Genomic DNA, 285,299 nt, shown 5'->3' with positions numbered 1-285,299 from the left:
TCTTCACTGCTTTATGGCCGTTCTTACAGTAATTAAGCACCCTTTAAGTCAGGTAAAGACTTTAAAATAAATAACTAAAATCCAAGATGAACCTCAATGGTATACAGTAACTTTTTTTCCAACAGTTTCATTGTCCTATCTCAAAACAACAGTTTACAGCCTTCTGCTCTCTGAGACTGCAGCGCACAACATTGGAGTGGTCCTAAACCCCCCTTCCCCCTTTGATGAGAATGAGTCCGACTTCTCAAATTCTGGTATCTCTGTTGCATGGTGTTTGCGACTGGATGGGCCCTAGCTGCCACTGCCAAGCATCGATGGCAGACTCGTTTTGGGTTTCCCTGCACCTGGCTAATAGGGGGATTCCATCGTATTGTCAGTCACCACCTCTTACCGTCTAGCCACTGTGCAGTTGGATGTTATGATGCTGCTAATACCAGGTTCTACTGACAACCCTGGAACTGCTTTACTGCTGTGTATGAGTTGACACACCTCGTGACTGGTGTCCGTTAATGCAGAATCTGGTCAATGACCAGAGGTTGTTATTAGCTTAGTGAGGCTGGAGCTTGGAGAGACTGGGTTCACACCAGGAGAGGTGGAGAATGGGACTACAGTTGTCATGTTTATAATGGTCGCATGATGATGTCAGTTGTCTTGAAGGCAAAGCTGTTTGAGTCCCTTGCTACGGGTGCTAGGGACTATTCACCACATACAAGATGTTTACAGCAGTTCTAAATGTCAAGATGCCACAAACATGTTACCCATGTTGCACAGGAACTTTTTATCTGAATCTGACACATGATACCAAAGAAGGTAGTTCCACCCTGTGGGTCTAATTCAGCTTCAGCTGCTAAATTACGAGGCACATCACAAAAGGGGGAGCAGCACTGGCTTCACCCTGTCTGCACAGCCTAGCTCCAAAGCCAGGCACAAGATGGCTGTTTTCTCCCCCCCCCCCCCCCCCCCCCTTCCTCCCTGGCGGTTTACCACAAAATGATTGGTTGCTGCTCTGTGTTGCTAGGTAAGTTGCAGTCGTGGTGAGAGGGGAGGGGAGGGGGGGGGGGATAATGAATTAGCTCCTGTGTTCTGTATTCAACCAACTTAAGATGCATTTGCTGTGCGTGCCTTGTGCACGGTTATGGTACAAAACATCTACAGTGTCTAGGTCTACAATCATATGGCTCACCACTAATTGTCGACAGGGTCAAAAGGTTGACATGAGTTTTTAGGGTGTATAGGTCGACATGGACACTGTCTAAGTGTACCGCGTCCCCTCACATGGCTCGCTGCACTCACCATGCTGCAGGCTTCAGTGCCTCACTGCGCTTGGTACACTATTTTATTCTCCCTCCACGCCCTAGTGGATGGTAGGGCATGAAATACTGCATGTCGACTGAAAATTTTGTAAAAATATGCATGTAGACCTTTTGACCATGTCGACGTATTGCCTATTGACCTTTAAACCCTGTCGAGCTTTAGAGCCTGTCAACCATATGACTGTCTATTTTGAGTTATTCTATGATCAGTCTCGATACCCTTGTGCACATGCATGTTTTACATTGTCCCCTAGTGGATAGTGGTCACTCCTCTTTGCCATAGCCAAACCAGGGTGCTGGTCACAGCCCAAGACTGGCTCATCTGAGGGGAAGACCCCCTCCAAATATATGTCCAGGAATCTTCTCAAACTCTCTAACTTTAGCTTGATACTGAGCTCCATGATGGGTGGAGTCTCCTGGCCATGGATGGTGGTCAGGGGTACTCAACATCCCATAGAGAATTTAAATGTAAAAAAATGTTCAGCAGAAGGAAGCTGTGGTCATTAAATACTACATGGATTTACTGTAAGATCCCTTACAAAAAGTGGTAAAATTATTCTAGTGAGGACTATGATAATGTTGAAGAAACACTTTTGAATTGGATAAGGTGAAATCTTTGCTGAAAAAACATGTAAACAAGTGACTTCAAGTGCTGACTGATACGTACCTAGGTTACTTTTTGCAAAGCACACCAGCTAGTAAAGCAGTGGTTCCCAAACCTGGTTCTGGTCCCCCAACAGTGCAAGTTTTCCAGGTCTCCGCACAGAATCACAAGTGACATAATTAGCTCCACCTGTGGATATCTTAAAATGTGTCTGAATAATGTGTGCCTGCTGAGTGACTTGGAAAACGTGCACTGTTGGGGGTACTTGAGGACCAGGGCTGAGAACCACTGTAGTAAAGGATTTAATTCCTGAGGAATGGGGACAACTAAAAAATTGGCAGCCTAATTTTACAGGTTCGTACGCACTGGCCGATATATAGGCCGTTCGATTGAATGCCAAATATATCGACGGAACAGTGTGTACCTTCAATTTATATCTGAATGGTGTCGTTCATGAATATATTGTGGGGGCTGTGCAACACAGCTGATGCCCGATATATTTAAAGAGATATTGGCGCTTCATTCTGTGTATACAGATGTGTCAACCACCCCTACACTCTGCAATCTGCTACCGGGACCGCGATCGTCGTACAGTCTGTTGTCTTCCGGGTGCTCGGGTACGGCACATCGCGGACCAGGTGGACAGATTACTGGGAGGGGCTGGGAAAAACCCAGTGGTCATGGTGCATGTTGGCACAAATGATCAAGTCCGTGGCAGGTCCTCAAAACCGATTTCAGGGACTTAGGATGTACGTTAAAAGTGAGGACATCCAAGGTAATATTCTCAGAAATATAGCCTTTGCCGCGTGTTAGTCTAGGGAGACAGAGGAAACTTATGGAGCTTAATGTGTGGTTAAAGGGATGGTGCAGGAAAGAGGGGTTTGGGTTCCTTGAGCACTGGTCGGACTTTTCAAACGGCGCCATCTATTCATCACAGATGGATTGCACCTGAATGGAAAGGGGGCGGCGGTGCTGCTGGAAGGCAGGATGGTAAGAAGGTTGGAGGAGTCTTTAAACTGGGCATGGGGGGGGGGGGGGGGGAAATAGATTCTATGGGCATGAAAGCCAGGGCAGTGAGGAAAGGGTAAGCAAGAGACTGGAGGTTGGAAAAAGGGGGGTTTAGTAAGAAATGTTTAGCACATCAGGAACACAATCGCACCTTAACGAAAAGAAAAAATAGTAAAAGTAAACTGAAATGCTTGCTGGCTAATGCAAGAAGCTTGGTAGGAAAAATCGGGGAACTGGAAACTGGCCAGAACAGACTAGTATGTTTATAATTGGTATAACAGAAACTTGGTGCAATGAGTCCCATGATTGGGCTTTAAATATAAAGGGATATACTCTCTTCAGAAAAGACAGAAAATAGATGGGGAGGGGGTGCGTTTATGTAAGAAATCATTTAAAACCGTGTGAGAAAGAAACTAGCTTGGAGATGGACGAGGATTATACTGAGGCTGTGTGGGCAGAAATAACTGAAAATAACAAAAAAACTAAAAATAAAATTGTAATAGGGGTATGCTACAGACTACCGAACATTAATGAAAGGGACGCTTTTCTACTGTTAAACCAAATCAAAAATCAATTGTCAGATCAAGGATAGATACTAATTATGGGGGATTTTAACTATCCAGACATTGATTGGACAAATGAGTCATGTAAGTCAGAAAAAAGCAGAGGGTTCTGAAACTTACTCAAGGATACATTTTTCACACAATCGGTAGCTACTCATAACGAGGTATTATTGGATTTAGTATTAACAAATAACATAGATTTTGTGACAAATCCTAAAGTAATAGAACACCTAGGGCAAAGGTTCCCAAACGCGGTCCTCAAGGCACCCCAACGGTCCAGGTTTTAGATATATCCATGGCTCAGCACAGCTGGTTCAATCAGACTGACGGAGTTACTAATTAAGTCACCTGTGGCCAAGCATGGATATACTTAATACCTGGACCGTTGGGGTGCCTTGAGGACCGCGTTTGGGAACCTCTGACCTAGGGAACAGCAACCACAACATGGTCTTACTAGAAATCAACTTCTGCAAACTACAACATACAGGAACAGCTAAAATATAAAATTTTAGAAAAGCTAACTTTGAATTATTCAGGTAATCTTTAAAAGAAATTGAGTGGGAAGCGTTATTTGAGGGGAAGAATGCAGAGGAAACGTGGGAAACACTAAAAAATGTGCTTGAATCACTAAACACTAAATACATCCCAAAAACCAATTAAGGTAAATTTAATAAGAAAAAAACATCATGGTTGGATAAAAAAGTAAGGACAGCAATCAACAATAAAGCAAGAGCATTTAAATTTGACAAAGATAACGGGAATGACGCGGCATTCAGCAAATACAAAGAAATAAACAAAATTTGTATGGGGGTAATCAAAGTAGCTAAAAGAAAAAATGAGGAGCGCATAGCCTCTGAGAGCAAAACAAATCCCAAAAAGTTTTTCAAATACATCAATAGAAAACGAATAGATAAAGAGAACCTATGCCCATTAACCAATATTGATGGTAAAAGCTTTAAAGAGGATAAGGGAAAAGCAGAACTGTTAAATTAAATTTTCAGTGTTTACGAAAGGAGTACAGACCATGGAACTTTACAGGTACCACAAATGGGACGAGCAAGCCAGATCTTAATATTGCCTTCACAACAGACGAGATAAAATTGCGGCTCAGCAAACTCAAAACAAACAAATCACTAGGCCCAGATGGGATTCATCCAAGGGTACTAAAATAATTAAGGGAGGAATTAGCAACCCCTCTGTACTACATTTTTGATAACTCACTTACATTGGGTAAGGTTCCAAGCTGAGGTAGTGTCAATATTCATAAAAGGAAAAAGGGATGACCCAAATAATTACAGACCTGTGAGCTTAACATCAATAGTGGGTAAATTATTTGAGGGATTTTTAAGGGACGTATCCAGGAATATTTAGATCTTCATAGTTTAATTAGTATCACCGAACATGGGTTTGTGAAAAATCGTTCATGCCAAAAAAAATTACTAGGCTTCTATGAGCATGTCAGCAAAGATCTTGATAATGGAAATGCTGTAGACCTGGTATACTTAGATTTTGCCAAGGCCTTTGATACAGTGCCACACAAGAGGTTGATAAACATAATGGAGGAACTGGGACTAGGGGTAAGAATTTGTAGATAGGTAGGTAACTGGCTGTGTAATAGTGAACAGAGAGTGGTCGTGAATGGAGCAGTATCAAATATGATACGAGTACTAAGTGGAGTGCCTCAAGGGTCGATACTAGGGCCCATTTTATTTAACATATTTATTAACGATATTGGGGTGGGAATCCTCAGCAAAGTTTCCATTTTTGCTGATGACACAAAATTGTGCAGAGTAATTAAATAAACTGAGGATGTATCCGCACTTCAGAACGATCTTAATAAACTAGATGAATGGGCGAATAAGTGGAAAATGAGGTTCAATGTGGATAAATGCAAGGTTATACACCTTGGGAGACATAACCGATGTGTTAGTTATAACCTAAGCGGGGAGGCATTTGGTAATACAGAACTTGAAAAGGATCTAGGAGTCCAAATAGATAACAAATTGGGGAGCAATGCCCAATGTAATATAGCAACAAAAAAGGCAAACAGAATACTAGCATGTATAAAAAGGGGTATTATGGAAACTAGGGACTCAAAAGTAATTATGCCTCTGTACAAAGCATTGGTTAGACCAGGGGTGGCCAAACCGGTCCTCGAGATCTACCAACGGTCCACATTTTCCAGGTCACCTAGCTGGTGCACAGCTGAAGTCATTACTAATACCCCTTTCAGACAGAAAAATCCCAAAAACACAGGTATTTCCCGGATACAAAAACCTGGGTAGAACTAGGCAGCAAGGTGCTGACCCCCTTTCAGACAGGAGCAAAAACCCGGGTATTTCCTGTGTCGACCCCTTTCACACAGAAGCCGGATTTTTCCTGCAAAACTCTGTGTGTCATAAGAAAAGGACGGTTTTAAAGGCACACAGAGATGAGATCATAAAAAGTGGGAGGTGTCTGCTCACTGCATTGCATTAAACATGGCTGACAAGTTGCAGAACCTGGAGGTCATGAGTGGTCTGTGTGTTTTGCTGATTTCTTCCTCCCCTCTGACATTGAGCCGGTCACGGATCTCCTCATCTTTCCAATGCGCCATGGCCATTTAGTGCTGCGCTGCACGCCACTGCCACGCCCGCTCAGCTAATCAGGGAAGCTGAAAAGATCAGCTAATCGCACAGCGCCATGCTGCACAGCCAATCAGCATGATTTTTCAATAGTCGGGAGAAAAACATGGGTTGGACCCTTTCACACAGCCGCAAACACGTGTCTGACACGGGGAAAAACCCAGGTAAATACCTGGGTCTAAGTCCCGGAACTTTAGACCCGTGTTGACCCTTTCAGACAGAAGAAAAACCCGGGTCGACACGGCAAGAGACGGGAAATTCCTGGGTCTTTTTTTCTGTCTGAAAGGGGTATAACTGTCACATTTTAAAACATGCTGCATTCATTCCTACTATAGATCCATAGGTTGCCTGGAAAGCATGCACCGTTGGTAGATCTTGAGGACAGGTTTGGCCACCCCTGGGTTTAGACCACATCTTTAATATGGAGTACAATTCTGGGCACCGCACTATAGAAAGGACATCATAGAATTGGAAAGAATCCAAAGAAGAGCAACAAAGCTAATAAAGGGATTGGAGAATTTCAACTACGAGGACAGATTAAACAAATTGGGATTGTTTACACTAGAGAAGAGACGTTTAAGGGGTGACATGCTTAACATGTACAAATATATCAGGGGCCAATATACGGAACTGTCAAGCGCCCATTTTACCACAAGGAAGGACTCTAGGACACGTGGGCATGAGTTTTGATTCAAAGAAAAAAAGATTTTGTTCACTTAGAAGGAAAAAAAAATTCACGGTCAGGGCAGCCAACTATGGAACTCTCTTCCTGGTGAGGTGGTGTCGGCAGACACATTAATTTTAACTTTTAAAATAAGGTTGGACAAACATTTATTGGTTAAAAACATCCAGGGGTACAATTAAGAATAAAAATCTGTCTATAAAATATCAAGATACAATACATAAAATAAGGGTTAAGCTAATAAACGAAGGTTGAACTAGATGGACTCAAGTCTCTTTTCAGCCTTAACTATGTAGCTGCTGAAGAAGCCGCCAATGATTGACGGCTCACTGAGCACACGCATGCAAATTTCAATCATGACAGATCGGGCAGTGTGTATGGAGAACATGATACCTGATTCATCTGTAGATATATCTACTAGTGGGTTCAGACCAACAGCCTTACACATATTCCCAGTAGTGCCAGGTATACATATAATGCCCCACAGTACTGACGCTTACACACATAATGCCCCCAGTACTGACGCTTACACACAATGCCCGGTAGGGCCCCTAATACAACATTATGCCCCCAGAAGTGCCGCTTATACACATAGTGCCTTATTCTAGTTCACTCTGACAAAATCCTTCTTAGATGGACAAAACCATGTGCACTGCAGGTGGGGCAGATGTTACTTGTGAAGAGAGAATTAGATTTGGGTGTGATTTTACTTCAACGTGAGATCTATATTGCAGTGTAAAAATCAAGCTGCCAGTATTTACCCTGCACAGAAACTAAATAAATCACCCAAATCTAATTCTCTCTGCACATGTTACATCTGCCCCACCTGCAGTGCACATGGTTTTGTCCATCTAAGAAGGATTTGACTAGAAAGAGTGAACTAGAATAATGCCCCAAATACTGCTTCTTATTTGCATAATGCCCCACAGGATTATACACATAATTTCCTGTGTACTGCTACATAGGGCCTTTTCTGGTCTGTTCACACGGGGCCGATGTTTTTACTTTGCCCATGCGCATTTCTGCTCATGTGCATGCACTGGGTGTGTGCAGCCACGTCGAACAAACGCACGCACCCATCTGGGCAGTGGGCGGCGTGCTGGTCCATTAGCATATGGGAATGCCCAGCATTTCATGGGAACACTGGGTGTCATGTTAATGCGGCTGTGACGGACATGCGGGGGGGGGGGCAGGCAGCTGAAAAAACCTGATGCATGATTTCCCTTGAACTCCCCAGAGCTACAGAATGAATGATATAGTGCAGGCATGTCCAACGTTGGCCCTCCAGATGTTTTGAAACTACACATCCCAGCATGCTTTTCCACAGTTTTGCGATTAGAGAATGCTAAAACTATTGCAAAGCATGCTGGGATGTGTAGTTTCAAAACATCTGGAGGGCCAACGTTGGACATGCCTGATATAGTGCATATACACTGAACTATTTCAAAAGATAAATTGTTTGCTTTACCACACACCATCTTGTTTTATGAAAAATGTATCTTTATCATTTGTACACATTGAATGCTGCACCTAGTCATAAATGACATGGGAAAAATTGACTGCCTGATGTACAGATGAGAGGAAAGATAGTTAAGCGCTCACCTAGTGCGTGTGGATCGTAATAGATATAAGATGCATATACAGTATGTGGAGTAAATATGTTTATTGTGACAACAATTGGTAATACAATAAGTAGGGGTAAAACAAGTGGGGTGTGGGTGCCCTGGGCACAAGTCAGTGATCTGTAAATAAATACAGGGGTGGTAAGAATGTATGAACACATAAGAAATATACGGATAGGGTATGAAAACCACAGCATCTTACTCCATTACAAACAGGAACACAACAGCAATCCCCAAGATCTATTCTTTATGGCCATCGAGTCACCAAAAGAAACTTGAGGGGGGGGACACCACACTGAGACCCTCAATAGGAGAGAGCTCTTCTGGAATTTCACTCTCAAAACAATGACACCTAGGGGCTTAAATCTAGATTTTCACAATAGCCATCTGGGATAATCACAGTCAACAACACAACACAGACCGTCCCTCATATACGACCAGTGTATCACTATTTTCAGTAGTATCCAGTAATCTCCAGACCTCATTTTCATTTTGCCTTGTTCTGTTTTATTTAATTTCATTTTTGTTCATTTTCATTCCCAATATTATTTTATTCTATATTATTTTATTTTATTGTATCATAGTTTACTACTATCTCTATTTTATTTTATTCCAATTTATTTTATTTTATTCCATTGTCTCATTCTAGCTTCTAGTTTCTTGCATTATATTTAATTTATTCCATCTCCATTTATATCCCCCCATCTCTCACATTCATCTTTATATTTATCTATTTATATTCATCTTCATTTACATTGCTACATTCACTTTTATTTCATTATTTTGATTTCTTCATCTTCCATTCCCATGTTTATATGTTTATACATATTCCTAATATGGACTTGCCCCCATCATCCATATCTCATCATTAAGCCCCACAAAAGTCCATTATCATCGGCATACTGTTACCATTACACAAAAAGACTACAGCATTAGAAATCCCATTCATTGAGAACAGATGTGCGACAGCTCGCACATTAGTGACACACCATGTATGGACCAATCAATGGACAGAGATCCCTTCATCATGTCATAAGACCCTCCCCACGCACATAAATACACTGCCTGGACAGTGCAGTGTATCCTTGACAAAGGCCCACAGAGGCCGAAACGCGTTGGCACAGCAACATCCAGACTGACACAATTACGGCCAAGTCTCCTCCCCTCTGAGTTGAGTGCACGGACTCCTGGTGACGTCATTCCGGGACAAGCGGCACACAGCCAATCACCGCTACCCGGAAGTGACGCGCCAGCCGCACAGTCCGGGCAGACGGGCAGCGCTGGACAGCATGTCCATCCCCAGCCACACCGTCTGTTGGATCCAGCACCCACCAGGCTGGAACTTACAAGATCGAGGAGCACATCATATGGAGCGGCCACACTGGGCTCCGCTGCGCATCTCTGCTTACGGCGGACAGGGTAAGTGGTGAGTGAGTGGGACGCCGCTCACTGCCATCACCCCCCCACCGCATTAACTTTTACCGCACCTCAGGCCCCCAGAGGCACCCACCGCATACTCCACAGTGTATGGGACATAAACCAAGGAGGTTTATGTTTACAAAGGGATCTGCTGATTCCCTCATTCCCCACAGGGGCCCAGCACACCATCATACTCTACCATCACATTGAGACATAAACTGCAGGAGGTTTATGGTAAAAAGGGTTCTGCTGACACCCTCATTCCCCACCAGGGCTCATTGTCATTGACTTACCACCCCTGTATTTATTTACAGATCACTGACTTGTGCCCAGGGCACCCACACCCCACTTGTTTTACCCCTACTTATTGTATTACCAATTGTTGTCACAATAAACATATTTACTCCACATATCGTATACGCATCTTATATCTATTACGATCCACACGCACTAGGTGAGCGCTTAACTATCTTTCCTCTAAACTGCACTTGAATGAGCCTAGACTACTCGAGTTGAGCAGCTCCCGCACACATAGTGATCTTACCCTAAACCCCTCTCTTGATGTACATATGAGAAAGAGGGTCCATCAGGATCTGCGGGAGTGCGCATCGTTATCGTTTGTACACACTGAAAGATATACACAATAATATTATTATGCATCTCATTTTGCTTTACCGCATAGTATGTAGATGGAAAGTGTACGCAACTTAGCGAACAAGTCTGAATCAGGCCCAAGATGTGCCCTGTGCTCAGGTCTGAATTAGGCCCTTTTGAAAAACTTGTTCATGGCTATTAAGAAAGTAGATATGGCAAATAAACAAGGGAAGCTGGATATGGTCTTACCAAGATTCACCAGGATAAACGGATAAGCAAAAGATGGAAACCTGGTGCGTCGCAGTTCCCTTGTGCTTGGCAGGCACAGAACCTCACAGCAGTTTTCAGCCATGTTTAACATAGAGGAACAGGGATTCACAAATCTTGTAAACAGTAAAGAAACTTTAGAGGCAGGTTCCAGTTATGGTAAACAGAACAGAAGGAAATATTGGGTCTAATTCATTGTGGCCAATTAGTATGATAAACTGCCTTTTTAAAAATGACCATGTCGACCAATAGTGTTCGACCTATTGACTGTCAACCTAATTAATGTTGACCCTATGACACATACCCTATAAGACAATGGCTTGGAAGGCACAGGTAATGGTAGCAGATGCCCAGCGTGCGATAGTCCAGGAGTTTTATTTCTGGCACAGGTTCCACATGACTGGACAAAATCCTGCACATCCTGAGTAATAGTTGGCCAGCATACATATCAAGACAGAATTTCCAAAGTTCTGGGAACACTTGGATGTCCAGAGATTTTTTTTTTTATGAAAAACCCAGCACGTTACATCTCACATCAACAGTTGACATGGAAAGGGGTAGAAAGCAGTAGTAACAACATTTCACAGATGTTCAAAATGTCATTGCATAAGTCAATTACAGTAATAAAATAAGCAAAATAAGTGGCACAATAGTACAATAATGTATTGAAATTTGGCATCACTTTTCCATAAAAAAAAATCTATATTAAAATGGAGGTCATCCTGTAGATATAAGATATACCATTTGGTAAGACTAACCACTTTACTAATAAATTATTTAGTAGAAAATGGTAACTTGAATATAAGGGAGCCAAATGGAAAGGAATTTTCCAGCCAGAATTCTACATCAAATGAGCACTCCACTCAATCCATTTGATATAAGTACATTAATCTAGGTAACATAAGATAAATGGCATCAGCAGGTATCCATTGGGACAGAATTATTTTCTTTGAGGCCACAGCAACACAAGCTACAGTAGTTACAAATGGAAGCCTTGAAAGACCAAATTAGAATCTAATATAGTGATTCCAAAATACCCAACTCACCCTAAGAAGCTATTAAAATGCACTTTGGCCCCAACACGACCACCCAGAGGAAGCGACACCAACGGCCTGAGGATACAGGGGACATCCCTGCCAGCAGGATCCCCGGCCATGGTCCCTACACCTGGCCATTACACCCCCAGGCAGACGCTGGGATCAAAGGAGGAACTCCCGGCCTGCGCAGTTGAGGAGACTACTGACCTGCAAGCCCTGGCTGAAGACCTCCGGTGGACTGTGAGTGCCCGTTTGCTCCATCTGATGTCTCAGCTCCAGATGAACCCTGCGGTGCCTCCCCCCTCCACTCTGGGGAACTCCTAAGAAAGAGGTATGGTGCCTCTATTGGTGGGTAGCGGGGGAGAACATCAGCCCAGATAGGGCCCAACTCCAGGCCTCACTGATTCCCCCATCCCCCACGACCTCACTGACTCTTCCCCCCCAAACACGCACACTGACTGCTGCCCTGTGAGTTGCAATGTTCAAGATGACGCCGCTGATGGCTGCCTAGGATCTGTGTCACTCAGCCAACATTTTAAAATACACCATGTCCCCTTTGTTGTGTCATTATAGCTGTCCTGTTTACTTGTTTTGTTTTTCTCCTATCTGGCTGTTGCAGCGACCAAGTGGCACTGCAGATGGCTGCCTAGGTGCTGTACAGCTCAGCAATTTTATGTTCCCCATGTCATATCCTTTATATGTACTGTTTTACTTGTTACCTATCTAGCTGTTGCAGGGACAGAGTAAATGGCTGCCTAGGTGCTGCCCAGCTCAGCAAATATATGTTCCGGATGTTCTAACCCTCCCCGGGGCACATATCTGTACGTGTTAAACATATCTGTACTGTTACCTTCCTGGCTATTGTACAGCAATCCAAATTCCTAGTATATTATACGCAAGTATACCTGGCCAATAAAGCTGATTCAGCTTCTCCTGAAATCTCAGCACAAAAGTACAGTCCGCTCCTAAGCCGCACCATCGGCTTCTATGCTGCACTCACTGCTCCAGGCTGTACCATTAGCTCCCAGGCCACTGTCTCATATCCCAGGCCATTCCCTCAACTTCCAAGCCGTACCCTTGGTTCAGAAGCCACACCCTCAACTTCCAGTCCACAACCTTTGGCTTCCAGGCCACACTTTTGGCTTTAAAGCTGCTCCCTTGGCTCTCAGGTCATAGCCTCGGCTCTCTGGCTGCACCCACGGCTCTTAGGCCATACTCAACTCAACTCACAAAAATATGGGGGACAAAAAGCGTAGGGGTCCCTTGTATTTCTGAATCTAGCCCCGGCCACTTGGACCGGTCCTGGTTCCAAAAATACGGGGGACAAAAAAACTGGGGGTCCCTCATATTTTGGAACCAGCACTGGGCTCCAACAGCCCACGGTGTCATGCTACAGCCAGGGACACTTTTTAGATAAGGTCCCCAGACGTATCATGCTCACCGTGGCTGGTCAGCCCTGGATGGGGTACCTCGGGGAGTTGGGTTCCCCCCAATAAAGGGGTGCCCCCCCAGGCTTCATCCGTCCTGGGCTGAAGCCCGGGGCTGTCACCGGTGTCCGTGGGCAGTGGACGCCGGCCTGATACGTTAAAATCACAGAAAAATACATTGCTTTTTACAGGTGAACTACAAGTCCCAACATGCGGGCATTAATGGGCCTGCTGGAACTTGTAGTCCACCTGTAAACAGAATAGATCAAAATATCATTGAGATATACAAACAACAAACTTCCCAAGATACTCCCAAAGAACATCCTTAATGAGGTATTTAATACTGCAGAAGCATCGGATAAACCAAATGGCATGACCGGGTACTCTTGTCCCAAGTTAGTATTGAAGTCTTCCATTCATACACCTCCTTAAACTGGATGAAGGTATATGTGTCCTGGAGAGCAATCTTAGAGAAAAGAGGTTGAGCATAGAGCCAATTAGCTAAAAACTGCTGGACTGATTTAATCAAACTAATGTTTCTATACATCTATGAGTATAACTGGGTTTTTTTTTTTCTTGTTTTTTTTTTTTTTTTTTTATTAATTTTATTTCCATAAACTGTCAAAATTGCTTTTTATAATTGTTACATTTATATGTTTTATTTGATTAATAAATTTGATTATTTGCTTTTCATCTGAGAGGTTGAGCATAGCGCCAATCAGCTAAAAACTGCTGGACTGGTTTAATCAAACTAATGTTTCTATACATCTATGAGTATAACTGGGGTTTTTTTTTCTTCTTTTTTTTTTATTAATTTTAATTTTATTTCCATAAGCTGTGAAAGTTGCTGTTTATAATTGTTACATTTATATGTTTTATTTGATAAAAAAAAGTGATTATTTGCTTTTCATCTGAGCGCTCTCTATATATAATTAATATCTTAGAGAAAATGACTGCCTCCCAAATTGAATCAAATAAGACAGAAATAAGAGGTCATGGATTAGAATTCTTGATGGTGACCTTTTTGAGACCACAGTAGTCAAGTCAAGGTTTTAGAAAATCGTCTTTCTTAGTCAGAAAAAAGAAGCCCGCACCTACAGGGGACTCGGTTATTCAAATAAAGCCTTTGATGAGGTTGCAATGAATGTAATTCTCCATAACTTTGGTTTTCAACAAGTGAAGAGCCTATAACCTGCCCTTAGGAAGCTTAGCATCAGTTTTAAGATTAGTGGTGTAGTGCACCTTCTTCTTTAAAGAACACAGTAGCGTAGGTATGGTATTGTGATGGCAGTCACTCAGGAATTGGTTGTGCAACCCTAACTGACAGAGATGGGCAGACTAATGTGTTGGGGTGTGGATTGTACTGCCAATTACCTATCACTGGATTGTGACTTTTGAGCCAAGTAATACCTGACTCAATCAGGTGGAAGCACCAATGAACAAGAACAAAGATGCAGTCCTTCAGAATGAATAGTGTCAATAATTTAATGGAAAGACAGCATTCAAAGATTTACTCATCTGTTAAGGAAGCAACTTCCATCAAGACAACGGATAGTGATAAAATATTCACATTTTTTTCCACAGGAATTCCAACCATTTTGGTTTTTATAGTTTTTTACCATGTGTTTTTATCATATCTTTTCATATATTTGTCTATCAGCTTTTAAGATGTATCCCTTTACTATTACTCATCATGCATTTTTTATTATCGATGTTTTTTATCATTGATGTTTTTTATCCATTATGAAATATTTTTTAACTGAAATATTTTTTAACTGTAATTTTTCTAATATTTTCATATTTTTATGTTCCCGCATATTCATTCCCCGTCTGTATGGCACCATCGCACTTTAAATCAAGAGCTGAGAAGTAATGCTCTTATAAAGGCTACTCTGCTCTCCGCAATGAATAGGAGATGTGTCAGCGTGTACCAGGAAAAACAGAGACGCGAAGTGGAACGCTCATGGAACGCAAGCGTCACTTCCACATTGAGACAACCAGGAAGTGAAGCGCGCGTGGAGCGCAAACGTCACTTCCGTCTTTTCGCAAAGTAAGGAAGTATCAGCGCTAATAACAGAGTGAAGCGCTGCACCTGTACAAGTTCCAGCAAACTCCAATACATGGAGCCTGGACACTACAACACTGTAGAGACTTTAATGGACTTATGTTCGTGTTTAGACAATAGGATCAATCCATGTCTGGAAATAGGCCTTTTTTTGCAAACTGCTGGAGGGGGAATAAATACTGGAGGGGACACATCATTTCCACATGCCTTGAAAAAGATACATTTGTATCGAAACCGGTCGGCGGCTTGTGGACACAGAGGTGGCTGAAAGGACTTCCACTATACAGCACATCGCATCCAGGGACGCCTGTTGAGTATTACACACATGCTTTGTTTGTCTGCAATTTGCCTTGTGGACATTCACAAATGGTGAGAGTCCTGTGAATCCATCTCTGCCCCTTTTTTATATTTTTATTGTATCATTAAAAACGTTATTGCACCAAGAGGATTCTCTCTTCTCTTTATCCCTCTGAGTGTTGACCACATTCCGGGGAACAGGGAGTGAAGAAGGAGTAAATTAAAGGAGGATCCATCCTGGGCAATCTATCCCACTCAATTTAAACGCTGAAGTCTACGGTAATAGTAGACAAAACTTTTTGGTACGGGTTTTATCAAATATCCACCTGGCTTACTTATAACATATTGTGTGTTATCCGCAGTATTACACTATACTCTGTTTTTTTTCTCTCTATATTCTTTTTTGGGGTTAAAATCCTGAGAGAAAAAGGAGAAAAACCATACACCTCATCTTGATTCAAAGCGCTCTGGAATAATTCAGAATCTATCTGTGGTATTGTATTTGTTGTCATTTGGAGTGGTTCTCCAAATATCTGTCTTGTTTCTGGAGCCGCTTATTATAAGCGCATGGTCTATTGATTTGTATCCATTCTATTCTGTTGTAAGTTGTATGAGACTATCTAAGGCAGCGGTTCCCAACCTGTGGTACGCGTACCCCTGGGGGTACGCGTCCACACGCTGGGGGGTACGCCGCGGCCCGGCCTGTAATGGCGGCCGCGGCAGTCAGCCAGGTCGCTGGAGGGGAGGAGAGTGCATTGCGCATCTCTCCTACCCCTCAGCATAGGCGCCGATTGCGTGGGTGCTCTGGGGCCAGCACCCACTGGCCCGCCTGGTGGCTGGCCGCACAGTCACCCATATTGTGTTAGTGTCTGGCCGGCTTGCGATGTGACGCGCTGGCGTCACACCGCGCTCCCACCTTTCTCTCCCCCACCCTGCGCTGTACTCCTCCTGAGTCAATACAGCGCAGGGAGAGAGAGCGCGGTGTGACGTCAGTGTGTCATGCAGTCAGTGTCTCTTCGGGTCCCCCCCTCCTCACCTCCCATCAGTGACTTACTTTTAACTTGCTTAGAATGGACCCCCAAGAAGCCGCAGCACTGTTTCTATTCCCCCGTGTGCAGTGTACAGACTCCATCTCCAGCCTGAAAGCCGGGACCACGGTTACACACAGTAGCCGGCGGGGAGTCAGCCTGCATTTGATTTATGTCACAGCTAAACAACAACGGTGCCTATGGAAAGGCAGGAGATGTGTGGATTAACCCTGCCTGTACCCACAGGACTTCTTTTGTGAGTGAACATTTTTATTCATTTCATAAGTGTATTTTTTTTACAAGATTGCTTTTTAAAAATAATAAATTCTGCTATACTAGTACAAGGGGCACTGTGGGGCATTGCTGGCACAGTGGGGCATACTTGTTGCTGGCACTGTGGGGCATTGCTGGCACTGTGGGGCATACTTGTTGCTGGCACTGTGGGGCATTGCTGGCACTGTGGGGCATACTTGTTGCTGGCACTGTGGGGCGTTGCTGGCACTGTGGGGCGTTGCTGGCACTGTGGGGCGTTGTTGGCACTGTGGGGCATACTTGTTACTGGCACTGTGGGGCATTGCTGGCACTGTGGGGCATACTTGTTACTGGCACTTTGGGGCATTGTTGGCACCGTGGGCACATACCCAGTACCATGGGGTCATACCTGGCACCGTGGTGGCATTCCCGTTTCTGGCACTGTGCGGGCATACCTGGCACCATTGGAGCATATGTGTATCTGGCACTTTTGGGGGCATATGTGTATCTGGCACTATTGGAAGGCTAACGTGATCCGTTGGAATGTCTGTTGCTTCAGTAATAGAGATTTGACAAATTTCTGTTACTTTATATGCTGTCCGCAGAATGGGCTGAGCTTATATTGTGGTCAAGTGGTTGCACTTTTTTTTTTCTCGTCATTGCCAGTATGACTTGCCCCTGTTAAGCCACACCCCTTTTTAGGCCACGCCCCCTAAAATTTCACGAGGGGGTACTCATCAATGAAAAGCCTAATCAAGGGTTACGGGAGACAAAAAAGGTTGGGAACCACTGATCTAAGGAATCCAGAGCTTGATATTTAATGAGGAAATCATTGATCTGTTCTGAGGCTCACATGGCTGAAAGGGCCGACTTTAACCCAAAACCAGAAGTCTTTATTTTCAGGAGGGAAATGCATATGCCTATGCACTGAAACTTGGAGAGAGATGGGAGTTCTATTTCAGATGGGTTGTTGCTATGGGCAACCAATCAGATTCTATCTATTATCTTCTAGAAGATACTAAATAAATAAGAAGTAGATTCTGAGTGGTTGCCCATAGCAACATTGCATCTGAAATAGATCTCCCATCTTATTAAATGTCTTTCTTGGAGTCAAATGATGGAGGTCTTAGGTTAAAATATAAATTACATCTCTCTTGGAAATTAAAAAAAACGTCTTCCATTCTCCTAAAATCCAATCCGTTAGGATTGGATCTTACAGATTCCTGTTCTCCTCTTGAGCAGAGACTCAAAGAGTAACAAAATTTAAATGGTGAGTCATGTACCGGATTTGGCTGGCCACAACTTGAGCTGAATTTTGTGGAGTGGGATCCATGCCAAATGTTTCTCAGAATTCCAGTGAAAATCCTTCATTAATATATAATGGAAACTAACACAATTAATTGAGACCCCTAGAGCCCTGTTGAAGGTCTACATTCAGCATTCAGCTAGACTCAGACATCAGTACATAGGTACTTATATATACATATATATATTATATTATACATATATATATTATACATATATATATATATTATAGGTATACATAGGTGTATACATCTGCAGAATATCCATGGACAGAGAGAGAATCCACAGGAGTGAAACCGTTTACATAGGAAATCCATGACAATTGACCATTGAGTCCTGATAATTCAATTAGGTGTCCTACATTTCAAACTAATTACTGAATGCTTTAATTATAACACACCTTTTAAACTTAAATTGTACTGTATACACAATACTGATGCATTTGATCTCACTTCTTAGATGAGAGGTCTGGAAAATCCTATGTTAAAAGTCAGTATTTTAGGAAAAGATCATTGTGTCCATCAATTACTTTGAACAGCAGATGCTAGTGCTCCATTTCCCTTAATCCCATATGTAGACATAATTACTAGGAGAATGATCGACCTGCCCAGGATAGAAAAATGTATTGATGTAGCAGCTGTTTGGACAACATACATGGCCAGCCCATGGCCAGCCCAATCTCGGCTCTCTAGGAAAAATGTCAACCTATTTTACCCTCCATCCCCACACTGCAGACAATACCCACTTTCAAGCCACAAGTGAAAGCGTGGAGGTGGCACCTTAGAAGTCCCACAGCCGACCTGTACAATAAGGATGACTTCCTCATAGACATCCTCAATTTTGTGATAGGCCGATTTGGTGGTGCCCTCCCCCAGAGCCTGGTGCCCTAGGCAGCTACCTCAAGCTGCCTAAATGTAGAGCCAGCCCTGGTAGCACATTGATCTTGTTCCTGTGGTTGCAGCTGAGAATGTATAGTATGAGTCCTAAGGGCACAGCAAATGCAACAATTGTGTCTCGGTATTGCACAATGCACACAGAAGATGTGGTACTAAAATTATACCCCTTAATGAACAATGCTCATTTTAGAGACATGCACAGTACAATAGTACTGTCAGATCTGGAGTTCCTTGTGTTACCAGCTGTTACTCTAGTGGGCCAGTTGTGGATGCTTGGTGAAGGATACTGGGTGACTTCAGATAATTCATGCGCCTGGGCAGTAACACTGACATGTTGGAGGCTGTAGATGCAGGGGCAGGTAGAAATAGTTGCTAGTATTACTGGAAGATCTACAATACTGGTGTCCAGGTGGAGGTATCTAGTAGGAATTGATTAAGTAGATTTATGACTGTAAGTGATTAGACTTTCATCAGATTGGAACTAATGAGGCTGATATCGGACTGGAACTGTCAACTTATAAACTACATTTGAGGAAGCTGCTGACAAAATAGACAGAGAAATGCATTAAGTTTTGAGTTGTCTTGATAAAGAAGAAATGCGTCGGCAGGATTCGTGGCACCTGCAATCCATGTGAGGAGGACCCAAGGACTTTTTACACTGCAGCTGTATTGTTTGTCCCAGTTCTTTTACCCGGGCACTGGGCTGGTGACTATAAATATTACACTTATAGAACTGCTTAAAAACCAGTTCTGTTACTTCTGCTGGTAATTGTCCCCTTTACACCTACCTCCTGGATTGTTATACATGTAATTTGTATGGTTCATGTATTATATGTATTAAAACGGCTTCACCATTATAAGCCTTTTTTCTCCTGTGCATGTATTGAATCTGAGTTGGATACTCATCTAATGGAAAATACTTTGGAACATTTTTCAGAATAATGGAAGTATATTTTCATTATTTCAGTAGACATCTCAGCATTTAATTGTTAATCTATTTTTCTCATCTTGTGGCGCCATGTGAAGTTATATTCTTTGTTTATATTTGTACTTATCAGTTTGAAGGATCAGGAATATCCTCCATTTATAACTTCTGTGGCAGCCTATAGAAGCGCAGAATTAAGGATATCATCTGTTTTTGGTCAAAAGTAATTCTGCTTTTAAACAAATGGTGTTACTCAGGGCAAAATTAACAATGGAGTTGCTGCTCCAGGCCTACAAATAAATTTAGGTCCATCACCATGACAACATGATGGTTAACAGACAGACACCAGCAGGACACATGGTTGGTCATAAATCAGAAGTATTAAGATGTCATCTCTATTTGTGACAAAGATCACATTCGCAGGATAAAAAGAAGTTGCCTTTCTTTGTAGCAGGATGACAGTATACAGGTCTAACAGCTTGGCAAATCACAGCTTACAGCATGGCAGGTTTTCCAGAAGTCAATATACAGGCTTCACAGAAGGGTACAACACTCCAGAGGTCCCTAGCATACTCCGCACACCCCAAACCTATTGCCCAGCCACTAACTGGCATTGGGAAAGCCTGACCCTCTGACTTAAACAGACATTTAACAGCCAGGCACAGGTGTTGTTAATTATCCGACAGTGGTTCACAATAGATCTTCGAACAATCCTGGACTGGATCTGAACAGCCCTGCTGCTGCTCTAAACCCTGACCCAGTGGTTTCATATTAACTCCATGTGGAACTACACTGCCCCTGCCACAATATATATATACATGTATGCATTTTTATATATTTAGTGAGACACTATGGCTTATAGTGTATAGCTTTTACTTGCCTACATAGGCCCTTGCACATTTTCGGCTCCAGGCCCATTAGGCTCTTAACATTTTAGATTAGGAATTTATGTTTTTGAAATTTGATAATTGAATGATGATTGGATTATTTATGCTACAACAAGTGAAGTGGTTTCATTGTTCACTGTGCAGTTGAATAAAAAATGTATGTGTATAACACTGGTCATATTATGCTCTTGTTTTAACATCAAGCAATAATTAATTAGATAGTCCTGGAATACTGAGAATTAAAGGAAGGTGTCAGCACAGTGAGTGTTCTGACTGAAGAATAAAAGTAACAAGTGAAAAAGATTTTCTGATACGCTGTAGCATTGAAAGAATTACTTTATATATATTTAAGACAGGATTAGTCATAGGAAGGAATATTTAAGAATATTTAAGTGGACCATGGAGAATTGACAGCAATCTTGGGCTTGTGGATTAGTGCATCAACACAAGGGTAAGAACCGCTGTGAGTGATACCAACTCCTGAGTGAGCACAAAACACGCACAAGGCTTCAATAATTTTTTGTTGTCAGAGAAAACTTGGCTGAAATGTGGACATCTGTTGCATTGACCCAACTAATTTATTAAGTATCAAGTACCAACACCCTTCAGTTAAACTCAATACCTTGATTTTATACTTTGGGAACAGCTGTAAGAGCTGTTTGGAAATGGTTCATAATTAATGGGCTGAAAATGAGGAACTCATAAATATCATTAGAATCCCCCTCACCCGGGATGAGTAGGATGAAATGTTCAGATGGAAAAGCAAATATTGGTCCCAGGTGAGGGGGATTCTAATGATATTTATTGGTTTACCTGGCAATAGCTCCTATTTTTACTATTACTATTTTCATCTTGTTTTGGATTTTGGATTTTAAATGTTTGTGGAAATAAACCGCTGAAAGAAAAATACCCACTACTCTCTTTGGTGTCCTGATCCGGGGGGAATCGTGATTTCAAAGAAACTGTTACGTGAATATAGGGACCACCACCCAGGTCAGTAACATTCACCATTGGTCTTTGGAGTGATAGATGACCCAGGATAGGACATTGAAGGAATAAAGAAAACGCTACGTGTATATAGGGACCATCACTAAGGTCAGTGTGGTCCAGTGGGGGCCGACGTGAACTTTTTTTAAAAAAAGAACGTTTTAAGAAAATTTGGTGGAAGTCCAAGAGGATGTAAAGACCATACATGGACTCATACCTAATAGCATAAGATCAGCGCCTGGCTACTATCCTCTTGTCTAGACAAGAGTGGTCAATGTAAGCAATTCTTGTTTTGGCTGTTGGAAAGTTGTGCGGAAGTACCTCAAATTGAATTTTAAAATAGTTCAGGAATGCTTTGGATTGTCTTTATATTTACTGGGAGTTTTCAGCTAGGGTTATGATACAGGGACAGATTGCACTGGATTGGAAGGAGTTGCAGCAGTAGTGGTAAAAAATTATAACAAAGATTACTCCAGACTGTCTAGATAAAATTAAACCTATAGCAGGAATTGGATCACCTACTGTTGTGCGGCCTTTTATATCATACTGGATATGAAATTCTGAAAAACACATGGCCCCAAATTCTGGTCATTAGCCAAGTCCATTGAACAGATCTGGAGTACCTTCTGTTCCTGGCTGTGACTCTAGTAACCCAGTGGTGTAAGCTTGGTGAAGGACACTAGCTGACTTTATATGATTCCTGTGCATAGGCAGTTGCAAAGGGATACACCATAGGCTGTAGATGCAGGGACAGCCTGATTAACAGATAAAAATAGGAATTGCTAATATTACTGGAAAGTCTTCAATACTGGCGTCAAGGTGAAGATATTTGGAAGGAATTGGTGAAGTAGATTTAGGACTGGAGTAGTAGAAAGGGGGTGCTCACCTTACGGTGATACCTTGCGCTTAATTCACCTCTAAACGGTATATATAAAATATGCAATTTGCAACTGGGTTGTAATTCACAATGGATAGACTCACAAGAATATATGGATAGACTCACAAGAATTCTGGGAAATAAATAGATCATATTCCATAAGGCGTAAAAAGGATATTTTGTCTTAGAAATGGGAAACGAGAAAGCATAGCAAATATTCAGAATGAAAAAGCGTGGTATGTAGGGTACTGTATTCTGATATCTCCAGTTCGCTTCGTTGTTTAATTAAACAGGGAAAACAAACAAAAAAATCACAAATCAATTGCCAGCAGGAATTCCTATTACCATTATTCTTGCTCTCTTATGAATATATTTGAAATGTATTTTTCTATTAAATAAAGAAAATCAACGTACTGTATAAACTGAGCAGATGTTTAAGTTTTCAACTCACCATAAATTAATAGGACGCAGTACAAGTACACTATTACAGCACAATGGAAAGGGAAAAAAAAGCTTATTATAGTGTGATCGTTAGCAGCTAAATATACTTATTTTATTTGAATAATGCTTAGGATACACTGTTTGTGTCAAGCTCGTGAAAAGGCTTTATTAGTTCAGTTAACAGAATTTTATACATGCACATTTTAAATGATTTATATGTATTTTACCTCTGTAGTATTGACATTTTAATATGAAACAGTTTTCTTAGCACTAGAGAGCCTATAATCTTTTCTGTACAGTCACCCGGGGATTATCGCAGGGAGTACTAAAACCCATTGTTAGCAGACTCAAATCTATTTCCCTTGCATTGTACTGTGCTACTTGTCAAAGTAACAGTACACCCGGGGTAAAAGATTTTGACACAAAGAAACTTAAGTAAAGGCTGGCAAATTGCAATTCATGCTCCTATGAATAGTAAAGTCATAAGAGGTGTATGCAGTGTTGCACCTGGTGAAAATAATTATATGCTTGGAAAGGAAAAAATAGACTACATGCAAGGTAAAGAGCGAAGCCAAATGCCACATTGATTGTTTTGGATTAGGACTTTTTTTTTGCAGATCGGAAGACAAATGTGTTCTTACAGATCAAGAGTTCTGATAAAAACTAGCAAACCTTTTTCTCTCTACACCTCCTTAGCACTGGCTTTCTCTTTACACTCCAGGTACCTCTCAATTTGCCCCTAATCCCTCTGTTTCCTCTGCGTGCCGTGGTGAAGCATCCAATGGAACTAAGACTTCCCCATCACTGGCGCAAGATTTATCTCGGTGGTCCATTTTATTATCGGATTAAAACGCTCCTCTATGCTGGAGAAGATTTTCCTCCTGGTGTTTTGAATACAGCTAAATTCTCTTTTTAGAGCTGGAAATTGACATCATAACACATAGAACAGAAAGCTATATTTACCTTTACATTTATTTTTTTCTAGTGATTTGGTCACAAGCAGTTTGTTAAAAATGTAGTATGGACTCTCGTCCTCTGCCACCAACCACCATGGGCAATTATATTAATGAGAGGCCAGGTAGGGATAGTTTTATACAGAAACAGAGCAAGTGGCTGTGTGCGTTATGTAAGATTTCAGCCTATAGATGGCACTAGAGAGCAATGATAATTAGTCTTAAGAGCATTGTTTTATAACTACACTACTGTTATTACAGAGCAGGTTTTCTAGGTCTTCTTGCAGATTTGTAACTGAAATAATTAGAACCAAATGTGGATCTTTCCAAATGTGTCAGTAATGAGTAGTCACGTGATCCAGCAAGGAGACTTGCTATGCCCTGTTTGTGTGTCCCGATGACTGGTTTGAACAGTATTGATGTAGACAGCCCCTCCTATACTCCAACTTAAGAGTCTATAGGCCCAATTCAGATCCTGTGGCATGGCTGCAAATTTGCAGTCCTGGCGATGATCAGGAGCCAGCACAGGCGCACGTATGGGGTGGAATGCGTGAAGTCCACCCAATATTCTCGGGATGCGGAGGAATACCCAAAAAAAGTTAGTCACCTGCAACTTTTGGGAGAGTAGGGCTGTCTATACCACAGATGTGGACTATTTTACTTGGATTGTGTGGATCTTTATTTTTTTATCATTTATGTTGTGTGTCTCGCTGATACTTTTTATATGAAATAAATCGTGGTTTACCGCATATAAATATGGTGAGGATCAGTTGTGAGTCACTGAGGATCCAGAGATAGCTTCATATGAAATAACAACGTCCTTATTGTGTGAGTAGAGTTCACATGATATTGAAGAAACATCTCTTATATAAAGATACTTTTATGTACATATAACTCTGTTCCTTTCAGTGAGTGAGCTATGTTGTCTGTCTAATTCTTTCACTCCAGGTGCAAATTACTGTACATCGTGGGTGTATTTCAAAGAAACCTTTAATGTGCATGTTAAGAATTTTCTCTAGAGTGAGTATAGTTTCTCCAGACTCTACCTAGTTTTTATATGTGATCCGTATCCTTGGGGATTTTTCTTTCTGCACCCTCTAACCTTCACTGTCTATGCTGTGGTGGATTTCATGTTATGCATTTGAGGCAAGTGCCTTGAGGGTTAGACTCGCTGGTGGGGGGGGGGGGGGGGCACAGGATGCTCACATGCATGAGTGCCCTGCTAGGTCAACAGCCAGGTGATTCTTTTTTTAATTATTTTTGTCATTAAAACATATTTTGTATAATTTGTAACTGGTTAAGGGGGGTGGGCCGTGTAAGCAGTACGGGTGGTGTAATGGTTAGCATTACTGCCTCACAGAGCTGAGGTCATGGGTTCGATTCCCACCATGGCTGTAACGGTGCGGAGTTTATATATTCTCCCTGTACTTGCGAGGGTTTACTCCGGGTACTCCGGTTTCCTCCCACAATCCAAAAATATACAGGTAGGCTAATTGGCTCCCTACAAAATTATCCCTAGAATGAATGTGTGTGCCTGTATATGTGGTAGGGAATATGGGACAGGGACTGACGTGAATGTTCTTCTATACTCTGTAAAGTGCTGCGTAATATGTATGCGCTATATAAGAAACTGTTAATAATTAATAAATAATAGATGGGGGGAGGGGGACACAAGGTCAGTATTACTTTGGTAATCCGGAAGCCTTAACATGAAGAAGGCAGTGACAGATAATGTTGTGCCTAGGGCGACTTGACCCCTAAATTCTCCCTTGTGAAAGAAGAATATATTATTGGTTATTTTTTCCTTTCCAATTTATATACTATCGAGCAAAAGCACATCAAGGAAAGAAGCACAGGAACCGTACAAGAACTTTATATATCGGACAGTAAGGACCGTATATCTGTGCCATAGCCTAATAGCGGGTATATTACTGTGAGGGTACGAGTTCCTCAATCACTCAGACACCGAGCAGATGAAACCAGAAGAATGGTTTATTTTCCACAGCACGCACAAATAGACAATGAACAGTGGCAAAGGTAAATTGCAGAGTAGAAAGATATTCAGGTAGCAGGCCCAAACAGACAGTCCTTGTATAGTCACAGTCCCAGATCAGTTCCACAGGGCAAACTATCACTTAGCCCACACAGCAGTGATAGCATATAAGTCCACACGATACCTAGACAGAGCATAACCTCTTAGTCCAGGACAGTCCATCAAAATCTCCTCCTGGCTTGTGTGCCAGTCATTTTAAAAACTTCCAATTTCCCACGCTTCTCCATACCATCAGTGGGCTTGCACTCAATCCCTATTGGTGGATTCAAGTCAGGTTTATCCCCCCTCCCAGGTACTGCTGCTGCCCATCTGCTTCTGCCCCCTGCTGGGGTCGGTTCCAGAAAGTCTGGAAGTGGCCAAGATATGCATAGCAGAGTCAACCCAAGATATAAAACACAGTCTGATTACATTATGTGGTGGTCACCCCCTGTGGACAACCCTCCTGTTGATAGTAGGGGAATTTGATCACCCCCTGTGGTGATTGTCCTTCAGCTATCCCCCTCATGTAAACAGCAGGAACAATAATCGGCTGATTACATTATGGGCTGATCACCCCCTGTGGTGGCCGGTTCCACAAAGTCTGCTAGAGCCCAGAGGTTTACAAAGAATTGTAAACCCCCCTGGGGAGATTGCCAATGGTACAATGCTTACATGAATAAAGTCCTGGGAAATACAGACATTACATTTGAGGTGGGATTATACAGCCTAATAATATATGATCTGGAACTACACACACATATAGGGAGTATATAGACATATATGGAGAACAAGAGGGTACCGACGGACTAAAATAGTACATTAATTACTACACCTAATAAAATATAGTAATTACAGATTTACAGTGAATCTGATAACCTCACATTCCTTCCCCTACTATTGTAGTCCCGGTACCCAGCTGTTCAGGGACCAATAACAACCTGGAATAGCGGGATGCAGAGCCGAGAATCTGGGGTTTGGATATACCACCTGAGTCCCACAGGGTGACATCATACCAAACCCATCTTGTAAAAGGCGGCTGGTTTGCAGAACCAGCAAGGGCATGATTACAGTCTAAGTCATACATTGGAACTAACAAGGGCTGTAGCAATTCCTCTTCTTCGGATTCTGGGTACCCCCCCTCTGCAACATTGTAACCTACTAATACTTTTGCCTCGGGCACAATGGGGCAGGGACCACTTTCCACCTCCCCCTCTTGCCCAAGGAACAGGGGCCAAACAGCAGGCCAATATAGGGGCTCTGGCCCTGGCACTTCCACCACCCCGTCATGTCCTTCCTCCCCCAAACCCAAACTAGGGGCATGGCACATTTCAGTCCAGCATTTGGTCTCAATGTCCAGGGCTGAGGAGGGACCCTCCATCACAAACAATTCCGCTGGTGGCTGCAGGACAGGCTGTGTCAGCTCTGTCCCCTTAAAAGCCAGATGCTCACCTGCAGCTACTTCTGCGCACACCTCCTTCTCCGCGATAGCCTCCTTCCCCAGCTGAGTATGCTGGGCAGCCCGAAACACGACGTCATCTGTGACTGGTGGGCTGGTGGCCTGGATGTTGTCGGATACTCCTCTAACCACGGCGATCTCTTCTTGGACGCAGTCCTCATAGATCCCCTGGCAGCAGGATAATAGCTCTGCATCTCCCACCTCAGCAAAAGGGAAGCAGTAGTGCAGCTCCTCCCGGGGTGCCTGGCTCAGAGGCCTCACTTCCTTCACGTTGGGGATAACCTCCCCCTGCAGAGAACACTGAGCAGCTTCCTCCCTAGGATGGGGGAGAAGCAATTGCAAACGGTGCCTTTCATCACGCCCCCTGCGACACTGATCTTGCCATGCTGGGGTATCCAGGAGCCCCCGATCAATCGCCTCTTCCTCTGCCACCACGAAGCACTCCTCCAGACACTGCAATTGTTCCCACACACTCAACTGGGCACCGAAATGGAGGATCCAGGCTCGATAATCAGCAAATGCATTTGTAGGATCTCCCTGATCGTGAAGGATCTGCTGAAGGATTTCCCCGCGAGTGCAGGATTGGATGGGTATACCTCGCAGCTGACCTTCTGCTATCAGCTCCTCCATACTCATTTCTTCAAGGGCAGTTAGGGGCCCCCCTGACAACGACCCTTCTCTTGCGGTAACAATTAATTCTGTGGCAGACCCCTCGGTTGTCTGCCCAGATTGCAGTAGCCCCCTTCTAGACCTTTCCTCTGGTTCTATCTGGGGCATCAATTTATTCTGGACTTGTCCTTCAGCCTCAGAATATTGTCCTCTTTGTAGCATCTGGGTAACTGTAGCAATCACTTCCTCTGTAAATTCTACAAACTCTGGCTCTCCTAGCAGATTCCAAGAAGTGGCCTCACCTTTACAGTGCAGGAATGCATCCCCCAGGTAACACACTTTGTCCTGTATGCTGGATACTCTCCACCCGCTGACCATCTGCTGAGCGTCTTCCCAGTACTTCCAGATATACTGCATTTTCCTGACAATAAATAACAGATCCGGCTTCCCAGCCTGCCGATACACTGAAGAACCTCCATCCCTGAGCTCCTCTGCTACAGGGGTCTTGAGGCATCGATTTTCTTTCCTTGGAAACATTTTCCCTTTCACAGGACTGACACCTGCTCACTTGCTGAACATCACCTTATTGCATTTTCCGTTTCCTTACATATGGTCTGATCCTCTGTTCTCTGTGCTTTCTGTGCTCGATGGTTGGTGTCTGAATGATCCCACTGTCGCTGCCGCCAAATGTGAGGGTACGAGTTCCTCAATCACTCAGACACCGAGCAGATGAAACCAGAAGAATGGTTTATTTTCCACAGCACGCACAAATAGACAATGAACAGTGGCAAAGGTAAATTGCAGAGTAGAAAGATATTCAGGTAGCAGGCCCAAACAGACAGTCCTTGTATAGTCACAGTCCCAGATCAGTTCCACAGGGCAAACTATCACTTAGCCCACACAGCAGTGATAGCATATAAGTCCACACGATACCTAGACAGAGCATAACCTCTTAGTCCAGGACAGTCCATCAAAATCTCCTCCTGGCTTGTGTGCCAGTCATTTTAAAAACTTCCAATTTCCCACGCTTCTCCATACCATCAGTGGGCTTGCACTCAATCCCTATTGGTGGATTCAAGTCAGGTTTATCCCCCCTCCCAGGTACTGCTGCTGCCCATCTGCTTCTGCCCCCTGCTGGGGTCGGTTCCAGAAAGTCTGGAAGTGGCCAAGATATGCATAGCAGAGTCAACCCAAGATATAAAACACAGTCTGATTACATTATGTGGTGGTCACCCCCTGTGGACAACCCTCCTGTTGATAGTAGGGGAATTTGATCACCCCCTGTGGTGATTGTCCTTCAGCTATCCCCCTCATGTAAACAGCAGGAACAATAATCGGCTGATTACATTATGGGCTGATCACCCCCTGTGGTGGCCGGTTCCACAAAGTCTGCTAGAGCCCAGAGGTTTACAAAGAATTGTAAACCCCCCTGGGGAGATTGCCAATGGTACAATGCTTACATGAATAAAGTCCTGGGAAATACAGACATTACATTTGAGGTGGGATTATACAGCCTAATAATATATGATCTGGAACTACACACACATATAGGGAGTATATAGACATATATGGAGAACAAGAGGGTACCGACGGACTAAAATAGTACATTAATTACTACACCTAATAAAATATAGTAATTACAGATTTACAGTGAGTATGATAACCTCACAATTACTATTTTATTTGATTTTTATATCTCGACTCCAACGAGATGTTGCAAATAAACAGCTCCTGCCAGTAGACCAAATGACTGGCTTGGATATGATGTATTATTATTATTATCCTTTACTAATATGGTGCCCAATTACAGAATACATAAACAAATAAGCAAAATAGTGACAGAGATGAATACAGCAGAGGACAAGTACAGGGTACATAACCATAGCTGCATAAGCAGAGGACACTGGGATAAGTATCAGTGTGGCAAAAAAACACAGATTTGGTGCCATCTTAGATGATTTAAGTAAGAGAAAGAGAAACACATGAGGGAAGCCCTGCTAAAGATGAGATAAAAGAAAAGATGCAGCGCCTAAAAGTCAGGAAAAAATAAATAAACAATTGGAATGACTTTACATCAATTTTATGTATAAACTAAATAATACAATTTTGATCACTAGACAACATGTATAAAAAACATTCGGTATGTAAAAGAATCACCACACTAAATTATTTAAAAAGAAAACTGTTTGGCATGGGCAGCACTGATGGGCACCATCCGTTCCTTTATATACCTGGGGTAGTTTATAGGGACTGGCTCAAGATGTAATATAGTTACCATCCACCTCTCAAGTTAGGGCTTGAAATCCTGTATGGTCACTGGCACATGTAGATTCCTTCCCTGAATTACCAAAGTCCTTCGGCGAAGAGGGAGGATACCAGAGTCCTTTATTGGTAATCCGATCACTGGGGATCAAGGAGATGGCATACAAAAGGGGGGGTTATTTGCTGCACCCAAAGGCTGTGGGGCCAAAAGGAGAGTTCAGTCCCTCCAGGCTGGTCGGGATTGTGTCCACTTGAATTATGGGTGCTGTTGCTGCTGCTGTGTCCCTGACGCGTTTCGCTAAAAAATAGCTTTTTCAAAGGAGATAGGGTGGTGGTATGGTGCTGGAATTTTTATATCCTTCTAAATGGGGTCAATCGGTTACACCTGTACACACTTAGTCAATCCAATCCAAAATGAAAAATAAGTAAATTTTATGGTGAGGAGAAGGCAGATATCTATATAATCCGTACAAACAGTTAAAAAACATGAATTAACAAACATATATAATAAAACCTTTATCTGTTTATTCGAGATTTATTTCACTCATTCATTCTATTGGGACTCAGTGAGAGAGAGGCTTGGTCCCACCGGGTCTGTCTATAGGTCAAATCCATCCATGTGACCAGAGTGAAAACGAGGCTTGGTGTGTTTATAGCAGGAAGATCCAGCTTCCTTTCCTTCATCAGAAATGAAGATGAGGCTTGGAATATTCTGATCACGTGACCGGGACATGGACCTATAGAAATTGTTTATCTAGGTCACATGTGACTCTAGTATATTGTCCTTATCACTCATATAAACAATATCCTTTAATCCTATATGGCTCCCCACTGGATGATTTATATAGATGTAAATCCCAATGTCCTAGATATTATTTGGAGTCATCTTATTGGAAAACGAGCAGATTATGTGTTCGCCTGTATATTATGGTCACATGACCGCGCTTCATAATGAGGCTTAACATTTCTTTTTATTTTTATTTATTTTTTCACCCCGACTCACACTTGACAGTCTGAGTCTGCGCATTCAAACACCTGCGCATTCGGGTGTCCCGGCTGTCACTGGGAAGCCCTAATGAGTACATTCAAATGGGGCAGATCATGTGTTCTTCTATGTATTATGGTCACATGACCGGACCTCATTGTGAGGCTTGGTATTTTCTGCGTCCCAGCTCATACTGAAAACTACAGGGGAGGTATGTCCAGAGGGGGCGTGTTATGCAAATTCTATCAGTCTATATGTTAAGTAATACCATGGTAACATGGCTGGACCGTAGAATACGATGTAACAGGTCCCAATTTAGAGTGAGAAGTAGCAGAACATAGATAATATCAAAGTGTTCTCTTTTGGTGAGAAATAATAATAATTGATATGCTATGTTTTATAATGGTTTTCAAAAAAAGAAGATTGTATTCTCCATTATTTATCGTCTATTCAATCCTTTTCTTGTATCGATAACATATGGTAAGGATTACTACAATAGTGATACCCAGGGCTGCCAAGAGAAATCCTGGGCCCCGGTACAACAGCGTCACGGGGCCCCCCTGGAGTGGCGAGCAACAGAAAAGAGGTGTGGCCATTAAAGGATATAGGGGTGTGTACCACACCATATACCCTTTATGCAACACAATAGTAGACCCCTTATACTTGCCCCTTACACATTATGCTACACAAAATTCAAATCGATTACTTCCTGCCCCGTTCGTATGCAGCAGTGTGGATAAAAGCGTGGGGTGGTGGATATGGGTTGCGCCCATGGGAGTAAGGGGTCGTGGCCATGGATGGGCAGATAGCGGCAGGGTCCCTACGGAGGATGGGAACTAGGTAATAGCTCCCATCCTCCGCAAGGACCCCACTGCTGTCTGCCCATCCGTCACAGGGACCCTCTGCCCCCCTGCGCTGCCCAGACCCCTATGCCATACAGCAGGGGTGGCCAGCCCACGGCTCCTCTCCCCAAGATCTGTGACTGGCACGATCATCCCCATTTGAAGCGCCGCCTCTGGAGTATAAGGATCCCAAGCTCACACACGCAGCAGGGAAAGCGGCAACAGTTCTGGCAAGAAGCAGCAGATGCCACTACTTGCAGTATCGCCGAGCTGAGCTGCCGGTATCTGCTGTGTCCCCCAAAGCTACAGATCCGGCGCTAAGAGCAGATGCATTGTGATGGCCAGCGGTATGTGCACCTGGAGGGAGAGGGGGGATTGTGTCCATTAAACCTCTTTAATCTCATGTGATCCTGGGCACTATGGTCCCACCCAGATCGCATTCCATATATGATCCGTCATAAATGGGCCCCATGTAGCCTGTTCCCTTCACACACATTGGAGGTCATTCTGATTGACCACAAAGCTGCAAAATTTGCAGCTTTGCGGGTCATCTAAATACCTCAGATTTCACGCATGCGAACGGATGTTTTACATCATCATCGATTTGCAGCTTGTGTGCAGGGCAGTGCGGTCGCCGACCATCAAATGATTTCTCAAGCGCTCGCAGATCTAAGTCAGTCTCTGCTGTCTTAGATCTGTGGCGCTCCTGTACGAGAAGAGGTGGGCAGCTGACATCCGGTGACATCAGCTGCCCTCCCCCGGCACCCACGTCATGGGAGTTCCCATGGGCGCAAACCATATCCACCACCCCAAGCTTCCGTCCACACTGCTGCATGCGATCGGGGCGGCAAATAATCGGTTTGCTCGCTCACACAAAGTGGCTGCACATGCACAACATCGCTCCCCTGTGTGACCGTGCGGGGGAGCGAACCAACCTGAATGAGGGCCATAGCCTGTTACACACACACATAGCCTGTTCCTTCACACATACAGTACATAGCCTGTTACACACACACACACATATACATACATAGCCTGTTACACACACACACACACACACACACACATAGCCTGTTACACACACACACATATATACATACACAGCCTGTTCCTTCACACATACAGAACATAGCCTGTGTTACACACACACACATATATACACACACATATATATATATATATATATATATACACACATATATATATATATATATATATATATACACACATATATATATATATATATATATATATATATATATATATATATATATATATATATAGAATCCAATGGGAAGCAGCACTCAGGAGGCAGTTTCAAACAGTATAAATCTGTATTTAAGCAACAAGCTTTCGGGGTGTGACCCCCTTCGTCAGGTACATACAGCCTGTATGTACCTGACGAAGGGGGTCACACCCCGAAAGCTTGTTGCTTAAATACAGATTTATACTGTTTGAAACTGCCTCCTGAGTGCTGCTTCCCATTGGATTCTGCATGACTATTTATCCAGGCACCGGGGCCCATTATCTTGGAGATCTATCTTAGAGTGCCGGTCGATTTGGACTTCTATATATATATATATATATATATATATATATATATATATATATATATATATATATATATATATATATATATATATATATATATATATATATATATATATATATATATACAAAGCCTGTTACACACACACACACATAGCCTGTTACACACACACACATATAGACATACATACATACATAGCCTGTTACACACACACACATAGGGCGTATATATATATATATATATATATATATATATATGTAATATTGCCAGCACTGGTACTTGGTGGATGGATAGGAGTATGTAAGGATGTAATTAAGTATTCTTTCATATTGGGTTATACAGAACCCTTTGACATTTTGCAAATCCCTTAAGGTACCGTGACCATCAACAAGTGCGCACTGCGCATGACGGCAAGGAAATAAACCTGCGCATGCGCAGTACAAAAAAAAACACACCATGACGGACGCACTGTCCGCAACTCCAGCAGGGAAGTCTGAAGTTTAGAGCATGAGGCGGACGAAGATGCACCAGGCAAACATAACGCAGCATACAACAAACGTTAGGTAGGCGAAAAAATAATAATAAATTGCGAAATTTAGTACATCCCGCCCTACGCCTGTTACACACACATATATACATACACAGCCTGTTACACACACACATATACATACATACAAAGCCTGTTACACACACACACACATAGCCTTTTACACACACACACATATATATATACATACATACAAAGCCTGTTACACACACACACACACACACACACACACACATATAGACATACATACATAGCCTGTCACACACACATATATACATACATAGCCTGTTACACACACACACACACACACACACACACATATAGCCTTTTACACACACACACATATATATACATACATACAAAGCCTGTTACACACACACACACACACACACACACATATAGACATACATACATAGCCTGTTACACACACATAGCCTGTCACACACACATATATACATACATAGCCTGACACACACACATATATACATACACAGCCTGTTACACACACACACACACATATATACATATATACAAAGCCTGTTACACACACACACACACACACACACACACACACACACAGCCTGTTACACACACACACACACACACACACACACACACTTTTTGTCTGTTCCCCCTGTCCATAGCCATGCATTGCGGGCGGCATTACCTTTTGGAACAGGAACTTGGAGCAGGAGCAGGACAGCCATCGCTGACCGGGCTTAGGCAAATTCGGGGGCGTGGCCTAATCGCGGACCCGTGGCCACGCCCCCTTTTTAAAAAAAACCCGATTTTTTTTTTTTGTGTGTGTCGGGACCCGGGCCCCCCTGGCAGGCCCGGGCCCAGGTAAAATGTACCCGCCCCCCCTGCCTCTCGGCGGCCCTGGTGATACCGTGATGAAAATATCAAAAAAGAAGATACATATTCCAATTCTTATCCATTTACCATTTATCATTATTGTATACATAATTTTTATCAAACATTAATTATCGTCGCAGAGTATATATGTCACTACTGGTTCAAAAATTGACAAGATACTATTAGTCTGGATGTTCATAAAGCACTGTTAAATTCCAGGGCCTCATTTAGGCCATCTGGAAACAGATGGCGGGAATCAAGTGCCCGACACCCTCCCAACCCCCCCCCCCCCCCCTGGGCCGCAGTATCGGCGGGGGGGGATTGCCTGGGTTGCAGACAGGGTTTGCACCAGCCCTGGTTCCTATGCTACACCTAGGCTTGGTCTTATGTTTGTAAATGTTTAAATGACTGTAATTGAAGGTAAGTCTGCAAAACCAACTTGCTTCAACACTGCAGCAGGAGAAAATGGTATACAACAGTAGCGGCTCTTACTGTTTTGGAGGAGGGTGCTGCCGCAATGTGCCCCCCCCCCTCTGCTGTCACTGCTGCCGCGCTCCACTGCTGCTGGTCCCCTGCACGGGGCCAGCACATGTGTAAAAACTTCATACATACTGCGCATGCGCTGGCTCAAGCCTCCAAGGGCTGCTTTTGCAGCAGCCCCCAGAGGCTTAATCAGGTTTCCGGCCGCATGCACGTATAGTCCGCTGTACTGCGCATGTGCAGAACCCGTATTGGGGGCTGCTGCGCATTTGCACACAGAGAGGCATCCCGGAGAAAGGGAACACGAACACCTCCTGATGGGATGCCTTGAGTGACTGCCAGGTCGGACTTCCAATAGGAAGTCACTACCAGTCACATTGAAGCCAGTGCAGTCTCACAGACTGCATCTGGCTTCACTTTAGGCAGAGACAGTGGCGGATTTTAACTGGAGGGGGGGCTGCAGCCCTGCAGACCATAAGTAAAAGCTGCCGCTGGTATACAAACCTGAGCCCCTCCAATAAAAAAAAAATTAAAGTCTAATAAAAAAATGGTACTTATTTCCTAGCATGGCGCCCGTCGCAGGTGATCGCATACCTTAACTTAAGGTATGCGCTGGACGTGACCGACACAATTTCAGGGCTATTTTTAGCCTTTTCCCTGACAATTAAGCGGGCGCAGCGAGCCCGCGAGGGGCGGCGGTACGCGTCCTCCGACCTTTTCATACCCCCACTATCCACGTAGGCGTGGAGTTGTTTCTATCTAGTGTGGCGAGCGCAGTGAGCCCCCGAGACCGAAGCGTGGCGAGCGGACGCGTAATACCTGTGAAGTAATACGTGTTCCCTCGCGGGGCTCGCTGCGCTCGCCGCGCTTCGGGCTCGGTGGCTCGCTGCGCACGCCACACACACGATGTGGATAGTTGGGGTATGAAAAGGTCGGAGGACGCGTACCTCTGCCCCTCGTGGCCTCGCCGCGCTTCGGGTTCACGTTGATCGTGGTGTGGCGTTAACAATGGGGGGGCATAAAATGAAAAATGGGGTCTGGGGGGCATTTTACATTGGGCCCAATGTAAAATCGGTTCTCAGGGACCATTTTACATTGGTTCCGATTTAAAAATTGCATCGCATGCGATTTGGTTGCATGCGATGCGATCGACGCGATTTTTTAAGACCCGATGGATACAATCAAAATTGCAGGCGCCGTGCTAGGAAATAAGTACCAAAAATGTTTTAATCTGTTATTTAATTATTTTGTGAAACAGCTTGCAGTGCTATTTCCTAAACACCATGCATTCTGTATGATGATTAAGATCATTCTTAATTAAAACAAAGCTACTAATACTGCTTTCACATTGCAGAAATGGGTAATGACACAGTATTCTTAAATGGGACTTTAAAACGGGTCTGAGCCTTGAGACCTTTCACATTGCAGGTGAAAACCGTTATAAAAATCATTTAATACCATTTAAACATTCAACCCGTTTAACCCCCAAGGGACACGTTTCAAGCCATTGAAATAGAGCCATTCACACTGCCTAAAAAACGGCTTTAAAACGTGTAGGACTCTGCTTTTTAACCGTGTTGAAATACCAGTTAACTTTAACCGGTAAATCAACTTTGGCACTTTCACATTGCAGCCTTAAACGTTTTAAAATGGGAAAAAAACTGCAATACTGTATACCGTTTTAAAAGTCCAATGTGAAAGGGGTATTAATAGCTGCAGTAATTTTCTTACATTACACTATTTATATTTTGTGCCAATGTAATAGGGTATGAAAATGAGACATTTTGGGAGTTTTAACATTTTTTTAGAGCATCGTTTACATGGCAAAGGCAATCTAGTTTTTCAGTGTAAATGATTGCCGCTTTAAAAAAATGCGAAAACGCTCCCAAAATCTCTCACCCTATTACCTTTGGACCATTATTTTATTATTAAAGGGGCATCCATCATTTAATAATAAATATTAGTTTTCAAAATATTTGTTTTGCCCCAGGTATAAAATGCAATAGTATTACCGTCATAATGAAATAATAAATATTGAATCCATAATAAATAAATTATTAATGATTAGTGATAAGCTAATGTCTCAGCAACAAAAACATAGCTGAGATATTCTTCTTTTGTGACATGACAAATAGCTTAAAATTGCACTATTTGGACTTACTCGGCCAAATGTAATAGCCTTTATGTTCAGAGGCCTTTTGGGATGCTGGTCGAACTTCAAGGCTTTTTAAAGGGGCAGTCATTAACCATGCAAAAAAAAAGGGCAGTCATTGCCCAATTTTAAAAAAATGTCTGAATTTAACCGACATCCTGCATGGCCACCGATCTCGGAGGCTACATTTGGCAGACTATGCGTAAAAATCAGGATGCAAAATTTCACAACTGTGTCAGTCATTTGCAATCCAGGTGTAAAAATATGGCCCTCCCCACCACAAAACAAAAACAGAAAACCAATAATACCATCATCTAGAAATAATTTGATTTTGCCTTGTAAATGATTGCCAATTTAAAAAAAAGGTCAGATTTCAGCTGGGAACTGGCACCATATTGTTGACAGTAATTAGGTCAACAGTCAATAGGTTGACTACTATTGGTCGACATTCAAAGGACCGACACATGAAATATGTCGACATGCATTGGGTCGACCTGGTCAAAAGGTGAACACGGCAATAGGTTGGTATAGGAATAGTTGACATGAGTTTTGCAGGTTTTTTTTTTTTTTTAAAGGCGGTTTTCCAAACTTAACTATCCACGTGGACATAGCGGAAGAATATATTAGTGTGCCGAACAATGTGAGGTATCGCGCCCAAAGCATGGTGAGCCATGTGAGAGGATGAGGTACACTTATACAGTGTCCATGTCGGCTTATGTCAACATAGACACACAAAAAAACCCACAAAAAACTCATATCAACCTTTTTCATGTTGACCTTTCCATTCCGACATATTGGCCATATCAACCTAATACATGTCAGCCTTTTCCTTGACTGTCGACCAATAGTGCCTGTCAACCCTATGACCTACATCCATTTCAAAAAGGACATTAATACATTAAAGATGGTATAAGTAAGGGCAACTGAAATGGTGCATGGTCTACATCACAAAAATTACCTAAAAAGACTAAAAATTCCTAATATGTATATTTTGGAGCAGAGAAAGAAAAGAGTCGAAAAAAACATTCAAATATATTAAGGGTTTTAACAAGGTCCACGAGCATGTGATGCCACAGCACCAAGTTCTTCCTGCAAGTGGTGTGCACCTACCCTACACGCCACTTGTCATATTTCAATACTTTTGCATGAATGCTAAAAATATACAAACATATTGAAATGCCTTTAACCCTTTGAGTGCCAAGTGAAATTTTCAAATTAGGTGTGAAAATTGTCACACAAACATTTTGATTTGTCATAATGTCCTGCAATGTTACCTTATATAGGAAATACATTTTTTTTTACACAACATTTTTTATTTGAATTTATATAACAAATGTGAGCGACGCTAGAATTCTTTGCAGATGTTTGGACATCTTTCACAGAGATGTTGGCACCCAAAGGATTAAACAGGGTCAAGAAAGAAACATTTAATTCACCCTACCAAAATGTTAACAGGAAGGAACATTGGGGTATTTTGATTCACTCGGAAAGGCACACTCAATCTCTAATGGACAAAACCATGTGCAATACAGGTGGGGCTGATGTAACATGTGCAGAGAGAGTTAGATTTGGGTGTTTTATTGTTTCTGTGCAGGGTAAATACTGGCTGCTTTATTTTTACACTGCAATATAGATATCAGATAGAAGTACAAACCCCACCCAAATCTAACTCTCTCTGCTCATGTTACAGCAGCCCCACCTGCATTGCATATGGTTTTGTCCATTACAGAGTGATTGTGCCTTTTCGAGTGAATCAGAATAACCCCCATTGTCCAACAATACTTGGTAAAGCCAGCACTGGCCAAAAGCCTTCGATATGCCTTCAAACCTTTGAGCTCTGGTAGGAGACCAAACCTTAAGACAACCCATGATGATGGGAAATCTACGCAGAAAGATATTGTTTAAGGTCCACAAATCTATGGTGTAAAGAAAGGGACATAATAAGTGTCTGCAGTCTGGGACATTTGGACTTTCCTGTTTGGTGATCTTGAGATCAACTTCAGAAGGGATTCATGGTTGTTCCTGGACCATTTCCATGTAGTAGAATTTATTATCTGTAGTAATACGCTACTGTCAACATTTCCTTTTTTTAAGCAAAAAAATTACTGAAAGAAGATACTCTGCAAAGTGCAGTAAATTCTGTTCAAGAGAACAAATGAATGAGTTCTGTGACATTAGAACACACAAATTAAAATAAATATAAAATATTTTTCCAAGAAATGTATAGGTGTAACCATGTAATACAAACAAGGAAACCTCTCAACTGCTCACACTTCAGTGGTCCTAATGTGTGGATTCTGAAAGTGTGGGGCTTGTGGATAAGTGGAAGGAGTGGCATCACTATATTGGAGTGGTTGGAAATTGGGAGTGGTTGTCATGTTGGTAGTAGGGGTTATGCCACTACCAACAGATTGTGTTTGTATATATACTGGGTGGTATGCCAGCTGTCTCTATTTCCCACGCCCTGTCCCTGGTTTGAGAAATATGTTTTTAATTATTGTCCTTTGAAATATCCTTATTGATCAATATTAAGTGCACACGATAAATTTCAGTAGCTTTTCTTAATTTTTGTTTATTATATTTAGATATATATTTAGATATTTCTGTAGCGGACCACTTACAATCACCGAAACCATTGATTATGAGCCAGTTCAGTAAACATATTGCAGTGAGCATTATCGTACACCAAAGTCTACTTCATGCTATGCCCTTAGATTACTTGCCCAGCAGGAAAGGGTCCTGGAAATGATTGTATAAAGGTTGGCAACTATGAAGCAGCTGTAACTATGTGCACACACAGAACATATTTACATATTTCATATTAAACTCCATATAAATAAATTATGGAAAACCTCTAATCTTAAAAAAAAAAAAATGTTTTTAGGAAAATAGTTTCCTTTTAATGATGAATACACCCTGAAATAATAGCAGATGTAATCACATCTGGATATGGCGGTAATGTGTCTAATTTTATGCATGGCTTCTCAGGATGAGATTATAGGGCCCTGGGGGCTAGGCTTCATTATTACCGCACCACGCATTGTACAGATATGCTTCCCCTGACAGCCACGATAGAGGCTTCTGCTAATGAACCATGAATTGCATTTGAAACTTTTAACCTATTTTCAGAATTATGTTTACATTGCACTTTAGTCTCCACCTTTATCAAGGAATTTTGAGCATGGCAAGCATAAGGATTTTTGCATCAGTGCAAGTTTAATTATTATTTTTTCATGAGACGCTTGCGAAATCTAGGTTACGGATGAAATGAAATGCATCCCTGCAAATATCAAACACTAGGTGGCGCCAGCACCTTTTTCAATCCATCACTGACCCACAGTGATTTTTCCTTTTACTATTCACCATCATAACCGAATATTCCTTAATGATAGAAAAACATTGTATATTTTACGATGCTTCGATTTAAATAAGAGTTTAATTGTCTGAGACCGATTTATGAAATTCCCAATTTTGGGCTAAAACCTTTCCAGAGGTTGATATGTTTCTGCAGACGGCAGGCCTCAAACAGGCATTTAGCATTAGTTTAGGCTTCATTAATAGGCCCCAACAGCTTAATTAAAACACCTTTATACCTGGGACTAACCTTGAATAAAGTGACATATTTGGCAGTGGTATGTGGTGGATGGAGCTCCATGCCTCTTCATTAAAATAGGCCTATCACAAAGACAGCATGATGATCACCAGATAGACACCAGCTGGCTGCATGGTTGGTCATAAATTATAAGTATTAAAATTGCATATTCTATCTTACACATTAACCCCTTCAGTGATGTTTTTTTTTAGGGAGCGCTCCCCACTTGGCGAGTTTTTCCCTAAAAAAACAACCCACCACTGTAACCCCCGGGTCTGGGCAGCTGAACAGTCCATCGGCCACTGCCCGGCCCCGCACCCGGCTGTGTGCGACGGGACGTTACAAGGTCACGCCACACACAGCTGGGAGAGGGAGGCAGGGCCGGGCAGCAGAAGCTGGGCAGCCGCTAAAGCTGAGCGTGGCGCTGATCTCATCACTTAGTTCAGGGGCGCTGCCCGTGAGAGAGAGCGCAGGCAGTGGCACTCCCGAGAATTTCCCGGGAGTTCCACTGAAGGGGTTAAAGCACTTTTTGTACAGGAGTGGATCATTAGGTCGACAATAATTAGGTTGTCAATATGTTGACCACTATTGGTCTGACAGGCAATAGGTTGTTACATGAAAAAGGTCGACATTGACAAAATGTCAACAAAATCTAAAGGCTGACATGGAAATGGTCGACACAGGAAAAGCTTGACCAACTTGGACATTGTATAAGTATACTGCCTCCCCTCCCATGGCTCACTGTTTTGGGCACTGTTATAATCCAACTTTATGCCCACTTGGATCGTGAAGTAAGAACAAGCTGGTTATAAAAACTATCATGCAAAACTCATGTTGACCTTTTCATGAGTCGACTATTTCCATGTCGACCTTTTGTCAATGTAGACCTAGACCATGTTGACCTTTTTTCATGTGTCAACCTAATTACTGTTGACCAATCGACAGTAATTGACTTCCTGCAACTGTGAAATCCCTAGACTAATGCAGATGGAAAAATTGTTTGATGGTTCGCTGTTAGCGAATGGATCTGTGAATGCATTGCTAATTGCAAAAACAGTTGGTATTGTGATGATATTTACTGTGTTTTATTAAGTACTGATATTATTTCATGTGACATAGCTATATTATTAGCTTGGTGTCTTTCATGCTTGGTGTCTTTCATTCCTTATGGCTATATACTGTTTTATGCTGTGATATTTGTTTTGAATAGTCAAATATTCTTTTTGTTTGTCATCTACCTTACTAATAATGATATTTAAAAAAGCGCAGGAGCATCAACCATGTACTAGTGCTGTGGTTTCTACTATGCTTGTATAGTAAGTCTATGGGACTTCCGCCACCCGTCTGCTAAAGGGTGGCGGAAGTCCCATAGACTTACTATACAAGCATACACAGGAAGCGGGGTTGAAGTGACGTCCACCCGCCGGAAGTGGGGACATGTATCCCCGTTTTATAATAAATATGATTTCTGCTATCGTATCATGGTTTTTTAAAAATAGATTATTGCTTGAGACTACATAGAGCTAGCACTAAGCACCTCTGCTATTATATATGTGTTTTTGAGCGACTCTCCTTACTTGAGAAACGATGGGCACATCCCACAGGATGTGACATCATAATTAAGATTAACAAGTACATACAGTATAAATAGAGCTCCAGGCACCTCTCTCCCTCACCCCTTGATGAAGTCTCATTGACGAAACGCGTTGGTTACTGCCTGCTGACTCCTCCAATAGATAAGTTATGTTTTTATAAAATAAAAAATAAAAAAGATAAAAAAAATGTTTAAAAAAAAAAAGATTTAATTTATCTCCTTTTTCCTGCTTTTTATTTAGCGATATCTTATGTAGGCAATTTATAAAGGATCGCATTTTTACCTTGTATTTTTTCTGTGTAATATACTCTTACTGTTTGTTTCTATTAAATCTGCATAGTGCACTTTCTATGTATATAAAATAAATATTCCTTTATGGATAAAAAAACATGGCTTTTGCACAGATATTTTTAGTCGCTTACACCTCTATCCATTGCTTTCTATTCTTTGTTATACACCCCTTACCAAGGTGTTTATTCTTAGAGGATAGCTGACATCTTTTTGAAGTAAGGGAATACCTGTACGTTGTCTTCACCTAACCCACTAAACAGGGTTTTATCAGTTCAGGACACAGGTGGCACCTTATATCTTTTTCTTTGTGTGTGTGTATATATATATATATATATATATATATATATGTGGCACCCCAACCTGTGATGCCCCAGGGCGGGGACACTGTATGCTGGGTTGCTAGGCAACCGCAGCATTAGTGAAAACCCCGGCTGCAGCACCTAAGGGGTTAAAATATAAAGGTAGCGGAGGGCGCGAAAAATAACCCCCGGACTGATTGACAGGAAGCGGGGGACCAATGGGAGCAAGGCGAGGAGGCGCGTAAGCAGAGGACGGCGCAGGAGGGTGAGACAGAGCGTGGCGTGCCGGAAAAGGAGAGAGAGGAGAGTGGAAGACCGGTAGCGTGGGGGGAAGACCGCAAGCCGGAGAGGGAGACTGAGCGGCGGAGCGGTGATGTCAGGGTGATCCCCCCTGACCCCCAGTCACACACCGGGAGCAGGGAGGCGGCGCATGAAGCGCGCGACCCCCGCTGACCCCCAGCCAGACGCCAGGAGAGACTGCCGCACACAGCCGAGGAGGGAGCGCGGAGAGGCTGGTAACCCCCGCTGACCTCCCAGCCTGTCAGCCGCGCCGGCCACGCACTTAGGGGGCTGAAGAGGGAGGAATCCCCCAATGCCTGAAGAGAGAAGCCGACGCGGAGTGCAGCGTGTCAGGAGAGGCGCAGCTGAGTGTGGCAACGCTGCAGCAGCAGCGCCCACACTAGCATGCCCTCCTGCAGAAGAGGGGCCCAGCACCAGCCGTCAAGACGCCGGGGAACCCCACCACGACGGGCAGGAGCCTGCACCTTGCTCCTGACGCCAGGTATCGCATGTCATGTGGTTAGCCCCAGGCCTGCCTCCCAGTGCCCACTCCCTGTCACCAACACAACACCCCTACACGGGCACCCCCCCCTGCTTACCTACCCAGGAAACCTCTAGCCCCTTAACTGGCCAGTGACTACCTTATAGATGTCAGCACCCCACTAGGAAGCCCCAGTGGGGGTAGGGCTAACAGCGCAGCGGAGCCTCAGGAGTATTAGACACCTAGGGGCACCTGAACAGGGTGAGGTTAGCCCCTGAGCACCTGCAGCCCCGTGGGGACTCACGTTGGTCCCATCTAAGCAGGGGACTCACCCCCTTCACCTCAGAGGATCTCCTTTGGAAAAGCCCTACCTATTGGAACAGTGCTGCTATTACATTGACTTGATCTAGGGAACAAGGCCATCTTGTGGCCAGAATCCAGGAGGCAAGGAGTTATTGTCTAATTCATTTAAACTATCCAGCATTCGCCTTTTTGCTCAGGGACAGCATCTTGAAGCGTGTTCTCAGGGGGGACTTACTCAGGATTAATATTGATAAGATATATTTGATTGTCCTATTGTACGTTATTTGTTCCTGTGTTTGGTATGCATTATCTATGTTAGGTTGTTAGCATATGTGAATAGGTGGCTAGGCCCACATAGAGTTGCCAGTATCGCCAAGTGAGGGCACTGTTTTCCCCAAACCCAGTTGACGGTCCGCGGGTTGAGTGCTCCCACTTCCAAAGATGCAGAAAGACCGCGGCGCACTTGAATGTAAGATTTTTTATATAAAGTCGAAGAAAGGAAACCTGCTAGGCGGGCGCAAGTCGAGCTTTGTAGTGTTAAGCTGTCCCAGGCCGTTTACAGCTGTTAAAGTACATGATAATTGTATTATTCACACTGTGCACTAAATAAAACGTAAGTAATTGTACTGTTGAGCGCCTTGCTTGAGTTCCTAGGGTGGTGTGTTCTCTGCGGCCGACACGGCGAAGAACCGGTGTGGAACCAAGAGTATCCAGTGACTCAAGGTATTTGTCTACCCCCACCGGCGGCGTATCACATATATATATATATATATATATATATATATATATATAGAGATAGTGTACGGAGGAAGCGGCACTCTTCAGACTTTATAAATGGTTCTTTATTGTTTCCAACATGTTTGGGGTGTATCCTCCCGTCGTCAGGGTATACAGGGTTTCTAAAAAAATTAAGACCAAATTCAGGAAAAATATTTATTGAAGATATCGCTACAAACAATTTAAATTCTTCAAAATAAGACACTTGCGCATCGACACACAACGAGTTGTCCACGCTTGAAAGGCTCCCTGGAAGTCTGTTTCCAGAACGTCCTTCAAGCGGCACGTCAAAGCCGCTTTGCCCTTTGCTACGGTCCCATGGTGGTGTGCTTTGAGGGCTGTCTTCACTAGGCGGGAACAGGAAAAAGTTCTCCGGGGCCAGATCAGGACTGTAGGGGGGCCGGAGAAGTGTTGCGATGCCGTTCCAGGCCAGGTAGTCATTGACTACGAAGCTGGTGTGGCTTGGTGCATTTTCATGAAACAGCAGCTTTTGATAGGCTTTCACTCCCGAACACTTTCTGGATCTTGGCTAATGTCTCAATAGCCGATTTTCTGAGTTGAATTTAATGGCGTAGCGCTGTTCGATAGAATGTTAAATTTTTAAGCTTCAACCAAACCTAGGGACAGGGGTCCACTAAAACCACGATACGAACCACACGGAAGCTCGTGGACGATTGATGCTTGTGTTGAAGCTGACTTCCCCCTCCATCTGGAGCATGCACGCTGCGACGTACAGTCACGTCAGAAAAAAATTAGTGTCATTACTTTTTATACAAGCCATTTATTAAATATCAAAATATTATTGGAGTGCACTAAACAGTATCACCCAATAGTTTCAACAGTATAATAAAATATTATATAAAATATAATTTAAATATAAATAAATATAATATAATAAATATATATATATATATATATATATATAATATAAATAAATAAAATATAATATAATATAAGTCGCTCTTCATGTGTCCGATGCCAGCATATATTCAAATGAGATGTAGAATCCATTCAAGAAAGTAGTCTTTTATCTAGAACAAAAACCAACGCGTTTTGTCAAAAACTACTTAATCAGGGGTGTGGCAAAAAAGGATCTTACAACAAGATCAGAACATAAGAGAATATTCTTTATGGTACAAATACATAAAATCAAATTGAGCCAGTGAGGCAATAATGACAGGGCTGGGTTATAATGGTCATAGGGAAGGTTCCCTTCTTGATATTGAAACAGCAATCACAGTGGGAGATTTGAACCAAATCAATATGGTTAATAATAGGATAAACTCGATGGACTAACGTCTTTTTTTAAACTTAATTACTAATACCAATGTGGAGAAAATAACAGGGCCAGATTATAATGGTCATAGGGAAAGCAGAGGCAGTAAGAAAGGAGATATAAACCACAGTATAGTATAAAGTAGCCTTCTCATCCACTGATTGAGAGTCAATCAGTGGATGAGAAGGCTGCTTTATACTATACTGTGATTCATTTCTCCCATGGCGATTACTGCCTCTACATTAAGAAGAGAGCTTTCCTTATGACCATTATAATCTGCTTCTGTTATTTTCTCCACATTGGTACTGATTTGGTTCAGATCTCCTACTGTGATTTCTGTTTCAACTATTGGGTGATATGATTTAGCGCACTCTGATAATATTTTGTTGTATATGTCCTTTTGGCGTTCACTAACAGGAAGTACTTATTGGAGGAACAGCTTATTAAAATACATTTATCGCAAAACAGGGACCACATCTTGTGTTATACACAGATGGAGCCACTCTCATTAGAGCTGCTTCTGGGGATAGAATCGCCATGCACCATCCTCCGCCAGCCGCCAGAGTCCGACAGAACGCTCGCACACCTCATTCTGTCGGAAGCCCTGCAGCCGGATGCCCGCTTTCGCCCGCTCCCTGCCGGTCTCCCTTAAGCGGAATGTGGGATGCGCGAGCGGCTCAGTCACTCGCGCGGCCCTTTCCGCCGGCCACACCCATAGCATCAGCGCTATGGATATGTCATGCTGGCGGGCTGGATCAATGTGTGTGTATATATACATACACAGTATATTTAGATGCAGGAAGTTAGTGGCACTCAGAGACTATTTGCTGTTAAAGTATAGGGCCAATTTTAATCCATATCAAATCGACATATTAGAGCAGGGCCGCTCAACAGGATACACCATAAAACGTTGATTGATATGGATTAAAATTGGTCCTATACTTTAACAGCAAATAGTCTCTGAGTGCCACTACCTTCCTGCAACTATACCAGAGGTCTCATCCTCTCATGTTGGAGGCACCAAAGCAAAAAGACATGGTGTGTGGGCCAAATCTCACCCATGAGATTGGACCAGGGGCACTTGGCAGGGGTGGTTTAAACCCAGCTTCTGCTTTCCAACAGGATGGTCAGTCCTGTAAAACAACAAATAGAGTACAAAAAATAAGCAGCACTAAAACTTTACCAGACTGGTTGATCTATCGCAAAGAATATTTATTAAATGAATAAACTAATATTGACTACATAGCCAGCATACATATACACATATAATATGATAAAATTGATAAAATTAAATCACCAATGTATAGTGATCCTCACCAACCAATTTATTATGAATGTCCTGGAGAGTCCTTACTTATAGGCCCATAAATCAGTGGTGCATGCAAGTGGGTTTCCGAGTACCTGGAAGAGTTTGACAGGCAGCCGCTGAGCTCCAATGCCTGGAGGGAGAAGGGTAAGCAGCAAGTGTAAGTTAATAATATTTGCTAATGATAATTGGGAAGAGGCAGGTATTGCAGCTGCTGCCTTGGAGCTGCCTCTGAATGCTGCTGCTTAGCTTAGATCTAGGTGCTGGAAGTGGGGGGTGAGGCAGCACCCCAGGGTATGTGAATTCAGCACCTCCTACTCCCTGTTCATGTTGCCTTTTCACCACAGGGCAGCCTGGCTGCAGCTGGCTTCCAGCCTGTCCCAGTCCCAGTGTCCTGGGACCTAGGCTCGCCACCCCAGTGCAGTGCTCCAGCCCTGTGTGGGCCTGTGGCTGGCTTTGGCTCTGTCAGCTGAGGAGCCCCTTCCCCTGTCCTAGCAGGACCTGCCTACTCTCTGTTCTCCACAGGGCAGGCTGAAACCAGACCCCAGTCCCAGTGTCCTGACTGAACCCTCCGCTGCCCGCCCCAGCCCCACTTTGCATTGCTCCAGTCCTGTGTGGGCCACCTGTGGCTGCCCCCTGCTGCCCTAGCATGCCATAGGCTCCGCTTCTGCCCTGAACTGAACCCTCAACCCTCTCTGCTCCTGCCCTGACTGAGTGCGGCTGACTCTGAGCCGAGGAGCCTTCCGGTGTCCTCCTGAAGCTGCTGCTCTGAGTGAGTCCTAACTGGCCCTGCCTTGGTCCTGAGCCCTCTTCTACGAGCATGTAATCTCCCATGGCATCGAACATGAAGGCCCTGGCATCTATATATATATAAAACTGGATGTGTGTATGTTCCCTATGGACTCCAAAACGGCGTGACCGATTTTGATGAAATTTTCAGGCAATCTTCAGATTAGCCCAGCGGTGATCCTGTGAAGTTTGGTAGCGATCAACAGAATTTTTGTTGGGGGGGGTTTGGCAATTAATTGATCGTGCCACGAATGAGATTTCGTTCACGCCGAACTTCTGTCAAATGCAACTGAATATTCAAGCCATTGTCAACAAGGTATTCCCAAATCTAACAACCAACTACAAAAATCCGAAGTCATCTCGCTATAGATAATTAGTGCTTCCCGTGTGAAGCCGGGCGGGTCGCTATTAAGCATGAAACCCCTAGCAATTAACGTGTAGGTGAGTGGCACTTTTGTGGCATAATATGTAATAGCCATTATGGTGTGTGGTATAATATGTAATGGGCATCACGATGTGTGACATAATGTGTAATGGGCATCCTGGTGTGAGGCATAATGTGCAATGGGCATCACGGTGTAAAGCATAATGTGTTGTGGGCATCACGGTGTGAGTCATAATGTGTAATGGGCATTACGGTGTGTGATCTAACGTGTACATGGCATTATAGTGTGCAAAATCAAGAATGGAATTGAAGCAAAAGTAAAAAAAAATGACAAGGCAGGTCAAAGGGCAGGGCTGGGGAGCTGGTCAGTGTTTGGGCTGTGGGTGGGTCAAGGGGCGGTTCAAAAAAACAAGTTCATCAGCAAGTCAGTCGGCACTAGGTCTGATTGGTGAGAAGTTTCAAAACATGAAAAAAAACGTTGTCCACAATAGCACTTTGCATAACTGGAAACCCCCCTTACAAATCCTGCGTTTGCCCATGTAGATTATGACATGAGTCCCCAAGTGGTTACCCGGAGGGAGAAAAATTGCAAAATGTGCCAGGAGTGGCCCAGGATGGCACAAATAACCAACTCCTATCAGTCCTTAACCTCCGATCAGATGGAATTGATGATCGTTTGTATCCAAATTTAGGATGTATCCAGATGGGGGTATTTCAGGGCTACAATCCAGGAACAATAGGTTGGAGGAGATGGCAATGTTTTACTTCAGAGCCAATAAGTCCTGAGTGACAGGTTTTTCCTCTTCCTCTTCCTCTTCCTCTCTCTCTCTATATATATATATATATATATATATATATATATATATAAATGTTTTATTTAAATATCACCCTGTATTCAGTTTTTATCTGCCCACATGCACCGATTATTAATCGATTATTACAACTTTAGTACGTCAAGAGAGAAGTTTTGCCGTTTTTTCCCACCTGTTTCACGCTTTGGCGCCAGCAGTATATACACTATTATTATTTTTTGATTAACATTAATCAAAGTTAACCAAAAATTGGTGAGTGTGTAGGCAGAATAACGGCTAGCTGAGAGTGAGCTCCGACAGATCAGCTTATAGCGCTGGTGTAAGTGTGCGATGATAGTGATGGTGAAGACTTTCAAAAGCAGATGGATGGGGATACTGCACACACTGAATACTTGTAAAGATCACAATTTATTTCCAAGCATGCAATGCAACCTCCTTTGTGGGTGACATGTCTGCATCTGAGAATCAGAGGTTCTTTATTGGAAATAACATTTCCTTTGGATAGAAAAATATTTTAATGGAGTGTTTCACACGTACTTTTGGATTTCTACAAAAGCACTAAGGAATTCAATTAGTCCCTATAATATTTTGTGCAGTAAAAATTGTACTTTACCATAATTTTTTTAAAGTTTTTTTATGTTATTTAATTATTACCCATATATACTGTGCAAGTTCACATATCCTTGTTTTTGCATGTTTGCAAATGCGAAAAGTGGCAGTTATCTGGTGTTATATTTTGCCTGCCTTAGGGCTGGTGAAACAAAATCCCTGATGATGCCAGCTACAGTATCAGGGACAATTGAATTATCCCTTGGGATCAACTAGATGCATTCATTTAACATGGTTATTGACTTCCCTCTAAAGAGATTGCCGAGTTTGTTGCGGCAAATTTTAAGCCTTTGGTTAACTGAAGTCTCTTCTACTGTCAAATTATAATAGCTTAAATGGAAAATCTCTATCTGGACAGGGGGATAAACCCAAGGTTATTATTATTATTATTATTATTATTATTATTATTATTATTATTATTATGTTAGAACCTTTTGTACTTGTGTATTATCACGGCGCCCTCATTTCCATCGCATGCCATTGTACAACCCCAAAAATTGCGTCGCATCGCATGCCATATGATCGCATGCGATGCGATGAGACGCGTTTATACCCGATTTTAAATTGTACACGCACCCAGACCCGATTTTACATTGTACACCCACCCTGATGGGTACTGACAATGTTAAATGCCCCCCCATTGTTAACGCCACACCACTATCAACGCCAACCCGAAGCGTGGCAAGCGCAGCGAGCCTGCGAGGGGCGGTGGTATGCGTCCTACGACCTTTTCATACTCCCACTATCCACGTCGGCGTGGAGTTGATTAAAAAAAGTGTGGCGAGCCACCGAGCCTGAATCGTGGTGAGCGCAGCGAGCCCTGCGAGGGGACGCGCATTACTTCACAAGTATTACGCGTCCCCTCGCCACGCTTCGGGCTTGGTGGCTCGCTGCACTCGCCACACTATATAGGATCAACTCCACGCCGACGTGGATAGTGGGGGTATGAAAAGGTCGGAGGACGTGTACCGTCGCCCCTTGGGGGCTCGCTGCGCTCGCCACGCTTCGGGTTGGTGTTGATAGTGTGGTGGCGTTAAAATACTTATTACCCATCAGGGTGGGGATACAATTAAAAATCGGGTCTGCCTGGGCATTTAACATTGAAATCGCATCACGTCGCATCGCATGCCATTATAATGGCATGCGATGTGACGCGATATTAAAATTATACACTCTTCCCGGGAAAAGCCTCAAATTGGGTCCATCGCATGCCATCGCATGCCATCGCATAGTTTGTCATCGCATGCCACGCATTAATTAGTGGTATGCGATGCGACGCGACGAGCGCCGTGATACTACACAAGTACCGAACCTTTTTATCTCCCCTGTTTTACACCATTTCCTGATTTGAATTGTTAATTATCTGTACATTGGTCTCCAGTTAAGAGGATGTTAATTCTTTGACTGACACATCATCCACCATTTTCCCTCTCAACTCTTCTGTCCTCTCTCCATCTCTGTTCCCCTGTCTACCTGACCTTGCAACCATCCCCTTCCCTCTCCCCTCCCTTCTGTTTGTACCACTTCCCTTCCTTTTCTGGCACTCATTTGTTTCTGCTGGGGTTTTCTCCACTTCGTTTCAGATCTCACATCCAGACAGTGGGGTATATTCAATGCCGTGGGCGAGCGGTGACAGTGAGCAGGGCTTCCTGCTCGCTGTCACCGCTCACCCTGTCAGTATTCAACTGACCACCCCCCCCCCCCCCCATATGCCAACTCCCACAGTTTTTTGAGCGAGGGGGAATTGGCGTATGCGGCTTCAGAAACAGCGAGACCCGCAGCTAAATGCAGCGGGTTTGCTGCATTAGCCGCGGGTCTCGCTGTTTGGGTGAATCCTCGCTGTCCTGCGACGGCGAGGAATCCCCCGGATTGTTGAATATGGCGAGCGGCCAGAAAGGGGGTTACACAAAGAGGATCGCTGATTTTCTGCGATCTTTGCTGTTAACCCCCTCGCCACGGCATTGAATACGGCACAGTCTCTGACAGCAGATGCCATTTCTATTTTCCCTTATCACAGGGCACTACAGGTGATCCACTCACCTGTTGTTTATAAAGTGGAATCTTACCAGGTTGTACTCCTATGTATTTAGCTGATACAGTAAGTATCATGTGTAGTGGTTATCACTAGTAGTGTGGCCGAATAGGATTATACCTCATATTGTCTACCATTTTCTCATTTCATTTTCGTCTATTAGACAACATATTGTCTACAGCGATAGAAATACATTGTATTGGGTTTATCAGTACCCATAACTCATAAATGTTTATTTGTTTACACTGACACAAATATTGGTGCCTATTGGTTGTGACCCTACTGTGGTCACCCATAGGATGTGTCTTTCTATGCAATAAACCACAGGATTAATGATTCCCTAAAAAAGGGTTTAATAAACCCTAAAGACAGTATATTGACACAATAGGACACTTACACACTTGTGTTTCAATTCACTTTTTTGATTTTTTTTTTTTCTTTTGTTTTTGTTTTCCCTGGTTACACTCTGCAGACCATTCCTACTGAAAATCTCAAATGGTTTTTTTTTTAGATCATTACACTCTACAGTTGATTAAAATATTCTAACTCTGACAAAGATTTGACTAGTGTTTATAATTAAATCTTGCTTTCTCCAGATCCCCCTTCTTTATTTTAGAATCAGATTAAGTAAACTAAAGGAACAGTTGTCCGAAATGGACATCCATTCGTTTTAAAACCTTCTGATTCCTTATTAAATGATGGAGGTTTAATGACCTTTAAGCCTGGAGGGATGATTTGGTCTGAAAACACAACACAAACAACCTCCCTCCAAATCCCATTTTATTCAGTTCTTTGCCAAAGCCAGTACAAACATATCTATCATTACAGTATCTTCATTTCTGGATGATAGAACTGACAACTTGAGGTAAAAGGGAACATTTCTTTGAAATTTGAATATATATATATATATATATATATACAGAGAGAGAGAGAGATAGAGAGAGAGAGAGATAGAGAGAGAGATTGAAATTCCAGGCACTCACCGTAGTGTGGGCGATGACTTTGGTGCCGCATAGTCCAGGGTAGGATACGTATATGGTTCGAAGAGACGGCACTCATAAGATTTTTCAAGTCTGCACGGCGGCAGAAAGTAATAATAATAAAGGTTGAAGATACAAGTAGTTGTGGGTCGGTCAAAATGACATATATATATTTATTTAGAAATTAGCCATATTATAATGCATATACAATGGACCCGGCAAATCATCCATTAAGACCGCATAGCAATCATTTTCAGCCTACTTCCAGCAAAGTGTTCAGCTCATATTGTGCATTAAACGTGCTGTTACCATCAGTGGCGCTAGAGTTCCATATCAAATGGGATCTCATGCGTTCCATGGAGTGTGCCACAAACCATTACTTCCGGTCAGGTAAATTCTTAGCAGCCCAAATCAAGGGTTAATAAAACCCATGATACACATATTGTTTCAAAAACATATTTAAACTGATGCTTAATAATGCGGTCTGCATTGATGTTTAATAAGTGGTTATCTCCTTAAGCAGCGCACATCTCCGGTGTGCGTCCCAATATGCGCTCCAGTGGCCGTTGTGGAAGTCGAAATTGCAGCTCTACGCCATTAAGGTATTACGACCGCCCTCTGCACAATTCCATTAATGCCATTTGCGTCTTATTCGCTTAAACGTAACTACCAAGGTCGGACGTGAAACATTAATGGTTAATTCTTTAAGATATGTTCCCTTTTGTCTCTTTATGTTTGCTTGAAACTCTCTGAGTAAACCCTGATGTTGTTTTGATTTAACGTGTTACAATTAGCGTCAACAGTTGCAAAGGTCAGTATAGTGAAACAATCACTATATTTGACCTTACTGATACCTAGTCTGTGTTATATAATGAATCAGTGTGCGTAAGAAACAAAGGCTATAGTTCCAGCTCACACCAGTTTTCAGTTTCACCTCACCCCAAGGACAAAGAAACAAGCATGCTCTGATGAGATTCCCATAAACAGGAAAATGTCCCTGTGAAGCTGAGAGCCAATGAAGAGTTTCCCAAGCCCCTTTCTTTTACCCAATGATCATCCAGTCTGACTACACACCCCATTTGGTTTAAAAGCCTAAGTTCGGGATCGCTGAGCTGATATATGTGATCTAGCCAGAACACATACCTAGGATCCTGGGGATTTGTATCCGATCATGGTCTCTGCTTCCTCTTGACGGTAATTGCTTTTCCTTATATGTGCTAGTTCTTGTGTGTTAGCGTTACCTGCATTTAGTACTCATTGTAATAATATTATTTTTCATGTATAAGCTGTACTGTACTATTCTATAGTCTATATATATTGTTAGTTACTCTGTACCCCCCCTGCGTTCACTACGGACATCAATAATAATACGACACGGGGTCAGATCCGTGATCTCATCTTAATCGAATGTGTATGTGTATTATTTCATTATAATCAAACGGGCATCCCGGACGCAGTTTCATCTCTGATCTGTATCAGTGGGTACTATGATTAATGTAATTGGTGAGCTGTTCATGTACTTAAGGTTATAAAGATATGTTCATTGCCTAAACTCTCATTGAGAGTCTCATTTGCAGATGCGTCAGTATAGCACGTTTATTTAGCTGTGGGCTGCATTGATCAGACATCATATAAAGGGTATAGATTTAATTCCTATAGTGCATCTCAGACGCAACATCCGGTTACGTGAACGCACGCGTTACGGACGCACTTCTGTCTGTCTCAGCACGTGTGTCCGGGACTGAGGCCTCTGCATGAATGCACGAGCGACCCATTTCCTTTGGCAAATATATTGTGAACCAGAACCATACTACCACACTTTTGTCCAAAATATGTGTGAATCAAAGAGTGAGTGCCAGTCAAAGATATGCCAGACATAGTGTCAATGACTGAAGATAACCAATGATACGCCGGACAGAGTGGCATTGGTTAATAATAGGTTGTGAAAAAGGCCAGATCTGGTAGTTGTTATTGGCCAATTAAATTGAGACTGCCTAGTGCAGTTTCCATTTAAGGCATACAAGGGTATGCCAGGCAGCGAGGGTTATTAGCAAATCAAGAAGAGAAGATACAGGTTAGGTCCAACCGGCATCGCAGTCGGAGCACCGGTTGGAGATAACCAAAGATCGCTGCTATAGGTATCGATTAGAGATTCACATAACATGAGCACTCGTGTCGCAGATCACTGAGAAGCTTGCTTCTTGGGTACGACGCTGTGCACAAACTCTGTACTACTGTTGCGTACCCATTATCAACCCAGCTATTAGATAGTTAAAGATTCGCCGCCTGGAGGCATTAACTGGCTGGGATGCTCTAGTGGGACCTCAGTGAGTGGCAGAGAGTGAGTTGCCTGGGATAAGTGGTAATAGTTTTGTGGGGGAACTCAGAAACCCAACGGTTGCTTGACAGGAGAAGTAGCTTTCTTTTGAACAGTAGCGGCTGTCTGTGTGTACGTGAAAGGTCAGGTCCAACTGACATCGTAGTCGGAGCACCGGTTGGAATGGATTAATAAACATAAGATATCCAGGGACTGTAACAGCCATGGGAAACAAAAGTTCTCAGAGGAAGGAGGCTGGCAACAGTAAAGATCATTTGGGAAGCTGGCCCGAGGGATCTACTGGATACATTATGGAGAATAAGTATGGTACATATGCTGTGGCATATATGCATGAATGGGTCAAGCTGACAAGGAACTGTGAGGCGAAGTTCCCTGGTATAGGTAGTTTCAACCCTGAAATTCTAAATGCATTGAGAAACCAAATTTGTAACATTTCATCAAAAAAGGAAAGATTAAAGCACCATAATTGTTTCAACTTGTGGCTAGCGGAAGGACAGACTCAAGGAGTTGGAAATTGTTTAGGAAATGCAGGTACAGTTAGCGTCACACATGCAACTGCACCTCCCCCTCCTTATGTTACCGAAGGAGCAATTGCCGTCAAAAAGGAACCATTACCAAAGGCAACCATTAATAATTATACTACATTGTATCTAGTGCTAACCTCTCTTACAGGTCACAAATCCGAGGATGAAGTTTTACTGACGTCGGCCGTCTCCTACTCGATAGGTTTAAATGAGGGCCAGGCACCACAGTCAGGAGGGCCTGTGGAACCTCAATTGGTGGACACGGCGGACCTCAGTGACATGCCCGAAAGAACCAGTAGGTATGGTACAGTACATAGCACGGAGACCACTAGCCCTTTGACTATGAAAGAGGACCAAGACCCTGTGAGTACATACCCACTCCGCACTCTTCATGTCCCATATGGAAAGCCAGATAAAGATGGAGTGGTCCAAATAAGGCAAGTGGGGATACCTAATGTCTATGATTAAAGATTTCCCTGACCCCAGGAAAATTCTAACAGCCTGTCAGAAATTTATTAAGGATTTGGGAAACTCACACAAGCCCACAAACAAAGACTGGCGAGTTATATTAAGAGCCTGCCTTACATCACACATAGATGCACTAAAATTCATAGACGGTTGTAAAGTTGCAGATGACCAGACACTGACTGATGCTGACAACCAGCAAAATATTTGTTCAATCAATTTACAATTGAGTGTGTATTTTCCACCAGTCATTGAATACAATAAGGTTTTCAGCATCAGGCAGGCCGACAGTGAAACAGCTGGGGAATACTTAAGTCGAGCACTGACTGACATCAGTAGGTTTACTGGTGTCCCTGACATTAAAGACAGTACGTCACATAGAGAAATGGTTGTCTCCATGCTGATAGAAGGACTTACAGAAACCCTAAAAGGAAGAGTGCAGACATCATTCCCCCACTGGAGGGGAATGACGGTAGATGCCCTTAGAGAGTCAGCCATAGAACATGACCGAAACGTAAAGCAGCACAAGGAAGCCAAGGCGGACAGATTAATGACTTTGAGTATCCTAGCCTACAGTGGCCCTCAAACCCAAAATAGGCCCAAAACTTTTGCAAGATCCAACAGTAAAGGTATACAATGTTTCAATTGTAAGCAAAGGTGACATTATAAACGAGACTGCCCAAATCCTCTATCCTGCTTACCTCAATATAGTCAGAATTACCAACAACCTAGACAGGGTAGAACAAACTAAAGGGAAGGATACAGATTCCCTCACCAGACCGAATGGGAGGAGCTTGACAAAATAAGGTGCATGCCTCCTCCTCATTTAGTCACAACTGCTACACAAAGAGCAGACCAATCTCAACCATAGGAAACAGGCCATATCTGTATCCTACAACCAGTCAGACTCACCCAGCATCTTAAAGATGAACCTCAGGTGCAAGTAAGAATAGCAGGAGTGAACCAAACTTTTCTTGTAGATACAGGGGCGGCCAGATCAGTCTTAAATTCCCCATTAGACCTAGGATACACCAAAAACACCATAGCAGCGGTTGGGGTAACTGGTAAAGTGCAACATTACCCCTTGACGAAACCTGCCGAGGTCACCATTGGACCTCTGCATACCAAGCACTCTTTCTAATAAGCTACGTCACCTCCGACTAACCTATTGGGTAGATATTTGCTGTGTAAAATGGTATGTGTCCTATATTGCACCCCTGATGGAGTGTACCTAGGCAGAATCCCCACAATTTCAAACAAGGGTCCAGAACATCAGTGCCACGCAGTAGTGAAAGAAGGAAACTCCAATTAAAAATTTAATTTTGTGGAGTTTAATAAAGTGCAAAAGGTGAATTAAAATAAACAAACAGCTTACATAAAGTGCAGTAGTAGAAGCAGGTCGATCTAAACCCGTTTCGTCACTTATAGCCTAATTCCATAGGTTGGACTTCATCAGGAGAGATGAATTGTGTACATAGTTAAACACATGAATTGTGTACATAGTTAAATAAGCAGGTTGCCCTCTATTGGATAGTTTTTACCTTTGTCTGTATGACCCTTGTGTAAGAATTAAGGAAATGTCTAATATATAAAATATATAATTTATTAATAATTATTGCAATAAAAACATCCTCTTAGTTATGGTGGAATAAAATTGTGGGTGGGGAAATGAGAAAAAAAATGGCATGTGGGTGTGTCTATAAGTGTCCCCCAGTGTGTGTGACCACTTTGTGTACTGTAATACCATCTAGAGATGGCTACTAGGAGAACTACATTTCCCAGCAGGCCTTGCACCTCTCAGAACCCCCAAAGCCTCCCAGAAGTTACCAGGATTCCCAGCAGTCCCCTCTCCATTGAGAAGAAGGAAAGGATACCACTGCAAGCCCAAAAGAGCACCAGAGACCTCTGGACAGGTGAGGGTTTTAGCTCTGTAAACCCTGCAACCATTTTTTTTAAATTGGATACTGTGGGTATCGGGAGTGCAAAAAACTTTCATAATTGATGCCTAAATTTGGATTACTGCAGGTACAGTATACCTGCAGTAATATAAATGTAGGCATCAATTATGAAAAAAAATGTTTTTACTTCACTAAGGGCCAGATGTACTAAGTTTGAAAAGTGATAAAATTGAGAGTGATAAACCACCAGCCAATCAGCTACTAACTATCATGTTACAGGCTGGGTTTAAAAAATGACCATAAGAGGATGATTGACTGGTGGTTTACCACTCTCCATTTTATTGTTTTTCAAGGCTTAGTACATCTCACCCTCTGCCTCATGCTCAATTGAATTACCATCTAAAAGTTTTTTTTGTTTTTTTGTTTTAAAGAAAAATGTTACTCGGAGAATATTACTCCTCTGATAAAAGCCATAAACATTAAATTAACCCCAATAAATATCTTCTGTAATATAAATCTAATAAATAGAAACCAATACAGTAGTCATAACTAAATTTTTAGGATAATATATAGAACATGGAACATATGGATGAAAAAAAAAGAATGCATAAAATAACTTGCACTGCGCATCACGCAGATAGTGAACTGCCAGCAACTGGCTTGTCTTTACCATAATTATATAATAGGCAAAATTCAACAGCAGTGGAAAAAAATCATCAGTGAAATTTAATAGGATGAGATATTCAGATTGCCTATCACTTTAACCCTCAATAAATGTAATTGGTCCTGGACCACCAACCCGAGGCACCCCTTCAATGCCGGTGCTAGGGTGTTTGGAGACCTCCTTCAAAGTATACATATTCGCCCTTCCATACTTTGCAAAGAGACAGCACATTGTGAAGGCACACACTGAATAAAAGGGTGTATAATGTCCACAGTAGTAGTGCCTCTTATACACATAATGTGCCCAGAAGCAGCAGTGCTTTAATTAGACATTTTGGTGCCCTGTGTGAGAAAATGATTTGGTGCCCACACTCACACACATCCACCAAAATAGTGACAGTGCGCACCAAATTTAGGTCCCGGGGAAGGGGCATAGCCATATACCCCACACACTAGTGTCTATTATTAACATTACACCACACAGTAGTGTGCCATTGTGCCAGCTAGAGCTCTGTAATGCCCATTACACATTAAGGCACACATTGTAATGCCCATTACACATTGAGCTGCACACCGTAATGCTTATTACATATTATCTCCCAAACCATAATGCCCATTACACATTATACCACACAATAATGCCTAGTACATATTATTCCACATTAGTATAGCTAATCTACATGCTTGTTGCCTGGAGTTACTTTCATGTTGCCCGGGGTTTTCTTGCTTGATTTGGGGGGTTACATTCTCATTGCCGGTACTTGCGTAGTTTCCCGGCGCCAGCATGGCGCTGTGCGTCTGAGTCCCCTTGCGGGGCTCGCTTTGCTGCGGGCTCAGTGGTTCGCTACGCTCGCCACGCTATCTAAAATCAACTCCATGCCAACATGGATAGTGGGGGTATGAACTATCCATGTTGGCATGGAGTTAATTTACTTTATTTTAGATAGATTGTGCCTGAGCGTAGAAACTACACAAGTACCTCATTGCCAAAGGGTTACATGCTCGTTGACATGTTGGGGTTACATGCTCCTTGCTCTGGTGGGTTACATGCTCCTTGCCAAGTAGGGTTACATGCTTCTTGCCACAGGAAATGCATGCTTCTTGCCAAGGGAGGGTTACATGCTCCTTGCCAAGGGGGACATTACATGCTCGTTGCCCAGGTTTTTTTTACATGCTTGTAGCCCAGGGGGATTTACATGCTCATTGTCAGGGGGGGGGGGGTTTACATGCTCATTTCCCAGGGCTCTTAACATGCGTGTTGCCAGGATAGGAGTTACATTCTCGTTGGTTGGGGCTGCAGGCACACAGTGTTACCCAGAAGTGTGTTACCTGTTACCCAGAAGGGTAGCCCTGACAGATGCTAGAGGTGCAGGAGACCTCCTTCAAAGTATACATATTCGCCCTTCCATACTTTGCAAAGAGACAGCACATTGTGAAGGCACACACTGAATAAAAGGGTGTATAATGTCCACAGTAGTAGTGCCTCTTATACACATAATGTGCCCAGAAGCAGCAGTGCTTTAATTAGACATTTTGGTGCCCTGTGTGAGAAAATGATTTGGTGCCCACACTCACACACATCCACCAAAATAGTGACAGTGCGCACCAAATTTAGGTCCCGGGGAAGGGGCATAGCCATATACCCCACACACTAGTGTCTATTATTAACATTACACCACACAGTAGTGTGCCATTGTGCCAGCTAGAGCTCTGTAATGCCCATTACACATTAAGGCACACATTGTAATGCCCATTACACATTGAGCTGCACACCGTAATGCTTATTACATATTATCTCCCAAACCATAATGCCCATTACACATTATACCACACAATAATGCCTAGTACATATTATTCCACATTAGTATAGCTAATCTACATGCTTGTTGCCTGGAGTTACTTTCATGTTGCCCGGGGTTTTCTTGCTTGATTTGGGGGGTTACATTCTCATTGCCGGTACTTGCGTAGTTTCCCGGCGCCAGCATGGCGCTGTGCGTCTGAGTCCCCTTGCGGGGCTCGCTTTGCTGCGGGCTCAGTGGTTCGCTACGCTCGCCACGCTATCTAAAATCAACTCCATGCCAACATGGATAGTGGGGGTATGAACTATCCATGTTGGCATGGAGTTAATTTACTTTATTTTAGATAGATTGTGCCTGAGCGTAGAAACTACACAAGTACCTCATTGCCAAAGGGTTACATGCTCGTTGACATGTTGGGGTTACATGCTCCTTGCTCTGGTGGGTTACATGCTCCTTGCCAAGTAGGGTTACATGCTTCTTGCCACAGGAAATGCATGCTTCTTGCCAAGGGAGGGTTACATGCTCCTTGCCAAGGGGGACATTACATGCTCGTTGCCCAGGTTTTTTTTACATGCTTGTAGCCCAGGGGGATTTACATGCTCATTGTCAGGGGGGGGGGGTTTACATGCTCATTTCCCAGGGCTCTTAACATGCGTGTTGCCAGGATAGGAGTTACATTCTCGTTGGTTGGGGCTGCAGGCACACAGTGTTACCCAGAAGTGTGTTACCTGTTACCCAGAAGGGTAGCCCTGACAGATGCTAGAGGTGCAGGAGGACCTCTAGCATCTGTACCCTTTAAGGTGCAGCGTGGGGATCGGACTTGCTTGCAGAGATGAGCTCCTGGCAGTTGGGTATAGTTGGTGGAGGGAAGCGCATCTCTGGATTGGTGTACCCCCTGCCGTGCTTACCCCGCTTACTGAGATTTGCCAGCTCTGCACCTCTTGAAGAGCCTTGCGGCACCCCAGCATGTCTAGGCATATAGGGGCAGATTTATTAAGCTTGGAGAAGAGATAAACTGGAGATAAAGCGGAGAAAAGGTAAAAGGAGATAAAGCACCAGCCAATCAACTCCCAACTGTCTTTTTCAAACACAGCTGATTAGCTGGTGCTTTATCTCCTTTTACCTTTTCTCCGCTTTATCTCCAGTTTATCTCTTCTCCAAGCTTAATAAATCTGCCCCTCAGTTTGTAAACCACTAGTCTAGTGTGTACCCACTTTAGTGTTTACAGCACAATGCCCCCTTCTGTCTGTAGCTGGTATTGTGGTGGATCCACACTTTATATATTCAAATTAGCTTTGTTTCATACTGAAATGCTTTCATGCCATGGTATTCCTACATTTGTTGTACAGATGCTAGACCAGACATGTTTAAACTAGAGATTATAGGTGGGTAGTATAATTTTGCACTGCGCCCCATTGAGGGGGGGGGGGGGGGGTTATGCTCCACCCAAAGGGCGTGTCTAGTTCCATATCTGGAGATATTTTGGAAAGAGTTTGTGAACGTGACACGTAGAATCGTTAGTGTACTTCTACATCTTGGAAGAATATTTTAAAATTACTTAAATACAAATGTAGATGAGCCCCAAAGCAGTTAGTAAGAGTGACTATACTTCGTAAAGTGCTGGGAAATGTTGCTGATGATTCATTGTACATGTATCTGCTCCTCATTCCTTTTTTCCCCAAAAATGTAACAGTGTAATATGGGCTAGGTGAACTGAAGGAGATTGCTAGAATAATGAGGGAGAGAGGGAGATTGCTGCTATTTCAGGGAGTCTCCTGCAGAATCCAGGAGGGTAGGCAGCTTTGGCTAAAACTATAGCAAGGCATGCTGGGAAGTGTAGTTTCACAACAACTGGAGGGCCACAGTTTGGACATGCCTGTGCTAGACATTACAAATTGCTTGAGAATAACTATATTTAAGAATGGCTTTCAGCTTTTCACCACCTCATGATTCTGCGAAACAGTGCCCTCCCCTCATTTGATCACATGATTTGTCAGGCTGTGCCTCCCAAAAGATCAACACACTCAAGCTCTAAAACACATTGTACTGCCTATCGTAATCATTTTATTGGTGACATGAGATCCTAGTCCTGTACATCTCAAAATTGGGGATGCACCATTGTGCAGTGGATGAAAAATGGGAAAAAAGATGATCACAAACCAGTAATACTAATAACAGCAACAATGTATCAAACGTATTTACAGTGACCAACAGTTTCTAAAGATCCTAACTTAGTAAAGAGCCCAAATCCCAATAACCTTTTGAACTTTAGCAATAATAATATATTATATTCTCCTTAATTTGATCAGATATGTTGCATTTTGTTTCCAAATAAATATATATTTTAGATTTATTATAAAAGCACGGCTATTCTATAATTTGACTCTATTTTTATCTTTCAATTAATTAGCTAGCCAAGAAAGAACGCCTCCGTTTCTTCTCATGCTTTAGATACAATTAAGCACTGTTGCACATAATGAAACTTTTTTGTATTGCGTGCAGGTGTCTGTACACCTGTGCTATAATGTCAATGAGTTAACCTAATTATCTTGAAAAGAACATAGAAAGCCGTGGAGCTGCTAAAAGGCAGGAGTATCTATTTTCTTTTCACTGCCACAATCAGGAGAATAAAAACATGCTTTCATGGGTGGTCCAAGCGGATTTTCAGCGGCCAAATGCCGGCTGTAGAACAACCGTAATAAAGCCATTTGGGAGCACATTCAAAACAGGCAGCATGCAGAAGGTCAGGCAATCATAACTTCTTTATAGCGAATGGAAATGTATAATCCAACTTTCTATTCCACTAGTAGTGTTTGTGAAAACAAAGTGCATTGAATAAGAATTGAATTCATATTTAATTGCAGCTGTATCTCAAATGTTTTTTTTCCTTGTTTTGTATGAGGAGGGTATACACATTTTTGTCATTGTCTTTATGTAGTTCAAGTATTAAGGCTTAGAGCACTTTGCAGAAATGTAAACAAAGCCATCGGTACAAATGGGCAAAATTAAATGCAGGTAAAGTAAAGTGTTGAGATTCGTGACAAAAGGAACAAGGTCTTTACCCAAAAAGCTTTCAATCTTATTAATGAGAACTGAATACAAATAAGTGTAAATACTCATTTTAAAACTCCAGATAAGATGTCTGACATTTAAATGTAGATTAGTACAGGCTTTGCTAGAACCCGGGTCTCATTCACTGGATAGATGTAGAATGTTGCCTTTTCTTTTGCCAACTCATAAGGATTTTGCTAATGGGATCGACTCGTTACCATGGCTGTGAATTTGCAGTCCTTCTGATTATTGAATGGTCGCGCATGCGTGAGCCCTCCACGCAGAGAAAGCTAATCTTTGCAGCCCGTACACCAGACTGATTGAAAGGTAACCAGCGTTTGGAGGAGGGCCCTGGCCATTTTCAGAGAGGATCAGTAAAAACATTGGCAGGACCAAAGCGTTTTCAGGGAGGGCATCTGACGCCAACTCCGAATGGAGGAGAATCATCGCAACGCTGACTTATTCGATGACTGATAAAGTAGCCAGGCTTGCCAAATCTTAAATCATGCGCATTGAGAAGCTCCAATGAGTGGTTTGATTGTTTTGTATTTAACATATTGGACTATGGGGTTATTCAGATCTCATTGCATAGCTGTGAATTAGCAGGCTGGGGCAATAATTGAATGATTGCGCATGCGTGCAGCTCATAGTGTGTATGCGCGATGCCATCCTGTGAGGAAATCCTGCTACATTTTTTTATAGCTGGATGTATGCAAATTAATTGACAGTAGGGTGGCCAATCGCGGGATCAGGATTGGTGGGATCCCAGGATTTGGCCCCAAAATGTCCAGGATTTCAGTCACGGGATCTATTGCTGTACAGCGTCTGAGCACCCTCTCAGATTCTGCCCAGCTCTTCCTGACCCAGCGTGTGGCCGGGAGAGGTCGGGCGGCGAGTGGGCTGTGTCCTCTTTCACTCACTGTCGGGCAGTTTCTGTCCTCACTGGGCGGCGAGCGGTTTCCGGCCCCTGACTTCCGAGACACTGGAGAGGTCAGGCGGTGAGCGGGTTCCAGCGCCGGAGGTGTAGCGCTGCAGTCTGCGCAGCGTGACCTATGGGTTACGCTGTGCAGGCCTCAGCACTGCACCTCTGGTGCCAGAACCCACTCGCGGCCTCTGACAATCTCACGGCCGTACACAGCAATCACCTCCATCCAGCGTCACAGCCGCCGCCTGCCTCCAATCCACTGCCGCCTGTCACGCTTCACTGCAGTATGGCTCCACTAATGTAAGGGGGATGGGCGGTTTTCTTTTAGGGATGCCAATCCCAGGATCCCGGAAATCCTGGGATTGAGCATTTTTCAATCCCGATTCCCGGGATTGAAAAAATGCCCCGGGATTGGCATCCCTAATTTACAGGAAGCTGGTGTTTGGGGGTTGTAAGTGGACATTTTCTGGGAGTATCATGGAATGTCCATTTGAGAATGAATTTTCCAGATGGAGTGAATCAGGATAACCCCCTAAATGATACAAGACTTATGACTGAAGAAGGAGAGACGAAGATTCTGGATGACACCAGAGTAACTAACCAGAGCTGAAGATAAAGAAATACTGATCTGGATAATTACCAGGCTGATTGGACAGGAGCTGACGACTGAAGATATTCTGATCTGGACCAGGACTGAAGACTGAAAAAACAAAGATCTGGATAATTACCAGCCTGAATGGACCAACACTGATGATTAAAGAATGAAGAAATAGAAAATGGGCTAGACATATTCCAAGCTGGAGCAGCTTCTGTAAAACCTGGGAAGGAGCTCAGGATGCCTGTAACTTGGATGACTGCAAGGTATTGTACTGGTGTCTGCTGCTAGTGACATCATCCTTGTAAACCCTGACCTGCTCTGATTGGCTGCAGGTCTCTGTTGTACAGGACTGGTTCCTTAGATCATGAGACAGGGAAGATGGTGGCACCTAAAGAAATCCCCACTGCCAAACACTGTGTCTGGCAGAGAGATACAGCAACCCCCAGCTAGTTAGAGGACAGGGAGCCAGATTCAGCGGACCATGCATATCAAAATTGAGGTTAAAAAACAAACAAAAGTAAAATATCTAGAAAGTATAATATATCTACAGCTAACCTTGGATATTATGGTACAAAACTCAATCATCCTTAAGCAAATGAACATCATTAATTAAAATTACTATCCAGATAATATTCAGATGTACATAACCCAATGTATGTGGTCCACCAGTAAGCAAACAATACTATATTATAGTACATTGCATTCTGGTTGGTTCAATAAGCTGCGAAGATCACACTAGACAAGAAAGTAGCTGCCAGCAAGACAAGACAGACACCTTACCATGAGGTGGGAGAATGTGTGCTTAGAAAGCTCAGTCCCGTCTTCTACTGGTTATATTATAGATGTATAAACTTTTCCTGTTCACTTATGTTATATTTATGAGATAAACATGTTTGTTACAGGAAGTTTGTTTTTAGACTATTTTTCCAACAGCCTATACAATAGACCATCTGTTTAACCCTCAGGGGGGCTGATCTACTGCAGCATATAATGGCTTTCTGTGATTGCTGGACCTGTATACAATACTGTATGTCTGTATTACTATATTACATACATTGCAAGTTGTATGGGGCAGACTAAGGGGGGGGGGGGTATTCAATCTGTGATGACATTTCTGACAGTCGGAAATATCTGCACTTTTTGACAATTCATTGTAAAATTTCCATTAAATCTATTCATTCTCAGCACTGATTTTCTGACTGTTGGAAAAATAGGCACTGTCAGAAAACACGTGCGTGTCGGCGAAAACAACTCGACGCGTTAGTGACAGTTTTTGACAATGCAGATTTGAATTTTAACAAAGTCGATTCTGCATTGGTGACAAAGCAGAAATATTGGCACACGTATTTTAGTTTCTAATTAAGTGAACAATTGAATACATTGAAAGAAGCAAATATAATTTTGCTTTAGCTGAATGTGAAATTCAATGTGGATTACCAGTCTGAAAGCGCCTAACTTCTGCCTTCATGTTGTAGGCTTGGTGGATCTCTTTTTTCCAATGTTTCTGAACTATCAGAGTTACTTAAACTGCTCTGTATTGAATTTGGGATATACATGGGACTAAATTTGACACATGCAGGGACTGCTGTTCTAGCGCCACATTCAGAAAAGTCTAACATTTCTCTCAACTACCCACCTTGCGACAACATAAAAGGGCAATACCCTGTAGAAGCTGTTGGATATCAGTGATCCAGTAAGCTGCACATATCACCCCCCAAACCCAAACAGTGCCAGGCTACTTAAATCAATATAGACTGATTATCCATGATGCCCATTACACATTATGCCCCATACCCTAACTCACATTACACAATATGCCACACACCGTAATGCCAATTGCACATTATGGCACACACTGTAATGCCCATTACACATTATTGCACACAGCGTAATAGCCCTTACACATTTTGCCCCACACCGTAATGCCCCTTACGCATTATGGAAAACACCGTAATACCCCTTACACATTATGGTACACACCGTTATGCTCATTACATATTATGCAAAACACCATAATGCAAATGACACATTATGCTACACACCGTAATTCCCATAACATATAAGGCTACACACCGTAATGTTCATTAAATTTTATGCCGCACACCATAATGCCCATTACACATTATACAATTATACAAACACCATTATGCCCATTGACACCATGGGGGTATTCAATCCCGGGTCACAACTGTGGATCCGTCCCGACAGCCGTGACTCTGGCCCATTTTCATTTTGCTCGACCGCATTTCACCAGGCGGGATTCAATGTCCCACCTGCTGATCATCGAAAAGGGGCATCTCCGCGTAAACGGGCATGGATTGACGAGATTCGCCCGTGAGCACGACAATTCATGGGCGTTATCGACAAAACGGGCACGTTTTGTTGATATATGCCTCAACAATGCTGTTGGGCAAAACAGCATTTAATAGGCGCCCGCCGCTATTTTCCCCCTTCGGAAATATTGGTGGGGATTGAATACCCTCCCATGTATGTAAAAATTAAGGCAATTGCAATTAATAAGCAGGCAGTGTGCACTTTTGTTTTACTAGTCAATTACAGTAAGCAGATTCAGAACTTACCCTAGTAAAGCAGAAGGCAGGCCAGGCTGTCAACTTTAATGAGGGGCTTAGCGGAGACAGGAGAAGACCTCACCCACCACTGGCACCACCATAAAAGGGAGTCTCATACTGTCAGACCAGATGCGAGGTCGGACTGTCTTCAAGTTGCAGCAGTGCAGCAGTGGTGCAAGTAGAATTTTTTTCTTGGTGGTACTGATAGCCTCCACCAAAAATGGGCATGGTCATGTGTCATCAGGGGGCGTGGTCACACAAAGCTAGAGGAGTGACTAAATGACAATAGAGGCGTGGACACAGGAGACAGGGAATGAGAAACTGGGAATGACTGGGGGTGGGTTGGCTCTTGCTTGGGGTAGAGCCAGGCAGCTTGTGCTTACAATAGTGGAGCCTGCTCTTCATGCTGTCGGCGCTGCTGATGCCAGTCAGTGTGACAGGCTAAATCAGCAGTAGCCGGTAGCTGCATACAGCACCAATCATAACGCTGGGTGGGCGGGCTGCGGATGCATTATATTTAGACTTAAAATGAAAATAGAAATGACAGTGTATCAGGGGTAAGTGGTACTGCGTACCTGCAACATATTTCTTACAGGTACTCCGTACCACGCCGTACCCCCTTACTTGCAACACTGCAGTGCAGTGTAGTGTAGCCACCAGCCAGGAGAAATAGTGCTGAGTGCTGATTTCTGTGTCTTTCATGTGAATGTGCTATTTTCCGGTCCGGCATCAAGAGGAGGAGAAAAAGAGGTGGCTCCCACATTCATAACCCGGTGATGCTGAGTAAGCCAGGCCCGCGGTGCCTCTGTCATATACCGTACACAGTCAGCATGAGCCCAAGTAAAGAGCTGGGCCGCACAGTGATATCCCAGCTGCGATTGCGGAAGCACATAGGGGCAGATTTATTAAGCCTGGTGAAGTGATAAAGTGGCTGGTACTTTATCACCGGCCAATCGGCTCCTACCTGTCATTTTTCAAACCAGTGCTGCTTTAACTGTCTATTTAGAAAGGGAGGATCTCAAAAGATTTCTAAGCAAGTAACTTTAAATGCAATTATAAATATGTATGTCATGTTATCTACACAGCAAAAACTGATTAGTTTATTTCAACACATTTCTAGTTGCTATCATGGCATATAAATATACATACAGTAACAAGACAATTATTTACAAATTAGTAAGCTAAGGAGGGAACTCCATGCGATATTAAATTACCATCTACCTAATCATGTAAAAGGTATTTCCATGATGACTCTACTTGACACCCAATTTCTAATGTCATTAAAGTATTAGTGTCAGGCGGTGTGTGCTACTTCTATAGCACACAAGGCATGCCGAGCTGAGGCATGAGCAGGAAATCGCTTCAGCCACTGACTTACCTTCAATGTGGCATTCATCTGCGGGAAATGTTGTTTATTTGAAACATCGCAAAAAAGATTATTTCCGGAAATTAAATATACTATTAGAATTGGTATCTGTGCTCATACCGAACCAGTAAGTTTCCTTCATGTCATCTCTATTAAAAGTAAAATAAAACTGGAAATTACAACTTTTTGTAAACAAAATTTAACTTTTCAAATTAACTTAAAAGTAAAATTACTTCTATCATGAACATGAAGGACAATAAATAAATAAATAAGATATTAAAACAAAATATTCAATATAAAAATGAATATATTACTTAAGTACCAATCTTCTAAAAAAGTTTAAATATTCATTGTCTTTTTAATTGTCATTTTAACATCTGAGCACAATTGCTAAAAATTATTTTAGTTAAAAATAATTGTTTCTATTCCATAATATGGTGCAAGGTTGATGCAGTTTACTTGCTTACATGTCTACTTTCAAACTGGATATTACTGTAGCCCCCAGCACTGCATTCAGCCACTCCCGTGGTATTTCTTTTCACTTTGTTTTGTTATTTACAATAGCCACAAGATTTACCTTTCCATTAAAATAGCAAGTCTGTAGTTGAATGTTAATAGATGCATTTCTTGCAGTAAGGTTTGGCTGCAGAGGGGCATTTCCTTGTATGTAACTATTTTATTGATTCTTATTGTAATACTGTATTGCACAGTGCTGGACAGAGAATACCGATTACTCACATCCACATCAGTAGATCACTTTACTTAACAGACAGGTGTTTAAACACTGGCGGTCTCTGGACACCATTTACTAAAGGGCAAGTTTTGCAGAATTATCATTATTTTAGGAGGTTTTCAAATTGCCAAATTTACTACAGTCCAAACTGCACTGTGCAAAAAGGAACCATGATACAAGGTGCTAATAAGAAAGGGTCATACTGGCTTTACATGATCAGCATAAGAGAAGGCTCAAATGCTGTTTGAGCGGTCACTCAGAACATAAGAGGAGACACATTGCACTTTTCCTTATAATTATGAATTAATGATGTGGACACAATTTATAGTAGTATGAAAAAAATATGTTTTGGTCACAACATAAATTATTATTGTCCCATAATATAATGAATGAATAATATTGTTTCTTAAAAAAATAATAAAATAATATTAATCTAATAATTATTCACTCATTTCTACCCGTTAATATTTTCCTAAAACTACTTATTAAGATAATTCTCAATTGTTTTTGTACACTTAATCCTTATTTAATTAATGTCTATTGTAACTCCTCATGTTCTAATTGTCCAAATCACTTTCACCTTCTGACTTTCACCTTCAATCCCCGTATGGAACAAGAATTTATTGAATGTATTTTGCCATATTCAAAGTGTTAAACACTCATAAATAAATACTGCTAACTCATCTCATTCTATAACATATGGGTGACTTCATGAGAAGCTAATGGTACTTGAAAACATTGAGTAAAAACAATTATTTTCCTTAAAGTTCTCTGAGCCATTGAAAAGGACCAACACGCATATCACCATCACTAGATCAATAATATCAGGTTTAGCATTCTCCACAGAAAAAATGTTTCTATTGCTGTATTGGTCAAATTGCTTTTGTCATCATAAATAACACTTATCATTTACATTTACACAGAAAATCTTATCATGTTTTATTATCTTCTCAATGACAAGCCTGCCAAATTTGATTTCCTGAAAAGTGAATTCTCTGGCTGATTACACATGAATGTGATTTCAAAATGAACCACAATTTTTGAACTAAGATTTAAAGATTTTTCACAAAATGTATGTGACGAATAGGATCTCATCAAGTGTATTGTGGTAAAATGTTAATTTTATTGCCAAAAGTTAATAAATATCCTCATGTACAATAAACATATCAAAGAAGCATTTTACAATGTTGCTTGCAATGACAAGTCCTTATACTGCATTTTTCTTTTCCCGTCAAAATTTTGGCTACTTTTTCTTTTTTTACATTGCTTGCAGGTCTTGTCTGCAGCACCCAACAGTACTCTCCTGTTATGTTTACACCCCTGATAGAGTCCTGTCCTTTATGTCTTTTTATGTCCTTCATGTCTTGGAGGAATCACTCCACTTGCTCCACACTAACTGCTCCAAGGTTTTCAGGAAGTTCTACAAAGTGATAGTCCAGAAAATGCACTTTATTGTTCAGTGAACATCCTAACGCTTTATATTTTTTCTATATTTTCTGTTATTTGCGTGTGATTAGGATAATTGAGGTTCTCCAATAACCTCTTTACAACTTCCTTATTACTTACTACTTCCTTAAAAGCTTAGTTTTTTTGGTATTACTGTATCTGTTGACCACTGCCAGGGTTCTACACAAATAGAATATAAATGATCTTGATCACCAAGGCATACATTTACTAAAAGTCGATTTTTAAATAGCTGAAATTTGATCTAAATAAATAATAATTAACTAACAATTATTTTTTTAGATTCATTTTTTCATTTCATAATGCTAAATAACAAATATCATTGCAAACATCTAGTTCACTATGTAATAGTGGAAACACAAAATCAACATAAATTCCTCTGTGAGGATAATGTATTCCGCCTTCTAAATATTAGAGAAGTTGAGAAGCTGCCAAAAGCAACCAATCAACTTATATCTCTATTATATTGACTATACTTGAAAAAATGTTAGCCAGAAGCTGATTGGTTTCATATTGGTCACCCAATATGACAGAAACATTTAAATATAGCAGGACAGGAAATCTGGATAAGGCAAGGCGAGGACAAAATTGATTAGCTGTGATGACAAACTGTTTAAAAATAGATTTATTCTGAAAGATGCTTTTCATTTTATTAAGTTTGTTATATAGCACACACATATTCCGCAGCACATATTCTGCATACAGAATATTTTAACATTCACATCAGTCCCTGCCCAGTTGAAGCTTACAATCTATATTCCCTACCACATGCACACACACATTAATTCTAGGGTTAATTTTGTTGAAGGCCAATTAGCATACCAGTATATTTTTTGGATTGTGTGAGGAAACCATAGTACCCAGAGGAAACCCATGCAAGCGCGGGGAGAATATAAAAACTCCACACAGATAGGACTATGGTGGGGATCGAACCCATGACCTCAGTGCTGTGAGGCAGTAATGCTAACCACTGTCTGTGTGGCCCCCACCATAACTCGTGGCACACTGCACATCTGCCCACTGTCGTGTATATATATATATATATATATATATATATATATATATATATATATATATATATATATATTATTTGTTGTCAGAATCTAATTGTGTTAATTGGAGTGTGGGAGGAAACCAGAGTACCTGAAGGAAACACATACTAACATAGGGAGAACATGTTAATGCCACAAATGTAAGGCCTTTGTAGGAATCAAACACATTACTGAAGGCTCACCATTACGCCAACTATTCTACCCATCAAATAATAATAAAGTCTGTAAACAAAGGGTCTAAAATTAAAATAATATTCGTTTAAGTAAAGAAACATAATAGACGATGATATCACTTTAACTGAAATCCGCACCTGAAAAATCTATGGTCAAAGATTGTAAATTGTGTTAAACAATGTTTCCACTGCAAACCTGTGTTATTTATTTGTTCCCCTTTGCTGCATTTCCAGCCTGATGCTTGTGGCTCCAGTATTAAAAAGGGAAGGAGTAGACAGATACATAGGCTTTCTGGTTATATTACGGTGCAATACGGAGATTATAGTATTTTGGGGGTTTTCAAACTAAGTGCTCAAGGCACGGTAATGGTCCACATTTTGAGGATATCTAATGCCTGTGGGCAGATTATATAATTAAACTGACTGAGGTAATAATTGTTAGCTGTGCTTAAGAATGGATATTCTTGCAAACTGGACTGTCAGGGTACCTTAGGACCAAGTTTGGGAACCACTGTAGTTTTTTTATGGTTTCCACACACAGCTATATAATCAAATAAATCAAGTTTAACGTGAACATTATTATTTTGTATTCCTGTCATCATATGTGTGTATGTGTATTATGTTTGTCATCTCCAATGTATATGTCAACTGATATGTTTTCTTCAACCTATGTAATATTAAGGCGGCTTGTGACAAATAGTAAACCACTCAAAAGGTTAAGTGAAAATAGTTAATTAGGAATTGAGCTGGGGAGGAGATTGCAGCAGGATCACCCAGTATCCTACAGAGTCCAATGATCCTGCCACAGCATTAGCAAATAAGGCAATGACTCTTTCTTCGCTAGATGACATAATCTCTTTAATTGGTGTCAGAAGGTCCCTTTATAATAGAATCCTGGAAAACACCTACGGACTATAATTTTTGCTGGCCCCATTCAACGAGCGAATGAAACAAGTCTGAACAATGTACCACAAGCTCATTACAACTCCTTGCCTTAAGATGACAAAGCTTCCTGCAACCCCACCATAGACACAAGGAATTATTAATTGTTTGCTCCTAGCACTAAGTCATGAACTGTTAACCTTTTAAGTAAAACTTGGATAGGTCAAACACAGATAATCCTCTCTGGTGGAACTCTTAGATCTGCCCACACATTTAAAATGACAGAGGATCAGTTGTTATTGCCAAGTGGAGCACGATAAAGATGTGTACTTAGTCTCAAGAAACCCGTCAACTTCATCACAAAGGGAAGTTCATTTAATCTAGGAACCACTGCACTGAAGTACCATAAAAAAAGTTAATATACCCTATTTATAAAGATATCACTTTCACTTTATTATTTTAAACGTTCTCTAAACTTTTTGGGTATAAGTTTTTCTACAGAACGGGTATACTGGAATTCGAACTTATTCTAAATTTTTTTTGAATTAGCCTAAAATCTGTTAATTTACAGTAAATTTGGTTATACACTACAATTACAATTGTTAGGAGTATAACAGCTAGGCTTGAGGTTCTTCAGCATTCTGGTTTATTATTAGATTTGGCGAGGTATTAATGCTGCTGTATTCACACAGAGTACCGCTACGGATTTGGAGAAAGCACATGTAAAAAATAGACAAAATTATCAATAATATTTCAGTAATGCAAGGCTTTAGAGATGCTATTTTGTTATAAAGATGAAGCAGGCATTTCACTTGTAATCAACATTGATAAGAATGTTTAATTGGCATATCATATTTTATGGTAAAACAGGTAAGTGTATAAATACACAAATGAAGTGATCCCTCCACCAGCGTAACACAGAGTAGAGAAATGTCACGCCCCTACTATGGAGGTGGCGCTCCTCTTCTCAGCCTCCGTATTGGTGATAAGATATTCAGAATTCTCCCCTTAGCTTATATCCATGTCCTTGTTTCTTCTTCCTGTATTGGGCTTGCTCCCCGGTGTTTAGTCCGTGGGTAGCAAACAGGAGTGAAAAATACAAATGGTTCCAAATATAGTGTAGTAATTTTAATCAGTATAAAATTGATTCTTCAAACATATATAACACACAACAATAAAATAGGCCAGGCAGTGCAAGGGCATGCAAGTGGGTAATTACCCTATGTGATGGAGAACTGGGTTTAGGCAGCTCTCTCAGTTCGCATGTGGGTAAGCAAGGATCTCTCAGTCGGTACCGGTACTCCTTCCTTGAGATCCAGATGGTAATGGATGTCCACCTTGCTGTCCTCAAAATGTCCCTGGCCACCTCCGACGCGTTTCTACCTCTACTGAGGTATTTTTCAAGGAGTGTGTGTCTAACAGTTCTGGGTCCGGTTTTTATACCCTGGTTGCCCAATCCAGGGATTTCTAGCTGATCATGTGGTCCGGGTCCATTGCCGCCTCTGAGATCTCTTCCGGTAAAGTGCGGCTCCGCATGCCCCACTTCCGGTATACGCATCCGCGATTATGCATTGAAGTCTGTGTTTCTAGTCTCAAGACTCCATCCTCATTTAGCATACTGATAAACGCCGATCTGTAGGTCATCCCTATCGTTATTGGGTGGTATCTGATTTGATATTCGGGGATGAGGCTCCTGGCGCCACCTTTGTTTGGGGCAGATTCGGCAGTAACACTTTAATTCATGTCAGAGGTGCCATAAAATTGCCAAAACATAAAAGAAAGAACAGACAACATAATTAAAATGCGGTACAAACAGATAAAATATTGACAGTAATATATTATATTAAAACATATCATATTTTATATTGTTTGCACGATTTTGGTAAATTAAGGGGAAGGGGCGGTAATGGAGGCAGGATGAAAAAAGAATAGTAAGTGATAGGGTAACACTTGAACAGTGTTACAGATGAAGAGTCCGGTCTTAATTTCAATGTGCTGTTGGAATGGTAACAGAATGCTCATATTCTATCTGAAACATAAAACCGTTTATATTACACCCCCATAGTGCCCAGGTAAAATCACCCTAAAGGGAGAGAAAAATGTCTAGTACCAGCCATGAGTAGGGGAGGAAACTAGAGGGAGTGCTTGGTATGGGTGGCTAACTCAGCAGCTGCTAAAAAACGGTTAGTGAGACCTGTATAATGGTATATGTATAAGAGAAAAAGAGAGAATAGCAGCGCTTCAAATAAAAAGAAAATTATTGTCCAAAAAATAAATTAATATTGGATGATCTGTACATATATGTTTAGGTTTAATAGTAATAGATAGAAATTAATACATAATCTAAAAGCATGACATAAGACATTTCAAATCAAACATTGCCCTTATCCACAAATTAGCAGCAGGTATATAGGCAGAGTTCGTTCCTATTAAGCCCAAATTTTGTAAGTAGGTATCAATAGTTACCACTCCCGGCTGGATAAATGAAAGCAATTCAAGACAACTGTCCATAGGTCCAAGTGGTCGGCCCAGGGTTGGCACAAATTACAGAGATCCACTGGCAAATTGAGGATTAGGTGGGTCTTGTATAGCCAGAGGGGAGGGGGGGGGGGGCATATATATGTCTCCCAGAATGGAAATATGGTGACCTGGGGTGATTCAATCCTGTAGGGCTGGTCCGGACTGCAATCCCAAGTGGAGGGTGGGCAAGCACCTCTTTACACGTTTTGCCGCTACTGGCAGCTTTATCAAAGGCTTTGAGGTGATTACTCTACCCCTTACTTGTTTCCTAGCACGGCGCCCCCGATTTTAATCTTATGCCATCGTATCATTCGCATCGCATGCGACCCGATCGCATGCGATGCGATGCGATCAGACCCGATTTTTAATTGTACAGGCACCCTGATGGGTGATTACTATGTTAAATGCACCCCCATTGTTAAGGCCACCCCCACTATCAACGCCAACCAAAAGCGTGGCGAGCGGTGGCGCTATGCGTCCTCTGACCTTTTCATACCTTCACTATCCACGTCGGTGTGGAGTTGACTTTATATAGTGTGGCGAGCGCAGCGATCCACCGAGCCCGAAGCGTGGCGAGCGGACGCGGATTACTTCACATGTATTCTGCTGCGCTCGCCACACTATATAAAATCAACTCCACGCCGACGTGGATAGTGGGGGTATGAAAAGGTCGGAGGACGCGTACCACCGCCCCTCGTGGGCTCGCTGCGCTTGCCACGCTTCGGGTTGGCGTTGATAGTGGGGGTGGCATTCACAATGGGGGTGCATTTAACAAAGTAATCACCCATCAGGGTGCCTGTACAATTAAAAATCGGGTCTCATCGCATCGTATCGCATGCAATTGTAATGGCATGCAATGTGATATTAAAATTGTACAGTGCGGGTCTTAAGACCCGAAAATTGGGTCCCATCGCATCCGATCGCATACCTTAATTAGTGGTATGCGATGGCATACGATGGGCGCCGTACTAGGAAACATGTACCGATTACCCTACAGAGCAAGTATGTGGTGGTGGCCACAGATTACCACTGTGGTATCGGGCTCAACGATACTCACAGCAGGGGTCCCGGTATAAGGTGTTTGGATGGTACTATGCTGGAAGGTGTTTTTTGATACTAAACTGTTCTGAGGCCAATTGTTATTTTATGTATTTTGATGCGCATATTTTTATCTGTGGTGGCCACAATAATAAAATATTACTGCATTAATAAAATATAAACACTATTAACAGATTGATCTTGTGAGTTCATATATGGTGTATTGTTTAAATTCAGCGCAAGGCTTCCATCTTTTTCTTAATTTGTGGATATGGGCAATGTTTGATTTGAAATGTGTTATCAGGTCATGCTTTTAGATTATGTACAGATCATCCAATATTAATTTGTTTTTTGGACAATAATTTTCTTTTTATTTGAAGCGCTGCTATTATCTCTATTTCTCTTTTACAAAATCACCCTAAAGGTGATTTCAGTGATTTGGTCACTTTTTATATGATTCTGTCGAGAAATCGGATAAAAAGTGACCAAATCACTTTTTATTTGGGGTGTTGTTTGATTGTTTTGTTATGGGATGCGTGGTTCCAGGAGTATTGCATCAGAGCCTGAAGATTGCACCTGCTGTAAAATAGATTTATCGTGTTGCTAAGGCTTTCTGCTAGCTTAGTAAGTAACAATCCATGGTTTCTCCCAGCTCACTGAATGGTATAAGTAACCAGTCTAGAACACTACATGATAATAGAATTCAGAGATATTGGCTACATATTTGCGCAAATTATGTGTATGTCCCAAGCCATTGTCAAGGCTTCTCTGTATATCTGGTGTCCCTAGCTAAGGACCCCCAATATAAAGAGAAGCCTTAACGATGGCTTGGCGGCATACACATAATTTGGGCAAATAAATGTAACCAATATCTCTGAATTCTATTATCATGTAGTGTTCTAGACTGGTTACTAATACCATTCAGTGAGCTGGAAGAAACCAGATTGTTACTTACTCAGTTTTACCCCTCCCTTCCATCCACCTGAATGGCATTACTAAACTAATAGAGCACCTTTCATTATCTATATTTCTGCTAGTTTAGCCTGGATTTTATCTCTCTGTGAGAGATGTGCAAAATATCTGCTGAAAATGCCTGCGTCTCTCACGCTTGTTATATAAATGCAAATAAAAAATTTTGTGTAAAAAAAAAAAAAAAGATATTTCTTACATAAGGTAAACATTACAGGTCAGTATGATGAATACAAATGTTTGCTTGACAAATGTCACACCTATTTTGACAAACTCACTTGGCACTCAAAGGTTTAAGAATAAGTGGATATTTGTGCCACATAAGGGGGTAGGCATCCTGTGGCATTACAGCAGTTTGATGTTAGATCATGCCAGAGAATGCTGGGATGCGTAGTTCTACAGCAGCTGAAGTGCTAGAATGGGGGTGTAATCTTTGATCCCAACGTATGGCCCCGCGGCAGCAAAATTGAATCAAAAAATCGATTGCGCAGGCTATATAGTCAAAATCGATTGTGTACAATGCGTCATGCAGTTCAATCCAATCGAATCAGTATTGAATAGAAAATGAATCATAGCGTGTGTATGGGGCTTAATGTTCTCACCAAAACCAAGGAACATGATGTCATATCTGGATAAATCCGACTTGCTATTGACAGTTACTCTGGAATTGTATATATATCTATCTATATCTATATCTATCTATCTATCTATCTATATATATATATATATATATATATATATAAACAGTAGTTTGGAGGTGCGGCACTCCCCGCAAATTAACAGGACATGAAGTGCTTTAAAGGCAACGTTTCAATGTCTTTATTGCGACATTTTCATCATGTCGCAATAAAGACATTGAAACGTTGCCTTTAAAGCACTTCATGTCCTGTTAATTTGCGGGGAGTGCCGCACCTCCAAACTACTGTTTATTCCATGATTCCAGTGGGGGCACCCAGCAAAGCAGAAATCTAGCGTCTGAGCCAGTGAGTGTGCCGGTCTGCTGCTCTTTCTATATATATATATATATATATATATATATATATATATATATATATATATATATATATATATATATATATATATATATATATGTGAGTTTGTATAGTAAACATTTGTCACAATCTTGTAATTGCCTATAGGTGACTTTAATACCTATTTATGAGACTGAAGATGTCAATGCAGACATTTTGGTCCAGACCCCTGACCTTGTACCCAGGACTTGACAAAGGGTATACTTACAAAAAATACATTTGTGTTATTTTATATGCTCACAGGTAACTTGTAGACATTGGTTATTTTTGGTAATTTCTTGTTGTCGTGAATGCTTAACCACAGACTAGAACAAGGTACACACTAGAGCTGGGATAGCCAACTCCAGTCCTCGAGAGCTACCAACAGTGCATGTTTTCCATGTCTCCTCACAGAATCACAAGTGAAGTAATTCGCTCCCCTGTGGATTTTTAAAATGTGTCAGTAAGTAATGAGTGCACCTGTGCAGCAGCTAGGTTGTCTGGAAACTGTGAACTGTTGGTAACTCTCGAGGACTGGAGTTGGTTACCACTGCACTAGAGCAAGGGAGATTCATTCCGAAATCAGAAATAATCCAAATTTAATGATATGTCATCAGATCTGGCAAATAGGAACAAAATATCGCTCAGTTTAAGCTACAGAGTTATAAAAGACAGAGGGCTGGATTCTCTAAAATCCGCAGCCCTCTTTCTAATGACCGCATATTCTCTAAAATATGCGGTCTTTAACGTAAGGGACAGCTCTTGTGGTAAGAGCTTCCCTTGCGATGCGGCGCCGTTGCTGGACTTCCGGGTCTATGACCCGGGAGTCCGTCTGCGCATGCGCAGACTGACGCGCCGGCCGCAGGGCATGCTGGGAGGGATCCGTGACGGATCCCTCACACACCGCTGCGGTAAGAAGCCCATAGGCTTCTGCAGGGAACCGCTAGCTTTTGCTGGCGATTCCCTCCGCAGCGGTGACACTGCGGAGGGAGGTTAGAGAATACAGAAATGCGGTAAAGACCCAGATAACGGGGTTTTTACTGCATTTCTGTGATAGAGAATACCGCCCAGAATAACATTCGTTATGGTACAGGGCTAACACTTACCCTAAAGACTGCTGAGAAAGGTAGATGAGGAATCATAAAACGTAATGTAAAACTGAGGATAACGCTTTATATATACACAAGATATTTTTTTTTGTTTGTTTGTTTTAACTGTTTGCTTTCATTTCAATTAAAAATGCCAGCGTCGCTCACACCTCTTTTAGTATATATAAACACAAATACGGCCAAGTCAATTCATTGTAGTTTAGTTAAATATTGCACCCAAAAAAAGAACAGTCGCCGTGAGCCACGCTGGCATTTTTTAGCTGATATTTGGTGATCTCTCACAGCAACGTTGGCACAAAAGGGTTAAAAAAATGAGGCCAGTATTAAATACATAAAAATAATATTTCATCTAAATCATGCGTCTAATATCAAAACTGCTGCATTAAAATACAGATAAAATATTCATAAATTATGCAAATGACAGAATTAATATAAACTTGTTATACGTTAATTTGTAATGACTTAGTTACAATGACTTGTTTATATATCAGTCACCATTATATGACATGAATACACGTATGTGCATGCTGCTAATTTATTTGTCTTGAGACTCAAAACCCTAGAAAATCGTAGAGACATTTATATTCTATATCTTTTTGAATGTACAAAGTGAAAAGCTTGCATTAGTGATCAAGGACATAACTAGATATACCTTTTGTCAGAACCAATAAAAGATGAAATATGAATATAATGCTGAGGGATTATAAACATAATTACGTTGAACAGAAAATGTTCTGTTGCAACAGGGAGGCTTATTGGAACCCACAGAGCACTAAGTTGGCAAAGCCACAATATTCACCCAAGTAAAGTGGCCTGTCTGTGATGCCAGGTGCATTAATTGGAATACCCCACACAGCTTAATGGTACATTTATCTGAAGGAGAGTATAATCTTTCCTCTAAATTAAAAAAATACAAAAGAAAATAATCTTGTGTGAAAAATATAACTCTATAAGGAAAATACGCCTTTGTATAATTAATACATTTTAAAAGCAACACATTTTAATTTACATTGTTTTCTATAAAACAAAATACTTTTTGTGGATTAATACTTGTGACTGGGACTCGTGTTAAGTAAACAGTATGTGGAGCACTGTGTTCACTTTCTCTATTGCATCCTAGAAAATTGTAGACGGTCTGATTGGTTGGTAAGAACAATATCACCTCTTTTTATTTTTAGAAGCTTTAGTAAATGTACCCCTATGACTCGAATCATTTTTTCTCAACAAGATCGGAATCCTTTAATTCCTAAACCTTTATTTCTTCAATACTGCCATGTTTCTTTGTTAAGTTGCTATTTTGATCTGAGAGCCATTGGATTACAGGCATGTATATATTTACATACCTTTTTTCTGACTGATCTCAGTACTGTATGTGCATTCACTTTTTCATTTCTTTCTTTGTATCATTTTTAATTATTATAAGTAAATTTGGAAATAGAAAAACATTAGTAAAATCATTTTGGAAATTACTAAACATCTGACTTGTCCAGAGTATGCAGGATCCTTTAAATCTTGTATGACCTTGTATGACCTTCAGTATGCACTGGCTACTTTTTTATTAGAAATAAAAAATATACAATTTCCACCTATTATATAAATTCTCGTTTTGTCCTGTTGAAGCATGGTACACTATTTATCTATGCATTGAGATCAAGTATTAATAGGTACATTTTGAGAATCTATGGGGGTTATCAATTACCTGCTATAATTTACCAGGGGTAATTGTATCCCTGGGGGATATCCAGTTAGCTCCTATAAGTTGGTGTGAAACAAAATCCTCGAAAGCAGACACATTTTGGTGCAAAACAGGGTGTGGTTAAAAACACAGGTTTAACTGAATCTGTGTGTTTTCATGTAAAAATGTCTTTTTTTTTCCAATGCAATCTAATCGTATAGCCTGTAAAAAAATATTGGGTGGAATGTCGGGAAAATTTTAGAAAACTGATGTTTTTTGCATCCGATGGTTTATCGTACTTAATTAGCTACCCCCCCTTAGAGATAAATGCTGCAAAGTTTCACACCCACTTTTAGGCAGGAAACAGAAGATACATTCAAAGGGGTAAATTTACTAAATTGGGAGTTCTGTTGAAGATGGGATGTTGCCCATAGCAACAAATCAGATGATATCTATTATCTTCTAGATGATGCTAAATAAATAAATAATACGTAGAATCTGATTGGTTGCTATGGGCAACATCTTATCTTCAGTAGGACTTCTATCTTAGTAAATTGACCCCATCATCTTTATTTTACCACATGATGGAGCTACTGTAAAAACCTTAAGTATATTAGAGATCTTACACCAAAGCAGTAAGAGATTATATATACAGGCCGTGTATACTTACTGCTGCATTATTATATATTATACACAAACTGGCGCTCAAATGGAACTCTTCAGCTGAGTGGTTCCCAAACAGTGTCCTCAAGGCACCCTTATGGGTAAATTTACTAGGGTGGGAGTTCTATTGAAGATGGGATGTTTCCCATAGCAACCAACAAGATTCTACTTATTTTTTTAGCACCTTTTAGAAGATAATAGATATAATGTGATTGGTTGCTATGGGCAACATCACATCTTCAATAGAACTCCCATCTTAGTAAGTTTATGCACCGTACACACTGGGCAATATATTGGCCATTAGATTGAATGGGCGATATATATCGCACCACCGGCCAGTGTGTACTATTGATATATCTGTGAATGGTGTTGTTTACAGATATATTGTGTCGGCTGTGCATCAGAGTTGATGCCTGATATTTGAAAGATATTGGACTGTGGTCGCTCCGATGGAACACCTAGCGTTTCATGGGTGTTCCCATTAAAACGCTGGGCATTTCATGTTAATTCACCGGGGACGCGGGTGCGGGTTCCTGTACAGGGACCTGCAGATCTAAAGGTGCCCATACACGTGCGTTTTGTGCTAAAATAGCATCGCATCATATAGCATGCGTTGTGCATGCCATGTGCATGCAATGCGATAAAAAGAGAATACAAAAAGTATGTGCAGCACATACTTTTTGTATTGTGCGATGAGAGGCCGCTGGAACGCGCATCTCAAAGCACACATCGCAACGGCAGCATCGGCACGTGTATGGGCACCTTAAGACACCAGAGAGGTGTCTAATATTTGCGAGCACTGTAGAAATCATTCGATGGTCAGCGACGATCAGATGATTTCGGCCTCACACGCAAGCTGCGAATGGATGCTAATCATTCATTCGCATGCGTGCGGGGAAATCTGCATGCAAGAGGGGGGCGTTCATGCGAGCGCCGGGCAGCGTGGACCCGCTAAGCTGCAAATTTCGCAGACTTGCTGGTTAACCAGAATCACCCTCCAAATTAGTTCCACATTCAGTTTGATTATAACATCTGTGCACAAGCATGGATAGCCTTAAAACCTGTAGTAATTCTTTTAGTAATCCTTGAGGACCCAGTTTAGGGAACCCTGTACTAAAGAGGATATATCATTATAATTCTCTATAGTAAACAATATAGTAACTCAAACTTTTATTCAGTAAAACTGGTTTTCTGATAAAAAATAAAAAATACTTTGCCTAATTGTTCTACTCAATCAGTCATATACAAAGGAACTCGATGTAGACATATCTTTTAAATACCATGTATAAAAATATAGAACCACCAAAGGAGGAACTATTAATTACGTATATATATATATTTACAAAATGATATACCGGATTAATGGGTTTAGTTGTGCATACGGTACTCAATTCTTTTGAATGCCACAATTGACAGCTGCAATGCTATGTGTGCAAACTGGCAAAATACGGATTTGTCTCTGCCCATTGTCAGGAAAATGAATGACTTTATACGTTGCTGTTGTGCTCTCTCTCTTTAAACAGTCCTGTTGTAAATGTATTCTATACAAGTTTTCCCTCTATTACCTTTTCTTGTTTAAGTTCTGGGTAGGCAGACCTAGACATCTTGTTACAAAATGTGTGTTTTCAATGAAAATAAAAAGCACACTTTTGAGTTTTTTCAATATTTGCCCCTTTTCCCAGCAGGGATGTGCTTTGAGTGTTGGGAGACAAAAAAGTGTGGCTTCAACAAGCAGAATTTAAAAAAGAACATCATTTTCATTATGTAGTCAATCTCAATTACAAGCTAATGTTTTCTCTGTTGAGACTTTTCCCTTTTCAGGGCATTGTACAGGGCTCTTTTGTGGGTTGAGAGAAAGGATCAGTGGTCAATAGGGAGCAGAGTGTTGTGTACAGTGGATTTTTGTATCCTTCAGTCTACTACATAATGCTTTTTGTCAGGAGAACAGCCCAACATCCTGAGCAGATTTGCTGAATTAAACAGCACAGCGGGAATAGGAAACGTGTTGCTAGGTGACTGACAACTGCTGCATGTCTGTGTCTCCATGCCGGAGGTTATTCTGTCCCTTTCTCCCACTGCCTCAATCTTGCTTTATTTTTTTTAATCGGTTTCTTTAACTAACTCTGTTAATTCCATGCATTGATTTTTTTTTCTACCAACCAGGATTAAGTAACACTGCAGTGCAATGTATTGCAGAGCATCTGCCCGTAGTGAGGTTTGTCCAGCTGTTGTAACCATGTACAGAGGAAGAATAAAACAGCAACAATTGACTACACAGCAACAATTGACTCCTTTTTTCCTGTAGGCTTCCACAACCTGTGGCTGCCCAGATGTTGTGGAGGTGCAAGACCATGCTGGGAGTCACAGCAACTGGGGAAGCACAGGTTACTTACAGTACATTAGATTTATAGTGCAGTAGTATAGATGTAGTAAATACAATATTTATATACAAATAAATCAATAATACAATAAATAGTTAACAAGAAAGTAAATAATAATAATTCAAGTACATAAAACACTTCATGGGAATACAAATGTAAATAAAAATGCAGAGCACACAGCACCCTCCCTCTGTATAACACATATCTCCTTCCTATATAGCACACAGCATACTTACCGACTTTTTAAAACTCCTCTCCGGGAGAAGCCCGGAGAGGAGTGAAAGGGGGACGGGAAGAGGCTACTTTGTGGGGGCGGGGCAAGGCTGATGTCACTAAGCCCCGCCCCCATGACCGGCAGCAGCATCAATTTGCAGGTCCGTGGATGGTGGGCAGGGCTAAAATGACGCATAATGACGCAAATCACATTATTTTAGCCCCGCCACCTCCCCGTGGACCCGCAAAATTTGGAGCTTTACACTGCAGGGAAGGGTGGAGCCAGGGCTGTAGGGAAAATACGGGAGACTTGCCCACCTTACCGGGGGGACGGGAGGGGGACCCGATTTGCATGACCCTCCCAGCCATTCCTGGAGGGTAAGCAAGTCTGGCACACAGTACCCTCCTACATAACACACATTACCCTCCCTTTGTATAACACATATCTCCCTACTATAATGCACACATTCCTCCTCTTCTGTAAAGGGGCGAATTTAGGGTCAGGCTGCTTCTAGGCACAACATTTTTGCCCCCCCCCCCCTCCTATTTTAACATATTTATTATTAAGTTACAGTATATGTACTAACTTTGCAATTGCCAGTATACTCAGTGGTAGAAATGGAAATTTGGAAGTATGAGTATGGAAAAGTGAAGGCTGTAATCATGTGCGCCGATGGTGCCAGTGTGCTCCATAAAAGGGGGTGTGGCTACTCAAAAGGAGGCGTATCCTTAAGTGTAGTGTACTACACAATATGCCACTTATACACATTATGCACCACAACAGGATCCCTTATATTATCTAGTACTAGTATCACTTACACATTATTCCACACAGAATGAGCCAAAGTTCACATGATGCCTCATGGAATGAGCCAAAATTCACATTATTCTACACAGAATGAGCCAAAATTCACATTCTACACAGAATTAGCCAAAATTCACATTATTCTACACAGAATGAGCCAAAATTCACATTATGCCACACGGACTGAGCCAAAATTCACATTATGCCATGCAGAATGATCCAAAGTTCATATTATGCCACACGGAATGACACAAAATTCCACCGGAATGAGACAAAATTTACATTTATCCACACGGTATGAGCCAAAATTAACATTTTTCCACACAGTATGAGCCAAAATTCAGGGACAGAGAGAGTGACAGCAGGGGGAGAGTGAAAGCAAGAACAGAGAGAATGACAGCGGGAACAGAGAAAGACACGGACACACTGACACAGACAGCCGATAACACCCGGACACTGATACATAGACAGATGATGACACACTGATGCTGACCATGACAAGCGCTGATGCTGACACATAGACTCTGATACTCAGATGCTGACACACACAAACACGCTGACAGACACTGACACACTAACACATGGAAGGTGACACAAAAGCATAAAGAATTCTGACACAACCACCGACACATGGTCAGATGCTGAAACACGGATACAAGGAGGCTGACACACAGACAGACATTGGCAGACTGGCATCGGCTGTTACATGGACACAGAGATGCTGAAACACACAGGAACTGACAGACGAATGCTGACACACTGACAGATGCTTACAGACACACAGACATTGACTTACTGACATTGACACGCTAACACTGACACACTGATGCTGACACATAAATGTTGACACACATACAGACGCTGAAACACTGATGCTGACACATAGACATACACTGACACTTGGACATTGACACAGACACACTAACCCAGCCACACACTGATGCCAACACACTGATGCTGACACACTAACCACCACACATGCTGACACACTGATGCCGATACACAGACATATGCTGATACATGCTGACACACAGACAGATGTTGACACACTGATGTTGACACAAAACAGATACTGACTCTGACAAGGACGCTGACACAGTCAAACGCATGCTGATTCGGTCACTTGCCATTTTGTCTCCCTTTAGAGGTCAGTCACAGATGCTGGTACAGGGATACAGCTTGCAGATGAGAAGAGGGCAGGGGGGTCCCCAGACACAACCGAGGGTGGTGGTGGAGGTTTCCAAGGCACAGCTGATGGGTAGGGATGGCCATCGTTGCCATTGCCATCGATGGTTGCCATCGATGACAATTCTGCAACTGGCCATCGATAGTGCTAAACTATTCAATGGCTGACCATCAATATTTTTACATATCGATGGTCATCCATTGTGTTTGATTGATTGGCCTGTGGGCCAATCAAAACACGGGGACGGGGCTTCACGGGTGTCGGGGGGCGGAGCTATGCTCCGTGTCCCGGCACTTTGATAGAAAAAAAAAGCAAAACATTGTTTTACTGTTCCATCGATGGAGGGAAACCATCTGGTTCTCCCCCATCGATGGCAAAAGTATTCAACATCGACCATGAACCATCGATGATTTTGAATCATTGATGGTCAATGGCCATCCCTACTGATGGGTGCATGGCATAGTTGCCTACCCTCCTGCACTCTGGAGGAGACTCCCTGAAATAGCAGCAATCTACCACTCTCCCTCATTTCACCTAACCCACATTACACAGTTACATTTTTGTGGACAAAAAGGAATGAGAGATAGATTAATTTACATTGCACAATTTCCCACCACTTTATCAAATATGGTAGATCTTACTAACTGCTTTGGGGCTCATTAACATTTGGATATAAGTAATTTTAAAAGATTCCTTTCAGATGTAGTAATACACACCCACGCTTCTAGGTGCCACGTTCACAATCTCTCCATATATGGAACTAGACACGCCCTTTAAGTGGAGCATGACACGCCCACTCACACATATATCGTTATCACCGTACACCTCAAAAAGTTGGCAATGAATATCAGCTGCTGATGGACGCAGACACCTTAGTGTTTGACCATGTTTCTGCCAGCCCTGCCATCCTTCAACTGATGTCAGGACAGTAAAACTGACCATGAGGGGACGCAGTTGCCTAACTGCTATAGTCTGGTGGGAATTTAAATGAATTTGAGAATATTACACATGAGAAAGTACCTTATTACTTTACTTATTGAACTTCATTGGATTTTAAGCAGCATGTAAGAGGTATTCTAATACATGTACCTGATTTCTAGTTGCTACCAGAGACACTGATGGTATGCCTTAATTGTATTATCCATCGAGTATTCATTGACAATTTTAAATGTGGTTCAGTGAGAGAATAAGTCTGAACAAAAGGTATTGATATTCCTGGTAGAAGTTCAATAGGTCAAAAAGAGGATTGACAGGGAGGCTCCCCACCATGCGCTTACCATGGCAGCACGGTACAGAAACCTCAGTGTGGGTTGTTGACATTGGCATTGCTGTTGATCTAGGGCAGTCTCTTCCTGAGTGGCATGTATTATTTTCTGTGTGTGTTGTGGTGTGCTATCCAGAGACTGTCACAAATTGAATTATAGAAATGAACGAACAATACATTTATTGCTAAAATTAGCAAGTGGAAACAGAATCAGAGAATATTTAGTGTAAGTTCTAGGGGATAAAGCTATGAAGAAAATAGCAGTTTACAAGTGGGTGGAGGGTGTGAGAGATCAGGACAGCCAACAGCGAGCAAAACTGAAGAAACATTGTTCCTCAAATTGTGAGTGAAAATTGTCGACGGACTGTTAGGAGCATACGGTAGCAAATGAACACCTATTATTTGGAAGTACTAAAAAGTCTGTGTTAATAAATCAGATGTAAAAGACACAAATGTTTTGTCAACAACTCATGGATCTTGCATCACGACAATGGCATTGCCTGTGCGGGAGTTTTTAGCTTGTTAATAAATAACTGTGTAGGAACACCCACCCTATTCGCTAGATCTATCCTCCAATGACTTTTTATGTTCATGAAGATAAAGGAAATATTAAATGGAAGCATTTTGATGGCATTGATGACATATGGAATAATATGAATGCAATTCCACAAAGCCAGTTCCAACAGCATTTAGTAGGGTGGACCAAGCGGTGTATAGAGTCCCAGGGGGAAAACTTTGAATGTGACAATAATAATATTTAGCAGTGAGATGCGTAACACTTGGACTGTGATGAGTTTGTGAATTTAATTGTCAGACCTCGTAAAACAAGCGAAGTTCAATTCACAAATCTACCAGTACTGTCACTAATAATCTATACAACAAATAGGATGGGCTTTCTGCTGAAAGAAGAGTGAATTACTTCACATACAGATGGGGCTGCCCTCCGCCTTGCCACCAGCTCGCCATATCACCGTAGCTGGTGGGAACTGGCATCCCATTGCCGAGAATGGGGCGCTCCATTGTCTCGTACACATGCGCCCCATTTGGATAGACAGTACGGGGCGGCGGGCCACGAGATGGGAGCCGCACATCTGTATTCCAGTCTTCCTGTTATCTACTTAGCAGGTAAAGGGGCCATTTTGACAATGTGTAGTGTGACATGGTGGGAGACAGAGGGGTCGATTCACACCTGCTCGTTGAACCGCAAATTCAGCCCCTCTGTCAATGGTGGGGGTGTGCGCATGCGCATAGGCAAATGCTCATGTGCAGACCATTACTGTGAGTGCTGTCGGCGAGATTTTCACTCACCGGGGCGTTCGCACATTGATTGACAGCCAGGGGGCATTCCAGGGTGGACATCTGTCGTTTTATGGGCGTGTCCACTAAAAACAGTGGGCGCTCCCATAGAAGCACTTGGTGGGACCCAGGGAATGCAGGAGGTGGGCAGCTGACATCACATGACATTAACGCCCGCCCCTAATTCCAAGAACAATGTGCAGCAGAAGTCTTGGGCTTCCTTTTGGCTGCAAGCAGATGAAAACTCATTTGATGGTAACCATCAAATGATTTTTCCTCTGTGAGCGGATGTGTAAGCATACAAGGGGATTCGGGTGGGCTGGTGATAACCTGCTCGCTAGGCTCCAAATGAATGCAGCTTAGCAAGCAGGTCTGAATTACCTTGAAAGTCTACTACGAGTCTGCTACTTTGCTCCAGAGAGACCTGTGATTAACTGATGATATAAAGCTGTTCCAGCATCCAATCAGGACTAGAAGATTGAAAGATCATTTCCTTCATCCTATTACAACATAACATAAGAAGAGGGAATCACTAAGCTCTCTGTAAGGTCACCATTGTACAAATAACTATGCATTTAGCATGCTTGTGAACTGTGTACTGAATTATTTTATTTAAGATTTTAAGTCACTTCTTGGTCAAAGTCATAAATCCACTACCTGCGCTTTAAATCAAAATCACTGTTTTCTTATCGATGACTCAAATATCTTTACCTAGAACAAGCTATTAACCGTTTATGTGCCAACTGAATTTGTCAAAATAGGTCTTTGCACCTATTTTGATACATTCGCTTCAGTTGCCAAGCAAACATTTGTATTCATCATAATGACCTGTAGGAAATATAATCTTTTTTTAAAACAGAAAATTACAAATACCATTCACATTGGCAAAGAAAGGCTCAGGCTTTGGCCTTTATTTCTGCAAATCAGTGCCTCTCATGACAAAGAAAGACCTTTACAGTCAGAGTTTACTAGAAGTGTAAAAAAAACAACAAAAAAAAAAAACAGTGTGTGTGTGTATATATATAGATATATATATATCTATATATATATATATTGATGACATACCATGGAATTGCAAGAGGAAGAGAGGGATATGTGTGTAGTCAATGCTGGTGTTAATTAAAGATGAGCAGTTCGGAATCCGAACCGCTCCGAACATAGGGCCTTATTTTGGTTCATTCTATCTGACAAAACCATGAGCACTGCAGGTGGGGCAGGTGTTACTTGTGCAGAGAGAATTAGATTTGGGTGGGGTTTTACTTCAAAGTGAGATCTATATTGCAGTGTAAAAATAAAGCAGTCAGTATTTTCCCTGCACAGAAACAAAATTACTCACCCAAATCTAATTCTCTCTGCACATGTTACATCTGCCCCCCTGCAGTGCACATGGTTTTGTCCATCTAAGAAGGATTTTGTCAGAAAGAATGAACCAAAATAAGGCCCTCAATGGGTTAAAAAAAAGTTGTAAATATGGATTTATTACAAGTACCAAATTCTGTAATAATAATAATATGGAACTTTTTTTTTTTCCAATATTGATAGACATATCAGAGTTGACAACATATAGACAGAGTTGGAACAACATTTATTATTTAAAGATGGGCTTAAAAAACATACATTCTGTAGGGAAATGCCCATTGATAGGACAAATCTTGTACACCCCAAAAAAAGAAACTACTTGGAACTATTGGGTCTAAATAGAGGTATAATTTAAAGCAAATAACTTTATATAATGTATAATGTACAGTATATGCTCCCAATATTTATAGTACAGGTTTTTCCAATCCATAATTTAACATTTACAACTTTTCTCCTGTAATTGGAGGCAGTACATGGACAAAAATACTCCTGCCTCTGAGAGAGTTCTTTACCTAAACAGGAAATATCTTTGTTTTCACTGATGTATGGAGAGTGATGTATCCAATAGAATGACAGTTCATTTGTCAGCCACTTAGGACTGTAAGACTGTCTGGCCATTCAATAGTCTGTATTTCTGTTGCTGAGGTATAGGCAATGGAGATTCCCTTCTCACGTAAACATTTCCTTGAAATTCCACATTAAGATTCAATAATTTAGCATGCTTTAAATCACAATAATTTACAACATGAATCAACCGATCCTTTGCTATTCTGGTAATCTGCCAACCAGGGGCACCGGTACAAAATCAGACCAACAGTAAAGTGCACCAGTGGTTTAAGCTCATCCTAGTTGACCGGAGGCAAGAAAAATGTTGGTGACACCCTCCCCATGCCTGACTTAAACCCAACTTATAGTTATGCCAAGCACAGCACCAGGAGGCGTATCTGCTGTTTGAGTGTACCAGACTGCCAGATGGCCAGTCTGGTCCTGCTGATAGACATACAGTACAGCAGGTGATGGGGAAAGGGCCATTATGTTTATAATAAGTCTCTGGCTGCTGCTGCCAGAGCCTGATGCTGAGGGCTGGCCTGGCCATCTGACCGCCGCCTCTGATCCACAGCCTCAGTATCGGTCATCTCAAAACCTGGGCACATCCCCCGAGGAGTGGCAAGCTACGCTTCTCTGTGTCACTGGGGCAGTTAAGCACAGGATCACAGCTCGCTGCCCTTAACCACTCTGATAACTCAAAAAAAGCAGTGCAGGGGGTTAATTGCCCATGCTACCAACTCAATTACAATGGGTAACAATGGGGGAAATTTACTAAAATATACAAATACGGCCATTGCCGGATACAAATCTATACGACAGCATCGGCCATATTCCTGGGGAAATATGGAAATATGACTCATAAATAGGGCAGATTTACAAATCGGTATATATGGCTGCCAAATAAAAATATGAATCAGCAGCCTGCACAGATCAGTTAGATACATGCAGGCTCCAGTGTAAAAAATGTTTTGATTAATTTAATAAATTATCTAAAAGAAACCAGCGTGGGCAACCCCCATTGCCGTAACCAGCCCTTGGTTCTAGAAATTCACGGGTTCAACCAAATAGGGGTTCTTCTGTATTTTTAAAACCAGCACCAGGCTCAAGGGCTGGCTCTGATTCCCAAATACAGGGGACAAAATGAGTAGGGGTCCCCCGTATTTTGAGAACCAGTACCAGGCCCAAACAGCCAGCAGGGTAATGCCACAGCCGGGGGAAACTATTTAGATTAGTTCCCCTGCCAAAGCATTCACCCTGTGGCTGGTCAGGCCAGAAAGGGACCCTGGACGAGTGGGAGCCTCCACAATGAAGGGGTCCCCTCCTCCAGAATTAACCCTGCTCACCTGAAGCCTGGGGCTGTCCCCGGTGTCCCAGGGTTGTGGGAATCAGGCTGAGTGTAAAAAAATAGAATCTTTAACTATTGTGTTCTGCTGTGGAGCCATGAGTCCCAGCAAGCCTCCCCCTCATACTGGGACTTGGATAACCACAAGTCCCAGCATACAGGGCATTTATGGGCATGCTGGGACTCTTAGTTCCACAGCAGAACCAATAGCCCAATAAAGACACACACACACCAGAAAAATACCACTTTATTACATCCGGGGTCCATAGTTGACTTGAAGGATTGGCCCCCTTCTCCAGTAGAAAATCCATTTGGAGTACCTCCAGAAGGAAATTATACTCACCAGCTCCTCTGGGGTGGATTGCGTCCTCTTAGTTCCAAGTAGGCATCCATGGCAGGTAGAAAAAAAAACGCTGTCCCGAGCCAACGCACTGAGAGAATCGGAGAATATTGTTTACATTTTCTGCTCCTCCCCCAAAATGCGTGATTGGCAACCTAGCGGCCAATCGCCTCTAGACACATTTCAGGGGAGGAGCAGAGAATGTAAACAACATTCTCTGCTTCTCACAGTCCTGTAGGCCAGTCCACTGTACACAGCACCCTATAATAGGAGTGTTATGGAGCTGTAAGACTGACTCAGGCAGAACTTAACTGACTTATAACAATTATTGAATACATCCCCAACACCAACTAATCCATAAGTCTACCCCATGGCCAAATAAAATTGGAAGAAATACTGATTTAATAAATTTGGTAGCCTCACTGGCAGATTACTATCTAATCTATACAAAAGACAAAAGATGGAGCTTTTAAACAGTGAGGTGCAAGATATACTCAAAGGTTTGTTAGGATTGTAGTCCTCCTTTTTGACACAGTCTCTTTGGTGATGTCGGGGTCCGGTCCTGATGTCCGATTTCAAGTCAAGGTGACTGTCTGTGCTCAATGTGTCAAAAAGGAGGACTACAACCCTAACAAACCTTTGAGTATATCTTGCACCTCACTGTTTAAAAGCTCCATCTTTTGTCTTTTGTATGGTTTTTAAGTATTGGTGACACTTTAGGAGCCAGAACATTAGGGCTGCATTGCGCCATATACGATCCTGTTACTTCTATTCGATTTGCTATCTAATCTACTCCAGAGTTCTTGCCCCTAAACTCTCATTCATTCCAAGAAAACCAAATGGTTTGAGGATTACTTCTAGTGTAGAAACTACTGTAGTCATTCATTCCTTTTATGAGTCTATATATTCTCAGCCACCAATCACATTTCAGCTTTTTGTAACAATCTACAGTACATGTCCCAATAACATCTTTGGAAGTATAATCAACTATTAAATGATTAAAATCATCTAAGGTCCATGGGCCAGACAACTTTACACGCTATTTATAACCAAAAAATTGTAATCAGATATATGATTATAATGCTCTATGGACCTGATTCAGATGTGACCTGAAGCATTGGAGAAATGTTGCGACCACTGCTCTGTGTGTCTACGTAACCCTAAGGTTGGGCTGAATTTCCACCTCAATTCAGCTGCCATGGCTGGTGAATCTGTGTTTGAAGAAGCAAATACCTCCGGTTTTGAACATTTAGTTATGGCATTGGATGCAGAAAAAGTTTTTGCTCATGTAGCTATAAAAAAAAGACTTTCCCATTTTGTTTTTGAAATGGTTTATTGCTAATCTGCAAACCTTGTACAGTATACCTCTCCCTAAATTCAGGTAATAGCTTTTTATCTGACCCTTGGTTTTTTATCACAGTGTCCGACCTGTCATAGCCAAAACAGTGGTAGAAATTATCACATTTTATGTGCCTGATGTGTTTCTTATATGAAATGTCTGTTTTTTTTAATGTGCTTTCCTTTATTAACTCTTTGAGTGTCAATGTTGCTGTGAGAGATGTGCAAAATTTCCACTACAAAATGGCAGCGGCACTCACAGCAACTGTTCTTTTTTGGCACAATGTTTAATTATACTTCAATGAATTGACTTCAGATCATTTGCGGGCAAGAACTAAAGTGATTCACATTCTTCAACTACGACCCTGGCATTTTTAGAAGATATTTTGCACATCTCTCCCTGCAATTTTGGCACTCAAAGGGTTAAGATATATGAGATCAAGCAAAACCGTGTCTCTGATTATGCATCTGGGCATCAATGTGCTAGAAACTAATTTTAGGCAGGGTTATGCTTGCGGCACTTTTTGTGCTTCATGTTTCCGAATTATATTTGTGTTTTTGTGTGTTTTACTATGTTCAGTTATTTATTATATTTATTTCAAGTGGCAATTTTTAGCATTAACTGCATGTATTTAGCATTGAAAGTAATTAAATGTGTGATCTAAGAAGTGTCCTCCATAAACAAATAGCTATATAGCATAACATTATGTTAAGTAAAGCCCTAAGTCTATAATAAAGAAAAACAATTATTTTCAAACATTCTAACATATGGTAGTTAAGAAATGTGAGTCATAAAACTATTTGATTGCTTTTGGAGCAGAAGTAGTAATCAAGTGGTATTCGTACGGGAATATCTTGTGTTTTCTTCATCAAAGTGATTATTGATTGGCTTAAGAAAATCTGGTGACCGAGCATATGGGGATATCTCTTATCCGATTGGATTAGCTCTAGAATCCAACTATCCTTTATCTGAAGGGCTTTAGAATCAATACTTTAACAAGGAGATGAGTGCCAGGCCAGAATTATTAGCCTAGAAGATCTGTTTGCCATTCTCTCTGTTGCTGAGGGATAACTGTTGCTGAGGAGTAAGGGAAAACCCCACATTTGTCTGCGCAGAGACTTTTTAGGACTACATTCTTTTGTTTGCAATGTGCAGTGTGTGCTATGTACCAATGGAAAAAAAACAGCATACTTACAAATTTTTTATATATTACATTTTATTGCTAAGTGACTTTGAAAAATGTATAATTTTATCTTAATTGGTAAACTAGAGTGGCTTAACCCGGTGAGTGCCAAGTCAATCTATCAAAATAGGTGTGAGAATTGCCAAGCAAACATTTTTATTCATCATAATGACCTGGAATGTTTAACTTATATAGGAAATATAATCCTTTTTTTTACACAACATTTTTTATTTGAATTTTAATAACAAATGAGAGCAACACTGGTATTTTTAGTGGTATTTTATTTTGCACATCACTCAAAGAGATGTTGAAACTTAAAGGGTTAAGCTCTGTACACACGGAGCAATATAATGCTGGGCAATATATTGCTCAGGGTCCTGTTTTCATCAGTGTTTTCATCCAGTGGGCAGCACGGATGGTGTAATGGTTAGCATTACTGCCTCACAGCGCTGAGGTCATGGGTTCGATCCCCACCATGGCTCTAACTGTGCGGAGTTTGTATATTCTCCCCGTGCTTGCGTGGGTTTACTCCGGGTACTCCGGTTTCCTCCCACAATCCAAAAATATACAGATAGGTTAATTGGCTTCCAACAAAAATTAACCCTAGAATGTCTGTGTGTGCATGTACATGTGGTAGGGAATATAGATTGTAAGCTCCACTGGGGCAGGGACTGATGTGAATGTTCAAATATTCTCTGTAAAGCGCTGCGTAATATGTATGCGCTATATAAGAAACTGTAAATAAATAAATAATAAATAAATCAGTGACCAGAGATGGTCGCTGATGGAAATGAGACACTGCCAGGGGAAGCCACAGGGAAATGGCTGACTGCCAGGGGAGCATGTTCCTCTGAACAGTGACCACCCCTGGTCTGCCGGCGACGGTCGCCCCGTACATGCAGGGATATGGTCACTTAGCGATGAATATCCCTGGCGATTATTGTTAAAATCGCCCCATGTGTAAGATGTTATTTCTATTAACAATAAATACAGAACTAATAAATAAAGAAATATATCCATATTAGATTCTATATGATAGAATACATCATGTTTTCTATAATAAGAGCTCTTTAACCCCTTCCTGACAGAGCCAGTTTTTGCGTTCCTGACAGAGCCCTTTTTTTCAAATCTGACATGTCTCACTTAAGTGGGGATAACTTTTTTTTGCTTTTACTTATCCCAGTGGTTTTGAGATTGTTTTTTCGTGACACATTGTACTTCAAATTAGTGGTAAATTTGGGTCGATACAGTCTGTGTTTTTTTGTGAAAAATACCAAAATATCGTGAAAAAATGGAAAATTTAGCGATTTGCAAAATGTTAAATTTTCTGCTTGTGAGACAAATAATCTTACCACTCAAAATAGTGAATAACTAACATAGACCATATGTCTACTTTATGTTGACATCATTATTTCAACTTCCTTTTAATTTTTTGGGACACTAGGAGGCTTACAATATGAATAGCAAATTCTCAAATTTTCAAGAAAATTTCAAACACTGATTTTTTTAGGGACCAGTTCAGTTCTGATGTGACTTTGAGGGACTTGTATGTGAGACACCCCCATAAATGATGCCATTTCAAAAACTGCACCCCTCACAGTATTCAAAACAGCATTTTGGAAGTTTGTTAACCCTTTAGGTGTTTCACAGGAATTAAAACAAAGTGTAGGTGAAATTTCAAAATTTCTTTTTTTTTGCAGATTTGCAATTTTAATACATTTTTATAAGGAACACAGTACATTTTACTAGAGAAATGTGACTAAAAATTGATTCCCCCAATTCTTTTGTTTTCATAAATATCCTATATGTGGCCCTAGTGTGCACGGTGACCAAACCACAGGCTTCATAATAGAAGGAGCACCTACTTGATTTTGGAGCCTCCTTTTTATGAGATTATTTTTTAGGCACCATGTAGGTTTCAAGGCACCATAAGATGCTAAAAGTTAGGAACCCCCCCACAAGTGACCCCATTTTGCAAACTACACCCCTCAGGGAATTCATCTAGGGGTATAGTGTACATTTCAAACCCCCAGGGGTTTCACCAATTGTGGTACAACTGGGCAGTGAAAATGAAAAATTATTTTTTTTACACAAAAATGCAGTTCTGGCTCCAAATTTGTCATTTTCAGAAGGTATGAAGGAGACAAAGCACCCCAAAATCTGTGCCCCAATTTCTCCCGAGTACGGCAATGCCTCACATGTGACCAAAAAATACCAGTTGGGTGCATGGCAGGACTCAGAAGGGAAGGAGTGATTTTTGGATTTTGCAGCTCAGATTCTGGTGGAATTTTGGTGGGTGCTATGTCGCATTAGCAAGACCCCCCAAGCACCAATACAGTGGAACCCCCCCACAAGTCACCCCATTTTGCAAACTACACCCCTCAGGGAATTCATCTAGGGGTATAGTGTACATTTCAAACCCCCAGGGGTTTCACCAATTTTGATACAAGTGGGCAGTGAAAATGAAAAATTACATTTTTTTACACAAAAATGCAGTTCTGGCTCAAAATTTTTCATTTTCAGAAGGTATGAAGGAGAAAAAGCACCCCAAAATCTGTGCCCCAATTTCTCCCGAGTACGGCAATGCCTCACATGTGACCAAAAAATACCAGTTGGGTGCATGGCAGGACTCAGAAGGGAAGGAGTGATTTTTGGATTTTGCAGCACAGATTCTGGTGGAATGAATGGTGGGTGCTATGTTGCACCAATACAGTGGAACCCCCCCACAAGTCACCCCATTTTGCAAAGTACACCCCTCAGGGAATTCATCTAGGGGTATAGTGTACATTTCAAACCCCCAGGGGTTTCACCAATTTTGATACAAGTGGGCAGTGAAAATGAAAAATTACATTTTTTTACACAAAAATGCAGTTCTGGCTCAAAATTTTTCATTTTCAGAAGGTATGAAGGAGAAAAAGCACCCCAAAATATGTGCCCCAATTTCTCCCGAGTACGGAAATGCCTCACATGTGACCAAAAAATACCAGTTGGGTGCATGGCAGGACTCAGAACGGAAGGAGTGTGTCACGATCCGAGCTCTCAGACAGACTTTCTTACCGGCTAAGTGCCTCCGCAGGTTCAGCTTGCGGTCCAGACGTCACCCCTGCCGGCGTCCTGTCTGCCGTGCGCCATCACCGCTGCCATCCTCCAGTCTGCTCAGCGCTGCTGAGTCCGCGGCTGCGCGGCGCACCGCTCTCCTTGTCCCCAGTGACAGTACTCAGTGCACGGCAATCCACCTGTCCGCCGCCATTGCTCCCAGTATCCAGCATGGTGTGCGCAAACATACTTTCCCGCCATAGCCTGACATGGGGGCTGCCATGTTTTCCCAGTCACATGTCATTCCCGTCCAATCCTGTGTGATCTGATCTCCCAGTCATACCTGCCCGGCCAATCCTGGCCACCCAGTGGGTATAAGTATGCTGGGAGCTCTCAGATCAATGCTAGTGCTTCAGTTGTCTCCTGTATATGGTCAGCTGTCCTTGTCTCCGTGCAAGTGTCTCTCCCTGCTGGTGTTGTCTTCCATGCTGCAGTGTATTCCAGGTTATTCCATCTCCTGTTGAAGTCCAGGTTATTCCATCACCTGTGAGCCTGCCTCGTCAGCCCAGCGATCCAGCCTAGCTCCAGGACTCTGGTCCTCCGATGCTCCTGCATCATCCATCTCCGATGTTCCACCATCGATAGTCCGACACTCCGGACCCACAGTCAAGCTTCCGTCCGTCATTCCGGACCCACAGTCAAGCTCCTATCTTCCGTCCGTCATTCCGGACCCACAGTCTCCATATCCGATATCCATCCGATGTTCCACCATCGATACTTCATTCATCATACCTGTAAAGTATTGCAATCTGCATGAACTGTCATTACTCCTGCATACTTTACTGCCTGTATCATTACAACCTTCTGCATAATAAATCTGGTTGTACTTTTACCTCTGACTACTTATTGGCTCTGGGTGCACTGTCGCGCAGTTCATGCGCAGGGGTCCTCTCCAACCTCCCCGGTTCAGGTACCGGTCCAGGTCCCCACCAGAGGTCTCAGTCTTGTCGACTGAGTCCCCTGGTGTGACAGTAAGCACTAGCCAAATGGATCCAGCCGCAAACCAAGCTTCTCCACCCAGCCCTGTACAGCAACTGGCTGTTCGCTTGGATCAGCAAGAGGCTGCGCAGAGCCAAGTGATTCATTGCCTGCAAGATCTGTCTTCCCGGCTGGATAAGTTACAGACCACTCTCAGTGGCCCTGAGCCTGTCAGAGAACTTCCAAGTCCCGTTCATCCTCCTGTAATGGCTGCTGCACCTCGCCTTCATCTGTCTGTCCCCACCAAGTATGATGGGAACCCCAAGACCTGTCGAGGCTTTCTCAATCAGTGTGAGATTCACTTCGAGCTGCAACCCAGCAACTTCCCTACTGAAAGGGTCAAGATTGCCTACATCATCTCCCTCCTGTGTGGAGCGGCACTAGAGTGGGCATCTCCCTTATGGGAAAGATCTGATGCCATCCTGTCCAATTACAAGGACTTCGTGTCAACATTCCGGCGTATCTTCGATGAGCCTGGGCGATCAGCATCTGCCTCCACTGAACTCCTCCGTCTCAGACAGGGATCCCGCTCCGTCGGGCAATATCTGGTCCAGTTCCAGATTCTGGCGTCTGAACTCTCCTGGTGTGATGGGGCCTTATACGCAGCTTTCTGGCATGGCCTATCCGATCGTATCAAGGATGAACTCGCTACAAGAGACTTACCTTCAGGTCTAAGTGACCTTATTTCATTGTGTGTTAAAGTGGACCTACGCTTCCGAGAAAGGGCTATAGAACGTCACAAGAGCGCTCCAGTTAAAGTGCCAACTCCTCCGCCTTCTTTACCCACTGCTCCTGCGGTCCATTCCAAAGAAGAACCAATGGAGATAAACCGTTTCCGCTTGTCTCCAGGAGAACGTCGACGGTTGGCACAGCTCTGCCTGTATTGTGCCGATCCTGCACATCAAATTTCTGCATGCCCAAGGCGTCAGGAAAACTTCTCCTCCTAGCCCGTCAAGGAGAGGGTAGGCTAGGAGTAATTAAGTCCTCTCCATCAGCAACCGATTGTGTCCTTCCAGTTTCCCTACAAGTTGGTCAGCATTTCAAGACTGTCTCCGCGCTTCTTGATTCCGGTGCCGCTGGCAACTTTGTTACTGCAGAACTGGTCCGCAAGTGGGGGTTGCCCACTGAAAGTCTTTCCAAGACTGTCTTCCTTACTGCTGTGGATGGCAGTAGGATTCCTGATGCGACAGTCTCCCGCAGAACTTTGCCACTTACAGTAAAAGTGGGAGTCCTGCACACTGAACTTTTGTCCTTCCTGGTTTTACCCCGAGCCACTCATTCTCTGGTTCTGGGTTTACCCTGGCTCCGTCTTCACAATCCCCGTCTTGATTGGAAGACATCTGAAATCCTTTCCTGGGATCCTTCCTGCTCCGGTACCTGTCTCCAAAAGGTACTCCCAGCTCGTCATTCTTCAGCCGATGCAGCAGACCTTCCGCCTCTTCCCTACCAAGAGTACTCAGATGTATTCAGCAAGTCTGGCGCTGATGTTCTACCTCCTCACAGACCGTGGGATTGCCCTATTGAACTTATCCCAGGCAAAGAACCACCCAGAGGTAGAACCTATCCTCTCTCTCTTCCAGAGACTCAAGCCATGACCAGCTACATCAAGGAAAATCTGGCAAAGGGATTCATCCGTCCTTCGACTTCTCCTGCTGGCGCAGGATTCTTCTTCGTCAAAAAAAAGGATGGAGGCCTACGTCCCTGCATTGATTATCGCGGCCTCAATGACATTACAGTAAAGAACCGATATCCGTTGCCTCTCATCACCGAGCTGTTTGACCGTGTCAGCGGTGCAACCATCTTCACAAAACTCGATCTGAGAGGTGCATACAATCTCATCCGCATACGAGAGGGCGACGAGTGGAAGACGGCGTTTAATACCAGAGACGGCCACTATGAGTACCTCGTCATGCCCTTTGGGCTCAGCAATGCCCCAGCCGTGTTCCAGCACTATGTCAATGAGATCTTTCGGGACATTCTGTACAGTCATGTAGTTGTATATCTCGATGACATTTTAATCTACGCCAATAACATCACAGAACATCGTTATTGGGTCAAAGAGGTTTTGTCCCGGCTGCGAGCTAATCATCTCTACTGTAAACTGGAGAAGTGTGTCTTCGAGGTGAAGTCTATACCCTTCCTAGGGTACATTGTCTCCGGTTCCGGTCTTCAAATGGATCCAGGAAAACTGCAGGCCATCCAAGATTGGCCAATTCCCTCTTCGCTGAAAGGTATTCAACGTTTCCTGGGTTTTGCCAATTATTACAGAAAATTCATTCGTAACTTCTCTTCTATTGTGGCTCCCATCACTGCCTTGACTAAAAAGGGGTCTAATCCAGCGAAGTGGCCGGCAGAAGCCATCGAAGCCTTCCATCTGTTGAAACAGAGGTTCACTTCCGCTCCTGTTTTAAGACAACCTGATACCACCTTGCCCTTTATTCTCGAGGTTGATGCCTCCTCCGTGGGTGTTGGGGCAGTCCTCTCGCAGAAAGCGCCCGATGGTCGTCTTCATCCCTGTGGGTTCTACTCCCGTAAGTTCCTGCTTGCAGAGCGTAACTATGCCATCGGTGACCAAGAGCTTCTCGCCATCAAGTTGGCATTAGAAGAATGGAGATATCTTCTAGAGGGCGCTGTTCATGAGATCACAATTATCACAGACCACAAGAATCTTCTGTATCTCAAGTCTGCTCAATGTTTAAATCCCCGTCAAGCCAGATGGACACTTTTCTTTTCCAGGTTCCGTTTCAAGCTGTCGTTCTGTCCAGGGACACAAAACCGAAAAGCTGATGCCCTTTCCCGCTCATGGGAGCAAGAAAGTGAGTCTAAGTCCACACATCAACACTTTATTATTGATCCAGTGGCATTCTCCGCAACGAGAGTTTCAAATCTCACGCCCCCTACAGGGAAAAGATATGTAAAGCCAGCTCTATGAAAGAAGTTGCTCTGTTGGGCGCATTCTTCAAAATTCGCTGGCCATGCAGGCATTCAGAAAACTTACGAGTTTATCACCAGGTCCTACTGGTGGCCGTCCCTCAAACAGGATGTACAGGACTTTGTTTCCTCTTGTGCTAAATGTGCTCAGCACAAGACCAGCCGTCAGTCTCCTCCTGGGCAATTGATGCCACTGTCAGTGCCACATCGTCCTTGGACGCATATTTCTATGGACTTTGTAACTGATCTTCCAGAGTCTGACAAGTTCACCACCATCTGGGTGATTGTTGATCGGTTCACCAAGATGGCTCACTTCGTTCCCCTCACCGGTCTTCCGTCAGCTTCCAAGCTGTCCCAGCTCTTCATCAAAGAGATATTCAAGCTTCATGGACTGCCTCTCGAAATCATCTCCGATAGAGGAGTCCAATTCGTAGCCAAATTTTGGCGAAGCCTGTGCTCCCTGCTTCAAATCAAGCTAAAGTTTTCCACAGCCTACCACCCTCAAACCAATGGCCAAACGGAGAGGGTGAATCAGGACCTTGAAGCATTTCTCCGCACATATGTCTCTTCTTCCCAAGATGACTGGGCTCAACTCCTTCCATGGGCAGAGTTCTGCCATAATAACCAATATCATTCTTCATCTAATGTCACTCCATTCCTTGCCAATTATGGGTTTCATCCTCGAGTTCCTGACTTCACTCTGCAACCTGTGTCCTCTGTTCCAGCGGTCGACACGACCATCCGGCAATTCGTCAAATCCTGGAAGCTCATTCGTTCTTCACTTCTGAAGGCTTCAAGCAGGTACAAAAAATTTGCCGACAGGAAACGCAGAGCTGTGCCAGCCCTCCGTCCCGGAGATCGTGTCTGGTTGTCAACCAAGAATCTTCGATTGAGAGTGCCATCGATGAAGTTCGCTCCCCGATATATTGGTCCTTTCCCAGTTGAGCGAGTCGTCAATCCAGTAGCTTACAAGCTCAAGTTGCCGCCCTATTTGAAAGTGCCAGCTACATTCCACATTTCGCTGCTCAAGCCGCTGGTTCTGAATCGCTTTCATTCCAAGCTCCCCAAGGCTCCTAAAGTTTGCACCCAGCGTGGAACTGAATATGAGGTCAGTAAGATCTTGGACTCTCGCATCCGATATGGTCGTCTGCAATATCTGATCGATTGGAAGGGCTACGGCCCCGAAGAACGATCATGGACCAATGCCATCGATGTCCATGCTCCCAGACTCATCCGGGCGTTCCACTCCAAGTTTCCCCGCAAGCCTAAAAGGTGTCCTGGGGCCACCCTTAAAGGGGGAGGTGCTGTCACGATCCGAGCTCTCAGACAGACTTTCTTACCGGCTAAGTGCCTCCGCAGGTTCAGCTTGCGGTCCAGACGTCACCCCTGCCAGCGTCCTGTCTGCCGTGCGCCATCACCGCTGCCATCCTCCAGTCTGCTCAGCGCTGCTGAGTCCGCGGCTGCGCGGCGCACCGCTCTCCTTGTCCCCAGTGACAGTACTCAGTGCACGGCAATCCACCTGTCCGCCGCCATTGCTCCCAGTATCCAGCATGGTGTGCGCAAACATACTTTCCCGCCATAGCCTGACATGGGGGCTGCCATGTTTTCCCAGTCACATGTCATTCCCGTCCAATCCTGTGTGATCTGATCTCCCAGTCATACCTGCCCGGCCAATCCTGGCCACCCAGTGGGTATAAGTATGCTGGGAGCTCTCAGATCAATGCTAGTGCTTCAGTTGTCTCCTGTATATGGTCAGCTGTCCTTGTCTCCGTGCAAGTGTCTCTCCCTGCTGGTGTTGTCTTCCATGCTGCAGTGTATTCCAGGTTATTCCATCTCCTGTTGAAGTCCAGGTTATTCCATCACCTGTGAGCCTGCCTCGTCAGCCCAGCGATCCAGCCTAGCTCCAGGACTCTGGTCCTCCGATGCTCCTGCATCATCCATCTCCGATGTTCCACCATCGATAGTCCGACACTCCGGACCCACAGTCAAGCTTCCGTCCGTCATTCCGGACCCACAGTCAAGCTCCTATCTTCCGTCCGTCATTCCGGACCCACAGTCTCCATATCCGATATCCATCCGATGTTCCACCATCGATACTTCATTCATCATACCTGTAAAGTATTGCAATCTGCATGAACTGTCATTACTCCTGCATACTTTACTGCCTGTATCATTACAACCTTCTGCATAATAAATCTGGTTGTACTTTTACCTCTGACTACTTATTGGCTCTGGGTGCACTGTCGCGCAGTTCATGCGCAGGGGTCCTCTCCAACCTCCCCGGTTCAGGTACCGGTCCAGGTCCCCACCAGAGGTCTCAGTCTTGTCGACTGAGTCCCCTGGTGTGACAGAGTGATTTTTGGATTTTGCGGCTCAGATTCTGGTGGAATTTTGGTGGGTGCTATGTCGCATTAGCAAGACCCCCCAAGCACCAATACAGTGGAACCCCCCCACAAGTCACCCCATTTTGAAAACTACACCCCTCAGGGAATTCATCTAGGGGTATAGTGTACATTTCAAACCCCCAGGGGTTTCACCAATTTTGATACAAGTGGGCAGTGAAAATGAAAAATTACATTTTTTACACAAAAATGCAGTTCTGGCTCAAAATTTTTCATTTTCAGAAGGTATGAAGGAGAAAAAGCACCCCAAAATCTGTGCCCCAATTTCTCCCGAGTACGGCAATGCCTCACATGTGACCAAAAAATACCAGTTGGGTGCATGGCAGGACTCAGAACGGAAGGAGTGATTTTTGGATTTTGCAGCTCAGATTCTGGTGGAATTTTGGTGGGTGCTATGTCGCATTAGCAAGACCCCCCAAGCACCAATACAGTGGAACCCCCCCACAAGTCACCCCATTTTGAAAACTACACCCCTCAGGGAATTCATCTAGGGGTATAGTGTACATTTCAAACCCCCAGGGGTTTCACCAATTTTGATACAAGTGGGCAGTGAAAATGAAAAATTACATTTTTTTACACAAAAATGCAGTTCTGGCTCAAAATTTTTCATTTTCAGAAGGTATGAAGGAGAAAAAGCACCCCAAAATCTGTGCCCCAATTTCTCCCGAGTACGGCAATGCCTCACATGTGACCAAAAAATACCAGTTGGGTGCATGGCAGGACTCAGAACGGAAGGAGTGATTTTTGGATTTTGCAGCACAGATTTTGGTGGAATGAATGGTGGGTGCTATGTTGCACCAATACAGTGGAACCCCCCCACAAGTCACCCCATTTTGCAAAGTACACCCCTCAGGGAATTCATCTAGGGGTATAGTGTACATTTCAAACCCCCAGGGGTTTCACCAATTTTGATACAAGTGGGCAGTGAAAATGAAAAATTACATTTTTTTACACAAAAATGCAGTTCTGGCTCAAAATTTTTCATTTTCAGAAGGTATGAAGGAGACAAAGCACCCCAAAATCTGTGCCCCAATTTCTCCCGAGTACGGCAATGCCTCACATGTGACCAAAAAATACCAGTTGGGTGCATGGCAGGACTCAGAAGGGAAGGAGTGATTTTTGGATTTTGCAGCTCAGATTCTGGTGGAATTTTGGTGGGTGCTATGTTGCATTAGCAAGACCCCCCAAGCACCAATACAGTGGAACCCCCCCACAAGTGACCCCATTTTGCAAACTACACCCCTCAGGGAATTCATCTAGGGGTATAGTGTACATTTCAAACCCCCAGGGGTTTCACCAATTTTGATACAAGTGGGCAGTGAACATGAAAAATTACATTTTTTACACAAAAATGCAGTTCTGGCTCAAAATTTTTCATTTTCAGAAGGTATGAAGGAGAAAAAGCACCCCAAAATCTGTGCCCCAATTTCTCCCGAGTACGGCAATGCCTCACATGTGACCAAAAAATACCAGTTGGGTGCATGGCAGGACTCAAAAGGGAAGGAGTGATTTTTGGATTTTGCAGCTCAGATTCTGGTGGAATTTTGGTGGGTGCTATGTCGCATTAGCAAGACCCCCCAAGCACCAATACAGTGGAACCCCCCACAAGTGACCCCATTTTGCAAACTACACCCCTCAGGGAATTCATCTAGGGGTATAGTGTACATTTAAAACCCCCAGGGGTTTCACCAATTTTGATACAAGTGGGCAGTGAAAAAGAAAAATTACATTTTTTACACAAAAATGCAGTTCTGGCTCAAAATTTTTCATTTTCAGAAGGTATGAAGGAGAAAAAGCACCCCAAAATCTGTGCCCCAATTTCTCCCGAGTACGGCAATGCCTCACATGTGACCAAAAAATACCAGTTGGGTGCATGGCAGGACTCAGAAGGGAAGGAGTGATTTTTGGATTTTGCAGCACAGATTCTGGTGGAATGAATGGTGGGTGCTATGTTGCACCAATACAGTGGAACCCCCCCACAAGTCACCCCATTTTGCAAACTACACCCCTCAGGGAATTCATCTAGGGGTATAGTGTACATTTCAAACCCCCAGGGGTTTCACCAATTTTGATACAAGTGGGCAGTGAAAATGAAAAATTACATTTTTTTACACAAAAATGCAGTTCTGGCTCAAAATTTTTCATTTTCAGAAGGAATGAAGGAGACAAAGCACCCCAAAATCTGTGCCCCAATTTCTCCCGAGTACGGCAATGCCTCATGTGTGACCAAAAAGTGGCAGGACTCAGAAGGGAAGGAGTGATATTTGGATTTTGCAGCACAAATTCTGGTGGAATGATGGTGGGTGCTATGTCGCATTAGCAAGACCCCCAAAGCACCAATACAGTGGAACCCCCCCACAAGTGACCCCATTTTGCAAACTACACCCCTCAGGGAATTCATCTAGGGGTATAGTGTACATTTCAAACCCCCAGGGGTTTCACCAATTTTGATACAAGTGGGCAGTGAACATGAAAAATTACATTTTTTTACACAAAAATGCAGTTCTGGCTCAAAATTTTTCATTTTCACAAGGAATGAAGGAGACAAAGCACCCCAAAATCTGTGCCCCAATTTCTCCCGAGTACGGCAATGCCTCACATGTGACCAAAAAATACCAGTTGGGTGCATGGCAGGACTCAGAAGGGAAGGAGTGATTTTTGGATTTTGCGGCTCAGATTCTGGTGGAATGAATGGTGGGTGCTATGTGGCATTAGCAAGACCCCCGAAGCACGGTGAAATTATGAACCTAATATTCCATAGATGTGTGGTATATTTTAAAACACTCCTTTATACATAGGCCGGGTTTGTCGGGGCAAGTGTCACACTGGAAAATAGTTTGCTTTCTTATTCCCTTTTTATAGCAAACTTTGCACCTTTTTTGTGTCCTGCCCTTTTTTCCAGTGGAGGGGATTTCATCAGGAAAATGCTGCCCTGGTACAATACGGGGGCCAGTACTAGAAGTACTGGGGCCCTCTGCCTGCTGGTTCCCAAATATTAGGCCCTTTATGACTTCCTCTTGAAAGTGCATAAATGTCCCCCTCTGGCCGGTAGAACGGAATAGCACGTAAGCGTTATACAGTGCCATCTGGATGATATACACGGCCACCTTCTTGTACCAGATTTTTGTTTTCCGCAGGGCACTGTACGGCTTCAGTACCTGATCTGAAAGATCCACTCCGCCCATGTACCTATTGTAATCCAGGATACAATTAGGTTTTGAGGTGTGGGTACTGGTACCTCGTACAGGGACGGAGGTGGTACTGTCTCCGTGAATTGTTGTCAGTATAAGGACATCCCTCTTGTCCTTATATTTGACCAACAACATATTTTCGTTGCATATTCCCCTGCTTTCACCCCTTCTCATTACTTGGGCAATGTGCGTTTTTGGGAGGCCTCTTTGGTTCTTGCGCACAGTACCGCAAGCTGCTGTACCTCTTGAACCAAGGGCCTTAAACAGGGGGATGCTGGTGTAAAAGTTATCCACATAGAGGTGATAACCTTTATCCAGGAAGGGGTGCACTAAATCCCAGACAATTTTCCCACTAACACCTACGAGGGAGGGGGGGCATTCTGGCGGTTCAATTCTTGAATCCTTCCCTTCATAAACCCTAAACCTGTGGGTGTACCCTGAGCTGCTTTCACACAGTTTATACATTTTTATGCCATACCTTGCCCTCTTACTGGGAAGGTACTGGCGGAATTTAACCCTTCCTTTAAAATGTATAAGGGACTCGTCGATACAAATAAATTTTTCAGGGATGTACACCTCTTCAAATTTGGCACTGAAATGATCAATGACCGGCCTGACTTTGAATAGCCGGTCAAAGGTGGGATCATCTCTGGGTGGGCACTGTGCATTATCGGTGTAATGTATAAATTTAAGAATTGTCTCAAATCGAGTCCGGGTCATGGCCATACGGTAAAATGGAGTACTGTACAGAACATCTGTACTCCAATATTGCCTAATTTCTGGCTTTTTTACTATGCCCATATGAAACACCAGACCCCAAAACGTCATCATCTCTACTGCATCTACAGGGGTCCACCTAGCAAATGATGACGTGGGGTTTTGAGCAATAAACTGCTGGGCATATAAATTAGTTTGGTCCACCATTAAATTTATAAAATCATCAGAGAAAAATAATTTGAAAAAGTCAATTTCTCTGAGACCTGTGGAATCAAATTGGATTCCTGGCATGGCCAAAAACTCAGGAACCTGGGGCTCAAAATTGTCTGGTGGTGGGGTCCATACGAGATCAATTATTGGGGGGGGGGGGTCTCAGCTGCTCTACGGGGGCGTCTTTGAGGGGGTCCCTCATCACCAGAGGAGGAAGAGGAGCTTAAGGCGAATCCTTCAAATTCCCCGCTTGCATCACTGGCTGTGTCAGAGTCAGAAGCAAGCATGGCATATGCCTCCTCCACTGAATACATTCTCCTGGATGACTGGGAGGACATTTGGGAGGACATTTGGGAGGACATTTGGGATGCCATTTTTATTTTTGTGTTACTGGTAGTGAAATGTTTCAACACGTGTATAGTGTAGGGGGGGGTACAAACTTTATTTCAATCCGGGGGGTATGTAGTGTGTAGTGTGTATGTGGTGCAGAAAAAAAAAAATACTTTATACCAATAAAAAAAAAAAAAATGAAGGGGTTAAAAATAAAAAATTTAAGGGGTTAAAAAAAAAAAAAAAGGTCCTGCGCCAAAAATTGAGCACAGATGTTGGTCAGTAACGTCTGTCACTGAACAGCGCTCAAAGGCAACAGGAATTTGATCAAAAAAAAAAAAAATAGATCAACCCTGTGCCGAAAAAGATGATCAGTGATGTACGTCACTGATCAGCGCACAGCGGCCACAGGACACCCACAAAATCACAGTGTGTGTAAAAAAAAAATTAAAAAAAGACCCCACAGCACACACACAAAAAAAAAAGGTGATCAGTGATGCGACACTGATTACCAGTGAGGTGCAGCAGGTGCACAACCTTTGGTGCAACTGACAGGTATATATAAAAAAAAAAAACCCTCTGTACCCCCAAAAAAGTTGCTGATCACCTCAGATATAGTGATCAGCACAAAAGGCGGGGGCAGCAGACACAAAATTTAGCACTCTCTATCACTCTCTGTCACTATCTCTCTCTATCTCTCTATCTCTCACTATCTATCACTCTATGACACTGCAGCAGCAGCACTGACAGGTATATCTATATATAAAAAAAACCCTGCGCCCCCAAAAAGTTGCTGATCAGTTAATTTATACTGATCAGCACAAAAGGAGGGGGCAGCAGTCAGTTATATAAAAAATATATAGCACAATCTGTCACTATCTCTCTCTATCTCTCTCTCTCTATCTCTCTCTATCTCTCTATAACTATCACACTGCAGCAGCACAAAATATAGCACTCTGTCACTAGGCCTCTCTATCTATCTCTCTCTCTCTATCTCTCTCTCTCTATCTATAACTATATCACACTGCAGCAGCACAAAATATAGCACTCTCTGACACTATCTCTCTCTCTATCTCTCTCTCTCTATCTCTCTCTATCTCTCTATAACTATCACACTGCAGCAGCACAAAATATAGCACTCTGTCACTAGGCCTCTCTATCTATCTCTCTCTCTCTATCTCTCTCTCTCTATCTATAACTATATCACACTGCAGCAGCACAAAATATAGCACTCTCTGACACTATCTCTCTCTCTATCTCTCTCTATCTCTCTCTATCTCTCTCTATCTCTCTATCTCTCTCTATCTCTCTATCTATCTCTCTATCTAGCTAGTACACTGCAGCAGCACAATTTCACAGGAAGGCACAAGTAGCAACAGGATCCAGGAAGCAGTGATGAAGCAGCGATCAGGTAAGTATGGAGCAAGTATGGAGCAAGGTTCTGGTCAGTATGGCGGCAGGGGGGTACGGTGACCGCACTGCACGCTATTCCAGACCGGAATGGCGTCTGCAGTGCAGTCACCGTTAGTTTAAATCCCCCTCCTTGGCTGTGATTGGTCCGTCGGTCCGACGGACCAATCACGGCCTTTGGGGGCGGGCGGGGTGAGGTGGGGTGACACCAGTGTCACCCTTACACCCCGCGGTGATTGGTGCTGTACTTTACAGCACCAATCACCTCTGATCCCGTGTCACCGGCGAACGTTATTCGCCGGTGACACAGGAAAACGCTGTAATTGGCTGTTCACACTGAACAGCCAATCACAGCGATCGCCGACGGGGGGGCGGCATCGCAGCCCCCCCTGGGCATGCACGGACATGTCTGCTGTCAGGGACAGCAGACATGTTGAAACTGTCACCGCGTCTATAGACGCGGTGACAGTTTAAATCCATGACGTACATTTACGCCATGTGTCGGGAAGTGCTTCCCGACCATGACGTAAATGTACGTCAAATGTCGGGAAGGGGTTAATGTTCCACTTATAGCTCATTATGGTTTGTAAACATATGTTGATATAGGAGTAGGTAGAATAGCAGGAATGACTTTCCTATGTGAGAAAAACAGTCTGGGATTACTAATCCCTATTACCATGAGCAGATGTTGATTGTCCTATTAATCAAAGCAGGTCATTAGACATTTAATTACACTTTTGAAGCTGTCAATGGCAGTTTATTTTGCTTAGTTTATCTCAATCCCTGTTAAACAAAAATAAAAACTGAATGGCAGGAGTGAATGATAACAATGGGGAACAAAAATGTATTTTTTTCTTGCAAGAACTTAACTCTTTGAGTGCCAACGTTCCTGTGAGCGATCCCCAAAATATCCGCTGAAAAAGCCAACATCGCTCACAGCGACTGTTCTTTTAGTATAAATACAAATACAGTCAACTCAATAAACTGAGGTTTAGTTAAGTATTGCACCCAAAAAAAAAAAGAACAGTCGCTATGAGAAGCGCTGGCATTTTATAATGGATATTTTGAGGTTCTCTCAAAGCAACGTTGGCACTCAAAGGATTTAATAAAAAGGTTTGCTTGCAATTTTCACACCGATTTTGACAAATTCCCTTGGCACTCAAAGAGTTAGGATTGGGTTGCAAGTACTCGCAGGTACTAGTTTCGCATTTGATCTGAATTAGCTCCCGAATTCAAATTAGGGGAAAAGTTCAATGATTTTCTCCACTTGAAGTACGTTACTAGTCTAGGATGCTTTACTTAAAATACTTTTTTTTGCTTTTAAAACAACTAACTTCTTTCAACAATAACAATATTTTTTTTATTTGTGATAATGTAGCTGGTAGTCAGGTTTGAGACACATAATACATCCATGTCTCCTCACTAACGCTAATGAGTATTAATGAACAATGGGAATACATTTGTGTCAATTCCTATTGGTCATTCAACAAAACAAAAGAACAGTATGAAAATATGAAGTAAGTCTTGGAAAAAATGGCTTATAATCAGTAGTCTGTGTCGATTTAAAAATGGTAAACTTTCTTTTTGGGCAGCAAAGTGGATATACTGTACTAAGTGTCTTTGTCACATGTGCTTATGGAATAGTCATTGACCTCCAAGAGAAGCTATTACTGTAGGAGAAGCCAATATCGTTCATGAGCCCTTAATCGACAGTAAAAAAAATCATAGTGAGGCCTCTCCATATCAAACTGGGTTTAATGAAACAATTTCTAAAAGCATTGGACAAGTCAGGCAATTGCACAACGCCATGATCACAATTTTAACTTAGATATACCTATAGAACAACCGTATGGGTTGTAGTTTCGCGAGGTTTCACAAAACTACAACCCACGGCGGTAGCATGTGGGGGGCGAGGCCGTCCTGCATCCTGGCTCCTACTTCGTGTTGCGAACGTAAAATTTTGTGTTGTCATCGCTACTGGAAGCCCCCTGGTTGTGCATCCTTACTGTGTAGTGGACATTTTTTGGATCACATCGGCTGCATGTGATATCACACAGCACCCTCCACCCCTCTGTTGACCAAACTGCACCCCAAAACATATGGCCGCCGCCACCGCAATACCTGGTCGCCACCCTGACGACGCCAGCGTCATATGTTCGTGGAAATGCATGCGCAGATGCCAAGAATCGCTGTTAGCTATTTTTGCCAATCTAGGGGGTTACTTGAATTAACCCCAGAGTCTTCCATAGCCCCTGACCAACAACAGAGAGCAGAGAAATCTATAGGCGACTACTGTCCTCACTGTAGCATTCTTATCTCATTCAGGTTATTATGGTGGAAAACTAAACCCTAAACCTGGAGTTACCTGCAGGATGTGGGAGGGTAGGCAAGTATGGATTACATATACATTTCATTATCCATACATTTTCCTAGGAAATAGGGGTGAAATTGTGGTCAATAACACAAAACAGAAACAATATATTATTGAAATATGAAAAGAAGGCAGGTTACAGCGCTGTGTTTCAATATTTAGACCATCTGTAGGAATGGAAGAATTCTGTGTATATATTTCCAAAATAATAATTATATCTATAAGTGACTTAAATTTCCAAAATAAATGTCCTTTTCCTTAAAAAATACAAAAAATGTTTTTTATTTTCCAATACGCAATAAGCACAATCTTAAAAAATAAAATTTTGAAGCTCACCAAAGAAATAGTCGCAACTGCACCAGGCAAGGATAATCCTTTTTATGGTCTCCGATCTTTCCTGGCAGAATAACCGATGGTCACCTGAGCCGTACTGCTACTGTGGCTAGTTAAACCTGTATCGCTATTTCACACACTCCGGTTTTGACCGGACAGCAAAAGCTGGACAAACTTTGTTTGGCTATTTGCTTAACAGTTTGTGCCTTTCACATGCACCGGCTCCAAGAGTCAGTGCTGTGTAAAATTGGAGAGTAGGAATTAGCTATCATGTCAGGTAGGGGGCGGGGAGAGCTAAACCAGCACACCAAATGAACGGTGTGTGTGTGTGTGTGAAAGGCCCCCATCTCCCTCTGTACACACTGAAATGTTAGGACGGGATGTCCATGGCCCAGCAGCCATCCTTTCCAGTGGTTAGATCCAGATGCTACACGGTCCGTGTGAAAGGACACATTAGCGTCCCATTATGATCTACTGTACATAGCTTTTGGCGTTCTGCATTTTGCCGCCAGGCCTGAGCCATAGCTTGTTAAATAGCCCATAGGCCACCGTGATCTCCCCGCACTTTTAGTGTAACCGGACCTCCTGGAGCATTTTAGTGAACGGATGCACAACAGTGCTAACAAGATGACAGGTGCACTGACTGAAATCACCCCTTCTCAGTTTCCTAGCTCACTGCACCTTCCTCTCATAGGATCCAGCTGGCTGCCAACATGTTTCCACCCCTATAGGTCTTAGTAAGGAAAACCCATTTTCACCCCTTGAAACAAATAAACAGTGATATGTGTGGCCATGTCTGTGCTGCTTTGATGGATTCCTGGGGTGTGACCTTTGTTTCATTTATATTAAGAATACTAAAGCTAGTTATGCATTCAATACAGCTGTTTGCATACTCTGAATAAAGCTGTAATATACAATATATTTAAAAATTTGACTAACATCTTATCCCTAGATGACACTACATGCAGTCATATTTTCCCAGGCTCCTCCATTCTTCTTATATTCGCAGATGAAGACTGGACATTTGGATCATCCACCATTTTAAAGTGGTAAATATACAGTAGACATTTTACCAGTTCTGTGTTACAAAACCTTGAAGACCTTTAGAAAATGACTGCATGGGACCGCCTCAGGGGGAATCTAAACTGTGCAGATAATGCATTAATTTAGTGGTTCCCAAACTTTTTTGAATCCCGGCGCCCTATAACATCAAAATGTTTTCAAGCACCCCCAAGGCCAAACGTTTGTTATTGAGAAATTCAGAAAAAATATCAAATTAAGGGGTAGATTTATTAAGCTCGGTGATAGAGTGTCTGGCTTTTTATCACCAGCCAATCAGCTCCTACCTGTCATTTTTCAAACCAAGCCTGTAACTTCACAGTTAGGAGCTGATTGGCCGGTGATAAAAACCAGACAGTTTGGGGGAAATTTACTAACAATACGAATACAAAAAATTGTATTCATATTCTTGATAGGAATGACTACGACTGCATACGTCGTATGCAAAGTCGTGTTCCGAAGGGGAATTTACAAAGCAGTCAAATACGACGTGGGTAATGTCACAGCCGGAGGAAAACTTATTATATAAGGTCCCGCGGCCAAAAAATTCATCCCTACTGGGGCCCTGGGGGAGTGGGGACCCCCCAATTAAGGCCCCCCCTCCAGGACTTACCTGACCAGCCTGAAACCTGGTGCTGTCCCTGGTGACCCTGTGCGGTGGTCACTGGGCTGATTCAGTGAAAAAAAATTGAATAAAAACTATTGTCTTTTACTGTGGAACTATGAGTCCCAGCAAGCCTCCCCCGCATGCTGGGACTTGGAGAACCACAAGTCCCAGCATGCGGGGCATTAAAGGGCCCGCTGGCACTTGTAGTTCCACAGTAATAAAAATAGTCAAATAAACACACTGACACACAATAAAAATAAAACTTTAATACATCCAAAGCCCATACATACTGATACTTACCTATCTTGAGCCCGTAGGTAGGTCCCTGGATCTTGGTCCGGTGTCCTGTCCTGGTCCATGTCGGCATTCGGGTCCATGTCGGCGGCGTCCGTGTTGGCGTCCGGTCCGGGTCCGAAGAAATCCATGGGGGACCTGTGGAAGGAAATCCAACTCACCAGGTCCTCCTGCGAAGATCTGTCCTCTTGATCCGACGTAGTCCTGGTCTTCTGGCACATGCCGGCGATTCCAGCAGCTCCCCGCATCGGACTGTGGAGAGGCGCAGAGATCTTTCATCTTCCCTGCCTCTCCTCTGAATGATTCTATTGGCAGCTAGGTGGCCAATCAGGAGCCGACTTTCCTTAATTGGGGGGGGGGTCCCCACTCCCTCAGGGCCCCTGGCCAGGCTGACTGGTCAGTAGGGATGAATGTTTTGGCCGCGGGACCTTATCTAATAAGTGTCCCCCAGCTGTGACACTACCCTGCTGGCTGGTTTGGCCTGGGGCTGGTTCTTAAAATACGGGGGACCCCTAGTCATTTGAATTGGACCATTAATTCAAGGCACCTCTGCAAGTTTCATGAGGCACCCGGGGTACTAAGGGCACAATTCAGATCATGAACGCAGGTAATCAGACCACCGAGGTTTGCGCATGCGTGAACCATCTGTGCAAAGACAGCCAGCGATGGATTGAGATCCTGCAACCATTTGGGGGTGGTAACCCAGCAGAAAACACAGGCGTTCTGTGGCCGTTCGGAGGAAGGGTCACTGATTTCAGCAGTGGTCTCCTTCTCCCCATAGCTGGCGTTATGCCACAGGGGATACATACGGATGACAGGCAGTTAAGGATGCCAGCGGTCAGACTACCGACAACAGCATCCTTTAGGAGGGAATCCCAACAGCTTTCAGGTAAGTTTATTTATCTTCCCCCTGCCATTCCCATAACCCTCCCTCCCTGCAGACTAACCCTAACCCACCCCGCAGTCTGACCCTAACCATTCCCGTTAGCACCTAACCACCCGTACCCCACCACCTAAACCTAAACCCCCTTCTCAGCCTGGCCCAAACCATGGTTTGGAGCTGCATAGTTGCATTGTGTTGTTATTATTGCATTGTTTCCCATGGCATTGTCTGTATTGATGCACATTCAGGGAGGTAAGGAGCAGCTTAGCAAGCCACATACTGGGCTGTGTCTTTCTGCTTAATTACAGTTACCGAAGGAAGGGCAAGTCATACAGCAAGAAGACCAGGTTATACAAAACAAAACAAAAATATCAGTCCCAAGGTGCAGTCTCTTTTCTTCTGCCAAGTCCGAAGAAAGGGGTCACCACTCAACCCCGTGGGTGTACAGTTCGTGGAGAAGAGGACCGGGGGTGATGAAAAGTTGTCACCACATCCAAAGAGTATATAAAAATTTGCCATACTCAGCTGTGAGTATGGTATGCATTTTATGTTGAAATTGTCTTCTACTTGCGGTGAATTTCCCCCATAAGTGAGAAAGAAACCTTTATGAGCACCATTCCCGTTTCCTAGCGTGAGTACGGGTACGCTGTGGAGATCTCCCTCCTTGTCTTTTTGTATAACCACCCTAAGACCATTAAGTTTTGACCTAATACATTGTCCGTATTCTTTTTATATACACTTTGGATGTGACAACTTTTCATTTCCCCCGGTCCTCTTCTCCACGAGAAGAAGACAAGGTTATGTCTGGTGAGCATATCTGTTTCATATGTAATCGGTGTTTGTATGTTGTCCCTTTTACCATTCCCCATCTTCGCATTTATGTTCAGGGTTGCACTTCACACCTAGAGGCGCCCAGTCTGCGGCCAAAAGTAACAACGATGACCATTCACTGAGCCTAGGGAAAGCCATTCCTTGGTAGCGTGTCTTGTCCCTTCTATTACAAGCTCCAGGAGTGGTCAGCCTGGTGTCCAGGATCCTTCCAACGTTAACATGAACTTTCACCAGTTTATAAAAACAAACACATTTTCTTCTTCCCCATTTAGAATAATAATAACTGAATAAAGAGATAGATAAAATAATAAATAAAATAAAACATTTTGTAATGTACAAGTATTTGACATATTTAATTGTGATTATGAGCCTGATTCAGGTTGGCTCGCTCTGTACCATACATTCGCTACCTAGTGAGCACATAAATGCCAGCGCCTGTCCAAATCACTGCCCCCCCCCCCCCCCCACCTCAAGCTGGCATAAACGCTTGGCGTTCCCCTGCATGACCCGGCCCTCCCTCCCCACAGCGAATGTCCCGCATGTGCAAACCCCGACCATCAGGGCTGTGGCCAAATTTGTATTGCAACGAGTGATCCTGTATCTGCCCCTATGTTTATATTTCCTGAATATACCATAAAGAAGGTAGTACAGATACATTTGAAGGACTATACAGATGGACCGCCTCTCAGCCGAATCACCAGATTCCCTTAGCTGGCGGTCGCTGGTGGAGAGGCACTCCATCTAATGGGGACGAGCAAGCATCTTACATGTACATGCATACCCGTCAACACAGCTGTGGGGAGCACTTTCGTTCGCTTCAGGGAGATAGGCAGCGTGGGAGCTGCAGCGGGCAGCCTAGGGCTCCGTTGGAATGGGTGGATGGTAGCGGTTGTCGATTCGATCGCCAGGAGCAGCTCTGACAGGAGCTGCTCCATCTGTACCTGCTTTTTTTTTTTACTGGTTCACCTGGGAATTCTGGGGAATTTTCATTCTGTTGTCAATCTTTAAAGACTAGTACTACTGTTTTAATGCTCTTAAACATTCTAGCAAAATAAACCTTAAATGCTACTTACTATAGCAGATTGAAATGTGTAGACTTACTGTATTAGAAATTGTAATCTCTCCACTACATGGTTGATTGCACTGGTAGTACAAGTTAGTTAATCCTCTTCGGCCAATGAAATAAAATAAGGATTACTTTTTCATTTACTGCTACTGAGTAGGTCATTAAAACCTCATAGACACTAATGAGGCTGAACAGGCGATTTGGTTCTCCCTTGCAGCAACAAAATAACATGCATCTTTATTAGCTGCTACATCATAAGGGCTTGATATGCCATTGTTGTACTGAGAGGTATGCCAATATTTGCACAATTAAGTGATTATTTGCTATTGTGCATGTGCAAACTATGCTGCCCCTACGGTGCATATATTACATCGAGTGTACGCAGAAATATGCTACTGCGTACAGAAGAGCTGGTAATAAAACTCGAGAGGCAAAAGTGATTAGCATTCCTAGGAGGTTTCTAGGAAGTGGCCTGAAGGATTTGCAAAAAGATCTTGACCACTGTATGTCACTGCAAGCAGACTACTTTCTCACATGCATATCCATTGTGGTGGATGTGATTATGGTGGATGTGGTGGATGTGAATATGAGCCAATGGTGTGTTTGAAAAAAGTCAATAAGGAGCTGATTGGCTGGACGTTTATCTCTCTTTGGGCCTTATTTTGGTTCATTCTTTCTGACAAAATCCTTCTTAGATGGGCAAAACCATGTGCACTGCAGGTGGGGCAGATGTAAAATGTGCAGAGAGAATTAGATTTGGGTGGGGTTTTACTTCAAAGTGAGATCTATATTGCAGTGTAAAAATAAAGCAGTCAGTATTTTCCCTGCACAGAAACAAAATTACTCACCCAAATCTAATTCTCTCTGCACATGTTACATCTGCCCCCCCTGCAGTGCACATGGTTTTGTCCATCTAAGAAGGATTTTGTCAGAAAGAATGAACCAAAATAAGGCCCTTTATCACCCTTGCATTTATCTCTTGTTAGGGCTTAATGCATCTACCCCAATGAGAGTAAATCATCAATTTGTCAGGGAAGCTGAGTAAAGGCAACATATTATAAGATATTTTGACCAATTTCATTCAGAATGGCCGAAATGAACGAAATTGGTAAAAAAAAGTTTGTCAAAAAAATTATACAGTGTGTATGCACCTTAACAGTAACCAGTATTTGTCCTTTTAGGACTAGTTGCCTTGTACATCTTCTTCCACTAAAATGTATAGCTTGAAATCAATGTTTTTGGGGGGTTTTGCTTTTTTAAAAGCATATAAATCACAAGAAATCAAACTGAAATTGACCTTTCACTACTGACCGCCATCGCTGCTGCTTTAAGGCTATCGGCAATACTTTAAGACTCAAAGCTGCATGCATTTCCAGATTTCAAGTTTGTTTGGTATGCCCAATATTAGTTTTGTCAGTTTAAAATGGAGGTGTTTTTTTTTTTGTAAATACTTCAATGCATGAGAAGATAAAGGACAAATATAGAGTAACCCAAGAGAGAAAGCTCTTTGCACATTGAGGTGGTAGAGGTGGTTCGCCGTGTGAACTATAAGGTCCGACAGCCCAGGGAGGTGGGGGGAAGAGCAGGTATATCATGTAAATTTATAAACCATGGTATGATATTAATTTGTGCCAGGGTTGTTGACTATACAGTGGAATAGTTATTAGTTACCTTATAGCCTACCCTGCCCACAGAGCAAAAGTGGCAGGTAAAGGAGATTGCGTAATGAAACAATTATGTTCTCTCGTCCCTACCAGGGCACACAACCTTGATAGTATCATGCATCCTGGGGTAGTCGTGAAACAAAAATCCTCTCTTATCACTGAGGCTAGGCAGAGTGTAGTTAGAAAAGAGTTGGAAAGCATGGTACAACTGGGGGTAACTGAGAAGTCTACCCTTTGATTTGCATGGATCACCAGTCACTTTCCAAATGGCGATGTACAAGGAAAATAAAAATTACAGAAAAATTACTTTACAGAAAGGGTAGTGGACAAAGGGAAAAGCCTCTTCTGCTGGTGGTATAGGCAAGACAGTAATTTGAACATGAATGGGATGGACATAATGATATCTTTACAATAAAATAAGGATCAAATAGGGTTTGAGGTAAAAATATAGTTAAAAAAGGGGCAGACTAGATGGGCCAAATGGTTCTTATCTACCATCAAATTGTATGTCCCTATGGTACTGAAACCCTATACTACCTATGTCTGTCTGACATTGTTATACACTCACAAGCCTGGGAATCACATCTTACTAAGGTAGAGGCAGTACTTGCCTAATTGAGAGCCACAGAATTTACAGCTTATTCTGAGTAATGTACAGTGGCTCTGAGAGAAGCTAATTATTTTGGCTATATAGTTGGACTGGGTCAGTTATAACATCAAATAGGGAAAGTGGACCTAAAACTAAGTTACAATTAATAACCTTCCTTGGCTTGTCAGGTTACTATAGGAGATTTATCAGCCACTTTGCAAATAGAGAAGCTTCACTGACAGATTTGCTTAAAAATAAAACACTCTCCCGAACACCTGGAGTGGACCAGTCCTGCTATGACAGCATGGACAAATCTTTGGCTCTCCTTTGTACAGGAATCTCTACGGTACTGCAGGCACCTGATTTAAACTGCAGGCATTTCATACAAACAAATTCTTCTGATGTTAGCTCCAGTGCAGTACTGTCCCAGGAAAGTGAGTGGTAGAACATCCTGTATTGTACTTGCCAAGAGAATAAAAGTATGCAACAATAGAAAAGGAGTGTCTATAAAGTAGGCATTTCAGTACTATTTGCTGGGGAAATGCCAAGGATACCAGATGGTTCCTGTCATTACAACTTGTCTCAGTTTACAGTAGAGCATAGGTCTCCCAAATTTGCATTCCTTTTCAGGTGCAGATTGCTGGACCTTCCAATGCCTAGGGAAGGTATGCATTTAAAAGATAAAATGTCTGTTTTGCCTGCTTATTAAAAATGTTGTGACTACCTGCAGTTTGCCAGCATGTCTGGCTAAATCAGAACAGCTATAAAAGCTTCTCTTTTAAGGTCAAGGTGTGTGATTGGCGTGTCAATATGTGAGGGGGAGGAGGAATCTAGGGTATATAAGGCCTCTGCAGGCCATTTTGTCAGTATAATTAATGCCAGATAGTGGCCACTGACTAAGGTGTAGTTAGTAAGTGACAGGGTTTTGACCCTTCTACACTGTTAAAATGTAGGGTTTTGCGGTCATCCAAACAAATAAAACGGTGGAGAAGGAGTCCAGAATCAGTGTGTGCTTTCGCTTTTAGCCCACTTTACCGCATTTAGTTTTCAGGTCTGCAGTTAGAAATTGTGGGGCTCCATATAAATGTATTTACTCTACCCTCCTTTCTCCCCCCATTTATCCTACCCCATTTCACGACACACTTTTAGCCCTTCACCTTTCCACTTCCTCTCTATTTTGCCCTGCACTTGCCCTATTTCCACTATCCACTAGCAAAATACATAAATGTTGTCTTTTTTTCAAGTATCCTGGCTATAACATATAAAACCATGCACAGACATAGATGTCACTTACTTCACAAACACTCCATTGCTGCTCTCATCCTATTTGCTCTGTACCTGCGGTGCTCTGCAAACAAGTCACTTACGGTATTTCAGTTTTTATAAAGTACAGAGTAAGTTTCTCAGTCCCCTGAGTTTGCTTGTAACAGCATGCTCAAACATGCAGTGGAACCCACAATGATCTTTCCCGCTGAATATTTGTCAATTCAATTCCCCCTCATCTGTGGGGCTGTGAATGTAAGGGGTGCTAAGTATTCTGGGTTCCTTTACAAATCGACTTCCCTGAGACTGGCCATGGCTGTTTTCATCCAGGTTCCTTACTCAAGCTCACAGGTATACTTCTCATAGCTGACCAGTTTGACTTGGTATCTGTGAGCTTTCTCATGGCAACCACATTTAAAAAAAAATACATATTGTACTTTTGTGTTAGGAAATCATACACTGTGTGGGGTATTTCATCTGGGATTCTTACTGTCGAAATGTTCCGGCAGGTGGAATCCCGGCCGTTTTCGCTCAGCTCGACTGTAACTCGACATTCGGAATTCAGTTTTCCGACTGTCAATTATCAGAAAGTCAGCAAAAACAGACGATGATTGTCAAAAAATGTCCGTTCCCAACAAAACAGATCTGACTTGTTTTAAAGCCGGATCTGTTTTGTCGTAATCTTCCTTCAATGCTGTTGGAAATGGCATCATTGAATAGGTGGCCAGTGGAAATAGCGGCCAAGATTGGATACCCCTTTCTTTATGTTGCAACTGCAGAAATTCCAGAAAAAAAAAAGATTTTTCAGGAGCACTTACTGGCCCTAACCCTCAGTTGATTTCTCTGTTATAATTGATAATAGTTGCCCTTCACTACACATGTCATTGGCAGGATCTGTCCAAACAAACCTGGTGCAGTGTGGAAAACATGTAAAATTAAAGCTTGAAGAGGTTTTCCCTGTAGGTGAAGAGGAACAAAGCAAATTCCCTTCTACATAATGCTGGGGATATTAACCACTCCTTATATGGTGCCAGACTGCACTTATCTTTTCATAACATTTTTCTTGTAACTGTTTTAAGAGTGTTTTGGATTGATCCCCAGAAGTAAGCAAGCCGGGTTGTCGCGGTGACTCAGACGCTGGTTCCATCCCTTGTTCCGGACTTGTGCCTGGATCCTTGGACTGAGCCTGCTTTCATTTCCATCTACACCAGTTGCTGCTTTGCCTTATGGGAAATAATACCAAGGCTGTTTTAACAGTCTACCTATTGTAAGTGTGGACCTGTTATTAAATCATCTTTCTTACCAAAGATAATTTGCATTATTGCTTTTCTCTGTTATCCCACCCCCACACATGTTCTCTGTGTGAGGAGGTGGTTATCATTTCAAATCTATATCTGGTCTGGACTTTGAAAAGGAACAACATACAAATTGAAAAATTCTGTATGGTATTAAGGCTCATAGCGAGGGCTTTTTGTATACACCCTATCCCTTGTTCTACTACAGTCTATTTTGGGGTTTAATTGGATGTTAACCCTTGGGTGTTTGCATAGGCGTGCGCACGGGGGGGGGGGTGCCAGGGGTGCACAGGCACCTCCTGATGCCCGCCGGCACCCCCCACACGATTGCACGCAAAATGCTCAAAATGCAGCACAGTTAGCCGGCAGCAGTCAGGACAGTCTTACTTTCCTGCCGCCGCCACTGCCAATCTCCAGCCTGGAAGCGCTGGCCGGGCCGTGGGCTCCATTCACATTAGTCCCCGGCCCTGCCTCTATAGACGTCACACACGCCAGCGTGACGTGGGGACATCGCACCCGTCCTCCTGCCCGCACTCTCGACCTCCTGCTGCCTGAGAAAGCAAGCCCAGCAGCAGCACGCGCCCTGGTCTGGCAGAGGCAGCACTTGTATAGAGGGAAATGAGCGCTATTAAGGTAAAGGAGGGAGAGATAAAGACATAGGAAAAAGGAGAGGTAAAAGATGGAAAACACCTGAAAAATAAACGTGATTAATAATGTGTTTAAAGCTCTTTTGAGAAAAGGTGGAGTGTCCGTGGTACCTGTACTGTCCCTAACGCTATCCAAGTCGGGTGCAGGTCAGCGGTGTTTCAGCGAGATGCGGCGTGTAATAGCCGCTCGTCTGTGCTCCGTCTTGCCGGGTGACGTCACTCAGTACGGCAGACGCTGCAGAGGTTCCCGATGAACGGGGAAGGCTTGGTAGAGCTTCGGGAGCCTGACAGGTTGATCCACGGGCGAGCCCTTCAACGCGTTTCGTGCTTTGAAAGCACTTTTTCAAGAATGGCTGTTTGGGCATATCTTTGCGTTTTTTATTCGAAAAAACTTTATTTAAAAAAAACAGGAAACAGGTAAAAAGCGGTGGGAACCGCATGTTGAAGTCCATCCACTTGTATTGGACTAGCATTTCGACACATGTCTTATAAAAAGAAGGTACAAGGTGTTTTATAAAAATAGTAAAGAACAGGGAAAAAGAGAAAAAGAAAGAGAGTTGTAATTTGTGGCTAAAACTGAAATAAAAAATAAAAATTGTTATGAAAAAAATTTTTATAAAAAGAATTATAAAAAAGCACTGAGTTCAAAATCGATGTTCATTCCCTTTGGCATTAGGGTCTGCATTTCGTAAATCCATTTTGTCTCGGTTTGTTTTAAAAGTTTAATGTAGTCGCCGCCTCTCCAGTGGCGGTCAACTTTTTTTATTCCAATGCAGTGTAGGCCAGATGGGTCTTTATTATGTTTCAATAAGAAATGATTCGACAGGCTATGAGTAGTAAGTCCTCTTTTAATATTATATATATATGTTCAGAGAACCTAATTTTCAATTGACGTTTGGTCTGGCCGATGTATTGGAGGTTACAAGGGCAGCTTAAAAGGTATATGACTCCTTCCGAGTCACAGGAGATATGTTCTTTAATGCTGTATTTTTGTTTTGTGATTGATGATGAAAAGGTGGTAATTGGTTTGGTTGAGGTGTTTCTTTGGTTTTTACAAGCTTTACAATTCAAACAGTAATGAAATCCTTTTGTTGTTTTCTCTTTCTTTTTTAGGGTTGGTTTAATAAAACTTGTCACAAGTTCTTGACGGAGGTTTTTGGCTTTTTTGTAAATTATTTTAGGTTTATTAGACAAGAGTGGTTTGAGGTCTTCGTCCAAATGTAAAATAGGCCAATTCTTCTTTAGAATCTCTTCAAAAATCGAATGGCTACTGTTGAATTGAGTGATAAACATAATGTCTTCAGGTAAAGATTGTTTTTTGTTTTTGTATTTGATGGTTTCTTGGCGATTTAAGTTCATGACTGATGTTAGTTGGTCATGAAGTGTTTCTGCTTTATAGCCTTTTTCCAAGAAATTTTGTGTCATTTTTTCACTTTGCTTCAAGAAGGTTCTATCGTTAGTACAGTTTCTCCGCAACCTTTTGTATTGGCCCAGAGGAATGTTTTTTATCCAGTTCCTGTGGTGGTTACTCTGGACAGGTAGAATATTATTTCCGTCGACAGATTTGGTGTATGTTTTAGTCGTGAGGGTCCCTTCTTCAATGCTGATTTCCAAATCAAGAAACGTGATTTTCTCTTTACTGATAACAGTGGTGAATTGCAAATTAAGAGTGTTGGTATTCAAATACTTGCAGAATTCATTCAGTTCAGTGTCTGTGCCCCCCCAGACGAAGATGATATCGTCAATATATCTTTTCCATATAACGATGTTTTTCCGATGTATATTGTCTATCCAGATGGAGTCTTCCTCCCATTTGGCGACAAATAAATTAGCATATGAGGGGGCGAAGGGAGTCCCCATCGCGGTCCCGCAGGTCTGGACATAGAAGGTGTCATTGTCCCAAAAATAATTATGTCGCAATATATATTCGATTCCTTCCATAATGAAGTTGATTTTGTTGGTTGCTAAAGTTGTCTTAGTCAAATAGTGGTGAGTATGATTGCAACCATCATCATGGCGGATTGAAGTATATAAGGAAGTGACATCACTGGTGCATAGAGTATAATTGTCCTTCCATTCTAGATTTTCTAAAATTTGAAGAATGTGAATAGTGTCCTTGAGATAACTGGGTTGAGTGCAGACTATGGGTTGTAAAAATGAGTCAAGAAAAACTGAAAGGTTTGATGAAATAGAGTTAATGCCGGAGACAATTGGACGGCCGGGTGGATTTGTGGGGTTTTTATGTATCTTGGGCAAACAATAAAAAGTTGGTATCTTCGGATGTTCAATTTTAATAAATTTATATTCATTTTGATTAATGATGCCCAAGAGAAGTGCTTCATCCAGAATGTCTGTAAGCTCCTTTTGAAAGTTGGTAGTGGGGTCATTGATGAGAATCTGATAAGTAACTGTATCTGAAAGTAATCTAGATATTTCCTCTTCGTACATCACTTTATCCAATATCACCACTCCTCCGCCTTTATCGGCTGGTTTGATGATAATTGATTTGTCCTCTCTTAGAGTTTTTAGTGCTTCTCGTTCCCCCGGGGACAGGTTAATCGATTTTTTTGTTTTGATGGGAATATTATCAATATCTCTCTCTACGGATTTTTGGAAGGTGTCAATGTGCGAGCTCTTGCAAAAGGTGGGGTTGAATGTAGATTGCGGTTTAAAGGTAGTATGATCCTGGGTATTGGTTGTTTCCGAAATTGCTAGTGGTTTTTTCTGCCCTTGTAACCTCCAATACATCGGCCAGACCAAACGTCAATTGAAAATTAGGTTCTCTGAACATATATATAATATTAAAAGAGGACTTACTACTCATAGCCTGTCGAATCATTTCTTATTGAAACATAATAAAGACCCATCTGGCCTACACTGCATTGGAATAAAAAAAGTTGACCGCCACTGGAGAGGCGGCGACTACATTAAACTTTTAAAACAAACCGAGACAAAATGGATTTACGAAATGCAGACCCTAATGCCAAAGGGAATGAACATCGATTTTGAACTCAGTGCTTTTTTATAATTCTTTTTATAAAAAATTTTTTCATAACAATTTTTATTTTTTATTTCAGTTTTAGCCACAAATTACATCAACTCTCTTTCTTTTTCTCTTTTTCCCTGTTCTTTACTATTTTTATAAAACACCTTGTACCTTCTTTTTATAAGACATGTGTCGAAATGCTAGTCCAATACAAGTGGATGGACTTCAACATGCGGTTCCCACCGCTTTTTACCTGTTTCCTGTTTTTTTTTAAATAAAGTTTTTTCGAATAAAAAACGCAAAGATATGCCCAAACAGCCATTCTTGAAAAAGTGCTTTCAAAGCACGAAACGCGTTGAAGGGCTCGCCCGTGGATCAACCTGTCAGGCTCCCGAAGCTCTACCAAGCCTTCCCCGTTCATCGGGAACCTCTGCAGCGTCTGCCGTACTGAGTGACGTCACCCGGCAAGACGGAGCACAGACGAGCGGCTATTACACGCCGCATCTCGCTGAAACACCGCTGACCTGCACCCGACTTGGATAGCGTTAGGGACAGTACAGGTACCACGGACACTCCACCTTTTCTCAAAAGAGCTTTAAACACATTATTAATCACGTTTATTTTTCAGGTGTTTTCCATCTTTTACCTCTCCTTTTTCCTATGTCTTTATCTCTCCCTCCTTTACCTTAATAGCGCTCATTTCCCTCTATAAAATTGCACTTTATTATTGAGCTGCTGTGAAAAACCTTTTCAGTTTTTAGCGCAGTATACCCCCAATTTCTAAGAGGCAGCACTTGACTGATCCACGCTGAGCAGGAGCCAGCGTAAGTGACCTGGCTGCCTGCAGTGTTCCTCCTAGGAGGATGTAAGCTAGGTTAGGTTTTTATTCATAGGTGAAAAATTAGCAATTAACCCCTTGAGTTGTTGGTTTTGCTGGGGCAGGACAAACCTACTAGGGCAGGTTTGTCCTGCCCCAGGAAAACCCACAACAGATATTAGGAAGCCTCCGCCCCCCCCCCCTCACCATCCCCCCCTTAGTACGCCGAAGCTAGCTCCCCTGCTGCCGCTTTCCCCTGCCGCCTGTCAGTCATCACACAGGCGGCAGGCTCGGGGATGTTTTGCGACGGCTCGCGAGTCCCCCCGAGCTGCGCCGAACCTGCCTCCTACGTCACTATGAATGGCGGCTGGCGGCAGGGGAGCTCCGGGTATGATCGCCTGGGTGGGGGAGGTGTGATAGACACGCCCAGTGGGAGGTGATAGAAATGCCCCTCCAATTGTGCACCTACTAATAAAATGGGCTGCGGACGCCTATGGGTGTTTGTACTAGAGCTGCACGCTGTGTTTATCGCGCACAATTGTTGTCACCATCTCTTCCTTTGTATCACTGTTTAAAGATAACAGCTTATTAAAATGCTTAAAACAATCTGTAAGACAATGTCATCTATATGGGCTTATTTACTAAAGTGATTTGTTCTAAAAGTCATGTGAAGACTGCTGTTGCCACATTTATTATTATTTACTATAGAGGGCATGTACAGTATGACAGCTATAATGCAGAAGACATCAAAGATCAATCAATCACTAATTTAAGTTCCACAGAAAACCACAGCTCCAATAGATCTCTTCGGATGTGTGTTTTGCAGATAAATTAAATATATTTTAAATCATTATATTTTAATTATGTCACTGTAGGTACTCTGCACTTGGGCAAAGATATCATCTATGTATTTCATTTTCTCAGTACTGAATTGTTTTAGGATACCAGTATGGTGCCACCTGATTTATTTCAAATGAAAGTGAATATAATATAACAATTATAATAACAATAATTAACTGGTGGCAATTTTTACTTTGTCACAAGATCGAGAGATGAAAAAAAATGTATGGTAGGGTAATACTGTCTTGTAATTGGTTAAGTGGTTGCATTATTTTAAAGACATAATTCCCATGTTTCAAATGTCGGTACCTACTGTATACAGTATATATGTACAGATAAAATGATCATGTATTGCCCTCTCACCCATATATAGGGTAATATTATTTGTGATCACCAGACAATTACTATATGGTCTAGGAATGCCATTGAAAAAAATGCTGATATTCTAGGTGTTTCAAGAAAGTTTGGAACCATTGATTATAGTATCTTATACAGTACAGTTAAACAATACAAGTCACTGAAATTTTGGCATACAAACTGCCAGATGTAATACTGTACCTGGAGATTTGAAGTTTTAGAAGCCAAGCTGTGCTTCATCAGTAGCTTTTCAGGATGTTTAGGTGTGTTTTAAAAAGGTGTGACCCCCATCCTTCAAGGTATCACCAGAAGTAGCCTTCAAAGCCTAGGCATTGTTGAGTGAATAAACAGTATTGGGTCCCACTAAAAATAGGATTACCAGCACTAGACTTTGACAGGGAGCAATATAACATGAGAACACACATCATATGGTCCCACTACCATAATGTCATTCCAACCCTAGGCTGGTTGACATAGAAATGGTTTCCCTAGGGAAATTGGGCCTACAAAAAGAAAATATGCAAGCCCCAATACCTAGGAAGCACTAGCTTCATGGTAACAACACCAAGGCAGTCTCTCACTCAAGGACTGTTTATGTGGTATAATATCAATGGTTGAAAAAGTGTTATTTTTTTCCTTGCAAACTCAGATCCCAGTACTACTGGACTCAATGGACCAGTGTGTTTTATTGTCCAAAACATAGCATTGGAAATATATGCATCGCTGGGCCAAATTTGTATAACCAAGGGATATTTAATATACGCATTGCTTATGTGAGACACAGCATTTGACATTGCAAAACTGAGTACTAATTTGATCATTCAGAAGTAAATGTGTATTTGCAAAGCTTTAATAACTAGTGTCAAGAGTTAGTTGAGGTTTACTGCTGCAGACAAACTTAAAAAAGACCATTTTAAATAAAACTGATTGGTCTGGATACTTGTAAATAATTGAACCCATAAAACAATATTTCAACTGTTAGACAACAAACTACAGAAGAAAGATGAACCTAAAAGAATGAGAACTTAATTTTACGTTGTGAAGGTTCGAAGGAGCAATTGGGAGTTTTTGGCTCTTTTCCAAATGGCAACATAAACCCAAACTCGTCTTTTTCTTCATCAAAAGCTTGTGGAGACTTTGATGCAAATGGAAACGCAAAGTCATTGTCTCCTTCCATTTTTCCAAATATGCTTCCTGAAAATGTATTATATTGCACTGGTGAGATTGCAACACCGTAAATTACACATAAAACTTATTTTCTAAACAAACAAACTGCACACACTGGAAAAATCATTTGATGGTGAGTGAGTTGCGAATGGCTTTGTAGCTATAAGCTGATTGCCGTGATTTTTGTAAGCCATTTGCATCTTTGTACTGGGCGGGTTTTCATTCTGGCGGGGCGATGGCTATCTGATTGCAGGGCTCTTCAATTTCTCAGAGCAGCGCTTATGTCTCAATAACCCCCCATGTCTGAAAAGACGTAAAAAAAAATCCCTGATAAAGACCCTGTTATTGGGCACTACACCAGTATTAACACATACGTCTGGGAATATATCCTAGATTCTATGTGTTAAATCTTAAAAACAGATTTATTTAATGGGGAGAACAAGGGGCTGTAATTGAATAGCCCTGGGCATTAAAGCTTGAGAATTTGCCTTTGCGAGTGAACCAGAATAAGGGCCAAAAGTGGAGATAAAGAAGAAGGTGATAACGCAGCAGCTTATCAGTGAGGAGTTGATTGGCAGGTGAGTTATCCCCTTCCACATTATCGCTTCACCAGGCTTAATACATCTTCCCCAGTGTTAGAAAAAAAAAGCATCTGCAGACGACAGTATATTGCTAGCTTGGGATCCATTGCAGATTTCCTGCTGTGTGTTATTGTTTTTCACACAAGTCACTGATCAGTGCATGGGTGTAGCTACCACAGGTGCAAGGATAACAGCTGCTGTGGGCCCAGATCTGAGAGGGGTCTACCTTCCCAATCAAAGTTACATGTGTTACATACATTTTTAACAATAGGTGGATACATTGGGGTCCTTACAATCTTTTGCCTTGGGGTCTACAATGTATCTAGTTATTTTGATGCAATTCACGCCATGGTTTGCACTTAATATTAGGGACACTTTATATTTTGAGCTAAAAGCCATTGCTTTGTAAATGTACACCTTTGTACTGCCAAAGCAACACTAACCTGAACCACCCTCCACCAGCACAATTTAACCCCCGCCCCACCTGTTACAAAATAAAAAAAATTAAGTTGCAATAAGTACGAAACTACACTAAAAACTGTAATGCAGATATTATTATAACAGAACATTGCACCATAACATTTCTTATACAAATAAGGATACTAACCAATGTCTTGATGTTGCGATGATGTATTGGTATCCACACCAGGAAAGCTAAACTGTTAAGAATGAAATCAGATACAGTTTAATATTAAAATAATTTCAATAAATGAGGCACTGAATTTGCTTAATAACATTTTCTCTGTAAATGACTATGATAGGTCATGCAACCACCTACATAACTTCATTTTAACCCTTTGAGTGCCAACGAATGAACGAATGTATCTTTGTATATAAGTACATTAGGCTAAGAAAACACTATTGGTTGGTTGATGTTGTTTGTGAGATCCTATTAGTAGGGGACTCAGTGTTGGAAGCGACCACAATATAACGTAGCGCAATGTTAGAGGTACTGTATTGTTGTATATATATATATATATATATATATATATATATATAGGTGTACAGCGGGTGGCACTCCAGCAAATAACGACAGTAATCACGATCTGTGTTCCAACGTTTCAAATGTTATTTCAACATTTTTCATCAGTGTGTTGAAATAACATTTGAAACGTTGGAACACAGATCGTGATTACTGTCGTTATTTGCTGGAGTGCCACCCGCTGTACACCTATATATTGGAGCGAGCCTTCGTCTCTCTTCCCCTGGGAGGGCACCCGGTTTTGTTTTTGCTGCTATTTGGAGTGCCGGCCATCCCCTGGAAATCTGCTATATATATATATATATATATATATATATATATATATATATATATATATAGATAGATAGATAGATAGATAGATAGATAGATATAAATATATATAGATATGTTTGTCTAACAGCCTGAGGACGGGATAATAAAATCCCGAAACGTTGCTGAACTACAGCTGACTATGAGTCTGTAATTGAGAGCCGTGTGAAGTCCGATGGGTGCAGCGCTTTCGATGTATATATGATTTATGACTTGCACCGCGGCAGCTGTTAAAGTGAGGGAGTGTGCCTGCTTATCGTGAACTATATATAGAGATAGATATATATAGATGTATAGATATATATAGATCTATATATAGATTTCTTGCAAAGTGTCCCAGCTGAAAACAGCAAGTAACTGAGTAAGTGGGCCAGCACACCAATAGTAAATAAACAATTCACTGCTTTTAATCCATCAACAGCCAGAAATATCCAACATTTGTCACCCTTTTCATAAATCAATGTGGGGACAGGCAATACTCATACAGTCAACGATAACGTTTCGGTGTTAGGACACCTTCATCTTGGAATGCTCAACTAACAACTGTCAAAATCTGGCTATATATAGGGCTATGTGCCTCAAACAACATAAAAAAATCGGTACATGTGTATTATCACGGTGCCCAGTACGCTATTTTCTTAGTGGGCTATTCTGCGTAGTGAAATTGCATCGCATGGCACTTTTTCGTGGCATGCGATGTGATGCGATCTTACTAGTTAATTTATTCACTGCACCCTGTCCAAATATCGCATCACACCCCATATTATTACACTAAAAAACACATGCGATCGCATGCGAGTTTCTGTGATGCTAAAAAACTATGTAATATGTGATGCTAAAAAACTGAGTGTATATATGTATGTCCTCCCGACCTTTTCATACCCCCACTATCCACGTAGGCATGGAGTTGATTTTATATAGTTTTATATAGTGTGGTGAGCGCAGCGAGCCACCGAGCCCGAAACGTGGCGAGCGGATGCGAAATACATGTTAAGTAATCCATGTCCGCTCGCCACGATTCGGGTTGGGTGGCTCGCTGCGCTCACCACACTATATAAAGTCATCTCCACGCCGATGTGGATAGTGAGGGTATGAAAAGGTCGGGAGGACGCGTAACGCGTCCGCTCGCCACGCTTCGGGATGACGTGGATAGTGGGGGTGTTTTTGAGACACATTCTGACCTGCAATATTATACAACTGACACAGTAATGACAACATGTGTTAATAAATAACTGGTATTTACTTAATAAGTAATAATGAAAAAGCATATTAAATAAAGTAATCACAATAATCACTATAAATAATGACAATAATAGCAATCAATCAAGATTAACAACATTAATGAGGAAAAAACATGAACAATAAAAGGTAATAAAACAGTCAATCTGCCTTTGGAAACAGTGTCAGTGTGCATGAAGGATGTCCTCAAATGGCTTATCAGCACTCAAAGTTTTACGCCACATGAACTCCCGCAAGTAGGATTGCAAATGATGACGTGCTGTGCCTCTTTGGCGCTTGTTCCGCTATTTGCATGAGCCCCTATGCCATTCAATGTTTTGTGTGTGTATCAGGGTCAACAAAGTTATATCTGTGTTTAACTCTGGCATGATTATATCCAGCCTGTTCCAACTGCTCTGTACTGTAGGCCCGCCAGCAATCTGAATAAATGGTGTGCGAAATGTTCTCATTTATGGCCGCCATCAGAGTGGTGGCATCCCTTTTGGCACCACTGTCACAAAGCACTGACCACTTTCACGTGAGATTCCGCCAAAAATCCATTGTTGAGGCAAAGTACGGCCGACATTGCTCTTTCTCTTCACAATAAGCTTGAATCCACCTCAACAATCTGGCCTGGCCCACCGATACGACGCTGCGGCTGCGCCATCCGGTCCATGGTGCAGGCCTCCCGCATCCATCCATTGTACAGGACCACAGTTTTATTTGAAATTTGGAGCTGACGCTCAGAATAATGGATTGATGTGAGCTCCTCTGCCCAGGAATATATAAATCTTATCAGGGTGAGGAATGATAACCGGCACTCTGGAAACTAATGCCCTGCTCTTAGGCTCACCTTCTGACAGCATGCTTTGATATGGCTCCGCCACATGCACTCTTTAACTGTCAAGCGCATAGGGTGCCCGTTTTTACAATTCTGTGTCAGCGGCAGCAGATGATGGTGTTGAAAGAATTAGACAGCCTCCTCCTCCGTCTTAGGCAGGCTGAACATATTAGTGACAGGTTCAGACATTTCGGACACTTCTCCTGCAGGTCTGCGTGATGCTGCCATTCCTGTCAGAAATTCACCTCAGAATGATTCTGACAGAGAGCGGGAATACTATCTCTGACTGAATACGCAATTTATGTAACCCACGCTAATATTGAAACCACAGTTATGCTAAATGCGTAACAGACACCACTATAGAAGTACCATATTAACTACTGAAATCGCATGGCACGCATCGCATGGCACTCTAACGTGACATGCGATGCAATGCAATTTCAGTATGGTAGCATACGTATGCTAATTGGCGCCGTGATAATACACAAAAAATCAAAGACATACACCTGTATTACATCATAAACAATTACCTGCAAGCCAGCAGCAATGATCAGCCTACAGGCAGAAGTCCATATATGGGCTTTCCGCAACTGCGCACTAGACGGGACATCCGTCCTCTTGAGCCGCGGCGTGACAGGCATGACGTCACCGCGCCAGCTGGAACATGGACAGCAGCCAGGAGAACACATACAGTGTCTCCGTTCAGCTGAACTGCAGCGTGGACCGCATGACGTAATCACGTTATGCAGAAGTACCACTAAGTTGAACCGCAGTGTGGAACGCAAAGCCAAATACATTAAAACCTATTAGCCGGGCTCACCATTTACTATGGCAACTAGGTAGGCTGGTACATTAAAAACTGGCATAGAAAGTAATCAAACATACCAAATGATAATGAAAATAAAAATAAATATTACATATAAAAATAAAAAGCAAAGGAAATAAAAAAAGAAAATAAAATGAAAAATTTAAGAATAATGGAAAATAGTAATATAAAGCAATTAAAAAGAAAAAGACTTTTACCAAAACCAATAATGTGCTGATATAAACTATGCAGGGAGAATGTCTCAACAAAATCAGATATGATTACGGCAACTAGTATAAGTTACTCATAGGCCTAAATAAATGGGGACATACTCGGAGGCAGGTAGAAGGGTGAAAAGGGGGGACTGTTAATCCAAAAGATCCATTATCTATGTTTCGGGGTGCGGTGACCCCTTTATCAGGATATAAACACACAGTGATACATACAAAAGAACACATTTATACATGTAGCAAATAAGCATATGACTTGCCCCCACCCTGTGCAAGTACCGGTGTGCATCCATCGGAGGTCTCACCAGTCTCAACTTCCGGTTGTAGCTGTCATTCTGAAAACCGGAAGTTGAGACTGGTGACATCTCCTGCGGCCGCACACTGGTACTTGCTCAGTAAATCCTAGACTACGACAAATGATGATGGTGCGATGGATGTTGCATCAAGGTTGAAGTGTTTACAATTTTCATCACAATTGCACAAACAATGGAGCTGGTAAGAGGGCATTTCAGCTCTCCATTCAATGGTGAAGCACAAAGGAAAAGCTGAGATTAGCACTTGCATATATCAGAGCAAGAGGGGGGGGGGGTAGATCTGCACTCCACCTATTTGACCCTTATATGTGGGTGTTGAGTCCACCTTGTTTCGGATTTTGCCAGGTGGGGGTGCTATCTTTACAACCAATAGTATGTATATGAAAAGACAAAGAGGAAGCGGTTGCTGGTTCGATGCACACCTATTTTAATCTTTTAATTTTCAAATAAAGTTTTTCTTAAAAAATGTCCCTTTGTTTTTCTTTTATTAACATAAACTCGGGGTCATTGGTACAATTAGACACGGTGAAATAAGAGATTAAAAAGACATCACATATAACACATAACATACATTGTGCAGGTATAGTTATAAGAAATTAGTGAAAAGATAGTGTATTTAAAAATACAGAATCTGTGTTAGCCCTGACTGTGATCAGGATGTGAGAGGAGGCTGTCCTGTAGCTTTTATAGTTTCTACTTTTAGGCTGTTGGGCTTTCTGGCTATATTGCCAGAAAATGGCTATTTATCTGGTACAAATTCCAGATTGCTCACATCAGCGGAGTGTGTATCAAGATGTTATGATAGGGGTTTGGAGTATTTATATTGAGTGTTGACACATTCATGCTATATGAGGGGAGATTTGATTGTTGTCCTAATCATCCCTACTAGTGTCAGTATTCTGGCTAATTCGCCCACTCATTAGAGATTTTTAATACGTATTCCCCATCATATCATAGGTGTTTATAATTCAGCAGGTAGGTTCTCTCTTCACCAATATGGGTATTATTATACCAAGGGGAAGGGGGATCAATTTTGGCCCTTATTGCTCCAGACTTAAATTTACAGCTGACTTTCCCCTATATCACACAGGGGGATGTCAGTTTCACCCAAATGCACTGAGTGCATATATTTTAGATGGAGTTTACACCTGTGTGATAGAGGTCCCAGTTTGGCCACACTTCAATGTTATAATTTTGGAAAAAGGGCTTTTTTATTTTTGCTTTGCACTGGTGCAAAGTGGGAAATCCTAGGGCAAAAATAAAAAAGCCCTTTTTCCAAAATTAAAACATTGAAGTGTGCAGTTTCTCCTTTTTTTTTTTTCCATCAATAATTTTTATTAACATAAAGTTTTATAAGGGATACAAAAGAAAAGAGGGGATATTCAGGGGTAAAGGGGAGGGGGGGGGACTACATTCAGTTGGGGGAACAATACAATAAATACAGTGGGTGCAATGAATAGGACGAAAGTTACAAATATAACATAGCGACAGTCTCGCACTACGCAGAGCCGAGTACATATCAAATATATTGCATACAGTATAATATGGAGCCTGGGAAAGAGAACCAACTGTACAGTATTCCGTATCTGGGAGCTCGCGTCTAATGGTAGTACTTATGATTCTTAGAGCGTGGGAGAATCTGGGTCTGGGAGTTCATTCAGACTGAACAGTGGCGCCTGCCCGGGATGATCGGGGGTAGGAGTCTCAGCCTCTGACCCGTCTGTCATATAATTCCTCCAGGGGGCCCACTTGGAGTGGAGTGAGGAGGGCTTAGACAGGGAGGTGGCAAAGCCTGTCTCCATATAGTAGTGGTGGTTCGTTTTTAAGATAACCTGGAGGAGGGAGGGGGGGTGGGCCTGTTTCCATTGTTGGGCTAGGTTTGCTCGGGCCGCAATCAGAATGTGCCCGAGAACATACGTTTTCCCTGTTGGGAGCCCTTGGGGGTATATATGGAGTAAGGCTATGAGTGGGTCGGGGAGGAGGGACAACTGAAGTACCGTGGAGATTAACTTAAAGACCTCATCCCAGTATTCCCTGAGCTTAGGGCAGGACCAGAAAATATGGTAAATATTACCCACACTTCCGCACTGCCGCCAGCACATATTAGAGCATGTAGGCCAGAATGTATGAAGTCGATCTGGCGTTAGGTAAAGACGATTGATTAGTTTGATATGCATCTCCGAGTGGTTAAGGCAGCGAGACATTGTGTAGGAGGTTAAAAAGATCCTACGCCACTGGGGAGCAGATAGATGGGTTCCCAGATCTGCCTCCCATTTCCTGTGGGCAGAGGTCTTAGTGAACTCAAAGGGGGTAATCAGGGTGCCATACCAAAAGGAGATGTCCCCCCTGGATAACGTTAGGGTGGGTCGAGAGAGGGCTGCTTGGTTATATGTATCTGGGGCAGGGTGGTTGGGGAAGTTAGCGTTCCACCAATGGGCCAGTTGTAGGTAGTGGTGGTGTTCCTGGGGGGGAAGAGAGTATGCTTCTCGAAGAGAGGTGAAGGTGAGAATTGTGTGGGCGTCTAACACGTCTCCCAGGGTGTTAATCCCGACATTTTTCCATCGGTTCAGGTTGAGGTTGGGTATTAGCTTAGCCACCGTGGTGATGGGTAGTGTAGTGATAAGGGCTGTCGTAGCACGGAGGGTGGTAAGTAGTTGGTCCCATGTGTGGAGAGTGGCAATAGTTGCAGGGAGAAGGTCAGTTAGGGGAGGTCTAATGTGTTTTGGGATCTTGAGTAAGTCAGGGAGAGGGATTTGGGGGGAGAAGGCTTGCTCGATACACACCCACGCCACCGGAGCTTCTCTTTCGGAATAGTATTTAGACGAGGCCAGGAGGCAGGCTGCTTGATATTGGTATAAGTCAGGTAGGTCAAGTCCTCCAAATGCCCTAGGCAGCGACATTTTGGAGCGGGCCATAGCCGGGGGTTTTGTTGACCAAACATATTTTGTCAGGATGGAGGTAGCCGTTTGCAGGGACTTTTTAGGGAAGGTATATGGGATGGTGCGAAACAGGTACATTAATTTAGGGAGTAGCGACATCTTAAATGCTGCCATCCGTCCCATCCAAGAGACCTCAAATGTTAGCCAGGACCTGGAGAGAGATGCGAGGGAAGTTAAGAGAGGGGATAGGTTGACCTCAAAAACGGATGCCATGTTTGGGGGGATGTGGATACCCAGATATTTTATAGAGTTTGCCTGCCAGTTGTAATGATAATTGGCCTTTAATGATGGGAGGGAGGTCGATAGGTTGATTGGGAGGGCATCGGTCTTTGATGTATTGAGCTTATAATAAGAGGCAGCGCTATAGGAGGCTAGGGTTGTGTGGATAGCTGGGAGGGTGTTGATGGGGTCCGTCACAAAGAGTAGGACATCATCCGCGAAAAGGCTAAGTTTATGGTTAGTGGGACCTACTTGAAGGCCTGGTATGTTAAGATTATTTCGAATAGACATGGCTAATGGTTCTATGGAAAGGACAAATATTAAGGGCGAGAGGGGACATCCCTGCCTAGTGCCATTGGAAATTAAGAAAGGGGAGGAAAGAAATCCATTGCTAAACACCCGGGCCGACGGGGTGCTGTAAAGCGACATAATTGACGTCAGAATCCTGTCTTTAAATCCGAAGCGTAATAAGACCTCTCTCATATATTGCCAGTTTAGTCGGTCAAATGCTTTTTCAGCATCGAGAGATAGAAGGAGAAGACCTTGCTCCTTAGACAGAGAGTCAATTAAGTTGAACACTCTCCTGGTATTGTCCGGGGCCTGACGCCCCGGGACGAACCCCGTCTGGTCCGGGTGCACCAGCAAAGGCAGGAACTGGTTAATTCGAGATGCCATTAGTTTGGCGAAAATTTTGATATCACTATTTAATAAGGCTATCGGGCGGTAGTTTTGGCACGCGGCAGGGTTTTTACCAGGTTTCGGGATGGTCACTATTCTAGCCTCAAGTAGCTCCGGAGGAGCGTGGCCAGAAGAGGAGAGTTCATTGAACAAATCCTTCATATAGGGAGATAGGGGTTCGCTAAAGGCAATATAAAAGTCTGTTATGAACCCGTCGGGCCCTGGGGCTTTGTTACGGGGGAGTGATCTGATGACCGCCAGGATTTCTGACTTTGACCAAGGGGCATTTAGGGAGTCTAGCTGCTCTTGGTTAAGGGAGGGGAAATGTAATTTGTCTAAGAAATCCCGGATGGTAGCAGTAGTGGGCTGACTTGTGGAGGGGTCTCGAGAGAGGTTATAAAGTTTAGAATAGTAGTCGGCGAATTGATTTGCAATATCTTTAGGGTTGCTGATTTTTTCTTTATTGGGAGATATTATATGTTTAATTCTGTTTCTGGCTTGTTGTGCCCGTAGTTTTCGGGCCAACATTCTGCCTGATCTGTTGCTCGCTAGGTAGAATCTTTGTCTCAGCCTATTTAGAGCTGATTGGGTGCGGGCCATGAGTAATTTTTGCAATTGGCTACGTATTGAAGCTAGTTCTGTCTTCAGGGAGTTGGAGGGGGACTTTTTGTTCTTATTTTCGAGTTCTAACAGTTTGGCCTCCAGGGATTTTTGGGTTGCAATGGCCATGCGCTTCAGGGTGGCGCCGGCTTTTATGGCCGCCCCCCTGACGACTGCCTTGAATGCACACCAGTGGTTAATTACAGAAGTATCTGTCACCTGGTTGGTGGACATATAATCGTTTATTGCTTTGGAGATAATATCTTTGGCTATTGGGTCTGATAGGAGGTGGGGAAACAAACGCCATGGTCTGGGAGGGATTTTAGATGGAAGAAAGTTCCATTGCCACATAACAGGGGCGTGATCTGACCATGTGATGGGAAGGATATCGACTCCTGCAGAGTGTTGCAGGGACCATTTGTCGCATAAAATGAAATCAATTCTAGAGTAGGTATTATGGACTGGGGAGTGGAAGGTATATTCTCGACCAGTCGGGTAAGTTGTTCTCCAGGTATCGTACAGGTCGAATTCTAATAGGAGGTTGCGTAAGGCTGTCGACTGGTTGTTTAAATGGGATTGGTGGCTAGGGGGGAGTCGGGATTTGTCGAGCAGAGGGTCAAGAGTTAGATTGAAGTCCCCCATTAATATCAGGGAGCCCTTTGAAATTTTTCGTACGAGAGTGAAAAGTTTGCGTAGGAATGCGACTTGGTTTGTGTTAGGGGCGTATATAGAAACAATAGTCGTCGGTCTGTCTTCCAGTAGGCCAGTGAGAATCAAGTATCTGCCATTCTTATCGGCAGTTTGGGAGTGGCAGGTGAAGGGGGTGTGGCGATTAAACAGGATAGCTACTCCGTTGCGTTTAAAGGGGCCATTGGCGTAGAAAGCTGTTGGGTAGTTCGAGTCTTTAAATATAGGGGGGTTAGGGGAGGCAAAGTGCGTCTCTTGGAGGGCCACTATGTCCGCCTTTAGTTTATGAAAATTTGACAGGGCTAACCTACGCTTGTTTGGGGAGTTCATCCCCTTAACATTTAGTGAGATTAGCTTGGGCATGATACCGGCTTAGGAGGTGCTGAGAATGTTCTGTATACTAGGGGGGGTGAATTGTTGGTGGGTAATGCGGTCCAGGGGGGGGGGGGGGAAGGGTGGAAGTGGGACAGGTGTAGAGAGGGAAAGAGAAGGAGGTAAAGGGAAAGACAAAACAAAAAGGGTCCTTCAACTTGGACCCGCATGACTACTGCAGGGGAAAGAAAAGGGGTTTTCATGCAGTAGTATGAGGGGGTGTGGGGGTGGCGGCCTGGCATCTCCAGAGATGAGGGAGAAGGGAAGGCCGCCCCTCTGGTAACGACATTTTTAAATAAAACATAACTATTTGGATTAACAATCCACCTGTGGAATCTAGGAGGGAAAAGGCATCTATAAGAAAACAAAACTATCTTACTATATGTAACTAGCCAGCGTAAATATGTAGATTCCCGTGAGGCAGGGGAACCGCAACCAATATAAACAGAACTTCTGGCATACTAACTACGAACATCTCTTAACAACGGTCAACATATTACTCTGTCCAGAACCCCGCAGCGTATATTAAATAACAGAACAGATACTTATCGCTAGGTCCTCTCTCGCTTGGAGAGGTAAACACGGCAGGGAGGTCTGGGCAGTCAATCAAAAGGTGAAGGTGTCGCAGTTTCTCCTTTTTTAACATGGCCTCTGTGGAAGTCACTCAACTGCATGAACATCAGCATTGTGTGCAACTCCTAATGGCCATGGTCAGATGGAGAAACTGCACCTGCTATAAGGTTGGTATTAATAATAGAAGTGTGACCAATGGTGGTATATAAGGCATATAGTACTAACACTTACTAGTATTACAGAGTGCACAGATGTTAAACTTCGACATCTGAGAACGGAAAAGGTAAGGAAGGTAAGGATTTATAGTAGCATTTAATGTAAACTGGCAGATGAACAACCACCAATAAACACTTCTGCATGTGTTTCTGTGTGTGTCTAATAATGTCTGCTGTTCTGAAATCCACTAGATGTGTGGCTTCCTGAACATGTGCCACCAATCTGCACTAGCACCCATGCGGGGAACTCAGCAAGTGAGGAGGGAGTGGGGGGCCGTGCAGTCGGACTCGCAAAGCTGCAAAATTCAACCAGAATAAGGGCCTTAATCTCATACACAGACTCCTGTGTGCCAGATAACTCTCAAAGGCATTCATATTACAAATAAGAAGTACCAGTTCCTTGTCCAACTATCCATCTGTACTCCACCTCTGGTTCTACCAGGTTCTAAAAGTACCAACTCTGCATATTTGCTCTGTTGTTATTGCTGAGCATATATCACAACTAACTTGAGCTATTACTGGACATTGCTGTTATCAGTATCTGTATGACTCCATTGCAAACACATCAGAGCAGTTCAGGGACATTCTAATTTATATCCGCAGTATCAGTCTATTTCATTTGGAATCCAGCATAATACTGTTCTGAATGTTGCAGTGTTTCACCACAGTACAATCTCATGTCTGTTTACTATTGTGTTCTCGAGTATAGCACAACAGTGTTTTTTTATCATTTGTCAATTACCACCTGTGATTTGCTCGGGTTATTTCTTCACTTGATCATTACTAAATCTTAAAAAAATATGTTTGTTTTCTCCGTTTAAATACTGGTGGAAACCATCCAATTATTACAACTAATATAGATTCAAATGTGTGGGAGTTATTACAGTTCAATCTGGCCAGGATATTGTGCGGAAATCTGAGAGACTCTGATTTTATGTTTGCAGTCAATTTGACTTTTCCACAGATGAATCCTCAAGTTTATAAATAAAAGACGTTGTTCAGCTGCAAGCCGAAATTGCTCAAGTACAGTATGAGTCCTGCTACCTCAGTTATCCAATCCATTTTGTAATCCTGCTTCTAATAATTAGAATAAAAATTTGTCTTCATTAATAACACAGCAGAGTTATGCTGGGTACACAATTGGCGATTCCTGGCACTGACGATATTGTTAACTATATAGTAGGTGCAATGGGTAAATTATATGGGTGTGGTACATGGGTCCGACAGTCGGGATCCCGACAGTCATTAGCCCGATGTTGGGATCCCGACTGGATGGAATCAGACAGCATGGTGAGTGCAACTAAGCCCTTTGCGGGCTTGCTGCGCTCACCACGCTGCGGGCACGGTGGCTTGCTACGCGAGCTACCTATTCTATTCTCCCTCGAGGAAAAATAGCCGACGGCCGTCGGGAACCCGGCTGTCGGTGTTTTGACAGTTGGGATCCCGACGTAGGGTAAATTCCTGTCGGGATCCCGACTGTCGGGACCCCGTCCGGCACCCAAATTATATAGTGCATACACACTGACCAATAACCTCTGACCCACCCCCTGCTCTCTGTACATTGGAGCGTGCATTGTTATAGATATTGAGAATATACACTGGCCGATGTTTACAATATATAATTAATGATATCAGTATCATGCATTAATGATATAACTGGGAGGTCTAAGATCATGTCCAAAAAAGGGGAATGAATAGTCCATAGTTCCATAGGCAATAGAATTTTATCTGTATTGTGCCAGTTCCTAACATTTTTTGTAATTTTATTCCTCTCCGTAACACCAGAGGTTTCTAAAAGGGAGGGGAGGAGCCAATATGAAAAAAATCCAAATATTGTGCATCCTACCTATATACAAAATTCTGCTGCTGCAGGTAAGCGAGAATGTGTGTTTATGTTTGTACTGTATATGTTGATATGTTTATCTGTGTAATGTATTGTCACATATACAGTACTTATACCCCCACATAGACTATTTTTGACCATTATAATGTAGTAACTTGTGTACCAAATGTTAGTGTTGTACATTGTAGTTTCATGGTCGCCCAGAAGTTTACTTTCTGGAAGCTGATCCAATTTTTTCTTATTTACTGGTATAATTTGCTATGTCGAAATCTAGTGTCACGCCTGCGGCTTGGACTTGCTCTGAAGCTGAAGCATAGTGGAAGCTGGTGAAAATCAGGAAAAGCTGGACATAATTCTACAGATTTATTATTGTTTGTTCCAACCAGCCAGATCTGACAATCAATCTGTAGATGAATGGCTACAGATCCATTTTGGATGTCCGGAGAATGGAGGTAATCCCAGTGTGCTGGAGATATGGCTGCGGCATGTAAACATGGTGATGAGGATGAGAATGGCAGAAGGCTGTAAGGAACAAGTACCTGCTGTGAGGGGACAGCGCCAAGGAGTTGAGATGAGTGTTGCTGGACAGGCACGAGCTGCGCCAGACCACACACTGTACCACAGAGCAAGCTTACAGAGACTTGAATGGTAAGAAAGTGTTTCTACATCTAGCTACAGATTTGGCCCCACTAGCTGGCTTCTTGGGAAACCAATCTCTTGGTTATTTACAGCAAGGCTTCCTTTGGGATTAGATGTGCTGCAAATGGCCCAGTTTTTCCACTTAGAAGAGGTAAATTGACTTGTACACAATCTTTTAGAAATTCTGCTCTCCAGAAGCTTTAAAAAAAAAAAACTTTATTAACTCTAGAACACATACAGGGGTTAAAAACACCCCGAAGAAACACTTGAAATTACTGAATGCCAAATGACGTATGTGTTCGAGGGTTAAGTAGCATGAGTTCTTGTTTATTCTTTGTAGTACCATATATATTTTTAGAAAAATCCTGCGTTTTCCGCGGAATTTAGGCTGACTTCCATACTTAGCAGTGTGCACACAGAGATGCAATGCCTATATTCAAAAGGAACCAGCATGGAGTTGGTGTAATCGCCAATGCTGATGATTATGGCTGCAGATGGAAAAGCAGGGGGCAGGTGGGCCATCTGAATGAGAGGTGGATAATCGGCAAAGATGCACCGATACTCACATAAGGTATCAAGCAAGTGGCTGGACAAAAAAATGGACACAGGTATGTCTGACATGGAATCAGGCCCAATATGTTCACCGTTAATTTTATGCTTACAAGCAGATATATTTGCTATATACATATATATTTTACCTGATCTGGAAAGTTTATTGACTCAAATGTGGATTCAAGACTGCCAGAGTTAAGTGTTTTGGGTGTAGAGGTCTTTAAAAAATTAAGGAAGGGTGATTTTTCTGTTTGTTCCATGGTTGTTAAGCGTCTGCAAGCAAATGAATAAAAAACATAATTTACAAATTAATAGGGGGTATATAATAGCGAAAAACTACATCTAGTAATGCATCATAGTAAGTTAGTAGTTAATAGTAAATAATTGTGTTTGTTTCAGGCATGTTTTAAAAGATGGATCAAGGATTCATGTTTTAGATTTTCTTTATGATGTGGTGAAAATAAAATTTTTAACAGACACTGGCCTAACACATATATAAAATAAAAAATCAGTGTTTGAAATCTGTTATACTGAACTGGACATGTGTATCTTTAGATATATATTAGAAATGTTTGGATGTGCATTTGCCAACTTTCCCTTACCGGTTTTGGATTTGAATTTGCATTTTTTTTTCACAAATTGAAAAATTATTAATCTCAGTAGCATTATTTCCAATCATTGCCATTCAATTTTGACCACCTCACATCTCAATTAATTGTTATCACCGATTTTGGCTAAAAGCTGCAGCACAAACACACGGCAGTTTATGAAACATTGACACAGTGTACTGGGGTACAGTGCACAGGACAGTACAAACAGTAAAGCTATCATCTATATACACACATGCACAAACACAGAGGCAATCACAAGGTAGCAGACAAGCTTTAGAAGCATTTGATTCAACTGGGCTTACTAGAGCATGTGTGTGTGTGTGTGTCTATATATATATATATATATATATATATATATATATATATATATATATATATATAAAGAAAGCGCTTACCCAACCTCGCAGATGGACAAGAGACAGACCAGCACTCAGTAAATAGGTGAAAAAAATACGTGTATTGAAGTTGTATTACAGCATAGTAACAATAGGTTATTACAACATCACAGCTGACCCGACAGCTGTTTCAAACTGGATCACACGTCCAGTTCTCATCACCCCTGATGAGAACTGGACGTGTGATCCAGTTTGAAACAGCTGTCGGGTCAGCTGTGATGTTGTAATAACCTATTGTTACTATGCTGTAATACAACTTCAATACACATATTTTTTTCACCTATTTACTGAGTGCTGGTCTGTCTCTTGTCCATCTGCGAGGTTGGGTAAGCGCTTTCTTTATCTACTACATTGGACCCTGCACCAAAACGTTATCATATGCTACTGAGTGCCGTTTTGAAAACCCCTTGCTATATATATATATATATATATATATATATATATACCATTCCCCCGCACTCCACGGCTGGTGTACTCAGTTCCGCTTCCGGTTTTTCGATTCCGGATGCGGTAGCTGTGACGCTAGATGGGGGGAGACGGTGGAATGGCGGCAGCAGAGTGCGGACGGCGTCCTGATCACCCCTGGTCTTGGGTAAGTATGGCACACTCCACCTCCTTAAATATGGTCATTTTGGGCTCATTCTGTGTGACTCCCTTTGAGAAAGGCGCAGAAGCGCCGAAACGGCCCGTCAGGGCACCAGATTGCTCCACGGCTTACTATTGTGCTGCCTTTTGATCCATGTGACATTCCATGTTGATCTGCTGCTGCCCGTGGATAAGTATTGACCTGTTTCACATTATTTGAATAAATGTGCTGATATATTCATTTAATACTGGATGTGCTGGTCCTATCATTTGCATTTGCAACTAATGCTGGTGGTATAAGGCTGTATTCTAATATTTTGACCTGGCACTCAACTTTGCTTTTGAAAAGTGTGCGTTTCCCTCAAGTGACATATATGCCAAGCAATTGGATTCTGGACATGCACCTTCCTGTCTATTGTATATACATTGTTTGTGGTTTTTTTATTCTTTCCCATTTTTGTGATCTAGACCACTGTTTACAGTGGGTTGATCAAGTGGTGGATTCACCTATGGAAGACCTAACTAGTACCAAGAGGTTTACAGATAAGGACATATCTAAGATCTTGTTTAATGACACTACAGTGCTGGCATTTGACCAAGACAGACCAGGAGAAATATACTCCGACTTGCTAAAACTGCGCAAACGGTTGGTTGAATTGGAGCTGCATGGACTTACCTTATCGCAGTATTATAAGGACAATCTTATCCCAAGGGGCTTTAGGGTCCGAAACCAACCAACACTGGGCAGATCAAACAAAGAGTTCTGCACCCAATGGTGCCAGATACTCAACCAGTGCAGTAGGAACCTAATGGTCCTTGTTATACAACAAGTAAATAAAGATATCGTTAATGTCCAACAAGAGATTAACTTATGCGAGAGTACTGGTGTTACATGTTTAAAAGCTGATGCTGCTGGAGAGTGGCTTGTTAAACTGGAGGAAGCTGTGTTGAAATTTAAATCTGAACTGCTGGTATTTAAGAAAACCAAATATAGAGCGGTTAAGGAAGACTATAAGGATGGCAGGATGTATCCTTGGGTAACGGGTCAGCCAGCCAGACGTACCTGGAGAGGGGGTTTTGGCAACAGAAGACGAGGTGATATTGAATTCACGGATGTAGATTCTAGTCAGAGTGAGTCTGATCAACCATCTAGGGGAGCTACTGCCTCTTTTTTAGGAGAGGGTGCTGCCACACGCAACAGACAGAGAGGAAAAAACCTTGCAGGCGGGGTGGTACAAAACACAGAAAAACAAAAAAATCGGAGAGGGAACAAGAATTAGTGGTGTTCAATTTGTCTAAGTACCAACTCACGCAGTCAGAAGAGGGTGTATTGAATAAGGGGCTCACGTTTGTCCCCACCTATAAACAGAGGGCCTTCGACTGCGAAACTGAGTTGTATAAATTACAGAGACAATTGAGGCTAAAGGATTACTTTGCTAGACAGGCACCTGTGATGAATCCCACCGAGATGAATCTGTGTCCTTTTAAAGTACGGTCTACATTTGACCCCCCAGCAATAACGTGTCCATTGAGACGTTCATGAGATTGGTACGTAAAGATGTAGTGCCTGTGGTACGTAAGACACATATTCAACGATCCAATCTCACACGTGAGGAGACACAAGCCTTACGGACATTACGTGAGAATAAACACATCATTATCCGCCCCGCCGACAAAGGCGGGGGGATAGTGGTGTTGGATCGAGATGATTATGTGAATGAGGTACTACGTCAGCTCATGGACGACACGTGTTATAAGAGGTTGCGTTTTGATCCAACCACCAATTATAAGACGGAGATCGACTCCATTATTGGTTTGGGCTTGTCTAATGGATGGATAGATGAGGGGATCTCGGATTTCCTTACACAGGAGTTTCCGCGGATACCCCTCATCTATGTCCTACCCAAAATACACAAATCTATGGTGTCTCCACCTGGGAGACCCATAATTTCTTCCATTGGGTCTTTGTGTCAGCCCATATCACAGTATGTTGACTTTCATCTCCAGCCTGTTGTCCAGAATACACCCTACTGGCTGCGCGACACTACCCACTTCCTGAACAAGCTCTCTGAGTTTGATGGGTCACTCTCCAACAGCATGCTGGTGACTATGGACGTCGCCAGCCTGTATACTAATATTGGCCATGAGGAGGGAGTGGCAGCGATTAGACGGACCATCTGTGGGAATCCTCACTATTCCGGCCCGGTGATTGAATTTTTGATTTTGCTCATCGATGTTATTTTACATAAAAATTATTTTCTGTTCGATAATAGTTTTTATTTGCAGTTAAAGGGGACCGCGATGGGGTCAAACATGGCCCCATCGTATGCGAACCTTTTTATGTATGATTTTGAGAGTAAGTTCATTATGTCTTATCCACTATTTTCTAAATTTATTTCGATGTATGTGAGATACATCGATGATTTATTTTTTGTTTGGACCGGAGGTGAGGATCTCCTGGATGAGTTTGTGATGCTGCTTAACTCTCTCCCTGGCTCCATTAGGTTCACTCACACGTTCAGTAGGGAATCGATTGACTTCCTCGATGTTTCCGTATCTATTGTGGATGGGAAGTTTGTGACCAAACTGTTCCGAAAGCCGACGGACAGAAATAGTCTACTTTTGGCTACAAGCTTCCACCCACAACCGCTTAAAAAGGGATTGCCGTATGCCCAATTACTTAGGGCTGTACGGATTACCTCACAGCGAGAAGACCTAAATGGGGTCCTTGAGGAAATGGGAAAGTGTTTTTCCAACAGAGGATATGGCAAGAAAGAAATAGAGGATGCCAAATCCAAGTGCCTTGCTTTAAAGAGAGAGGACCTTTTGAGTAATGCGACGAGGAGGGAAGCCAAAAAGGACAGGATGGTGTTCTCTAACACATTCTCGATTACATCTGGTGAATTACGATCTGCGATTATGACCCATTGGCATATCCTGAGCACAGACCCAGTGCTAAGTGACTCCTGCAGGACACCTCCACTTTTCTGCTATAAGCGGAGTCCAAATATCAAACAGCATGTGGTCTACACCGACATTAGTCCTCGAGTGGACAGGGTCGGGACGTGGTTGGATACCAAAAAAGGCTCATTTAGATGCTCTGGATGCGTCAACTGTCAGCACATTGTCACGGGCAGCAGCTGGCAGTACAAACTTGATGGGCGGACATACACTCTCAAACATTGCATGGACTGCGACACCAAATTTGTGGTATACATAGTCCTATGCCCATGCCACAAGATATATGTGGGCAAAACTGTCCGAACTCTAAAGGAGAGAATTGCGGCTCACCGCTCCTCGGTGAAAAAAGCATTGATCAAGGTAGACAAATTAACCCCTCCAGTAGCAAGGCACTTTGCAAACTGTGGTCATCGAATGAGAGACTTTAAATTTATGCACATCGATCATATTCCCCCGATGAGAAGAGGGGGTGATCGGCATAAAAGGCTACTCCAACGTGAGAGCCAATGGATTTACGATTTACAATCTCTTGCTCCTAAAGGCCTCAACGACGAATTAAATATGTCCATTTTCATCTAGATACGTGTGTTGTGATACCAATGGAGCCTACTGGGTCTTTTTTGACCTAATCGGCCTATTTCATAAATATATATGTACTCTGCTGCTTTGATTGTATCTTCCTAATACTTAGTTGTGTGCTTTCATAGGTTTCCTTTTGTTTATATGCTTTGGTGTATGGTTTATTTTCCTGATCACACATGCGCAGTGTGTGTAAGCCTTTTTATCCAGTATATACAGGTCCCGGTTGATATGACGTACTATAGGAGGGATATCGTTACCTGTACTGGATTCCCTATATATGGCTACACGCACTGAACACTGTGGATCCGTTATATTATGTTTTTGTATATATTATTTGGTTTTCATTTCATTTACATTGGAAATGTGTGTTGCCGGGTTCCCATGACTACAGATGTGTAACAGTGACAACATCCGGACTGTGCGGCAGCCTGACCGTTCCCCCGCACTCCACGACTGGTGAAGTTCCGCTTCCGGTTTTTCGATTCCGGATGCGGTAGCTGTGACGCTAGACGGGGGGAGACGGTGGAATGGCGGCGGCAGAGTGCGGACGGCGTCCTGATCAACCCTGGTCTTGGGTAAGTATGGCACACTCCACCTCCTTAACCCCTTCCCGCCGCAGCCTGTTTTTGCCTTCCTGACAGAGCCCTTTTTTTCAAATCTGACAGGTATCACTTAAGTGGGGATAACTTTTTTTTGCTTTTACTTTTCCCAGTGATTTTGAGATTGTTTTCTCGTGACACATTGTACTTCAAGTTAGTGGTAAATTTTGGTCGATACAGTCTGTGGTTTTTTGTGAAAAATACCAAAATGTCATAAACAAATTGAAAATTTAGCAATTTGCAAAATGTTAAATTTTCTGCTTGTGAGACAAATAATCATACCACTCAAAATAGTTAATAACTAACATAGACCATATGTATACTTTATGTTTCCATCATTATTTCAACCTACTTTTAATTTTTTTGGACACTAGGAGGCTTAAAATATGAATAGCAAATTCTCAAATTTTCAAGAAAATTTCAAACACTGATTTTTTTAGGGACCAGTTCAGTTCTGATGTGACTTTGAGGGACTTGTATGTGAGACACCCCCATAAATGATGCCATTTCAAAAACTGCACCCCTCACAGTATTCAAAACAGCATTTTGGAAGTTTGTTAACCCTTTAGGTGTTTCACAGGAATTAAAACAAAGTGTAGGTGAAATTTCAAAATTTCATTTTTTTTGCAGATTTTCAATTTGAATACATTTTTCTAAGGATCACAGTAGATTTTACTAGAGAAATGTGACTAAAAATTGATTCCCCCAATTCTTTTGTTTTCATAAATATCCTATATGTGGCCCTAGTGTGCACGTTGACCAAACCACAGGCTTCATAATAGAAGGAGCACCTACTTGATTTTGGAGCCTCCTTTTTATGAGATTATTTTTTAGGCACCATGTAGGATTCTAGGCACCATAAGATGCTAAAAGTTAGGAACCCCCTCACAAGTGACCCCATTTTGCTAACTACACCCCTCAGGGAATTCATCTAGGGGTATAGTGTACATTTCAAACCCCCAGGGGTTTCACCAATTGTGGTACAACTGGGCTGTGCAAATGAAAAATTAAATTTTATACACAAAAATGCAGTTCTGGCTCAAAATTTTTCATTTTCACAAGGAATGAAGGAGACAAAGCACCCCAAAATCTGTGCCCCAATTTCTCCCAAGTACGGCAATGCCTCACATGTGACCAAAAAATACCATTTGGGTGCATGGCAGGACTCAGAAGGGAAGGAGTGATATTTGGATTTTGCAGCACAGATTCTGGTGGAATGTTGGTGGGTGCTATGTCGCATTAGCAAGACCCCCGAAGCACCAATACAGTGGAACCCCCCCACAAGTGACCCCATTTTGCAAACTACACCCCTCAGGGAATTCAACTAGGGGTATAGTGTACATTTCAAACCCCCAGGGGTTTCACCAATTTTGATACAACTGGGCTGTGCAAATTAAAAATTAAATTTTTTACACAAAAATGCAGTTCTGGCTCAAAATTTTTCATTTTCACAAGGAATGAAGGAGACAAAGCACCCCAAAATCTGTGCCCCAATTTCTCCCGAGTACGGCAATGCCTCACATGTGACCAAAAAATACCATTTGGGTGCATGGCAGGACTCAGAAGGGAAGGAGTGATATTTGGATTTTGCAGCACAGATTCTGGTGGAATGTTGGTGGGTGCTATGTCGCATTAGCAAGACCCCCGAAGCACCAATACAGTGGAACCCCCCCACAAGTGACCCCATTTTGCAAACTACACCCCTCAGGGAATTCAACTAGGGGTATAGTGTACATTTCAAACCCCCAGGGGTTTCACCAATTGTGGTACAACTGGGCAGTGAAAATGAAAAATTAAATTTTTTACACAAAAATGCAGTTCTGGCTCAAAATTTTTCATTTTCACAAGGAATGAAGGAGACAAAGCACCCCAAAATCTGTGCCCCAATTTCTCCCGAGTACGGCAATGCCTCACATGTGACCAAAAAATACCATTTGGGTGCATGGCAGGACTCAGAAGGGAAGGAGTGATATTTGGATTTTGCAGCACAGATTCTGGTGGAATGTTGGTGGGTGCTATGTCGCATTAGCAAGACCCCCGAAGCACCAATACAGTGGAACCCCCCCACAAGTGACCCCATTTTGCAAACTACACCCCTCAGGGAATTCAACTAGGGGTATAGTGTACATTTCAAAACCCCAGGGGTTTCACCAATTTTGATACAACTGGGCTGTGCAAATGAAAAATTAAATTTTTTACACAAAAATGCAGTTCTGGCTCAAAATTTTTCATTTTCACAAGGAATGAAGGAGACAAAGCACCCCAAAATCTGTGCCCCAATTTCTCCCGAGTACGGCAATGCCTCACATGTGACCAAAAAATGGCAGGACTCATAAGGGAAGGAGTGATATTTGGATTTTGCAGCACAGATTCTGGTGGAATGAATGGTGGGTGCTATGTCGCATTAGCAAGACCCCCGAAGCACCAATACAGTGGAACCCCCCCACAAGTGACCCCATTTTGCAAACTACACCCCTCAGGTAATTCAACTAGGGGTATAGTGTACATTTCAAACCCCCAGGGGTTTCACCAATTGTGGTACAACTGGGCAGTGAAATTGAAAAATTTAATTTTTTACACAAAAATGCAGTTCTGGCTCAAATTTTTTCATTTTCACAAGGAATGAAGGAGACAAAGCACCCCAAAATCTGTGCCCCAATTTCTCCCGAGTACGGCAATGCCTCATATGTGACCAAAAAATGGCAGGACTCGTAAGGGAAGGAGTGATATTTGGATTTTGCAGCACAGATTCTGGTGGAATGAATGGTGGGTGCTATGTCGCATTAGCAAGACCCCCGAAGCACCAATACAGTGGAACCTCCCCACAAGTGACCCCATTTTGCAAACTACACCCCTCAGGGAATTCAACTAGGGATATAGAGTACATTTCAAACCCCCAGGGGTTTCACCAATTTTGATACAACTGGGCTGTGCAAATGAAAAATTAAATTTTTTACACAAAAATGCAGTTCTGGCTCAAAATTTTTCATTTTCACAAGGAATGAAGGAGAAAAAGCACCCCAAAATCTGTGCCCCAATTTCTCCCGAGTATGGCAATGCCTCATATGTGACCAAAAAATACCAGTTGGGTGCATGGCAGGACTCAGAAGGGAAGGAGTGATTTTTGGATTTTGCAGCTCAGATTCTGGTGGAATGAATGGTGGGTGCTATGTGGCATTAGCAAGACCCCCGAAGCACGGTGAAATGATGAACCTAATAATCCATAGATGAGTGGTATATTTTAAAACACTCCTTTATACATAGGTCGGGTTTGTCGGGGCAAGTTTCACAGTGGAAAATAGTATCCTTTCTTATTCCCTTTTTATAGCAAACTTTTTTGCAGTGGAGGGGATTTCGTTAGGAAAATGCTGCCCTGGTACAATACGGGGGCCAGTACTAGAAGTACTGGGGCCCTCTGCCTGCTGGTTCCCAAATATTAGGCCCTTTATGACTTCCTCTTGAAAGTGCATAAATGTCCCCCTCTGGCTGGTAGAACGGAATAGCACGTAATCGTTATACAGTGCCATCTGGATGATATACACGGCCAGCTTCTTGTACCAGATTTTTGTTTTCCGCAGGGCACTGTACGGCTTCAGTACCTGATCTGAAAGATCCACTCCACCCATGTACTTATTGTAATCTAGGATACAATTAGGTTTTGAGGTGTGGGTACTGGTACCTCGTACAAGGACGGAGGTGGTACTGTCTCCATGAATTGTTGTCAGTATAAGGACATCCCTCTTGTCCTTATATTTGACCAACAACATATTTTCGGTGGATTGTGCCCTGCTTTCACCCCTTCTCAGTACTTGGGCAATGTGCGTTTTTGGGAGGCCTCTTTGGTTCTTGCGCACAGTACCGCAAGCTGCTGTACCTCTTGAACCAAGGGCCTTAAACAGGGGGATGCTAGTGTAAAAGTTATCCACATAGAGGTGATAACCTTTATCCAGGAAGGGGTGCACTAAATCCCAGACAATTTTTCCACTAACACCTACGAGGGAGGGGGGGCATTCTGGCGGTTCAATTCTTGAATCCTTCCCTTCATATACCCTAAACCTGTGGGTGTACCCTGAGGTGCTTTCACACAGTTTATACATTTTTATGCCATACCTTGCCCTCTTACTGGGAAGGTACTGGCGGAATTTAACCCTTCCTTTAAAATGGGACTCGTCGATACAAATAAATTTTTCAGGGATGTACATCTCTGCAAATTTGGCACTGAAATGATCAATGACCGGCCTGACTTTGAATAGCCGGTCAAAGGTGGGATCATCTCTGGGTGGGCACTGTGCATTATCGTTGTAATGCAAAAATTTAAGGATCGTCTCAAAACGAGTCCTGGTCATGGCCATACGATGAAGTGGGGTGCTGTACAGAACATCTGTACTCCAATATTGCCTAATTTCTGGCTTTTTTACTATGCCCATATGTAACACCAGACCCCAAAACGTCATCATCTCTACTGCATCTACAGGGGTCCACCTAGCAAATGATGATGTGGGGTTTTGAGCAATAAACTGCTGGGCATATAAATTACTTTGGTCCACCATTAAATTTATAAAATCATCAGAGAAAAATAATTTGAAAAAGTCAATTTCTCTGAGACCTGTTGAATCAAATTGGATTCCTGGGATGGCCAAAAACTCAGGAACCTGGGGCTCAAAATTGTCTGGTGGTGGGGTCCATACAGGATCAATCATTTGGGGGGGGTCTCAGCTGCTCTACGGGGGCGTCTTTGAGGGGGTCCCTCATCACTAGAGGAGGAAGATGAGGTTAAGACGAATCCTTCAAATTCCCCGCTTGCATCACTGGCTGTGTCAGAGTCAGAGGCAAGCATGGCATATGCCTCCTCCGCTGAATACATTCTTTGGGATGACATTTGGGATGACATTTGGGATGCCATTTTTATTTTTGTGTTTCTGTAAGTGTAATGTTTCAACACGTGTATAGTGTAGGGGGGGTACAAACTTTATTTCAACACGGGGGTATGTAGTGTGTAGTGTGTATGTAGTGCAGAAAAAAAAAATACTTTATACAGGAATTTGATCCCAATAAAAAAAATAAAAATTAGATCAACCCTGTGGCAAAAATGCTGATCTGTGATGTACGTCACTCAGCAACTTCAAGGCAGCATTTGGTACAACCTTGAAGGGGTTAAAAAAAAAAAAGGTCCTGCGCCAAAAATTGAGCACAGATGTTGGTCAGTAACGTCCGTCACTGAACAGCGCTCAAAGGCAACAGGAATTTGATCCCAAAAAAAAAAAAATAGATCAACCCTGTGCCGAAAATGCTGATCAGTGATGTACGTCACTGATCAGCGCTCAGCGGCCACAGGACACCCACAAAAGCAACGTGGGTGTAAAAACAATTTAAAAAAAATAAACCACAGCACTCTCCAAAAAAAAAACAATTTAAAAAAACTGCAGAAAAAAAATTATATCAACCCTGTGCCAAAAATGCTGTTCAGTGATGTACGTCACTGATCAGCGCTCAGCGGCCACAGGACACCCACAAAAGCAACGTGGGTGTAAAAACAATTTAAAAAAAATAAACCACAGCACTCTCCAAAAAAAAAACAATTTAAAAAAAACTGCAGCAAAAAAATTATATCAACCCTGTGCCAAAAATGCTGTTCAGTGATGTACGTCACTGATCAGCGCTCAGCGGCCACAGGACACCCACAAAAGCAACGTGGGTGTAAAAACAAAACCCCACTGCACTCTCCAAAAAAAAACAACTGCAGATCAGTGATGCAGTGATGCAACACTGATTAGCAGTGAGGGGCAGCAGGCACACAACTGTGGGTGCAACCTGACAGGGTATATATATAAAAAAAACCCTGCACCCCCAAAAAGTTGCTGATCAGTTAATTTATACTGATCAGCACAAAAGGGGGGGCAGCAGGGGGGGCAGCAGTCAGTTGCACAGGCAGCACAACCTTTGGTGCAACTGACAGGTATATATATATATAAAAAAAAAACCTGCACCCCCAAAAAGTTGCTGATCAGCACAGATATACTGATCAACACAAAAGGGGGGCAGCAGACACAAAATATAGCACTCTCTATCACTCTCTGTCACTATCTCTCACTATCTCTCACTATCTCTCACTATCTCTCACTATCTCTCACTCTATGACACTGCAGCAGCAGCACACAGGAAGTCACAAGATCCAGGAAGCATCCAGCTGCTGGCAGCACGCTACCAGCGGTGATCAGGTAAGTATCAGGCAAGGATCAGGTCAGTATATCACGACAAAATGGGACGGTGACCGCTCTGCACGCAATTCCAGACCGGAATGGCGTCTGCAGCGCAGTCACCGTTAGTTTAAATCACGCGCCATGGCTGTGATTGGTCCGTCGGTCCGACGGACCAATCACAGCCTTGGGGGCAGGTGGGGTGAGGTGTGGTCATCACCGGTGACCCCCTCACACCCCCTCACACCCGGCGGTGATTGATCCCTGTGTTACCGAGCGTCTGATTCGCCGGTAACACAGGAAAACGCTGCGATTGGCTGTTCACATTGAACAGCCAATCGCAGCGATCGCCGACGGGGGGGAGGCATCGCCGCCCCCCCTGGGCATGCTGGGACATGTCTGCTGTCAGGGACAGCAGACATCGTCCCTCTGTCACCGCGTCCCTAGACGCGGTGACAGTTTAAAGTCATGATGTATATACGTCATGTGTCGGGAAGTACATCCCGGCCATGACGTATATATACGTCAAATGTCGGGAAGGGGTTAAATATGGTAATTTGGGGCTCATTCTGTGTGACTCCCTTTGAGAAAGGCGCAGAAGCGCCGAAACGGCCCGTCAGGGCACCAGATTGCTCCACGGCTTACAATTGTGCTGCCTTTTGATCCATGTGACATTCCATGTTGATCTGCTGCTGCCCGTGGATAAGTATTGACCTGTTTCACATTATTTGAATAAATGTGCTGATATCTTCATTTAATACTGGATGTGCTGGTCCTATCATTTGCATTTGCAACTAATGCTGGTGGTATAAGGCTGTATTCCAATATTTTGACCTGGCACTCAACTTTGCTTTTGAAAAGTGTGCGTTTCCCTCAAGTGACATATATATATATATATATATATATATATATATACACACATATACATACACACAGTTCAAAAACAGGCACTTCACTTATACTTACCTATGTGCCATCCTAAGCAGTTATTGATGAGAATATTTTCATTTATATAGCGCTTTTCTCCTGCAGGGCTCAGTCACTTTTTATACATCAAAAATGTGGTACATTGTACAAAGGCAGTATAAATTACATCAAGTTGAAAAACATACAGGAATAACTAAACATAGAGGGCACAATAAACACACTGGCTGGGTTGATGCAGTTGAGTAGTTATTTCTACGGGTTATATATTTCACCCATGAAAGGTGCCAGATGAGGCAGCCATCTTGGGGGCACTACGTACAATTACCATGACTGGAAAAGGTCAAGTTCCAAAGAGATGAAACAAAATAGGTGGTCAGAGCCATGTCATTATTTCATCCTGTTCATGAGCGTACCAAGTGAGGTAGTCGTGTCGGATGCACTACGAAGATTATAGTGTGGGAGATAAGCCATACATGTATCTGAGGCACCTTGACATATGAATACTGCCCACAGAGGAACCATCCAAGGTAAACATCTGGGGTGCCCTGCATAGGATGCCCACAACTAACTTTCAGGGAAGGCATCACTCAAGGATCACTCAAGGACTTGTTAAAATTATGAGAAACATTTTCCTTAATAAATTGTTTAGGTTTTTCTTCACGAGAGAGTAAAATTGAAACGTCAAATTAAGGAATACTTTTCAGGTAATTTAAGTGAGTGTTGATTTTTAATTATAGTTGCTTTCTAAAAGTCCTTAATACTGTAGTAACCACCTCTGAGGTTATTTGTATCTCTACAAGATAACACTAGACTCTATAGCAACACACATGGTCTAATTCAGACTAAGGGGTATATTCAGGGTCCGTCGTTAGGATATGCAGTTCCGCCTGTTCTAGCTTTTACATCAGCTAGACAGGCGGATTCTGTTTCACCCTTTCACCAACTAGTGTATTCAGGGTGAATACAGGGCGGAATGCCTCCTGGCGTTAAAACACCATTGAGGCGGAAGGTCCAGTCAGCCTGCACCGTCTGTTATCCCACTGCCACCCATTCCGCCCTGTTCCCCCAGCAGCTTGCACTGCTAAACCATACCCCCCAGCGATCCCCATCCCCAGTAGCCGTGTACCCCACCAGGCAAATCAGATCCTCCTCGCAGCCTCTAGCCTGCCTGGTCCTGGAGATTCCTGCTGCCGCCCGTTCATACCCCATTCCCCCGGGAGCTTACGCTGCTAAATCATCCCCCCTGTGATCCCCATCCCCAGTAGCCGTGTACCACACCAGGCAAATCAGATCCTCCTCGCAGCCTCTAGCCTGCCTGGTCCTGGAGATTCCTGCTGCCGCCCATTCATACCCCATTCCCCCGGCAGCTTACGCTGCTAAATCATCCCCCCTGCGATCCCCATCCCCAGTATCCGTGTACCCCACCAGGCAAATCAGATCCTCCCCTGGTCCTAGTGATCCTGCTGCTGCCCGTTCGTCCTCCGTTCCGGACCCGCTCATTACTTATGCTTATGCGGCTGTTAGCGCCGGGGGAACGGGGGATGAACGGGCAGCAGCAGGATCACCAGGACCAGGCAGGCTGGAGGCTGCGGGGTGAGGTCTGATTTTTCTGGTGGATCGCTGTGCGGTCTGCTGGCAATCTGAGGCAGAGTGCCCGCACCCTGACAGCCCAGCTCCTGGTCTGCTGCACGGAGAGCTCTCCCCCTCCTACACCTCCACTTATGTGGTCCCGGCAGCAGCATTGGGGAGCAGGAGGAAGGACTGACAGGGGTTGAGATTACTTATGCTTATGCGGTTGTTAGCGCCGGGGGAACGGGGGATGAAGGGGCAGCAGCAGGATCACCAGGACCAGGCAGACAGGAGGCTGCGGGGTGAGATCTGATTTGTCTGGTGGATCGCTGTGTGGTCTACCAGCAATCTGAGGCAGAGTGCCCGCACCCTGACAGCCCAGCTCCTGGTCTGCTGCACGGAGAGCTCTTCCCCTCCTACACCTCCACTATACCTGTGTGGTCGTGGCAGCAGCATTGGGGAGCAGGAGGGAGGACTGACAGGGGTTGACAGAGTGCAGCTGAACATGGGAGCACATCCAGTTCACATCAGACAGTAGCACATGCGCACTCAGGGGGGGTTTCCGAGTACCTGGTAACCCCCCCTGGTCGCTGATATACTGGAGCTGCAGACAGTGCTTTTAAAAAAAAACAACAGGAACTTAGGCATCCTCTGCAGGATCGCTGGTACCGGGCCTCCTATCCCCAGCGCAGGGACTCCTCCTCCTCCCGCCCGCGATCCCCGGTGCAGGGCCTCCACCTCCCCTGGTAACAAGCGTGAGACCCCAGGCAACCAGATGTAACCTCTGGCATCGAACAAGAAATCCCTGGCATCAAGCATATAACTCCTAGCAATGAGCATGTAGGTAAGCCGAAGTTGTGTGGCATATTATGTAACAGACATTACGCTGTGTGACATTATGGCATGTTGTATAATATGTAATGGGAATTGCGGTGTGCTGTATACTATGTAATGGGCATTGCGGTGTGCTGTATAATATGTAATGGGCATTGCGGTGTGCTGTATAATATGTAATGGGCATTGCGGTTTGCTGTATACTATGTAATGGGCATTGCGGGGTGTGGCATAATATATAATGGGCATTGCGGTGTGCTGTATAATATGTCATGGGCATTGCAGTGTGCTGTATAATATGTAATGGGCATTATGGCGTGCTGTATAATATGTAGTTGGCATTACGGAGTTTGGCCTAATTGGCACTACGGTGTGGGGCATAATAGGTAATTGGCTTTGCGGTGTGTGGCCTAATATGTAATTGGTATTACGGTGTGAGGCATAATGGGCATCACCTTGTGAGGCGCAGTGTGTAATGGGCATAACAGTGTGATGCGCAACGTGGGCATTACGGTGTGTGGCATAACGTGTAATGGGCATTATGGCTTTTGGTATACTATGTAATGGCTGTGTGACGTGTAATAGGCATTACGGTGTAAGTTTTTGGTGCGCGCCTGTTGTCCCTATTTTACTAAAATGGGCATTACTGTGTGTAGCATTATGTGTGATGGGCATTATGGGGTGTGGCATTACAACACTGCATGCTGGGAAAGAGAATGCAACATGAGTAGAGTAAAATAAAGAATGAAAAAAATCAAAATATATTCATATAGGCAATGATAAACATACAAAATGTATTTATAAGCAAAATAACAATAAATTACATTGATTAATTTAATAAACTACATAAATAAAATAATATTTTATATTTTGTAGAGTAGTCCCGACAGAAGAAATTATCTAGTTCACTTTGTCTAAAGCCTGCCTGAAAACTGTAGAATCCATTTAGACAATCACACACTGAATAGGCTAAATCAGATTAACATGACGGAGTTTAGACAAAGTGAAAAAAAAAGTCTAAATGACTCATTTAGACAGGCGAGGCAAACGAAAAGAGTTGACAGGTGAAATGCTTTAGACTGTCTAGAAAAATTTTTAGTGAATACTACATTTCATCTAGACTTTTTTTCCAGGCGTAAAATATGCTGTTTTAGACAGAATGGACCTAACGACCAACAGTGAATACACCCCTTAATTGTAAACCACGTGTTTTCGCAAATGGTAAAAATTATGTTGCACTGCAAGTGGGGCAGATGTAATGTGCAGAGAAAGTTAGATTTGGATGAAATCTACATTGCAATATAACAGAAGCCAGTGTTTACCCTGAACAGACACAAAATTACTCACCCATATTTCTCTCTCTGCACGTTACATCTGCCCCACCTGTATTGCAGCATGGTTTTGTCCATTTGCTAGAAAATGTGCTTTGCGATCAAGTCTGAATTAGGCCCATAATCTGTATACAATACATTATCTATATTTATTAAATATATTTAAATATATATCTTGCAAAGTGGAATTTTGACTATAAAATATTTCATAGTAACATACTGTCAGTTAAATACATACAAGTCCATTGACGAGTGTTTGAAATTCTGTCCTTTTCTTTCCTTGTGGCTTTCAGATTTTTTTGTAGTTGCTGCACTTGATGGAGTATCAGTTACAGTGAATGAAGCTGGAGTCCTTGGTAATGCAAAGACTTCTGGGAACCTTAATTCTCCATCATTTTTATATTCCATTTCTTCATAACTTCCAGAATAATTCTGTATAATTCAAATAGGTAACTGATGAAAGCAACATAGGTACTTTATTCAAGACCAGACAATTAAGGCAAGTTGGGTGTGGTATGGTATATTAGATTGACAATGTCTACGTTGACACCAAAAGGTTGATATTGGAAAAAAGGGCGACAAAGGAAAAGTTGGTATTCATTTTTTTGGTGTCAATGCCGACACCCGAGCACATGGACCCCCAGTTAATGTACTGTGTCCCCTTGCATGGCTACCTTTACTCTCCGTGTTTCGGTACCAGTTGCCCCTCTCTGCTTCTGCTGCACTCAATACACTTTACCATTCCCAATCAGAGTCCACATGGATGATAAAGTACTATATGAAAGCGTTAATAAAAAGCAACAAAACTTTGTCAACCTTTCCATGTGTTGACCATAGCCATGTTGACCTTTTGCGTGTGTTGACTTTTTGACTATGCTGACCATATGTATGTTGATGATATGGTGTTGACCTAGACATTGTCTATCAGCCATCCAGATACCAGGCACATTTTTGATCAAAATTTCTGTGCAGAAACTTACACAATTTGTTTAATGGCAACTTCAAATCATAGCAACGGATACAAAAATAAATGAACAAAAATCTGCACTTTACCTGAGAAGCATAGCCTGAATCTTTGGAGGCATCTTGGACATTAGTGATCTGCTGTTTTCCAATTTCTATTAATAAATGTAAGAACATGAATTAAGTTACATTATACTTCTTACACTTTGACAATAACTTTTGTTCACCCAAATACAAAGGGATAATGTCTGTATTTTCCACTGCTTATTAATCCACACAGATATAGAAGTGCTGAATTTTATCAAATTAAACAGCGCATTGTGCTTTGCGTGCATCTTGCTTTGCATTGTGACAAAGACAAAGTAAAAAGATGTGACAAGTAAAAAGATGTGAAAAAGATGCTTAGTACTAGCAGAGTCACATGGGACCTGGCAGCTAGATAGGTATCTCGTGTCACATATTTTATTGAGGCTAGCTGTATAGGGAGACATCCTGTAGCTATATACTATCTACTATATACTATCTACCCTGCAACGTCCATTCTGTGCATCCTAGTGCTACAATGCCAAAGGGCCCACTGTCAGAGAGTGATTGTGCCTTTCCGAGTGGATCAGAATAACCCCCTAAATCCCTCCCTAAACCAGTGTCTACCCATTGGCCTATATTATTTTCCTTTCCCTCTCCCTCTCTGCATCATGTTTTTGTGTTTATAAAATCCATAAAATATTATCATATTTATGTCTTCATACAATTGCCTTGTAGTTTTCTGTTGAATTACTATGAAAAACTATGATTCCAAAGAAGATCTCTATATTTTGTTTCTATACTGTATCTATATGTTCTGTGTTCCCCCATTGAGTACATTTTCTCCATTACAAATAAAGAGAACTAAAAAAGACATTTCATGACTCTACCATCAGATAAATGGTTTCATAGAAAAGTAGGCACTTATTTACCTGCCCCATCTTTACAATAAAATATCACTTATGATAACAAAGTTGCATCTCAGAAAATCACATGAATTCAGGATCAATGTCCTGAAAAAATATCGTGAAACAGTATAGTAATGATGCCTAATACATGTTTGGCAAATGCATAGCACCATTTCACCACAAGAACCTCTTACCAACCTTCAAGCATGGTGGCAGAGGTGTGATGATTTTAAATCTGAGTACTTGTTTATTTTCACGGCGGCAGCATGGCAGGCCGCTACTTCCGGGTTCGGCGCTCGGAAAACTATCTAAAATAAAGTCCATGCCAACGTGAATTGGTTCATACCCCCACTATCCACGTTGGCATGGAGTTGATTTTAGATAGCGAGCCACCGAGCCCGTAGCGTGGGTGAGCGAAGCGAGCCCCGCAAGGGGACCCGCAGCGACTGAGACGCTGCTGTCGTGAAACTAAACAAGTACCGAAATTTGATTAGTCGGTAGAAATGAAATCAACAGTTAATAGGTTAACACTATTGTTCATCAGGCAATATGGAAACACATGAAAATGGGCAACAGGCTTTAGATTGACATTGACAAAAGGTTGGCATGAAAACAGTCAACACAGGAAAAGGTTGACATGCGTTATTCATGATTTTTTACAAAATAAATTACTTGGTCTTACTTTACAATCCAAGAGGGCATAGAGCTAGATTATAATAGTGTGCCAAATCTATCAAGGCACTGTGCCCGAAGTGCACAAGCGCCGCAAACCATGCAATGGTACAATTATACGTTGTCCATGTTGACAGATTTTGACATAGACACCAAAAAAGTTAAAATCATTTCCATATTGACATTTTCCCTGTTGACTTTTGTTAATGTTGACCAAAAGTCTGTCGACTGTTGACCAGTTGTGGACGACCTATTGACTATTGTCCTAATTACTATCCACCTAATGATCCACAGCCAAATATATTTGGTTGTTTTACAGACATAGATCACCTCACAGTCATTTAGTAGTTATTCCAGAGTATTTTAAGGTAAATTGGATCATGTGCCAGGACAAACACACTAACCCACCTACAGGTGAATGTCTATGGGAAAAAATGGAGGAATTTTGAATGTAAAAGAAAAAAGTGTTGACCTTCGAAGGTTTGTATGCTAAAACATTTATAAAAGGAACTAATTATTAATAGTGTAAAAGTTATCTATAAAGCAGGATATAGCTAAGATACTATGTTATACATTACCAGTTTCTTTGGTATCCAGTTTTGGAACTGTTTGCTTTTCAGGAAGAACCAACCTGTAGTATATAATATTCTATATAAAAATTTATATATAAATCACCAGTTGGCAACATCCTGCTGATTTGCTGACATAATTGACTCTGCCCTGAACTTTATGACTTTTATCCTGCTAGTTGGCCTGTCAACCCCATCTGCAACATTGCCAAAGTACAGTATGCCCCATTGTCCATCTTCATGAAGTTACAAAAACCATGGCTCAATCTCTCATTACCTTGATTACTATCCTTCACTGGTGCTTCCCTTCAGATTTATTCTTCTACAGTTTACCTTGAATTCTGTGGTTAGATCCATTTTTACACACCAGCTCTCTTTTCGTCTTTGCCATTTTTCTCACCTATGCCTATCCAGTTACAATATCATCTCACTCCTTTCTCCAAGACTTTGTCTGCATTGCTCTCCTATTATGGAAAACTTTACCTTATATTACCATACTCTATCAAACTAAAATTCTTTAAATACTCTCTCAAATACCACATATCAAGCTACTCTACCTTCTTCTTCATTTGTTTCCCATTTGCTCCCTTTACTGACTTTTTACTAAATACACATAGAATGTTTACTTGTTTTCTGCATTGGGGGCAAAAACATTACACAAGGGTTAGCATTACTATATCAAACAGTGCAGGAGTACTGAGTTTAATTCCCAAGCAGTGATTATTTTGCCTAGAGAGTGTGTTATTTCTGTGTTTGCATGGATTTAAACCAATCCCAACCAGTTTTGAATACATACAGTAAGGTACATGGTTGGCTCATTGGCTGCTTGCTAATAATTAATGCCATCATGTGTCTTTGTGCTTGTGTGTCAGGGATTTTAAACTGTAAGCTGCAATGAGGCAGAAGTGAATAATAAATATTGACTATACAGCATTGTATAATGTGTTGACTCCATGAAAAGGTAATATTTTATAATAATATTCATGAATATCAAAAAACTAAATGCGTCAGTAAACACCACTAATTATTGGACATTGGATTACTTTTGGAGGATTTGCCCGCATTGAAGCAGCTCCCTCACTGTTATCCCCACTGGTCATAAGCCAATTTACAGACCGCCATACAGCTATTTGGGATACCACCACCTAATATTAATCTTATTATATTATATTTGACAAATTGTATATTTAAGATGATATTGAAATTATAAATGAATTTTAATTCTAATACCCAATTGATCACGTTCTTTTTAGCATTTCACTATTCTTTTTTGATATTTGTATATATTGATAGGGAATTGAACCTCCCTTGCGTGAGCAGCTTGGCACAACATCCAGGTAGGCGCATGCTTTACCAAATGGTAACAACCTTGCTTTACATTCAATGCACAAAACAGAAAAAACAGCGCTCCAAAACAATTATGTGACAAGTGATTTGATTAAGTGTAAAACAATTTAATAACAAACATAAATGTAATCTCAAAAGAGAGTAAAAATTAGTATTCATGAATATGTACGCCAACAGTCTAAAGCTGCAGAATTTTTGCTTTCTACCATTACCTTAACTGAAGTTGAGGGTATAAATTGGGTGTTGCTGGAACATGGTCTTTATTTCCATCATAAATTAATGCCTCCTATTAAAATAAAGCAATGAGATTGCGAAACATTAGATACTGTATTTAATAAAAATCTAAACTGCCAGGTAAAATTCGGTCATAGTATTATAAAGTATACAGACAATAATAGAAGAAATTCTATTTGTGCTTACTATTTCTAATTTCTACACATGCATCTCCACTGCTCCAGATGTCTGTCTGCTCCTGAAAAGTCCCCAATGCTAGTCAGTGAATAAGACTTTGTTTTGACAAGCCCACATGGTATCCAGTGGAGCAGGTGGTGAGCGGGAAGGCATACTTGTGAATGACACATAAGGGATCATCTCATGAAACACTAAAGGTGTCAAGGAAATGACCCATTGTGCCGATGCATGTTTCAGGGAATCCGCAGAATCTAAAATGTTGGAAATCCTAGATTTGCCAGATCTGACCCAAAAATTAAGAAAATTTGAATTGGCGAGTCAGCTATACGTGGCTAAACCCAAACTACTGTGTGTCATGTTAAGCGATGAAAGGAAAACCTGTTTGTCTTTTTCCACACTTTGATCTTTTCTTGATACAACACTGCTGCATTTGTTGTTACCAATATATTTTTCTTTTTCACCTGCATAATGAAAATATAATAAACCCATATTGTAAAATTGTTCATTATTTCTGTTATCAATGCACACAAATAATTCCAATACACTCAACTGTTAGTTTATGTAGAAACAATAATAACAAAATAAGACTTTACAGTTTTATACTGATGCAAAATATTTACCCTTTTCATTGAAGTACAAAGACAATTTGGCATCTCTTGGTGGTTGCACTAACTTCTGAGGCAGAGTTGGCAGGTGTAATAGCGGTGGTCGTTTTTGATTTGATTGGCTTAATCCTGTTTCTCCTTCATTATAACTTCTATTTCAGAAATCATAATCTTTTTTTAGTCAAATATAATTTGGCATTTAGGAAATTCAAATTGATAACATTTAAATAATCAGAATACATTTATTATTGTAATATAAACTATTTAACTTGTAGTTTACCTGGCCTGATTTTTTTCAAATAAATTCTTTACTTTTCATTTTAAAGAGAGCATTAATCACAAAATACAAAAAATTATAATCAGTCTATTCTACTTAGTGGTAGTACAAATAAATAACATATTAATGAGACCTCATTAAATATTTTCATTCATATAACAACTACCAGCAGAATACTTATACTGATTACACATAATAATAACATAGATCAATTACAGTGTGATAAGGGGAAAAGGAAAAGGGAGAGCTGAGGGAGTTTAGGTAGGTCGGAATAAGGGGAGGGGGCAGGTTAGAAAAGAAAAGTACTATTGATAGTATTCTGACAAACTAATCCAATGTATTTAAGGGACAATCCTTAATATACAGTACTAGGCTTGGTGATATAAGAGCTTTATAAGACAAAGTGGTCTCAAAGTCTATCCAAGGAAACCAGGTGGCAACATAATCAGATTGCGGTACTTATGTAATATCTGGGCTCCCGTTTTTCTTATGAGACCGCGTCCCCTCGCAGGGCTCGCTGCGTTCGCCACGCTTTGGGCACGGTGGCTCGCTGCGCTCGCCACACTATATAAAATCAACTCCGTGCGTAGTTGGATAGTAGGGGTATGAAAAAATGGGGTGCATTTAACATGGGAGCCCAGATAATACATAAGTACCCAGATTGCTTTTCTAAGGTTGTATGATAGATAATAGATATCTTCCATTGGGAACCAGCCAGAAATCTGGTCCGGCTTTCCTGGAAGCCAAGGATTGTAATTGAAAACTTGATTGTTTCCCAGAATGGGGTAATTAAGGGGCAATTCCACCATTTGTGTATTAGAGTGCCTCTATCCTTACTACATCACCAGCATAAGGTAGATACGGAGGGGAAAATTGGTGTAAAATGGATGGACATCAATACCACCTAGACAGCAATTTATACTAGGTTTCTAGCACCGCTGGGTTAGTGGAGCAATGGTACATCACTTTACAATGTTTATACCATTTAATATGAATCCCTCTGGGAATAATGTCCGCATTGTAGGCATTACAAAAGGAAGAAATGTCAGGGAAATATCCATGCAATAAGATCATATATACCTGAGATAGTGTGTTTGGGGCCTATTGGATGGGAACGTATAATTTACAAGGATGTAATGTCTCTATGTAGTGTTGCCACACCTCCTTGATAGGCCAAAAATGGTGCAATTGGAGATAGAACCAGAAATCTCTTGGGGAGATGTGAGTATTTTCACAAAAGTCTGAGAAAGGTTTAATCTTGCCATTAAGGCTCATACACATGGGGCAATGTTAGGACTATTTCTAAGTGATCAGAATAGATCACTTAGAAGTTAAGCCCACATCGCCTCATGTGTTTACCCCCCAGCGATGGTGACTCATGGTCCTGCATGTCGCTATCGCCTCACTAGATCATAACTGCAGCACGGATGGTGTAATGGTTAGCATTACTGCCTCACAGCACTGAGGTCATGGGTTCGATCCCCACCATGGCTCTAACTGTGCGGAGTTTGTATATTCTCCCCGTGCTTGCGTGGGTTTACTCCGGGTACTCCGGTTTCCTCCCACAATCCAAAAATATACAGATAGGTTAATTGGCTTCCAACAAAAATTAACCCTAGAATGTCTGTGTGTGCATGTACATGTGGTAGGGAATATAGATTGTAAGCTCCACTGGGGCAGGGACTGATGTGAATGTTCAAATATTCTCTGTAAAGCGCTGCGTAATATGTATGCGCTATATAAAAAAACTGTTAATAAATAAATAAATAATAATAAATAAAGTCAAAATCTAGTCATCAGCAGTGTTCTCTCATCAGAGAACAATAAGCCAGCAGGGATAGCTCAGCACACATCACAGGTGCATAGTGGGTGTGCTTGAGCACGCTGCTTAGCTCCCTGCACCCATCACCCCATGTTAAAACATCTGGACTACCCTAGTCACACCAGCTTTCCTTTACCTAGAGAAAATGTACCCTGATGAGCCTGGAGGCAACAGTGGGTTGTTAAGAAATTATACCAGTGGAGTTTTTATTGAGCATTTCCCAAGTTCATATCATAGTTTTTTCCAGTGGCGTCACTAGGGTTGGTGTCACCCGGTGTAGTAACTCATGGTAGCACCCCCTCCCCCCCAACCTTCTGGAAGCCGGAGACGGGATGCTTGTGAAAAAAGTGGGGGAGTGGCCCGTACGTGATTGTATTGTGTACCTGCAGATTGCACATTTTAGCAAACTTTGTAATACCCATTACCCATAAATCCACATGCTGTAATACCAATTACACATAATGTCACACATGATGCCCATTACATAATATATAATAAACCGTAATGCCCATTACATACTATATAACAAACCGTAATGCCCATTACATACTACATAACAAACTGTAATGCCCATTACACATTTGACACATAAGTGCAACTTACCTACATGCTCAATGCTAGGAATTTCATGCTCGATGCCAGAGGCTTCATGCTCAATGCCAAGGGGAACTGAAATTGCTCGTTGCCTGTATAGTGGGACACCACAGGCTGCTCCCCTTGTAAAAAAATAATAGTAATGGGACACCACAGGTTGCTCCCTTTGTATAATAACAGGACACCACAGGCTGCCCCCCCCCCTGTGTATTAATAATAACAACAACAGGACACCACAGGCTGCTCGCCCTGCATAATAATAATAACAGCATAACACCAAAGGCTGCACCCCCTGCATAATAACAATAACTACAGGACACTACAGGCCCCTTCCCTGAATAATAATAATAATAAGACACCACAGGCTGCTCTCTCTGTGTTTGTGGATGTGTGGTTGTGAGTATGTGGGAAAGACCACTAGGACTCTAAAGGTTAGATGGTCCGAACATGTGAGAAATATAAAAAAGGGGCACATAGATCACCCCTTCTCACTACATTTTAAAGAAATTCACCACTGCTCCCCTAATCAAATAAAAGTTTTTTGGGGTGTGGAATTAGTTAAAGACAATTGGCGCCATAAAAATAAAGAGATTATTTTAGCCAAAAAAGAAATGAAGTGGATTTTTGACCTGAATTCCTTATCTCCACACGGTTTGAATTCAGAATTCAGACTTCGAGTTGAAGTGGTCTTATATATATATATATATATATATATATATATATATATATATATACACACATACATCTTAGGCAGCACTCTGGTGTCTTTCACAAGAATTTAGACCCACACAGGTTTCATCAAGATCTTTCGAGATTTTATTCTCCTGATGACCAGAATAAAATGTCGAAAGATCTTGATGAAACCTGTGTGGGTCTAAATTCTTGTGAAAGACACCAGAGTGCGGCCTAAGATGTATGGATGTATGCCACCCTGGATATGGGATTGAGCAGAGGAAGGTACCTGATGCAATTTATCTGAGCACAAGCAAGAGAGTGACGGCTATTTCCCTTGTTTTATATATATATATATATATATATATATATATATATATATATATATATATATAGCAGGGGACGGGGCTCGGCACTCCAAACGTTACTACAAGCCGTTTGGAGTGCCGAGCCCCGTCCCCTGCTGCATTGTCTTCATTTGCCCGGGCACCCGACGCAGCAATCTTTAACAGAGGAGAGCCGGATCCCCCTCCGCCTTATATATATATATATATATATATATGGAAAATATCGAGGAAACACACACTGCACACAATAAAGTGGATAGAAGAGCTGCTACCCTGATGAATGGGTCCCCTGTTAGATGGGAGCCGGTTTGTAAGATGGAAAAAGGGGGGGGGGGATTCAGGGTGCGCTAAACCTTAATTTATTGACCAGAATCATACAAGTAAAATAAATTTTTAATAAAACTGCCCACAGGGCATAGCAGTGACAACAAAGGTAGGTGTGATTTAGCTTACAATAGATCACTAAACACAACGTGTCCACTAGTGTAATACAAAGTCAAGCTGGATATTACAATAAACCCATAGCCCTATGGGTTTATTGTAATATCCAGCTTGACTTTGTATTACACTAGTGGACACGTTGTGTTTAGCGATATTACAATAAACCCATAGGCCTATGGGTTTATTGTAATATCCAGCTTGACTTTGTATTACACTAGTGGACACGTTGTGTTTAGTGATCTATTGTAAGCTAAATCACACCTACCTTTGTTGTCACTGCTATGCCCTGTGGGCAGTTTTATTTAAAATGTATTTTACTTGTATGATTCTGGTCAATAAATTAAGTTTTAGCGCACCCTGAATCCCCCCTTTTTCCACATATATATATATATATATATATATATATATATATTTATTATTAAACATGGGGGACCGGCACTCCACAGGGAATGAGAGCGAAAGTACTTAGCCTTCACCAAGATACAGGTATATTGGATAAAAAGGTGCAGCACTTAATGGATGAATCAAACAACAAAGGTTTAGGAAATCGATTTCCTAAACCTAGGTTCTGTGATTTAACCATGTTTGGAGTGCCGCACCTTTGTATTCACTATATATTATGACAAGGAATCACATACACTTGATATAGATGCAGCATACCAGGTTAACAGCTCAACAAACAAGGTTACAGCATCACAGGGTTTTCCACAGATTTCACAGTCAGGGTACACTCCAAAGCACCTAATATAATATTACATTACTGGCCTATCACACAGCTGCTTTTTAGAATTGGGACCAATGATCTGCCCTGGATACACATATAACAGGAAGTAACCGGTGCTGCTAATCAGCCAAACCTTGATCACATCATTTTTGGAAACCTGGACTAGATCTAATTTTCCTGCTGCTGCTCTAAAACCTGGACTGGATCTTCCACATTACCCTCATGCGGAAATATGCTGTCCCTGCCACACACCTCCCCCTTAGCGTCAACCACCACGGTGAAGCTAAGAAATTTTCATGCAAGCTCTCTCCCTCTTCCACCTCTTCTTGCATCATCCATCCAGGTACAGAGCCGTACTGTACATCACTTTACAGAGGTCGCTTACCTCACCCTCTTCCACCTCCCCTAGCTGGGGATGGGATGGTAGTTTGAGAGGGAGTTTTGGTCCGAATTGTGTTTTTTAAGAATGGGCGTAATTACTGCATGTCTAAACAATGAAGGAAAGATACAAGTAGAGAGAGAGATTACAAATTTTAATTAAGGTTGGGATGAGCACAGAAGACAAAGCTTTACTTATTTGTGAGAGTATAGGGTCAAGAGGAGAGGTAGTAGAGTAGGTTGAAGAGAAAAGTATATTTCCCATCATCTTTATTTGGGTTACGGTATAGATGATAGACAACGTCTAAGTCAACACTCATTAGGTCGACCACTAATGGTTGACTGGGACAAGGTCAACACCAACAAAGAATCAACATACCTTAGGTCGACACTGTCAAAAGGTCAAAACTGTCAAAAGGTCAACACAATCTTATGGTTGACATAGCAAGGTCAAAAATCAAAAGGTCGACATAATTTCTTCATGATTTTTTGGTGTCTATGTAATCGGACGTCGACATGGACATCGTATATATGTACCGTGTTTGCACTCCACTCTATGCCCACCTGGATAGTAATATATGAAAAAAACACCTTTATTTAAAAAAAAAAAAAAGAAAAACTCATGTTGACCTTTTGACTGTCCACCTTGCCCACATCAACCATAAACTTGTGTCGACCTAAGTTATGTTGACCCTCGGTATCAACCAAGTCACGGTCGACCTAGACATTGTCAATGTACTGTCTGCATAAGCAAATTAAGAAAATGTGCCAAATGATTCAGGTAGGGAATTGAGCAGGTCACTGACTAAGGAGCATACCATTCAATCTCAGAACTTAAAAATCTTGTTCTTGAAGTAGGAGGCAAGATCTTGGCTGGTGGCTTGGGTAAAGGAGGGTTGAGAGGTAATTTACATTTGTTAAAAAAAAGTCATTTGGAGTTAGATGAGTTAGAAGTGTTGAGCAAAGAGGAGAGTTTGGAAATATGTTTGTTTGTCAGTGTCCATGGCATTACTATAGGAGTGGAGATTCATGAGAGTTTTTGTAGGTTACTTGTAATTTAGAGTGCCACGGGTGGCATCTAGACCTACTGTATGTGGCGTGTGATGGGTAGCTGGAGCCAATGTGTAAAGGGCTATTTTCAGAGTCTGGTTTAGGAGTGATACAACCATCTCAGGAATAGTGAAAGTAGAAATAATTGAAATAATTAAGCAGTTGTTGCAGAGAGGAGAAAAGGTCTTGAAAACTAACAGCATTAATATGTGTGCAGTTTTGAGGTGGATTGGGGGACTTCAGGGACATTGAGCTTGAAGTAATGGAGGAAAGCATGCGGGTTATAAGGTTGTGATCTGGGAAAGGGAAAATAATGTTAATGAATTCCTAAAATGAGTTTAGGTTTGTGAATATAAGATCAAGGTACTGACCCTGAATTTCCCACAAGAGGTGGCACCTGCTGGGCATCCCCCCCGTGGGTCGCGGTTAGCCATGATTCACCAGAATAGGGAATCGTGTAGGGCTTGATTCGCCAGAGGTGGGGTCGCAAATTGCGGGAGGGGGCCATGGGGGATGCGAATCTCAGGAGGGGGCCACAGGGCAGCTGCAAATCACAAGAAGGGTGATCGCGGGGGAGCCATGAATCATGGAGGGGTAGCGCTCTCTCTGCACTCACCCTCTCTTCTGCCTATCTGTCTTTCTTAGCTTTCCTTTTACGGAAGTGCAGGAAGTTAGTGATACTTCCGGTCCTGCTGACAGAGGCGCGTTCTTCGGGAATCCAGTGGTCAGCGTTTTAGTGAAAGGGACTCAGACCAGCAACTGAAAATGGCACAATAGGAACAACAGGCAGTACCATATAAATACCTTGTGGGTTATTAGACTTTATATATTTGTGCAACTCAGGTGTGAGTGGGGCAAGCAGTTGGTGCCTGGATTTGGTGAAGTTTCACCAGCTAATAGAAGCAGGAGAAACAGTAAAATTTACCTGTAGGAGGTTTGTGAATGTTTTTTTTCATGCTGACAGGTTGTGGATGTTATTGTCAGTGCAGAATGATAAGTGAAAATCTCATGAAAAATAAAAAGTGGATAGTTGAGGCAGAAATGTGTATAGAGGGTGAATTGCATGGAGAGTTGTGGTACCTGTTGTATTTATTTATTTATTTATTAACAGTTTCTTATATAGCGCAGCATATTCCGTTGCGCTTTACAATAGCAGACAGTGATACAACAAAACAGGGTATTTACAGACAGTCAAAATGTAGGAGGGCCCTGCTCGCAAGCTCACAATCTATAGATTTGAAATATAACTAGAATCAACCAGATCCCACCTTGCAAATGGCGGTATGCCGGCCCACCATTGGCAGGGCATGTACATTTGCACGGCATGCGAATGGATGTTTTACATAAACATCCATACACAGCCTGCAGGGGAACACCCGTATCATTCGATGGTCGCCGGCCATCGAATGATGTGGGACATGCACACATATCTAAAGTTACTCAGAGCAACCTTAGATGTGCGTGCACATTGTGAAGGAAGATGGCGAGCAGCTGATATCTGGTGATGTCAGCTGCCGGACCCCCGCACCCGTGTCATTGGCCATTAGCATAAGAACGCCCAGCCCATGAACTGCTCACCCTGAATGAGGTTCCTGACTTTCCTTGGTTACTGTACCTCTTTTTAAATGGGTGAATATATATTCCAAATAAAGTCCCCATTCACTTATGCAACTTTTTAGAGGGAGAAGTCACATAAGAATTCTGTAGAACCACCCAGGAGTTTCGCATGTGACCCTTTTGCATGTGATACTGTACTGTATATCACATGCAAAACTGTATATCGCATGCAAAATAGGATGCATATCGTATTCCCCACTGCTGGGAGGCTGCTTGCATCGGAAGTCCAATCCGATGCACACTGGACTGATTTTCTCACTTTTCACACGATTTCTCCTTGATCTGTTGGAATTGGGTGAAAATTGTTCAAACTGGACAAATGTATGGCCAGCTTTAGTAACATCTACAGACCTTCAGCAATTCAAGAACTACCACAATACTGCATGTGTCACTCTTTAGGTTTTAGCCTCACCCTTGTTGAAATGCCAAACTTTGACTTGTAGTGTTATTCTTGTTTTCCGCAATATCTTCAATGTGCTGGAAATAAAAAAAAATATCTTTCATATCATGTAATATAATAATTTTATTATTGTAATAGTTTTCAAATGAGAACTTCGGAATGTTGATAAAGTTAAATAATTTTCTGTCATTGGCGGCTCCAGAGGTGGGTCGCCACCTCTAATCATAATACAGTAGCAAGATAAAGTATATGAACCCTTTAGAATTTCGAGGATTTTTGCATAAAAATGGAATCACAAGAATAGACAAGCACAGTCTGAATAAACTTACAACACACAAATTACAATATTATTTTATTTATATTGAATAAATCTATTTTAACATTTAAAGTAAAACATATTTTTTTAAGTAATAGTGCTGAAACAGAAAATAAATAACATTAAAACCATGTTGGCATTTTCTTGTCAGCATATTGCTGATTATGTGCTGTATTAACTGTTTCCTGTTTTTTTGTGTTATATTAGTATAAGCCAGGCATCTCCAAACCATGGCTCTCCAGCTGTTGTTAAACTACAATTCCCATCATGCCTGGTCACAGTTTTGCTATTAGGGGATTGCAAGGTATGCCGGGAGGGCCATAGTTTGGACATGCCTGGTGTAAGCAGTCTGCGGGATCTGTTTACTAAGCCTTGGAGAGAGAGAGATAAAGATAAAAGAGATAGAGATCCAACCAAACAGCCCAAAACTGTTATTATACAAACACATATGGTAACATGACAGTTAGGAGATGATTGTTACTTTGATATCTATTTACTAACACTTGGAGAGAGATAAAGTGGATAGAGCTTAAGTACCAGCCAATCAGCTCCTAACTGCCATGTCAAAGGCTACGTTTGAAAAATAACAGGAGCTGGTTGGATTTTCTCCATCCAAGGCTTAATAAATACCTCTTTATCTCTCTCAAAGGCTTAGTTTGTCTATTCTTGTGCATGGTTGCGAGAGGAAATGGCGGCAGGGGCGGGCATTCCTGTGGACGGCATTACATAGCTCACTAAGCATCGAATTTTTGCTGCTTAGCAAGTCTATCAGAATCACCCTCATAGTTCTGTTTCTTTCTGATTAAAGCATATTTCACAAAGTACTAAACTGTGAACCTTGTCAAATATGCAAGAACTGGGTGTACCCAGATTCAACTCTATTTTAATAAATCTGCAAAAACTGGAATGCCAATTCCATCCAGAAAAAATGTATGCAAAAAAAAAAAAATAAATAAATAGGGATGAGCTATTGCAAATTGAAAATATTGCTTATTTAAAAGACAGCTCCCAAAGGAATACCATTTAGCTTAGAGAGATAGAGCACAGAGTGACTTGGGGCCTAATTCAGACTTGATCACTCATCTGCAAATTTGGCCGCTGACCAGACAGAATGAAAACCAGCCAAATGATTTTCCCAGTCTGTGCAAATGTGAGATTCTCTGACCCTTCCACAACCCTGCAGAATCAGGCTGGTACTGACATAATATACCATCCATTAATATGCCTGGGCACCACTGGCAGAAAATGTCAGGTGTCCACCCACAAATGATGACAACATGTCCGCCAAAGTGCAAAGGCATTGCAAATAGATATTTTTGTATTTCATTTCTATTTGGCCTTACACATGTGAGCTACAATCTGTACGCATGTGCAGTCATTCAATAAACGATAATATTGCAAATTCACACAATAGCGATCAACTCTGAATACCCCATTGGAGACCAAATTGCAGGATATAGCCACAAGATTATCTTGATTAGATGATTAATAAAATGAATAACTCTGCCTAAGGGGCCCATTTGCTAAGGATCACATATGATCTGGGCGGGATCTTTACACAGACTGAAACTGAATTATTTCTGAATTGGTTGAGTAGCTCACTCCTGCTTTGCTGGACATTACATTACTGGCAATACAACTGTTCCAACTATTTTTGGTTTCTTAACTTTTACAAGGGGCCCAATAATCACTAGTACTTCTCTATATTGCCATAGCTTTAGTGGCCAAATGTTGTTACTACAACCTACATGCAGTGGTGAAGGGAGGGCGGTTCAGGGGGTGCGCGAGCTCCAGGCATCAAAAATTTTAGAAGATACATATGGAGGCTGCCAGGACCCTTACTCATAGTGTAGCTTCCTTGTAGCCTGGCCCAGCCAGTACTAGGATCTTCTTAGATGTGGCCTGTGCAAAGAGTGCACTTACAGTCAGCAATTAAGTGGTGTGATGTCATAGGTCACATCCCCATACATCTTTTGGGCTGAGGCAGGCTACGGTGAAAGGTGATGGGGACGAGGAACATGATTGGGCTGAGGATGATGATAGGACAAAAGAAGATGAAGGTCTGAGGATGGTGATGTGGCTGAGGAAGGTGATGGACTGTGGTCTGAGGAAAATGATAGGGGTGTGGCTAAGGAAAATGAGTATCTGGGGACTGAGAAAGGTGATGGTTGCTTGGAGCTAAGGAAGGTGATGAAAGATGTGGCTGAGAAAGTTGATGTTGTTGTGGCTGAGGAAGGTGATGGAGGCTGTAACTGAGGAAGGTGATGGTGGCTGTGGCTGAGGAAGGTGATAGGAGCAATGGTTGAGAAAGGTAATGTGAATGAGGATGGTGATGGGGCTGAAAGGTTGTATAGGAGAGGATATTTCACACCTTGGATAAAATAGCAGCTAGAGACTAGAGAAGATTGCATTGCCTGTATAAAGATTGTGCTGTCTGTATCAAGTTAAATTAGTTTACCAAGAGAATAGGTATAAAGAGTGAAAAGCAGAAACTTGTTAAAAAAGCCCCAAATAGATTGATTGATCCAATAATTCATTGGAAGGGGTTATGTTTCAGTAATAGATACATTGAAGAAGCATTCAGAATAATTCAGCTGATTCATAAGTGAACTATTAAACCAAGAGTGTTTAGAGCATTAAGGAGAATAGTGTGGTTAGCTACATCAAAATTTGCAGAAAGTTTAACAAAGATTGATTCATAGGCAACTGGATCAATTCCATTTCCTCTCCAAAACTTGTATGCCACTCCCTGAGTAAAAACAAAATATTTGTTGTATGTTGCCTTTGACGGCTAGACTATATGGTCCTGTTTTCAGCTGAAGGTTCACTAGGGTGCTTCTATAACAGCAAATCTCTCTTTGTCCTGTCATGTTGTTGCTGTAGAGAAAGGATTATGGAGAGTCCAGTGGCTGAGGTTATGATCCCTCATGTTGGGCATTGTAGCCATCTACGTGGTTTCCAGCCCCATGGTAACTATCACCGAACAGCCTCCTTGGTTTTGGACAAAATAGCTAGTAGTGAGTGCATGAGTGCAGTAAGTGCTGCAGATCAAGTGGTGAGAGCTGGGAGGTGACCCCCCACCCCTGAGCACTGAGGGATATATATATATATCAGCAGAACGGAGTTCTGGTATTTCAAACAATGTATATAAAGTAGTGGGCCTGGTGCCCTCATAGAAACAAAATACAATGAAAATACTTGGGGATATACTGTCATCAGGTTTAACCTGACAACAGTAATGCACTGAAATGTTGTTGTTCATCAAACCTTATGCGTAAGAATACGCTGCTTATATATAATAAACATACACATTGACCCATTTCCAATAATTTTCTGTCTAATTCCTGTGTTCTTAAGAAACTGGTGGCATTTCACCCTTCTGTGGACCACACGATGTAAAGTGTGGCATAATGTTTGTTGAGAGGCCAGAATCAGTCTGTGAGACAGAACAAGTCTGCTCAGTCTCTGCTCTGCAAAAGCATCCAGTAGCCATTTTACGACTACAAGCCTTACATCAATACGGGCACTGAAAACTCACCTATTCATCAAAGCATACCCTTCCACTGCATAAACCAGCTGGTTCTCCGACCCCTTGCCTGTTTACATCCTGCTATCTAACCACCACCCACTCGCTTGCACCTCTTGTAATCTGTCTGTCTCCCCTTCCTACTAGATTGTAAGCTCCTCCGAGTAGGGCCCTCTTCCCTCCTGTTGTCAAAGCCCACTTCTCTTCACATTTCACTCACAGCTCTTCTATACTCCAACAATCAGTGACCATCTTCGTCTGCATACTCATCTCCATCATTGGCCTTAAGCCTCTAGTTGTATGTTGATTAAGTCCTCACTACTTACATTTAAGCTGTAATGTGTATTGATCTGTGGCGCTCTTTATTTGTAATGTATAAATAAAATTATAATAATAATATTAAATTCTAATAATAATAATCAATACTTAGGTTTATGCCTGCTGGATAACTGTGTGTATGCCTCACCAACTGCCACTTTTAAACAATTCAGCAGTGCAGCCATTTTGGTAAGTGCCCTCAATCATTTCATCTTCAAAGTCCATCAGAGTGCATAGTTTACACATTATTTCAAGAGCGATACACTTATTTAGGCTCAGCATACCTTCGCCTTTCTGTTCTTATACAGCTTCACACATTTTACATGAACCTTATTTGGTATCCATAGCAATAGAACCCACACTAATTACATGTCAGTTTCCAAGAAAATTGTAATTTACTTATTGAGGCATGGATCGGATAAGATGCTTGTAGCAGCTTAGCCAATGCAATTTCTAGCAATCAAAATGCAAGCGGAGGTGCATACCACCTGCAGCCTGCATTTTCAATATGAATGCCTTTACCTGTCAATCAGGCAGAGGCATATGCAAAACTACTATACAATCGCAGTACCCATCCTGCACATGCACAGAATTGGTCCAGCGTGTGCACAGTTTCCCGACTATTAGTCTTGAATCAGGCCTATTGCTACTTGCTGCAACTAAAATTAAATCACAAGGTCCAAAATTTGTAAAATGCAAAAACAGAATCAAAATTTCATTGACGGTAATGGAAGATTAAATGATTAAAGGAAAACCTTGAATACCTGATTATAGTAATATTGCTGGTTGTCTAGGCTTTTGTTAGGAGTCTGTAGTAATATTGTAATCAACTATGACTTACTTACAAACAATTTAAACAAAGTATCGCTAAAGTAGGTAATGCTTTGTTCTATTAGATGTTTGATATGCCCATCCTGATGATATCAGATATATACTGGTAGAGGCTCAATTAGTTTAGTGATATCACTCAGGTACTTGCAAGGAAGGGGTAATTTTGAGTAAGAACCCCCCCCCCAGCAACCTGAATGATATTAGTAACAAGATATAAATCCTATATGGTAACAGAATGTATGAATAAGCCCCAAGCTGTCATCAAGGCTTCTCTGTGTATTGGGGGTCCCTAGCGCTAGGATAGGTAACTAAAAAAACATGGATACAGTGTTTGTGCTCTGGGTCCCCAAGGACTCCACTGCACCCATTATGCTGGGAGATGTATCAACCCATCTAAACAGTGGAGAAGAAGATAGGTGGAAAAGTTGCACATGACTTTCTACCAATGATTTTATGGAATGTATTTGATAAATACTACTTAGAAGCTGGTTGGTTGCTATGGACAAATTGTATACTTGTCCAAAACTTGAGTGGCCTGTGACCACATTGCTTATATAAATAAAAAATGGTACTTGTTTCCTAGCACGGCGCCCATCGCATTGTATACCATAAGACTAAATATGGTATGCGATGCAATGTGATGCTGCGCGATGTTGTACAATAAAAAATTGGGTACTCTTTACCTAGCACGGCGCCCACGATTTTGATCGTGGGCATCGCAGGTAAAAAAATCGCGGGCATCGCGGGCATTAAATGTCTCAATTGACCCGATTTTTCTGTTCAATGCCTCAATTGACCCGATTTTTCCATAGGAAACAGTGTTAAATGGCCCACAGAGGCCAAATAGCCACCCTGAAGTGTGAAATGGCCCCCACAATTGTTAACGCCACCCCACGATCAACGTGAACCCGAAGCGTGGCGAGCGCAGCGGTACGCGTCCTACGACCTTTTCATACCCCCACTATCCACGTCGGCGTGGAGTTGACAATAGAATAGTGTGGCGAGCGCAGCGAGCCACCGAGCCCGAAGCGTGGCGAGGGGACGCGGATACCTTCACAGGTAAACGCGTCCCTTAGTGGGCTTCACAGGTATCCGCTGCGCTCGCCACGCTTCGGGCTCGGTGGCTCGCTGTGCTCGCCACACTATTTTATTCTCAACTCCACGCCGACGTGGATAGTGGGGGTATGAAAAGGTCGTAGGACGCGTACCTCCGCCCCTCGCGGGCTCGCTGCGCTTGCCACGCTTCGGGTTCACGTTGATCGTGGGGTGGCGTTAACAATTGTGGGGGCCATTTCACACTTCAGAGTGCCTATTTGGCCTCTGTGGGCCATTTAACATTGTTTCCTATGGAAAAATCGGGTCAATTGAGGCATTGAACAGGAAAATCGGGTCAATTGAGACATTTAACATTGTTCCCTATGGGAAATCGCGGGCATCGCGTCGGTCGCGTCGCACCCGATTTTTTAGTGCATTCAATGCCCGCGATGGCCGCGATGGGCGCCGTGATAAGTAAAGAGTACCAAAAATGCGATGGTATACGATTTTTTATTGTACAACCACCCAGATGGGTCCTTACAATGATAAATGCCCCCCCCCCCCATATCAACGCCAACCCGAACCGTAGCAAGTGCAGCGAGCCCACGAGGGGCGGTTGTACGCGTCCTCTGGCCTTTTCATACCCCCACTATCCACGTCGGCGTTGAGTTAATTTTATACAGTGTGGCGAGAGCAGCGAGCCACCGTACCTGAAGCGTGGCGAGGGGACACGGAATACATGTAAAGTAATACGCGTCCGCTCGCCACGCTTCGGGCTCGGTGGCTCGCTTCGCTCGCCACACTCTCTAGAGTCAACTCCACACCGATGTGAATAGTGGGGGTATGAAAAGGTCAGAGGACGCGTACCGCCACCGCTCGCCACGCTTCGGGGTCACGTTGATAGTGGGGGTTGCGTGGGGGTGCATTTAACATTGTAAGCACCCATTACGGTGCTTATACAATAAAATATCGTATTGGGGCTGCTTTTAACATTGTAAGTACCCATTAGGGTACAATAAAAAATCGCATCGCATCGCATGCATCGTATGTGGCTATATGGCATGTAATGCTATGCGATGGCATAAGATGAAAAAATTGGGTGCCGTGCTAGGAAACAAGTGCCTAAAAAACTGAAACCTCAGCACTTACCATAGTAAACACACTCACCTTAATACATAAATAATGGGATTTGTTTCATGGATTGCTCAGTGCATTTAGATTTGCAGCCCAACGCCAATATATATTTTTATATATGGTATTCAACAAAATATGGGAAACGTTAAAAAATGGGGTTAAATTTAAATAAAGATTAATGGTAAATGAGGGCATTGGACTTTGTTTTTTTAGAACTGTAGTGTATTTTGAAAATTTATATATTATTTATAAGGATAAAACAAAGATTTTTTTTTTAAAACCTGTAGCTATAAAGATGAAAAGGTACTTATGAGTTATCTGGGCGCCCGATTTTGGTACTAGATCGCATACGATATCGCATGCGATATCGCATGCGATTTGCGATTTGCATGCGATTTAGCATGCGATTTGCATAAGATTTGCTATTCATTTCATTACCCCACTATCCCCAAAGTGTGTCTATCAACGTGAACCCGAAGCGTGGCGAGCGCAGCGAGCCCGCGAGGGGCGGCGGTACGCGTCCACCGACCTTTTCATGCCCTACTATCCACTAGGGCGTGGAGTGAGAATAGAATAGTGTGGCGAGCGCAGCGAGCCACCGAGCCCGAAGCGTGGCGAGCGCAGCGAGCCCCGCGAGGGGACGCGTACACCTGTGAAGCCCGCAAGGGCACGCGGATACCTGTGAAGGTGTCCGCGTCCCCTCGCGGGGCTCGCTGCGCTCGCCGCGCTTCGGGCTCGGTGGCTCGCTGCGCTCGCCACACTATTCTATTCTCACTCCACGCCCTAGTGGATAGTAGGGCATGAAAAGGTCGGAGGACGCGTACCGCCGCCCCTCGCGGGCTCGCTGCGCTCGCCACGCTTCGGGTTCACGTTGATTGCCACGCTTCACGCTAAGGGGATAGTGGGGTAATGATGAATAATGAAACGGATAGCAAATCGCATGCGATATCGCATGCGATATCGCATGCAAATCGCAAGTACCCAAAATCGGGCACCCAGATAACTCACAAGTACCGATGAAAATTTTGGGCAACTGTAGAAATTGTGTATTTGGAAAGGTGTTAGTCCTGCACCAGACCATAGGAGGTAATATTAAATAGTCTTGCTATGGTATAACCGACAGCAGAATTATAATAACTAGTGGGTATTTACATTTTTAGATCCACCTTATAGAAAAATGGTGGTTGAGTTAACAGAGGATACCCTCTCAATGTGCAAGAAAAATCAAATAACCTCCTTTTAGGGGCACTAATATATAAAATGTTACTTTTACTTCATTATTATTAAACACTAATTATTATTATAATTATATGCACTAATATACTGAAAACTCCCTTCCTGGGCGAAAAGACATACATTTTGTATTTGCCAATTTTGTTGTTATATACAGTATCATCCATTATAATGTTGCCGTTCAAGTAGTTTTATTTAACAGCTTAAGAAAAAAAAATATCATTACCTCTCGAATATATTTTATCTTCTTTTCAAGTTCCTCGACTTTGAGTATTATTTCAGAAGTCGAATGTGAAATTTGAGAAATCTGTCCAAGGGAGTCATTAGTGTTTTTCCTCAGTGCTGCACTTACAATATATGTTAAGGAATAACATACAAAATATTCATTTAATAATTTGTGACAAAAAAAAAAAATAACAATTTAGCGGTACCTGTTTCCTAGCAGGGCGCCCAGTACACTGTAAGTGTACAGGTCTATTCTCCGTAGTAAAATCGCATCGCATTGCATCTCATGGGCCATTTTAGTCGATTTTTAATGTAATTTAATATAATTTAATGTAATTTATTCACTGTTCTGTTGGCCCCAGGGGATCGCATCGCACCTCCCGCAAAATCACATGCGATTTTATAGGGTGCGATGCCATGCCATTAGCTATACACTTGTATGACATACAATGAGATTTCACTGACCCCCCCACTATCCACGCCACCCCAAAGCGTGGCGAGCGGCGGTGGAATGCGTCCTCCCAACGTTTTCATGCCCCCACTATCCACGTCGGCGTGGAGGTGATTTCATAGAGTGTGGTGAGCGCAGCGAGCCACCGAGCCCAAAGCGTGGCGAGCGGCCGTGGATTACTTTACATGTATTCCGCGTCCTCTCACGGGCGCGCTGCACTTGCCATGCTTCGGGCTCGGTGGCTCGCCACACTATATAAAAAACACATAGTTGGGGGGGGGGGTGCTTATAGATATATCTATATATATCTATATATAAATTGATGGTACTTGTGTACTAGCACGGCGCCCACGATATTTGGTCGCACGACATATAATCGCATCGCATCGCATGGCATACACCCGATGCACAGCGATGCAATTTAAAATTGTATAAGCCCCTATACGATGTTTAATTGTATAAGCACCCTAATGGGGGCTTACAATGTTAAATGCACCCCACACCACCCCCACTATGAACGTGAACCCGAAGCATGGTGAGCGCAGCGAGTCCGCGAGGGGTGCCAGTACGCGTCCTACGACCTTTTCATACCCCCACTATCCACGTCGGAGTGGAGTTGATTTTATATAGTGTGGCGGGCGCAGCGAGCCACCGAGCCCAAAGCGTGGCGAACGCAGCGAGCCCCGCGAGGGGACGCGTATTACTTTACATGTATTCCGCGTCCCCTCGCTGTGCTCGCCACACTATATAAAGTCAACTCCACGCTGACCTGGATAGCGGGGGTATGAAAAGGTCGTAGGACGCGTACCGCCGCCCCTCACGGGCTTGCTGCGTTCGTCACGCTTCGGGTTGGCGTTGATAGTGGGGGTGCCGTTGGGGGTGCTTTTAACATATTAAGCACCCAACACGTTTAATTAACTTATAGGGGCCACTTTTAACATGGGAAAACCCATTAGGGTGCTTATACAATTTTAAATCGCATACCATTGTATATGCGATAGAATGGCATACAATGCCATACAATTCGATGGTATACAATTTAAAATTGTACAACATCGCATCGCATACCATCGCATGCCTTATGGTCTGCGATGCGATTGGCGCCGTGCTAGTACACAAGTACCAAATTGATTTATTTAATATTTTAGGAGGGTTTTCAATTCTGGGTCCCGACTGTTGGTACGTCCCGACAGTTGGGACCCTGGCCCATTTTCGGTCTGCTCGCCTGTTTATCGACAGACAGGATTCAATATCCCGCCTGCCAATCGGAGAAAAGGGGGTGTGTCTGCGAAAATGGCCGTGATCTCGACAATCCACAGCGGTTTTTGGCGTGTTCTGTCTTGCTGCCTCTTCAATGCTGTCAGGAATGACAACATTGAATAGGTGCTCGCCACTATTTCACCTGACGGAAATAGCGGCGGGGATTGTCCAAAATGAATAGGCATTTGTAAGTATAAATTTATCAAGTCTAGATTGAGATATGTTAAATACAAACCTAAAGCCTTTTGTTATACACTTGCTTTAAAACATGACTGGGTTTAAAGAAGTCAATATTTCAAGGCCACAAATGTAAACATTTTTTTTTTTTATAGAAAGTATATCTATTTTTAAAATATAGGGTGAGATTTAACAGAATGAGAGATTCAGAAAGTGAGAGATTTGGGAAGAAATCTTCAGTGGCAATCATTTACACGGCAAAACCAGTTTGATTTTGTAGTGTAAAGGATTGCCGTTTTAAAAAAACTGGAGATTTTTTTTCCCAAATCTCTCACTTTCTGAATCTCTCATCCTATTAAATCTCACCCATAATGTTTATTTCTTGATTGTTTTATACTACAGTCAATACCATACTTTAAATGTACAATTGCACCATATTGCAGTGAAATATCAAAATGATAAAAAAAAAAAAATTAGGGGGGGTGGGCTTGTTTTCTTCTCAACACTAACTATTTTTACTCATAAAATGGCAAAATTACGTTTTTTCTGAAATGTAAAAAAAAAAAGTAAAAATTGACCAATTATAAATATCCAGAGTGAATTTTGACACATTTAAACCCAGGACTCTGGTGTTGGTAGGAACTTATTCAGGGCAACCAGAAACACTTAAACTATTTAAAGGTAAGTACCCAACAGAGGAAATTCAGTTTGCTGAACTACATCCTAATAATTATGTTTTGGCAGGTGGAAATGGTATACATTATGTTAATGTGTGTATCACTGTTCAGAAAGTTAATGATAGTAGAGCAAAGTCAAAGGAGATGGTATTGGATAATGGATCACATATGAGTTATTATAAAGTTAGCACAGCCAAACAATTGTGTACACCGAAATGCCATTTAGAGGAATGCAACAAATGTCAAGGTACCTTTTGAACCATTTATTACAATCACAAAGTTACTGTCATTAAAAAAATTTTTTTTAGCTTGGCAACAACCTGGCACATAATACAACAAATACTGTGTCTTGATTGAGGCGGTGTTCAGTGTAGACGTTTTTGAAAAGTACTCTTCTGTGGTGCTGGATAATCTTATATGAAGTAAAAAACACAGGGGTTGAGATAATGGATATTGTTGGTTAATTGTTGGTTACTTAGCCAAAGGGCCACAAATGGGGGTGCTGTGAGTACAGCTCTTTGAGAGAGGGGGAAGGGCCCCGGTCCACTCATTTTGCCCACTGATGTGCTGCCTGCGCTGCGCTCAGTGCACTGAACGAAGCAGGTCCCGAAGTACAGGCTTCTTCAATGCAGGATGGTTAGAGGTTTAAATTATGATTAAAAAATAGAAAACTTTATATGCTTTATATGCATCTGATATATTGCAAGGAAAACAAATGTGTGCAATGTATGACTTTAAACTAAGGATATCAATAATATCAATAAACACATTTGGATGCAAGGTTCCCAAACATATTATTCCATCATATAAAATATGAAAATAAATAAAATTATGTATTTGTCACCTCCTCAAATATTTATTAGAACTTGCACTGTCCCATTAGCCTTAAAGTTGGCAAGTTTATCATTATGAAAGAGAACATTTTTTATAGGACTATTATTTTTCTGCTTAAGACTTTTATGATATAATTTTCATTCTTTGGGGTGAATTTACTATTATGGGAAATTTCACATGGGATGTTGCTATGGGCAACCAATCAGATACTATCTATTATCTTCTAGAAGGTGTTAACTAAATAAGAAGTATATTCTAATTGTTTGTCAATAGGAACATCCCATGTGAAATAGAATTCCCATCTTAGTAAATTTCCCCCTTAATGTTCTCACCTGGTAAGAAATTAATGATAATATCGAACTTGAATTAGAAATAAATGAAAACATAAATAAATTACACTTTAAAAAATATATAGAAATTATAAGCAAATTATGCCTATTAAGGGACTGCCTTTATGTCTTATATTTACATAGGTTGTAAAAAAACCTATATACAGTAAAAAGGACTCTATATCACAAAGGGCATGCCTTCGTTAATTTATTGATATCCTCACTACTGTACAAATTATTTTACTCTGCCCTGTATGCATATTTTCTACAATAAATGATTCCTCTCACCTACTGCCAATACATTTAATTCAAATACAATTTTGATACATATAAAAATGTTTTTACTTAAATAATTTTAATCTTGAAAATGGTAGAATTCTATAATAAAACTCATTTTAATGACCTTTAAATAATAAAACAGCATGATTAATGGATACAGTTGTAAACTCCATTCAATATAAGATGGGAAAGCTGCAGGTTCTATGAAAAATAAGAGAAATGGTATTCATTTTATGTTTTCATTTGTTTTTCTCACTTCTCTGCAAGAGGCAAGCTATTATGTTAAGAAAAACAATGTCATGGGTTTCAGAAGTAAATAGTCTTACCTCTTGTATCAATTGGTCCATACACTTATATTATACCCATATATTGTTCATACATCAAAACAGTATATGTATGGAAATGTAGTCAGCATCCTGGTGGTCAGGATGTCGGCATTCAGTATACTGATGCCGGCATCCAGACTGTCTTCAGAAGACTGGTGCCAGATATTCAAAAAGGATCAGGATACTGTTGTAAGAATACCGACAGCCACCATCCCAATCTGTGAGTATGCGGGGTGGGTTGGTGTCTGGCCAGGGAAGGGGAATTAGGTTTAGGCACTATGGGGGTACATAAAGTTAGGCTGCAGGGAGGGGAACATAGGGTTAAGCTGCAGAGATCAATGGTTAGGCACTTAGAAATGTGAAGTTAGGGTCAGGCTGAGGTGGTTAGGTTTAGGCGGCAGGGTACAGAGGTTAAGCATAGAGGAGGGTTAGAGTCCAATTTGTGTGTGTGTGTGTGTGTGTGTGGGGGGGGGGGGGGGGGGGGGCGTAGGCTACTAGATGGGAGGGTTAGGGGGCAGGGAGAGGAAAAGTATACTTAACAGATCCCTGTCGGATATTTCGGGATTCTGGTGTTGGTAATATGACCACAGTCATCTAGACCACCGGTCACCCATATCATCCCATCAGATGTGTCGTGTGTTTGATATATTCATGAAACATGTCATTCACGCATACAGTATATCTTATCGGCAGTGCAGCACTGCTAATATATCTTTCAGTACTGCAAATATATTGTTACATCTGGGGGTGTGTAACTAATATGATCAATATATCTGATGCAGAATCCATTGAACTGGATGTCACAAATGGGCAGGGATATTTAAATGAATTCTACTTGCAAGACATTTTTGGTGGATGATTGGTAAGTGTGCATGCACCAGATCGCTTGTGAATAAACCTTACCAATCATTAACTTGGTCGGGAATAGTGTACCCTGCATTAGTTTATCCTCTCATTTGGGCAGCACCATCTTTGCTTTCTGCTACATGTTATTGTATGATGTTGTATGACCACATGCTGCATGTTAACAACCAACTTAATAATAACCACATATCTACCCAAAATATCTAGAATGCATTTGTCCTTTTTCTTCCATTGTAGGTCATATTTCAGGATCACATTCTGAATATCGTCCATCTCTTGCTTTAATGAGTGATATTTCTTTGCAAGTGTGGAATCCATATACTTGTTCTGGTGTTGCTTTAAGATTTCTTTGAATTCACACACTGAATCTTGGTATGTTTTTCTGTAATAAACAGGGAACAGTTGCTGAGGCATGCAGAAGGCTTCTACGCCAGGACTTCTATTGATTGTCACCTGTGACTGGTTAACTATATTTTTTGCAAAATATATTAAATATTATACTTCGTATTTCAAGAAATCCAAACCGAGCATCTCTAATATAAACACATCTGTAAGTAAGAGGTTTGAACAGCAGAAGTTCCTACCTGGGAGGAGGTGTGGAAGGAAGAGGGGCCACCACTGGTCCCTGTCGCCTTGCCCCTGACTCTATGTTCCCACCACTGGGGTCCTGGGATTTACACAATTTAACATAGAGGTGTCGGAAATGCACTGCATGTGCAAACTCATGGCTTCTATGGGCTAGCCTATTTGACTCGTAACTACTGATTTGAGTAAGCCATATCTATAGGATTCCCTTAGTGGCCAGAAATGTATCCAGTTTTGATTTAAATTCATTAACAGTAGTTGCTGTAACCACCCCCATCGGCAATGAGTTCCAGAATTTGAATGCTCTAATGGTGAAGAATCCTCTCCTTAACCCCTTCAGTGGTGTTTTTTTTAGGGAGCACTCCCCACTGTTGAGTTTTTTAGGGGGAGCACTCCCTAAAAAAATGCCACCATGCTGTTTCCTGGGGCTGGGCAACGCCGCTGAGCACTATGACTGCCGCTGCCTGGCCCTGCCCCCAGCAACCCGGGCTTGCCAGTCTGGGCACTGAAGCATAGCCCGGAAAATTCTCGGGATTACCACTGAAGGGGTTCATTCAGTACAGAATTTCTTTTCCTCGAGCCTCAGTACATGCCCGCATATCCGAAGTATAGGCCTGTTAGTGAACAAATCATCTCCCAGTTCCATATGATTCCCAATCCTGTATTTGAACATACTAATCATATCACCTCTTAACCTCCGTTTCTCCAGTGACAACATATTCAGCCTGTTTAACCTATCTTTGTATTCTAGTGATTCGAGACCTTTTACTTGCTTAGTCGCCCTTCTCTGTACCTGTTCTGAACACAGAACTGAACTGAACACAGTATTCCAAGTGTGGTCTCAACAATGCCCTGTAGAGGCATTATCACATTGGCATCCCTTGAATCCATTCTTCTTTTAATTCATGCCAGTGTCCTGTTTGCACTTCAGCAGTGTGCACTATTACCAAATTTCTCATCTTTCTCTACAGCAGAATTCCCTATAATAACTCCATTTAGCCTATAAATGAATTACTTTACATTTATCAATGTTAAACTGCATTTTCCACCTTTCCAGTTTAATTAAGTCACTTTGTAGTGTATCCACATTCTCTCCTGAGTTCATTTCCTTACTCAATTTCATGTCGTCCGCAAATATTGCAATTTTACTCACATTAGGCCAGATGCACTAAGCTTCAAAAGAGATAAAATGGAGACTGATAAACAGCCAGCCAATCAGCTCCTACCTGCCATGTCACAGGCTGTGTTTGAAAAAGGTTAGACAGGAGCTGATAAGTTGGTTATTTATTACCTCTCCATCTTATCACTTTTGAAGCTTGGTGCATCTGGCCCTATGTCACTTCCTATATCATTAATGAATATATTATACAAGGAGGGTCCCGAGACAAATTCTGTGAAAGTAAACAATGAAGAATTGTATTTAATTTCAATACAGGTTTTCTTTTTTAAGAATATTATATAAATATGATACTTTACAATTATGTAAATTCTATATCTCTGTACACACCTTTCTGTCATTACAAAATATGTCATACTTTATACAAAATGTACTATATAGTGTTTGAAGTAAAATATTTAAATAAAAAAAATAAAAAACAAGGTGGGTCCCATTATTGAACCTTGTGGGTCTCCACTTTGGACCTTATGCCAGCTGGAATGTATGTCATTTACCACCACTCTCTGTCCCGATTGTGTAACCAGTTTTTAATCCAATTACAAATGTTATCTCCTAACCCTAAATTAACTAGCTTTATTAATAACCTTTTATGAGGCACCATGCCAAAAGCTTTAGCGAAATCAAGAAGTATTACATCAACAGATTTCCCTAAGTCCAGCCCCCTATTGACTTCCTCACAGAAGCTAATTAAATTAGTCTGACGTGATCTATTTTTTACTTATCACCTTCTCCTGTTCTAAGAACGGCGCCAGCGATTTTTATCTTAAGCATCTGGACAAAAAAAATCACGATGATCGCATCGCATGCAACCAAATCGCATGCGATCAACGCGATTTTTACATTGGAATCAATGTAAAATGGTCCCTGAGACCATTTTACCATTGGGCCTAATGTTAAAAGCCCCCGAAACCCTAATTTTAATTGCATACCCCCCTCATGGGTGAAATGGTCCCCCATTGTTAACGCAACCCCACGATGAACGCCAACCCGAACCGCAGTGAGCCTGCGAGGGGCGGCGGTACGCGTCCTCCGACCTTTTCTTACCCCCACTATCCACGCCGGCGTGGAGTTGATTTTATATAGCGTGGCGAGCTCAGTGAGCCACCGAGCCCGAAGCGTGGCGGGCGCAGCGAGCCCCGCGAGGGGACGCGCATTACTTCACAGGTATTACGCATCCCCTCACAGGGCTCGCTGCGCTCGCCACGCTTCGGGCTCGGTGGATCGCTGCGCTCGCCACACTATATAAGATCAATTCCACGCCGAAGTGTATAGTGGGGGTATGAAAAGGTCGGAGGACGCGTACCGCCGCCCCTCGTGGGCTCGCTGCGCTCGCCACGCTTCGGGTTGGCATCAATAGTGGGGTGGCGTTAACAATGGGGGGCCATACAATTAAAAATGGGGTCTGGGGGCCATTTAACATTATACCCTATGTAAAATCGCGTTGATCGCGTCGATCACATCGCGATCAACACGATTTTCTCTTTGCCGGCAATAAAGGCTGGTAATTGACATAAAATCGCGTCCATCGCGTTGATCGCATACCTTAAGTACCTTAACTTAAGGTATGCAATTAACCCCGACGGGCGCCGTGCTAGGAAACAAGTACCATTTTAGATACTATCTCTTATTATTCCGTCTAATATTTTCACCACAATGGATGTAAGGCTGATCAGTCTATAATTTTCAGGGTTAGTTTTGCTACCTTTCATCCATATTGGTACTACGTTAGCTATGCGCCAGTCCCTTGGTACCATCCCCCCCGAGTTTATTGCTGACAATGATTTCTACAGAGCTCGCAAGTCTGTCAGTCTCTGCTGACTTAGACATGTGGCAGCCTGCTCCAAGAACTAGGCGGGTGGCTGATGTCCGGTGATGTCACCCGCAAACCCCTGGAAGGCAGGTACCCATCCATGTTTGCATGGGGACGCCTAGCATTTATCTGGGTGCACCCAACATTTACATGGGTACGCCCAGGAAACACAGGGTGTTCGCATGTGAATGCCCCCTGCCCGCCTTCAACACGCCCCCCTTATGTGAGCACCATGGAGACTATGCAAGTCTCAGAAGGTGTCTGCACAGAAGGCCGGCACATGCACATAAGCGAATGTGAGCAGGGCTTCAACATCGGTCCACGTGTGTACATGCAGGGTCCAAGCCAACTAGAATCAGGGCTAATATGCGTTCATCTTAAATAAGAAAATGAGTTATACACTGAAAGACCATCTGTGTATGTACCTAAAACAATATACATAAAAAGAAAATAAAAGACAAGTAGCATAATATGACTCAGCTTGCAAGGTCTTCTATATATATATATATATATATATATATATATATATATTTATATATATATATATATATATATATATATATATATATATATATATACCAGGGAAATTCGGCGGCACTCGCTCCAACAATAACTGACTCCAAAGAATCAATAGTATTCAGTATGACATGTTTCGGTTTTAATACTGTCCTCAGATACAAAATACAAGTTCATTTAGCTTACCTTTATAGCAGTGTTTGTGAACCTCCACCTCCATCACCACATTAAAACCGGAAGTGCACAGTGTTACCACTAATGCACTCCCCTCACCCAAGTGCAACAAAACCAGCAAAATTTCAGATCCCATCAGCAGAACTGTATCAACAGAAAAAGACATTCATTATAGTAGTGCTGTAACAATATGAGGGGATGAAATAAAATACATTATCATGTCACATATTCGCAGCAGGCAGAAAAAAATATATATATGTACGGTACTGTAATATGACAAACGGACAGAATGGTAGAATCGCATAAGGTCAATTATGTAAATAAGATAAAAAAAAAAAAATAAAAAAAAAAACTCAGAAAAAGCAATTAAAGTTGAGATGCATACACTGACATCACTATTCGCCCCGCGGATAAGGGAGGTGCAATAGTGGTGCAGAATATGCAAGATTACAAGGCTGAAATTTGTAGGCAACTACATGATCCACTTGTGTACACCAAATTGAAATGTGATCCCACTCCTCAATATACACTGGAATTGGGGCAAATTCTGCAAGAAGCAGTGTTGAGTGGTGTTATAACTGAACATGTAAAAAAAGCGTTATATGAGCAATTTCCCAAAGTTCCGGTTATCTACAGCTTACCCAAGCTACACAAGAATAGTACAAATCCCCCGGGCAGACCCATTGTGTCCGCAAGGGACTCATTGTACTATAGAATTGCTAAATATCTGGACTTTTACCTCCAAGCTCCAGTTCAACAAAAAGTAACGTATCTTAAAGATACAGCAGCCTTTCTGGAAAAACTGCGGATGCATGGACCAGTCACACCTGGTACCTTGCTGTGCACCGCCGATGTTTTAAGCCTGTACACTAACATCCCCCATGACAGGGGGATACAGGCAGTAGGGGCTCTATTGGAAAATAATCCCCTGTATAAGGGCCCTGATTTAACGTTTTTCCTGACCCTGTTACGTTTGGTGCTAGAGAGGAATTTTTTCATCTTCGATAAATCGTATTATTTACAAATACTGGGGTGTGCAATGGGTGCTGCGATGGCACCGACATATGCAAATGCATTTATGTTCACAGTTGAGGACAAGCTCTTCTTCGGTTCTGGACATAATTCTAACATAAACCTATATACACGATTTATCGATGATATTTTCTTCCTATGGCGGGGGTCTAAAGAGGACTTGTTATCCATGATAAAACTTATCAATGATGGAGACCCCAATATCAAGTTTACTTTTAATATCCAGGAGGAACGTATCCAATTTTTGGATGTGGAAGTTGCCATCTCCCATGGTGAATTCTCGACAACGCTATACAGTAAACCAACAGACTGTAACAGTATGCTTTCTTTTTCCAGTCATCAATCCATACCCTTGAAAAAAGGACTCCCCTATTCCCAGTTTCTCCGTGTTCATCGGATCTGTAGTGACCCTATTGAGGAGAAAAAACAACTTGACCTAATGGAGATTAAATTTTTGGAGAAGGGATATGCAAAGGATTTGCTAAATAAAGCAAGGATCAAAGCTAGCCAACAGCCTAAACAAGGTACACAAAGAAAGCCTGACAGAAGTGAGAATTCCATTATTTGGATCAATAACTTCTCGACTGAAACATCTACTATTACATCGATGGCCAAGCAGGTATGGCCTGTCATAACATCGGATCCGGACCTCAAAGGATACAAACAACGACATCTGTTACCATGTTACACAAGAGGGAAAAATCTTAGGGACCTTCTGGTGCGGACCGATGTATCGGATCTGACGCCACCGGGCCCTGTTCATTTCCTAACACGAAAACCGGGGAATTACAAATGTCTTGGCTGTACAACTTGCAATTATTTACTAAAACAGGACTATATTGTACATCCTCATTTGGGCCATCGCATTAAGATTAAGCAAGCGCTCACATGTACTAGCAAGTATGTAGTATATTGCATTATTTGCCCGTGCAGTATGTACTACATCGGTAAAACTGTATGCCAGTTCCGGGAGCGCATGGCACAACACAGGAGTTGGTGGACCAGCCTGTTGCAAAACATTTTCTAGCCTGTAAACATAACCTTGCAAGTTTGCGCTATTTAATGATTGATCAGGTGACAGAAAGTCGACGGGGTGGTGACAGAGACAGATTGTTGCTCCAGAAGGAGGTACGGTGGATCCACCGATTGAAAACGGTGGCACCGTATGGCTTGAATGAGCATCTCAACTTTAATTGCTTTTTCTGAGTTTTTTTTTTTTTTTTTTTTATCTTATTTACATAATTGACCTTATGCGATTCTACCATTCTGTCCGTTTGTCATATTACAGTACCGTACATATATATATTTTTTTCTGCCTGCTGCGAATATGTGACATGATAATGTATTTTATTTCATCCCCTCATATTGTTACAGCACTACTATAATGAATGTCTTTTTCTGTTGATACAGTTCTGCTGATGGGATCTGAAATGTTGCTGGTTTTGTTGCACTTGGGTGAGGGGAGTGCATTAGTGGTAACACTGTGCACTTCCGGTTTTAATGTGGTGATGGAGGTGGAGGTTCACAAACACTGCTATAAAGGTAAGCTAAATGAACATGTATTTTGTATCTGAGGACGGTATTAAAACCGAAACATGTCATACTGAATACTATTGATTCTTTGGAGTCAGTTATTGTTGGAGCGTGTGCCGCCGAATTTCCCTGGTATATTACTGCGTTTGCACTGCGGAGGGCACCGCACTTGTTGTCTTGTGACTGAAAATTGGAGAGTGCCGGTTATTTACACGTGACTATATATATATATATATATATATATATATATATATATATATATATATATTAAGTGGGGAGGTGGAAAGTCAGCTAATGAAGGGTAGATCTCCCAATATTCTCTAATGCTCATACCACGCAATGTTCTTAAAAGCCTATGTTGGAGATCCCTAATCAAAATGGACAAATAGCTTTCCCATGTGTCAAAAATTTGAGAAGCTAATTGGTCCTTGTTCAAAGAGGATTCAGTCCAATTCCTATTAAAACCATGGAATAACTTATTTTGAAACATCTGTAAAGAAGCCATTGAATTCGAGATCCAATTTTGTAATATTACTTTTTGAGCAGCAGCACTAATTTTGAACAATTTCTTGTAGCCTTAAGCGATCCTTTGTGTGGTAGGTAACACTCCAAATGTCGTCCATTCTGCTGTGAATGGACTATAATTCACTAAATGATCTAAAGAAATGGTTCTGATTGAAATCCAAAATTGACATATTAAAGAGCAAGACCAGAAACAATGGAGAAAATACCCTTGAGCCATACATAGCAGATAAATGTCTTTCATCACAGAAATGTCATTTCTGCCAAATATTGCCTGTGAGGTGTGAAATAAGACCTATGAAAAATGTTTAAAAAGCTCTCTCTCTGTATTGCGCTGCTGGTAATAATTTTCATGAACTATGCAAGTTTTTGAGCAGATCTTCAAAAGTCCACGTGGAAATAGAGGGCAACCGTTGACTTTGTGCTGATGAAACTTGTTCATGATTCATTTGCTTCGTAAGAAAAGCAAAATGTAATGAGATGGCCTTCCTAGAAGGTGGACTAAATCGGAGCATAATTTTGATTGTATTTTTCCAATCTTGAGCGGAAAATCAAAATCAAAACCTTATTTGCATAATGGTGTGCCTGGAAGATGCTAAAGGGAATTGTTGACGTACTGGGTACCTCTCTTTGGCCTGTTTTAATGTAGGCGGGTGGAAAAAGAATATGATCACCAAGGTGAAAATATAGGTGAAAATATAGGCGCTAATGGGGTGGGGTGTCAAGCTAGCTGCTCACACACAGGGGAAGGTCAGTCCCCAAAAAGAGTAGGAAACAAGAAAAATCAATAATAGTGAAGATAAATCACTTAATAAGAAGAGTGTTGGAAGGACAGTAGATTATACTTAGGGGTTTCCCGATTGTTCCTATTTGTGCTCTCCTTCAATATTTAGGCAAGGTCTCCCGGATAATATTTTGTAGAGTAACTGGTATAGTGGGTGTCCATAAACCTAGCTGGATGCCTTGTACCTCAATTAAGATGGTAAGAAAAGACAAATAATGTTGAGGATCCGGATTGGAGACTGACGGTGGAGAGCTGGTCCAAGTGGGACAACAGATAATAATCCAAAGTCCAACCAAATAGAGTGTAGCCAGATGCGTTTCATCATCTTTGGACAACTTCTTCAAAGGTGTACCACTCTGTATTAGGTCAGGGTTTATATACCATTTAACAGGAAGTGCATCAGCAGAACAATTATTCAATTAACCAATTGATCACCTTTTTAATAGACTTATTTATCTATTTATCACCATATCTATGGAATCATATGAATAGTTAGCAGTATAAGAGGCAGTCAAAATTTACATTCAAATAAAAACAAGGTTATATAGAAGAAATTTCTCTGTCTGCATTCCACTTCTGGTGGTTGGAACTTACGACGCGTCCAACTTCCGGTCGGTGGAATGCATACTGTGAGTTAATATATTCCCGCACTAATGAGCGTTGTTTTGTGACAATATAAAGTAATATCAGTATTATCTAATACATCATAATAGCGATCTTAGGTGTCTAAAAATTGTAACCTAGGCATCCAGCTAGGTTTATGGACACCCACCATACCAGTTACTCTACGAAATATTATCTGGGAGACCTTGCCTAAATATTGAAGGAGAGCACAAATAGGAACAAGCGGGACACCCCTAAGTATAATCTTCTGTCCTTCCAACACTTTTCTTATTAAGTGTTTTTATCTTCACTATTATTGATTTTTTATAAATAATACTTTTTTTTATTATATTATGAAATTCGCCAGTAATGAATGTGTTTCATGTGCTTGTCTATATTAAATTTTTGTTTTATGTGATACCCAATTGATCAATCCTATTAATGTAGGCAGGTGTTTAGAAAAGGCATTAGCTATCTTCAACACATCTCTCACTCCTTTCCATCACCATAAGGTAAAAGTAAAAGCTGCCCTGTCATTTTTGAAATCAGAGTTATGTGGATTTAACCCATTCTGGTGGTAAAATATGGGCCATAATTTTCATGCTGACTATAATAATGTGTCTTGCCCTGAAACAGTGTTCAATAAAGGTGTTCGGCACTTCCAGGATTCCCAAACAGAAAACACTTAATTACCACCACATGCAAGGGGTAAAAAAAAAGGAATTTCACCATAGGAAAATCCAAAGGATGATGATCAGTTTGCAGTCATTTGATATATGGCAAATCCTGATGCATGTAGATAATACATTGCAAAATCACACTCCTCCTACAATATTCGATGGCATTAACATAAAGGAGAAAAAACAGAGAGAAAACAATTGTGCATAACGTTTAAAAATAAATGGTTTTGCACTTACAATAAATCATGGTTTAAAAAGCATGTTTAATATCACCCAAAGCACACAAAGGTTTGGATGTCCATAAGTCCTAGTGGTAGTAACTCCAGCTCTGGTTGCTGATAACCACCGATACACACTCAGGAAATAGTCTAACAAATGGAAAGGTACACCATGAGGCTTGCCCTGCCTAAATAGGACAGGAGATGGCTCCACCCCTCCAGCTATGATGCAATAGAAGAAATTGCTTTGGTTATATTTAGTTGTTAAAGATTGGATGGTGAATTTGGTAATTGTATACTTAAATATTTGAATTGCGATTTAGTCTACCATAAAAGGCCAAATACTAATTGAGCAATTCTGGTATGTAAGCACAAACCAACACATTTTGACATATATACTTCAAAACTTGAAACAATTTCAAAGTGTCGCAAGATGTTTAATATTGTGGACAGAGATTAGAAATATGTAAAAATACATAGTCTGCAAATGCCGTAAGGTGTACTTCTAAATTTTAAATATCCTGATATGACGGATATATCTGTAATCCTAAAAAGGTGGGTCAATTGCCAAATTGAATAGCAAGGGTGAGAGTGGGCACCCCTGTTGCATTCCTCTATGTATGGTAATTATGGAGCCAAGTAATCCATTAACTATTAGAGATGTGGTAGGGGAAGAATAAAATTAAATATGAGTCTTATAAATGAAGGGTAAAATTTGCACTTCTCAAGAACTTGAAATAAGTGGGGCCATGCTACGGTGCCAAAAGCCTAGTGTCTATCCAAACTCAGGAGCACATAATTATAATTTGTAGAGTGTGAGGTGGCTATTAATATCAGGTAAGGTAAGGTGGTGAGGGAAAGTGGTAACCTGCAAGCGGGTGAGAAGCTTCCGGCCAGAGAAGGGGGTGCAGCTTTTAGGGGCACTGCTCTGTCTCCAACGCTTGCCGCTTCCAAGGCCCACCCCTGCAATGAGACAGGCAGTAGGAGATGGTGCGATCATTCATGATGTACCCATCCTGCATTGCACTCCGTGAACCGACAGGCAGGACAAGTCGCAGAGTCACCTCCTGGCCGCTCCACCCCCCCAGCCTTCTGAAAAATGGAAACCTGGGCCACATGTGACATGATGACGTCACTCTCTGTGTCTGGGAAGAAGAAACCTTGGTGAGAGAATGGAGATATTTTCAGACTTACACCATAGGAGCGCTCCATACTGTGAGTGACTGCTGACATCTATGCCCTAAGTATATCCATTTCCTATAAGCATGTTTTGCACCTGTTTTTTTTTCTGCCTTGCTTCTCTTCACCCCTGGCACACAGCTATAATCGACCTTGACACAGCCTGTCACCCCACAGCCATTATCCCCACTCATCACTACCCCCCCCACACCCACTACACCCACCATCCAACTCACAGCCTGTCACCCCATATCCATCATCCCCATTCATCCTGTAACCCCAAACCTGCTAACCTCACCTTCTTGCTCACAGCCATTATCCCCACTCATCATTACCCCCTACACACACACACACACACTACCCTCACCTTCCTGCTCACAGCCCATCACCCCACATCCATCATCCTGTCACCCCACACCTGCTACCCTCACCTTCTTGCTCACAGCCTGTCACCCCAAAGCCATTATACCCACTCATCCTGTCACCACACACTAGCTACCCTCCCTTTCCTGCTCACAGCCTGTCACCCCACAGTCATCATCCCCACTCACCCTGTCACCCCCACCCACTCCCCCCACCTTCCTTCTCACAGCCTGTCACCCCAAAGCCATTATCCCCACTCATTCTGTTACCCCACACCCACATTCCTGCTTATAGCCCATCACCCCAAAGCCATTATCCCCACTCATCCTGTCACCCCACACATGCTACCTTCACCTTCCTGCTCCCAGCCTATCACCCCACCGCCATTATCCCCAGTCATCCTGTCACCCCACACCCACTACCCTCACCTTCATGCTTGCAGAGGGGTGCTGGGCCAGAGGCGAAACTACTGTAGCAGAGGTCATTGGGGGCACCAAGCAAAATCTTGCCTAGGGCATCAATTTGGTTAGGGCCGGCTCTGCCTATTGTTATCCAGACTTTTTTTTTAAGTTTTGTTTATGAATATTAGGACGGAATCTGACTATGGGCCTACTTAAGGCAAATTTGTTATCAAAATAGGCAAAATCTTGTGCACTGCAGGTGTGGTAAATGTAAAGTTCAGAGAGAGTTAGATTTGGGTGGGGTGTGTTCAATCTGAAATCTAAATAGCAGTGTAAAAAAAGCAGCCAGTATTTACCATACACAGAAACCATATAACTCACCCAAATCTAGCTCTCTCTGCACATATTACATTTGCCCCACCTGTAGTGCATATGGGGGGTTATTCTAGTCCATTCTTTCTGACAAAATCCTTCTTAGATGGACAAAACCATGTGCACTGCGGGTGGGGCAGATGTAACTTGTGCAGAGAGAATTAGATTTGGGTGGGGTTTTTCTTCAAAGTGAGATCTATATTGAAGTGTAAAATCATGCAGTCAGTATTTTCCCTGCACAGAAACAAAATAACTCACCCAAATCTAATTCTCTCTGCACATGTTACATCTGCCCCCTGCAGTGCACATGGTTTTGTCCATCTAAGAAGGATTTTGTCAGAAAGAATGAACTAGAATAAACCCCATGGATTTGTCCATTTTGTCTTGCAATCAAGTCTGAATTAGACCCCATATCTAATTTAGGTGTCCTTGAAACCCACTAAAATAAAAAATACTACACTACAGATTCCAGATGAACGGACCATTGTTACTTATGTATATGATATGGAAATGGCTATTCTCAGTGACTAGTAATAATAATAAGCATTAGTAACAATTCATATTGACATCAAGATTGATTAAGTTCAAAAGTCTCCATAAAGTATTAATATTCACACTTTAAAAACAGGAATCTAATCAGTAATTAAATGGGTTGAAAGTGCCTTTAACATGATGCCTAGAACATGGAAGTGTCCAAATTATATATTTGCCTCGCTAGATACTAGACAATCAATAAAAGGAGCACTAGAAGAAGTAACAAACAAATGCGGTAAATTTATGGTGTGTAATGCAGGGTAATATAATCCAGATTGTTTCAAGGATAAAAAAAACAGGATTCAAAATCTTTAGTAGACCTCGAATGTAAGATTAAAAATATTGAACAAAAACATAAAATTCACCCCCTTAATGTTCAAATGTCGCAGGAACTTTCCAAATTTAGAACTGAATTAGAAACACTAAACATTAAACAAATAAATAGGGAGATGGATAGATTTAGCCAGATAAAGATATTATGGGGAGGAAAATAAAGCATCTTGATTAATGTCGAGGAAGATTAAAGGAGCTAGATTAAGGAATTGTGTTAAAGCGCTATATAATGAGAGGAGGGCTAAAATAACTAACCCAATGGATATATCAAACATCTTCGTCGATTATTTGAAGAAATTGTATCACCTAAAACAAGATGAGAATACACCCCAACCCTCCCTAGAGGATATAGGGACCGATTTATTAAGCTTGGAGAAGAGATAAACTGGTGATAAAGCAGAGAAAAGGTACAAGGAGATAACGCACCAGCCAATCAGCTGTGTTTGAAAAAGACAGTTGGGAGTTGATTGGCTGGTGCTTTATCTCCTTTTACCTTTTCTCCGCTTTATCTCCAGTTTATCTCTTCTCCAAGCTTAATAAATCTGCCCCATAGACTCTTTCTTGGGTAAAATAAAACTCCCTAAGATAAATCAACAACAGCTAGAGATTCTTAATGCTCCTTGGAGACTACAAGAAGTGATAGAAGCAATTAAGACACTGAATAACTTCTGCATAACATATAAATAGAGATTGCTCCAATTTTGCTCTAGATATTTCAAGAGGGGAGGCAAGCGGGAAAATTCCACAAAGAAATGCTTGAAGCGAGGGTAGTATTGATAGGTAAAGAAGGAAAATACTTGACATTGCCTCAAAATTATATACCAATTGAGCTTTTGAATATTGATATCAAAATATATGCTAAAATGATAGCAAGTAGGCTGACCCCAGTTTTGAGAGAATTAATTAAGGTGGATAGGCCGGATTTATAAAGAACAAACAAGGCCCGGATAATATTCGTAGAGCCAATCATATAATGGAACAAGTTGCTCAAAAGGAGCTCCCGCTTTTGGTTCTATTTCGCTGATCGGCTACACTGGAGTTTTATGGAAAGAGTCCTTCAAAAGTTTGGCTTTGAAGGAGGCTTCCTGGAAGCCATTCGGGCTCTTTACACAACACCTTCGGCGCATGTGTCTTGTAATGGTTTTGTTTCAGCTAAATTCTCCACTTCAAATGGAACAAGACAAGGGTGTCCCCTATCTCCAATCATTTACGTGTTAGCGATAGAACCACTAGTGGAACTTATAAGACAAACAGTAGCGGTGAGAGGTCTGATAGTGAATAAAATCCAGCACAAGATCTTACTATACTGTATGCGGATGATGTACTTCTTTTCCTGACAGAACCGAAAGACACTTTATCAGAAGTGTTGTATATTTTAGATAAATACTCAGAAGTCTCATATTACAAGATAAATAGAAGTAAATCTGAAGCTCTTCCGATAAATATTGATATCCCAGAATTTACGCTTTTAAAAACGGAGTTCAAATTTAGATGGACGGAGAATCTTGTGCACTTCAAAATCTTGTGCACTGCAGGTGTGGTAAATGTAAAGTGCAGAGAGAGTTAGATTTGGGTGGGGGGTGTTCAATCTGAAATCTAAATTGCAGTGTAAAAAAAAGCAGCCAATATTTACCATACACAGAAACTAAATAACTCACCCAAATTTAGCTCTCTCTGCACATATTACATTTGCCCCACCTGCAGTGCACATGGTTTTGTCCATTTTGTCCTGCGATCTAAATTAGGCCCCATATCTTATTTAGGTGCCAATGCCCCTGAAACCCACTAAAATAAAAAATACTACACTACAGATTCCTACAGATTATACTTATGTATATGATATGGAAATGGCTATTCTCAGTGACTAGTAATAATAATAAGCATTAGTAACAATTCATATTGACATGAAGATTGATTAAGTTCAAAAGTCTCCATGGAGTATTAATATTCACACTTTAAAAACAGGAATCTAACTTCCGGTTCTGGCTGCATGCATAGAGCAGCATAGTCACTGCTGCTCCATCTGGAGACCTGCTCACTGCAATAAGCAGCCGCTCCCCCGCCACTCCAAACACCCGCTGTCAGCTCGCCAGACCCCAGAAGTTTCTAGCGCTTGGAGGGCACCAACAGCCACAGCCTCCCCGCTCAGAGCAACGCTGTGCCGAATCCAACATGGCGCCCGGACCAGGCTCAGCTCCACAATCCCCTGCCTCCAAGAAATCAGCAGCAGAGCATAACCTTACTGAGCATCCCAAGGTACATCGCTCCCCTGACTCCCTTGCCACATATGGGGACATTGTAAAGGCTATAACATCCACTATGTCTCCCTTGCTCTCTAAAGTTGTGTCAGAGATTTCCCAGCAACTCCAGCATCTCACAGCCAGAGTCACTGATAATGAGCACAAGATAGGCTCTGTCAGCCATGACATGTACCTAGCTCAGAAGGACATTATTAAGCTCCAGAAAGAGAATTACCAATTGTTATGCTATGGAAAATCGCACAAGAAGAAACAATATAAGAGTGGTGGGTCTACCTGAATCCATCAACGGCCCAGCCCTAGAATCCTTTGTTACCGTCTCCCTGCCTCAGCTACTGGGGATTCAGACTGAATGTAAAGATCTCATTGTGGAAAGAGTACATTGGGTGGGACCCCCGCCCAGACCTAATGAATCTCGCCCCACCTGGTACTCTTCAGATGCTTACATTACCTACATAAGGTTGCTATCTGGAAGGCATCCCGCAAAATTTCAGGACTTTTCGGTGGAACTATCCAGAGCCCGCAAAGCCTTCTCCCCAATATGCACAGCCCTAGTCGCAGAGAAGCAAAAGTTTGCTCTTATCTACCTGATGACAACCACTACGACTTTCATACCCCAGATGATGCCCAGGCTTTCCTTAATGAAAAACAGGCCACAGCCTCAGATGATATCTCAGATCACCCTGGGTGACCACCACTACACAACTGACCAAGTATCCTTACTCTTACCTATTGTGGCTTACTGAAGACCTTCGACCACTTTGTTAGAAAATCTGACATTCTAGTTTTCTGTGACTCTCTCTATAGAGCTCTTCATGATGAAGCCCTAAAAATGCGGATACCGTTCTACTTGTTTAGCTTCTTAGATGTGATCTTTGTTTCAACTTTAGTTAAATGTGTTATAAATAGGGTTATAAGAAATCTAGATACTTCTCCTCTTACTCAGGAATGATTTCTCTAACGTGTGTACACATGGGTACAATCACCCTGCGACTCTGACTATATATTCAGAATCGCATCGGTATCACACGCAGATTGCGATCCCGATGTGCGCTCCCGTATCGCACGGCAGAAAGTCTTGGCTGTCTTGACTAGATAGTTCATGCAACGGTTATCCCATAAAATACTGCTCTCCACTTAGGAGAATTTAAATTTAATAGTTTTTTTTTGTGAATTTTTTTCCGGGAATGTCACTCTGGGCCTTATTCTGTTTGAGTAGGTCAGGTCCGCATTCTTTCGGATGGTGATTTTTAGCTTACTGCGCATGCGTAGGCAACGCATTGCTCATGTGCAACGTTGTGTCTCCGCACTCATTCTCATCAATACAATCTAAAAATGTCCACCGAACACTCTCTGTAAATATGGGTGTAATATGGGTGTATATATGGGTGCGGTTTCAAGGTGGGAGAAACTGGGCGGAAATCTGGGCGTATACGTGGGAGTGCATGAGAAGTAGTAGGCGTGCATTCGGTCCGTCACCCGAGCGCACGCGAACCAACACACCAGAAATCTTCCGTGCAAACAAGCAGCTTTCACATTGCGGAGGGCAATGGTTCATGCGCTATGCATTCGGATCGGCCAATTAGTACGCCCCGCACCTAAAATACAACTGAACACAATACAATCCAGTATTCTCGTCATTTTAGATTAATTCAGACATTCCACAGGTACAATTGGATGTTACCGTCACAATTAATGTATGAATGTATACAATGGTCACAGCACACATTGGTTGAGAAAATCCATGTACACACACATTTAAGTCACAATCTAACATTGTGTTTTGCAATGCTATCCTACATTACAGGTAAAGGTCAGTCACGCATAGCCTGACATATACAAAGAGATATTGTTTTATTATAGTGAAAAAATCATTGCATGACACAATACTAGATTACTATGAAAAAACATAAAGTAATGTAGTATGCATAATGTTTTTTAACACATTATCATACTATGGGGGAAATTTACTAAAGGAAATTTGTAAAAAAATAGGTGTATTTGTATCCAGAAATACACTTATTTTTGACATTTACTATCCCAAAAATACGGCAATTCCTATTTGTATTGATGTGCTATCAATACAAATAGGAATTGCCGTATTTTCGGGACAGTAAATGTCAAAAATAAGTGTATTTCTGGATACAAATACACCTATTTTTTACAAATTTCCTTTAGTAAATTTCCCCCATAATGTGTATAAAACTGTGGCAATTTCAAAATTATTATCTGGTTTCAAATTTGGCTTATGTTGTGCTTGTATTTGGATTGCAATAAATATATAGTACTCACACATAAACACAGTTAAAGGTGTAAAAATGTAATAATAAAACTGAACATGTTGTTAAGGGTAAATGTCAATTGGAAGTAATGTGTTTAAGTCTAAAATAGATTTTAATTGATTGTAATACAAACTCATATATATAATACGAGTTAGCCTAATTGGATAATTGTGTTATGTGGTTGAAGCATGACCTGAATAGGTTTGTAATGTGGACGGAAAAACGCCAACTCGGTGCGTACGGTCGCCTGGCCGTCCTTTCAGACGCAGAAAGTCTGTGATAAATCTGTGAGTTTTGACCACACACGGTCGTGTGGATGCAGTCCGACGCCACACCCTCTTATGTGGAAGTCTGTCCGAACAGACGCGGACGACATGTAGGCATGTGTTCTCTTACCGTAACGATGAGCTGTGCGTTTGCTCATTTCAGAAAGAAGGCACATCCGTAAGAGTGAATAAGTGCCTTTGTTATTTTTCAATGTCCCCCCCCCCCCCCCTTTCCCCACATCTCCATTTTTTTGTAGATGGCTGAGATTGGGAGTGAGCAGCAGATCTTATAGGGCAAGGCTTATACCCACCCACTCAGATACCCACTCAGATATCTATGACTGATCTGAAGATTGGCTCACTTAATGTTGGTGGTCTTCATTCACCAGCTAAAAGGTAAGGTCCTGATTTATCTCCAGAAGCAGGATGTGGACGTGGTATGTTTGCAGGAGACTGGTCTCCTAGCCCCAGAGATTATGAAGTTTCAAATGCTTAAATGGCGTTTTATAGCTTTGGCACCTTACAATAGCAAAGCCAGAGGTGTTGTTATCTTGGCTTCTAAATACCTCCCTCTGGAGGTTTTATCGGTGCAATCAGCCATCGAAGGTAGATACTTACTTGTGCATTTGTCGATATATAACACCCATTACAACTTATGCTCCATATACGCACCAAATGTGTATTCTAAATCCATTTAGAAATAATTAATTAAACTTCTTATGCCCCATACATCCACCCCTATAATATTGTGCAGTGATTTTAACTTGGCTTCTCATCCCATTTTGGACAGATCCACAACCCCTAACCAAATGAGACAAGTCCTGATAATTGGCATACCATTTATTTTAAAGTCATTACAACTAGTCGATGTCTGGAGGGCTCTTCACCCCACAGACAAAGAATATACCTGCCTCTCCGAAGCCCATCACACTCTCTAGCGTATTGATTACATATGTGTCTCTACGACTCTTTTCCCAGAGGTTAAAGGTGCAGATATTCCCAGATCGTACTCTCTGACCATGCCCTGATCACTGCGTCTATTCAGACTTCCAAAGAAAAATCCACCTATAGATCTCGGCGATTTCCTGCCCATCTGATACACTCCCAAGCATTCCAATCCCATGTAGATAAGGCATTGTCTGATTACCATGATCATAACTCCCCGACATTAATAGACAACCCGCCAGTTTACTGGATGGCAGCAAATCAGTTCTTAAGCAGCCTATATACACTGCTATGAGTGCTGACCCGATGTGTGCTTCGAGGTGCGCGCTCCCGCGGCACCTTATCGCACAGTACAAAAAGTATGTGCTTGCACAGGTGCCGGACGGCTCCCCGACAGTCGGGATTCCGACAGTCATTCCTCCGACGTCGGAATCCCGACTGCTCCCTCGTGGGGGTCCATGACCCCCATAGAGGGAGAATAAAAAAGGGGGCGAGCACAGCTCGCCACCGTGCCCGCAGCGTGGCGAGCGCAGTGAGCCCGCAAGGGGCTTCATTGCGCTCCCCACGCTGTGCAGTCGGGATTCCGACGTCTGACTAATGACTGTCGGAATCCCGACTGTCGGGCTACTATACCACACCCGCTTGCACATACTTTTTGTACTTTGGTTTCATCACATTGCATCGCATTGCATGCACAACGGATGCACAGGCAATACAATGCAATGTGATTCGTGCTAGTACAGCACGGAAAGCATGCCCATAAAGCAGCGTGTATGGGCAGCTTTAGAGGAGAAATCTTACACTATGAATATAATCTTAAGAAAAAGCAATACATATTCATACGTTCTATCTGTGTATTCTTTTACTAAAATTAATATACGTTCGTGAATTTATATTCTTATATACTTCCTTTCTTCCTTAAAAAATTTAAATTTTGTGTTACTGTGTATTAAATTGTGTTGATAATTTATTCAACCCCTTTTTTTGTGTATTTCATAAATTATTCAAAAATTGACAAAATAAATAAATAAATTCAAGTGAACAAACGGTACTTGTTTCCTAGCACGGCGCCCCGTCGGGTCCCATTGCATACCCGATTTTCGGGCTTTAAAGAGGTTTTTAACGCACTTTGAAAATCAGTCGCATCGCATGCCATTATAATGGCATGTGATGCGACCGACCGATTTTTACATTGGACCCAATGTAAAAATGGTCCCTGAGACCCGATTTTACATTGGACCCAATGTTAAATGCCCCCCAGACCCGATTTTTTTAATTGTAAACCCACCCTGATGTTTATTATGTCAAATGTCCCCCCCCCTATTGTTAACGCAACGCCATGATCAATGTCAACCTGAAGCATGGAGAGCACAGCGAGCAAGCGAGGGGTGGCGGTACGCGTCCTCCGACCTTTTCATACCCCCACTATCCACGTCGGCGTGGAGTTGATTTTATATAGTGTGGCGAGCGCAGCAAGCCACCAAGCCAGAAGCGTGGTGAGTGCAGCGAGCTTTGCAAGGGGACGCGTAATACGTCTGAAGTAATGCCACGCTTCGGGCTCGCCACACTATATAAAATCGACTCCACGCCGACGTGGATAGTGGGGGTATGAAAAGGTCGGAGAACGTGTACTGCCGCCCCTGGCGGGCTCGCTGCGCTCACCACGCTTCGGGTTGACGTTGATCGTGGCGTTAACAATGGGGGGGGCATACAATGAAAAATGGGGTCTGGGGGGCATTTAACATTGGGGCCAATGTAAAATTGGGTCTCAGGGACCATTTAACATTGGTTCCAATGTAAAAATGGGGTCGGTCGATGCAATCGCATTGCATGCGATTTGGTTGCATGCATTGCGATCGACACGATTTTTGGGACCCGATTTCATACAATTAAAATCGGTGGTGCGGTGCTAGGAAACAAGTACCGAACAAACACATTTATTCTACATCCAGCTTCATCATAGCCGATGCTATGTTATATTATATATTGTAATATTGATATCTCTATATTTACTCTGCTACTAAGTACTTGTTACTTAATCTGGCTATGGGGATTTACACCATCTATCCCATTTAGTGTGGAATTTATATACCATATTTCTTGAACTGTACATAAATCTCTTTTGTTTAATTAGTTCCTCTACAAGCACTCTCCATTTAATGATTTCAGGTGAATTGGGGGAGAACCATAACCATGCTATTACCACCTTTGCCATGGTAACCAGACAAAGGACATTTTGATATAGTAGTGATGAGTGGTCCTCCTATATCTATACTGAATATACACACCCTCGGTCCAAATTGAGCAAGTGATGGAACTGTAGTTTTAAGATCGTCCCATACTGCCTGCCAGAAAGTGTATACCCCAGGCATTCCCACAGGAGATGCATAAACCCTGCCTCCTCCGCTGCACATTTTGGGCATCTTGTGTCTCCCCTCAGGCCGGCTCTGTACATCTCCCTTGGAGTGTGATAAACTCTATGGAGTATAAAATAATGGATTTGTTGATACCTAATACTAGATGACACATGTTTTATGGGTCCTAATACCCCTTTCCATGTCTCCACTGTCAATGGGCCTACATCTTCCTCCCATTTTATCCGTAATTGTTCCAATAGGGTAGGGCAGGGGTGGCCAAACCGGTCCTCGAGATCTACCAACGGTCCACGTTTTCCAGATTACCTCGCTGGTGCACTGCTGTAGTCATTACTAACTGTCACATTTTCCAACCTGCTGCATTCATTCCTACTATAGATCCACAAGTTGCCTGGAAAACATGCACCGTTGGTAGATCTTGAGGATAGGTTTGGCCACCCCTGGGGTAGGGCATTGAATTGCACTTATTGCCATATATATTCTGGAGACTTTTCCTTTATTATCTAATCTTTGTAGCATTGATTTAATAGGTGATGAAGTGAGACATTTAAATTGGCTTTGAATGGCATGTCTTAATTGTAGATATCTAAAAAATTCTACATTTGCAATATTAAATTATATTTGGAATTGATTAAAGGATTTAAACACTCCATTAGAGTATACTAATAATATTTTTCCATCGCCATATGTTATCTTCTGACATTTTCTCTAGTTCTGGATATTTTTTTATTCTTCCATATTGCTGAATCAGTTTCTATCTCTGACCATTTATATATTGTATGTAGCAATTTCCACACCATCAATGCCTGTCTAAGACTATGTGGTAAATTAGTTGATAGTAGAAACGCCAGGGGGGAGCGCCAATTAGCTATTTGTTCCTCAAAATACGCTTGTGTTGTTTTCTCCATTGTGTTTTTTACCCATGTTTCCAACTGCATCATTTCAGAGGCAATGTAGTAATTTCTTAAATTCGGGAGAGCTAATCCACCTTGTGTTTTTTTATTATATAGTGTTTTCATTGCAATTCTAGGTGATTTATCTTTCCATATAAAATACGATAATATTTTTTCTATAGCAGTAAACACATCCTTTGAAATATAGACTGGTGAGTTCTGCCAGATATACAGATATTTAGGTTGTACTATCATTTTAAACATATTAATGCAACCTGTTACTGTTATTGGTAATTTTTTCCATACGTGAACCCGTTCTTTAAAATTCGTTGTGATAGGATCTACATTCAGTTCTACATAATTCTGTGCTAAGGGGGTTATCCATATACCGGGATATTTGAATTTAAGTCTCCATTTTAAGGGAGATGTAATTTTATTTATCTGGGGAATATTTCCAGAGATTGGGAGTATACTGGATTTATCCCAGTTTATATGAAGTCCGGAATCATTTCCAAATCCGCTTACTGTGTCCAGCATAGCTTGTAAAGATTTTCCAAATCTCTCAGAAACAATAGCATGTCGTCTGCATATAATGCGATGATATCCTCTGTTTCCCCTATTTGTATTCCCCTGATCTCAGGGTGTGCTCGTATCATACATGTTATCATACATATCATACAGGTTCTATTGCCATCGAATATAACATAGGGGACAGGGGGCAACCCTGTCTAGTGCCTCTATTTAATTTTATTGGGGTTGAGCCCCCTTGATGTGCTTTTAATATGATTTTGGGCTGTAAGTATGGTACGCATTACTGTTGAAAGGGGAAACCTACACATATGGTGATATCCCTTATAAAGATACCTTTATGAACACTGTGCTATAAATTCCTTTGTGAGTTTGGTACGCATAAGGGTCCCTACTATACCCCATTCTAAAAGTGATTTTAATACGATCCTGAATTACATATATCAAATTTTCCATCATTTGCTACACCCACCCATGACTATGTATGGAGTTTGTAGTATGATCTGATGGGAGATAAAGAAACCGGTATGGGATTATAAAGATCTTTATGCTAGTGACTACGGTACGCAGCCTATCAATTATTCATAGTGTTTTTACACAGAAGGTGGTCCTTTAAAGAAACCCTTACACACGGGGTCTCACAATTAATTTTGTGAGTTCGGTATGAATTTATTCACCATTCCTTTCACTTTAATTATTAATTCAGAAAAAATCTCCTGACACAATATTTCTTTTGATTTTCTTATACATGTACGCCACATCAATTGGTCCACTATCACTCTTCATTTGGAGTCAAGCGCCATTATTGTTGTTTTCCGAATAAAGAAACTTATTCTTATCCACTGGATTGCACCTACTGCTCCATCCATGTCTGAATTGCACACAAGACTTCTACAACTAGTACTAGTAGTACTCTTAATAAATAAATGTTAGGTGTGATAAATGCACCCTAATGCTGACTATGAGCACCTCCCATGAATCCTTTTTGAGGAAGTGGACCCCTTATATAGACACGCTGAAGGAAGCTGATCGAAAGTTGATTCTATACTCGCTTAACATTAGTAATTCTTCCAACCTATAGAATCTTTGTATCTTAACGTCAGTCTATGATATGTCCAATAGGAGATGAGTCTTCTTCATGATACATACACTGACCTGGAATATGCAATTTTGTAACAAAAATAATGAGCTCTGCGGATCTACCCTTACCTATGACCTGCTCAGATCTCTTCATGGTATCGCGAATATAACCACCAGATTTCCCACATACCAAACTCAGACATTTGTCACCTGACTATAAACCACAAAACTCTGTCTGTTCCATACCAGAAGCCTACTAATTTGCTGCCTAATATCCAGGCTATATGATATACTCGAAGCAAACACCTTTCCCTCTGTCTTCTCTCGACCCACTCCCCCAATATACCCAGTTGATAAATAATTACAGTAATCCATTTATTTACCTTTTATAATGAACACTTTATTGGATTGGAATTGTTACATTTATGTCCTACATTGTAACTAATATACTATATTGTAACCAGGACAACTGTTATTCCTATTTGTCCTCATATACCCTCTCCGACAGACATGGTGGACTCTTCAAATCTGATTAGTTTGTTATGGTATATTTCCTTCTGTAACTTTGGCCTTGGACGATATGTTATTATGTTACTTTGAAAATCAATAAAAATATTTGAAATCAAAAACAGGAATCTAATCAGAAATTAATATCAATATTTGTAGTTAAAAGTTTTCGAAGAATTAACTACATTTTAAGAAATGTTATCATTGCGTAGATAATATATTATGTAAAAACCCAGAGGTTGTCTTTCTGTGACAGTTATGGGTCATTAGTTCGACAGTGTCTGGGTCGACAGTCAAAAGGTCATCCGTCAGTGTCTGGGTCGACAGTGTTGAAGTTGAATTGCATCTACACACACCTTAGAGCATGGGTCCTCAAACTGCGGCCCTCCAGATGTTGTGAAACTACAAATCCCAGCATGCCTTGCCACAGTTTTGCTATAAGGGAGTGTTAAAAATGTGGCAAGGCATGCTGAGATTTGTAGTTTCACAACATCTGGAGGGCCGCAGTTTGAGGACCCATGCCTTAGAGTATCATGGCCGTCATTTGCATTTATTTATTTACGTAAAGTGCGTACGAAGGCAACAAGAGAATATGCGCTTGTTAATGGCAGTTATGTTACACATAGTCTTATACTTATACTCTCATAATAATAAAATATAATCATTAAGCTTAAAATGGTTAAAAACATGTTTTCTTTCCCTTATGTTTGGTATCAATTTGTTTGGCGACGCATGCGGAGCATTCCGGTGACTAAACGGAAATAGTAGTATGCACGGTACTTGTGTAGTTTCGCGGCGCCAGCGGGGCTCGCTTCGCTCGCCCACGCTGCGGGCTCGGTGGCTCGCCACGCTATCTAAAATCAACTCCATGCCAACGTGGATAGTGGGGGTGAAACTACACAAGAACCGTATGCGCTATTCACAGGTTATGAACCATAGAAAGAATAATGAAAGAATGGCCACATGGAAAGGGGAACATATAAAAGTCAGTTTGAACCAGCTTCTCAAAGGGACCCCGAGGGCTAGGTGACAAGCCTGGAACAAAGACAAAACTGTGCATCTTGACTAAGCCTATCAGAAGAGATGAAAGCTGACACCCTGACGAATGGGAAACCTTCTGGATCCTATTGTTTTTTTCCCCTTAAATTACTGCACCCTGGGCTGGGGGGGCGTGTAGAGGACGTCAGGCAGGAGGCTGAGGAGGAGGAGGGCTAACGGAGGTGAATGCCGGAGGGGAACGCCGGAGGTGAACGCTGCCCGAATACGGGAAAAATGCTGTATACCCGGCCCGCTCCACGGCTGTGTCCAAGAGGGGACTGCACAGAAGCAGAGAGTGTGAGCGAGACGGATACTCACCATACACGCCGCGCCACACACGCCGCGCTGATACAGAGTGCGCTATAGAAGGTGACACGCGCTGTGCAACAGAGAGCGCTCCACGCCAGCTATACCCTCCCTGGCCAGCTGAGCCACCCGCCCGCCTACTTCACCTGCTCCTGCCGCCTGATCGAGACGGGAAGTAAAACCAGCCACAGCAGGAAAACACGCTGTACAGCCCAAACGAACAGGTGTTTAAACCAGCAGGAAGCCCAACCTTTCAAATCTCTGTTGGCTCACACACTCTGGTCAGTGTCCATGGCTGAGGTAATACTGCCGGTGGAGACATTGGGTGACTACCTATCTAGGTATTAATGGAGACCTAGATTCCCTGGCCCGGTGACCATTGCTGAGACCTAGACAGACAAAGCCTGAGTCCCTCAAGTGAAAGGCAATGAGTTACAAACTGGATGCCCTGAGAGACATATAGAGCTGAGTGTGGCAGATGGGAAAGGAAGGAATTGGGCTCCAAGAACTGAATACCCAAACCTGCCTGTTGAGAAAATAAAGAAGACAAGGTAATAATATTTTTATTGCCATAAAATCGTTGGGGACAGACAGGTACTGGGGGCAGAGGAGTGCAAGATAAAGAAAAACCAGCAGACACATAAAATAGAACTTATATAACACAGTACCGAGATAGGAGTACACACAGGACATATGATACCTAAAGACCAAGGTGCTAGAAATAGATAAACAGAGGAACTTATACCCCAATGCCAGAGACTAGAGATTGAAGTTTAAGACATGAAAGGAGCTGGGAAGATGAGGAAAATAAGTGAAATCCAGTCCACCACCTATAAGATGTGATAGAATTCGAGTGAAGAAGGGGAGATATGCATATATAAGAAATAACGAAGACGTTCTGTTTTTTTTTTTTGTGTTTCTTGTTTTTGTTTTTTCTTCTTTTTTCTACTTAAAGAAGTGCTCAATCTGAGGAAGGGAGAAGGGGAAAAAAGGCATAAAAAATGGCACCAAAAAGGGATAAAAACATCGTAAATACCTCAGCAAATTTTTTTAAAGCCTCTAGTACAAAAGCTAAGGACAAACAGAAGGAGAGACAATCTAACTCTAACCAATTAAGTAGTTCTTCCATGCAAGAATATAACCCACCTTCCCCAGAAATAGATGAGACACTAGATGAACCAATAACACTGCGTAAAATGCTCCAGTTATTAACAGAATTAAAAAGTGATATATCCACAGAGCTTCGAAGTTCTGTACAAGAGCTATCCAAGGAAATCGCAGAACTAGGAAATAGAACGGACCAAATAGAGACAAAAGTCTCAGAAATAACAAAGGCGCATAATGATTTGTTAAAAGCACATAAGAATATGCAACAAGAACTAAACTCTATAAAGGAAAAAACTGCGAGTCTAGAAGACCGAGCAAGAAGTAGTAATCTCAAAATAAGAGGCATACCAGAAACAGTCCAGACGAAAAACTTAGAACAATATGCCCAAGATACTTTCCAAAAATTACTACCGGAAGTCCCGAAAACAAAGCTGCTGATTGACCGAATACATAGGTTGCCAAAATAAAAAAAAGCTCCAGAAGAATCACCTAGAGATGTAATATTAAAACTCCATTATCCACAAATTAAAAATGAGATCTACTAGAGATACAACTGCATCAGAAGCCCTAAGACCACTGCAATTATATAACGACCTATCAGCACAGACCCTGATGAAAAGAAGGATGCTGGCCAAAATCACAAGGACACTGAGACAAGCCAATGTCCCCTATAAATGGGGCTTCCCAGTGAGATTAATAATCAATCATCAAGGAGAGACCAAAATGGCATCAACGGAAGAAGAGGGACTGGAAATATTGCGAATATGGAAAATACCATATACAGAAGAACAGACGGCAGAACCTCAACAAATACAGATGGAATGGACAAAGATACCTGATCGACAAACTAAAGGATAACTGTAATTGAAACAGAACGTAGAAAAAATATGGACAGAAGGAAGAATTTCTTATAGATAATAAGTCTACCTCAAAACCACAGGAGAGTCTCCCTTTGCTCACTGGACCCCTTCCCTAATCACTATTGGATTGTTGTTGTTTTTTTCCCCCTTCTCTCTTTCTCCCCACCCCATCTCTCCCCCCTCGTGGGTCCCTTCCCCCATCCCCTTTATTTATTTGTATTTTTCCTCCATTTTTTTTATACGTATGTATATGGTTTTTTTTATGTGCATGTATATATATGTATATGCATTTATTTATTATTTATTATTATTAGTATTATTATTATTTTTTTTTTTTTACTAATTTAAGCCTTTTTTCCTTTCCCCTTGGGTAAGAGTAATAGGTATCGGACCAGTAGGTACCGAATCACACGGAGGTTGAATCAATTAATAGACGAATGACACTATACGAACCAATATACACATTGACATAGATGGAAAAACATGAGATAGATCACTAGATATAGCATAAGTAGAGAGTACACTTGTAAGATATAACACAAAACTAACACACTTGACAGCACAATGCACTAACGGAGGGTAGTTTCATAAGGGAAGAGAGCTAATAGACAACAAGCAATATAGGGAGAGGCCAGAGCTAAGACCATGAGGCCAGGGAGAGGGTATAACTTAGGAGTGAGTGGGTGGGTGGGTGGTTAGAAGTAAAGGAAGGAAGGAAGCAATAATTACCCTTTTCTTTCTTTTTTTGGGGGTGGGGGGAGGCGGAGGGGAGGGGGGTGGAGGGGAGGGATGGGAGCAGAAGTTCAAAGGAAAAGGGAGAGGCTTAGTGAGTGGAGAGAGTGGGAAAAAGACTATCTCCCTAAATATATGAACCCTTAGGGGGGAAAAAAGAGCATACACAATCTAGGAAAGAAGGGAAAAAAAGAGCAACAGCTTAGCGTTATGGAAAAATAGGTGGTGGGTAGAACCTAACACTACCACCCGGAATAATAAAGGTAGTCTCAAGAAGTAGAGACCAATTAAGCTCTTGATAAAGAGCTAAGTATACATGTTGGAAAAGATTATGTGTAAGATGTCTGTGTATATAAAGAAATGTATGTTGTAAATGTTAGTGATGTGATGTTAGTCGTTCCAGAATTAGTCTTATTAAGACAAACAACAGGAGTTTGTGCTAATAACGGCAGATACCAAAAAGCTAAAATAAATGATAAAACTACTATCCATTAATATAAAGGGATTGAACACCCCCAGAAGAGGAGACGACTCCTTCAGTATTTGAATGCTCAAAAAATAGACATAGCGGCTATTCAGGAGACACATTTTTCAAGAACAAATACACCGAAATTGTGTGATCACAATTATACAAAGACATTTCTCTCCAGTGCACTCTGTAAAAAACGTGGAGTAGCAATTCTTATAAATAAAAACTTAAACTTAGAAATAGAATCTCAAATAATAAAGAGGGGAGATATATTATTTTGAAAGGACATCTAGAAGGCCAAGCAATAACTTTGGCAACAGTATACGCTCCCAACAGTGCACAGGAGAAATTTGTTAGGAAGATATTGAAAGAAATACAGAGGGTAGGAGGGAGTACAGTGATAATACTCAGAGATTTTAATGTTACAATGGATCCACATATGGATAAAACAAATGTAGGGAAACTAAAAACTTCACAATCTGTTATAGAACTTTCAAAAAAAAATTAGAACATTCTTCTCAGAAGCAGAGGTGTACACTATATGGAGGATAAAAAACCCGACAGAGGGCCTTATTTTGGTTCACTCTTTCTGACAAAATCCTTCTTAGATGGACAAAACCATGTGCACTGCAGGTGGGTCAGATATAACATGTGCAGGGATAATTAGATTTGGGTGGGGTTTTACTTCAAAGTGAGATCTATATTGCAGTGTAAAAATAAAGCAGTCAGTATTTTCCCTGCACAGAAACAAAATAACTCACCCAAATCTAATTCTCTCTGCACATTTTACATCTGCCCCCCTGCAGTGCGCATGGTTTTGTCCATCTAAGAAGGAATTTGCCAGAAAGAGTGAACCAAAATAAGGCCCAGTGAGAGACTACACGTTTTTTTCCAATGTTCATAAAACATACTCCAGAATAGACCTAATATTTACTGACAGGATAACTCTCCAACAAATAAAAAAAGTAGAGATCCTACCGATAACAATGTCAGACCACGCACCAGTAATGAGCATATGGGAAAACACACTACCAGTAAATAGACATAGAACTTGGAAGTTTCCCAAACACCTACTCCAGGAAACAGAAATAAAATCTCAAATAGAAGAAGCATTAGAGGAATACTGTAGAAATAATAAGCCTGAAGATACAAACCAAATTAATTTCTGGTGTACCCTCAAGGCAGTCCTCAGAGGAAATATTATACAGATTAGTTTGAGAATAAAAAAGGAAGAAGATAGGAAACAGATAGACCTACAGAAACAGATAAGTACTTTAGAAGGAGAACATAAAAAGAACCCCAAAGATAATAAAATCCTGGAAAACCTAAACAAAGTGAGGGAACAAATAGAAAATATCAATATTAAAAGAATAAAAAGGAATATGGAACAATTTCAACAGAAGTTCTACACAGAGGGTAATAAAGCCTCAAGACTCTTAGCAAGGAAAATTATAGGGGAAAGAACGCGAAAGGAAATCTGAGAAATATAAAATAAGAATGGAAACAAGATTTCCAATCCATCTGAAATAGCGAATATATTCGCAGATTATTACAAAAACGTATACAATTTAAAGGAGGATAAGGACATATTCCAGCCTACAAGAAACACGATAGAAGCCTTTTTAAATAGATATCACCTCCCAAAACTAGAACAAGACCAAATAAGGAAACTGAATAATCCATTAACAAGTCAAGAAATATGGGAGAGTATTAAAACACTGAAACAACATAAAACGGCAGGCCCAGATGGATATATTAACGAATTTTATAAAAATTTTCAGGAAAAATTAATTCCAATTCTTCAAGACACCTTCGAAGCAGTAATAAAGGAGGAAAAATTCCCAACTGAAATGTTAGAAGCGCGACTAGTGACTATTCCCAAAGAGGGTAAAGATCTAAAATGTATTCAAAATTACAGGCCTATAGCCTTATTAAACACGGACATTAAGATCTATGCAAAAATCATTACAAATCACCTAAATCAGTACTTACCAGATCTAATAAATGGGGATCAGGTTGGATTTGTAAGAAATAGGCAAGGAACGGAAAATATCAGGAAAGCAATAAATATAATGGAACATTTTTAAAAAAATGAATTACCTCTAATGGTAGTGTCACTGGACGCGCAAAAGGCCTTTGATAGGCTCAACTGGGGATATATGGAGGTCTTGAAGAAATATGGAATAGAAGGAAGGTGCCTTAAAGCAATTCTGGCTCTATATTCTACCCCAACAGCACACGTATATGCCAACAGGTGTATCTCATATAGATTTCCCATCACAAATGGGACACGACAAGGCTGCCCACTTTCGCCAATTATCTTTGTACTCTCCATAGAACCTTTCGCAGAAAACATAAGAATATCACAATTAATAAAGGGTCCAGTACTGAATAAAAAGCAACATAAAGTTTTATTATTTGCGGACGATGTCCTAGTGTTCTTTACTGAACCGGGGATATCGATAGAGGCGTTAATGGGAAGTATTGAAGAATACTCAAGAGCATCATACTATAAATTAAACAAAAAGAAGACAGAAGCGCTACCGATGAATATAATGCCAGAAGAATTATTAAAGTTAAACGAAAGATATAGATTTAAGTGGAAAAGGAACACAATAAAATACCTAGGAATAAATTTAGTAGAGAAGGAAGAAAACCTAATAGAATACAATTATACACCAATTTTAGAGCAATTAAAAAAGAATATCAAAGATTGGATAAACTATGAGGTAAATTGGATTGGAAGAGTAGCTGCTCTTAAAATGTTCTTTCTACCAAAAATCTTATACTTGTTTAGGTCAATTCCAAGACTACTACCTAAATACTGGATAGACAAGTTTAATGCAATCTTAAACAGATATATATGGAAAAACAAAAAAGCAAAAATATCTAAACAATATCTAGTGAGACCGAAAAAAAGGGGAGGAGTGGCGATGCCGGACTTTACCAACAAGCCTGTATACTTAATCAAGTATCAGACTGGGTAAAAAAAGATGGAACAAAAACCATGGGTAAAACTAGAAGAGAGACTAATGGACCAGTTTGAAACAGAGGAATTGATCTGGATTCCATCAAATAATAGAATTCTCCCCATTTCAGCACCCAAAGCAGTAAGAGTTACCTTGAAAGTTTGGGACTCTATGTTAAATACACAGGCTAAATTTATCTCTCCATTAATGCATATGGAAATAAGAACAATAACCAAATATATTCCGGAACTAAACTTAAAAGAATGGATAAGAAAAGGTATAAGTACATTAAAAGACATACACGCAGGAAGCATATTACTATCATTTACGCAGATACAGTCAAAATATGAGATTTCAAGTGCAGATTTCTATAAATATCTCCAGATAAGAAGCTGGCTGTTGACATTTACAACATCCGAGGACGTACTAAAATACTCCCAAATAACATAATAAATAAAATCAATAGTAGAAATAAAAAAGGAGGAATTACATTCTGGTATTCGCTCCTGCTAAATAATAAAATAGAAGAGAAAATTAAACCTCAATTTAAATGGGAGCAGGAACTTGGTATGTCCTTGGATGATGTGGATTGGGGTAACTTGTTTAACTCGGTGCATGGGATGACAAAATCTATCTCATACATTGAAAAATTTATGAGAGGTTTTATGGGGCATACTTAACGCCAGATAAAATCAATAAATTTTGGCCTGTACAACCAGACACATGTTGGAGATGAATGGAGGAAAGGGGCGATTTGATACATGTTTTTTGGAAATGTAACAAACTGAAAGAATTATGGAAGGAAATTGAGAAATTAATTCTAAGTGTAAGAGGAAGCGAGATAAGATTGACCCCCCAGATGGTTTTAATGCACAGATATAGGAAAGAAGTGAAACCAAGCATGATATATGTTTTAAACCATATCTTTATTGCAACTAAAACAGCTATAGCTCAAAAATGGAAACAAAATGAAGCACCAATGCTGAATCTAATAATAAGTAAAATAAATTATGCTTACAGAATGGAAACACTAGATATCCATGATAAGAGTAAACTAATTAAAAAATGGTCACCATGGGAACTATATGTTGAAACGGAAAGAGTAATACCCAATGAGATATAATAGTGAAAACAAATGAAGTAAGAAGCACAAAACCCCTGTAAAAATAAACATACAAAAAAAAAATGTGTTAAGACCTGGAACATAACTAACAATTGTGAATTTTAAATGTTAAGTGTTTTGTATGTAAGATGGAATGTTATGATGAATTATATGTGGATATATGACATTTTGTAAAAGTCAGTATATCTAAATGTATGTAAGTATTTAAAATTAAATAAAAACAAAAAACAAAAAAAACAATGTTTTCTTTCCCTTATGTTTGGTATCAATTTGTTTGGCGAAGCATGCGGAGCATTCCGGTGACTAAACGGAAATAGTAGTATGCGCGGTACTTGTGTAGTTTCACGGCGCCAGCATGGCGCTGTGCCTCTGAGTCCCCTTGCGGGGCTCGCTTCGCTCGCCCACGCTGCGGGCTCGGTGGCTCGCCACGCTATCTAAAATCAACTCCATGCCAACGTGGATAGTGGGGGTATGAACTATCCACTTTGGCATGGAGTTAAGTTACTTTATTTTAGATAGTTTGGCGAGCGTACCCAACCCGGAAGTAGCATGGCGCCATGCTGGCGCCGTGAAACTACACAAGAACCGTATGCGCTATTCACAGGTTATGAACCATAGAAAGAATAATGAAAGAATGGCCACATGGAAAGGGGACATATAAAAGTCAGTTTGAACCAGCTTCTCAAAGGGACCCCGAGTGCTAGGTGACAAGCCTGGAACAAAGATAAAACTGTGCATCTTGACTAAGCCTATCAGAAGAGATGAAAGCTGACACCCTGACGAATGGAAAACCTGCTGGATCCTATTGTTTTTTTCCCCTTAAATTACTGCACCCTGGGCTGGGAGCTCACTATGCTCTGATCAATCTTGATTACAGACTCCTTGCCCAGGAAGCGCTGCTTATGTATGACGATAACTTTTACTATTGTATTTGGTTTCGTTGTATATTGCTGATTGTACTTGCGTCTGTTTTCCCTGTGAATGTTCTATATTATTATATCTTGAACCCTTTGTGTCCGCAAATTCCTTCTCAAATGGACAAAACCATGTGCGCTGCAGGGGAACATATGTAACATTCTCTAACCCCCTTCCTGCTTACATCCTGCTCTCAAGCCACCTCCCACTTGCTTGCATCTCATGTAATCTGTCTGTCTCCCTTTCCTACTAGATTGTAAGCTCCTCAGAGCAGGGCCCTCTTCTCTTCACAATTCACTCACAGCTCTCCCATACTCAAACATTCAGTGACCATATTTTCCCGCATACTCCATCATCGGTCACAAGCCTCTAGTAGTACGTTGATTGAGTCCTCACTACTTATATTTAAGCTGTATTGTGTATTGAACTGTGGCGCTCTTTACTTGTACTTTACTTGTACTCTATTTTTGTTATTTATTCAATTTAAGTTTCGTCTCACTGTACTGTTCCTTTGTACGGTGCTGCGAAACACCTGCGGCGCCTTCAAAAATTAAATTATAATAATAATCTCACCCTCGATCTTGCCCATGTCGACCCAATGATAGTGTTGACCTAAGACCATGTTGATCTTTCCAGGTGTCGACCTAAGCCCATGTTGACCTACAGTGGTCACCTCAATGCATGTCGACCTTTCTGTGGTTGACCCTATGACCCACACCCGGACTAAGATAGCTTTATTTATTTATTTTTTCAAGAATAAAATACACTAAAGAAAGGTTAAGGTCACAATGTCTAAATAAATTTCTGGCTGTCCCTGATGCATTTTGTTTCAAACCCTACTTTTGATAAAAGCATTTAATGTGAGATAGACTTATTATTAGTTATTGTTTACAGTATAATAGCATATTATATGTTAAAAAGGTTTTACTGGCTTTATTGTAGTCTGATGAGATCTGTTTTATACATGACAGGCATTGGTATAAAGTTCATGTGTACTTTTTGATAGCTCTTGTTCTTTACAATAAATATAATAGATATTTGCAACACTACTCAGAGTGATTCCATTTGAGAGTGATATTTATGAGTTTCATTGTTTTGAGATAATATATCTAATGATCAAAAGCGTAGAAATATTTTTATTATGTTTGTCAAGCACTGCAAATTGTATTTCAGAAAAAAGAACAGTGATAGTTTTCAATGATGTGGTTAATTTGATTTTAAATGATAAGATAATACCTTGGTTGAGTGACACAGTAGCCACATATTCTGTAAACATTGTGAAATAGTGTACAGCTGTTAGGGTATCAGATAGACACAATCTTTTGTGTAAACTTGGATATATGGGGTGAGATTTAATGAGATGTGGTTTTTAGATAGGTTCCGAAATCGCACCTTATCGCATTTTTTCAACTCCCATTTTTTTAGCCAGAATTCGACAATTTAATGAGATGCAAATTTGCAGCCAAAACATGCGATATGGTGCAATTTTTAGTCATCAAAATGTGCGTGATTTTCTGTAAGAAAAAAAACTGATGTGGGGTCCTCCCTCCTTAGCATAACCAGCTCCAGGCTCAAAGATCCGGTCCAGTTTTCATAAAATCACTGGGGAAAACCCACTAGGAAACCCCCTGGATTTTGTAAAACCATCAACAGGCTCAAAGGCCGGTCCTGGTTCCCAAAATATGGGGGACAGAACGGGTAGGGGTCCCTCATATTTCAAGAACCAGCACCGGGCCCAGCCAGCAGGGTAATGCCACAGCCGGGTGGACACTTTTTATACAAATCCTCCCATTCAAAGCATTTACCTCCTGGCCGGTCAGCAAGGGCAGGGATCCTGGGGAAGTGGGGACCCCCTCCAGAATTGACCTGCCCATGCTGAAGCCAGCGTTGTCCCCGATGCCCCTTGGGTGGTCGGCATCGGGCCTATAAATGGTTAAAGTAGAATAAACTATTGTGTATTTTTGGGGAACTACAAGTCCCAGCAAGTCTGCACCACATGCAGGGACTTGGAGAAACACTAGTCCCAGCATGCAGGGCATTAAAGGGCCTGCTGGAACTTGTAGTTCAACAATAATCCAAATAGTGAAATAAAACACAAACACAATAAAAGTATAACTTTATTACATACTGTGCCCATTCATACAAATACTTACCTACCTTCACATCAGTGGCGGATTCAGGGGGGGGGCACCCGGGCACGTGCCCCCCTGTCATTCATTTTGTAGATGAGGACCAGAGCTTTCCAACGAGCCCAGCCCCATGTCTCTAGCCCCCCGGGAACCGCAGATATCGCCTGGCAAAGCTGTAACATTTTTTCCCCATAGGATAATATGGGACCCGTCAATTCCGACCCCCACCCGGTTCCGACAGCTGCCAGGTCCCCCCCTGGCATCACAGGAGCTTGTGATTGATGTTATTCGATTCCAAATCGCTGGGCCTTCAATATGATACCAGGATGGTCTATATCGGTCAATCAGTTCCAGAGATATAGCTTGTAAATCGATTTTTTTATTTTTGAAATGTCATTTCATGGCTGTTCATGTTTTTGAGGGCAGATTACTCTGGAACCAAACGTTCCAGTTTTACTGGACCAAAATCATTCAAAGCCCACTCAAATGTTCTTCAATATGATACTTGTCTCATGTAAATGGGTCAGTTAGTTCCGAAGATATAGCCGGTTAAATGAGATAACTGGTTAAAGGGGGGGAGGGGTGGTTTTAGCTCCCCCTCACACCAGAAAATGCAGGGACTAGGCTGGTGTAAAAGGGGCCAACCTGGGAATGCATTTTCTGGTGTGAAATGGGTATTATTTCAAATAGCTGGGACCTGCAGTGCTCAGAATACAGCCAGGCTCTGCCACTGTCAGTGGCTATCACTTCTGCCTGGCGGTGGCTGTCCCCCATTTACCACAAGCATGTATTCTCCGTTGCCAATGAGCATGTAATCCCACATGGCAACGAGCATGGAACCTCTGGCAATGAGCATGTAGATAAGCAGCACTTATGTAGCATAATTCTTAATAGGCATTATGGTGTTTGGCATAATACATAATGGACATAATAGCGTGTAACTTAACGTGTAATGGACATTATGGTGTAAATGTTTAATGCGTGCCTTTGGTGGACAATGTCCCTGTTTATGAAGCGTATTGTGAATTTTGTCTTAATCTGTGTGGCATTATGTGAATTTTGGCTCAATCCATGTGGCATTATGTGAATTTTGACACAATCCATGTGGCATTATGTGAATTTTGGCTCAATCCATTTGGCATTATGTGAATTTTGGCTCAATCCGTGTGCTATTATGTAAATTTTGGCTCAATCCGTGTGGCATTATGTGAATTTTGACACAATCCGTGTGGCATTATGTGAATTTTGGCTCATTCCATTTGGCATCATTTGGGGCAAGGGGCAAGTATAATGGGGTCTAGTATTTTGTTGCATAATGTGTAGAAGTTGTATATGGTGTTGTACACTGCACTCAAGGACATGCCCCCTGTTGAGTGGCCACACCCCCTTTTCCAGAGCGCACCTTCAGCGCGCGCACAACTACATCCTTCACTTTTGTCGCCATGGTGGGCCTGCGTACTTTAAATGCCAGGGCCTATTTTTAATCCTATTCCCACCCTCTCTCTGCCGCTCTCTTAGCATGTACACTGGCACCACTAACACTGGCCCTCCCCCACCTAAACCCTCTTTTATCATGGTGCCCCCCCTGTCATTTTATCCTGGATCCGCCCCTGCTTCACATGAAGAGATGTATCCTCTGTCCAATGATCCTGAAGAAAATCCATATGGAGTACCAGTGGAAAGAAAACATACTCTCAGGGGTCCTCCAGCATAGATTGCATCCTCTTCTTTCCAAGTGGGCATCCAGGGAACTTGGCAAAATAAAATAAAAATGAACTACGCAAACCCACAGACTGAGAAGAGAGACGCAGGAGGTGTGTTTACATCCTGTGGCACCTGACCCCGAATAGTGCTATTGGCCGCCTAGCAGCCAATTAGGAGTCACTAGGTCGCTATTCGATGGGAGAAGCTGCTCAAGAAAGCTGTCCATTACCACTATTTCTACAAGCAGTGGGTTAGGGGTCACTGTGACTATTGTTACTTCCACAGATCTCCACATGTGCAGTACTCATTCTGATCAAAAATCATCTTTAATGTGCATAAACATTGCATTTATATATATATCTCTAAATCAGGCCCTATATAAAAAGTAATATTGTGTTTAACCCACATGCTTGTACTTGGAGAACCACAAGTATCAGCATCCTTAGCATTAAAGAGCCCCATGGTACCTATAACCCACTAGTAAATAAAAAATGACAGTAAAGACAGGACACAGATAACGTACAAAGTACAACTTTGGTAAAACACCCTTGCACATTCAAAGTCACACTTTAATACATACACACAATCCAAGTAACCTTTAAAAAAACAATAATACCTTATTTCCTGTGTGGATCGGTCCTCTTCAGTCCAAGAGTTAAAAACAAACAACCAAAAATACACATGGACTTCTTAGCTGAATTGCGGGCCTCCATGTTACATTTGTCACTGTCACTTGGAGACCCGCCAGACAACATGTTGGTTCAACATGTAGTAGCAGTCTCCTGATTGGCTTATGCTGCTGAGCTATCACTCATGCAGGGTCCATACACTTATATGAGGAAAAAACCCTATAGAAGTCTATGGGTGGGAACCAGCAGTTTACTGAGGTTAATTAAGGGAAACCACAAGATTGACCTCAATTAACCTTGTGGTTTCAGTAAACCGCTTGAATCCTTGCTCTCTAGTAGCCAGCGTCATCTTTTAAATATCACTGGGAAGGTGGCCCTGGCCAGGAAGGAGGAACTCACTTCCTGATCAAGTAAGGTAGGAAGTGGGTGCCGTCCACTGCCTCCCCCTACCTCCCGGTGTTAAAATGGCACCCCCACCGTGGAGCACAAATTAACACTTTGCAGCTCTGCAATTTTATTTATTACATAATTTAATATAAACTACTGTGTGAAAATTGCACAAGCAAATAAAATACGAAGAATTATATGGCATGGTTGGTGGTTTTCACAAACAGGAAAAAGGGGGGGGTGACTAGCACTGACATTTGTTCAAATTATCACAATTAAGTAAACCAACATCTTTATAATAACTGGACCAAATGGTCCTATCCCTCTCGTTGGTGGTGCTCCCAAGAGTCATAAGTAGTTACAATAGTAAACAAAGAAGAGAAAGATGACTCTTTTTTTGGGGCACAACTTATAAATGATCTATTCTGATTTCTCAATTCCACATAAGAAAGCCCCTACTCATAACACTACAAAAGTCACTGCTATATGAGAGAAATATATTACGAGAATTACGTTTTTTTTTATATTTTTGTATGCATATAGATAAGGGAGTGAGAACACCAAATGAAAAGAAGTAAAAAATCCGTAAAAAATAATGGAGTGTTACAGCCTTGGTTTAAGATGATCTCAATATTGGGGTAAATTCCCCTGAGGCATTGATATAACCAGGCTGTGGTTTATATGAAGTGACAAATTGTGCTAAAAATAATAAGAAAAATATATTATAATAAATGTGAAAAATATATAAATGGTTAAAATTGGCGAAATATCATTGTTATCAGGTGGCAGTCACGGATGGGTTACCAAGGCTTATGGTCCTATGGTAATTTTACGCCGCACTGCCTAAGCTATAGAGTATTATGGCGGAGCCGGAGGAGAGAATTGTTCAAATATAGGATGGCAAATAGAGAATATAAGGTGATCCCCTGACTCTCAAACCATTCCTACTTTCCGGCCGTGTGCCACTTGGGCAGTGAACGGACCGAATGAGGGGGTGTGGTATATTTTGAGGTCAATTGGAGATCAGTGGAAGGAAGAGAAATAGGGATCTGCTGTTGAGGCCTGGGTCCAGTATTACCCCTGGATAATCTAACAGGGGTAATACTGGACCCAGGCCTCAACAGCAGATCCCTATTTCTCTTCCTTCCACTGATCTCCAAATGACCTCAAAATATACCACACCCCCTCATTCGGTCCGTTCACTGCCCAAGTGGCACACGGCCGGAAAGTAGGAATGGTTTGAGAGTCAGGGGATCACCTTATATTCTCTATTTGCCATCCTATATTTGAACAATTCTCTCCTCCGGCTCCGCCATAATACTCTATAGCTTAGGCAGTGCGGCGTAAAATTACCATAGGACCATAAGCCTTGGTAACCCATCCGTGACTGCCACCTGATAACAATGATATTTCGCCAATTTTAACCATTTATATATTTTTCACATTTATTATAATATATTTTTCTTATTATTTTTAGCACAATTTGTCACTTCATATAAACCACAGCCTGGTTATATCAATGCCTCAGGGGAATTTACCCCAATATTGAGATCATCTTAAACCAAGGCTGTAACACTCCATTATTTTTTACGGATTTTTTACTTCTTTTCATTTGGTGTTCTCACTCCCTTATCTATATGCATACAAAAATATAAAAAAAACGTAATTCTCGTAATATATTTCTCTCATATAGCAGTGACTTTTGTAGTGTTATGAGTAGGGGCTTTCTTATATGGTTGGTGGTTTGTAGGATGAAAGAAGAACTGGTTCATTTGTAGCCATTTCGAGTAGCCAAACAAAACTAATCCATATCGATGCATCCAGGGAAAGAACTCCAAACTCCAAAAGTCAATTTGTAACCTCAATTTTTAAACAAACAAACCATACAATTTACAACTGTAAAATATAAATTCGTCAAAAGTGGAGAACTTAATCTTTAAAATGGTACCTCAATTATGAATATTCGTTAAGGATGAAGAGAGAAAAAGGGATCGTAATTTTGCATGGGTTTTATGTGTTTTTCCTAACATTTCAGACATACCTCGGGAAGAGCCCTGCCCATCTTATTATAGAAAAGGGGTGCGGGTCTCTGGGTGATCTGTCTGCAGAGACAGGGAAGGACGTATTAGGGCCTGTGTATAGGTGTTGTAATCCCCACTGCTGGCTGCACATGAGATCTGGGGATAAGCAGCTTTTCTTTCCACTGCCTTTGTATGCCCCAACTGTCAGTCCCCAGCTGTGGCTTTGCAAGCAGGGATGTGGCATGGGTGGCCGGTTTTCAGGCTTGTACTGAGGTCCGCGTGTGCTAGTTCTGCTGCAGCTGAACAGAGCACCGGTGCTCTGCTGCTGGATGGGACGCAGTGTCAAGGCCGGTCTCCGACTGGGGCAGCATGTCACGTTGTGCGCGTCTTGCAGCAAGACTGGCAGCTCATGAGTTGCAGGAGCTCTAAGTAGCTGAGCAGGCTCTGTTTTAGCTGACTGATAGCAGTAATAGGAATACTGTACCAGTGCTGCTAGTCTTATTAGCTTGTGGAATCCACCATGTTTTTCACACGGGGGGGGGGGGTGGGGGGGCAGAGACTGCACAGTGGTCTGTTGGCAGCTCTGGCGGTAATGGGTAATGTGCCAGTGCTGCCAGTCTTATTAGCACATGGAATTCCAAATGTTTTTCATACACTGAGCGGATCCAGGAATCCCCGCGTTTTTCCGACAGTGAACGGATTCATGGCAGTGGGATGGTGGAGGGACGGAGTTTACTGTGCCAAAGTACATTTTTTACTTTGATTTGTAAACAAACAATATATGTGCAATTGTAAATTAACAATTCGTCAGAAGCAGAGAACTTAAGCTTTGAAATAGTATCTCATTTATCGAATTTGGTAAGTATGAAAGGATGAAAAGGGATTGTCACCAAAAATCACCTTCTAGAAATAATATATATGATTATGTAACAAATGTATCCGTGTATACAACAGTTTTGTATAAGTCCAGTCCAGTGGTACTGCCGTTAAAATAAGTCCATTGGTACTGCAGTATAAGTCCAGTGATACTGCTGTATAAGTCTAGTCCAGTGATAATGCTGTATAAGTCCAGTCCAGTGGTACTGATGGACTTAAATGGCAGTACCGCTGGACTGGACCTATACAGCAGTACCAGTACCTAAGCCCTCCTCCTCCCCCGTTCATAAATTTAAGATTAAGCTGTCCAAAGCACAGCAAATAACTGTGCGTTCTAAGATGGTATCTCAAATACCTAAGGAGAAGCCAAGTGGTTGCGATGCTTGACATTCCCATCACTGTATGGGAAGAGGTGGCTCCTTCCACCATTTGCATGCCCTCTGCATATGCTGGAAGGAGCACCCACAGCAAGTTACACTTGCTGTTTGGTAAGCTTAGGTGACAGATCCTCTCTAGGTATTTAAACCTATTCCCTGGTTACCAGTATACCATGAAAAAATTGAACACATCAGGAATTCCTATAGAGGTTAAAATCTCACAGGAACGTAAGCCATGCCTTTTCTTATGCTCCCCTCGACTTGACATGCTCCTGTTACCTCCATATATATCTATAAAGAATCACATCCATTTTTTTGCTATATCGTATTGTTCCAGATCATCTGGATGTTGGAAAAATGTATTTATTGCCAAGAAGGACCTATTCTAACCTAGGTTCTTACATATCACCTACTTTGGTACTGCTTTCCTAGCACGGCGCCCATCTCATTGATTGTATGCCTTAAGTTTAAGGTACTTAAGGCACACCATAAACGCGATGGACCCGATTTTTTAATCTCATGGATCTTATGCATCCATAAGATGCATGAGATCCATGAGATGCATGAGATAAAAAATCGTGAGCCCCCAATAACCATTGTTAACGCCACCAGCACTATCAACGCCAACCCGAAGCGTGGCGAGCGCAGCGAGCCCAGTAGAGGGGCGGCGGTACGCATCCTCCGACCTTTTCGTACCCCCAATATCCACGTCGGCGTGGAGTTGATTTTATATAGTCTGGCGAGCGCAGCGAGCCATCGAGCCCGAAGCGTGGCGAGCGCAGCGAGCCCCGCGAGGGGACGCGGACTACTTTGCATGTATTCCGCGTCCGCTCACCACGCTTCGGGCTCGCTGCGCTCGCCACACTATATAAAGTCAACTCCACACCAACGTGGATAGTGGGGGTATGAAAAGGTCGGAGGACGCGTACCGCCGCCCCTCGCGGGTTCGCTGCGCTCGCCACGCTTCGGGTTGGCGTCAATAGTGGGGTGGCGTTAACAATGGGGGGGCCATTTCACCCGTATGGGGGGGTTAGCAATTAAAATTGGGGTTTTGGGGGCTTTTTACATTGATTCCAATGTAAAAATCTCGTCGATCGCGTCGATTGCATCATCTCATGCATCTTATGCCGCACAAACACATAAGATGCATGAAATGCTAATCTCGTCAATTGCATCATCTCATGCATCTTATGCCACACAAACACATAAGATGCATGAGATGCTTGATATATCAGCCCCACACATACAATCTAGATCGTGGGCGCCGTGCTAGGAAAGCAGTACCCCTACTTTTAACCCCTGGTTCTTACATATCACCTACTGTTAACCCCTGATGAAGTCTGCTAGACGAAACGCGTAGGGTTGGAAACTTGATCGTGTTGTCTACTGCTTTATGAACAAACAGCCATGGATAAAGTTTTAAGAATCTTTTAATAAAAAGAAAAATGTTTTATTGAAGCTGTGTTGTTCTGTACATTTACACTTGTGGCAAAGACTATCACTAAATTTCTAGAAGGTGGTGTATACATTAGCTCTCTCTCTCTAATATATATAGGAATAATTTCACCCACTGTGACTCTATATGCTCCTGGACAGCACTGACCCTGCTGCGGTGTATGGACAATGACACCTGGTAGCTAGCTAAATTGATAGTGGGAGGATGCTGTGTCAGCTATCTTGTAGATAACAGTACTGATATAGAATGCTGCCCCTGTCACTGAGCATACTTTTCCTCCTTCATACATGAGGTAGTAGAGATATCATCCCACATAACACTTATACCACTTCTCCCACGTAAATCTACCCCACTATCTCAGTTTCCGTATTTGGCTTAATGGTTATGCTACTGAATCTTGATATGCACTAGCAAGTGGAGATGGACAGTAATCATTTAGGCATCCTAACAGTCACTTACATTTCCAGCTGGATGGCTATGTGACTGTTGTGTTAGCAATGGGTCAATCTCTACTTAATATTCAATACTGACTCTGCAACACACAAATGTAGTGACAACTAACATCTGGAGTTACAGGTATTTAAGGAAAGTAAAGGTCAGGTACCATCTAACCTTGGTAAAGACTTATAACTTAAAACACATCAACTGAGAGAGCACAGGCCAAGACCTGTATATTTACTATGAGCTGAGACTGGATCTACCTGAACCGCTGCAATTGACTGCAAGACCGATGTTCGGGTTACATGCATAACATTTTTACCATCATTTCTGCCAGTTTGAGCTGTTTTTTTTTTGGGGGGGGGTTTATATAAATTAAGTGTGCTCACACTTTAACGGCTATTTCATGCTTCTATATGTCCTACATTGACAATTATAAGGTTAAGAAGGAGCCGTTAACTTGGAAGGGTTATGTACAGTATTAGCATCACAATGAAACCTTTACATGATTGAACCCATCTTATAATGTATGAGTAAAGTACACTAACTAAGATGTCTGCTAGATATGGTGAACAGTAATTTTCGTCTTTACACATGATAAATGATGATCACCCTTAAAAATCTTTGTGTGCACTATAAACCCCATTCCATTGTTAGTTGAGTATGTCATCCAATTTCTTTTCATTCTGAAATATTTGCTTCTGGATTTCATACACTGGAGGAGTTCTATGATGATCGATTATTACACTATAGGGCCAATTCATCATTTAATATTTGCGACTAAACCCCTGAAAACACCCATTTTCGGGGGTTAGCCGCAAATATTAAGTATCACCTGAATGTATGAGGAGGGACCTCAGCAGGAATCTCTGATCCCTCCTGCATTGCTGTTCACCTCATCCCCCATAGGTTACTAAGGGGGATGCGAAGCTGCCCGTTGTGTCACCATTGGGCAGCCTCGGTTTTGGTGGTAGCCTATTGTAGCATATGGGCTACAGACCGCACTGGCGTGGGGTCGGCAGGGGGTCAGAATGCGCAGACCCCCCTCAGCACTTGGCTGAGTGCATCGCAGGGATGGACTCCATTTTGAGCCCTATACCCCTGTGTGTAGGATCATACATCCCTACAATAGGATCGCATATTACAATGCGATCCTTAATAGATGGGCCTCTATAAGAGTTTTTTTGTTTTCTTTTTGCTATTTTTTACAGATGAGTGACTAGGTCAGGAATAACAGTTATGACATCTAGGACTGACTATGTTTAAAAGTGTCATCCATCTGAGCATTTTTACATTACTGGCAATATTGTTTTTGTAGTGTGATATCTTGAGGTTATCTGAGCACCAAACCTGTTTTTATGTGTTAATGTCATAGTGATAAAATGTGAAATTATCCTAAGGAGACAGCATATGAATAACATGACAAAGTAAAAAATATATATAAAAAATGAAATGACAAATACCTAGTCATGAAATAAAGTTTGTTCACAATATAAAATTCAAAGACACATTGGGACTGTGCTTTTTAATAGTATGCTAGTCAAGAGGTAGAGGCCTAGTTCATTGTTGTGCACAAGGCTTATGCTCACACAATGGAGCGGTTATTAGCAGACTGTGCATATAATGCAATTGCACTGTGCACGCACCAAGTGCCATTGTGGTCACGTTCATGCTGTGGGGACATTTTAGGGGCGGTAACATTGAGTTGCATCAAAAATACGTGTTATGTATGTTTCAGAGCGTGTATATTCCATCAGCTGCGACTATGTATGAAAAAAAACACCTTAGCACCTGTGCCACTTCTGTGATATGCAGTCTGCATAACTTTAGGGCTACCCTAGCAATGAATATTCCTCATGATAACGTGTTGTTTGCGTATGTGTATGCAGTTGAAAAATAGGTACTTGTTTCCTAGCACGGCCACACCGATTTACATCGGGGTGGTCGTGTCGGAAAAATCGGGTCGATCGCATCGCATGCGATTTGGTCGCATGCGATGCGATCGACGCGACCGACCGATTTTGGACCCGATTTTTTTTTTTAATGAAATGTAAATCGGGTCCCTGGGACCCGATTTTACATTGGATTCAATGTAAAATATTCCCAACCCCCCCAAATGTCACGGCGTACACCCCACCCCACGATAGACGCCAACCCGAAGCGTGGCGAGCGCAGCGAGCCCGCGAGGGGCGGCGGTGCGCGTCCTCCGACCTTTTCATTCCCCTACTATCCACGTCGGCGTGGAGCTGAGAATAGAATAGTGTGGCGAGCGCAGCGAGCCACCGAGCCCGAAGCGTGGCGAGCGCAGCGAGCCCCGCGAGGGGACGCGTATACCTGTGAAGTTATACGCGTGCGCTCGCCACGCTTCGGGCTCGGTGGCTCGCTGCGCTCGCCACACTATTCTATTCTCAACTCCACGCCGACGTGGATAGTAGGGGTATGAAAAGGTCGGAGGACGGGCACCGCCGCCCCTCGCGGGCTCGCTGCGCTCGCCACGCTTCGGGTTGGCGTCAATAGTGGGGTGGCGTTTAAAATGTGGGGGCATGACGGGGCCATTTACAATGAGAAATGGCCCATATTGGCCCCTTTCCCATTGATTACTATGTGAAGATGGACTTAATCAAGTCCATCTTATCTTGTGCCATTATAATGGCACAAGACCGACACGACCGACGCGATTTCAATGTTAAAAATATTTTAACATTGAAGCCTATGGAGAAATCGGGTCCATCGCGTCGGTCGCGTCGTGTGCCATGTTAAGGCACACGACGCGACCGACGCGATGGACCCGATGGACGCGATTTCTCCATAGGCTTCAATGTTAAAATATTTTTAACATTGAAGCCTATGGAGAATCGGGTCCATCGCGTCGGTCGCGTCGTGTGCCTTATTAAAGGCACACGACCGACGCGATGGACCCGATTTTCCATTTGCCGGTAAAATGGACCTGATTTGAAAGAAAATCGGGTCCATCGTGGGCATCGTGTGCCTTAAAGTTAAGGCACACGACCAAGAAGATTGTGGCCGTGCTAGGAAACAAGTACCGAAAAATATTTTGTGATGGCTATGGTGGGTATCGATGTTTTTGTCTGAGGGCAAATTTTATCTGCAATGATAAACAATTCCATAGCCCACACATTCACAGTTGCATGGGCAATTGCATACAAGCATGAATTAGGCCAGTGATGGCTAAACTTGACACTTCAGCTATTGTTGAACTACACGTCCCAGCATGTCCTGCTACAGTTTTACTATTTGACCATGCTAAAACTGATGCAGGGTATGCTGGGATGTGTAGTTCAACAACAGCTGGAGTGTCAAGGTTAGCCATCACTGAATTAGTTCAATAGATCTATAATTCCACAATATAGTCACTGCAGGACAGAACCACAAGTACCACCTTGCCCTTACTTTAAGGCATGCTTACACCTGTAGTTTAACTAAATAAAATGTACACACACACTGACCCTTTACAAATGAAACAAACAAATGTTTACTTTAATCCTTCATTTATTTTATACTTACCTGCTACAACTATCCAGTACAAGTGAAATGCGTGTTTGAATAGCGAAGTCTTGAGTTTATTTCTGAAGGACTGTAGAGTGGAAGCTTCTTGGACTATGTGGGGAAGAGAGTTCTGTAGAGTCGGAGCCACAAAACTGAAAGATGAATTCAGGGAAATTGTAGGTGCTGTCAATAGTCCTACATCTACAGATTATAGTAACTGAGTGGAACAGTAAGGAATCAGAAGCTGCTTCAATTACCTTGGGTCCTGGTCATGTATGGGTTTGGAAGTAAGCCATCTTCAAAATGATTAGCCAATGTGCAGGTAGCTAGTGAGGAGAGTTGAGAATGGGTATTATGTGGATAGAACAGGGCTGGCTGGGAAAAAGCATCTCCAAGCTGTTCAAATTTATTGCTGGGAGACCAAGATAGAGGGCATTGCAGTAGTCTAGAAGTGATGGTACAAATGCATGTATGTTCCTCAGATAAAAAAATATGATTTTATTGTGGGTGATACCTAATGTTTAAGTGCCAAGCCACTATCCAAGACAACAGCAAGATTAAGCACATGTTCAGTGTTTTGTAGCTCTGAATAAATTCTGTTGGTTTGCTATGCTGCAATTTTGTTCTGTGACCTATCATAAGGACATGTGTTTTTTCACAGCCAGCTGAGACTTACCCACTCCTGGAGCTCAGTTAGCCAGACATTTAGGGTTGTTATTGGGTTATCTGGGGTAAATGTAGGAAGCAGTGATAAGGGAGGAGAAGTGATAAAGTGCCTGGTAGTTTATCACCGGCCAATCAGCTCGTGACTGATAAGTTACAGGCTGTGTTTAAAAAGGGACAGTTTGGAGCTGATTGGCCAGTGATAAAGTACCAGGCACTTTATCACTTCTCCTCCCGTATAACTGCTTCATACATCTACCCCTCAGTACCTAGAGCAAAGGACAGGTACAGTTGTGTATAATCTGCATTGCAGTGATAGACAAGGCTAATTTTACCCAGTGGTAACATGTAGAATGCAATAAGCATGAGGATAGTAAAGAGCCCTGTGGAACACCACATGGCAGTGGCACCAGTGGCGATGAGGATACGTCAGACAAAACTCTTACTGTCTGAAGTAGAATCCCACAGTCCAAGGTTGTGCATAATAAATTTCCTCAGCAGGGCTTGCCCTATGCATTTGATGTGTCTTGGCCAGGTAAAGCACTCCTTGCTGCGGTTGCATCACATACGGTAATTTCATGCAAAGGGTTAATAGACAACATCACCTGCAAAATAAAAAATAATGAAACAGTTTTTTGTTTTTTTTACTAAGGTCAAACAATAATTATTCAAGGTTATATAAATTTTACTTACCAATTAGCCAGCCAGATGATATTTTGCCTTGCTCAAAATCCCAGAGAAAGAGAGGACTGGCTTTAACAAAAAGAGACTTATGGGTGAATTGTTGGTATGGGAGCACAACTCTGTACATTAAGTGGAAGAAATATTTGCTGTGGTAGAACTTTCTTCCGATTACTATGGTGGATTGAGTGCCACATGTGTACAGTCAATTGCTAACAAAATATTAGGGAGCCAAGAATTTGGAAAAAGCCAAATATAATCTCCCTCCATTCACTGCCATTACTTGAAAATTGTATAAACTGGGTCATCATTTTTCAGAAAGCTTTGAAAACTTTAGTAAAACAAATAAGTGGACAGGGACAAATCAGCAACTAGGGACAATGTAGGCTGGAATGTGCCTGATGCTAATAAATGTAGGACAGCCAGAAAAAACACTGATTGCATTATTGATGGTTCAAAGTCAAGTTCTAACAGAACATACAGCGAATAGACTTTGCTGGTGGATAAGCAATAAAACCTTATCACTTCCACCTCTGTAAAACCATCCAGCACACACCATGTAAAATACAGTTGTGGTTCTGGAATTCTAATGTGCACGGACTCACCACAAGGAACAATTATCTAAGCACTCTTCCTCATTCACTGCTTCCAGATCATCATTCACAACATCAGTCACTGTCAGCTTTCATACCCAGCCTCATCAATAGGCCTTCATCTATGGACAGCTCACCCCCCACCACCCCCATGCACTAAATATGTACATCCATATTTTATACTACTTCAGCTAAACCTAAAAGCTTTTCTACTCAATGTACTCACAAAAGCACTGTTGCAATCAAGACACACTGTACCACCAATGTCTTTGAAAAGTAATGGACTTTCCTGGGCAGTTGCTTAGCACACACAGGGAGATGGTCAATTTTATGGGCATGTTATTGAAGTTTTGCAGTTATATCACTGAAGGTGGTTGGATACAAAGATACACAACTGCTCATATTGGAAGCTGTGCATAAACATGTACATTTGAACAAACGTACACCAGGAAAAGGCTTTGGTGTAACATTAGCATACAGTTGCAGATGGATTTGTAAAGTTTTATTGTATTGTGAGATCACAGGACTCCCCCCCCTTCCCTTTCCTCCAAGTGTCCCTCTCCCCAAGAACACCCAAAGTTCTCTAAACCTCCAGAGCTTTAGGTATTGAATATTGTACTGTAAAAATGGATTTGTCTTTGGAGGTAGACATGCCCAGCAAGCCTACCTGGGCATGAAGGCTGTTATTGAACCATAGGTGCAAGCATGCCAAAACATCAAGTGCCTGCTGGCAATGTATGTCCACCCCTCATGAGTGTAATATCATGTGTTTGGAGGTGGGGCTGTTCCTGCTCTGGTGTCATCTGAAACGTAGAGGACATGTTTGGTTGCCAAACCAAACCTACACTGAATAACTATGAATGATGCAATTAGATGTAAACAGGGCAATTAATGCTTTGGGGTAATGGGTTCTCAACTGCAAAGTTTATTTCATATAAATGTTTTTCCATCTTTATATAGTGTATACTGCATGTCAAACAAAAATACAGTCAATTGTTTCCTAATATTTGCAGTTTACAAAAGTTTCAATAAGTCATTTTAAAACTTATTTCCTAAACCAATTATTTATCCATCTTCATTTGTACAAATACATGCTGCCTTAGTACACCACTGTTGCACACGGATACGGATATTATTTTTAAGATCAATCACAAGTTGCACAAGTTGATTGAAAATGTTAAGAGTTCAATAATGTTGTAGTCCACTTGAAAAAAAAATACATTTTTCCATAATAAATCTAGACTCTCTTCGGAATCTATTTCCCATTCACTTGAAAAGATATGTACTATACTGAAGAGGCTTCTAAGTGGCTTGCATCAATTCCTCTATGACAATCAACCTCCTGAGACTCACCCGGCCCATGTCAAATAAAGCTAGTTATAAATTGCTTGGTATTATATATTTTAAAGAGTGCAATGGCATATATCTGAAATTGATGAAAATAAAAAAAATTGTTCACCAAGTTTGAAATCAAGACTTTTAAAGGTTAGCTAGCAAGAGTTTATTATTGTTTAAACTGTATATGTTTCTTTCATTGTCTCAGAATGGAACATTATATTTATTCATATCATGTTCTCTTAAGGCATATTTGAGCAAAAAATGTGTAGCTGATCATCGTACAATGTATAGCAACATACCGACAAAACATTTCTCAGAACCTCTAATACATTTTTATATATGTGTTGCATTTCTTGAGCATCACCACAAAGCTAATACATACAATGGTTAAGACTTTATATGAACACAGGAATGTGTCAGACCACTGTATTTTCACGGTATAACATATTGGACAGATAAGCATGGTATACAGGTTAACCGTTTCCTCCCTTAGTTATCAATATATCATAAGTTCTGAAACGCGCTTAAAACTAATACTTTTTACACTTTATAATTTTAAAGAATGAAAATACTTATTATATAAAATGTATGTACCACATACTTATCATTTTCAGATGTATTTATTGCATTGTCCAACTGACTTTGTAGGAATGCTGCTTCTCTGTTTAAAGTGGCACCAGTTGGTGTACGCCTGATATGATACCCAAAAAAAAAAAAAAGGAAAAAAATAAGTAACGATCAAGTTGGTACTTTTCAGTTTTAAATTAATTAAAAAATGAAACCTATGTTGCTATGTTATAATATAAGCAATTTTTATAAAAGCGTACATATGTTATAGAGCACGGGTTCTCAACGCTGGTCCTCAGGACCCCACACAGTGCATGTTTTGCAGGTCTCCTCACAGAATCATTTGAAATAATTAGCTCCAACTGTAGATCTTTTAAAATGTATTAGTCAGTAATGAGTGCACCTGTCGGGTGACCTGGAAAACGAGAACTGTGTGGGGTTCTGTGGACAGAGTTTGAAAACCACTGTTATAGAGCTATGTACAATTATGATAAAAAGATGACTGTATCTACTGTGTAAGTAAGCAATTAGATTGGGGGTAGGTTTGGACTGGGAGGTTATGGTAATGCTGTGGAAGGAGATAGTGTTAATTCCCTACTACAGTGGAATAGGCTCAGAATGGGTTGTTATGACTGGGCTTAGAGTAGTAGGGGTTACAGTTTGTCTGTATGGGGGTTAATAGTTAAAATGCTGTGCTGAAGTAGGGAGAAAGGGATCTTAATTTCCTTCCATAATGAAAGCTTATATGTTCAAACATTTTTATGTTATCAAAGGAATTAGACAAATACATGCCTTTAAATACACTTTAAAAATAAGTATTACACTTAAAAAAGGCAAGACTTGCAAAATATCTGTTTAAACCGTAAGCATGCAAGGTGTAAGGGCACTCCCTCCCCCCCTTTCCTCGAAAAGAGAGACATAGCCTCATGGAGTGGGGGCCATGACTTCAATGATTATGGTATAAGGTGCGACAGTAGGGATTCCGATGGTCGTTTCTCCAACATTGGAATCACAACTCTCAGGAGCCAGACAGGGTGCCGAGCACATTCAAGCCCTTACAGGCTCACTGCGCTTGTCACGTTGTGTGCTTGGTGGTGAGCACTATTCTATTCTCCCTCTATGGGATCAAGGAGTTCTGCAAGGGAAAATGGGCTTTGTAAGTCGGGATCCCGATAGTCAGGAATCCAATGTCGGAAAAAACCCCATCGGAATTCTGATTGACGGTGAGTCATCCGACACCCGACTTCAAGATTACCACTGTGAATAGCATAGTGGCATATCTGGTGCTGTCTGAGTGATAATCGCTATAAAAAATATATTATAAAGTGAGTAGCAATGATTTCACCAGATAAATGTCTTAGCATCATACATACATACACACATTTGATAAGAGATTGTTAGTGGGATTTTAGTCTGTTGCTGTACTTGTGTTTGTTTATATGTTGGTATTATATTTAGTAACAATTTCATATATAGCCAACAAATTTAGTTGTGCTTTTCAAATGGAAACTATGACATGCCTGGCCGACCTGTGGCTCTCTGTCTGTTTTAAAACTGCACATGAAAAAAAAGGGGGTCACTAAGATGACCACAAGAAAACATACAAAAGTTTTTTGGGGCACACTTTGTAGATAAGATAAATGTAGAGCGAATATAATAAAATTGAACTTTTATTCAAATGTTAAGCTAAAATGAAGACGCGTCAAATTACATATAAACACATAACAAAAAAATGACAATCACGTATCATAACAATAATGCAGTCACAATGTTGTGATACCAGAAAAAAAATCACAAAAGTGAGCGAAATATTAATTGAATGATTACTACCGCCTATGATAACAATTATTGATAGCGTGGTGGTGATAATGCACCATAACACGGACATTTTTTTATATAGTGGTAGTTCTAGATAAGTGACGCATGATACTGTCAACCCAGAGTCCTTGATATATGAGTAGATGACTATTCATCTTGAATATGTATGGCGATCCTCTGGATAGTGGTGTCCCCAGTGATGGGTACTTGGTTCCAAAGAAATGGTGAAGGGATAAGAGGAGCTCCTTGACCTGACAGAATGTGCTTCTATTGTTTAAGTGAATTACAACACTGGGTATTCCCTGTAGATCTGCTCAACAGGAACTAATCTGGCCAATCACTGCTTAGCTGCTGAGTTCGGAATGGGATCAGGTGGCCCAGTGATGTATGGTGGTAATATTACTTGAGATGAGAGGGCACTAGATTATTTTACAAGGGCTGAGATGTGCTTTTGCTTTCTGTTGCACATATACTGAGCCTCCCTGTTACCTGAGGGAATTGCGGGGTGGTCAAGTACAGTACAGCAGATGAGAGAGCATTGAATAGTAAGTAAGGATAAGGTGGGTGGGTATAATTGGACCCTCCTTCTGCATTTACTGTAAGTGGCAGCTTGGTGGAGGACAAGTGTGAATATAAGCAGTGTTATTTATAATAGTAATAAGTGTCCCTACTGTGGATGGGGTTGGGAAGCCTGCCTAACATGTGGGTGCATTTGTACCTGACCGGAAGAGTGGTGTGTCTGATTGCGGCTGGGGAGCATGGCACACGCAATCAGTGAGATGGAAGTTGCCGCTGCGGTTATGAAGCCGGGAACATATGCCGGTATTTGCCTGTGGAGCACCGCACCTGCGAGTAGAAGTGCAGGAGCCGCTGCCGGAGGATGAGCACCAGGACAGGATGGGAGAGAGGTGTGTCAGAGGCGTCAGTTGACACGTGTTTCGCCGGGGCTTTGTCAAAGTAAAACTAGACATCTCAGTATGCCCTGTATATTCAGTAATAACAAAATTATTGCAGGGCATGCTGGGACTTGTAGTTGCACAACAGTTGGAGAGCTACAGGTTGGTCAAGCCTGAACTATGATGAAACAAAACTGGGTAATACCAGTCATAGAGGTATAAATGCCTAACAAGCTAACAATCTATAGTGAAATAGGCATTGATGCACAAGGGTAGGCGGTATTCATTGCATAATGGTCCATCAGACCAAATGTTCCCGGTGGGTTGTATAATATGGTCACATAGCAATGTTGGCCAAGGATCAGGAGGATGGGAAAGTGAAGAAAGAGAAAACGTGAGGATATGTGTGGCTGTACATTTGGGATGCAATTGGATACCAAAGTTTGTGTGTCATGATCTGGGAAACTAAACATTCATTCCTACCTTTAATGTGTCTCTCCAGAATGGCACTGTGCTTCAAGTTTGGATATCATCCATGCTATTTGCATGCTGAATGGAGCACAGGGCTCCCACAGTCTCTCCAGAAGTCACATGGCACCACTAATGCTGCGACTTTACAGTGTAATCTTCCTGCCATTATGGATGTCAGTCTCAGCTCTCTGCAGCCTTCTGTGCTGCCACTAGTACCACAAGCATTTCTGTTACAAAACAGTTTTTCTCCAGAATCCAAACATGGGCGCAGCCATGTTTGGTAGTATCACACGAGCCTCCACTGCCAATCCTCTGCGTAATATGCTCCAGTTGACTGCCTCAGCCTATCACCACTCACTGTCTGCTCTAAGAACGCTGGAAAAGCACTCCCAAATGGCCAGTGCTATTATTGTCTTAGTCCTAGCAGCATCCAGGTTGCTCAGCTCCTGTATATATCCTTTTAGAGACCGGTACCAATTCCAGCTTGCAGTACCGCCTGGCTCTATCAATGTTCCACCATCAATCCTACTCCATCGGTGTTCTACCATCGATTTTGTTACCCTCAGTGTTTCACCGTCAATCCTGCTCAATTGGTGTTCCGCCATGGAACCTTCTTTATCGGTGTTCCACCATTGTTCCTACTATCATCGGTGTTTCACCATCGATCCTGCTCCATTGGTGTACCACCATTGATCCTACTAACATTGGTGTTTCACCATCAATCCTGCTCCATCTGTGTTTGACCATTGACCCTACTACCATCTATGTTCCACCATCAATCCTGCTCATCAATGTACCACCATCTATTCTACCATTGGTATTCCACTATTGATCCGGCTCATAGGTGTTCCACCATCAATCGTGCTCATCGTGTCTTATCATCAATCCTATTGCACCATTGGTATCTTTATGGTTATCTCTGGTCAGTTACACTTCTCCATCTTCTGTTGAGTCTACATGCTATTTGCTATCTGCGTCCTTAGGACTTCACCAGCAAGCTATCACTGGATCCTCTGTGATTGTTCACCATCTATGCTCATTACCAACCTCAGCATCATTTACTGATTCTCTGTTCCATTGAGTACCATTACTACACTACCTGTGATACCAGTATTGTGTGCTTCAGTTGGGTTTACCCAACTCCTGCATTTAAGTCTAATCACCACCTGACACTGTGTGTTATCATATTGACTGCTTGCCTTAATAAAGACTTATTTTATTCAAATAATTCCAGTCACGCATTTGAGCTCACTCTCATAAGTTATGGTCTATGTCTACAAACTCCATTAGACCTTAAAGGTTCATTCACACACTGGCCCCTACGCCTGAGTCCTCACAAGATCAGTTCCAGACCTCAGGCGTGACATTCAGTATGAAGGTTAATTGGCCAGTTCCAAATATGATAAGCTGCCTGAAGAGGTAAGTTTGCAGGGAACGGTTTGAAGGTTTGGAGACCAGAGTCTTATTGTGTGTGGGAAGTCATTGCACAGAATGGGTGCATCCTAAAGAAAGTCATTTAACCATACAATAATAGCATTGAAGAGAGACATAGATTTTGTGAAGAGCGAAGAGGCTGTGCTAGAAGATACTTTGATATAAAAGAGATGAATATTGGTAAAGTTTGGTTAATGGCCTTGTTTATGGTAAAAGTTTGGTACCTATATGTTAGTTGGGCGCCCACTAAGCTATTTGCTTAGTTTTCCGCATCCCCGCGCGGGTGTCGCTGCGCTCGCCACACTATATAATATCAACTCCATGCCGACATGTATAGTTGGGGTATAAGTGTACTAACTATAGTGGGCGCCCAACTAACATAAGTACTGTATCTTATGTTGAATATGGTACCACACTGGTAACCTGCGAGCCCGTAGTAGGCTGATGACTACTCCCTCACTACGTGCAATTTGTTATCTGTACTTAGTTTTTGTTATTTATTTACTGTAATGTTGTGTCCCTGTCTGTTCCATTGTATGCCCTTTGTGCTGCGAAATAATAATAATAACCAATGCAGGGGCGGACAGAGTGTATCTGCAGAAGATTAAAGTTTATAAAGAAAGATTAGCCTTGCAGCATCATTAAAGATGGACTGTAGTGGTGACAGTTTCTTTTTGGTAAAACCAGTAAGATTATTGCAATAATCAATGAGATGATAAGAGCATGGATTAGAGTTTTTGCAGTGTCTTGTGTAAACTATGGTCATATTTTGGATATGTTTTTTTGATGCAAGTAACATGTTCTGAGATGGTTTGAAATGATAATTCATACATTTACCCCGGTATCCCATCTTATGGCATTTTCTACCACTTGATTCCTGCTAAAATCTAAACACTTATTATCTGAGAACTTTCACAGAGTGAGTCGTTTTTTTTATGGTGCCTTGAGATGTTCTCAGGTGTGCCTCCAGGTTTGGGGGTGTCCACACCAGTTTACAAGCCACCACCAGTTCATCTGTTATTCACTGGTCTCTTCCTACTTCAGTCCTGTCTCTGTATCCTGGGCAAATGACACAACCCATCTCTGATGTCAATGGATCCATATCTGGCTGCTGGCCCCTCCTCCTCTTGTGATTCACTGGACTAATGGTTGTGTTAGGGAAGTACACATGGCTCAAAGGAGGAGTTGTAGAAGAGAGGCCAGGGAGTGTGCTCCATAGTACTCCGCCTCTATGTAAGTTTTGTGGTCATGGGACTACAGAGGAATGGGGGTCATGGTTTTTCTGCCAAGCACCTTTTCTCAGCCCTGTACATCTTCTACTGAATACAATCAATACAATTGAGAATATCTGGGTCTGTGGGGCCCCCTTAGGGAGGGGTTAGGAGCACATTGTGTCTTATACTGGCACAGACATTAACATTCCCAAATTGCTTAATGGATATCTTTCATGTGATGTATTAAACATATAAAGCTATCTACAGAATATTTTAAATATTTACACTATTAAATATGTAATTAAATGAATAATACTATCAGTATAATATATTAAATTTAACGCCATTTAAACTTTGGTAGTTTTGATTACATTTTATCGATCATACTTACAAAAAAGATAACTGTGAAGGTTGTGCCAAACATTTTTGTAAATCCAAAACGGTTTCATCACACACATTTATATCTTTTTCTAATGCCAGAATCTGCTGATTTGCATGCAAAGTTTTAGCAAAGTAACCTGTGAATTAACAAATATGTATTAATGTATATTAATAGCATAGGGGTGCAAGCATAGGGGGGTTTTGAGTACATAGAAACCATGTTGATAAACAGTGATAAGAGCTAATGCATAGGGGTGCAAGCTGAGAGGAGTTATTGAGTCCCCAGCACCCACAATGGTGGACAGTGATCAGTGCTCATGCATTCTGTGATTGATTCATAAATGGTGAAGTGGTCAATATGACACTTCTGTTAAAACCTGCTACTATAGATAATTGTATAATATACATACACCTATCATATAAACTGTGTGTGTTATAAAAAAAATAGATCTATTAAAAGGGTGGGAAGACCATCCATGCCAGGACCCCAATGTCATTCAGTTTGTGGCCCAGTTATATGGCCATCTAAGGCAGATTGCGCCACTCCTGAAATGGACAAAACCATGTACATTGCAGGTGGGGCAGATGTAACTTGTGCAGAGAGATTTAGATTTGGGTGAGTTATTTTGTTTCTGTGCAGTGAAAATACAGGCTGCTTTATTTTTACACTGCAATATAGATCTCACTTTGAAGTAAAACCCCACCCAAATCTAACTCTCTCTACACAAGTCACATCTGCCCCACCTGCAGTGCACATGGTTTTGTCCATTTGAGAAGGAATTTGCCTTTGCGAGTGAACCAGAATAAAGGACATAGTCTGTGCTGCTGCCCCACCCCTAGGGGTGCTATGGGTGTGTTACCCCCACAGTGTCATATGTTTAGCAAGTTTGGTGTAAATTGCTTCAGCCATTCCAGAGCTACAGGCAGGGACAATGGGATTATGAATAAACACGAGCACCTTTTTCTACAACAGGAGCACCCCATCATACCAGTCTTCTACTACCTTACCATAATACATAAAAACCAAACACATCCACCAGGGAGACCTATCATCTCGTGCATCAATTCCCTCACATCCAACTTAGCACAATATGCAGACAACTTCCTCCAAGGTCATGTCAAAACACTACCCTCATACATAAAAGACACCACAGACATTATCAACCACCTACAAACCATTCAATGGGAAACAGACTACTGGATCGCCACAAGCGACGTCACATCATTGTACACGGTCATAAATCACAACCAGGGTCTCGAAAGCACAAAACACTTCCTTGATAGAGACACAGAACTTCCACCGGAACAGGCCAACTTCATAATTGATACCATTGACTACATTCTGCACCACAGCTACACATGGTTTGACAACACATACTACCTACAGACCACTGGGACCGCTATGGGATCGAAAGTGGCGCCAAGCTATGCCAACCTGTTTATAGGCAAGTGGGAGGAGGACTATATACAGGCTGGGCATGGCTGGCGCGAGAATTTGATCCTATTGCGACGCTTCATCAACAACATTATTTTCATATGGAAGGGCACACTTGACTCATTAAATGAATTCACAAAGTACCTTAACACAAACAACAGAAACCTCACATTCACCACAAATATAAGTAAAACGTAAGTTCAATTTCTGGACCTGGACATCTACATAGAAGATAACACCATACACACTAGGACATACAGAAAAAATGTGGATGTCAATAGCTACATATTATACACCAGTGCACATCACAAACCCTGGTTGCAGAACATCCTCAAGGGACAATTCCGGCGCATCAGACGCAACTGCTCCAAAACAGAGGAATTCATAACACAAAGCACCGAACTCATGGGACAGTTCCATAACAAAATGTACGATCCGCACATAGTCAGCACTGCGCTCAAAGAAGTAACAGCACTAGATAGGTCCACTACACTACAAACTAAACCAAAACCCAACCCACTAAATAACAATGAAGTCACATTCATCACCACCTACAATAAATCAGCCAAACATTTCCATAACATACTTAGGAAACACTGGCACATTCTTCAACAGGACCCTGACCTCACACAAACAGTACCTGAGAGATTGAGAATAACCTACCGCAAAGCACCTGACATAAGAAAAAGACTGGTACATAACCACATAAAACCAACAACATTGACCCAGACCACCATTAGTCACACCACAGGCTTCCACTACTGTGGAAGATGCACAGGCTGCAACAACATGACAAGCAGGACCACAACGAAAATCCACTCATGGACATCCTCAACAATAGGTAAAATCACACAGCAAACTTCATGCGAACACACAGGGGTGATCTACCTTCTGAGATGCCTCTGTGGACTAGAATACAAAGGGAGGACTACACGCACACTGAAGAAACGGATATACGAGCACATTAGGAATATTTGCATAGGATATGAAAACCACAGCGTTTCTCTGCACTTTAAAAACAAACACAATAGCGACCCCAGGGATCTATTCTTCATGGGAATAGAAACCCCACAAAAAAACTGGAGAGGAGGTAACCATGTGGACACTCTCAACAAAAGAGAGCTTTTCGGATATATACAATTAAAACACTAACCCCAAGAGGACTCAACATTGACTTCCACAACAGCCACTTAGGCTGAACTTGGGCTCCTCACCCAATTGAATATGCACTTATGATATGTGTTTGAAAACGCTGTGAATTTACTGTCCCAAACTACACACACACCCTTACTTCATGTATAGTCTCATCTATAGGCTATACACCTACAAAATTACCATCAGGTCCCAACACCAGCACTGCACCCCCTAATACTAAGTTTGATTCTGGGGCGCGGAACCCCAAAAATGTTGGCATAGGCCAGTCACCCCAAGGCAGCACACAAGTGAAAAACTAAGCTAAAAGTGTATTATATACTTTGTGATGCAGAGGGGTGTAATTTTGATGTCAATTTTTTTTTTTCTCGCTGTGTTTTAATGGATTCGGCATGAAAAGCCGGCGGTCGGGATCCCGGCGTTCAAAATCCCGAACGCCGAAATCCCGACAAGGGGGGGGGACGTGGATCGCCCCCCTTACGGGCTCGGTGCCTCGCTACGCTCGGCACACTAATTTATTCTCCCTCCGAGGGTGTCGTGGACACCCACGGGGGGGGGGGGGAGAAAGTGTCGGGATTTCGGCGTTCGGGATTCCGGCGTCGGGATTTTGAACGCCAGGATTTAAACTGCATCCCGTTTTAATACGCTCATATGTGAAATTTCCCGATTTTCGTTTCTAAACTGTGGGTTTGTATAGATAACTGTTCGCTTTTATATATAAATGATGGAAAATTTCAAAATGGCATCAGTGTGTCAGCCTTATTACAGTAATTTAGGGGGAAATTTACTAAGAATACGAATGCAAAAAGTTGCATTCGTATTATTAATACGAATTAATACAACATCATACCTTGTATGCTTTGTCGTGTTCCGGAGGGGGATTTACAAAGCAGTCAAATACGACTGCTTTGTAACCCTCCGATGGCGTATTAATACGAATTAGTGTAGGCAGTCTGCACGGATCAGTCAGATCCGTGCAGGCTGCAGAGTGTAAATAAATAAATAAATAAAAAACGGCGTGGGGTCCACCCCACAGCCGCAACCAGCCCCAGGCTCCAGGTCCGGGGCTGGTTCCCAAAATACGGGGGTCAAAATGAGTAGGGGTCCCCCATATTTTAAGAACCAGCCCCAGGCCAAACCAGCTAGCAGGGTAATGCCACAGCCGGGGGGAGACTTTCTATACAAGTCCCCCCGGCCAAAGCATTAACCCCCTGACCGGTCAGCTTGGCCAGGGGCCCTGGGGGAGTGGGGACCCCCCAATAAAGGGGTCCCCCCCCTCCAGGACTTGCCTGACCAGGCTGAAGCCTGGTGCTGTCCTCGATGCCCCTGGGCGGTGGGCATCGAGCTGTGGAACTCATAGTTCCACATGAGTCCCAGTCCCAGACTTGGAGAACCACAAGTCCCAGCCTGCGGGGCATTAAAGGGCCCGCTGGGTCTTGTAGTTCCACAGTAAAAAAAATAGTTAAATAAACACACACTGACACACCATAAAAATAAAACTTTAATACATACATTACACACATACTGATACTTACCTATCTTGATCCCGTAGGTAGGTCCCAGGGTCTTGATCCGATGCCTTGTCCTGCTCCATGTCGGCGGTGGGCTCCATGTCGACGGTGTCTGTGTCAGCGGCGTCTGTCGGCATCCATCCGGGTCTAAAGAAATCCATGGGGGACCTGTGGAAGGAAATCCTACTCACCCAGATCCTCTGGTGAACATCCCGATATCTTCTCCATCTCCGCCGCCGGTACACGCTTGGAATGAGAGGCGCAGAGATGTTTCATCTTCCGCGCCTCTCATCCAAATGATTCTATTGGCCGCCTAGCGTGTACCGGCGGCGGAGATGGAGAAGAGGAGAAGATGTCGGGATGTTCGCCAGAGGACCTGGGTGAGTAGGATTTCCTACTACAGGTCCCCCATGGATTTCTTCGGACCCGGATGGACGCCAACAGACGCCGCCGACACTGACACCGTCGACATGGAGCCCACCGCCAACATGGAGCAGGACAAGGCACCGGATCAAGACCCTGGGACCTACGAACAGGATCAAGATAGGTAAGTATCAGCATGTGTGTAATGTATGTATTAAAGTTTTATTTTTATGGTGTGTGTTTATTTAACTATTTTTTTAACTGTGGAATTACAAGACCCAGCGGGCCTTTTAATGCCCCGCAGGCTGGGACTTGTGGTTCTCCAAGTCCCAGCTTGCAGGGTAGGCTTGCTGGGACTCATAGCTCCACAGTTAAAAACAATAGTTTATTCTATTTTTTACACTCAAATCAGCTCAATGCCCACCGCCCAGAGGCATCGAGGACAGCACCAGGCTTCAGCCTGGTCAGGTAAGTCCTGGAGGGGGGGACCCCTTTATTGGGGGGGTCCACACTCCCCCAGGGCCCCTGGACAGGCTGACCGGTCAGGGGGTTAATACTTTGGCCGGGGGGGACTTGTATAAAAAGTCTCCCCCCGGCTGTGGCATTACCCTGCTGGCTTGTTCTTAAAATACGAGGGACCCCTACTCATTTTGACCTCCGTATTTTGGGAACCAGCCCTGGACCTGGAGCCTGGGGCTGGTTGTTAAAAATCGGGGAACCCCTATTTGTCGGGTTTCCTCATTTTTAATTACCGGCCCCGGCTCTTGGTTTTTTTTATTTTTTAATTTTTTTTTCTATTTTTTTTTACACTAAAGCCTGCAAGGATCTGACTGATCCATGCAGGCTTAAAGCAAATACGACAGGAAAATAAGGTGTATTTTCCTATTTTCGTGGCTGTTTCACGCCAACTAGCAGCAGTATTATCAATTACGGCCGCTTAGTAAATCAGGAACCACCATTCTTTTGAATGGTGATTCCTGTCGTATTCTATCGATGGTGTAGACATTCGTATTTGTAAATACAAATACTAATGTCCCATCATTAAGAATACGAAAATACGTTTTTTTTGGCATAGTAAATGCCAAAAATAAGTATACACCAAAAAAAATTGTATTTTCGTATGAAAATACGTTTTTTTCCACGGATTTTTTTTAGTAAATTTTTTTTTGTAAATTTCCCCCTTAATATCAGATCTTAGCAGTTCAGCATATTCAAAACTAAGCTTTTTTTGGATAAAAACTGTCTATGTTTACAATAGTCTAATAAGAACAATTCAAGCATGCACTTAATACTATCATTCGATTCAAAAAGAGATGACTGCAATATCTTAATTTGCCCATAATGCAAACATAGATCTTGGTGCAAAACTGTATGCATACAACTTGTTCCCATGATATTTATAATTTGAAGTACAGTATCTTGCCCTTGCCTTGAGCTGTGAGATGTAGTTAAAGGTATTAACCCCTTCAGTGGGGCTGTGCCTCAGTGCCCAGTCTGGCAAGCCCGGAAAATTGTCGGGATTGCCACTGTTTGGAGCCGGGTTTGCCACTGTTCCCTCCCCTCTGCAGCGCTGCCTTCTCCCTCCCCTCTGCAGCGCTGCCTTCTCCCTCCTCCTTCCCCCTCCCCTCCGGATTTGTTATTGAAGTCCCCGGCGCCGGCTTTTGATAAGCCGGCTGCTGGGACAGGGACGCGGCAAGGGGGGCGCAGGTCCGGGCAGCCGCTGATTGACAGTGTAGCGCCGCCACCCAGACCCAGGGAGGTAGTGGTGTTTTTTTTTTAAGGGAGCACTCCCCATAAAAAAACTCGCCCAGTGGGGAGCGCTCCCAAAACAAAAAAAACACCACTGAAGGGGTTAAAATGCTAGTGCAGTACAAATAGGACTGACAAATGCAAGTTTATACATGCTCATTTTAGATGTCTTTTAGTTTGAATCTCACAGACCTGGAAGACATTAGCTGTGGGAAGTACATTTTGAAAGTACATAACGGATGTACTTTTTTGGGGTTAATGATGATGATTCCTCAACTTTGCTTCAGATACATTTTTAAGTTAAAGGTGAGCAGAAGCATCTTTTCTCATAAGTAGCCAGGTCCCGTTATGGATACATTTACAAATTATCTTTGCTAATTCTTAGAAATTGTTGTGACTTACGTTGCAAAAGTTCCTTATTATTATCCTTATTCTGTGATTCTTGTTCATTCTGAAATGCTGAAAAAAAATTACATACATTTTATATAGGCAAAATGGCACCCGTAAATTTGTAGTGAATGTACAGGTCCAGGGTCCTGAAATGTTAATGATATATATATATATATATATATATATATATATATTAGACGTGTTTTATTATGTATACATATATATGTATTAGATTGAGTACATTGAGTATTAGATTATTAGGCAATTTTAATATTGTCGCTATTGTTTGTTTTACAGGGGCGTCCCGATCTCCATGACAACCACCCGGAGATCCAGAGCGGCGAATGCTGTAGCAGGAACAGGTGACGCAGAGCGGAAGCTGGCAATTGAGAGGGAGTGAGAGTCCTGTTGGTTGCCGGGACAACCGCTCTGGTCACAGCGGGGGCGGGGGGGGCGTGATCACGGAAGGCGAAAGCCAGGAGAGCTAGGGGAGTGTGAGTCCCCTGGTATCCTTGGCAACGGCCGACTGGTGATGTCGCACTTCCGCCCTGCTACCTGCGTGTCAGAACAACATCCAGAGATCCGGGGGAGGTGGCCTGGTTGGCGGGATCGCCGGCAGGAGGGGGTAAGTTCAGAGGGGTATTTATTCTGCACTTGTTACACTTCAGAATCCGTGCAGATGGTGAAGTTTGCGGACGACACCGCTGTGGTTGGCCTGATAACAAATGACGATGAGGTAGCGTATAGGTCTGAGGTTTGCAGACTGTTTAAATGGAGTAGGCAAAACTGTTTGCACCTAAACACAAATAAGACCAAGGAGATGAGAATAGATTTCAGGCGAGGTTGTGGTAGGCCAATACTTCCCATTTTTATTGAGAATAAGCCTATTGAGGAGGTGCAGGTTTTTAAATTTTTGGGGCTACTCATTTCAAATGATCTTACGTGGTCTTTAAACTCTACCATGGTGGTTAAGAAGGCTCAGCAACGGCTTTTCTTTTTGAGAAAACTTAAGGCTGTATGCTCCGACATTAACACACTAACTAGATTCTATAGAGGCATTGTGGAGAGTGTCTTAACTTATGGAATCATAGTTTGGTTCGGGAGCTGTACCGTGGCTGAGAGGACCGCGTTAGATTGTGTGATTAAAATTGCAGGCAAAATTATAGGGGTGTCTTTACCATGCGCCCATGATCTATATAAAAATAGATTGCTAAAGAAGGCAAATTGTATTTTAGCAGATCCAAGCCATCCAGAATACAAGGCTTTTGAAGTTTTGCCATCACAAAAACGATATCGCAGTATTTCGGCACGTACAAAGCGTATGACAAATAGTTTCTTTCCCACTGCTGTTCGTATGCTAAATGCTGTAAAGTGACATGGGAATTGCCCTAAATGTTTTTTCTTTGTGTAGGTCCTTGTGTTTAAGTTTTGTTGACAGTGCATTGTTGTGATGTATTGTTAATAACAATAAAGTATTCTTATCTTATCTACACCGTATTGTTGTCCTGAGGAAGGGGTGAATTCCCCGAAACTGTAGACTAAGACTAATAAATTCTACATGCTTTTTCACGCTATTGGAAGTCTCAAGTGCCGCTGTGTTCTCCAGCATATCGTATCCCTGGCTTTCCGCCAGAACAAAGGGCAACTGAGCAAGATACCCCACCGGGGGGGTTCGAGTGCAGGGTTCAAGAAGGTGGAAAATATATATATATATATATATATATCACTTACCCCCCACACACAGTGAAGAATCCAGACTGGCACTCAGCGATAGTTGAAGAAAGAGGAATTTATTCCATAATGTGCAGAAGAAACATACAGCAGTTGTACCGGACAGGCATTTCAACTGGACTCTGCCAGTTTTCCTGAAGGAGTTGAACTGCAGGTGGTGACCACAGACCACTTCTCAGCTCCTATGCTTTCTGGCTGATGTTTTGATCACTTTTGAAAGCTGGCGATGCTTTCACTCTAGTGGTAGCATAAGACACAAATGGCTCAGGTAGTGAAGCTCATCCAGGATGGCATGGCAGGTTAAATGTGAGTTGTGGCAAGAAGGTTTGCTGTGTCTGTCAGCATAGTGTCCAAAGCATGGAGACGCTACCAGGAGACAGGCCAGTACATCAGGAGACGTGGAGGAGGCCGGAGGAGGAAACAACCCAGCAGTAGGAACGCTACCTCCACCTTTGTGCAAGGAGGAACAGGAGGAAACTGTCAGAGCCCTGCAAAATGACCTCCAGAAGGCCACAAATGTGCATGTGTCTACTCAAACGGTCAGAAACAGACTCCATGAGGGTAGTATGAGGGCCTGACGTCCACAGGTGGGAGTTGTGCTTACAGCAGGACATTTCGCATTTGCCAGACATCAAGATTGGCAAATTCGCCACTGGCGCCCTGTGCTCTTCACAGATGAAAGCAGGTTCACACTGAGCACGTGACAGAATCTCTAGACGCCAAGTAGAATGTTCTGCTGCCTGTAACATCCTCCAGCATAACCGGTTTGTCCCTGGGTCAGTAATGGTGTGGGGTGGCATTTCTTTGGGGGGCCGCACAGCCCTTAAAGTGCTCACCAGCGGTAGCCTGACTGCCATTAGGTATCAAGTTGTGATCCTCAGACCCATTATGAGACCATATGCTGGTGCAGTTGGCCCTGGGTTCCTCCTAATGCAAGACAATGCTAGATCTCATGTGGCTGTAGTGTGTCAGCAGTTCCTGCAAGATGAAGGCATTGATGCTATGGACTGGCCTGCCCGTTCCCCAGACCTGAATCCAATTGAGCACATCTGGGACATTATGTCTCGCTCCATCTACCAACGCCACGTTGCACCACAGACTGTCCAGGAGTTGGTAAATGCTTTAGTCCAGGTCTGGGAGATCCCTCAGAAAAACATCCGCCACCTCATCAGGAGCATGCCCAGGTGTTGTAGGGAGGTGGAGGCCACACACACTACTGAGCCTCATTTTGACTTGTTTTAAGGACATTACATCAAAGCTGGATCAGCCTGTAGTGTGTTTTTCTACTTTCATTTTGAGTGTGACTCCAAATCCAGACCTCCATGGGTTATTAACTTTGATTTCCATTAATATTTTTTGTGTGATTTTGTTGTCAGCACATTCAACTATGTAAAGAACAAAGTATTTAATAAGAATATTTAATTCATTCAGATCTACGATGTGTTATGCTAGTGTTCCCTTTATTTTTTTGAGCAGTATGTATGTATGTATGTGTATATATATATATATATATATATATATATATATATAATATATATATATATATATATATATATATATATATATATACATACATACATATATACACACACACACATACAGTGTATCTGGAACGTATTCACAGCGCTTCACTTCTTCCACATTTTGTTATGGTACAGGCTTATTTCATAATGGAATAAATTTATTTTTTCTCTCAAAATTCTACACACAATACCCCAGAATGACAACACGACAAAAGTTTTTGAAGATTTTATTTTAAAAATAACTACTGTGTTTCCCTGAAATTAAGCCCTACCCTTGATTGTGGACACTGGTCCAAAATAAGCTCTACCCTGAAAATAAGCCCTATCAAAATTTCCATAGTGCAGTCACTAAATTCTATGGTACCCCATCTCCACCCCTGTTAACTCCCACTAACCCCCGATATCCCCCCTCACCTCTGCGTTGCTTTTAAGGAGCCGCTCTGGCTTCTGCTCCCAGACAGCTCCCGGTCCCAGGGATACACTGCAGGCAGCACGTGACGTCACCGCGCACATCACGCGGCTGCAGCAGGTAGAGGGAGCCAGACAGGGAGCAGTGGCACGGGCAACCAAAAAGAAGCTGTGTGTTGGTAAGCATTACCCTACCAAATGTTATTGAAAGGAGGACTGGGTGCTTGTAATGAAAGGAGGAATGAGGCTCTTTAAGGACTGGGGGCATGTAATGAAAGGACGAATGGGGCTGATTAAAAAGGACTGTGGGCATGTATAGAAAGGAGGAATGGGGCTGTTTAATAAGGACTGGGGGCATGTTATTAAAATAAGCCCTACCCCGAAAATAAGCCCTATGGTGCTTTTTGTAAAAAAAAAAAAAAAGACAGTGTCTTATTATTGGGGAAACATGGTAAGAAATCACATGTACATAAGTATTCACAGCCCTTTGTCATGAAGCTCAAAATTGAGCTCAGGTGCATACTGTTTCCATTAAATGCTTTGGCTGGAAGGACTTGTATAAAAAGTCTCCCCTCGGCTGTGGCATTACCCTGCTGGCTGGTTCTTAAAATACGGGGGAACACTAGTCATTTTGTCCCCCATATTTTGGGAACCAGCCCCGGTCCTGAAGCTGTTTTAGAAAAATCAGCAAAGCCCTATTTGCCCGGTTTCCTGATTTATTAATACCAGCCCCGGCTCTTTCAGCCTGGTGCTGGTTACGGCCGTGGGGGAGGGGACCCCGCGCCGCTTTTTTTTATTTATTCATTTATTTTTCTATTTTTTTTTTACACACTGCAGCCTGCATGGATCTGACTGCCTATACTAATTCATAATACAAATAGATACGACATCAGGGATTACAAAGCAGTCGTATTTGACTGCTTTGTAATTGATCCTCCGGAACACTAATTTTCATACGGCTAAAACAGCCGAATTCATTCGTATCATTCATATTAAGAATACGAGAAATCGTATTCGTATTCTTAGTAAATTTCCCCCATTGTGTGTAAAAATTTGAGGGGAAATGTGATTTTTTTCCATTTTTTTAAATAAGGCTGTAACATAACAAAATGTGGGAAAAAGTGAAATGCTGTGACTACTTTACAGATACACTGCTAGGCTGTTTTAGCGGGGTGCCGCGCCCTGCCGATTTTTAAAGGGCAAAACGCGCCCTGCCCGTTTTGTGGCGCCCTACTAAAAGAACCTAGCCTGTCCATCCCTGCTGCGGGCTTCTGTACGCCCCGCGAGAGACTTTGGCGGACGGACCCGCCCACATTCGTGACGTTGCCGGGCAGGCCCGCCCATATTCGTGATGTTGCCGGGCGGGCACTCCCCCATTCGTGACATCGGCGGGCCTGCCCCGCCGCATTCAAAGTGCCCCTTTTCATGTGTGAGAAAGAAATGTAGTTTAATTCGCTGCCAACAGATGGCAGTGGTTTGGAGACACACGGACAGTAGACATATCTCTATATCTATATATATATATCGATCTATATCTATCTATATATATATACACACACACACACACACACACAGATATGAGTAGCCGGCACTCTCCTGTCAAGATTCAATGGCCAGGGTGCCCTATCTGTGCAGGCATAAAGAAAACGTGTAATAACCGGTTATTACAAGAATATATATATATATATATATATATATATATATATATATATATATATATATATATATATACACACTTCAGAGGATGGATAGTGTCACTCCAGGGTCTTTTTCAAAGCGATTTTATTTAAGGTGCATAAATCATGTGTGATTTATGCGCCTTGAATAAAATCGCTTTGAAAAAGACCCTGGATTGACACTATCCATCCTCTGAAGTACCCGTTCACATTGTGGGCACCCGGGCATCATAATATTCGCAGGGGAGTGCCGGTTCATCACAGTCTCTCTCTCTCATATATATATATATATATATATATATATATATATATATATATATATATATATATATATATATATATATAGATGATATATGTTCAAACATGAAGTGGAGAATGGCAAAGCTATGCGATATCCTGCATACCTAGTTCTAAGAGAAGCTTGTCAAAATGGTTCAAATCCGCTTCATTCATTTTCAACTGCAATTTGAAGAAAATTAAATGATGAATGATAAAATCTGTCAGAAATTGACATGAAAAAATCGTGCAACTAGAAAATAAAATATCAACAACTGCTCACACACAAAAAAAGTGTCCACGGTTTGAAAAACCCATTGTTAAAGTGAGCTGCAAGAAAGTGGAAGGTTCCTAAATCTCTAGTAATTAAGGATTGCCGCAACAGTCAGTATTAACATTTACGTTGTTCATAGTAACTCAGGCATTAAATAACATAAATTGATGATTCATTCAAGAAATGTCCATGTTGTGGACAAATCCCTTAGCAATGTGCTTAAAGGAAAATCTTACAGCTTATCCAATGAACCAAAATAATTGTTCTAAAATCTTTATTCTTGAGGAGCATATCCAAACCTCTACGTCTGAGAGCACTTGTGTTTTATAGAATAGAATCTTTTGTACCATCTATGCCAGGCTAATGTGAATAACATAATTTCGGAATACAAGATTATAAAAGATACTAGCTAAACCTGCTCAAAGTAAAAGCTTTTAAAGCTAGTGTGCTACCTTGTGATTGCCTGTTTCTTTATGTGTGATTGCCTCTGTGTTTCTGTATGTGTGAAAGAGAAAGATGTAGTTTCACTCGCTGCCAGCAGATGGCAGTGTTTCGGTTACACACGAACACTAGACACACACATATATATATATATATATACTGAAAGGGTGGGGATCCGGCTCTCCCTGTTAGAATTTAGCTGCGCTGGGTGCCCGCTCCAAAGGTAGAAGATACAGACGGTAGTGGGTGGGAGTAGCACTCCATGCGACTTGAAAAAATAAACTCTTAGTAGACTGCTTGCAGACAACGTTTCATCGATCTTTAATGATCAATTTCCTCAGGTTTTTAGACCTGAGGAAATTGATCATTAAAGATCGATGAAACGTTGTCTGCAAGCAGTCTACTAAGAGTGTATTTTTTCAAGTCGCATGGAGTGCTACTCCCACCCACTACCGTATATATATATATATATATATATATATATATATATATACTAGTTATCCAGCTTGAAGCAAATGCTTCAAAAGCTAGTAAGGCAGCTAAATGTATTTATTTACAGCTTCTTATATAGCGCAGTAGATTCCGTTGCACTTTACAATTGTAAACAGAGATAAAACGAACTGGGTAACAACAGACAGACTTGGAGGTAAGAGCTAAATAGGTACGTTCACACTTTGTAGGAAATTTTTGTGCCTAATTAATTATTATATATACTCGAGTATAAGCCTACTTTTTCAGAACATTTTTTATGCTGAAAAGGGTCCCACTTGAGTCAATATTTTTTCCCAGTTTTTTTGTTGTAAAATTAGGTGCCTCGGCTTATATTCGGGTCAGGGGCGTAACTAACTATTTAGCGCCCCCCGCCGCACCTAACCTGCCCCCCCCCCTTCTTACCCACGGTCTGCGTCTCGCCCGGCTCTCTGTTGGGACCTTCCTGACGTCACGGTCCCGGCCGGCTCCTGCTGCTTCAATGAAAACGGACTCTTAGAAACTGGCTGCCCCCATACTGCAGACAGTAAACTGTCTGCAGTATGGGGGCAGCCATTTTCTAATTGTCAGTTTTCATTGCAGCAGGAGCCGGCCGGGACCGTGACGTCAGGAAGGTCCCGACAGAGAGCCAGGCGAGACGCAGACTGCGGGTAACTATTGCCCCGCAGCCCCCCCGGCGGCGCCCCCAATTTCTCTGCGCCCCCCCGCCACCGCGGGGGCTGCGGAGCTATAGTTACGCCACTGATTCGGGTCGACTTATACTCGAGTATATACGGTATTTAGTTATAATGTTTGGTGTGCAGCAGGTTACAGAGAAAATATTGCTGCATAAAACATCCAATAATTGTTTAAATCAGTGGTTCCCAAACTTTTGTGAATCACGGCACCCTAGAGTATCAGAACTTTTTTCACGGGCACCCTTAAGCCACAAGTTTCTTGAGAAATAGTTTTTATACATTATCCTTAGGTTCAGTTATGTTAAGAGGGACATAATTTTCTTCTGTTTGTCCACATATTTTATGATTGGAAGCCATCAGCACTAGTTTTGCCTATTTCATTGACCATAAATAATTTTAATTGGTGCTGGACCACCAACCCAGGGCTCCTATGCAAGTGTCCTGAGGCACCCCAGGGTGCCGCGGCACACAGTTTGGGAACCAAGTGTTTAAATGAAATGCAGAGTCATGAATACATGGCCACTGTTATTTTTCAAACAGCCTGGTGAGTGCTGCTACCTTGTGATTGCCTCTGTGAGAGTGAGAAAGAGATGTAGTTTTCAGTTGAGCTTTACAATTGTAAAAATGAGACATATATAGATGATAAGATAGGACCAAATATACTAGGGTCCGAGTTTTTGTTTCTGACAACATAGCACCATTTAGCAAAAATGCAAAGCTACTACACTGTGAGATTGTGTACATATCGACTCGTCTGAAAACTCGCACACTGGGGGTCATTCTGGTTTGGACGCAAAGTGGCTCTATTTATCTCATTCATATGTGTGAGCCACAATATGCAAGTGCAGCAAGTGATTTGTGAGGGCAATTGCAAGATTTAAGTTGTTATATGATTGACAGGAAGTCAGCATTTGGGGGTGGTAACATGGATTGGTCAGGTGAACGCAGGTGTGTCATGACCGTTCATGACAGCGTTTTCGGGGTGTGCATACATTAGTAGCTGCGATCGCACTTGCGACTGGATAGGCCTTGCGTCTCGTGAGATCAACATTGCCTGCACATCTACATAGGCACCCAGACTCTTTGTGGCAATCCGATGTACTATGTTAGCTGCAATCATAATGCACCGTATGCGAATAATCAATTGATACTATCGCAGTGGGCATCCTTTTGCATGGGTTAGCTTCTGTATATAATTGCAACTACATACTGCAAAACATTGCAACAGGAGTAGGAAAAACTACTACACCAGGATGACCCCTGTTTTAATGTTAAATTCATTTCAAGAGCGAGTTTTGACAGAAGCCTTTGACAGAAATGTGCATGCTTTTGTCAGGAAAAGTTAAGAGTTAAAGAAAAATTTAAGAAATGATGTGGGCTGCCGTACCCCCCAAAGGCATAGCCCAACCTTGGCCTATTTTAGCTGGTTCTGGTTGAGAAAATACAGGGAATTGGTTTTAGTTGCTATAAGGGGATTTTTGTAAGAACTTACCGTTCAAACCCCTTTCTCTGAGTCCAGTCCGGTGACACAGCTTCACAATGGGATGTAGTAGGGTCCGCCAGGAGCCCGGCACCTATGCTTCAATTCTTTGGGAGCAGGCTCCTCCCTCTGCATCCCATCATGCTTCAGTTCAACTTCAAGAGCACACTAGGATTCATAACTCAGAACAATGTCTGAACACTTTATATGTAACATAACAGAACCATAACATGACAACACATGAACGATACACTTAACTGAGCGTTAGGGAGGGATCGCTGTGTCACCGGACTGGACTCAGAGAAAGGGGTTAGAACGGTAAGTTCTTACAAAAATCCCCTTTTCTCTTTCGTCCAGTCCGGTGACACAGCTTCACAATGGGACGTTCACGAGCCGGTCCTTTGGGAGGGTACGCTCAGACCAACAGTTCTCATCACTACCCGTCCAAATGAAGCGTCCTCCGACGCAAACTCATGAAATCTGTAAAATTTGATAAAGGTATGAACAGAGGACCAGGTGGCAGCCTTACACAACTGCTCCGCCGTAGCCCCATGGTGCACCGCCCAGGAGGAAGCAACCGACCTGGTGGTATGTGCATTTATCCGAGACGAAACTGGTCAACCTGCTTTACAGTAGGCAAATGCAATGGTAGATCTCAACCAGCGAGCAATGGTCTGCTTAGAAGCAGGCCACCCAACCTTATGCACATCATATAGCACCAAGAGTAAATCCGATTTTTGAATGTCCTTAACCCTCTCAATGTATATTCGCAAGGCGTGAACTACATCCAATCTCTTCAGTTTGTCCCTATTTTTAACCCCGTCTGGGGGAAAAAACACTGGAAGTACAATGTCTTGGTTTAAATGAAAAGATGACACTACCTTAGGTAGGAATTTTGACACTGTTCGCATCACAGCCCTGTCATCATGAAAAATCAAAAACGGTGACTTGCAAGACAAGGCACCCAACTCAGACACTCGTCTGGCTGATGCAATTGCCAACAAAAAAGTGAGCTTCCAGGTCACATACTTTAACTCCGCAGATCTTAGCGGTTCAAAAGGAGAATTCTGTAACATAGATAAGACCAAAGATAAGTCCCACGGCACCACCGGCTGCCTATAAGGTGGTTTAAAGCTAGCAACCCCTTGTAAAAAAGTTTGAATTTCAGGTAGCAAAGCTACTCTCTTTTGAAAGAATATGGATAAGGCCGAAAGCTGCACCTTTAAGGATTGCAGACTAAGGCCTGATGAAAAACCATCCTGTAAAAAATTTAAAAGTCTTGACAATTTGAATCTGGAAGTGTGAAGTTTCTGTCTCTCACACCATCTAATGTATATCTTCCAGACCCGATGGTAATTTGCCGCAGACACCGGCTTACGGGCCCTCAGTATGGTCTGGATGACCTCATCAGAAAACCCCTTTTTCTTTAATAAGGAGGTTTCATAAACCACGCCGTCAAATTGAGACGACCTGGGTCCTCGTGAAGAAACGGTCCCTGGCCTAACAGGTCCTGACGATGAGGAAGCCTCCAGGAATCCTTTGACAACCTCAGTACATCGGAGTACCATGACCTCCTGGGCCAGTCCGGTGCAATTAGAATTGCCCGCACTCCCTGATTCTTTATTTTCTTCAACAACCTCGGTAACATGGGAAATGGAGGGAAAATGTACACCATCTGGAAGTCCCACTGAACTGTCATCGCGTCCAAGCAGCGGGATCCCTCACCCGCGAGCAGAATCTCTGAACCTGACGGTTCATTCTTGTCGCCATCAGGTCTATGTCTGGCAGACCCCATCGATTCACAATCTCCTGAAAAACCTCTTGATGGAGAGACCATTCTCCTTCCCGAAGGGACTCCCTGCTGAGAAAGTCCGCTTCCACATTCCTGACACCTGGAATAAATATCGCCGACAATGCCGGAACATTGGTCTCTGCCCAACTGAAGATCTTGGAAACTTCCGCCATCGCCATCTTGCTGCGTGTCCCGCCTTGATGGTTCAAATAAGCCACTATTGTTGCATTGTCCGATTGTATTCTTAGCGGGGAACTTCTCAGAAAAACCTCCGCCTGGATCAATGCGTTCAAAACTGCACTCAGCTCCAGAATGTTTATAGGCAATTTGGACTCTTCCTTCGACCAAAGGCCCTGAAGTCTCAGGTGAAGAACTACTGCCCCCCAGCCCCTCAGACTGGCGTCGGTCGTTATGACCAGCCAATCCCAGGACCTGAGAGATCTCCCCAGCTGCAAATTTTCCACATCCGTCCACCATAGGAGGGACTCCCTGGACTCCGGTGACAGGGATAAAACTTCCTGCTTCATCCTCTTGGCATCTCCGGACCAACAGGATAGGAGGTTCCATTGGAAAATCCTGGAACAGAATCTGGCTAACTGCAGAGTTTCGAAAGCTGCCACCATCTTTCCTAGCAACCTTACCCCCTGCCACACCGATGGTGCCGGTGCTTGCAGGATCTCCAACACCATCAGCCGAATCTCCACCGCTTTGGATTCTGGGAGAAAAACCCTGTGAAGGTGCGTGTCTATGATCACCCCAAAAAATTTCAGGGTCTGCGTTGGTGTCAAATGGGACTTGGGCAGATTTAAAATCCAGCCCTGACTTTTCAAAAACTGTGTTGCCACCTCCAGGTGAACCTGTAACGTCTCTGCCGACTCTGCTTTGAAGAGCAGATCGTCCAGGTAAGGGATAACAATTATTCCCTGCAGTCTGAGAGCTGCAGCCATGGTGGACATCACTTTGGTGAACACTCTCGGGGCCGTGGCAAGCCCAAACGGGAGTGCTTGGAACTGCCAATGTCTTCCCCCGATTGCAAACCGGAGTAAAGACTGGAAATCTTTGTGGATCGGGACATGGATATACGCATCCTGAATGTCCACTGACGCTAAGAACTCCCCTGGCTCTAAGCTCAACAGCACTGATCTCAGGGATTCCATGCAAAAGTGATCCACCCAAAGATGAACATTCAAAGATTTTAAATTTAGAATGGGTCTGAATGACCCATCTGGCTTGGGGACTAAGAAAAGGATCGAATAAAAACCTTTTCTTCTCTCCTCTCGAGGGACTGGTATAACTACCCCCTTCTTCTCGAGAGATAAGGCAGCTCCCAGAAGTGAAGATCTGAGAGACGCGGTCCTTGGTAAAGGAGTGGGGAGAAATCTGCGAGGGGGTGGACCCCTGAGATTTATTTGATATCCCTCTGAAACAATGGTAAGTACCCACAGATCTTCCGTGGCCACCCTCCAACCGTCCTGAAATTGCAGGAGGCGACCCCCTACTCTTGATTCCAGAACAGGGAGTCTCCGCCCCGTCATGCAGAGGGTTTGTCTTCCCCCTTGGCGGCATGTTTCTTAGTAAAGGCGTCAAACTTAGACTTGGTCGGTCTACCTCTGCCGGCTTGGAATCTTCCACGCCCTGACTGACCTCTGCCAGCTGCTCCCCCTCGAAAGGAAGGACGAAAGGACGGTTTCAGAGACTCCGAATTTAGAGCCAGAGGATTTAGAGGTGGTGGGAAGAAAAGTACTTTTACCCCCCGTAGCCTGCTTGATGATCTCATCCAATTCTGACCCAAATAAAAGCTCACCCTTAAAAGGGATAGTTTCCAATGACTTTTAAGACTCACTGTCTGCCTCCCAGGCCTTTAACCAGAGAGCTCTCCTGGCAGTAACAGACGTGACGGACACTTTGGACGCCATCTTGGCACCCTCCTCGCTAGCTTCACATATATATTCTGCAGCACACCTCAACTTTTCTGCCACAGAAAAAGCCTCTGTATCATGCTGGAGATGACTCCCCAAGGTCTCCGGCCACTTGATCATGGCTTTTGCCACCCAGGCCGAAGCAATAATGGGGCGCATAGTGAAACCAACACCTTAAAAAACTGCCTTCAGACAGCCTTCAACCTTCTTATCAACTTGATCTTTAAAGGCCGCGCCACCCTGCACTGGCAGTGCAGTGGCTTTGGATAATCTGGCCACAGAGGAATCCACCAAAGGAACTTTCTCCCATACCTTAACCTGATCCTTTTGACATTAATAGTCTCTTCTCTGGAGACTTGCCCTAATAAAGCAACCATGCCTTTATCTGAAGGAAAGGACACAGGATCCTTACGGCTCCTTTTAAACACACACTGCGCAGCAGCCTTTTCCTCAGCAGGCAAATCCAGAGCCTGTTTTACAGCAAAAATCAAATCTTAAAGACCAGAGGCTGAAGAATCTGTTTCCTCTACCTGTGACCAACACAAATCCTCCTCATCTACTCCACCATCATCTGTGTCAGTAGCTAATGGAGGTACCATAGAAGACCCCTGTCTAAACATCACCTCATCAGAAACTTTTGTAAATTGCTCCAAAAGAGAAGACATCTTATGCACACCCTGTGCAGTGTCCTGCATAGCCTGCAGCAAGATAGGATCTCCCTGTGCAGGGGTAAGAGATCCCTGAGATGAGGGAATAGGTCCCGGAGATCCCACCAAAGATCCCTTTTGCCTATTCAAAGCCTCTGTTAAAGCTTTAACAGACCGTCCCAAAGCCACAGCTCACGCTGGCTCAGCTCCTTCAGGACTCTGAGTCCGTGACCCACAGGGCACAGCTTCGCAGGAAGGGCACAATTCCCCCTGGTCCAACTGTTCACATGATAAATTTACATTACATCTCTTGCAATGGTAAAACATCTCATTTGCTCCCTCCCCAGCAACAGAACTGCACTCGTCCGCCATGTTAATATCAGAATAAAACAACACAGCTAAGCATTCAGGCAGAGTCACAGAGCAATGCACCAGTGTACTTATCTGTGTGTTCTGTTGCCAGCGATCAGCGGGGGAAGCGTTTGTCAGGAGAGACTTCTGAGCAGGATCTCTGTCTTTCAGCTCCGCAGCAAGCACAGAAATGGCGCCAGTAAACCGTGGAAGAGACCAAGTCCCACCTCCAGTGCAGGTAGCTGATGTCTTTTGGCGCCAAACCGCACACACACAGGCGCTCCCACTATGCTTTCCCCTCCAGTAACTCCCCCTCTAGGGACCACTTGGAGTTGCCCAGAAACGCTGGGCGTCCTGTAAGAAACCTCAACTCCGCTGGGGGATTTCGGTTTCCAAACTCTTAAAGATGGCGGCCGCCATCGCTGAGAGACCCGTCCCTAAGATCCCCTTCTAGGCAAGGCGCTGGATGGGGTCCCCCGGAGCCCAGGACAAGCCTCCGTCTGAGCGGAGTTAAGCGCTGTGCAGAGTGTGACAACATACTGCTGGACTTAGGTTGGTCTCTTTCCCGGCATCTCACCTTGCACTATTATTCAAATGAGCAGGTAGTAGTACTGAGGGCAGTGGAGTCTACAAGGAATAGCCCCTCAGTCTCCCTGCAATACCCATTCCGTCATACACCATACATATTGGAGTCTGTGAGTATGGAGCACTTTTCCCCCATTAAAATACACTTGGATAACAGTATACTGGCATACTAAGTGGACATCTTATATCATTAAGTGGACATCATATATATTTTTATAATTGGCTATAAATCAGATTTATTATATATAATTAAATGCATGCTATAATCAGTATATGATTGTGAAAAATAGGTGGCCACCTAAATTATATACGAGCAATAGCTTATAAATAGAGACAGGATTATATGCAATATAAAAAGCTTGAAATATGCATGCAAATATGCATGAAAAATACTTAAAATATGCATAAAAAGTGTTAAAATATGCTACATTAAATAATAAAAGAAGGTAATTTTTGACTTATTTATTTAAAAATCAGCATCCTATTAGTTGCAAATAAACCTCAAAAATAGTCCCACAGCACCTGCAGATGTTTAGTGCTGTGCACTGGATTTTTTTTCTTCCAGGCTGCTACAGCAGACTGCAGCGTCCTAGGCTCTTCTGTTTTCAACAGCACAGACCCTCATCTCCAGCACAGATGGATCAAATGTCAGCATAGCATGTGAAAGCCACGCAGTGGAAGGCTTTCTCCCTGCGCCGCATACTCACTGTGACCCGGAGTTTCCTCCGCGCCGCGTGATGTCACAATCCTTCCACCCACCTCCTCTGCTGCAGAAGTCTCTCTCTTGGCTTAAAGTCCCAGGCCAGGGGCAGGCAAAGGTTCAGGAGTTTTGTGGCATAATCCACCCAGACTTACTTTTATTAAAATAGATTGGCAGCCTAGAGCAATGTCCCACACACTGCGCACATATTTGCCTGGCCTGCACACTCTACCACAGGGCTGGGCAACACCGGCCCTACAGATGTTGATGAACTACACATCCCAGAATGCCTTGCATCAGTTTCAGCATGGCCACATAGCAAAACTAATGCAAAGCATCCTGGGATGTGTAGTTCATTAACATCTGGAGGGCCGGTGTTGCCCAGCCCTGCTCTACCACTACCTGGCCAGCAGGAGGGCAAATCAGTGCTGTGATTCGTGGGTTAAAATGTGGTCGGTCCTAAAATATGCACCATCACTAGATTTTAAAAAATCTGCAATAACAAGTGAGAATGGGCAAAATATGCGAATGCATATAATCCTGTCTCTACTTATAAATATTTGTATTGAGTCAAGTTGTGAATTATGTTTATTGCAATTTGATATAATTTTTATGTTTTATTAAAAACAATAAATTGATTTAAACTGTGTAAGGCAGTGATTCAGCCATATTGCACCTCAAAAAACATTAGCGCAGATATTGGGAATTTTTCTCTGACTTTCTTTATAAGCCCCGACCCATCACACACCTTATACGTCACACCAGCACCCCCTGTCTTCTCAGAGCAGAGGGCTCCCGAAGAGTAGGCATGCATGACCCAGCCCTGCATAGCAGCTGGGGACTGCAGAGCTTTTTCAGTGTGCTACTACTGTATACAGCAATACAAGTGTCATTTGTTATACAGGGTTGTGGTATATATGGTCGACAATGTCTAGGTTGACAGTGATTATGTCAACACATAAGAATGGGCAACATACACTTGGTCGACATTGACAGGTCGATACAAGCTATAGGTCGACATGAACATAGTTTAATACAAGTTTTTAATTTTTTTGGTGCCTATGTCGACATGGACACCCCTCTACACTATTATATCCTCACTCTACATCCACTGGGTTAGTAAAGTGGGAACAAGTCAGGTAAAAAAAAAAAATCATAAAAAAACTTGTGTCAACCTTTTCCTGTGTCAAACATGTTCATGTAAACCTAATCAGTGTAGACCATTAGTGGTCCACCTAGTGACCTAGACATTATTGAACATATACCATTATACAGATACAGTAGTGTACTGTCTTAGGCTGAGCCTGAGCACATCATGCACTGCAGCATCTCAGCTCACAATCATGTGGTGCAAGGAGGGTAGTCCCCAATCTATTCTTCACCACAAATTCTGTGTGCAGAATCCCTGGTACTGCAGAGTGCAGAAGCTAAACCCGAGCGTTATATCTGTGACACAAGTAACGGTATAATAAGAACGTGTAACACAGACATTCACACATCATGATGCCTAGAATTGCCCATACTGCACAGTGCACACTGCCCTCCGGCCACTAATGACGTTACAGACCTGTGTAACGGACTTGGTACATGCGCTCACGTAAGCGCGATGTACACCCGCTTGTCTTGTCAGAGACACGAAGCAAGCAGCACAGAAAAAGGCGGGAAGGTTTGCCTCTCCCTGCCGCAATGCAAATGAGCCTGTCAGATAAGGGCTGTGAGCCGGGCGCATGCGCGATAGTCCGTCCATGCGTGTGTTGTTGTATTGTTGTCTCCGCTACTCTCCGCCCTTATCTGGGCTCTCTTGCATGCGCCGTGTATTTGAAAAAAAAAAAAAAAACATTTTTTTACTCCATTTTATCCCACCCTAATCCTAATGTTTCTGTTATGTACCTTGATGATAGGATGGAAATGAAACCTTTGTCTGCACTTGCAACTACGTTTTAGTCATATTCTACAAATATGTCTACATTTAATTATATCTTACAAAATTGTTCAGACTTGTATACCAGCAGTAATCGCCAATTCTCCTATTAAATCGCCCAAACACCCAATACTTAGCATATGTTTCATTTTTCTTTTGTGTAATTAAAAATACCACATGTAATAAAAAATACCAAAGCATTGTAAAGTAAATTCAAGCTGCACTGCCACCTACTGTAAAACTGGTACTTGTTTAGTTTCATGGCGGCAGCATGGCCGCCCGCAACTTCTGGGTTCGGCGCTCGGCAAACTTTCTAAAATAAAGTCCATGCCAATGTGAATAGTTCATACCCCCACTATCCACGTTGGCATGGAGTTGATCTTAGATAGCATGGCGTGATGGTGTGATGAGCCCGTAGCGTGGGCGAGCGAAGCGAGCCCTACAAGGGGACACAGACGCTGCTGCGACTGAGACGCTGCCGCTGTGAAACTAAACAAGTAGCGAAAAACCTTTTATTAAAAAGCTCAGCTATTACCCCCAGCTTGATGCCGTAAACCAGGGGTAGGCAAGTAATTTTTGATGGAGTCCGGAAGTTTGAAATTATTTTGTTCGAGGTCCACAAAATCACACAATGAGATATTTTGAATGTAATTAGTTTTTTATTTTGATGCAGAAACGTATACTAATTATTACTTACTTTGTAATGTACAACTGCTTAGTAGTAACATACTGCATTTCTTAAAAGGAATTTTAACTATGATCGCAACCCGCGACCAGACAAAAAAAAAATCTATTTTCAAACATTTGCTCATCAGTGGTGAGGTAGGGGTGGGGGGGCTGAGGGCTGGGAAACCTTCCTGCTCCTCCTGTATATTAAAGATAATAGGACACCACAGGCTGCTCCCCCTGCATACCAAAGATAATAGGACACCACAGGCTGTTCCCCCTGTATACCAAAGATAATAGGACACCACAGGCTGCTCCCCCTGTATAATAGTAATAGAACACCTCAGACTGCTCCCCCTGTATAATAATTACAGGACACACACAGACTGCTCCCCCTGTACAGTGTTGCAAGTAAGGGGGTACGGCGTGGTACGGAGTACCTGTAAGAAATATGTTGCAGGTACACAGTACCACTTACCCCTGATCCACTGTCATTTCTATTTTCATTTTAAGTCTAAATATAATGCATCCGCAGCCCGCCCACCCAGCGTTATGATTGGTGCTGTATGCAGCTACCGGCTACTGACTGCACAGACTGCATCCGGCTTCACACAGTGGTGAATTTTAGCTGGGGGGGCGCAGCCCTGCAGTCCATACGTTAAAAACCGCCACTGGCATGTCATATTAGGAAAATATGGTTCCTGTCTGCTAGTTAACAAACTTGCTTGAACTTAAAGGACATCTGTTTGTAACCAGAAATCTATATTAGGGTATGATTTCATTACCACATCAAATATCTTTGTAAACCTTTGAGAAACAAAAATCAGAAGCTGATTAGCATAAACATTGACGTGTTTGTCAGTAACGTTTATCACTGCAGGCTTAACTAACACTTGTGGTAAAGCATTGAATGGAATAAGTTGTGTTTTTTAAACCCGCAAACACAACACACCCAGGACTAACAGTATTTTCATACAGTACACACTTGTTTTTACGCTCCTTCCTGTGTGAAAGAAGCATGACAACTCGTAATATTTATATTGGCCTGACAGATTGAGAAGCTGACAGGTTTCCTTGATATATCTCAGGTTCTGCTGATAAACTATGAATGTTATTGAAACAGTTTTCCCCTTTTATGTGGACAACTTTCATTTAGGTTTTGGGGTTGTTTTTCCTGGAATGAGAGATCACAGTCATCATATCCAGGAGTTAATGGGACCTTCACAAGCACAACAGTGTTCACACTTGCCGACTTCTCAGTTGCCCTTTGTGGGAGAGAGCAGCTTGTTACAGGAAATAGGGGGCGTGGGAGCTCTCAAATGTGATTTGGATAACTCCGCCCATGGTCCTGCCCCTTTTATGGCATGTAAATGAGGCGGGCCATGGGTGGGACTATCCAAATTACATTTGACTCCTCCAGCAGCGTGGGGTCTGTAGTGGGGTGGGGGGAGGGGGGAGAGACAACCTGAGGAACCCTATTAAAGAAAACAGCGGGGAGCAGATGGAGAGAAGCAGAAGGGAAGCACCGAAGCAGCCATCTATGGCGCTGTCCTCTGCTGCTCGGGCCACTCCCTCTTCTGCTCCCACTCCCGCAGCCGCCCCGTGCTGCTCTGCCGCCACTGCCAGGGCTATAGCCACATCCGGTCCCACAGAACCCTGGCCGGCATTTAATAGGACAGCCGCGAGGTCACCATCAGCCCCTGCACTTCGTGACTTGCACATGCGCAGTCACTGTTTTTTTGCCAGGCAGGCAAAGAAGCCGTAAGGATCCAACAGATTCCCGGGAGAAAGGACCAAAAAGCCGGATACTCCCGATAAATGCGGGAGGTTTGGCAACCCTGGTGTTAGGTGGTTGAGCGTTATAAAGGCAGCGACAGGAATCTCTGGGGTAGCTGACATCAGCAAGTGCATACACAGCAACATGTCTCTCACTGGAGATATCCACCATTGTCCTTCATGTACAGATGACAGAGCACATCGCTAATGATCCTCAGAACCATAAGTCATTAGCAATATAGTGCATACACACCTGATAATATGCACAATAACGTTGTTAAAGATGGTCGTTAACATGCATATCGTGCAAATATTTTAAGGAAGGGTCTGTGACATCATCGCCGGCCTCGATCAGCCTGTCTCTGTCACAGATTACCAGTAGGGTTAGACTTACTCACATTTGCAAAGAATGGAAAAATCATTAGATGGTTCGTGAATTGCGTATGGATTTGAGACTGGATAGCAAATAGCAGTATTTGCACAATTTATTCTCAGACTTGCACAGGGTTTTTTTCTGTCTGGGTGGCGGCTATCTACTTGCAGCCATCTAAAACATTGCAAATGAGTGATCAGTTCTGAATCAGGCCCCTAAAGACTAAGGACCTTATTCTGGTCCGTTCGTAGCGGCTGCTCGTTCACACAGGGACCGATGTTATGCTTTTGCGCATGCACATCCGCATTTCTGTGCATGTGCATATGCCGGGTACGTGCGGCCACGCCGAACAGACTGTTCATTGGGTGCTTGCACCCAACAATGCGGACGGGGCGGCGGCAGATAGTTGCGCCCATGGGAACACCCAGCGTTTCATGCACGTACATATGGAAATCGCCGGTGACATGGGCGCGAGGGGCGGGCAGCCACACCGGATGTCAGCTGCTTGCGAACTTCCTTCCCAATGTCCACGCAGATCTAAGGTTAAAGTAACCTTAAAATCAGTACCGATGAAGCGCCTGAGTAACGTTAGATGTGCGTGGCCCTTCCACATCATTCGATGGTCGCTGTGTGTTTGTGCGAATCAACCAGAATAACCCGCTTAATGTATACAGAGAAAGTATTTACACACACACAACAAACAGCATACATAACACACACAGCATACATACATACATACATACATACATACTTATATACACAGCATGCATACATACATACATACATACATATATACACACGAGGAGGAGCATACACTTGGGGGAGCAGATAATAGCATACACTGGGGGGGGGGAGCAGATAATACACTGGGGGCAGGTAAAAGCAAACACGGCATACACATATAGCATAGATACACACACACGATAACAAGGAAAGGGAAGATCGTCTCTTAGCTGACACAAAAAGAAAGCAAGCAACTTGATCATAATTGTTGTATATGTTCTGAACTAGATTTAAAAAGTACCTTTATATTTTCAATTTATTAAAACCTATCTATTCAGTGGAATATAGGATTGTCACAGACATGTACAATAACAAAAGAAAAAATATTTCTTCACAATAAACAAAAACATGTTGCATAATGTGTACTGTGAATGATGCAAGTAACTTCTAGAGGTAGATTAATTTTTTACTACTTACTGTATGCAATGTAAGACAGTGACAGGGAAAGTCATAGACGGCAGGTACCTTTCCCCTAGAATCCTGTCTTATGGCATATAGACTGCAGGCTATTTCAATCTGTGTGGTAAGCTCCGGCTTACAAAGGGTGTTCTGTCCTGGGCTGGTAATCAGGAGAGCACCTGATTCTTTAAAAAGGAGTCAGCCCTCTCCATAGATCTCTCTCTCTCTCTCTCCCTGGGTGTTGGAGGCAGTAAGCTGCTGCTAGAGAGAGACAAGGCTGCAAGCACTACTTGATCTATATCTGCTGTGTGTGTCCAGTGTCACATAGTGTGGCCCTGGTATAGAGAGGGACGTTTATTCTGTTTAGTTAGAGCTCAGACGAGCAGGTTTTATTTTCTGTTTTGCCTGAAGTGTAAAGGCTGTTTTTTTAGTTTCTTGCTCTGAGTGCTGCAATAAAACTCAGGCAAGCCCTGTTTTGGACCCAAGCCGTGATGTCACTGTCTAAGTCTGTGCCAAATCCTCACCTGTGCCTACCCGTTTGATGCTAAAACCCCACATATGGTGGAGAATGCGAGCAAGCATCTCACTTAAAGAGACATACATCGAACTATAGGACTTTTGCTACAGCAAGCTGGAAGTTGTTGCTAAAGGCAACCAGCCACAAGTGAGTGTCTGGAGTGTGCTGATACTTGTATGTCCTGGCTGAAGGCTGCTGTAACACTGCAACAGGAGACTGTTAAAATGGAGGACCTTTTAAAACACTTGGTGCAGGCAAATGAGCTGCAGCGGCAGGCCAACGCACATCAGCAAAAGGTGCATGAGGAGGCCATGCGTGCCCAGGCTGAAACCAATGTTTTGCTGCTTGAATCCAACAGACAAGCCTTAAAGGAACAGCAGCAAACTAATCTGCAATTACAAGAGCAAATACAGAATGTGGCTAAGAGTGTGGCGCAGAGTGTGCAAACACCCCAACCCTTGCTTCCAACCACACGGGCTGCAGTACAGAAATCTCTGCAAAAGATGACTCTCACGGATGATGTAGAGGCCTTTCTTGCGGTGTTTGAACGTGTAGCAGAGCGTGAACAGTTACCCGTGGATCAATGGGCAGGTGTGGTAGCACCTTTTCTAACTGGAGAACCACAAAAGGCGTATTTTGATCTGAGTGAGCAGGATGCTAAGGACTACGCGAAACTCAAGGGAGAGATCCTTGCTCGCTTAGGCGTAAACATGAGTGTGCGTGCCCGGAAGGTGCATAACTGGACTTTTTCTGAACAGTTACCTGCGCGGTCCCAAATGTATGACCTGGTCCACCTGGTAAGGAAATGGCTACAGCCAGAGGAGTCTACACCAGCGCAGATCGTGGAGAGAGTCGTGCTGGACAGGTATCGTTGTTCCTTACCTCCAAAGGTTCAGCGCTGGGTCGGTCAGGGTGACCCTAATGATGCCGAGGGGCTTGTCAACTTGGTTGAGAGGTACAGAGCTACTGAAAATCTAATCCAAGAAGTGCCTCCTGGACATTCCACCCTCAAGAACAGCAAAGCGGCCGGATCATCTGGTAAGACTGTTCCGTTTACTAGAGGGGTGAATAATGTTGTAAAGGGAGGTGGCCTAGATGGGGAACAAACAGTGGAGAGGCGTTCCCAAGGGACAGTAGGGTCCAAACCTGGGTCGCAAAAAGACTGGGGCCGCATACAGTGTTGGCGTTGTCATGGACCTGGGCATATTGCTGCCAATTGCCCCCTTACTTCTGAGCCAATGGAGTGTGATACAGCCAGGCGAAGCTCTTTATATGCACGTTCTGTTTTCTCTGCTGAGACTGTGTCAGAAACTGGACAGCAAATATGTCATGTAAAGGTGGATGGTTATCCCGGGAGGGCTCTACTGGACTCTGGGAGTTTAGTTACTCTCATCCATGCCAGCTTGGTAGACCCTGGGACACTCACAGGAAGTTACATAGGGGTCTTGTGCATACATGGGGACACCAAGGAGTATCCCACAGCTTTAGTCCAGCTAAAGAGTACTTGTGGAACTGTGTCCCATGAAGTGGGCGTGGTAGAGACCCTGATGCATAGTGTGATCCTGGGAAGAGACTTCCCATTGTTCTGGGACTTGTGGAAACAGAATGTACACTGCACTAGAAATGCTGTTAATAATGAGAATGTGTGCCCTGTGATTAGTCCTGAGCCTTTTGATCAGGATACTGAGGTTCAAACGGTAGGGGTGACCACTATTGAATCTGACCGTTTTCCCCTAGCTGTTCTTGCAGGTGAAGCTGAGGAGCAGGAAGAAGCGTGTGACATGCCTGAACTAGAGATGTCACGTGATAATTTTGGGACTGCTCAACTTAGAGATCCCACCTTATTAAGAGCTAGGGAAAATCCTAAAGTCATAAATGGTGAGCCCCAATACCCCAATGCTGACAAAGAGTTCCCATATATGGCCATTAACCAGGATCTACTGTATCGGGTAGATAAAAAAGTGGGAAGTGTAAATTATAAAGTGTATCAACCAGGTAAACGGAAGCCAGAACAGTTGTACCATGTGAACTTAATTAAACCCTGGAAAGACAGAGAGACTCTGACAGCTGTAAGTGCCCCCTCTAGTGATAGCCCAGAGGTGCGGGTGTCAGAGACCCTGTCCAAATCCCAGAAGCAGGAAACTAAAGAGTTAGTACAAAGGAATTATGATGTGTTCTCAGAACTTCCAGGGCGCACCACAGCCATAAAACATGACATTGTCACCGAACCTGGAGTTCGGGTACGCTTAAAACCCTATAGAGTACCAGAAGCGCGTAGACAGGCCATATCTGGGGAGGTCCAGAAAATGTTAGACCTCGGGGTTATCGAGGAGTCTAAAAGTGAGTGGTCAAGCCCGATTGTGTTAATTCCAAAACCAGATGGCTCATTGCGCTTCTGTAATGACTTCCGGAAGCTGAACGAGGTATCAAAATTTGATGCCTACCCAATGCCAAGAGTTGATGAGTTAATTGAAAGACTTGGTCATGCTAGATATTTCTCTACCCTCGACTTAACTAAAGGTTACTGGCAAGTACCTCTTACCGATAGTGCCAAAGAGAAAACAGCGTTTGTCACCCCCGATGGTCTGTTTCAATATCTCTGTTTGCCTTTTGGGTTGCATGGGGCTCCAGCAACTTTTCAAAGGTTAATGGACATTGTTCTTAAACCCCATCGTCAGTATGCCTCGGCATATCTAGACGACATCATAATTTTTAGTGATGACTGGAAGAGTCATTTACCCAAAGTCCAGGCGGTGTTGAATTCCCTCAGAGAGGCGGGGTTGACAGCAAACCCAAAAAAGTGTACTTTAGGCCTCGAGGAGGCACGTTACCTGGGGTATGTTATCGGGAGAGGTATAATAAAGCCTCAAATAAATAAAGTGGAGGCTATCCAAGACTGGCCTCGTCCTTCGACAAAAAAACAAGTCAGGGCTTTTTTGGGAATTCTGGGGTATTACCGTAGGTTCATTCCCCAGTTTGCAACCATGGCAGCGCCCCTAACCGATCTTACCAAAGGAGGTAGGGCAGTTATGGTCAGCTGGAACCCAGAGGCTGAAAGGGCATTCCAAGAATTAAAAGTGGCCCTTGGTAATCAACCAGTCCTGATCACTCCAGATTTTAAAAAAGAGTTTGTCGTACAGACTGATGCTTCTGATGTGGGACTAGGTGCTGTCCTCTCCCAAGAAGTTGGTGGAGAGGAACACCCGGTAACATATTTGAGCAGGAAGCTCACACCTGCGGAGAGAAACTACAGTATAGTCGAGCGGGAGTGCTTAGCAATCAAGTGGGCCCTTGAATCCCTAAAGTACTATCTCTTAGGACGCTCCTTTAGATTAATCACTGACCACTCCCCACTTACATGGATGTACCAAGCCAAAGAGAGAAATGCAAGGGTCATGAGATGGTTTCTCAATTTGCAAAATTTCAAATTTACAGTGGAACACAGAGCAGGAAGGCTTCAGGGTAATGCCGATGCCCTATCCCGAACATACTGCCAGTTGGCAGACAGTGTCCGACCCCACAGGTTCGAACAGAGGGGGAGGGTATGTAAGACAGTGACAGGGAAAGTCATAGACGGCAGGTACCTTTCCCCTAGAATCCTGTCTTATGGCATATAGACTGCAGGCTATTTCAATCTGTGTGGTAAGCTCCGGCTTACAAAGGGTGTTCTGTCCTGGGCTGGTAATCAGGAGAGCACCTGATTCTTTAAAAAGGAGTCAGCCCTCTCCATAGATCTCTCTCTCTCTCTCTCTCCCCCTGGGTGTTGGAGGCAGTAAGCTGCTGCTAGAGAGAGACAAGGCTGTAAGTACTGCACTACTTGATCTATATCTGCTGTGTGTGTCCAGTGTCACATAGTGTGGCCCTGGTATAGAGAGGGACGTTTATTCTGTTTAGTTAGAGCTCAGACGAGCAGGTTTTATTTTCTGTTTTGCCTGAAGTGTAAAGGCTGTTTTTTTAGTTTCTTGCTCTGAGTGCTGCAATAAAACTCAGGCAAGCCCTGTTTTGGACCCAAGCCGTGATGTCACTGTCTAAGTCTGTGCCAAATCCTCACCTGTGCCTACCCGTTTGATGCTAAAACCCCACAGCAAGAAGAGGCAAATCAGCCTTAATTAATCGGAGGAAACCACAAAGGTGACCCCAATGAACTTTGCGGTTAGGGCGAATTGCCAGTTCAGATCATTGGAGCCCATGTCATAACATGGGTGTCTATGGTGGGAACCGCCATAGGAGCCATTGTTATTTTCATAACATGGGCTCCTATGGACCGCAAACAGCTTATCAGGCATGCAGCTTTTTATTTTAACCTGTGGGATGCCTACTTTAGACTGAAGAGGATGTGATCTACATTGGAGAAGGTGAGTATTTTTTTCATCCATACAAACATGCACACACCATACCCCCAACATTTTGCCTTGCTGATGTTTTCCAGCAAAGGGGGCATGGCCTAAATAAAGCGGGCTGTGTCTTCACGGAAATGTCCGAGGTTGAGATGCCATGCCCCCCCCACACTGCATACATACACACACAGAGTATACATACACACACAGCAAACAAACATACATACATACATGCATACATACAAACACACACACATGCACAGAGTATACATACAAACACAGCATACATAGATATATATATATATATACAAACAAACACACACACAGAGCATACATACACACACACACACAGCATGCATACATACACACACTGCATACATACAAACACATGCACACAGAGAGCATACATATACACAGGAGGAAATCTGGATTCTGGGGCCGATTCAGACCTGCTCGTTGTACATTGGTGGGGTCTGCACATGCGCATAGGTGGTAACATGCATGTGCATACCCCACAGCGAATGCTCTCGGTAAGAATTTCACAAAATCAGTGGGCACACTTAGAAACGCTGGGTTGGCCCTATGGAAGGCAGGCGTTCCTTCACCTGCTCGGGGCGGGCGGATGATGCCAGTGCCCCCCACCATTTTGGAAAAAGCCGTGCAGCAGAAAAGTAAGGATTCCCCTCGCATATTAAAGAGGAGAATTGGCAGCGGCGGGGACGGGCGATGTCTATGGTACTTGGTAAGATGCTATACAAACTAGAATCACCCCCCAAATGTGCTTTGCGAATAACCCTGACTCGGGACCTGAGTCTCCACTAGTGCACGGTCTCACAGGGGCCCTTATTCTGATCGTTTGCGTACTTTTCCGAATTCTTTCGGATGGCGTTTTTTAGCCGTCTGCGCATGCGTGGAGAACGCGACGCGCATGTGCCACGCATGGTCTCCGTACTTGTTCTCATTAATACCGTACAGAAATGTGCACCGCAATCACTCGGGCAATATGGGTGTGTTATGGGCGTCATGCGGAATGACACAGGGGCGTAGTTTCAAAGTGGGCTAAACTGGGCGGAAACATGGGCGGACACGGGGGAGTACACATATTTTGGTAGGCGTGCATTCGGACAGCACGCCGAATGCACGCGAACAAAAAGGGAAGAAATGTGCGGTGTCCAAAAGGCTACTCTTGTTTTGCGGACACCACTCGGTCATGCGCTAGGCAATCGGAACGCCTAATCAGGACGGACGCACCTCAACCAATGTCACCTGAACCAAATACAATCACATACTTTACCCATTACTTGTTAATTACACGCTTCTCACTGCTACAATTGGAAGCATTGCAGCTTAAAGGGAACATTACATGCTGCACTTGTCACACACTTTTACACTGCAAATAATGCACACAACTTAATATTAATAATACTAATACACATGGCACTTCTGCATGTATCAATTAATACAGACATTTGTGGGGCCAAAATAACATTTATTAAAGAAACTTTTGAAAAAATTTCAAAAACATCACAAAAAAAATGATACCATAACAGGACTAAAAAGAAATAATATAGAATAAATAGCCACAGCAGAATCATTAGGAACACATCAGGTGGCTTCACAACAAAAGTACAGCACCAACACTTCAAGTACAGCACACAGTAATGGTAGCCGAAACAGGGCAACAGGGGAACCAAACATGACATTTGAACCGCGGCCAAAAGTGGTGACCCTGGGCACGGATTTGGACACAGGATGCTGACACACACAGCTCAATGGAAGATTTGGGAAGACATAACGGTGGAGATTAATGGGGACACAAGTTCATTTGCGGGCACGTTTGCCCCTGGCAGGCTCCTTGCCACGTGCAGCAGCTCTTCGGCCTCGTCCACGGCCAGAGTCAGATGGTGGCTCATGTGGAGCACATGCTGGTGAGGGGGTGGATGTTCTTCCCCCTCTGGCAGCAGGGAGTGATGGTGTTGGTAATGCACCCGAAGCGGGTGACATTAGGGCCCTATTGCTGGTAACTAGCTCCACCATAAGTTCATTATGGCGGAGGAGGAGGTCATTTTGCCGCAGGGCTTGATCAGCCAGCACCTGCAGGCTAGCAGCAATAGCTTGCTGGCTGGCACTCATAGCCTGCAGGCTCGCAGCAATACTCTGCTGGCTGGTGGTCAAACCCTGCAGCACCTCCTCGGCCCTACGCACCCGCTCGAATGCCGACTCTCCCTGCTGCACAATACTATCCAGCACACGGCCCCACATGGACAATTCAGCCGCGGACAATCCCGGCTGCTGCTGCACGGGCCTGCTACTGGGGCCAGGTGGCACAGACTCCACAACCTCCTCAAGAGAATCTGGACCAAGCGGTGGGGATGCTGTTGAACGAGAAATTACCAATTACCACACATTCCATGCCAAATTTAAAACATCTACTTATGGCCTGGCAAATAATTACCTTCAAGCGTAGAAGCCATCACTTCCGCTGGGGACTCGCTGTCTATAGTACTCACCCCCCGAACCTCCTCCACTGCAATGCAGCACTGGGCCATCTCTTCCAGGGGGGTGAGCTCCAGCTTTGATGGCATGGGGCCAGCCCCAGAGGTGTGGCTGTGTTCCCACCGCTGGGTCAATTTCTTCTTGAGGTTGCCTTTGAAGTCGTGCCACCTGCAATCAAAGTGTACATATTAAAACATGTAACTCCTCATGTTTGCTGTAGCACCCATTGCAATATGAAACATAAAACAACATGTGCCTACTGACACCAAACTTACATTATATTCATTTTTCAAACCAACCCTTAGAAGATACAAAAACAGTCACCCTCCAATAACTATCAATTCAATGTCATGGCCAACATGTCTGTGCCTCCAAGCAACGTGAACACCCATTGCCCAACTCCATCTAATATTGAATGTAAACATTACTGGACTTGTACTACTCAAATGTAACACACATGTACTTGCCTCTTCTTAACATGCTCCGTCTGACGAACTTGTGGAGCCACTGCATTAATCTCCGCCGTTATCTCCTCCCAGATCTTCCATCTCCTTGTGTGTGTCAACTTGACCGCTGGGCACTCTATTAAATCACGTGCCCGGGTCACCAGGATGTCAAGCTCCCGCGGTTCATATGCCATGTTTCTTGTGGTTGGTTCCTCTGTTGCCCCACTGCGGCAACGGGCACGGCCACTGCCACGGGCACTGCCACGGCCACCGGTTGCTGTACTTGAAGTGCTGGGCTGGCTACTCTGTTGGGAAGCCACCTGCTGATGCTGAGGATGGGCCAGCTGCTGATTGGCCTGATGTTGATGGGCCATCTGGGTGCTCTGGGTTGAGGGGGACATAGGTGGTGTTGGCCTCCATGCGGGACAAGAGATTCTGCACCACCTGGTCTTCCTCTGACTCTGAGCCAGCCATGTTTGCAACAAGTGTTTGCCTTTCTAGGACAACTTTAAATACTATTTCTGTAATTGGCGTTAATCAGCTGCAACCTGCGTTCCGTACGGCCGCGTCCCGTACGCCAGCGTCAACCGTGCGGCGCATACGGGCCGCCCCTTGGTGTTGAAAAAGATTTCCAAAAAACCTGGCAAACTCAGTAAGTCTGATTTATTAGCTAAATGCAGATTCCAACACCAATGACCAAATAAAACTGAGGTCACACATGAAATGTATATTTGAATGTACTTCTGTACTGTGCACTTGTTTGCTATGTAGTACAACTGACACTACCCATTCCATATGTCAATCCAGTCCACCACTTAGCCACAAGTAATCAGTGCTAGCATCCAAATCATATGTGAAAGCACTCCAAATTCAGGTTAGATGCTAGCTACTTTTCATTCCACCTCTGTAGTAGGGGCCAGTAGAAGGTAAGTGTACACATGGCAGCATGGCCTAATTTTGGGAAAAGGTCTGCCACTATTTGCTATGTTTCTGCTGCATAGCTTTCATTATAAATTAGCTGTTTAGTACCTTGTTGAGTTAGGTGTAAGTGTCTAGTGATGCAGACTATTTCACCTGTTGCTTATACCCATGTTTGGTGAATGTTATAGATTAGATATAATGTGTTTCCATCTTATTTTACACTGTTTAGGATGGGTGTGCGATGCAATGGGTTAGCCGTCTGTTCGGGCGCATACACGCTGTTAGTGTAAAAATGAACAATAAAGTTAATACCAAATATCACTCTGATCAACCAATGACAGCACATGATTGTTTGATTTGTGCCATTGCTAAGATGGCGGCTTATGGCAGAGCAGCACCTTTTTCGCCAGCAGAGCTGAGGACACTGGTCTCCGTTATGGAGACCAGGCTGGGGCGGGCGGGCCCCTTTATAACGAACAGGCAGAAACGCTCTGCCTATGCGGTGGCCCGCCGCCGTATATACGCACGCACCCAGGTGCGGCGGACCATCGCTCAGCTGGAGCGGCGGTGGTCCGACCTCCGGCGCAGGGAGCCAGAGAGGCTGCAATCAATAAGGGCCAGCATTGCTAGATGTGAGTATTTCAACAGTAAATGTGGATTTGGACATGATTGCTTACCTGACATTATTTAATCCACTAAGGTCACCAGCCTGATCATGAGTTAAACATGGCATACAATATATGAGTGCTACTTCCTGTTTGACACCCTGTAATGGTCATAAAATATGTTATTGGGGAGGATTAATGCTTGTGATGCTTACAATGGGCCAAATGTCACAGCATACCTGCCATGTTACAGGCTGTGTTTTGTAAAGGCCACTGAGGAGCTGTTTGCATGTACAATTATCAGTACTTATAACCTTTGCATTTATAGGTTGATAAGGCTTAATACAAATTACCACTAATTGGCACTTTTTTGATTTTTCCCAAACACAGCACGTGCACGAGCAAGACAGGCCCGGGAGGAGGCAGAGGCGTCCCAGGCCCAGGAGGAGGCAGAGGCGTCCCAGGCCCAGGAGGAGGCGGAGCCAGCTATGGGCGAGGAGGAAGAAAATGAAGAAGGGGTGGCGGAGGAAAGGGATGGAGTGGAGGAGGATGTGTGGCCAGTGGAGGCAGAGGTGGTGGCTTTCGACCACGAGGTGGCAGCCGAGGAGGAGGTCGTGCCAGCCGAGGAGGCCCAGGAAGAGGGGGAGGATGAGGAGGCCTGTGAGGTGGAGCAGCCGGCCGAAAGTGGTATGTATACATAAAGAATCGTTATTCCTTTTGACATCCACTATTTGATATGTAGCACTGTTGATTCAAATGTGTTTAAAAATACTATAAAGGCAAACAACAAATTGGGTAGCAACAGACACACTTTGGGGTTAGATAGGCTGGCCAAACCATCCCTTTCATCCTGGACACATATTAATGACACAGGTTGTGCGGATGGCTTTCAGGTCGAATTGAAGTGCCACTGAACCTGTGTAGTTAATCTGTATCCAGGAAGAAAGTGATGACTTGCTCATGTAAGGGTTACATGTCCCTGCTGGTTGCATACAATCTGTAGCCTCATATAGGTGAGTAGAGTTTACTGGTGAATGATCTTTGTAAACTAGATTCAGTATGGCCTAAATGGAGTATGGACAGGCGTGGCTTATACTGGAGTAACAAGTGGTCAGTGCCCCTGGGCCCTCCTCTAGCTAACCACCCCCTGCGGTCTGCATGTATGTTTTGCACCATAATTGTGTGTGGATTTGGTCTTAGTAATGCTTTTGAGCATGGGAGTGGGTTAGTGCTGCAGCCTCCCCTAACTGGCATTCTGACAATGATTTCTGGAGCAGACCATCAGCAGGCAAGCCATGCTTGATTGCACAAATGTACTGAGCATTCCTGAGAGTTGTGTAACTCCCCTGCCAGGCTCCATCATATAAGAGACACTGAACTTTGTTTGCCGAATTGTGATTGGTGCAGCGCGTGGCATGCTTCTCAGAGCTTAGTCATGGGTGGGTTTGGATTGAGAAGGAGCAGTATGACTGTGAGGTGTTCTACAGAGTAAAGGGTAGAGGGCCAAAATCAGGCTTTCCATGTAGTATGTATGCATGTATGTATAGGTGTATGTCTCATATATATATAGTTAGATATGTGTGTGTATATATATATATTTATATATATATATATATATATATATATATATATACACACACACCTGTCACAATGCATGTTTAAAATGTAGGTTTGACTATGTTAAATGTATGCATGAATATCATTAGTCATTTTTAAATTTGAATTTCCTCCACAGGTGAGCCTGCCCAAGCAGAGGAGGGTCGCCGTGGGGCTCTCCTTCGTCTACGAGGCCTGATGCGGCAAATGTTAAGCCTCATGGACAGCATCATTGATGCGGAAAATTAATTTTCAGTTTTTTATTCTTGTTTGTGAATAAATATTTATTTAAAGTTCA

General features: G+C 42.4%; 1 protein-coding gene across 1 annotated transcript; it reads right to left on the bottom strand.

Moving 5' to 3' along the window:
• Positions 1-130,493: 130,493 nt before the first annotated feature.
• On the bottom strand, positions 130,494-269,858 carry C12H14orf39 (chromosome 12 C14orf39 homolog). Its single transcript, XM_083166588.1, has 18 exons — positions 269,733-269,858; positions 258,939-258,993; positions 253,209-253,265; positions 246,607-246,733; positions 240,417-240,506; positions 189,742-189,929; positions 188,516-188,558; positions 184,352-184,472; positions 175,745-175,809; positions 167,426-167,562; positions 167,184-167,266; positions 166,607-166,680; positions 165,057-165,109; positions 162,965-163,029; positions 162,150-162,343; positions 145,467-145,593; positions 131,912-131,963; positions 130,494-130,750 (listed from the first exon to the last, which is right to left on the bottom strand). The coding sequence occupies exons 2-18, from the start codon at positions 258,985-258,987 to the stop codon at positions 130,566-130,568; spliced, it is 1,710 nt and encodes a 569-aa protein (XP_083022714.1). The 5' UTR covers positions 258,988-258,993; positions 269,733-269,858; the 3' UTR covers positions 130,494-130,565.
• Positions 269,859-285,299: the final 15,441 nt, after the last annotated feature.

The sequence above is a fragment of the Crinia signifera genome, chromosome 12 (genome assembly GCF_055691185.1).
Source record: "Crinia signifera chromosome 12, ASM5569118v1, whole genome shotgun sequence".
In the NCBI taxonomy this organism is placed as follows: domain Eukaryota; kingdom Metazoa; phylum Chordata; class Amphibia; order Anura; family Myobatrachidae; genus Crinia; species Crinia signifera.
This window is presented reverse-complemented; position numbering and strand designations above follow the sequence as displayed.

What these genes read in the sequence shown, in the direction of transcription:
- C12H14orf39 (XM_083166588.1), bottom strand. Translation starts at nt 258,987, where the DNA reads ATGAATGAAGCGGATTTGAACCATTTTGACAAGCTTCTCTTAGAACTA. An exon ending in AGATAAAATATATTCGAGAG is followed by an intron (nt 175,810 to 184,351) that starts GTAATGATATTT and finishes TTTTATTTCCAG; the next exon opens with CACATTGAAGATATTGCGGA. An exon ending in GTGTGGAAAAAGACAAACAG is followed by an intron (nt 166,681 to 167,183) that starts GTTTTCCTTTCA and finishes TTATTTTAATAG; the next exon opens with GAGGCATTAATTTATGATGG.